At 37.0% G+C, this 288,358-nt stretch overlaps 2 protein-coding genes across 3 annotated transcripts; both read right to left on the reverse strand.

The window, feature by feature from the left end:
• Positions 1 to 25,311: 25,311 nt before the first annotated feature.
• Positions 25,312 to 225,660, reverse strand: LOC149564498 (proline-, glutamic acid/leucine-rich protein). 2 transcript variants are annotated; one of them, XM_089818038.1, is made up of 13 exons: positions 225,005 to 225,660; positions 223,427 to 223,543; positions 205,642 to 205,706; positions 203,111 to 203,216; positions 161,226 to 161,297; positions 92,530 to 92,589; positions 66,058 to 66,187; positions 65,720 to 65,913; positions 65,145 to 65,332; positions 60,280 to 60,407; positions 28,054 to 28,340; positions 26,916 to 27,171; positions 25,312 to 26,693 (listed from the first exon to the last, which is right to left on the reverse strand). In XM_089818038.1, the coding sequence occupies exons 1-13, from the start codon at positions 225,254 to 225,256 to the stop codon at positions 25,678 to 25,680; spliced, it is 2,871 nt and encodes a 956-aa protein (XP_089674164.1). In that variant the 5' UTR covers positions 225,257 to 225,660; the 3' UTR covers positions 25,312 to 25,677. The 2 variants fall into 2 exon arrangements, with proteins under 2 accessions (XP_089674164.1, XP_089674166.1); XM_089818040.1 differs by having other exon boundaries at positions 223,427 to 223,539; positions 225,005 to 225,142.
• On the reverse strand, positions 29,380 to 30,538 carry LOC149564499 (uncharacterized). The gene is made up of 2 exons (XM_089818041.1): positions 30,495 to 30,538; positions 29,380 to 30,371 (listed from the first exon to the last, which is right to left on the reverse strand). The coding sequence occupies exons 1-2, from the start codon at positions 30,497 to 30,499 to the stop codon at positions 29,540 to 29,542; spliced, it is 837 nt and encodes a 278-aa protein (XP_089674167.1). The 5' UTR covers positions 30,500 to 30,538; the 3' UTR covers positions 29,380 to 29,539.
• Positions 225,661 to 288,358: the final 62,698 nt, after the last annotated feature.

Consider the following 288,358-nt stretch of genomic DNA (forward strand, 5'->3'; position numbering starts at 1 on the left):
TCAAAGTGACCCTTCATTAGTGGTATTAGAGCAAGAGTTCTTGAAAGTGTAGATAGATTGTAGGTTGTAAGGCAGTGTGCACTAGGATTATGGTTTGGGTTGAGTGTGTAGATAGATTGTTGATTGTGAGGTAGTTTGCACTAGGGTTTCAATGAAAGTGGGAAAATGTATACACAAAGGGAATGTAGTGGAAGAGCCAAAGTCACGACACCTAAGGGTTTAAGAGCCCTCGGTTGAAAAATAAAAGCATTGCAAGAACATGTGTATAGAGGGATGAGTCTTTTTGGAAGAGGTAAAAGTGAGGATGAAAGAGAAGAAGGAAACATTGAGAAGGAAGGAGAAGAAGAAGTTCTGAACCAAGAGGAAGAAAACACTTTTAGGACCATCTCTAAGATTGGAAAAATACCTAAGTTTGAGGTTCCCACATTTTTAGGAAAGCTTAATCGTGAGGAATTGATCGATTGGATCAAAAAATTAGAAGAATTTTTTTAGTACGAAGATATATATTGAGGATCCTAATAGGGTCAAGTTTGGGAAGGCCAAATTGAAGGGTCACACTGTAATCTTGGTGGTAGGTATTTAGTTGGAGTAAAATAGAAGAGGGGACAATTAATTTGCATTGACTATAAGCTTGATAAACTGAAGAAAATACAAGGGTTGAAGCAAGAGAGAAGATCTATTCAAGAGTATACATAAGAGTTCTACCATGTCCTCATTAGAATAGGTCATGTCGAAGTTGACAAGGAGAAAGTTGTTTGTTATCTTATTGGGTTGAGGCCAAGCGTTCAAGAGGAATTGAGTCTGGTCTAAATGAACAGTATTGAAGATGCATATCAATTTTCCCTAAGAGTAGAGAAAAAGTTGAACAAGAAGTTTTAGAGTAGGAAAAGTGGAAGAGGTCATGGTGGAATATTTGGTGGACGACCTTATGGAGGCTAAAATGAAGATGAGAAGAAGAAGGATGAGGCCAAAAGTAGTAGTAAAAATTAAAGAGAAAATAATTTCAATCGTTTCCATGGTCAGAATAATAGAAACTAGAGAGGAAGAGGAAGATGACAAGGATCAGGAAGAGGAGGCTTCTATTAGTCATGCCTTTTGGGCTAGCCAATGTACCAAACACTTTAATGTGGCTCATGAAGGAGACACTAAAAGAATTTATGGGTAAGTTTGTAATTGTTTATCTAGATGATATTTTAATCTTCAGCCAAACATTGGAGGATCATATAATGCATACTCATAGGGTGTTTGAGAAGTCAAGGGAAGAAAAGTTGTTGATTTATCTAAAGAATTATATTTTTTTTAAGGAGTTAGTGTTTATGGGATTTTTAGTTTCAACAAAAGGTCTAAAAATGGGCCCTAAGAAAGTGAAGACTATCCTCACATGGCCTACTCTTAGAAGTGCTAATGAGGTAAGACCTTTTGATGGATTATCTAGCTTTTATAGAAAGTTTATTGAGAGTTTTAGTAGTATTTGTGGACCCTTGTCTGAAACAATGAGAGGGGATATAAAAGAGTTTAAGTGAACTATAAGAGAAGATATAAGTTTTAATTTGTTGAAACAAAAAATTATGGAACAACCTATTTTAACACTTCTAGATTTTAATAAGGTGTTTCAAGAAAACTTTGATGCTAGTGGTACTACAATAGAAGTTGTTTTGAGCCATGAAGATAGACGTGTCCCTTATTTCAATGAGAAGCTAATTATGCCAGGAGGAAATATTTTGTTTATGATCATAGATTTTATGTTATAGTTCAAACATTGGAGAAGTGGAGACATTAACTTCTTCTTGAGGACTTTGTTTTATATATTGATAATCAAGTTTTGCAATGTTTGAATAGTCAAGGAAAGTTGAATTAGAGACATTTGAAATTGGTAGATTTTTTTCAGAGTTACACATTTGTTTTGAACCACAAGATTGAGAAGTTTAAAAGCGTTACAGATGCTCTTAGTACAAGACAACTTTTGCTGACAAAGATAAAAATTGAGGTGGTTAGATTAAAAGAACTCCAAAATGTGTATCTAGAGGATTATGATTTTGGTAAATCTTATAGAGAACCTATTACACTTGATAGAGGAAAATAGTTTAATTTCATTATCCAGGATAGAATGTTATTCAAAGGGAGTCAATTGTGTTATTCAAAGGGAGGCAATAGTTTAATATCATCAAAGAGAAGCATTATGGAGGATTGGTTGGGCATTTTGGTCAAGATAAAACCATTTATTTGGTTACTGAGAATTATTACTAGCCACAGTTGTAGCAAGATGTCAAGAATTTTGTACAGGGTTGCAAAGTATGTCACATAGAAAAGGGAGATAAGTAGAATATAGGTTGTAAAAGCCATTACTTGTACTAGAGAAGCCATGGGAAGATGTCAACATGGACTTTCTTTTTGATTTACGAAGGACTTAGTGAGGGCATGATTGAATTTTTGTAGTGGTTGACATGTTTTCAAAGATGACACATTTCATTCCTTACAAGAAAACTAGTGATGTTAATGTAGCATAATTGTTTTTCACAAAAGTAGTGAGACTACATGGTCTACCAAAAAGAATTGTTTTAGATTGAGATACCAATTTTATTGGGTATTTTTGGCACACATTGTGGAAGAAGTTGAAGATAGATTTGATGTTCAACTCATCACATCATCTACAAATTGATGGACTGACAAATGTTGTGAATAGGAGTTAAAATTTGTTGAGATGTTTGGTTGGAGATGTTGGCTCCTAATTTAATAGTTTTGAAAATAACCAAGAAACTAGACTAATGCATCTAAGGCTAGCAAATTCCTATGATACATACACTCGACTATAGTCTTGGGCCAACTATAAGGCATAACTCCTTCACTTCAGGCTCTGCAAGATCTAGGCAGGTTAACCTTTAGGTTCTGATATATGGTACCAGTGTAAATTAAACATAAATCTGAACCTAATAATAGAAGATGAAACTCCTTTTATCTTCTAATACTTATGAAATGACATAGGAATGAGATAGCTACAAACCATAACCTATGAATCCATAAGCTAAGAGAGGGTTAATTCCTTTCATCCCACTACAAAACATGAAAAACTAAATTTATTTTGATTAAAAAGATTTGTGCAAATGACATTCATATCAGCTTGCATCTGACTTAGTGATCAGTGCCTTATCTATTGGGACATACAATCATTACTAGTAGGATGACCTAACTTGATTGCATTACAATTAAGTTTATCAACAGAAATCCCCAAATTCCATTCTTATGAAATATCCCCTTCATACACCCAGAAACCCTATCAGAACATTGAAGCATTTACTGGACTCCTTGAATCAAAAGTAACAACAGATCTAATATACAACTCATCCAAGATGTCTTAAATCAAATGAACCTTATTCACTCAATTACAAAGCTAATAGCATATGAAGAATCAAGAGATAGAATAAGAAAACCTAGATAATTCATTGTAAATCCCCTTTATATTCATCCTTGGAAAGACTGAATACATAAACTGGTAAAACTAAATGAAACTCTAGACATGTCACATAATCTATCATCAACTTTCTATTATCTCAGAATAACAACACATGAAATGAACTGAAGATCTGCACAGGTGTGGGTGTGTGGCCTTCACTGCTAGAGCTCGGCTCAATATACAGGAAGTAAAACCATCAACAACCATGGTTTCATAGTAGAACCCTGGAACCTTGCTGGTATCACAGAGAAAACTACCAACCTGGTATCATAGTAGTGAGAAACTTCTCCAAAATTGGAACCCCCAACAATGAGAAAGAAAGAGAATGATAAAGGAGGAAAGAATTCTCAAATTTGATCAAAAGATGACAAGTGTCCCCTCAAAATTCTTTCCCAAGAAGCTAAAAATATCTCTCTAATCTCTCCCCTCAACTGCAAAATCAAATCCTTATCATTTGGCCTCTACAAGCACAAAATATTTCAGATATTTAATGAGAATCATAATTGATTTGATGCTTGATCTGGAAACAAGGCAACAAATTTTTTTAGTTAAAATGACTTCTTAAAGGCATGAAAACCTTTTCATAATTCATTTTATGCTTCAACAAACATCAATGTTTGCCTCCTAATTGATTCTAATGCTCCATGATGAATTTTTCCCATTCCATTGAGAATGCCCCAGAAAATGCAAATATGCTTGCAGAACATACCGGTGAAGACCTACTCAACAATCGACCCCAAATCTAGAAAATTTATCTCATCTCGATTCCAACGGTATGCTGCACTACATATTTTGGATAAAAAATGTGCCCCTGAGACCAATTTGAAAATCAGACTCCTAGGCCATGAACAAAGCTTAAAATTCAAAAATTTAAAAGTTTACATAGTATTAACTATATAAATCATTTAAATTTATTCAAATCCTTCATTTGAAAAAATCATGCGTTTGAAATCTAACTTTGATTTTTACAAATTTATATTCACTTTTCCTTATCTCTCCAATCTTGCGATGCCACGTGTTGAAATTTGATTGGCTCTCAACTTGGGCGGGTCCGACATCTCCTATGCATTTGAAACATTTTAATATTAATATTTTATTAATATTTCAAACCTTCTTCTCCTGTAGCATCGAGACCCCTTCAAATTTTCTTTACACTCATACGCATTCCTTCAATTCTCGAACCACTGGAAGCCTTTTAAATTTGCTTTACGCTCTTACGACAAGGAAAAATTTCATACAGGGTCTTCAATTCACATACCACCATAATGCCTTTCGCTTTACCTTTACGCTCCTACGACCTTAGTGTAAGATCGCAAGCCTCTTAAATTATCTTCTGACCTTATGGTGGGCCTCATTGCGTTGACTGTCGAAATTCATGTTTTGTCTTCCGCCAGCTATCTGGGTCAGACCCACCATGCATGTCTTGGCTTTTCAAAATTTATTATCTCAAATACAACAAATATATCGTGTGGTTTATTATTTAAACATAATGAAAATCCCCCACTTCGTGAATGTGGGATAAGCTAAAAACCTTGCTTTGCTCTGTTCTTCTTCGACGACTTTTCCACATCGTGTCTCACTTAGCATATCATCACAATCCTTTATCTCCTTCGAAGCTGATCTTTATAGAAAGAAGCTGCCTGAGATCCTTCATGGCCATCATAGACACCAAAGAAGTGCAAAGCACCATCTGCCGAGCACTTTAGAGATGTTGAGGGTCAAGATGTGTTACTTTTTATAGATGACATCTTTCATTTCACACAAGCAAACTCTAAAGTGTCCACCTTGTTGGGTCGTATCCCTTCAATTTTCGGATACCAACCAACTTTTGGCAATTGATCTTGGAGGTTTGCAAGAGCATATCACTACAACCAAAAAGGGGTCAATTACATCTGTGCAAACAATTTATGTGTCATCTGATGATTCAACAGATGCAGCTCCGACAACTACATTTGCTTGTTCATCATTCCTGCTATTAAACACAGGAAGAATCAAAACCGTGTCCTCCATTTCCCTGTGGTTTATCTCTTTGCATTTGAATTGCTTGTGGATTCCTTGTTGGTGCGACCTTCCTCCCCTTTGCTGGCTCAACGTCTTCTTTGTCCCAAGCCATGCCCTATTCAGTGCATTTTCTTGTGGATGTTGTTTCTCATATTTCAAACATTGCCTGCTCTCTACATGTGGAACTTCTGCTCTTTAATGCAATGGCTTCCCTGCTTTGCTACATTGGCTCTTTGAACACGTGGACTCCTCCCTTCATATCATTGCCTCTGCTTTTCTTGCATGAATGCTCCCTTTGACTGTGTGAGCACTTCTTAATGTGCCTGTGGCTTTGTTCTCTCTAGGTCCTTTGCTTCCAATCTTGGTAAGTAGTTTTTATCATGAGCATCATACAAGGGTTCGGTGTAGAGACTGCATAATGAGGTCTTAGTGAAGAAGCAAATAAGTGACTATTCAAGTAGTTATCCACGTGCTTCTTTACAATCTTTACATCTTTTCGTAAAGTATCTAATATGCTTCCTTGTTCCCTAAAGTATCGCTCATGTTCTCTGACCATGTCTTGTTGGCTTCACACATTAATTAAAGGTTGATCACAAAGCAGATTTTGAACCTTATGTTGTAGCTCAGCATAAGTAGGCTTGAGATGTGACACTTTTTCTTGGAACTTCTTGTGGGACAAAAGACATGCCTCCAATGTCTTTCGTGATATATCTTCTGGTCATACAAAGTCTAAAAGACATTTATATCTTTCTGTTTGAAACTTTGGATGCAGCTTGCAAGCTTGTAATTTATTTATGGTCTTGTCAAAGTTTTGTTAGAAGATCCATGTGATGCCTCTACTGTTGATCAAATTGCTTCATGAAGTTTGTATAACTGATTGAACATCTTGTAGGAAAATTCCATGTTAGCCCTTGCATTCTCAAAAGCCATTCCCTGAGCTTGTTTCTCTTGAACCAATCTCCTTTAAGATGATGCTCTGCTCCTCATGTATGCTCGGATCAAAACAATCAACCACTGTCTTTTTGCGTTGATGCTTTGCCTTTTGTCTTCATGATGGGGCCTTTCTTTACTGTGATTTGTAGCTCCCTCAATGCTGTGGAGCTATGCTCCTTCAAGTGCTCTATCTCTGAGTACTCTACTTATGGTGAATATATGAAATAGGGAGCAGGGGTGGGAAAGTAGAGTTCACCTTTTATATTAGGAGAGGCTCCTACATTTATACCCAAAAATGACCTTCACTAACCCCATTCATTATGTGGTATGTCATAGTTTACAAATCACCACCTGGATCAAAGGAGTTATACAATTGTAAAAGAGGAATGTCATGCACCAATGTCGAAATGTTTTAATGATTAGAATCATTTAAAAAAAAATTAAAATCACTTCAAACTTAGCCAACTCCTATCATCTTGAAGAAATTAGTTGGACCACAAAATGGGTCTGACTAAAAAAAATTTCATTTTCGAACAATTGATTCTGTAAACTAATCCATCGATCACCTCAAACTGACTGGAATCCAATTTGATCACAAATTGATCAGTAAAAACTTCTTTTACCTTGTTCTTTAAATTGTGATTTATTGACAGGAAGGCCTGATAACCGGCTTTAAAAACTAACATAAACACCTAGTTGAGCTCTGAAACTCTAAACTTCTATTCTTTCCAAGATACTTAATAGGCCTACTATAGGTGCACTTTCAGTACACCATTTTAAAAACTTTTAAAGTTGCCTCCCATGAAGAATTTCCCAAAAATTTTCCCAGTATGCTTAACAAAGTTTCTATAAAGGATTGAATTATTTCTAAGTCCAGATATGCAAATGTGGAAGCAAATAGAAGTCAAAGTTCATTTTTCTGCCATGGAGAAGCACTTTTTGAATTTTTCGCAATGGAGTAGTCAAATTGGGATTTTCCACCAAAGGAAAAAGCAGAGTGGAAAACTCATTTTCTGTTGCGCCTTTCGTAGTCATTTTCAGATTTTCCATTGGAGAAGCACTTTTTGAATTTTCTGCAATGGAGTAGTCAACTTGGGATTTTCCACCAAAGGGAAAAGCAGAGTGGAAAACTCATTTTCTGCTACGCATTTCACAGTCATTTTCAGATTTTCCATTGGAGAAGCAAATGTTTCATTTTCCTCCAAAGGGAGAAGCATAGTGGAAAACTCATTTTCCGCTACACCTTTCGAAGTCAAAGTTCAATTTTCCACATGAGGAGAGAAAAGGAAAATCTCAATCCAAAATGAAGATATATGGGGTCCAGTATCAAGATCACTCCAGAAAATAATTTGGGAATCAATCTACATCAAAATGGTGCCCACTACATGAGAATGGAAAATTGAAGATTGGGTGCGCTTTTCACACTCAAAAATGGAATTTCCACCAAGCATCAAATCCACAATAGAGAGATGGAAAAGAGCTTTTAATTGATTAAACAAAGAATGATAATTTCATAATGATTTATTGTTTGAAGATTTGGACATCAACATGACATTAAATATGAAGTGGAAAACTCATTTTCTGCTACGCCCTTCGCAGTCAGTTTGGAGTTTTCCACAAAAGGAGAAGACAAAAGTCAAATTTCCACAAAGGATGAATTAGAGTGTTTCATAGCCAATGACCTGATAGCAAAGAAGAAGTATTGCTTGTTAATTATTTTCAAAGTATAGCTGTTACTAGAATGTGTGAATTTCACCTACAACAGAGAAGTGGAAAACTAAGAACTTGGTACGCTTTTCAACCTTCATTTGGGATTTTCCACCACAAGCATTCTAGAGAATCACTTCCAAAATTCAGCAAGGAATAAACATGGCAAGCATGGAAGATAACATAGTGGAAAATTGAAGACATCTGGGTTACATAGCATGTGAAAGAACAGTGGTTGGAAACTTTATTTTATCAATTCTGATTTTGCAATAGTCATATAGACCAGCATTTAGTAGCTCATATCTTTTGACTCGATGATTATTTTTTCGATCGCTCCAATCAGAATGAAGATAATTATGTTTTGAAAAACATATCCAAAGATGAGCTCGATCCAACGGTGGAATAAAAAGATATTCCACACGTAAAATGGCCCATTTTTACCTGGCAGAAGTATTTATTTTGTTGTCTACTCAACGAAGGAAAGATTTTGGATATTGATCTAACATATTTAAATGTCAACTGTTAAAATATAATTTAAATATGTTAATATATATCATTAAAATTTAATAAGCATATAAATTTTCAAAAGGAAAGGATGAGAAGTCAAAGAGATAAGATCAGTTATAGAACTGAAAAGTCACGGGAAGAAACCAAATGATTGCTGGAGAATGTATTTATTGTAAAACCTTTTCAATTGCAAGGGTTCTTCTTTTCTGCAAGAGTAGGTATTGCTGGAGTAGAGGGGAGATAGTAGTTTATTTTAGGCATTTCATTTCATGCATTGATTTATGTAATAGATTTGGCCAGAGTTGCAGGCAAATAAAAATTAGAGCATTGCATTTGTTGTGTTCAAAACAAAGAAGAGTTTTGCTTCAAATTAGAGAATTTGGGTATTATTTTCTGAATATATTCAATCAGAGGATTGTTGTGTTTGGTTTTGGACATTATCTTGCATCTTGTGTCAAATAATGAATGTGTTGTAGATCATAGTATTTGCACGTATTCCTATTGCATGAATCTGAATATTAAATCTTCATTTCTTCATTGCATTCACATAATTTGCATCCATATTGCATTACCGATATCAAGAAGTCATAGGAATTGTGGGTTCTTGGCATTGGCTAGATTTAGGAGTTAAAATCTGCCTGAGTTAGTTCTGTCTAGGGCTGGCTTGGTTTTCCTCTTTCGTTCTTGGGTTAAGAACGTACCCAATTAGCTTAGGAACGAACAAATTCATTGAATATTATTGATAAGGAAGCTATACCTTTCAATTCAGAGGAAATCTATCAACCTCATGATAGATTATCCAATTGTTGGTATCAAATTGTTTCTCGCAGGTTCGAGCATTTAAGAGTTACATTAGAAATAACAATATGTTTACCAACACCTACCAAATCTCATCACATGGTGACATTGGGGTCAAAATATATCGACCTCCAAAGTTGCATACTTAAAATCACCTGCAAATAAACATGTCAGAAAACATAAAAATGTGTTTGGTTTGAGCTTCAAAAAATGTGCAAATGGGCACTTCAGGATCTGGAAACTGGGGCATTGGTAGACTGTCATGAGGAGAATGTAATTCTGTGATTTGGACTCATGAAAAATCACGGGACGCATTTGATGAAGTTCTGAAGTGGGCTACATGGATTTGCAGGGCTGGCAACATCATAAAACAATAGTTTTTGCAAATGGAATGACCATGGGAAAGTGTGCAGATAGACTCATCAAGATTTGAAAATTGGCACACTTGAACTATTTCAAGAGGAGAACACAGTGGTACAATCCATTTGATCTCACCTATCATGTATCTCAAGATATGACATCACAAACAGGGGTTCTGACAAATCCGCATTTTTTGACACTAGTAAAAAGTTAGAAATTATGTTTGGAATCACGTTTTAAAACTAATCAAACAAATTCATTATAACCTCAAACTTGAAACATAGAAAGTCTCTGACCTCTACAATGTAACACAAAAGGAAATTTAGCATTTTGGTCAACTAGGTCAAAGTTATAATAGGTCAAACATGACCTTCCAAAATTCAAAAAAATTCAAATCAGCATGACATTAGTAAATGACCAACTTTGAGAGATTCAAAACCTAGTCAAACGGATTTGAAACGACTCGAAATATGAAACATAGGCTCTCAAGTATGGATACTAAAGACTCTCAAAGTGGCGAGTCATGAAACATCACTGGGTGTGAGATATTCACATGCAAACATGGCCTCCGATCACTGTTTGACACTTGGTGAAAATGTAGATTTGACAATTACTCAAAACAAGACTTCACAAAATAGCTTGGAATGTCAATTTAACTTCATGAAACATATAGACGCATTGAATGCAAGGTGTTACAAGCATTAAACACCTCTTAGGCCTCAAATGGATAGCCAGGTACAAACTCATCAAAAAGCGTTTATAGGGCTTAAACTGTTCAATGGTACTCAAAATTAGGGCTACAATTTTGAGCGCCAATAGGAGATAAGCCAAAAGAATGGGATCTTATTTTACCACTTGCAAAATTTTCATAAAATAATTTCGTCAATAGGAGTACTGGTAAACCACCATTCCAAATTATAAATGGGAGCAAACCCAAAAATGCTTTTGAATTAAGGAATTTGGATAAAGGAGAGATAAGTAGTCCTGAAGATAAGGATTTTGCAAAACATTTGAAGAACATCCATGAGGAGGTGAGGAAGCACATTACAAAGATGAATACACAACACAAGCCTAAGGAAAATGAGAAAATGAGGCATAATGAATTTTAGGTTGGGGATGAAGTCATGGTTTAGCTGTTGAAACAATTTCTTGTAGGTACATATAACAAGTTAAAAATGAAGAAGTTTGGGCCATGTAAGATACTAAATAAGCATAATAGACTATTATGAAGGAGGTGTTGAAGATGAGGTCATAGAAGCACAGTGGAGTATTCTAAAAACTACTTCAACCATTAAGGAGGTTGAGGGGATATTGGACAGTTGTGTTGGCAAAAGTACACAAAATTCTAGAACATATGAAGAATATTTGGTCAAGTGGAAAGGATGACCTATAGAAGATTCATCATGGCTAACAAAACAAGATGTTAACCATCATAGTTTTCCTCTAAACATATGAGATGTGTCATGGTCACTTCTCAAATTACCACAGGTGTCTAATACAATAGTCTATCCTACTATCCATTTGACTCTAGAATACTCCCTTCTTTTCAGACTCCTCCAAAGGAGTATTGAAGTCCATCATAACCATCTAGTTATCCTCCTAAAATTAGATTTAATTGTGATAATAGAATTCCAAAATCTTTCCCTAGCATTTTTAGTATTAGGCACATGAATGTTAGTTAAAATCCACTAAAAGTCATCTCTAACATGCATAAACTTAATTAAAACCATATCATCTCCTGTATGTAAAATATTGCCTTGAATATTTTTGGGGTTCCAAACAATAGCACTCCCCCTTGAAGCCCTGTCACAATCACTTTCTACAATCACATTATTCTTAAATATCTTAATCTTTTGGACTTTATTTCTTAACATCTTAGTTCATGTACAAAGAGAATATCAGGGCTACGTTCTCTGCATATATTCCTTAGAGCATCTTGTTTATGGATCCCATTAAGACCCCATATATTCCAATATAATATCTTGATTTACTAACATGGGTGCATACCTCTTTTATGGTAAGTTGCTTATGATCCACTATATTCCTTTTGTTCTCTAGTTCAATGGTGAACTTCTTTGATGGCTTCCCAGGATGTAACTCAGGCGATCCAACGTCATCTTTCAGATGATTTCTGGTTGCCACACCACCTTGCCCCTTAGATGAGCTCTTCCCACCTTTTTTCATTTTCCTATGATTCTGCACCCAATTTAGTGGACCCTTTCTCAAGGTTGTTTATCTTTTTCCTCTTAGTCATTGACCATCCTCCATCCTCGTTATCCTTATTTTGCTCATCCAGGCTAGCCAAGGGGAGGCATTAATCTACCCACTTGCAGATAAGATCAACATTAGCCACCTCGACGTCAACAAGTTCTCTAAGGATATTACATGGTTGGGCCTCTAAAGAAGAATCCATAGGTTGGGTGTTAGAGACCTTAGATGGCACTGGTGACAAATTAGCATCCTTATGAGTTTCCCCTTCCTCTAGCCCAACAGCTTCCATCGAAGAGGACAAAGCATCTAGATGGCAATGACTGCAAACATATATAGAATGCTTCATTTCCGTCTTGGGAGTTCACACTCTACACGAGACTCTGAAGGGTCCTCCACCAACCAAAGAACTCTCATCACCTCGTTCTCCTTTCCTGACTGGACTACACCTACAAGTACAGACACTAGCAATATCAAATCAAATCTTCATTTTTACTTGCTTTGGGCAACGTTTGTTATCGCGAGAGCCTGTTGCCGGAAGTCGTTAGAATAGAGGTAGGCTGACTTCACATAAAGAGATTTATTTATATACTTTAAGTTTAGGTTTTATTTAAGATTTTTCAACTTTATTTTGTGTTTTATTTTGATTTACGTACATTATGATCTCATATAACTTTACGTTTTAAATTATTTATCAAAAATAAATTGTTTTAAATATATATAACTGATCAATCTGTAAATACAATAAATTATAATATTTTAGTTTATTAATTTATCTATAATATGTAAAGTTTAATTTTTTCACTATGTTTTGCAGTTAAAATAAAAAATAAAAAATATTTTTAACGTTGTAAGAGTTAAGTTGTTATGGTTTGTTTTAAAATTTTCAATAATTTAAAATAGAAACTAGTTTTTTTAATAAAAAAAAATAGAATTTTAATATATTTTCTATTTTTTTTGAAGATTTGGGTAAACATTTTAATATACAGCGTTACCAATAAGCCCTTTGGGTCTACATGAAACACTTTTGACTCAGAGCCAGAGACACCACAAATGAGGGACCTCGTCCCTTAATTACAAAGTTAAGGCCCAAATACCTAATCACATTGGATTAGTGAAGACATAATCCTGCAACGACTGTCAAGCACCCATTTTATTTTTGTGTTAACATAGAATTTATTTTTTTTTAAAAAATTAATAGTTTTTTAAAAAATTCATATATTTAGCTTTAATATTGTTTTCTAAATGTTGAATTGTTTAAACATTAAATGTTAGTTTTATTTTTAATCAACTTCTTGTAATTGAATGGCTCTCAAAAATTTTTAATTTGAGGTATGGAAATATGTGATAAAAAAGCATGGTGATCTCTATTTGTATCTAGTGTGAGAACATTTATCTAGAAGTTCAACAAGGGCAAGATATTGCTTGATATAGTTGGGGTTTAGGAGGAGTTGTTTGTGTATGTCCAAAGTGACTATAAAAATGAGCGTTGATATAGAGAAACAACTATCCACTTTGAATACAAACAAGATGAATATGAAAAAAATAAGAAATTGAAGATGTGTCCAAATTCACATGTATCATGTATTTTTCTAGTTTACCAAAGTTCATAGGTCCAACAAAGAAAGTGAAACATTGAACAACATTTGGAAACCAATAGATAAACATGTGGATGATGCATTAACTAATAATTTTTATACAAGTATCATTCCATTCAATGTGGCAAGAAATCCTCATTTTTGTAATGCAATCAAAAAGTTGTTAAGTTTTGCAAATGGTACATCTCTATCTCTAAAGGATTTCAGGACAACCCTTTTATAGAGGAGGCCCAAAGATAGTAATAGTAAAATTATGCGTGATCAAAGCCTTTTGGAAAGGCAACAAGTTGCACTATATTGAGTGATGGATGGTCAAATATATGTTAGAGACTATTGGTTAATATTTTAGTAACTTGTGTTCAAGGTGTTTTGCTCTTAAAAATGATTGACACAAAGCAAAAGAAAGCATCGGAGTAGATTTTTCAAATATGAAAGGAAGACATTCTTAAAGTAGGGGTGGGAAATGGTGTTAAGGTAATTATTGACAATACAACAAATCCAACAAAAGTTAGGATGCCAATTGTAGAAAAGTACCCATGGATTCATTGGAGCCCTCATTATAAATCATTATCTCACATTAAGCCTTTAAAAGAAACACACATCTAGGAAGTTGTTGAGATCTAGTGACAAAAGGTTTGCTTCATTTTATATCACTTTGAAAAACATAGTTGAAGAGAAAACAACTTTGGGATCCATGATTTGTTCTGATGAGTGGTAAAATTTAATGCTTTCTAAAAGTTGTAAGGGGGAGAACATAGAGTGAATCATTTTAAACAACTTTTTGGGAAAGTGGAGCAAATGTTTTCAATAAATATTGACAAATTGTTAATATACTTTGTATGGTGGATGGTGACACTCCTTGTCTTGGCATGCTTTATGAAAGCATAGACCATTGTAAGGAATCCATTCAAGGAGCACTAAATAATGTATAAGTAAAGTACATAGAGATCTATGGGAGGTGGTTGATTCCAAATGAAAAATGATGTATACACCTATACATGTAGCACCATTTGTCGCCGAACTTATTTCATATTTGATAGACAAACTAATTGTAAAATTATGGAAGGGCTTTAAGATACCATTAACAGGTTCAAATGAGATTGAACAATTCCAACTCTAATCAAAGACCAATGTAGAAGATACAAGAAAGAAGAAGTGCTTTAAATAGAAGCAATTCAATATAATTTGACACATGTTGAGGCACCTAGTTACAAATGGTGGATGATCTATAGAGCACAAACTCCTAAACTACAATGCTATGTCATTTAAGTATTGAGTCAAGGAGCAAGTTCGTCAGCTTGTGAGAGGAACAAGAGTTGCTTTGACCACATCCATTCGAAAAAGACAACAAGTTGTATAAAAGGTTGGTAGATCTTGTCTACACTTGTAGCAAATTGAAATTCTTCATGAACAAATCAACAAATGACTCCACATCTTTGCAATAAAGAATCTCAAAAGACAAATCAACAAGATTCATAGATAAGCCCAACTTCTTGAATGATGAATTGAATATTGATTTTGATGATGATTCTACAACGGATTGGCCATGTGCTCTTTATGCGGGCTTTTAAAAAGTTTTATAGTCTTGACTTTTGATTGGAGGTTTTAGACAAAAACCATCTTCCTACTTTTGATGATTTGGATTTGTTTTGAAGTTCTTAAGTCTCCAATGTTGGTTGTATCTTTTTGACAAAAGAAACATCTTCATGATCATGTTCATGATTTAAAGAATATTTAGTAATATTAAACTATATATATATATATATATGTATGTATGTATGTATGTATGTATGTATGTATGTATAATGATTTCAATGCCAAAAAATTTGGCCTAGGCAAACTTTGTAGGTGTTGAACTCAAACCTAGTGAGTTAAATTGGACACATTTCACATTGGCGCATAAATATTTATGCATATGCTCAAAGAATATTTTTATACATAATTAAGCATATGTTTACATGAGTGCCTAGTTTCAATTCACATAATTGTACCTAATTTAGTTCAATTGAATAAAGTTGCCTCAATTTGCTTTTTAGCCTTAATTTGCATATCATATACCATTTACTTTGAGAAACAAGAGCTCTGTAGAGCTATAGTCCCACCTTGTAGAAGAATTGATGAGTATTGAACATTGTAGTAGTAGTTTAAGGAGAAGAAAAAACTGATAAAGACATTTGTCTTTATAGTAAAAAAACAGAAGTGATGACTAAAAATTCAATATTAGATTTTGGTCAACAAAATTAATCCTTGTAATATTAGAAAGTAGAATAGATATTTATGAATGTATCAAGAATGTGATTTTTTTAAAGAATGTATCAACAATCTACAACATAGTTGACAAAATACTTTATATAGTTATATACAATTTTGATGAAGTTGTAAGACAACAAATGATTGTAACTAATCTAATTTTTAAAATATAGAACGACTATAGTTATAAATATTTTCATAGATAATAATATCAAAAAATTATTACCATTATCAATACTAAAGATAAAACAAAATCTCATTCTTAAATTTTACTTGAAACATACAATCTACAAAACAAGAGTCTCCCTATACATTATTCTGCTATAAAATATTGTAGAACCAAAATTCATAAATAATAATAGCATCACGAATTTTTGAATACATAATTAGATAATGTAACAAAACATGTCAAATTTTCCTCTATAATTTCTTTCAAACGAAAAGAATGTAAATACTTCGCATGATCATGTGCCTAGACTATGCATCCACGCCTACAAAATAGTGCCAGCACTTAAAACCTATGGTCTAGGATTGGTGAATGAAATTTTGGCAGTGGTTTATTATTATTAATTAATTTCTGAAAGAAATAGTACCACAATGTTTTCTGGTGGAATTTTCAATTCTAATTCTGTAGTAAACCTGAAGCCTTTCATCTAGAATACAAATTGTGTGATGATTTAATCTCAATTTTACAGTTGGACTTTGATAAAGATTTAGACCATTTAATGAGAAATGAAGACATAATCAGTAAGTAATAGTCTCCAAGCTTACTTTTAAGGATTTAGATTGATTCAAACAGTTTGGAATGAGCTTTGTTCAATGGATTAAAGGATTGCCAAATTTCTTTTTTTTCCCTCTGGCAAAATATTTATGTTCGGGACTGCAATGGTGCAGAGGCACCTCGTCATTTGAATCTTTTGTTCAAAGTTTTATAAATATTTAAGACCTTCAAAATTCCTTCATACAATGACAAAGTTTTATTGTTTAAAATTGCAATGTAATGTATTCAAAATAGAAGGATTTCGGCCACCAATGTTATTGATAAATTACCATAGGGAAGTTGATGAGTTTGGTTTGTAACTGTCAAGAATCCGAACCATCTTGTAAGACTTCATAACTACCTCAAATGTTATAAGACGAAGAGATTGAAGGGACAGAGAGGAGAATCGATAAGGGCAAAAAGATAATATTTTGATAGAGAGTGAGTGAATAGAAGGAAATGTAAGTGGCTCTTTGGTGGCTACCACTAGAGAGCCATGAGAGTTTCTTCTCAATTTACTCTCTTTTTCAAACCTATTGTCTTTTCTCTTCTCTATCTCCTTCCATTACATTATGAGATGTCTTTTAAAGACTATCTGAACGGTTTACAAACCGTTTACAACCACCCTAAAATCATTCATTCGATTCTCATTCGGTTACAAAATAGTGTAAAATCCTTTTGTTTGAAGATTCTTTATAAGATACATTACCCATTGAATTTAAACTTGTGCATCAACTTAAATAATAATGATAAGATATTAATTCTCTCGGGATCCTTCACCCATGTCACATATCTTGCTTACATTTGTGCATAATATTAAACCATAATGATGGTAAATTAATTCTTTCATGGGCGCCACTGCACCATATATGGTGCAGAGGCACCTCGTCATTTGAATCTTTTGTTCAAAGTTTTATAAATATTTGAGACCTTCAAAATTCCCTTATACAATGACAAAGTTTTATTGTTTAAAATTGCAATGTAATGTATCCAAAATAGAAGGATTTCGGCCACCAATGTTATTGATAAATTACCATAGGGAAGTTGGTGAGTTTGGTTTGTAACTGTCAAGAATCCAAACCATCTTGTAAGACTTCATAACTACTCAAATGTTATAAGAGGAAGAGATTGAAGGGACAGAGAGGAGAATCGATAAGGGCAAAAAGATAATATTTTGATAGAGAGTGAGTGAATAGAAGGAAATGTAAGTGGCTCTCTGGTGGCTGCCGCTAGAGAGCCATGAGAGTTTCTTCTCAATTTACTCTCTTCTTCAAACCTATTGTCTTTTCCCCTCTTATTGATTCTCTTCTCTATCTCCTTCCATTACATTATGAGATGTCTTTTAAAGACTATCTGAACGGTTTACAAACCGTTTACAACTACCCTAAAATCATTCATTTGATTGTCATTCGATTATAAAATAGTGTAAAATCCTTTTGTTTGAGAATTCTTTATAAGATACATTACCCATTGAATTTAAACTTGTGCATCAACTTAAATAATAATGATAAGATATTAATTCTCTCGGGATCCTTCACCCATGTCACATTTCTTGCTTACATTTGTGCATAATATTAAACCATAATGATGGTAAATTAATTCTTTCATGGGCGCCACTACACCATACTGCCAGACTTCAAATGTTTCCATGTCCCATGGAAATTAGGTCACTGCATCGACGCCTCCACTGATTCCTTTTTCACTAGCAACCAACTCCCATCTATGGAGTTATGTTGGTCGCCTCCATGGTGCTTCCCATTCCTTAGTCCACTCCTCCACGCTGCATCACAATCTCTGTCCCTTCAATCTCTTCCTCTTATAACATTTGAGGTAGTTATGAAGTCTTACAAGATGGTTTGGATTCTTGACAGTTACAAACCAAACTCATCAATGGTAATTTATCAATAACATTCGTGACCAAAATCCTTCTATTATGGATACATTACATTGCAATTTTAAACAATAATACTTTGTCATTGTATAAGGGAATTTTGAAGGTCTTAAATATTTATAAAACTTTGAACAAAAGATTCAAATGACGAGGTGCCTCTGCACCATGCAACCCTTCACTCTCCCCATGCTCATGGCTTTGTTTTACGTTGTTGTTCAAATTGTTTTCCATTCCTTTGCTTTATTGTCATTGTTCATGGTTGCATAGGTACTTTGTCACTGTTCTTATATTAAACAAAGTCCCTCAAAATCTAGTAAGGAAGATTCAGTGACAACAACTCTGTTTGCCAATAACTGCAAATTATACAAATCACCACTGCTACAAGCTCTGTTCGAAAGAACAGAAAGAACAGAAATACTCATCATAATTTATGTGCACAAATTTGACAAAAAATAGGCAGCCCATGAGGAAAGATGAAAAAGAGCAAGATAGGAGGATAGAAATGAAGAGCAGATTAAAGATCTAACCAAGGAGAATACAGTCACACGATTACTATTCCATGTTTAGCACAATTGGGTATCTCCGTAATGGAGATGTTGGTCTTGTTCTAGAGGCCTACAAAATAAGGTTTAAGAAAATTACCAATAGAATTGAGAAGAAATGAGAAAGGAAAGAAAAAAAATTGTAATTACGTCTACATTCTTGGTTGTACAACCTGAGTTGGTGGAGAACTTGTACTCTTGAAAGAGAGGTCACAAGTTCAAATCCCACTAGAGAGTAGGGTATGTACGCCTCGTTTGTAGCACCAAGTGCCTCTTGAAAAAGAGTACAAGGTAGTCTCATATCACTGTCACCATATGTAAACCCAAAAACTATGGCATAGTGTCGTGGACTATAAAACCCCCTTTCCTTTCCTTTCCTTTCCAAAACCCCAAAAGGCCACATTGTAATTATACTGGAAAAAGTATTCACGAGTCGAACACGAAATAAAATGTGAAGTTTTAGGCCCCAGGAACAATCAGACTGTTTTTAAAGAATCCAACCCACCATTTGAGTAAATTGTGGCTTAGCAGAGCCAACCCACGCAGTAACGTAAGTAGGAATATGAATTTTAACAATCCATAAGAATGTGTGATTCTTGTAGTTACGGCTTAGATGCGAAGCTTTGAGAAGAAATATTTAAAAAAAATTACAAACTATTTTATTGGCTGATGAATTCCTTTCTAAAATTTTTGAGAAAAATAATAATAATAACTCCAACAAAAATATGGACAACCAATCAACAAAAAGAAATTTTCATTGAATTATTTGAAATAAAAATAAACTACATTATTAGGTTCGGACCCTAGAGCTCCAATCCAGATTCATTCGAGTCCAGATTAGACCCCAGGTCCATGGCAGGGCTAGGTAGGTCCCTGATTAGGATTGTGGGTCCACCCGGATCCACACTTGGGCAGACCCACAATCCTAATCAAGGACCTTGCCCGGACCCACCGTAGACTCGGGTGGACCCGCGGTACATGGGACCATAAAGTGGTAAGAAAACCAATAAAATTGAGTTTTTTTAATAATTTTTTTGTTTCTAACCTTAAAGGAAGGCAAATAAGATACTTTTCATTAATCTAATCTCTCATTTGTTTTCTCATTTTGTTCACTCATTTTGGTGTGGCCATTTTGCAAGTTTGAAGAGAAAGTTGTAGAGATTGTTTATGGAGTCTCAAATCCTTCCAATAATCAGTGCTATGTGTTCTAGGTATGCACTTGATCCTTCATTTTGCGTCCTTCATAGTTTCTTTTAATTTTTTTTATTGTTCTAAATCTTTATCAAGTTTTGTATAAGTTTTGAAATACTTTTTATTATTTTATGTTGTTATAGATTGCAAGAATCATTGAATGAGTAGTCAGAGTTCAGTGGATGGGGAGGGATCACAAAGATTTAAAATTGATAAAAGTTATCTTTTGTGAAAGTATACAACAAGAATTGAGCAATGTGTTGGTGGGGGAGAGTATATATGGAAATGCAATTTTTGCCAAACCCAATATAGAAGCTCATATTATCGAATTAAACATCATTTCATAGGCCCTCAAATGGAGGTAAAAAGGGGTTTCCGGCTTCTCAAATAGCAGGCCTGTTAAAAGAACAACAAGAGGCTGATAAGTTAGTGTCAAAGGGAAAAAAAGATAGATCAAGGCAAAAACCACCAACACCACCCTATCAAACAACAACTAGACTACATCCCTTCCTACCTACCCCCTCTACGGATGAAGATGAAATAGAAACCACCCCCATCCTGCAAGAGAGCCCTATTAGATAAGGTATTTCAAAATGAATTGAGAGAAATTGTTGACATAAAGGTTGGGCACTACCTCATTATGAATGGTGTTCCATTCAATCTAGTGAGATCATCTTATTGGAGAGAGATGGTGCAAGCAATAAATGAAGCACATTGTGGTTCCTGAGCCCTTGGATATGAAAAGTTGAGAACCACCATATTGCATAATGAGAGAAAGAATGTAGAAAACCTCTTCAAACCAATAAGAGAGTCTTGAATTCAAACAGGGTTGAGCATTGTCTCTGATAGATGGAAAGATTACAAAAACTGTCCATTAATAAATGTGATTGATGTCTGCCCCAAAGGAGCAATATTTTTTTGGGTGGTTAATTGTGAAGGGCAAATAAAAGATGCAAATTTAATTGCCCAACTTCTCATTGAATCTATAGAGTCTATGGGAATTGACAATGTTGTCCAAGTAATAACGGACAATGCTAAAGTTGTAAGGTTGCAAGTGCTTTGTTAGAAGCACAATATGATCATATCTTTTGGACATCATGCATTGTCAACTGCTTGAACTTGGTGATGAAAGAAATTGGCACCCAAATTAAATGGGTTAAAAAGTGTACGAGGAGGGTGAGGAGATACAAATGTTTCAGTTTTATTTATCATTTTGTGTCATACTTCACATAATTGAATAATTTTTTTAAATACTTTTTAACTTTTTTGTGATGTTTACATATTACTCTCCCGACAAATAAAGACATCAAGAAGTGTTTGGAATATAATATATAGGTGACCCTCAATTCCAAGATTGACTGTTATGCCCCTTTCATTATTCTAGACGTAATATGAATAGCCCTTCATATTATTGTAGAATGGGCATAGAATAGTAGGGCCCTTTAGAATAGTAAGGGCTGAAACATGATATTTGAAATGTGTTATTGTTAGTTCCGACAAGAAAGTATTGGAATCATTCAATTCAATTGACCAATCAATTCATAAGATTTAAAAGATTAAAACAAATTTCAAATGTTTATATCTTTTTCTAATTTTTCATTATTTTATAAATCACACTTTTCATTCATTCTATTGGACCATACTATTTTTGGCAGAGAGAAAATTTAATTTTCTCCAACAAAAATACAAACATTTTCTAACAAGTCTATCATGCATTAGTGAATACATCAATTACAACTTTATCTTTTCCACATCTGTGACAAGTGGATTGAAAATTACATTGATGATTTTTTTGTCATTTGTAAGAAAATACAAATATTTTCTAACAAGTCTATCATGCATTAATGAATGCATTAATTACAACTTTAAATTTTCCACATTTGTGACAACTGGATTAACTTTTTTCAAAAAATAATCATTTTTATTTTCCACCTCACAAATTAATGTCTAATCAATATTAGTTATCACTATCTATTTTTCTAAATATAGAGTTAAATGTTTTATATTTATTATAATTAGTTTTACATTAATGTTTATTTTTGTCATTTCTAAAATGTTATTTCTTTAAGTTTGTAAACTATATTTTACTAGCTACTATTTTACAATCTCATTCTAATTTTTTTAATACCATTTTACAAATTGTAAAACTAATACTACCCTTCAAACTAATTAGATATTTTGGTAGTTTGAATTAAGTAATCAACAGTTTATTTTTTTAAATCAAATATTTCAACTTATAACTGAATTGGTAGAAATGACTAGTTCATCCATATAATATAATTTCTATTGTTATTTATATATTTTTAAAATAATATAATTATTAACATTTTTAAAAATTCTCTTCAACTCTCTCTATCATTCTACCTTTAATTTTTCATATAATATCATATCATTCTCTTTTTTAGCTCTCTTCATATTCTTCTTTTCCACCTATAAATCTCCATTTTCCTTCTTTTCTAATTATTGGCAAGAACTTTGATTCATTGCATCTCTTGTATTAACTTACAATTTGAATTAACATAGTAATAGGTTGCTGAAACAAGGTTTGCTTCACATGCAATCGTTCTTAGATGACTTGAGAGGGTGAAAGAAGCATTGCCCCAAATGGTTATTAGCAACCAATGGGGTGGATGGACGAAACAGAAAGAGCTAAAACTGTAAAAGATATGATCTTGAGTAATGATTTTTGGAATAGGGTGGAATATGTATTAGAACTCACCGAACCCATCATATCTATGCTTCGGTTTGCCAATACTAATGAGCCTTGTTTGGAGACATATATGATGCCATGGACTACATGCTAGAAAGCATGAAATTGGTAAATTTTTGTATACAATAATTTATCCTTGTTTATTGAGAGATTTTGATTTTTAATTTTAATTAAGTTATTAACACTACATTAAGATAACTTACATGTACAACATTTGACATCCCAGGTCATTCATAAGAGAGAGCGAGATCTTAAGGAAACCTTGTACAATCAGGTGAAGAAAATTGTTCTACATTGTTAGAACAAGGTGACTACACCTTTACACCTCTTGGTATATGCACTTTCTCCCTGGTATTATAGCGTTGAGATACTTTATGTTCCTAGTAGAGTGGCACCATACAGAGATCTTGAGTTTGCTAGTGGGTATAAGAAGGCATTTAGCAAGCTCTTTAACGATCCTAATGTGGCATCAAATGTTAGGAGAGATTTTGTAGATTGTCTCAGGCAAAAATGCAGACCCTGATGCAATCAATGACCAAAGTAAAATGGATGTCATTGGATGGTGGTACTTACATGAGCAAAGTTACGTGTACCTCCAACCTCTTGCCATTAAGATCTTGTCACAAGTATTTAAATTTATTTTTTCCTTTTCTTATGGCCAGTTACCTTGTAGAATTAACACTCCTAAACTCATATTGTATTGTAAATTACAATTTCTAATTTTTAAAAACTTGTGTTGGTTGTCTCTCTAGGTTGCGAGCTCTTCTGTTGCTGAGTGGAATTGGAGCACATACTCCTTTATCTACGCAGTGAAGCGTAACGGGTTGGGCTCGAAGAAAGCAAAGGACTTGGCATTTATTTACAACAACTGGCGCCTCATGTCATGCAAGGATCCAAGACAAGAAGGGGTCAAAGAAGTTGTGAGATGTATTACCCGAGACTTCTAACTTGGATATGACTGTCCAAGATATATCTAGAATTGACTTGCAAGAGGTTGAGTAGGACGAGGAGGATGTGGTTGCATTTGAGGCTAATGGAACTAGTTTGAATTCCAATGATGAGGAAAGTGATATAGATTAAAACGAAGCCATTGATCCCTCCTATTTTGATGACCCATTTGACCCTTTAAGGGTATTTGCATCTTTGATGCTACAAGTACATGATCATTGATAAACTATTGAACATTTGTCATTGACTCATTTATCACTATGTTTCAAACTTTATTATTCGTCAACCTGATGAACTAGTCTATGTTTTGAAATTTCATTTTGCATTTTAGTAATTCAATTTATGATTTTATTTACAACATTAACATAGATTAATGAGTGTTTATCTTTGACATTTGGCATTGACCAATAATCAAGTAACATTGATATATTCATACTATGAAATGACTTAATAAATTAGTTTTACAACTATGCGAGTTTCTCCTTTTCTTTTCTTTTTTGCATATATATATATATATATATATATATATATACTCACGAACCCACCCACTTCGCCAACCCACGAACCCAAATCCGAATCCGTCCCTGAACTTGAATCGGCAACTTAAAAAATAAACAAACAAACAAACATTTGAAATGATCAGAAATATATTTTATAGTGCACAAATTCCAATAAGTAATAGCAAATGGAGGAACTTGAAAAACATGAATCTACGTAAAAATCAGAACAGATTTAAAACTAAAAAATATTCTATGAGCTTCGCTTCACTTCAAAGTCTCATTGCCAAAAGAAATGGCTAACCATAATAATATACAAATACAATGGCATCTATAACATATCAATCGAGGGAAGTACAAGATATCCAACCACCTCTCCATTTGAAAAGCAGAAATATAGCTCCAAAGTTGCAGTACTTAATTCCTAAACTTGCATCAGAACAGTTATATTGCAACACAATTTAAATTCCATAGATAAATAGTACACAAAGATGTCTCATGATAGCCGCGCATAATCGCGTTCCTTGATAGTAGTCCGCATAATTCTATCCCTCCAGTTTTAAGAAATCATACCAAAAAAATAGGCCTACTAGAGTAACATTTCGTGTATAAATTTTAACTGTCTGCTTAACAAATGGTGATAAATCACTTTGGAATAATTTAGGTTTAAATACCAGCCATTCAATAGGCATGGACTTAGTCTAGAATATAAATGAAAAATCATCCAGATAGTTTATCCAAGAGAAAACCTAAACCAACACTGGTCAGAGCTACAAAGTCAAAGGCACTTTAGCAAGCAACTTTGAATGTATGCATTATCTAGCACATTCAGAATCTGCATGCAGCACTGTCTGCCAAATAGTTCCTCTGCCACAGTCTAGTTGGAGATACATAGAAAAACAGATATTTATATTGGTTTATAAATTTTTAAAAAGAATTTTAAAGAATGTGGACAATGCTAATGCTGAACTGACAGTTATACATAACATAAGGGTTATGATTCATGAATTAAATGTCATCTACAAAAAACTGAATTACAAAATTAATTGACTACATGCAATCTGCACATGGAAGCCAGGAAAACAAAATAATTTGTCTTAGCTAAACAAATATTCTAGGTAGACTCCACTGCTAATATTAATTACTTATTAATTACCAAAGTATAACACAACTCCCTTGCAAGTAAAGATCAAGAAAATTATCTATTTATGACCTACAGCACATCTTTTGTGCACTATTATTAATGATCTGTCCTCAACAGGCCTGTGAGCTGTGATCTATTGGTTGGCAACTTATCTAAACTAATACAAAGGATGAAGACTCAATTAGTCTGTATCAGGGTCGCCATCAACAATATCTGGGATTGCATCAGAATCTGATTCAGCGGTGGAAGAAATGAAATGAGATTTAAAATGCAGTGGGAGTTGTAAATTTCTAGCTCGTTGGCCTTCTGTTTCTAATCTAGTTTCAATTTGCTGCTGAGATTCAATAGCAGTTGCCCCTGTTTGTACTGCTTCCATGACATTAGTTTCTGTATGAATCGCTGTTGCAGACTCAGACAAAACATTGTCCCTCCTACTGCCCGTTGTTCCTACATTTGCTTGCTCATTAAGGAGATTCTCTGCTGATACTACCACTGGTAGTGATAATGATGAGACTGCACTATCAATTGTTTGACTTCCAGAAACAGCCAACAAAGCATCCTGAGTTACATCTACTTTGTTCTGCTGAGCTTCAAACATACCCATCAGCTCAATTGTATCAGTTTCCACTGAATCCCTAGGAAAAGTTCCCATGTCAGGTTCATTATGGGGATTGCCGATACCTCTAACAGCTATAGAATGTACACTGCTATCAATGGATGGCTGCACTGAACCCAAGTTCTCCATTTCATCAATTGGAGGGCACTGTAATTCTCTATGCTCTGTCAATGACTGAACAATACTCTCAATTGGCATTTCAATGCTGTCATAGAGGTTATTCTGATCGGCAACTGAATCGTCACCATTTCCAAGCCATCCCAAATATGTTTCATCATCTCGATAGAAATCATCTTCTCCAATCTGCATACTATGCTGACCAATCTCAATCGAAGACCCAAAAGGCATTGCGCAAGAAGATCCAAGTATAGATGGACCACCATCTGAATTTGGAACGAACATGCTAGACTTTTGTACACCCAAATCTATATTTCCTTCAATTCCCCTTCCTGATGCTGTGCCAGTAGCCATGACTGCAGGTGGGGCACCATATGGAAGGCTGCGTGGATGAATAAGAGGCTCAAGAGCTAAAAGTGCATGCACACAAAACTCTGCAAGTTCTGTTCCAGATTCTTGTCTCCCTGCATGATTTTGGATACATAATATACTGGCATGATCAGGTAAATTTCATTATTTTAAGTGTGGAACATGAAGCAACTAAGGGTTGAGAATAAAAATCAGCATAATCACTGGGACACAGCTTGAATGCATTATATGCAAATGCCTGAGCATGCCCGTGTGTGTGTGCGTGTGTGTGTGTGTGTGTGTGTGTGAGTGAGAGAGAGAGAGAGAGAGAGAGAGACCTCTACGAAACAGTGCAAGTCCTTGTGACAGGTAAGGGGGTCTATGACAAGAAGGGGATAAAAAGGATGCTAAAAGAGCTCTGTATGCAGCAAGTTGAAAATCTGCTAGAGTATTTGATTTTGATTCTTCAAAGAAAGAAAAATCTTCCTCATTGCAAAATTCTAGTTTTGATGAGCTAGATGTTGAATTCATAGCCACAGTAAGCAGGGTCAAATCAACCTCTGCTCTCCACCGATCAGAGCGCAAAGCTCCACCCTGCAAGAAAGATCAAAATACAAATAGTTAATATATTTTTAAAACATATAATAACAGTGTCCAAATATGTCCAAAGGTACCATTGCAAAATAAAATGTATCTGCAATCAAAGATGATAATATCAAAAGGTAAAGAGTCTTTTTGGTCAAATGTGTTTTTCCATCAATAATATATTCAACATATATATTTTTGGAGGCTTTTGTGCTTTACTAAAAACATTTGACTTTAAATTTTGACCAAAGGTACATATATTGATCTGAGAAAATCCAAGACACAGCCCCATGCTCTGGTTGCACCCAGATCCTTTACAGCATTTTAAAAAGGGGAAAAAAATATAATAACAAACTAATAATCATGGAAAATATTTCCATATAGCACAAGTCCTATATTTTGTGCAAGAGTTTACAGTACAAAAAATAATTCTTATAAACATGTAAAATATTGAGCCGTTTTATTTCAGTGTTTCAGCATACATTCATCACTAGGAAGAGATGTTTCTATCAAAATGTTGAAATTTGATAACTCGGTTCCTATACCAAAACCATATTATAACAATTCATCCATGCCATGTTCATGCAAAATGAAAGAAATATACATAAATTTTAAAGGTGGATAGGAAAAAACAAAACAAAAGGTAAAGGTTTTAGTCGTAGAAGGTAGCTTTCTTCTTATTCTTGCATCTATTTTATTTCTTAAGTTCCAAAGATCCTCCCATGTGTTCATCTATCTCTGAATTGTTCTCATTCATAGCTCATTCACATTTATAACTACATACAAGAGAAGCAGCAGGTACTAATTATTTATAATTTATACAAAAATATGCAGACACAAGGAAGCAGAATCTAGTGGGATAAATTGAAGATTTCAAACAAATAAACATACCACAGTAAGCAATGCTTCAAGTGCTTGAAGAGCACTAGTTTGAACTGAAATAGATGTCAAGGCATCATTTGCATCTGAAACTTTCTCCAACTCAGAGAATACTGAAGATTCAGTTGATAAACCTTGGATTTTCCTCCTCTTCCGTGGGTTGCTTTCCAGATCACCTCCACTTATGCATGCAGAACTTCCTTGCACTTTTGTAGAACTTAATGTACCCCCACAATTTGAAGCCTTTAAATCAGCTATTGAATTGTAAATGATAGCTGGTGCAAGATAAGAAGCCATTCCTGTTCACAAGGTGCAAAGTAAAGCTAAATTAGACAATATCGAGAGCAATATTAAACTCAGTTCACCATCGTCATTCATTGGAGCTAAAATAACTACATTAGACTAATTTTACAGCTTGAGGATTTTCACACACACACACACACACATTTGTTCCACAACGTTTCAGGGATGGGCATGCGAAACTCCAGAGCATTTCTTGTGTGTCTGTATATAAATGTCTATGTTCCCCCAAGTTTCCAGTATGGGGACGGCGGGGGACGGCGGAACGGGTTTCCGGGACGGCAAATTTTTTTGGCGATTTTGGGGACGGGGGGGGATGGGGACAGCTATATATATAGGAAAATTTTAAAATATAGTATATACATTGAAATTTGTAAATATACATGTCATTCATATGAAACTAAGCACAAAGCATGTCATTTAAACATTATAGAACCATAACATACAACATTTGAATGCCATCTATGAAATAATATCCGATTTTAGTATTTCACTATTTAGTATTTTAGTATCCAATTCTCAAAATGTATATCAATACAATATCAGAGAACACTGAACAATGAACATTAAGTTATTAACCATTGTCAATATCATACTCATAATGATAAGCATTTCTTGTGTGTCTGTATATAAATGTCTATGTTCCCCCAAGTTTCCAATATGGGGACGGCGGGGGACGGCAGAACGGGTTTCCGGGATGGCAAATTTTTTTGGCGATTTTGAGGACGGGGGGGGATGGGGACAGCTATATATATAGGAAAATTTTAAAATATAGTATATACATTGAAATTTGTAAATATACATGTCATTCATATGAAACTAAGCACAAAGCATGTCATTTAAACATTATAGAACCATAACATACAACATTTGAATGCCATCTATGAAATAATATCCGATTTTAGTATTTCACTATTTAGTATTTTAGTATCCAATTCTCAAAATGCATATCAATACAATATCAGAGAACACTGAAAAATGAACATTAAGTTATTAACCATTGTCAATATCATAAGACTCATAATGATAAGCATGATAAATCATAAATTTGAAAATCAAAATCAAAATATGCCCAAAGCTATAGGCTGCCATAAAGTAATAAGTATCATATACTCAATGTATCATAATCATGTTCATGTTCAACATAAAAAAAAAAACATAAAAAATGAAGCAAACTGCTGCTCCTATTCTGCCTCTACTAATCCATGGCATCAAAATCAGAATCCTCCTCACTATCATCCTCCACAGGAAGCGTAGTCTCATCTAATGGAACCCCAACCAATCCTGGTGCTATGTCATCCTCATCTATCTGGGCCACATGCTCAAGCTCAACATCCCATCGCAAAGCTGGTGTCTGCCTATACTTTGGAGTCTGGCGATCGGCAAGTCGAAGAGCATGATGCACTATCACTAGCTTCTCCGCTCTTTTAGATGTAAGTCTATTCCTCTTGATAGAGTGGATATATGAATATGTGGACCAGTTCCTCTCTGCAGCTGAAGAACTAGCAACCTGTGAAAGGAGGCGACCAACAAGTATCTTTAACTCAGATGTATCTCTCCCATGCCAAGTCCACCATCCAATAAGATCCCTCTGTGCCAAAACAACTCTATCCAACCTTGCTTGTGGCTTACCCAAGTTTGGGCCAGGCAGGTTGGTGAAGTCAAGGAACTGTGCACGAAGAGTAGAGGCATCTTGAGCTGAATACATCTTATCAATTGCTTTTGTGAAGCCATCCAAAACCTTAGAATCATCACATGGGAGGCCCCTTCCACCCAACTGTGCGTACCATTTGGGATTTTGAGAAAATGCTGCCATATGAAGCAGGGTATTCATTATGATCCACCTCCGTGTCACAATAGGCCTAATATGCTCCTCATAAAAGCCCAATGTAGGATCCTTTGCCGCAACAATTCTCTTCATCTTACCCAACATGCTGTCAATAGTCTCATAGATCTCTCCTAAACTAGGAGCATCAGTATCAACATATCTAATGACATCAACAATGGGTGCTATGACAGAGCAAATGTATCTGCAAGATCAAAATGCCAAAAAAAAAAAAAAATCAGAATTAGAATTTTAAGAATTTTAAGATTATTAGTAAGAAAATCAACAAGCAAAAGACTAATAGTAAATTTAAAAACCAACAACTTACTTCATTGTGGACCACCAACTCTCATCAAGGATCCTTTGTCTCACCGCTTTTCCTTTAGTGGACTTAGAATGAGACCATCGTCCCCACTCTGGATTCACCACCATCAATTGAAGGGCCTCATACACCTCAATCATCCTCTCCATCAAGATGAAATATGTGCAATACCTATAGCAACAATTAAAAATTAAAAATTTAAACTTAAACATTAATGATTAAAATTTAAAACAAAAAGCATCACATGTAAGTAAACTTATAAATAATTTTTTAAAATAACTTAAAGTTAAAACAAACTAAAAGTAAACTATAATTATAATTGACATACCTTGTCTCGGCTGGTTTGAGGAACTCCTTCTTAGAGAAGGACCTGAATAGAGCAAGTGAAGTGTGGTGGTTGCAAATAAACATTTGCACTTCTCTAGCTTCTAGCACCGCTTGCTTCACCCATTCAATCTTCCCTATGTCCTTCAATGCATTGTTCAAGGAATGAACACAACAAGGGGTCCAAAATATGTGCCTATAAGCACCCTCTATCATCAAACCTGCTGATTTGCACACAGGTGCAGAATTTGTGATAACCTGTACAACATTAGAGGGCCCAATCTCCTCTATGGCATCTCGCAAAATGGTGAATTGAAAATCTGCATCCTTCTTTCCTGAGCAATCTATGGCTCTCAAAAAATAAGAGCCAGCAGGGGATGTGACAATGGCCGATGTCTAACATCAGTCCACCCATCCATCACAATAGAGCAGCCTGTCCTAACCCAAGTGCGTCTCATATTCTCAAATAATAAAGCAACCTTTGAGTACTCTTCATCTAGGATAGTGGTTCGTAGCTTATGCTCACCGGGGAGCACAAATGAGGAATTCATGCTCATAATATCTTTCACCATTTGTTTATAATAAGTGGAACGGGTTGCATTATATGGAATACCATTAGCAACAAAGAATCTACCAATGGATGCCTCACACTTCTCCTTTGCCTGTGCATTAAACATACTTTCCACCAAGCCCTTCTCATTACTACTTATCTTTCTCTTCCCTCTAGACCCACTAGGGCTGCCACTAGTACCAATGGCAGATGAAATATGCCTAGATGATTGTGAGGGAATGGATGGTGATGTCACTGTCAAATTTTGCCCCTCCATTTCAGCCTCTAAATGCAATCTTTGACATTCTAATTTTTGTTCATTGGTTAGGTTAGGAAAAGCTTTGACTCCTTGGCATGTAACACCTAAAAAATGTGACTTCACTCTTGTATAGCTGCCCCTAAAATCATCAAGACAAACATGACAATCCCACACCCTAGTCCCTCTCGAATTCTTTTTATCTTTTGGCCTAAGTGTGACATATTGGAGAAGAGGTTTTTTCCTATTGAAAGGACCCTTTGCAAAATTCTTCATAATGTCGGAAGGGCATTTAAACAAATCAGCTTTAGGATTGGGTTTTTGCCTAGTGTCACTACTAACAACATCAACCTCTACATTTTCTTCTTCACTACTACTACTTGTACTCCCACTGCTGCTTATTGTGTTTAAATATGCAATTGAATAGATATATGAGCTGAAACAATGAAAAAATTAAAAAAAAATCAGACTTTGCAAGCTACAAATTTATTAAAAAAATGATAGATGAAAGCACAAAGAGTTTTATACTTAGTGGACAAAATAAAAGATCAAACCCTTGGTCAAGCTCTTGGAAGCAAAACTATTACCTCCGCTATTTGCAAAATGAAAACTTCAGCCGGCGGCAACATAAAATGAAAACTAAAGAATGGTTAAAACAATTTAAATGTGTTGAGTTATATACATTTTAGGGTTTTTGGAGGAGTGGGGCCCACTAGCCGACCAAAAAAGACACAACAAATGTTTTGAGCTTGCAAAAAAGGGGGATGGCCGGCCGTACCCGGTACGGTTGGGGGACAGCTAGACGTCCCCTTTCCGTACCGGGGACGGCTGGCCGTCCCCCTTTTGTCCCCCCCACATCCCCAAGTTTCGAGGACGTCCCCTGCAAAAAAAGAAAATTTGGGGATGGCTGGGGGACGTCCCATACTCGTCCCCCCGTCCCCTTGACGTCCCCGTCCCCGAAAAGGGGGGTTTTAGGCCGGGTAAGCGTCCCCAGGGAACATAGATGAATGTATATATGTATGTACATGTGTGTGTGTGTGTGTGTATATGATTTTTAAAAAATTCCAAAATATATTATGTTATTTTAGAGAGGGAAAAAGAGAGAGATGTCAATAACCAATAACAAGAAGACTATATATAAACAAAGAGTTACAGCAGTAGATGACAATGCAAATGAATAATAGCAGCAGTATAAATCATGAACAGTAACAGCATTAGAACAATAGTTTCAAAGTTCAAACATCAAATCCATGGTCTATCAATATGAATATCCAAATCAAAATGTTTCAAACATGTATGCAGAAGTCTCAAGCGTCAAAATATAACAAGATATTGGCACAGCCTATGAAAACAGGAAACTTCTGACATAGGTAAGAAGTATATGTTCTAATTTTGATCTCTTTTTATCATTTTAGGGTTAAGAAGACAAATGCTTGCCCTTGTGGGACTCCCATGTTGCTACTTTGGCTAAAAGTTTTTATTTTTTTAATCCTTTTTTTCCCCAAATCCTAAAATCATCCCAAGGCACAAGGGACAACAGGCCATCCCAGGAATGGATAGGTGATGTTTTGGTGTCCCCTATCTGCTCTAGAGACAGCTAGTTACATATGGGAACCTTTCCTAGCACTTTTGACAACTTTTGGTAATTGGGAGTGGCTAGGGGATGTTTCCTCTACATCCCACGTCCCCTCCCCAGCAAGCTGTCCTAGGAACGAATAGGTGATGTTTTGACATCCCCTATCTGTTTTGGAGATGTCTAGCCATCCCCAAATGTCTGGGGACCTGTTTGGCATTTTCAACACATGATGGCAATCGGGGACAGTTGGGGGACATTTCCTTTACATCCCCATCCCCAAAAAGGGGAGGGGATGGGCATAGGGGATGCATTCCCATGTATCCTTGATATGTGTATGTGTGTGTGTGCATATGAAAGTTTGGAGCTAATCAGTTATTTAGGTGTGCACATAGTTAATATATTTCATATAAGATATTAATCATGGTTTGATTATTTTCTTTATGGACACAACAAATGTTGCATGGATATGGATATGGATACAAATACAGATACGACATTAGGTATGGATATGACCATTTTTTAAGACTCACAATATGGATACGGCTGGACACGACATTAATAAATAATACATATACATATATTTAACACAGTTTTCTAAGTTATTATAGGAGATTTTCATTACTTCAAAACCAATATTGACACATAAATATTTATAAGTTAATTTAACACTTTACAATTTGTGAACATAGTAGAGTTGCATTATGTAATGACCCTCCTCAAATCTGCTCTCAAAAATGCTGATGAAAGCTCAATGAATTTCATCAAACAATTCACATGCAAGGGACGTATGACTAATATAGTTTTTCAACTGGCTTTAAATGACTTTTTTTTCAATTTGCATCAATGAGATTCTTATGCTAGAAGACTCCAAATGGACTACACAATGGCCTAACATGAGTGTGCTACTAATTTTGACAATATTCAGTGCATATATATGATCTAAGCATGAGAAATGAACACCTACAGCCAACTGGCATTTTTACAAACAGTTGGTATGCAAACTAACTAGCTGATAAATAATGATATTGTATTGCTTAAATGACACCAGCAACTATTATCTTATTAATTTGCAATGAAATTTCTAATACAATGCTCATGAAATATGGCCAAGACTTTTGGCATTTACATGGATTTCAAAATGATAATGCTGGTGTAATGCACACTTACAGCTGAAACTTATAACACCCTAAAAAGCAATATTAACAAAGGAGCCTGGTTGTAGATGGCTGTAATAATTTCCTTCAATACTGCCCCTTCTATTTTTCTTTTTCGACTGCTTTTTCGGATCCGCTTTTTGAACTGCTTTTACGGATTGTTTTTTCCGCCTGCTTTTTCGGTTCCGCTTTTTTGGGCTACTTTTTTGTATCTGCTTTTTTCAGACTGCTACCATGTTGAATCTCAAGACCATATCTTTCAATGGCGTCAAGATTTCCAGCTTGAAGGGATTTCGTTCTTCAAACTATTGAAACATAATCTCCAGAAAATTTTCCAATTTCTTTGATATTTCCAAGCATACTAAAAAGAAGCTCTTCCCTTTCTTTTATAATGTTCTCACAAGAGCTCAATCCTTCATTTTCTCAATATGGGATAAAACACAACTCCCTTTATGTAACTTATGTCTCCAATGTGTTATAAAATAAAGGGGACTCTTTTAATTTAAATATTTCCCACAAACTATAGTCTATGCATTAATAAAGTTAAATATTTAAACTTAACTTTATAAAATAGCTTTATCAATGCATAACAAATCTTATCAATGATAAACAAGTCTTCTTGTAGATTTTAAACAATTACCATCAACATACCGCTGCCATTGGATGTCCGACCATATCCAAGATGACTTACTATAAATAGTAAGTATGCCCAAAGTTGCCTCAAAACCCCTCAGAAAGACCTGCAACTGAAACTGTCTAGGCCAAATGGCCTCTAAGTCCCTTTAATGTCCTGGTTAGCCTACGGGACCACGGGGAAATAGGCTAACGACAACATCATGCTATGAATGCTAGAAAGGGGACATTACAATCCGCCCTTCCCAAAATTGCTTGTCCCCAAGCAATGGTCAAACAACAACCCAATCAATCCACCAAAATCCCAAATGTAGTCATGAACTATACTGCTATCAGTCAACATAAGCTCCTACAACAACCTTTGAAAATTAACCAAGAGGAATCCATAATCAAATTGGCAAATACAACTCACCCAAACTCCAAAGTCAGGAACCCATGAGAAACAAGCTCTCGAAATATCAGAACCCAAGTAGAGTAGATAACCCAAACTGCCAACATAGTAAATACCATCAACACATCCCACTAGCCTATGTGGAATGTACAATACAATTTTGCAACAACGATGAATACTCCCGCATGAAACTGCACCAAGTACAGAGAATCCACACACTGCACACCTACTACAATTAACACAACTCTGCAGATCACCGGCCACTATCTCATAACCATAACACCCATGCACTGCTGATGGTGAATAGTCATTACACGGTAGATAGCAAAAACGAGAGCCCAGACCAAACCTGTCTCCCATCTACTCCTCAACACATGGATCAAAAACAAACCGATGAACATATTCTACAGTATAATGCCGGTAAAAAGAACCAATCCCAATAACAGACTCATCCTGCAGACGTGATACAACCAACTGTGACTGATCATTGGCTAAGTCAGAGGATGATATAGCCAAAAGTGCAGAATCAACAACAACATCACTAGTCTTTGTGCCCTCCAAGTCAAACATACCACAATGCTCAGCTGTAGCGCCCAACTCAGTTGAACCTGCCTCCAATGGAAACGGACCAAATATGCCAATACTAGTGTCATGGATAGATATATCCTCATCTCCACTGCCTCTATCAACCTCGACCATGGACATCCTCGGATCACCAAATACCGCGGTCAGTGACTGTACAGAATCTGGTAAAGACTGAAGTCGTTCCAACTCCATGGTCACCTCAACTAAATGAAACTGTGACTCCTCGAAAGCCAATTGTGTACTCTCAAGAAACTCAGAAGTCACCTCAAGCTGCTGAGTAAGCTTACTCAATTCATCTTCCTTGATCAATAATGCGTCATATGCTGCACTGCCCCACTCCATAAGATAATCTCTATCGGCTACCAACTGCATATAATTCTGTCTCAGAATCCGAATAGCCTCCCATAAAGAGTGGATCTCTGTCAAGGAAAGATAACTGCCTCCCTGCTCATCACTAGCAGGAGAACCCCATCCATAAACTGCTAACAACTGACGAGCAGCATCGAAATGCTCGCAAGCGATAGAAATGTCTCGCTCGCAAACTCTCAGCTGACTAGACACATGATTGTGCTGACTAGTCAAACTCCTATACTCTACCCCTGGTACACTGTCCAAAGGAGTAACTTCAGAATGGCTATCATCTGTAATACTGCCATCCAAATTTTGTAGTCCAACTGCTGAACTTGTATCATCAAACGGAGTGACTGAGGCATCAACATAAACCTCAGTATCAAAGGAAACTGTTGAGGAGACTAAGTCCTCAGAATTGTCCACAACTTCCCCTTGGGTGTCATCTGTAATAATCAGATCCTGGGACTCTTCTGTAAACTTTGTCATATCTGAGAGATCATCGACCCATTCCAACAAGAATGGTCGATTGGATACATGAACAATGCCCAACAAAAGTGTGTAAAAACTAATTCTAGCATCAAACAAGCTACTGGCATGGATGAGAACTACACTTGGCAAGCTACTAATCAAGTCCATGATGGCGCAACAGATACTACTACCAAAGAATGATAAATATCTCCGGTCAAAACGATCCCAAGTACTAAGATAAGGATCCCAACATCTAATCCATGAACGCAAACCAACTGGCAATTCAAGTAAACTTCTCACCTGGGTAATGTGAACAATACCAACTGACTTCACGCACCTGTCTACAGTCTCTGAATCCGAAGTGTGAATGCTAGATGTACTCATATCATCATCAATATGTGACCCGACTATAAAAGGAAACTGAGTCCGTGCTATATGCGCTAACTCCCGAACTGAACTCACCTCAAGACAACGCTCGTCCACATGTCTCTTAGAATCCTGGAGAGCCAACTTCATTGCCTCCATGCCTTCCTTGATCTGTTGTAAGTCATCTAAAGAAGAACCTGTTGTGACTCCTTTCTGTCTCTCCTGCAGTTGAATCATCCAAATGTGATTCTCAATCAATCCATCTATCCTATCATGATGAGATAAAGCCGTGACAATATTCTTGTCCCTTGTCTTCAGCTGGCGTGCCAAACCAAGTGAAGAGCTACTAGCCTCTATCTCATGTGAAGAAACATCCAACTGTGCCTGATACTCACTTTCTGCAAAGTCCTGAATGCTCACTTTCTAATCAACTGTACTATCCTCAAACATGACAGTATCCTCAACTGCTGTAACTTCATCCAGCCCAGCTGTACTGGAATCACTATCTGTGTCAATCACACAATCCGGTGTGCTTGTGATATCACCTTCTGATGCAACTGGCTCAACCTGCACAACATCTGAAACCCCTTTTGCCTGTGAAGATGATGCAGATAAACCATTACCTGAAGATATGCTAATGTCTCCCTGTATCGAATCAGCATGTCTGTTAAACTCCTCATACAAGTTTCTGCTTGTCATAGGGAAGGTATGATCGTTAGGCCTATCAAAGCGTTCAATCAGTCTCTCCGTAAACTCCACATATGAGGTAATGTGTGCATGACCCATAGTGACCATACCATGATGCCACCACTTGTGTGCTAACCCATCTATAGGTGAATTGTTGCATACTTAATAGCTTCTTCCTTAGGCATAGGGTTCATTTGAAAGTATGTGTCAAGCCTTTGAACCCAAGCTCTTGCTGTAGACTTCCCCAAGCCATCATAATATGGTAATTGAAGTTTCCCTACTTTCTTCTGTAGCTCATAGCTCTGGTTCTTGTCATGTCCACGTGGCATATGCTTCATCCGCACATCTATATACTCCCTAAAGGTAACTGCAGAAATAAAATTTGGACCTTCGGCTTCCCAATCTCTCCTCTGCTGGTCCTGTATATTAGTGATCTGGGGCTCTGGTACAGGCTGCTCTGGAGTTCTAGGAGGAAATGTGGGAATCATGAGCCTTGAACTCACTGTCCTAGTTTGCTAGGGTGCATGACCAAAATTGTTCCCAACTTGTTCGCCTCCATTATGTGTCCCATCCTGATTATTACCATTCTGATTATTTCCTCCACCTACGTTAGCATTCAACCCCATTTGACGAGCCATCATCTACATCATAAGCTCCAATCTCTAACTCTGTTCCTATGCTCTCTGCTCTGCTGATCGCTGTCCCTGTGCTAAGGTGTCTGATAACTGTAAGAATCTTTCCTCTCCCTGATCTGGACTGTCATTCATTTTGTCAAACATTTTTCTCTCTATCTGGCTAATCCAAATTCCCAATAAGACCTCCACAGGATGGCAGGAAACCGCTCTGATACCACTGTAATGACCCTCCTCAAATCTGCTCTCAAAAATGCTGATGAAAGCTCAATGAATTTCATCAAACAATTCACATGCAAGGGACGTATGACTGATATAGTTTTTCAGCTGGCTTTAAATGACTTTTTTTTCAATTTGCATCAATGAGATTCTTATGCTAGAAGACTCCAAATGGACTACACAATGGCCTAACATGAGTGTGCTACTAATTTTGACAATATTCAATGCATATATATGATCTAAGCATGAGAAATGAACACCTACAGCCAACTGACATTTTTACAAACAGTTGGTATGCAAACTAACTAGCTGATAAATAATGATATTGTATTGCTTAAATGACACCAACAACTATTATCTTATTAATTTGCAATGAAATTTCTAATACAATGCTCATGAAATATGGCCAAGATTTTTGGCATTTATATGGATTTCAAAATGATAATGCTGGTGTAATGCACACTTACAGCTGAAACTTATAACACCCTAAAAAGCAATATTAACAAAGGAACCTGGTTGTAGATGGCTGTAATAATTTCCTTCAATGCTGCCCATTCTGTTTTGCTTTTTCGATTTGCTTTCTCGACTGCTTTTTCGGATTTGCTTTTTGAACTGCTTTTACGGATTTTTTTTCCGCCTGCTTTTTCGATTCCGCTTTTTCGGGCTGCTTTTTCGTATTTGTTTTTTTCAGACTGCTATCATGTTGAATCTCAAGACCATATCTTTCAATGACATCAAGATTTCCAGCTTGAAGGGATTTCGTCCTTCAAACTATTGAGACATAATCTCCAGAAAATTTTTCAATTTCTTTGATATTTCCAAGCATACTAAAAAGAAGCTCTTCCCTTTCTTTTATAGTGTTCTTACAAGAGCTCAATCCTTCGTTTTCTCAATGTGGGATAAAACATAACTCCCTTTATATAACTTATGTCTCCAATGTATTGTAAAATAAAGGGGACTCTTTTAATTTAAATATTTCCCACAAACTATAGTCCATGTATTAATAAAGTTAAATATTTAAACTTAACTTTATAAAATAGCTTTATCAATGCATAACAAATTTTATCAATGATAAACAAGTCTTCTTGTCGATTTTAAACAATTACCATCGACATACCGTTGCCACTGGATGTCCGACCATATCCAAGATGACTTACTATAAATAGTAAGTATGCCCAAAGTTGCCTCAAAACCCCTCAGAAAGACCTGCAACTGAAACTGTCTCGGCCAAATGGCCTCTAAGTCCCTTTAATGTCCTGGTTAGCCTACGGGACCGTGGGGAAATAGGCTAACGACAACATCATGCTATGAATGCTAGAAAGGGGACATTACACATTAGAGGATAACCCAAAAAACGGGTAGCTGAAATAGAAAATCATCTTATTTGTCTTTCTCATTTGGTGCAGGTTTTGTTTATACTATTTTTTTTAATTGCTTTAATAAAAAAATTTAAATAAAATTTGGGAAGATTTATGTCAAATCTTTAAAAAAATCAAATCCTATGGTATTTGGCACAGTTGGAAAATCAAGTTTTTTTAAGCAGACATGGGTACAATATTCAACATATATCTAGGTAGTAATGGATACATTTCCAAATTGGATATGGGGATGCTTGCACCCAAGCAGGGACATAGGAGTTTCTGGCAACTCTGGGACACAAAGAAAAAGATTGTCACTTTCCCCACTTAAAATGAGAACCACTTAATTGCCTGGGCCAGAGACAGATAGCCAACACAAAATTAGGAAGGGATTTATGAATGCTTTCCCACCTCATCATCATATCAATCATGGGTTAATGAACATTTCTAGCATCTTTTTGGAGGGATTGGTATGAATGCACATTTAGGAACTTACCATCGAACTTACAATTTATTTGCTTTCAATCTACACTTTGAGAGTAGACCTAATTTTCCATCAATCTGTTAACTTATCCATACTTCTATAGGAGACTTGATTTGCCATCAAACTATTGGGTTGAATGCTTTCAACCTATACTTCTATAACAGCTTTGAATTACTTTGGCTGTTTTCTCTCAACTCAGTTCAGTATTCATTTATTCCAACTAATGTCTCTAGCATGGAATTCCTTTCTTCACAATACAACCGACACTTATTGCTGATTTAAATAATTTAAAGGTGTGGTATGCATATCTACTGTAGGGTCTGCATAAAAAGTATTGCATCAATGTAATCTCCCCAATTTTAATAAAGCATTTTAATTAGTTAATGGTCCCATTATTTAAATAATATTACAAAGGGTTTCATTTTAAGCTTCTCTCTCACAGAGAAGAATCCAATCAAGTACATTTCAAGAAATCGTTGAGGCTAAGACTCCTTAGCAAGGGAGTTATTCTTCACAACTCCAAGCTAGTCTCCAAATGCACAAACTTTACTTTGGTATGGGACTTCTCAAGAATATCAATCACTCATTCTTTAGTGATAATGTACCTTGTCTAGAAACCATCTTCGTGGTCTACTCCCTCTAAATCACTATGATCCAAGATCCACTTGGCACATCTTCTAGCAAGTCTCTCTGTTCTAATCTCAACTTTATTCACGGCAGTAATTTCTCGTACACAAATGTACTTGTCTGATTCTATAGTGAATGTAATAAGCTTTAGATTTATCCCTAGGCTTGGCAACAACAAAGATTCATGATAATGTGGTTTCTATTTGAAGTTCCAGTACATGCATCAACATCTTGACCTTCTTGTCCAAGGTTGCGTTAGACCTTTTCTGAATGTGATATCAACCTTCTAACCTCCTTGTCCAACGTTTCTTCTACTAGGTTATTGGATTCCCTTTGAATCTAATGTCCATCGTGAATTCAACTTCAAACTTAAAGTATCAAGTTTCTTTCCCGTGAATACAATTCCTTATGCTTCTTGGTCCATCATGAAGATATTCCAAATAGTTGATAAAGGTTTAAAACTAAACTATTTCGAAGGGAAATGTTAATCCTAGAAGCATACAAGATTTGTCATCCCAATGTTATAGCATGAACTAATAAACATTATTCAAGAGTATGCAATACTTATCTCTTAATTTGGCACATCATAGAGCTAGTCTATAGTTGGGTCACAAGACTATAGTAAGATTATTTTCTTATTTATCTTGTTGGTTCCAAGCAAAGCACCACGAATGCCACAATCATGTATTGTATATCTACTATCTGCTCATTCTTGATTGCTACAATTTCCTTGTCACTAGAGAAGTTATCTACACATGATCTTCTCCCTTTAAACCAATATAATCCTTGATAGTCAATTAAAGATCCTCCCACTGCTCCCTGATAAGAGGAATCCCAAGCTCAAGAGTATCCATCTATCATGACTTAGGTGATAGCATCATGGTCCACTCCCTCTAAACCAATATTACCAAGTTCCTTGGAAGTCAATTTAAGCAGGTCCTCTATCTGCTTCCTCAGATATTAAGGTAATGTAGTTCTCTTCTGAAGCTTCATGTACATGGATCAACCTCCTTACCTCTTCATCTAAGGTTGCCTATAACAAAGTGTCAAGCTCCCTTATGATATAGGAAACTAATCATCAAAGATATCTTGCTCCAAGAGTCTCTTATTATCTGACATGATTCATATGTGAATGAAGAAGCTACATCCAAGACCACTAATGGAGCTATTATCATAAGATCAAAGTCCTAGGCCAAATAGTCATATGACCATCCTGATTTTGAACAAAATCTCATTGTCGTCTGCTCCCTCTTAGTGGAAGAGCCCCTTGTCTTGACTTTGTTTCATAATCTTGGATCTTATCATCCATAAAAATGCCTCCGCAGCATTCCTAATGCACCATTCTTCTCTTGTTGCAAGAACATTCGTAACTCACTATTCAGAAATAGGTGTTCATCAACATCCTTCTCACATGGTTTCAATTATGGAAGAGACTCCGAGAATGAAATTAGATCTAAATTTTCTACAATAACTTTAGAGTACAACAATCTTCACAAATATTCTCACAGTACAACAATGACTGCAGATCTTTTTACAAATATTCTACTTCACAGGCTTAACACTCTCCCATCATTGTTCTTCTTCATAAGGTGACGCATCCAATATTTGAATAGTGGACATATAACAAATAAGAATATTGTTTCAGATATGGATATACACCCCTGCAACAATAATAAGGTTATTGTTTCTGATCTTATGTATCAACCCTTGCAGTTATGGTGTCATCTCTGATTTACAGCTTTGCTTACAACAGGATTGTGCCAATCTGGCAATTACTCAACTGAGTAGATCAACCTGGATTAAGGAGAAATAATTTGTAGTCTCAGGTGTTGAAGGTGCTTGATGGATGTGAACTCCTACAAATGCTTGCCCTATGATCTCAATCCTGAGACATCATTGGCATAAGTACAAGCAAATGATACGAGTTCAATACCTCCATGCTAATTGCTATTCAGCTCGGTTGGTTGTTATTAGGATGGCCCAATATCATAATATAGTTGGCTTATTGATCATGTTAGATCTCATATCCAATCACTAGGAGGGGCCACATGTATTCCTTATGGTTCAGAATAGTTGATAAACTGACCCAGTCACTCACTTAGTACCACTATCTCCTTTGCAAACTATAAAAGGAGTATCTTGGTCAACATTTCTCCTATAATACTCAACACAATGACATCAGTCTAATTTGTTTCCTTCTTGTGATGCAAACCATTGTATTTAATCTTCAACAAGAAAAGAATATAGGTAGAGCAACACTCCATACAAATTTCAATAATGCCCAGATGGCTGCACTGAGATTGAGATCAACTTAGACTGGTGTATTGAATGCATTTGAGATGGATTTAATCGGGACAGAACACAATTCAAGAGATTTGCATTCAAATGGAATTCCTTGGTTGTGATATTCACATGGAGATGTTTATCGCTTATACAACAATCTCAGATGTTCCGCAATGATCTAGTTGCCTGGTTCAATGCTGACTATATAGTTCTCTGATGCGACTACAGGGAATAGTAGGATTGGCACTGATTTGATTTCCGATTTGATTCAGATGACAGAGCTGGGATTTGACCACCCGATTCTGGAATGTACAACTTCTCAAAGTACAGATAATATTCTCTGCGTACTGTGACAATTGATACGAAGGCCAAGGAGGCCCAAAAAAGAATTTGTCTCACTTGCTAGACATTCTACTGAATTTGAAACTCTGCTTGTCAAAAAATAATACTCTCTAGGATCATTATGATTATAATTTAATGATGGTTCAAATGGAATCTGTGTCAAGTTGTTCTGAAGATTATGTGCATGCAGATATTTATAACTTCAACTTTATCAGTGAGTCATTCAATTTCGATCTTGATGCAGACTAAAAAAAATCCAAATTATACTTTCAAGATAGAATTTATATTCTCTGTAATCTGAACTCTCAAATCTAATCGGATTTTCCTTAACCTCGCTCTGATACCATGTTAAATATGATCAGATTTATTTCAGCTTTGAGCTATATATATCATTCGAATTTTCAAAATATAATTCTTACTAGTCTCTGTACTTTATCTGCAGGTAGTAATCAGAATTTGGTCTTTGGCAAATATGTATGCAAGTGACAATTTAATATTGATAAATACTGAATATTAATTAGTAATTCTGAATCTGATATTTGTAGTCACCGAACTCCAAAGGGAAGAGCATTAATTGATTTCGATGCTCTTCTTGGCAGTACATATAATTAATGGAGAGTCATGTTCATGAATGGACGTGTCTCCTCAAAGTGGAGACATGTCCATTCATGACATGCCCCTTCATTTGTAGCTATTTGTTTACCAAACAAAAGGCCCGATTACTAATCAGGATTACCATTAGTTTGCACTCAACCAATATATATCATATTTCCAATCTGAAATGAAGAATAATCAGACCTCAATCTGATTTCATTCAGTCAAACATTTGATCATTGCTCGATCTGTAATAACCCTCAGCCGGTTATGACTCTAGCTTCCTCATAATTCAACTGTCTAGCATTACTTCAAACACTTGGCAAGCAACTTAATATCACTGATATGAATTTCAAGTGCTATTGGCATGCTTTTTTTCCCAATACCAAATTATCACACTCAAGAAGTTAAAAGATAAAGGCAGTTTCTGAATAATAATGGCCAGTTCAGATTTCAAGGAAATATTTTGCATATGCGATGCCAAATGAACACTAAAATTCTGGAAAATCACTAATTCTGAAATGTATTGCAAATATATTTTTCAAGCTCGTTATGAAATCAGAATTTCAACATGAATTGCTTGGAACTGATGTTCACAATATACCAATTGCAGATTACAAATCTACTCTTAAATAAAATATGAATTTGAAAATACCAAAAACCCCAGGCTGGAAGTTAGATGCATGTCCACATATATGCTTACACAGCAGATAATGAATGCCGCTCTCTCAAATGCTGGCACAGCCCTTCACAATTCAATGGAAATAAATTACAGGCCACCTGAAGTTGAATGCAGCCCCTGTTCAACATAACATGAGCTCCCAACTTGCAATGCAACCTCCAAGAAATCAGTCGCAGGCCTCCAAACATTATACAGGCCCTTCAGGATAGATAGGAGGTCTTCAAAACAGTCCAGCACTATCACAGATTGGAACGACAACCTTGAGTGAATTCTCCAATTCTTCCTCAAGCAAAATTGCAAGTAATTCAATTGATTTGCATGCACATGCAATGAAACTCTTCAAATCTAAGACAGCTCTTCAGCATTTATCTCTTCTCAAATACAGATTAACACAGTAGAGAAGCTATAGGCAAATTATTATACCTCAACAATAATTTGCAATACTTAGAATACCCAAGCATGCTTTTTCCAATGAAATGAACTCATATTTATAATGCTTTCTTGATAAACGTTTCCAAAAGAACTCTAACTTCAGAAACTTCAAAAGTTTCCCAAAAGAACTCAAATCTTGAAACTTTCCAGCACAACATCACTTTAAATATTTGATATTTGGCTTAGGCATATATAATAAATGGCCCTTTCCAATGATGACTCAACCCTCAACTTAAGTGAAATTATAAAATTAAATATAACTTTATAATAAGCCATTTAATGATTTAATAATAATTTGGCCACTAAAAAATATAATAACTCCCAAAATACTCATCATTTAAATATGTCGTTTGAAATAGGAGTCATACCTATTATTTCTCCATGTAACCAAATGCACTTTCCAAAAATGAAAAAGGTCCATCTCAATCAACACCTAACTTACCACAAATTGTAAGTACACAAATCTAAGCCAAATGAAAACCAACTTGTAGCTTACTCAATTGGGGAGAAGACAAGACCCTCCCAAGCCAAGCCACTGCTTCAGAAGACCCTCTATCCACAATAATTAGCCTACGACGATCACAATAATAGGCTAATCCCTGAAACTCCAATGTTGACAAAAAAATGAGGACATTACACGATCAAAATGTGAAGACCATAAAATAACAATTTCAGAGATAGAATCTGCAAGTGTAGATCGATAATATCCTTGAATTCATGAGACGCTATGATCTGATATAAGAAATAATCAATTTCAATAAGATCAATATTATTCCAAGTAATATAACTATATATATATATAACTATATATATAGGTCATTCCATAGTTTGCAAACTCGGACTTGGAGAGTAATTCGAAAGCCCAAAATTTTCAACTCGACAAAAACTCTTCATATACTCAACTAAAGCTTGGGAAAAACTCGGCAACTCGGTAAGTACTAAAATTTAAAATCTCTTAAAGAAACGTATATTCTTTGTAGAATTCAATTGCAAATTTGTATTAAATTATAAATTGACATCTCAATAGAGAAAACACATAGTTTTATAGCAGTAACATCATGTGAAAAATGCATCTTATCTAGTGTTTTCCTTGCATCAACATTTTTACCTACGTTTTTTTACATCTATAAATATGTGAGAGTTAAACTTGAGAGTACTTGCCCAACAAAAAATAATGAGAGTACTCGGCAACTCTAAGAGTACTCGCAGAGTTTGCAAACTATTGCCATCATTCTATTGATTATCACTAATCTGAACGAAGCTATTATCTTCAACAAGAAAAAAAGGAAGGCACTTTTTCTAATGGTTGAAACCATAGTTGGGAAACTCAATAAAGCCAAACACTCGCCAAGGTCTAAAAAATAAATTCGGGGAAAACTCGCCCAAAATTCAGCAAAAACTCGACTACTTAAAAATTTGCTTAAATTTAATTAGAAATGTTTTTTTTTTTTAAGCAAAATTCAATGAGAAGATACATCCAATGAGTCATTAAATGAGAACACAAAACAAACAAGCTTAGTCTAGATATATTTAAACACAAAGTTGGTAAAAAATTGCATTCCCCTGAGGAAGACTCATGGTTGGACGCAAAATAGTAAATAATTTATGCAAAACTAAAAGTAAATACATCATTCCAATTACATCTTTCTCTTCTCAGTTCTAATAAAAAAATAGTAAATAGTTTCTGCAAAACTAAAAGTAAATACATCATTCCAATTACATCTTCCCCTTCTCACTTCTAATAAAAAAACAAACGAAGAGGTAGAACTAGGGGGTCTAATCTTAGAAGTCTGCACTGGGCATGATTGGCTTCTTGATCAATATGTCTAAATCAGTTTGCGGCTTGTCCTCAATCCTAGATATAGCTCTGCCTCTAGCTTCTCTTGGAACTAGCAGTGACTATTCATTCAACTCAATGTCATCCAACGTGAAACCAAATTCAGGCCTTCTTCCATAGCCTGCCTCTTCAAATCATTGATGTCATCCTCTTCAAAAACTCCACTCCATACCCATTGCAAATGTGCTTCAAACCCGTTTCAAGTGCGCTTCAAATAGATCGAAATTTGTTTGAAAGTGTTTGGTAGACTTTTCCCCTCAGCAAAATACAAGTGAAGAAATGAGAAATGAAATTGATTTGGGTCGGTTTTTTCCTTTAACTGCTGTTATAAAACTACGACTGAGTTTTAAACAAAAATCTTGCAAGTTTTTTGTGCCAATAAAATTCATAAATGTTGATATTTTAGTAGCTTTACTAAGATAAACCTATGAGATCAAAGAGAAATATATATATATATATATATATAGACACACACACACAACTTTAATTAAGTTTGTCATTATATTAATTATTTTGATGAATAGACATGTCTCGTAAAGGGACATGTCTCTTCTTTTGGTTTATTCCTCATACAAATACAAGAGGACGCTGGCATTTGGAAAACACGTACCAAACATTATGGCAATGCTTAGTACATTTGTAGCAATCCTCCAAATCCAACGTGATATCAGAGTAGGTTGCGAATGTGAAAAAGAATAAGACGAGCAGATGGGAGTGAGATGAATGAAGAAATAAAAAATGGAGAGAAGTCCATAAATATACAACGATAGGCAGAAACACCAGAGTATATCACGTCTTACTTCAATCATTCAATATTCTCCCAAAACAGTAGAAAATGAGAGGAAAAAATCAGGCAGCGTATAAACCATATATTGCCAAACAAAGGTACAGTCAATGGACGAAGAAAAATAATAAGGAAAGGCAGCGACAAGAAGAAGAAGAACACCCATGCTAGAATGATCTGCGGTTGGAAGATGTCCAACTCTGCAATATGAATGCAGATTCAATGCTTAAAGTTGGAAACAAAGCAATGTCTAATTCGTCATAGGATACAATAACATTCAACATTTGGTGCTACAATGGTCTCCATTCACGGGAGTTGTCTATTAGAAATTGTTGTCTAGCAAAATGGGTAGTTAGTCAGTTACTGGTGCGAACACGGTTGTGTCATTTCATTAGCACCATATCGGATATTATAAATGTAACTTTCACTTATGTATTTGGCATCAACCATTGGATGGAACATTGTTATGTACGGAAAGCATTTGATGAATGAATTGTATTTTACTTTGTTAAATCATTATATGTTTCTTTCCTGTTCACCTACAGGCTAAACAGAAATCAGGGGATACTTCATCAACATGATTATACATAAGAGAGTCCAGTTCAGCAAATCTCAGGTTGATAGAGAGACAAGAACTACAACCGCCATACATCATTGAGTTGCACTCAAATGGGGAGGTCACCTTTCAATAACTATTCAGCCCCAAACACATGTTATAGTCAACAAGTTTTGCCAGGCACTATAAAAGGATTTAATGCAATTAGATGAGATATAATATTTAAGCCAAAATGGTTAGTATGCTAAGAGTGAAAACTAAGTCAATTAAAAAATCATATGAGAGAGATATTGGCTGGAAATACTAATATTAATATTGAAACTTCAAAATCTAGATTGATTAAATTCCAACAATAGTTGATCACTACTCATAATGTCCTGTCCCCAAATTTTAATATAATAATTTAATTTAATTTAATTAATTAATTAATTGGTCCTAGAATTTAAATAATATAATAGAAGGACCTTTAATTAGTTACTTTATTAATTAACATGGGGCCCAAGTTAATAATATTTGTATTTATGGTTCCAATTGATTTAGTATATCTTGGACCCATTTTATTTTAATTGTTTCTGTAGGTGTTGTCATGTGTAATCTTTGCGAACCCTCGGGAGTTCCTCCGAAGGGTATTTAAGCACAACATGCAGGTAGCAGTTGGCAGGCATTTTGGATTATACTTTTCTCTGTACTGCGAATTCCAATTGGGATTCTCTGTTGTTCGCCATTTCAAAAGTGAAAGATCTTCCCTACTTAGATATCTCGGTTTTGGTGGGATTCAACCCTCACCCTATTCTGTCTCTGCATTGCTTACTCGGCTCTGGCAAATCTGCGCACCATCTTTGTTTGCAAATACCTATATCTATATATCTAGAATTGGATTGCAAATACATGTATTGGCATTAATTGACAAGTTTCGCAAATATATTGTTCACATTGTTTTGGCATCACAAATTGGAATTCAATCTGTGGCATCATCCTGCTCCCTCCACCGTACGACCACTTGTACCTCTCAAATCATAGGGATCCATTTCTGCTCCACCTTACGAACATCCAATCCATTCACCCTCACACATTCAGCTACCTTACTACCGTACAGCCACCTACCCATGGACCTCCATTTCGTTCACCCTCACACACTCAGACTATCGTACTACCATATGAACATCTTGCCATGGCTAGACTTGACCTGACCACCTGGCTATCGTACGACCATCTTCCCACGGCCAAACTTAGCCACCATACAGTCATCCAACCAACACCGTACAAACTACCTCCACACCTACCGTACGGCCTGTCATCGACAGAGATGTCTCCTCCCCTACACTCGGTCAATCTTGAGCATTCCATACTAACATGTGGTCAACCAAGACAACTGTTCGGCCAACACATCTCATACCGTACAAACATCATTGGATTGTGTTTCAAAGTTTCTAAAGCTTACTTCTAGGTTTGGGTATCAAGCAACATGCAACCGAGAGCAAAATATTACACCCTTCCGAAAATCATTGCCTTCGGGTCAAGATTGTCTTCGGATCGAGATTGTCGATCCCCTTTGGGTCGCGATTGCCCCCAGACAAATATCCCCTTCAAGATGAAACCCCCTTTGGGCTGATATTATATTCGGATCGAGATCACGTTCAGGCCGAGTTCGCCTTCGAAACATTACACATAACAAAAAACTCATATTATAATTAACAAGATTGGTATTTGAAAGTTATTTTTATTGGCACTCACTAAAGAAATATAATCAAAATATGAAGCTACAAGGGAAGTTCATCTTGCATATCATTTCTTCTATACCTAATGAAGACTGATTAATTAAACATTAGTTGACTAAATCTGAGATATTGAAGAGCATTTATGCTACTCATCATAAACTCGCGAGTAATTTATAATAAAGGAAAAAGGATATCGTCAAAAAATATTAAAGAGAGGTTACGTGGCACTTTGGGTGTGTAAAGGAATAATCCTTTGTGAAGGATATTTTCTTATATAAAAAGAGACCAAAAATTAATCCGTATCGACCTTCAATTAGGTGATCGGGCATGATAAGATCGAAGGTAGAATTTAGATAAGTCGCAAGAATAGTAACCATGGGCCCTCACATCCTCTAAGGTTTGAGAAAAGATCAAAATTGAATTGGGTCTGTCCATATAATACATTTTAAATGAGAGAAGTATTTTTGTTATGTCCAGTATTATTTCTATTTCTTTTTGTGATCATTTTAAGTGAAATTAATAAGGGTATAATATGTTGAGAATATAGAGTAAAATATATATATATATATATATATATATATAGAAGATTGAATATATGTACATATATTTATCTATATTTTATTGGAATAATATTTATTATTATGTAGAATTATTCTTATTTCTACTTTCAATACATATTATAAGAGCTATGTGCCTTGATATTTTCCTCCAAGAATGTTATTCTAGGAAGAGGGAGATTGAGATTCAGAGGGAGTATGACATTTCATTAGAGGCAACCTTGAAAGAGAGGGAGTAGATAGAAGATATGATTCAGTCAACCTTCTGTGATCTTGATCATATTGATTCAAACTTCAAAGGGAGTAAACCAAGTTGTGCTGGATTCTCTAGTGATCAATAAATTATAGCAGTCAAAAGGACTGTGATTCATAAATATCATAGTTTAAAAACTCGGTTTCGGCAATATCTCGTCTAGCCCAATTTTTTTGAAAATATTGGAATCGGCAAAAACTCAGCGAAAATTTTAGCAATAAATCGGCACTTTTATCGAACATTTGAAAATATACAATTTCTTAAAAACTCACAAACACCAAATTTGTAGAACATATAATGATTTGAGATAGCCACCATATATTAATCAAAGTTTTGAGTAAAAAAAAAAATCTATAGCAACTACAACTTAGTAAATTATCATAGTGATCGAATCATATACCAAGAAACAAGTGAAACATTAGATTATAAATACGTTCTATGCATATAGAAGTCAAACTCTGTGAAACTAAAACTTTTCAACACATCTTAAGTTCAAGTTTTAATATCAATTAGGGATCCATATCAGGTTCAAGTTTCAATATCAAGCCTCTCCACTTGTTTGTGATCTTGTAGAACTAAAAGTCCCCAATGAGGCTGCCATTGCCACGAATGTCCTCTTTTTTGCTGCTTTATTTTGTGCAAATTCTTGAAGGCTTGTCAAAGCCTCTCTTGAAGCCTCCTTCGGACATCTATCACATGGTGAAATATCATTGTTTGGAATCTTTGCGAGATGGTATTTCAATTGGCTTACACTTGAAGTCATATGCTTATGGCAAAAGATAGATTGGATTTGTCCTTCGTTTGCTCCTCGGATCCCATATTTCCATAAAGAGTCCTCTCTGCCACCAGCCATTGTAGCACAAAAAATAACCAATTATAATTAGAAAGCTTCTAAATTTACAATAAATCAAATTTAATATTCAATAAATTTATTAAAATACTGTTATAAATTTATTAACACCTATTGAAAAATAAAATTTCTTAAAATCTAATACAAATCTATTAATATATATTATAAATCCAAAATCTATTAAAATGCATTATAAATATGTTAGAAATTAATGAAATATAGTAAAATTCATAGGAAATTTAAAAGTTAAAACAATCTATTATGTATTTTTAGTTTTTAATTATTTACCAAAATATATTATATTTTGATTTTACTTTTATAAAATAAATTAAATGTTAAACAAAACTTATCAACGAAATATATTAAAATTTAAAAACAATTTACAAAATAGTAAAACAATACATACCTGGGAAGTGCTACCAAAAAAGTTTAAAACAGTCCAAATCGATGCAAGAATGAAGAAACAGTAAAATCAATATAATGCTTGTCAAATGCCGATAAACACCTCTATAGTCTACTAGCTCTCGTCGGATGCAAAGTCTAGACAAATCAAAGTCAACCGCCGACCCTCTACCACTATCATGCGGAGACAAATAGGGTCCAAACAAATAACAATGTCGTGGAGACCAAAGAAACTCAGACAAATGATCGATTAGGGTTGGAATGAAACAAATGAGAGTTGGAAATTTATAACACGACATCAAACCTAAAATATCCCGCCCTAACTTTTCAACAATATCTTCTGCGATTTTTTGGGTTTTAACGCACGATATCTCGAAATAAATGACGTGATTTTTTGCAATTTTTCGTTGCCAGTTTCTACTACGTTATATTCGGCAAGGTATTTGCTGCACGATATATCGCGAGATTGGCGATATTTCAGGGGTTTTTTAAACTATGATAAATATACCTCATGACTGTGATTTTAATGGGCCTATGATGCAAGTGGTAGAAGGACTCACAAATTACATAATCACAACTTCATGACTTATCAGGGCAATATTACACACTTTGCAAACTTATAACCGAATCAACAAACTAGGACAAATTCAAACCTACAACCACCAAAACAGCCATAACTTCTGCAAAACTTCATAAAATTTGACCAAACCAAAACCAAATGAAAGCTAATTCAGATACCTTTCTACAAATAAGTTAGAGGTCTGTATCGTTTCATATGAATTTGTACCAATAGAAACAATAGTCGGATTTCTCGAAATTTACATAGAAAATTGTCATAAAACTCACAAATACAACCTTTTCTTTATTCCAATTCTTCTTTCACCTTCTCCAGCCATTACATTCTGAAAATCATGACCAATACATGATACTTCAAAGACTTTTCAAGTTCTATAACTAATTAATTACCTCCTATGACCTTTCATCTTCTCTCCTACAACAACTTTTTCATATTGTCACATTTATGACAATATTTTATTACATATTTGACAACTTTTGTACTTTTCTACAAATGACCTCTAAACTTTATAAAACTCCTATTAACATATCAAAATAGACTATACATGACATTTTATGATACTTTTCCCTTCCATGAGTTTATTTATATAATTTGACCATATTAGACAACTTTGACAACCTATTACAAATGGCTTTATTTAGCCTTACACATTGAATCAAATAGATTCAAAATACATTTAAAAGATCATGATGAGTAATTAAATGTCTTCCATGCTCATGGAATCTCTTATTATGCCTTTTTTATGGGTGCTACTGCACCATACTCCCAGGGACAAAAAATCCAAGTCCCTTGGATTGTCCTTCTTTCTTGTCTTCCAATTCTTTGATATTTGTTGGTTGTACTCTTGCCCAAGTACCCAAGTCAATTTTCATATCTTCATAAACACCTTCCGCATAAGAATTCAAGTAAAACTCCTGCAAACTTGCAATAAATGGATTAGAAAAAATAAATGGTAATTAACCATATATCAATTCATCAATTTGGTTCACTATAGATACCTTTGCATCCTTTTTTCCAATGTCTTTATGTTGCAATATCTCCATGCTTGTAGACAAATTCATCACTATTTGAGCCATCTTTCTCCTCTTGGTTACATCATGAATCCTCTTCCTTGCTACAATTATTAACCTTTTGATAGGCCATACCACCTTCTTTCTTATCTTCATATGCCATCTCTTGGTTCCATCAAGAACCATCACATCCATCTCTTTTCCATCTTTATGAACCTTTTCATCACAAGGCTCATCAACAACTACCACTTCAACCTCTTTCCTATCTTCAAGAACCTTTTCATCATAAGGTTCATCAATAATTATATGTTGCAAGCTTTTTACATCAGCATCAATGAATGGCTGCTCCAAATCACTATTTTCCTTTTTCATATTTTTCTTCAATTCCTCTTTTAGTCTCTCTAAATTTTCTTCCCCCTTTTTAAGTTCCTTCATTAGGAATCTTATTTCCTCTTCTATCTCTTGCTTTATTCTAGCTTCCTCTTCTCTTTTCTTTTTTTCTCCTCTTTTTTCTTTGCCTCTTACTTTTTTCTTTTTCTTTTTTTAAATTTCAATATGAAACCCATGCATCTAATAGTATCCTCTTATCATGAGATAAATCTCCTCAAGTGACCATCTTCTCCTATTTAGGTTCTCTCCACTCAACCTAGTCTTTTGGCCACTCTACAAGTTTTCTTCTCAACCTGTCACAACAAACACAAATTCACAACTCACCTTTCCCCGAACCTTTTGCTGAGCTCCGATACCAATTTGATGCAAGTGGTAGAAGGACTCACAAATTACATAATCACAACATCATGACTTATCAGGGCAATATTACACACTTTGCAAACTTATAACTGAATCAACAAACTAGGAAAAATTCAGACCTGCAACCACCAAAGCAGCCATAACTTCTGTAAAACTTCATAAAATTTGACCAAACCAAAACCAAATGAAAGCTAATTCAAATACCTTTCCAAAAATATAAGTTAGAGGTCTATATCGTTTCATATGAATTTGTACCAATAGAAACAACAGTCGGATTTCTAGAAATTTACACAGAAAATTGTCATAAAACTCACAACTACAACCTTCTCTTTATTCCAATGCTTCTTTCACCTTTTGCAGCCATTACATTCTGAAAATCATGACCAATACATGATACTTTAAAGACTTTTCAAGTTCTATAACTAATTAATTACCTCCTATGACCTTTCATCTTCTCTCTTACATCAACTTTTTCATATTCACATTTATGACAATATTTTATTACATATTTGACAACTTTTGTACTTTTCTACAAATGACATCTAAACTTTATAAAACTCCTACTAACATATCAAAATAGTCTATACATGACATTTTTGACACTTTTCCCTTCCATGAGTTTATTTATATAATTTGACCATATTAGACAACTTTGACAACCTATTACAAGTGGCTTTATTTAGCCTTACACATTGAATCAAATAAATTCAAAATACATTTGAAAGATCATGATGAGTAATTAAATGTCTTCTATGCTCATGGAATCTCTTATTGTGCCTTTTTTATGGGTGCTACTACACCAGCCTACTCCTTGTGTACATCATTAGGATGTGACGACTTCCAAATGATTATCACTTGTATTTGCATAAGTTATTGAAAGGTGACAATCTTACAATAACTTAATTTTCTATTATGATGGATATTTTACGATGTCTATGCAGATCATGATAGATTATACTTTGCATGGTGGATGTTTATATGGTATGCATTATGAGAATGCATGTGTACATACCTTATAAACATTTTCTATTACATGTTGAATGTAATGCAAATTGATGTTTGGCAGGCCATTACACGAAGCACTTGGTGAATATCATGCAAGTTGATGTTTAGGAGATCATTATTCACAGTACTTGGTGAATATCTTGCATCTCAACATTCTTAAGGCCATTTACTCAAAAAGAGTATTTGGTGAATATCATATATTGTTATTTTGGAGAACAATATTCAAATGTGACATCAAGATGGTGAATATCATATGTTGATATTCTGGAGACCATTGCCTTATTGAGCACATGGTGAATATCAAGTGTTGATATTCTAGAGACCATTACTCAGAGTTTTGGTGAATATCATATGTTGATATTCTGAAGGCCAATACTCTTGATATCATATGTTATATCAAAAAGTTGGATATCTTCTGATCAAAGATATCTTTAAAATTTGTCATACCTAATATTACCAATGGTGTAAACTGTAATACGCATCCTGTGTTTATCCTCCCTAGCTAAGAGGGAATGTTGATGTTTTGGTAGCTTTAGTAGGATAAACCTGTGAGATCAAAGAGAAATTAATATAATTACACACACACACACACATATATATACACATGCAACTTTAATTAAGTTTTCCATTATATTAATTATATTGATGAATAGACATGTCTCATAAAGGGTCATGTCTCTTCTCTTGGTTTATTCCTCATACAATTACAAGAGGACGCTGCCATTTGGAAAACGCATTCCCAACATTATGACAGTGCTTAGTACATTTGCAGCGATCCTCTAAAACTAACAATAAAGACTTGCGAAGCCAAAAAACTCGGCTAGTTTTTGCAACTCGGAGAGTACTCTGCCAGTAGTCCATCTATGATTGAAACAATGAAAGAATGTGACTCATTGATAGGTTTGTAATTATGAATAGTTGCAACTCTTCAAAAAGGTTGTAATTATAAAGCGTGTGACTCTTCGAAAGGGTTGTGATTATGACGTGTTGCGACTTTTCGAAAGGATTGTGATTATTAAGGGTTGTGACTTTTCGAAAGGAGACGGATGACAAATAAATATGAGAGGATTGAAAAACAATTATACCCAAGAGAGTTGGGTTGCAAAACCATCGAAGTAGAGAAAGTAAAAGAACTTAACTAATATATATTGAATGAATGTTGTGAATTAAAATAAAATATATTATGTGAAGGATTATACATTGCAGAACTAAGGGAACCAGAGGTATGTTCATTTGATATTTTCATTTCAAAAATAAATAAGAATCATTTGGTATTATTAATCATGGATTGGTAATCATGCTTGGGATGAGAACCTTATAGTTCACAGTGAGACCAAGTAAGAACTTGGTAGAGAGCATTCATTAGAATGTCAAATTTTTGTTAAGAGAACTCAAAGATTAGAGGATATTCTTGATTGAATGGTGGAATTCCAAATTGGAACCCATAACGAGATTTGTAAAGAATCTCTTACAGACAATATATATTCTAGTGGTAAATCATATGCATATGTTAAGAGACAAGAGGCTAGGTTAGAGGTGGGATCTCTGCCAAGTATGTGTTGTTCATGAGTTCACTCATTAATAGAGATCCCCAAGGTCTTAGAAGGCACTCTTAACATGATGGTTGTCTAAGAGTAATTCTCATTAGAGAGTTAGGTAAATCTGAGTAGAACCTTCTACTAAGGATGAGGTGGGTTTAGTATGGGAATCAGTATTCAGATTATTTCATAATTATTTATCTTGTTAATGACTAACAATTGTTTCATACTAAGATATGTTTATGCATTCTTTTCCATATATAACAATAGTCATAGGTTTTAAGCATCAAATACTCAAGCTAGGAGAAGGGACATTACAGTATTTGCCATGTGTTGTAGATGGGATTAGTGGCTGCAAGTTGTATCACTTGTAGAGTAAGCACATCCATGGGAGCCTTGAAGAGGATGGAGATGGTGCTAGTGATATTACCACTTTTAGATGTTCTAATCTCCATAGTAAAGATGGATGTGCATTCAGTGTGCTTTGGGTCCCTAGTGGTGACATGGTTAGTACTGCAGTTTGGTCGAGTCTTGTTGATTGGCTTCACTACTTTGGGCTTGGTAATGTTGAGTTCAAATTTGAGAACCAAATGTTGAAGGATGTTCTTCTAGGCAAGCTTTTGTTCAATGTTTGGGATCCTTCTAGTGCATTGAGGTTTCAAGCAGAGCTCCTAGAGAGTTTTGGGATGTGTGGTGTCAAGTACATATAGTTGTGTTTTTGACACTCGTGTACACGATCTCTTTTAGATGCACAATTCAATTGCACACATGTCAAATAGTATGTATGGTGGCTCACTTTGCGTAGTTTGGGGAAGAAAAATTTGTCAGCTTACCAAATTGCTTCCCTTTGAGATATTCACTCTTGTGACATCTACAGTCAAATTTGCTTTAGTTTGGCAGGTTCAATCAGTTGTACTGGTGATGATGTTATAGGAGCCACTTAGTAATCACAGGAACATTACTCAGTTTTATCCATAGTATCCGAGTGAATTGTAATGTTAATTTTTGATCGGGGATTGCTTGGGAGCAACCAATCGTAGGTAGGGCAAACTATAATATCCTCATTTTAGCTAGCATCAGATTTTGAGGCTTGTAGGCTAATTATTGTGGATAGAGGGTCTTCTGAGGCAAAGGCTTGAGTATGGGAGGGTCTTGTCTTCTTCACAATTCAATATGTTCTAGATTGGTGTTTGTTTGACTCAGTTGGACTTTGTTTGGGTTTAGTTTCATGTTATTACTATTTATGGCAAGTCTAGTGATGATTGAGAGGGAACCTTTTTATTTTAAAAAGTGCATTTGGTCACGTGGGGAGATAATTGGTATAACTCGTGTTTCATCCAATATGTCAAAAGGATGTATTTTGGGATTTACTATTATTTTAGTAGCCAACTTACTATTAAATCAATAAATGACTTATTATAAAGTCATAATTTAACTTTATAATTTCACTTGAGGGTTGAGTCATCATTGGAAGGGGTCATTTATTTAATTAATTCATGGAAGCCTATGCCAAGGTATTAGTTAAAAGGTACATGCAGTAATTATATTTCAAAATTTAAATATGCAACCAAAAAGAAAAGTTTGCATTTAAGCGAAAAGTGTATGGAAGAAGCTAATAGCTGTGTGTTGAAGAAAATTTTGGGCTTAATTGTTATAAAAGCAAGCCTCTAGATTTGATTTATTCACTCTTCTTGCTTATTGATATTTGATGAAATTTGTGTTGGAATATTCCGGGGTTTTGAGAAGATGAGTTGGTTGAAGGAAATTGTAAATGCCTATCAAATTTTGTCACTTTGAATTGGTTGAGTTTTGCCAATGAATTGTGCTTGATATTATCACACATATTGCTGCAATTGAAGTTGTCATTCAGGAGTAAATTTGGAGCAGGTGTTCATCTTTATTTCTGCAAGTAATTGGGGTTTGGGCGTCTGGAATTCTAGCAGATTGTAACATTACCTACAGGCTGCATTGGGTTTTCTTCTGGCAGATCAGGTGTTGGCAAGGCAATGTTGGAGTTACTAAAAGGCCGTGGATTCATTTTCACAGCAATGAATTTCTTGGAAGGCTGCATCAAGTGTCAGAGGTTGTGATTACATCAAAGGGCCGTTGGGGCTGTTTTGAAGGCCAAGTGACACGTTTCAGAATACCTGTCAACTTCTGGTCTGCATTCAGGTTGCTGCAAAGTCATCTTGAGGATGTCAACATCACAGTTTGCAATAAAATTCTACAGCGAAAGAGCTATGCAGCCAAATTATTCAAACTAATTTTATTTCAGGTATAAGCCATCAAAAATATGAAATTGTCAAGTTATATTATCCACTTGTTGGATGCTGTCATTTGCATTAACGCCCAATTGACTATTATCTTTTTTTCTACAGTTATAGTGCCTTCACCCTAAAATTCTAAATTCCTAAATATATGGAAAAGAGTACGACAAAATATATATCATCAATAATCAAGAATCAAAAAATTTCTTAGTGTATACCATCTGTGTTTATTGTTAATATAAAAAGTGAAGCAAAGTGGTTTATCTTTTCTGAAAATGCTTTTCTCTACAACGACAAGTAACTATGTCAATTAAGTTTAATCTTGATGCCAATTTCAGACAAATGTCTTATAGCTTCAAGATGAGCTCCCATATGGAGCATCTAGAAACACGGCATATGGATCAACCATTAGTACTATCTGGATTTTGATGCTTACGACATCTTGTTTACTCTTATGCTGCTAATGGGAAGAAAATTCTCTAGTTATAATCACGCTAATTTTAAAAACACAAAGCATTACACTGCAACTTTACAAAAATACAATGTAATCATAATAGCACTCCCCTAAAGAATGTGATCAATCATCACTTAACACTACAGTTCCCAACGGAAGATGAGAATTTTGAAAATGTCAAAAGGGAGGAGAAAAAAAAATGGTAAAAAGTTTTAAGGGATTTTTAAAAAATGACTTACCAACTCCCATTGAAATAAGTAGGTATCGTGCGTTACGATATAGCTTAACTCTTAGGGCTGGAGATTTACAATGCTTGAAGTATTCAGTTATGAGTCTCACAATAGTTGCTGCACGAGGCAACAGTTGACTGCACATCAATAGCCATCTTATATCAGCTTTTCTGATCCACTAGTTTTCAAAAACCAAAACTGTTATGCATAAATACTAAATCCAACTGAGAAAATAAAAGGGGCGAGTCAAATATTATAATCAACAGTTACAAGGAATCAAACCCTAGAAAGCACACCAATCAAAACTTGATAAATAAGCAATCTATAATAAGAAAGAATCGTACAACAGATCACTTTCAACAATATCACTGAAATGATGTGATTCATGTAAAAAGAAAAAACAAGAAACTTTATCGTAAAGTCCAAACAAAAAATTTAAGTGAATTCTGACCATGTAATTCTCTCCACTATTTTTATTATTTGAAATTACTAAAAGCAGGCACATTACTCAGACAGATAATATGGAACAGGCGAATTTATTTCATTTAGCTAAAAAATACTAAGTTTCCAGTTTGGATTGGGGTGCAGGTTCAAGAATCGGGATCAAAATTCATTTGATGTTTTCTTGACGTGGGTTCGAATTCGTTTTGGGTTCATCTGTACAAAAACATATGTTACAAAATAAATTTATGAAAATGTTCAGAAAATTTTATCAGAAAGTTCTCTTTGGATGACAATATCTGAATTTTATAACTATGGTTTGCTTCTTTTCCCTACCCATGCCAAAACAGGACTTTGGAAAAAGACTGGAGACTTAAGTGGAAGCTTGGGACAGTGCATGTTGAAAGAGATTTTTTTGTCGAGATTTGTGGAGATTTCATCTCAAAAATGAAATGAAATGAAATGGATATCGATTGCGCCCAAAATAAATTTTGCAAGAAAACTCTGAAAATCTTTGAAGCAATATGCATTTTGAGCCAAGATGCGATCTGGGTGTAAGTTGTTTGTGTGGGTGTATTTTCTTGGTGACTGAAGATAATATATGAGTCATGCACATCAACCACTACTCTTCAAGTGGGATCTTAAAAATGTCACAACTTGTTTTTGTTTGAAATTGGATTGATGAATGAGAAATTGGTGAATGAAGGTGATAGAGCATTTTCAAATTCAAGACATTTATTTTACTTCATGGAAACAAGGAGAAAGGGTCATAAAATTCACCACCAACATGTCGGAAGTAGGCACAAAGCATATGAAAAGGTCAATAGAATATGTCGAATGTTGCAATCACAATAATCATAGGATATGCACAATGTTGTAAATACTCATTAAACAGAAAATATATTAGGCTATTTGTCAGACATTGAAGATGGCAATGCATTGGTTAATGTTTGTGAAGGCATAGACAGAGAAACAAAAATAACTGGATAGCACACCTTAATGACATATTATCTCATGAAATGTTGTACTTACAAATGTGCACAAAAAGGATCTACCACGACATGGGAAAGATAGATATTCAAGTTCACATGTCACCGACAACTACCTCTTTGGCACTTTCAAGTACTCAAGCGGTGAAATGACAAACAAGAAGAAAAAGATGGGAACTACATCAACAAGATCAATAATGTTTTCCTCCTCCAATGCTACAATGCAAATCATCATTATGTAAAAAGTGACATATGTCACTCTTTGTAACTGAACTTGAGTTTTGGATTTTATGATTGTCATTGTAATAGTTAGGTATGTTGAACTTCTCAATTAGATTTACATTTAAATTTAACTTATATAAATATCCTTCAATATATATATTCTATTTATGTAAATATCTTTCAATATACTCCAATATATATATATCTTTAATATTATATCAATAAACTTTGAAATGATCAATGTCTCCAATTTGCGGCCACCTTAATATAGAAGTATTTATATGAATCTCTTTATTTGACGGATGCTCTCAAGTCTGGCTTAATCAGACTGCTTGTTAAATATGTCTAATAACAAAGCCGGGGTTTGGCGCAGATTAAATATGTCCCCAAACTAATGAAATGCGACCCCACAAATTAACCAACATTCAGCTCACAAATCGTTATGAGCAAGGTTAGAAATATTGACCACGATTAGTATAAGAAGTCAACACAACACCTCGTAATCACCTCGAACAATGTGCAACATCATCTGCAGTTTAAGCATTAGTCAAGTGTAATAAACCGATGCAGACACCCCAAGGCAAATACACAACAATCACCCTTATCATTGGTACACACATCATGCCCGAACATAGGTGTCTAGTAGACATGAAAATCAATTAAATGTTGAATCTTTATAAGTAAATATTATGATTATAAATGTATATGTACATTAGAGACCATTTATAGATATAGAATATTATAAGATTACATATTAACCACACAATTATATATATATATATATCTCTGTGTGTGTGTGCGTGCATGTTTAATCAAAGAGTTAATCTTTATGATTACATCTTATATTTTATCCAACAGAAGCTATAAAACATTAACAAGGAAAATCCCAACTTGTTCAAAAAGGTAGTTATTTTAAGGAGTTGTCTCAAGTAACCACCTTAGATAGTTATCACGAGTAGTTATAGGAATTAGTTAGGAAGCTATCCTAATGAGTTACAAAAAAGTGGTTAGCTAGTTATGCTAAGTGGTTACTAGGTAGTTATTGAGAGTCTACAAATACAGGCTCATTTGCAATGTAGAAAGGGATGGAGTTTTGACAAAGGGGATATCATGAAGAAAAAAATTCTTTGTAGACTTTTGGATTTACATTTTGTACCAAAAGTGTCTTTGAATCTGTATGTCTTCAAAGATATAATAAAGAGTGCATTCCGTCGTATGTTTCGAATGTGTTCATGATTTGTTATTACTAAGTTTTTGTATGTCAATTTGGTAATCTCTTTATGTAGTGATGGAATCCAATAGTCTTTATGATTTATGTAATTGGTTTGGCAAAATGCATTCATTTCCTAGTATCTTGTTGTGAATGTATTAGAATACCTTAGTTTTTCGTATGAATCTCGACTAGTATTCGTATGTCTACTATTAAGGTTTACGTTATCTATTTTCTTTAGTTCTATTTTGTCTCCTTATACTTTCAGGTGAAAAGTACAATAAACTACAAATACCCCAATCATACGAAAGAGCTGCCCCTCACAAACACAAAGGAAGGTTGCAATGTGGTTGTGACCAGATTCAATCTCTCCAACTGTTAGTGCAGTTTTAACTGCTCGTCAGGTGCACAAGGTCAACTTTTTAAGAAGCTTATACAGTGACACATTTGTTTAGCAACACTACTCCAATTCCATTAATGGTAAGTGTATGCAACTTATGAAGATGAAGAACACATATATAGGGAATTACACTAAAACGTTTCTAAACGAAACAAACATAAACTAAAGTCTGAAACAGAAACAAACTCAATAAAGTAAATATTCCTAAATGTCCATGAAATAATAAAATATTGCTTTAATACATCTAATGATGAAGAGGTGAAAGAAGGCTTGGTTAAGGCCCTTAAAATATAAACTGAGTCTAGCAAACTTAAGAGTACAAGGTCTAGCTTTTGAATCTGTGGCCCAGCATTCGATAGACCAAAGGTGAGGATGGATAGAGCTAGATTGGCTCAACACGACCCCATTGGATGGTGGACATGACATGGCAAGGATGCTCCAAAGTTAATGATGCGTACCACTTGACTCCTTTCACAAGTTGCTAGTTTATCTGTTGTGGTGAGGAGTTGGTCTACATATAGCCTAATGCAATCAGTCAGGAGGGATAGGCTTACCTCTAGATGATCTAAGGAGGAGGAGGGATAGGCTTACCTCTACATGATCTAAGAAGAACGCTGTTGTGAATTGTGCCTGCTCCAAGAATCATTACACTCCAGCCACAAATTGGAATGTTGATCCCAAAGATATTGCGGAAGTTGATGAGGAGGGACATGATGTATTGTTCGGTCTTCCATTGGATTGGAACAAGATAGCCTCTTGAGGTGGCGGTGACTCAGACTCCAATTTTGATGCAATACTAGGAGATACTGATCGGGGACAACTCTGTATTTCTCTATTTTTGTCATTTTGTAATTGAAACTTGCAAGGTATGGGCATCTTCTTGAAATATTTTTATCATATGGATGCACATTGTCAATGAATGCAATTAAAATTTTCGTAAACTTAATTTATTTGTCACTTTCTATGAAATAAAAATCTCAATCGAAATCTAATATTATTATTGTATTAAGGTCCTATGATGTATATCACAATTGACTTATAAATGATATCATAGGAATATTTGATATTTGCTATAATTTTTTAAAAATTCCCTTTTCTTTAATAGTCATCTCCTTGTCGTCTGCAAAAAAGTATTCCCTCTCTCCCCATCCCTAAAATACATCCCTCTGTTCCCTGTTATCCCTGTCACGAAAAGCTGGGGTGACTTAATTAATCCAATTCATATACCAAGAAAGGAAATGTTGCTTATAAAATTCTCCTTTATCACATTGCAGAGCATTAATCATTCTTGATTTTGAAGCTATAAATCTCTGATTGCAGAGATTTAATGAATTTAAGCACATAAGATTTTCCAATTTTCATTTTCTGGGATAAATTAATTGTTTTATTAAAGAAATGCCCATATAGTTTTTCAAAGCAATCTTAGGTGGTGTTCATCTGCTTCTTAAGCTCCCATGCAATACAACCCATGCAAACTAATTCTGATCAATTGCTTTCAAAAAGAGCTTCGAATTCACCCAAAATTGACCCACTTCATAAAAGAAACAGCATTCAACTAAATCAAATAAATTAGAAGTACTAAAACAAGTGAAAAATATCCATCATATAGCACCTGCGGACACCCTTGATGATAGCAGTAAGTAAATCCAATGCACACGAGTGCAATGCCGGAAGCTCAGTGCAAAGAAGAGCTTGTTGTTGGCTGCTGATACCAAGAGGTAGAGATTGCTGATATAGAGAACCATTCACATTCAGTATTCTTGACACAAGTCCTAGAAGTGGCCCAAGTGGAACGGTCACCTTCATACATTAAGCAAGAAAATGTATCATTCACAGATGTTAAAACCATAGAAAAGGAAACATCCACAAAACCATTTTACAGAGTACATCTTTTTTATTATGAACTCCATTTGAAAGCAATAATGACAATGCAACCACTAAATCTTAAAAGATATAGGGTAGAAAATGTCATAATCAAAAACATAATTAGTCCTTAAAACACTGTATGCAACTGTCAAACAGATTTTCTTATTAATAATATTTTCTAGTTATGTATTTGATTATGATAGACATAATTAGTCTATAAAACATTGTATTCAACTGTCAAACAGATAAAAAAAGGCTAAACTGCCAAACAGATCTAAAGAGGAATAATCCGCCACTTAGTTCATGGTAACGTCTCTCTACCTGAACTGGATATGGATTTGTAAGCATCAGGCAGCAGCAATGCACCAATGAAGAAACTCTCCGTACAAGTAGCTGCCAAAAGAGATTTCTTGCTTGCTCTACTGACTCAGCCTCCACCAGTGGTCCTCCCAGTGGCAGAGGAGGATCCTTTCCAGGCGGAAGCAAAGCAATGGCAGCTTCACTTGCTTTATTTGCTATACATAAAAACAGATTAAATAGCCCACTTATAAAAAAGACAAAACCAATTGAAAATCCAAAACATGTATAACAAACTGCTAAAAAACCATAGTAGTAATAAAATGCATTCTGTTAAGTTGCTAAAGTTTTGACTTCCAAACCTTCCTCGAAACCTTGGAATGCATTATTCAAATGTGCATTTATTGCAAGCAAAACCCTTTGCATCATAGAAAACCAGCTAGCCCCATCACTCCGGGACTTTGCAAGAAAGGCCAAGCATCGAGCAAATTTCTTTGCCAATTTAACCAGAAAAGAGAACCATCAGCACATTTTCCAAGATAATATGTTACAACTGTTGAAAAGGTTGAGAAATGATGTGCTTTTAACAAAAGTCATGTTGCAGAATACTGGAATAATCACAATATAGCACCCAGCACAATATACTGCATGTATAACTATTCAAATTCTACAATTTGGTTAGAATATCAATATTTTTTATTCACTAAATCCAGACTTCAGACACTAGTTTATTACATCATGCACGATTATTAACATTCATCTACATAGGTGTTAGCCAACCCTTGGCCTCAAACCCAAATGTAGAAGTTATAGGAAAACATTGTTCATTCAAATATTAGTCGAACTACATGGCTACCCTCCTCTAAATAACCAGAACAGCTTTGAATAGAGAATATAGTAAGTGACTTAAGTATATATTGCTTTGAAATTATCCAAGAGTGCCTCCAGATATTTCTTCTACAATTCTAGAGCAGATGATCCATTGTGAATTCTTTAACATACGTGCCTCCTGCACACATATTTCATAATTACATTGACTCAAGAATGGGTTTGTATGATTCAACACTTCCATTTCCATTACAGGCACTGGCTGCAGAGATCCAAGATGATAGAGAATCAATTTCTTAAAATCATATGACACAAGAATCAAAAACAACTTACTACATCCGACTACAGTAAAAGTATATGGGAAATATCATTAATATGATCCATATTTTCCTGGCCAACCTACAAAATGTAAGCTCGGAATGACAGACAATGTTAAGATTCAATTCAGAACCATTAAGAGAGCAAGAAGACCCACATTTTTCCATGCTTAATGACTAAAGAGGGTCTTGTGTATCACAAAAGGAATATGTTTGAGACCAGGGTTAATACCACACAATGATCAGATATATTTTAATAGGAAGCAACTTGGAGGAGTTGGTTTAGGTAATTTTGGTCCCATTCAATGAATAATTGACTGCTCCAGCCAATTGAAATTGTAATGGGAATATGTTGGAAATAAAATAAATTCATTTTATTAATAGAAAGGGGAAATGAAACCCTAATTCAAAATTAGGTTTAGGGCTGAAAATTAAAATGAATAAAAGGAAGAAGAGACTTCATTTTTTGATCATACAGGTTTATAATTTCATTTGGAGATTTGAAAAGAGCTCTATTGGTAGGGTTTCCAGCAACTTGAGGGCTAAAAAATGAAAACTCGTGCCTAGCAGCCTGGACTTTCCTCCAGAGTTGATAAAAATTGGGAATTACTTGATATTATCAGCTTTTATGCAATTTGAGAGAGAAAATACATGCAAAACTCATTGGAGACTCAACTGTGTTGATGAACAGGATCTCTGATAGAGTGACTGTGATATAATCAGATTTCTGCTATTCAATATAACTGTTTGAATTTGTGTTCAACTTATCAATATGTATCATTAAGTAGTTCTGTCTTAATCTACACTGTAATATAAATCTAAATGTCTGATGTGTTGATCGCAGAGAAAACTGAACTGTAGTCGAATAAATAAATGTTATGTTGGTATTTTTTGTTGTTAAGGTTGGGTAGTTAGTAGTAAGGAAATGCGTCAGTTGGTTTCCAACTAACTGACTCTTTATAAATATATGGACAATTGGTATTGTACGGGTATGATTTTGGCATCAATAAAAAATAAACCATTTCCTTGCTTCCTGGTACGCCTTCTGGTGTCATAGTATGAATGGTATGTTCAATGTTTTCAGTTCTATATATCATTTGGAGAAATCTGTATAGTTATAGGGAAGGGTGATGTCCCTGTTTACATTTTTGGCACCGTTGCCTAAGTTCGGATCTGGAGGTACCCTAGTGGTAAGATGGACTAATGGGAAGACCGTTTACACCTTGCATCCAAATTGTTCATAGCGACGGAGAGGAGGAAGAAATAACTAGGGAGGATCAGTTGACACACAACCTAGTGACAGCGTGGGAAATTGTGGTCAAGCAATATGTGCAAAAGGAAGCCCATGAGAGGACGGTTCCTGAGAGCACGATATGCAACGAACCTCTGTGCCACCGGCAGTGTACGATCTCCTAGGATAGATTCCTTGACTGTTGGCAAGGAACCTCCTAAATATTGAGAACGAAAGAGCACAAATTGAGAGGGAAAGAAGAAGGCAACAAGTACTTCAATGGTTTAGAGAGGAGGCGTAGAATTGTGGAACTGAGGAACCCAACAAGAAGCCAAGAGAGAGAGATAGGTCCTGAATCACTTCATGCCCTTAATTCCAAATATATACCGGAGGACAGTACCAGAGGACAAAACTAAGGAGGAAGTCGCTCTAAAAACCCTACATCTCCAACAACAACAAGAGAGGCATCGTAAACTGGAGAATACAAGTAGATTCCCATCAAAATCAGGAAGGGTGTATTGAGTATACTATTGAGGAACTAGCCAATTTGGTTATTTCAGACCACACCAGAAAGGCAGTCCACGTGCGGGAAACCCGAAACTCTTGAATGGCAAGAATTCATAAGGGGTGGGGAGTCTAGTCCATCAGGAAGTAGTATTCCATCCGGAGGTAAACTCCCATTAGGAAGTAGTGTTCCATCTGGTAGGGGCGTTCCATCGGGCGGGGGTATTCCATCTGGTAGGGGTATTCCATCTGGAGGGAGAGTTCCATTAGGAAGTAGTGTTCCATCTGGGGCTTCACCTGGTGGTGGTGTTTTCTCGAGAGGAGGGGTTCCCTTGGGAAGGCGGCAACAAGCAAAGAAAATGGCTGTTTATAAACAAAAGTTGCTTAAATTTATAGGAGATGGATCAAGGGATCCGGCTCGCCATTGTAAAACCTGTATAACTATATGGCAAGCCAATGGGGAGAATAACAGTAACGAATGGCTGAAGGCTTTCCCTAGCACATTAAGAGGGATTGCCATAGATTGGTATGCAGACTTGGAGACTGGTAAGAAAAACATGTGGGATAACCTGCATACAGCATTTGAAGAAGAATTCAAACTGTTAAGAGATGACGATGAAATCGTCACCAAAATCTATAATACTAGGCAAGACAAGAAAGAATCAGTAAAGGCCTATACCAGGCGATTGAAGGAACTTATTAGCAAATTGGACAATAAGCTTGCGGATGGGCTAAAGAAAAGATGGTCGATCGAAGGACTCACCTCGTCCTTAAGAAAAAAAATGAAGATAGTTCTGTCATCCACCTTCGGGGACGCTTGTACGAGGGCTATGGATATTGAAAGTGAAACCAAAACATCAAAGAGGAGACAGCATGGAAGCTCTAGTGAGAGCTCCAAGGAGAGTGAGGAAGAGTCCAAAACAATCCAAGCCTTGAGGAAGGACCTCAAACGGCTAATGAAGGAGGTAGTCGGCACTAAGGATGAAAGGAAGGAAGGTAAAGACCTTTGGTGTACAGACTACCAAAAAGAAGGTCATACCAAAGGAACATGTCCGAGGAAGATGTTTTGTGAGATTTGCCAGGTAGGGGGTCATGCTATCAAGGACTGCCCTTACAACTTAAAAACCAAGAATGCCCAGGTATTGTTCACTAGAGAACAATCTACACCACCAGCAACTCCCACAAAGAACAATAATACAGAAGCGTCCCCAGGGGGATACAGGAGTAACCGGAGAGGAAATGCCAATAACAGTAATAACAACAGTAACACCAATACACCCCATAGGGCAATCCAATATGATTCTAGAGGACGGCCCATGATCCAATGCCGGAGATGTAACGAATGGGGCCATTTTGCCTGAGAATGTCAAAATGGAGCAGGCCAGAATGGAGGGATGCTCTGCAAATGGTGTGGACCGGGTAACCATGAGGATACAAATTGCCCAAGGCAAAAAGGCGTAAACATGTTGGATATTGAAGGATCAAAAGAGGAGATACTTGCAAATAACAAGGATGCAAGCCAAGAAAGCCATATACCCGGAGGCCACAGTGGAAAAAGCAAGATTCGAGGAGGCAAAGCAAAACATCTAGAAGGAATTGAGGGGGGAAACAACAACTAAGCCAGCGAAAAGCCCTAAGGAAAAAGGGGTGTCGAATATTATAAAGAAAGTATTAGAAACTACCATTCCGGTCTCCATTGGGGAATTACTGGATACACTACCCCAGTTACAAGTTGCCTTGACGCAAGGAACGTGACCAACTGAGTAGGAGGATTCTGAGAGGGAACTAGAACAGGTGGAACTAGAAGAAGTAAAGGGGGTAGAGGAAGATGAAACTTCAGTACGAAAGGAAGAAAATACCTTATTTACAACAGGCTTGGGGAAAACGCTAGCAGTAGTGGAGATGGAAATAATGGGGTACAAACTATCAAACACAATAATTGACGGAGGATCCGGGGTAAATGTTTTACCCGAAGACACTTGGAAGGCAATTGGAAAATCTACCTTATGGCCGCCCAAATTCCAACTTGTGGGAGCAGACCAGCATGGCATCAAACCGATTGGCACCTTGATAGGGCAAAAGGTAATAATAGGAACCCAACAATTTGTTTTGGATTTTGTGGTTATTACCTTGGTAAAGAAGGGATATGATGCGTTATTGGGGAGGGGATGGTCTGTAGCAGCGAAAGCTAATCACAACTGGAAAAGAAACACCCTCTCTATTGAATCAGAAGGAAGGAAGTCCATTATTGATCTCAAAAACCAGTCGATGAGTCAAGACTTGGCATCTAACTCTAAAGAAGAGGAATATGAAGGAATGGAACCTGACGAAGGAGTACTGAGGTTGGGGGAGTACTTGGAGGATAACACAGACTTCTTGAAGGGCTTGTTTTACTGGCAAATGGGCGATTATGAAGCATTCCAAGCAGACTGCAACATGTTAGAAGAGGCAGAGGAAGGATATCCCGAGGTGTACACGGAGTACAAAGAAGGTGGAACCACATTGGATACCACACCGGCTCACATCTTTGAGAAAAAAGTGGAATACAAAGAGGCTAATCTTCAAGCCTCGAAACTAGGAGAAGAAGGGCAAACCAACAAAATCTTCGTAGGAGAAGATTGGGATCCTATGCTCAAAGCTGCAGCCCTTAGAATCTTTATGGAGTACAGAGACGTTTTTGCATGGACATACAAAGATTTGAAAGGAATACCACCAGAAGTGTGTGTCCACCGGATTCCACTCATACCTGGAGCAAGGCCAGTATGGAAACGACCCTATAGGATGAACAAGAATTATGCCGAGCGGGTAAGAGAAGAAATCACAAAGATGTTGGACGCAGGGATTAGATTTAAAGTTCAAATTAGCAAATGGGTTTCTCCTATTGTGATATCACTCAAAAACGATGGTACTCAAATTCAAATATGTGTGGATTTCAGAAGCCTAAATGCGGTAACCATAAAAGATCCATTTCCCATTCCGTTTACAAATAGCATTCTAGAAGAAGTAGCCGGCCATGAGATGTACTCTTTTATGGACGGATTTTCCGAGTATAACCAGATTAGTATTGCAAAGGAGGATAAGTTAAAAACTACATTTGTAGTGAAAGGCAGTGTATACGCTTATAATAGGATGCCCTTTGGACTATGCAATGCACCAGCTACCTTTCAGCGGATTATACTACACATCTTTCAGGGTATGTCAATAGGAAATTTTAAAGCATTTCTTGATGATTGGTCGGTCTATAGCGGTAAAGAACACCACCTTAAATTGATTGGAGAATGTCTGGAGAAATGTCGAAGAGCGAGACTGGCACTCAATCCAACGAAATGCCGGTTCATGGTCCCACAGGGCAGACTCCTAGGACATATAGTATGTAACGAAGGCTTAAAGATGGATCCAGACAAAATAAAGGTAATCCTGGAAATGGAAGCTCCTGAGAATGTGACAAGTATCAAATCTTTTGTAGGCCATGTTGGGTATTACTAGCGATTCATCAAAGGATTCACTGAAGTATCACTTCTGTTGGAGAGGTTAACTAGGAAAGGGGAATGGTTTGAATGGAAGGAGGAGCAAGAAGACGCTTTTCAAGAACTCAAAAGAAGACTTGTGGAAGCACCTATCCTTGTCTATCCTGATTGGGATAAAGAGTTCTAAGTCCATGTAGATGCTTCCAATTACGCTATAGGAGCCACCTTGGCTCAAACAGGAAAGGAAGGGTTGGATCATCCTGTATACTTCGCTAGCAGGCTTCTGTCAAAAGCGGAACGAAACTATAGCACCACAGAGAGGGAAGCGCTGGGTATGGTCTATGCAGTCCAAAAATTCAGGCATTACCTCCTTGCTACATCGTTAACATTTTTTGTTGACCACCAAGCATTAATTTATTTGGTGAATAAACTAGTAATTCAGGGGAGAGTAAGTCGGTGTCTGATTTTGTTACAAGAATTTACCTTCAAAATTGTAGTGAAACCTGGAAGGAACCATGTGATTGCTGATCAATTATCTCGTATCAAGTCAGGAGAAATTGTTGGGAATGGAATAAATGAGGATTTTCCAAATACTCAACTTTTTCAGATTGCAGTATTACCAGCATGGTACGAATAGATTGGCCAATACCTGTCTACAGCTACATTTCCTCACGACATGCCTCAAGCGGAACGGAGAAAAGTTGCTTTAAAAAGCCGTACATTCCAATTAATTGAAGGATTGTTATACAAATTGGGGCCAGATGGAATCCTCCGACGATGTGTGATGGAGGAGGAAATCCCGGGGGTTCTGAGGGAGTCCCATGAAGGAGTGGCAGGAGGCCATATGGGACCAGATACAACTACACGAAAGGTGCTCTTGGCAAGATTACAGTGGCCCACGTTGTATGCGGATGCCAAGGAATGGGTAGCAAGTTGTCACACATGCCAGCTAGCAGGGAAGCCGCTCGAAAGGGACTTCATGCCGCTGTTCCCATCTCAACCATAGGAATTATTTGAAAGGTGGGGACTGGACTTCGTGGGTCCTCTACCTGCTAGCAGGACAAATCCGTGCAAATATATAGTGGTGGCGACAAAATACCTCACTAAATGGATAGAGGTATGGGCCTTGCCAAACAATACGGCTCGGAGTACTGCTAAAGTCCTTTATGAACAGATAGTTACCTGGTTCAGAATCCCACTACGGCTCACCAGTGATCGGGGAGTGCATTTTGTGAATGACATTATTCGAATGATGACCAATGAATATAAAATATTCCATTCTTTCCCTAGTCCCTACTATCCAAGGGCGAGTGGTGAAGCAGAAGCTACTAACAAAATATTGGTTATCATCCTTATAAAACTTGTGGCGTCGAAGGACAGGACTAGGAAGAGCGAATTCCCACAATAGTATGGGCCTATAGAACAACCTATAAAGGTACTACAGGACATACCCCCTTTCACCTTATGTATGGGCAGGAAGCAGTAATGCCAATAGAATATGTGGTCCCGAGCTTGAGAATAGCCATTCAAAACAGATTAAGTGATGAAGAAAGTCTCAAGGAGCGCCTACATCAGTTACTCCAATTGGAAGAAAGGAGAATAATGGCCCAATGGAGCACAGAGGTGGCTCAGAAGCGATGCAAATTTTGGCACAACAAGCATTTGAAAACGATGAATTTCCACCCGGGGCAACTAGTGTTGCGATACAATGGAAAGAATGAAATAAAGCCAGGTAAGTTCCAAATTCGTTGGCTGGGCCCTTATAAAGTAATAGCAATAAAAGACAATGGAGCCATAAAGTTAGCTACCCTTAATAATCAGCCAATTAAAAATTTAGTGAATGGGTCCAAATTGAAATTATATAAAGAACGAAAAGTGGGTGCTTACTTTATAAATACCCAAGATGCTTACTTTATAAACATCCAAGATATAAGTGAGAGCCATTTCTTTCTAGCCGGACAAGGAGAAGGCCTACATTCCATCTTGCAGCGTACGGCCGTATGGAAGGAGCAGTACGTGGGAGCAGTACTTAGCCGTACGAGGGAACTGTATTCCTTCAGGGGTGGACAACGTACGGATGGAAGATTGGTAGACTACGGACGTACAGATGGAGATTTGGCAAAGTATGCATGTACGGATGGAGGATTGACAGAGTACGGACGTACAGCAGAGTACATGCAAGGAAGGACAGAGTACGGACGTACGGCAAAGCACATGCAAGGAAAGACAGAGTACGGACGTACGACAGAGTACAAACAAGGGATGGGCACGTACGATATTTGGCAGCGTACAGACATACTAGCGTACGACATCTTGGTAGGGCAGGTTTGACAGCGTACGGGCATGCTGATGTACGTCACCTGGCAGTGTACAAACATCTTGACAGGGTACGGTAAGTCTACAAGAAGGTGAGGTACGTACAGATTTTGGCATACGGACAGAAGGCAAGGGACATTGAAGTACGAAGGCAAAACTATCATAAAAGTGCCCACTGTACGGCTACCGTACAAGGCCTGCATAAGGGAATATATCAATTGCCATACATCTTAATTTTTTCTTTCAGCACGTGGCCGACAATTGTTCTGAGTGGTCATTGGGGTTATTGCAACCAGCAATTCGTTGGTTGGACGTATTTGTCTAACATGGTGAAGTTAAGTATGGGAAATCCCAACCGGGGCCACATTATTGACTCTAAAAGTACTAAAGCGGCTACAAGAACTCGGAAGCTAGTCACGGCACAAGGAAAGACTAAATCAACACAAAAAATCAATGCTTCCAATATTAGTTTTGAATGCGTGCTTGGGAGTGAGTGTAGGGCATGGTGGGAAAAGTCTGAAGTAGATCATCCTCTTAGGAAGGCATTGGTTGCAGCAAAGGTGGACAAAATCATCTTTATGCCAATCTTTGATTTGCACAACTTTGAACATATTCTTCAAGATTTGATTACAGGGTATTATGGAACAAGTCATCAATTTGTCATACAGTATGCTCAACAAGAGGTAGTGGTTTCTTATTCTGTTGAAGTACTTAGTAGGGTTTTTGGAATTCCGAACAAGGGGGAGGAATTGAGTAAAGCACCTATGACAGGGGAAGACAAACAGAAATGGCTAAAGCTTTTATGTCGCCCGAATGTTACCAATAAGGAATGGGAAGGTATTCTCAAAAAAAATCAGGGGCTGAGGAAGGTTTTCATTGTAAATGAAGAATGGCATTGCGTGGTTGATTTGGTAAAGAGTAAGCTCACAGCTAGTAGCCATACCTCTAATATTGCTCTTTGGCTATTGCTAGTAGTAGACGGCCTATCCCACGGACGGATTTACAATTGGGCTCAACTCCTTTCTAAGAGATTGCGGGAATTTCTGGAGTTGTGGCATAAGGCTTTTTACATGCCCCATCATGCAGTAGCTTTGTTTCTGGAGGCCGTGTGGCTCCAAGTTAGTAGTGAACATTGGGGGACATTGGTTCTAGCAAGCCGAGTGGAGCCGTACCGACTTGCAATGACTTATTGGTTACATTTAGACACCCTAGGTGTGGGCTCTCAGAGTTATGGTGAACATACCAGCAAGAAAGCACGACAAGCCGAAGCAGTGGAAGAGGATGAGGACAAGGTTAGTTCTGAAGACATGGCAGGAGATACAGGTGATGCGGATTCCTCTTCTTTTGATTCCCAAGCAGCTGAAATTCGCCTGAGCCACTTACAAGGTACTCCACGTGAAGTGGTGTTTTTGCCACCTGCAACAGGACCTCTTCCTACAAGGGTCATTGAGGTCTTCCAGCCAACCCCTCCTGATGATGTTGCAGTACCACCAGTATCCTCCACCGAGGATGTCAGCTCCAGACACTTTCCGACATGGGGGGCTTCTAAGCTATCTATTCCAAGAATCAAGCCTCTTCTCTCGTCAAACCAATCCAATCACAGAAAGGTGATTGATTTAAGAAGACAAGCCAATTGTGGACACAAGGTACGACTACATACACCTCTTAGGCCAGAAGTGGTCGAACCTGTGGCTCTTGTTGTTAAACCGGCTGCAGGGGAGCAATCTAAGGATTCAAGTACTTAGGTGACAATGGCAGGAGTAGACACTATTTTAGAGGAGGCTGACAAATCGCTGGAAGAAGAGGGGTTGGTGTCGTCTCTTGTACCTTGCCGGCTAAAGGAACCGGTTCCAGCTTCTTTTACAGCTCAAGCGGAAGGATTTCTTACGGAATTGCGGGCTATGGAGCATTCTACCCAAAAACTCCTTCAGCATGCAAAGACATATAATATGGAGGGTGTACTTGTTGCAGCTACAGCATTAGCCCAGTTCATGCAAACTGACTGCTATACAGATTGGGGTCTCTTAGAACAGAGTAACTACAGCCAGGAAGAAATTGCCTCCGCTTGGACTAGCCGTACTATCATTTCCCAGACCCAGGTTACTTCTCTCATGGCCTCTCTAGCTGCTATAGAGACAGCTTTCCGAAGTATTTTTGTCGAAGCCCAGCGGGATAAACGTCTTCATGAGCAGGCCCAGGCAGAAAAGAATGCTCGGTTAGCAAGATGGTAGTTGGAACGTGCTAAGTTGGAAGACAAATTGGCCGTAGCTGAAGCCAAAAAGATGGATGCTTTACGAGTCCTTCAGGGCATGCGTACTAAGCAAAAGACAACAGAGCGGGAGCTACAACGACTGCGAGGCCCAGGGATGTCCTCCAATCCTCCTTCTTGAAGTTGATGTTATTTTATTTCATATTGTAAAGTCGTCTGGAAGATGACTTCTTCTTTTTTTGCGGGGGGGGATAGATGTAGTCGAATAAATAAATGTTATGTTGGTATTTGTTGTTGTTAAGGTTGGGTAGTTAGTAGTAAGGAAATGCGTCGGTTGGTTTCCAACTAACTGACTCTTTATAAATATATGGACAATTGGTATTGTACGGGTATGATTTTGGCATCAATAAAAAATAAACCATTTCCTTGCTTCCTGGTACGCCTTCTGGTGTCATAGTATGAATGGTATGTTCAATGTTTTTAGTTCTGTCTATCATTTGGAGTAATCTGTATAGTTATAGGGAAGGGTGATATTCCTGTTTACATGAATGAGTCGCTGATGATACAAAGCACGATTATGTGTTTTGTGATGTTCTCATTCAGCAGACTCAATGTCTTAGTTATAAGATAAGGTAAAGTCATGTCCGCAAAGGGACATGACTCTACATGTTACAAAGTACCAAGTAGGGTCATGTCCCTATGTGGACTTTGGAATAGTCAAACAATATGCTGCCGACCATGTTGGTAATTGCAACTGTTCGATGGAGAACCTTGTGACAAAGTAAATGGTAATTTTTTAGTTTGTTACATGAGGTGCCCAATCACACAAGGGTAAAAGGATATTATGAACTTTAAGATGGAAACTCTTGCGATATATATATTTGATATATGAACCATATCACATTATATATGTGTGTGTGTGTGTGTGTGTGTGTGTGTGTGTCTGTGTGTCTGTGTGTCTGTGTATACATACATACATATATATATATGTATATATATATATATTAAAAAAAATCATTGTTCTCGATATACCAATTATTTCCAATCAACTGAAGCTACCATTTTAACAAATTGGGTAAGGACTGAGATAGCAGATCAGGAACATCGAAGGGCCAAACTGATTGACAGTGGCGAATTTTGGAGTTTGCCAGCCAATTCTTATCTTTCCGTACAGCAGAACTGAGCTGGGAATGTGTACGGGGGTTCGAATTTGGAGAGTTTCAGCTCAGAAAGACTGATCCAGAGCAGAACGACTTCTATAGTGGCAGATCAGATATTTCATAGTCAATTATCAGCTTCCCAAGGGCCATACACTTCCTCCTGTAGCTGGTGTCATCCCTACAGAGCCATCTACAGTGTATGTCGGTAGCAAATCAGTTATCAAAGAACTTGCAGACTATCCAGTTAAATCAATTTGTGCATCCTTTCCTAGCATGATTCTTGTGTTGGTAATTAGATAGGAATTTAGGGAGTTTGAAATTGTTTCACACCTGATAAACTTTATAATCAGACTTGTTATGACAATAATAGAGACATATTTGGTGTTGGAAACTTGATGTCTTTGAATGCAAAGTTATTGTTTATGTTTCTGTTATATTGGCATTTCTGAAAACCATCTTACATAAGCATCAAACCAAGCATTAACTTAAAAATCAGTATACAGTGACCTTGCATGACAAATGTTTGACAAAATATTTATACACTGAAACAAAGAAATTTAGGACAGAATTTAGTTAGGATCTTACATATACAACAGATATGAATCCTTGTTGAAAATGATCAGTACATTTCAAGAAGACAAAACCAGCCTTGAAAAGCTAATGAAGAGGTGGCAGCCCACTTATATCACCATTTCTCCTCTTTGCAAAGTAACACAGAGACCCTGAAGCCCCTCCAAAGTTTTAAAAAACTGAAAAGATAAGTATGGTCATTGAAGAACTCAGATATGTATCTGGCGAAGAGCAAAGGGTCAAAGGAAAAGTTTCTTCCTTTCATACTTTCAAGTATTGGACAATCCCATAAATTCTTGATAAGGATGGCCACATAAGGGGATTTGATGATTGGAAACTTGATTACCACCAGGTAGTGTCCAAAATCATGGCACATATGAAAGAAAAAATGGCTGAAAGTGCTCAGAGTTTTAAAATGTTTAGGATAGAATCATAATGATGGATGCTGGACTTGCAAAAATTGTTGCAGAGGTCAAAGTGACAACTGATAAAAGATGGAAAGATAAATTAATAAATATGCCAGCTATCCAGGATTTCAAATGGCCAAGTGATGTTAAAGTTGTTCGTTGGGAAGAGGAATACTTGAATGTTCAAAAAGAAAACCAATCACCAAGCAGCAGACTAATGGAGAGTAAAATATCAACAAGTTCGGTGTCATATAGTTGCTGATTGGAAAACTGTTATCTTGATATATCTTAACAAATTTTTGATAGTTTTTTATTTTTAAGTGGTGCAGGAGCACCAATTGGTTAGACCTAGGCCAAGGACAAAGTTAGGCATCTACTAGACTAGGATGAATGTAAGAAGACCCTATGAGTCATTGATGTAAATGTAATAAGGATGCAATTCGATTGGCCAAATTGTCCTTTAAATGGTCAAAATTCATGAGATGAAGTGGTTAAAGCTCCAATTGAAGCATTTTTATATAAACCAATCAAATGTAACAACTTTGAGGTCATAGAATGGTTGGAGGTGTAAATTGACAAAAATTGCAAAAGTCGTCAAAAACTTGTCATGACAACTTTGCAACTCTTTGGCAAAAAGTTGCATTTTTTAGCCCCAACATTTATGTCATTCAAAAATCCATTGGCAATGATTGTGGTTGTTTTAAAATCCATAAAGGCCTCAGAGATTGAAAGATGTAATGTTGCTGAAGTTTTTGAAGCTTTGGAGCAATAAAGCATTGATCATTCTAAAGTTTTTTGTATATCTTTGTAATTCCCTCATACTAGTTGGATGGGCAGACATGATCAAGTTGTAAATCTTCAATCCTGTGTGTTAGCTTTCTTTTCGAGTTGATTTGAGGCTTTGAAGTTATTCCTACCAAAATCCAGGTCTGAAACCCTCACAGACCTAGGTTTTGGTAGAAACAATGAGTTTTGGCCTAATATCCTCCAGCCAAATTTCCTGAAATTCTGGGGTTTGATAGGTCTCCTTATGCCTCGTAAGAATAAGCAACCTTTGGAATGCTCCATGGAAATGGCTATTTTGGGAAAGAAGCCCTGGGTCTGGCATCTCTTTGTGACATGCACAGAAATGAGCATTCAGAGTTTGAAAGCTGGTTGAGAGCAAAAGGTTAGGGGTTTGAATGTTGTGAATATGTTTTTTAGAGAATGTTAGAGCATTTTGTGGTTAGGGGAAGATATGTTTTGACTGGAGGAGATGAAGATTTGGAAGTGATCTAGTGAGGAGTGACCTATTTAGCCCTTTAGGTCTAGAGGTGTAGAATTGGTTAGGGTGTCTACATCTTGGTTGAAGAACCAAAATTTGAGATATTATAGATAACTCCAAAAAGGGTATCTGGAAACCCACTTTGTTTGCCTAGACCATCAAGGAGTCAAAAGTTATTACCCAACTTCTTTGATTGGAGACCTAATTGCAATTAGGCATGTATACCAAAACAGATGGTAGAATGGACTTGGGTCTTGGAAAACCGTCTTTTTTAAGTTGAATGGTTTGTTAACATCTCTCCAAGGATATGTGAGTTGGTTTAGTCATGTGGGCCATTCAAAGCCCTAAACAAGCTCAGCCCACTAGTAACCTTTCTAAGCTGTGCTTGGCTTATTGACTTGGTCATGTAACTTGCCAAATAAGGGGACATATAGAAGCCTTGGAGTCTCCTTGGAAAGGTAGAAAAGGTTGACTGGTTAAAAGGACAGAGAGAGACCCTTTGTAAGGAAGATTTGGTAGTTAGCCCTTGTAGACCTTGGGAGGGTTTTGATGGAGCCCTGGTTTTTGGCAAAAATCAGATCATTATATTCCTGCTTCTGGGTAAGATTGTGTGTGAGTTTTTGCATCAACGTTTCGGATCATACTCAATGATCAATCGTTCTTAGCACTCTCATCCTGATGATGGATCATTGAGTATGATCCGAAACGTTGATGCAAAAACTCACACACAATCTTACCCGGAAGCAGGAATATAATTATCATGGATTGTGGAAATCTGTTATCTTTAAAAATCAGATCTCCATTTACGAAATAAGGAGGGAAAACTAATGGAAATGAATCTTTTTTCTACTTTATTATGTTGACACTAAAGTGATTTGGGGTGAGAGATCAGTGGGAATGAATTCTGTAAATAGTTCTTCTGCTGATAGTGCCATCTCTTGAGCAAATGAAGGAAAGGACTAATGCTTGTTCATCTTTGTCTATCTCTTCTATTAAGGATTCCAGAGATAGTATCACAAAACAAGATAACTGTGTTCACCACAATGATTCATAGAAACCTAGTGTATCGACATGTGAAGATTCTTTACAAGAAGTAAGCAACTCTAATGTTGGGTTGACAGCAGACAATTATGCTTGTGGTAATCAAATGGCAGAACATTCTATTCTCACAAAGATTCAAAGACACATCAATTCTCTACAGACTGATATATTCTAAATAGGAGAAGGCTCAAATGAGTTTAATAGGCTTGGGAAATAAAACTCTGGAGAGTTTGGCATAACAGATTGAAAAGGAAGAGAATTCTATTTCAAAATAAAGATGTATGGTCTTGTGCAGTGCTGGAGGGATATATCTGTTGACAAAACACTGTCGAATGTCCATCGTTTTCAGATAACAATTACACTGCAAAGTCTAAGATTATAGATTCAGTAGCATGGATGGAAGCTACGGAGATGAAGCTATTGCAGTTAATTGAAAAAATTATCACAGCTGCAATGGAAGGGAAATAATTGCCTTGTTTTTCAACAAATTCTGAAGACGTTGATAATCAAAGAGTTTTCAGATTGCAGAAGTCAAAGCATGAGTATATGAAAGATGTCAACAGTCGCCTTCAGTGAGAGCTTTGACCTATGCCTCACAACGCAAATTTTGAAAAGAGTTAATCTTAATCAGAGACAATGATCACGCTCCTTTTTCAGTTTGGCTCCACTTTGGAAAGGTGGATGTATGCCTTTGTTCATCTTCACCAGATGGCTTCTTACGGAGTGGCATGTTAGAGGCCAGATTTATAAAAGGACCAATTCTTTAGATAGTATGTGACAAAATTACATTGCCAGCAGCAAAGCAATTGGAAACAAAATGATCTCAAAATTATCGTAGGAAGGAGGTGATATTTCCTACAGCACCAATGGGCAAAGATATTAAAAACTATCACCATGATTTTGAAGATAGATTTAGCAAAGACAACATGGAGCAATGACAAAGAAAATGAGTGGTATATGGACCATGCGATGGAAATAGTGGAAAGAAACGATAGCATATACTTGAGAAATAATTGCCCACAAACAACAATCAGACTTGCCATTTATTAAGAGAGCATGTACCGAGATACGGGCATAGAAAAGAAGTGAATACATCTGCAAAATAGTTCCTTCAATAATCCACAAATAATGCCTTCATCGAACCGATAGAGATAAAGAACTGTCAAGTATAAGTGTATAAAGCTTCGTACCAAATTCTGAAACTTACGGGAATAATCGGGAGTCTGATTTATATACAATTGCTATTTCAAAGGATCATGAGCACGATAATGGAGAGCTGAGTGATTATATCTTCCAAAACTGCTAAAGCTAGGGATTTGCATTGTCTATTATCAATCTTATTCAATCATCGGTATCTAATGATTGTTATGTGTTTATTGCAGGATGAAGAATCACCGTGGAACTAGAAAGTCTAGAGATGTGCTCAACGGGATGAAGTTTTATCCAGCATATATATAGATTTGGAAGCAATGATGATGAAAAATAGGAGCGATAGATTCAATGAGATTTATGGAGTTGCATCTACGTATTAGGCGTTGGCATTAACAATGATTCAAAGTCCTTTGAAAGGGTCAGTGACGTGTCGGAGAGGAATGGTTATGGTTTTGAGAAAGCAAAATTGAACAATAATACATCTCCCAAAGGTGAATTGATATTCCTCAATTAACCAAAGATTGAAGTAGCGGTTTTGGATTCAGTGGCCTAGCAAATCACATCTTATTATCAATAAGATGATTAATTCTTGTTTTGAAAAGTCGCCTTGGTTGGCAACCAACCGAATGACTCTATGGTGAAGTATAAATATAAGATGTAAAATCAAAATAAGATACAATTCATATTATTCCCAAATTTTGGTGCATATTGAACACATTTGATTTATTATATTCTTTCAATGGCTAAGGAATGAATTTTTGAACAAAGCACGTGGGTTTGGTTCATTAAGTACAATTTTTCTATGCTATTTTGGAATCTAATTGCATTGGATGGATCATCTGTAAGGAGTGTCTTCGTTGCAATTTTAATTCCAGCATAACCAATGAGCATATTTATTTTACTTATTTGCATAAAAGTTTGAGTTGAAATTATTATTAAGTTGTGTCCTTTATAAATATTTTTATTAATTTCTATAAATATTTCAATATTCAGACAAGTGGATTGGATAGTTATCGCATTTTTAAACTTGATAAACATAGATATTGTGAAATATTTAATTATTTCCGTATTTATGTCTAGTTTGTCTCCATATCACAGGAGTTAAAATGCATTCTAGACTAGTTTAAAATTGCGTCTGTATAATTGATCTGTCGCGTATGGATTATTAATCTGTTTATTGTTTAAGTACAGTGAACTTTATAAAGTTGTACATTTCAACTTATAATATTAACTTTCTTTGCCCATTTAATTAAGCACTTGTCTTTATATTACACTTGATTCATAATCCATATGCTAGCAATTGTTTCATATCTTTCCTTTGAAGAATTAATATATTCATTTGGTGCACTAATCTATACTTATTCTTATTTTTTAAAAACATTCATATATTCATTTATTATTCTCAGTTCATAATTTCCAAGTTTAAAGTTTTCTACAATTCTTGCCATTTAGGAAACTTTCATTCAAATTCTAATCAATCCACTTTAAGCATCTTGGATCTAAGTTGTTGCCCAGGATCAGGTACACCCACCTTGGCCTTGTAAAGCCAGAAGCACAGAAAACTTGGATTGTATCATTCACTTCTGTCAAGTTGGCCATAACCGGTTGGATATCGCAACATCGAGTTGGCAAGACTCATAGGATTCCAATCTACAGTTTTGGGAACCAACAGGTTCATTATCCTACTATTCCTATCCAATCTTTTACCCCCACATCAATTAATTAGGAAAGGGTCTGATGTAAAACAGTTTCAAGCTTGTCACTTCTTCTATTTTGATATATAAAGGAGAAACCAAGCCTGAACAAATATAAGATATAGCAGAATAAATATAGAAGATACAAGAAATAGGTATAGTGGAAGACTCAACTACAAAATTTTCACCTTTTCCAGTGGTTTAAAGATAATAAAAGACTAGAAGTTTCTACTTTCAATTACTTGATCGTAGTTATTAATAAGAATACTCTATGGTTGTTTAGAATTCATCATTTTCTAAATTGTATAAGTTAGGATGTCAAGGATATTTCTGATTTATCATAGCAGCCTTGCTCTACTCTATGTGATTTGATTAGTTGGCTTTGTGTAAGGCCGAATAAAAATCAACCTTATTACAACAAACTAAAAGAAGGTGAATGGATTACTAAGAAGAACTTATTAGTATTACTTGTGTGCATGTTTATAGAAGGTACAGCCAATATTTATGCCAAGTAATTAGAGTTATAAGAAATAAGTTGGATATTCATGATTTTGTAGCCCTGGGAGAAGGATAAGATAAGATAAGACAAATTTATTAATGTACCACAAGAGACCATGAGGGTCTTTGGGACTAGAAAATGTACAACTAGCAAGAAAGCAAAAGAACAAAGCCAAAAAAGACTAAATACTCCTCACAAACAAGAAGTAGGCCAAAACTAAAGGATACGGTCCATGGCGAAGTAGTGTCTCAAACTGTCTCGAGGAGCTGTTGGAAGAAGAGTGAAGTTACCCAATGTGCCTTCTATGAGGCCTCACAAATCTGGTATGGCCAAAAGAAGGATCGAGCAACGTCTTCTTCCCTGGGCAAGAGACCCAGGAGTAAAAAGGAGATGATCAACTAGTCTAAGGTCTACCCCAACGGGACCAAATCTCCAAAGTATGGTCACGAAGCCGCATGATCTCCCAAATATAGAGGGCAAGACACCAATGATCAGTGTTGCTGAATTTATGAAGATCTCTACAAATGTAATAGCACTACTTGTAAAGTATGTGTTTTCCAAACGCAAATCAGAATGTATATATATAGGAGTAGAAGAGACATGTCTCTGAATTAATCGATATTGGTTATTGTAAGTTAATTATCATTAGGAAACAACAATATAAACACACACACACATTCACATATATATTTATAATTAGATATGTCAAATTGATGATTAATCAAATGAAACAATGTTTAACCAATAACCATAGAGGGATCATCTTTATATCAATTCGAACCAACTAAAGCTACAACATCAACACTCCCTCTAAGCTAGGGAAGATAAACACATGGTTAGATATTACCTCAATGTAATCTCAGGTTGGCATGAATAAGAATATTTTTTATCAGAAGATACTCACAATTTGGATATCATCTCAGCCCCAGAATATCGTCACACAATATTCACCAAGTACTCTAAGCAATGGCCTCAAAATATCAAGTCACCTGATATTCACCAAGTACTTTAAAAAATGTCCATAGATAATATATCCTCAATAATGCTTACCAGGGAAACATTCATGGTTTGTTTAAGGAACTTAAACCACCATTCAAGTTATCATATATCATGATCTTCTTAGACATCATAAGATGTCCATCGCAATAGAAGGTCATGGTTTATTTAAGGAACTTAATCCACCATGCAAGTTTACATCTATCATGACATGCTTAGACATCATTAGATAACCATCACAATAGAAGGCCATGGTCTGTTTAAGGAACTTAATTCACCATGCAAGTTATAATCTATTATGATCTTCTTAGACATCATAAGATGTCCATCTCAATAGAAGATAAAATTATTGTAAGATCGTCATCTTTCAATAACTTATGCAAATACAAGTGATAATCATTTGGAAGTTGTCACTTCCTCATGAGGTACATAGGGGGAAGGCCCATCAAAATCATGCAGCCACACATATTGATTTTCAAACTCTCTCTGAATAAATCTTTTGAGCTCCTCATCCAATGTTGCTTCTGAAGAAGTCTCAAACTCCCCATGAAGCTAATATCAATCTTCCTTTTCCTACAATAACATCTACAAAGAGAAAGGAAAAAATCAAGGCAAATAGCTCTTATAGTACGTATAGAAATATAAATAAGAAATAGATTTACTATATTAGGAATACAATACTTAGAATTTGTACTCAAAAAGATTATTTATCTCATGTAGTCAAAGGATAGTGCCTATAATGCCTTTCATTGAAAGAAATTAATGGCATTGTTCAACTTCTCTTCATAAGCTTGTAGAAATTGTTGTCTTTCTAATTTCCTTCTTTAGATGTGTGCAATCATTTATCTTTCTTATATAATTTCCATATGCCTTCATTCAGAGTTGTTATTATTCGATTATTAAGAAAGTGTTGCGACTTTTCTAACATAATCTCATTACTTCATAATCATGGCTTTGGGTAAAATTGATATCATATAATCTATCTTAAACATACCATAGCAATCCTAATACAGAGATTCTGCAGAAACCAGTAGTATCACCCCGTGGTTTCCTATTTCATTATTGTTCCTTTCTATCCCTCAGTGAATAAAATCTAATTTGATTTATTCTTGATGTTGATGGCCTGATTTTAATTATTAAACCTTTTGAATGCCTGAATAGGATTTCTATCCATGTTGATTTCAATTACTTTAAACTGTAATAATATGAACCTGGTAATTATGTAATTAATGAACAAATGTCCTCCAGCTTCAAACAATTTGCAGTCTCAATACAATTAGAAGTAGCTTCCTCCAAACATCCTCGTGACCATACCAGGCATTCGCTACCTTCGCAAAGTGTACTTAGCCCTCCAATATGCAGTGTGGCCCCTTTATCATTAATGTGGGTTCAAACACTTAGATTTGCGCCCTCGATAATGAATTGCAGACCCATAACCTGAAATGCAGCCCCACTAACAAGAAATGCTACCTAGCCAATAACACCAATGCCGCAGCAGGAATATATTAGTGCTCAAAAAAACTTGACGCCAATGCAGTAATATGGCCATCCAAGATACAAAAGCAGCAATCGCAGATGTTGAGAAATATATCAGAATCAACGCCTTTATTCCACTTCTCTTTTAATTGACTTAAACATATAAATTTACTTCTCTTTCTATTGGCAACAAAAGGAGACAACCGATAAGATCCAAGACTTCTCCAATTGGCAGACAAGATCGAAATTTTTGCAATAAAGTTTGATATAATCTGTACATTCTGAAACATAGTATATGGTTGTGCTGAGGTACAAGGCGATGTTCCAAATTTCAATCAAATTATGAAAACACGTTTCATTCTATTCATTTGCAACCTAGCTCTAATACCATGGTGAATTTAAGAGGATCTCTACAAATGTCATAGCATTGCTTGTAATGTATGTGTTTTCCAAGTGTAGATGAGAATGTAAATATATAGCAGTAGAAGACACATTTCTCTATGTTAATCAATATTGGTTATGTAAGTTAATTGTCATTAGACAACAACAATATAAACATATACATATATATGTCTAATTGACGGTTAGTCAAATGCAATAATATTAAACCAATAATCATATAGGGATCATCTCTAGATCAATTCAATGCGAATGAAGCTACAACATCAACAAGTGTAACTGAAGAAAGAAGAGAGGGACCTATACTCTCTGAATAAGCAGTGAATCTTCCCCTTGATCTCATAGTAGATGGGGTGTCAAAAGATAAAGTGAGTCTTTGAATCCACCTCCCCTAGGGAGCAAAGGAAAAAAAAATCCTATCATCCCTATCAATCTAGTCATCAGTTTGAATACGTAGCCGATGATAGCCCAACCTAAAAGATCCTGGAGCGGTGTGGAGGGCACAAGTCTAGCAGCGAGTGAGGTACTAGGGGTGCACAATAATCCCATCCTAGATAACGATGTAGTGTTTTGCATAAAATGCCATCCTCGGGTGGAGCCCCCTCGCCCCTACAGGGTGACTCCATCTCGTGATAATATATTGTCTATAGATGTCAACCCTGGACATCTAAAGATAACTTAAAGAGGGAAGGTGGTCCATCAATTGAACCAAGAAGAGAAGAGCCCTAGAAACTGATAATGAACTCTGCCGGCAAGATCAGACCCAACAACCACCTCGAAAGAGCAATAGGCCAAGCAAGAGAACTTGTAACGACCCTCATCACAATTCGCTTGGCTCTAAAGCCAATGGAGAAACCAAATCAAATCAAAGATAGTCCCAAGCCTAAAGGGATGAGCCCCAAACTCAGCCAAGATAATAATGTAACGAGTGGACCAATAACATATGATAATGCACCGATGGAGGGTCTAGACTCTCTCGACCAAAACCCAATAAGACTCAAGAGGAGAGGGCCCCTACACAATAGAATCATAGAGGATGGTGGGCCTTACTAAGGAGTCCACGAGGGACATCTTGGTCGTGGTATCCTGAAAGTGATGTCTATAATGATGTCTGTGGTATCCCTTATTCACTCGGGGCTATATGACAGTTCTCATACTAAAATGGGGGCCAAAGAACTTAACCCCCAAGTAAGTATAGGAGGGTGTGATCTCAACAATAATGGACATCAAAACTGGTGTAAAAAGCAATGAAAAGTCTCATAAGAAAGCCTCGAGCTCATCAACGTAGATATTGAATACAATGGGGGAGAGAAAGTAGCCCCTACACCCCAATGATGCTCAGAATAGTATTAGAGAACCCCTCAGGAATCCTAAATTTGCATACAAAACTCTCATAAAGCATCATGATAGCCACCAAAAGAGTCTCAATAATCCCAATGTCCCTAATCCACTAGAAGAGAGTTGTACGAGGAACAAAGCCAAAAGCTTTGTGAGTGCCTGCAAAGCAACAGTAGACTTTTGCAAAGCGGTGTCAAGCCCCCTCAATGATAGACCGAAGAGTCAAAATATGGTCCATGGTATAAAAATCAGTACGGACAATTGCCTAGCCCCTAGCACAGCAGTGTTGTCGATCAAGCTCCCTAGATATGATAGTGTTCAACACAGTGGCGTAGAGTTTGGCAAACGTAAGCCCAATCATGATGGTCCTATAGTTGTTAGGGTCTGAGGCTAGTTGGGTCTTATGAATTGGATAGATAAAATGTCGTGACCAAGAGTTGAGAAAGCTAGTACAAACTACTCGGTTAAAGAGCACTATGAGTAAGAAACCCAAAGTCGTAATACCAAACTTGAAGAGCTTATCTTGGAACCCTTTCTCATATGTTTTCCTTCTATTGTTCATGCATCTAACTACCTCACTGATGATGGAGGAAGTAAAGAGGTGGCAATAGAGCAGGGGGTGAGGTGGAGAGGGGATTGGCTGAGAATCTCATAAAGAGTAGAGGTGTGGGAGATTAGGGAGCAAAGATCCAAGGTCGAGGGAAGAGGGTGGAAAGGGAACATGGTGCACCAGAAGGGCTTTGAAGAATAGAAGAGAGGTACAAAGGGATCTACATTGCATCATGACAAACATCTGCTTATTGTGGCGAAGAAAGCGACAATAGGTAAACCTTAAATGGACGAACGAGGGAGAGGGGCGAAGGGTAGAGAAAATCAAACAAATCAAGCAGTGAAAGGACTTGCAATCCTTGTCAAACCATTGATTCATGGGGCAAGATTACCAAGTCTGAAGACTCACATGACTGTAGTAGATAATGACCATATCTAAAGAGGGGTCTCTGATTGTCCTTCGAAGCATGTTGCAAACCTAGGTTGACCGGATCCACTTCATTCAAACTAAATACGACCCACAGTCGTGGAGGGGGATCTAAAGATCTATGGTCTGTGCAATAAAGTCTCCTAGAATGAAGATGTCACCCACGGCCAAAAACTTGGTGTACTAATGTAGGTCCCCAAAGGGGTCACCGTCCTCTGAGTTGTGAACTACATAGTACAAGGAAGTTGGCGGAAAGTAGCAAACTACGATGTAGATGTCACAGTCATGTAACATTTTCCGACAAATGTGGATCCACATGAATCTTGCTTTACTGTCAAAATAAACCACAACATCCTCCATGCTTGTCGTTTCATCAACGCCCCCAATTGGCTCAAGCATAAGACTATTGTCATAAAAATCAGACCCTATATTATTAATAACTCCAATGATGTTTGTCGATGTTGGGCTGCTATCAATGGTGGTTATCATATCATCATGTTTCCCATGATCATAAGCTATAGTCTCATGAAATGTTGACACTCAATGCAACTGTCCTCTAACCAATCAGGAATAACCTCATGACTCTGGGAAGGACCTCCCTCATCTTGTGTGTAAGATGAACTAGTGGTTGCCCCACTAAGCGAAAGCTCAAACCCCATAGCTGCCCTCTCTTCAACTACTACTTTTTCATGAATAAAATCATTACAAGTTCTTTTCTTTTTTTCATAAACCAAGAATCCAAAATCTCTAGGTGTTGTAGCAACCCTAATATCTTTTTATTATAATTCTAACAAGAACCACTATAGGTTTGTATAGCACGTTGAAGGTCGAGCATAAGACCCTGTATGGATTTCACTGACCTCTTAGCCATGATGAATACAACACCTCTAATGCAAAGACCTCCCCCACGGGATGGAAGGAAACCACTTTGCTACCATTGTAAGAACCGCAACCAATTCTAAGGATTCGACATTTTGTCAAACACTCATCATGCAAGCTCTAATACCACTATAAGAACCCTATTGTTTTTACCTCCGACAAACACCAATTAGTTTTGCTTCAATTTTGGATGTTTGACCTTATGTCAAACACATTGCATGCGAGCTCTACCTCATTGTAGTTTATTTTAAGATTGTATTTGTTTACTTGGAATGGTCTCAAATGAAGTTAGAATGTTTGCAAAAGATTATTAGGAAGTTCACGTAAAGAACTGAAATACAAATGCAATCTTTTTTAACCATTCAAATGCATACATATGATTTCTACATGTAAAATGTGCATCTACAGCTGACATTTTTACAACACTCGGCATGTAATCTATTTTAACTGATTAAACGCATTTTAGTTATGACATTAAATCAAACACTTGGAGTGCATTCTTATTCCTCCAAAATTGATCAAAACAATCTACAATGACAGCATAAGACATCTATTTATAATTTATAAAAAGGAACCTGTAGCTATTTGCATACATTATTTGATATCCAAGTTGTAACACAGCCCTTATTAATTAGTGCTGCTCCCATGAACACAAGCACTGCCCAGAAATATTGAACAACACACTCTAATAAAGTGTCGCTGCCTACAAATGAAGGACAGCTTCCCAAACTCCTAATCGCTGGCCTCTAAAAGAAGAAATCTGCACTTAAAGATATTCCCAGCACTCTGCAATTTAAGACTGACATGAAATGCTAGATCTTCTTCATCATTTGAAGCACAAATGGATGGCTCTGAATGATGCCACCTCTAGACGCAATCTCACTCGATAGTTTCACCAGTTCAAAGTGCATTATCTAGGTAGAATTCACAATTCCATCAGATAACAGTAACTGAAAACCCATGTCTCTCAGCCCTTCATAGTTTCACAAATCACAAAATAGCATAAGTAATAGAATGAATAATTCATCAAAATGGGCTGCATATATAGAAGAACCAGTTGCTTCATCCACACATCAACGGCTAGCTTCTATATGACACTTTTCGCTTAAATAATGCATTTTATTTTTGGTTGCACCTTTTGAATTTGAAAAAATATAAAATAATAACTCATTCACTCCAATACCTTAATTATTTCCTTGGCATACACTTCCATGAATTAATTGCATAAATGGCCCCATACAATTATGACTCAAACCTCAACTTAAGTGAAATTGTAACTTCATAATAAGCCATTCAATCACTTAATAATAATTTGGCTACTAAAATTATGCTAACTTCCAAAAAAACTTTTCATTTTAATATAACATCTGAAACAGGAGTCGCACCTGTTATTTTCCCATGTGACCAAATGCACTCAACAAAAATAGAAAGGGTCGCTATCCATCATTACCAAACTTACCATAAAAAGTAAGTACATGAAACTAAGCACAAATGAAGTCCAGCCTGAGCCAAACCAAGACCAAACTGGAACATACTGAAATGTGGAGAAGACAAGACCCTCCCATCATCAAGCCTCTCTTAGAAGCCCCTCTATCCATAATAATTAGCCTACGAGGGTCAATTATAGGCTAACCCCACTGCAGAATAAGAACGAACTAAATTGGTGACATTACATTCGTATTGGCTATTCCTAGACATTGGTTAAAAATGTGACTTGATTATAATATGTGAAGAAATGCAACCTAAATAAGCATACTGAAAATTCATGATGTGAAAAGTCTATCTTAGAAATTTGTTTTGACGAATGCAATGACTCATTCAATATGCTTTGAGAAATGCAGAAAACAATATTTTTCCTAACTAAACAAAGTGAACATACAATCATAGAGCCAGGCAATCAGGTTCATGTGCATATTAAAGAAAACATTACGACAATTGCATTGAAACAAAAGGGAAGAAATGTTAATCTAGAAACCCCAATATTGCAGTTACTGTTAAACTCCATAAGTTCCCACTCTTCCTTTGGATGGGAAGTGTAAGTATACAAAGGCATCAGTAGCATAACAATGTGGAAAAAAATTTAAAAAGGAATCAGAAGCTTGATATTTTACCTGGCAAATTCTTAAACTGCATTTCCCAGAAAAGATCTTTGACACAAGAACAGACTCTACCTAAAAAGAAATGCAATAGTTAAATGAAGCTTCTCATCACAAAAGTATCTTATATTTACATACAAAAGGTCATAAGGAATGTTAACAAATACAATATTCTATTATGATCTAAAAAACCAATGATACCATATTGTTTATCTTTTAGATTCATCCTCTAAAAATGTGTGCGCGCAAGAGTGTACACGGTTGTTTCACTCAAATACCTTGTAAGTTTCAAACAAAATCCTATCATGGTAAATATTTCCTTATCAGCATAAAAACAGTAAGTCCATTAATATTTGAAAAATAATTACTAGAAATTCTGAAAGCAATCCCTTCCTTAATGATAAGAATTGCAACATTGTTAATGTGTGTTCCAGTAAAATTGTAAACATACACTGGTAGCTCATTTCCCATAGAACAGTCTTTCAAGTACATGTGACTCTAGGTAAAGCAGAAAGGGAACAAAAACTCACAAAAAAGGCAGTTTTAAACATTGTCCTTGAATGGAGGGTTACCTTCTACCAGAAGGTGTTGCCTTCCTTCACTATATATGATGCTTTCCTGCTCGTTGTTTAATATATGCATGACAAGAAACTTCATAATCTCTTCAACAACATTCCTATCTCAAATGGTAACTAGTGAAAGAAGAGAGTTCTATTATTTAGGAAATTTGTACCGAAGGATACCAATGAGGAGCACTGGTCTTCAACATGTGTTGACAGGTCATTGATCTATCATTCAAGTGGATGTCCTTTTTGGAAAATCATAGTGGAATGTTTGGGTAAGAAACAAGATTAGAAGGGATTCACCTAAAGAGAAATTGTGGAAGAATCTAAGCATGTTGATCCTATTAGAAAGTAAAGTCCACCAATTTATCCAACTAAAACAATTATGATTATCCTTATTAAATCTGAAACATGTAATCAGCAGATGCGATAACCACGAGAAGATAACCATACACAATAACACCAGATTTTTTATCTAGGGAAACCCTTGATCAGAGGGAAAACCCCGGTGGGAATTATTGGGTAAAACTGTGTTTCAAATTGACTTAAGATTTGGTCTTATTTTGGATGTTCAGTTTACTCCTATCAATGTCAATCTGGGGTCGTAGACTGTTGAAAGATATTGGGGCAATTTAGGGATGAAGATAACATGTTAAGTGGGGATGAAATGCAAATCACAAGAGAAAAGAAAATTTAAATTAAGCATTCTACAAATCAGATCCTTATATTAATGTCCATGAAATTATAAGTTCATTTATTAAAATCATACATTACATAAAAGCATACCCACGCTCAAATCATTCACAATTTAATTAATACACTCATATTCTTTAAAAGATATCATTGAATAACATTGTAGGCATCAGGACTTCAGTTTAATAATATGCAAATTGAATGGTGACAAGAAGTGATTCAGGAAATGATTTGTGACAATAAGTCAAATGATATTGTGAGGAAATGCGACAAGAACTTGACGATTTGGTAAGGTGAGTGAGAGTTTGCGACAGGAGATTGATTGATTTGTAATAGAGCCGACAAACAGAGTATAGCAAAGAATAGAAAGTGGTAGATGAATTAAACATAGTATGTAATTGTGAATAGAGTAGAACAAGGAGAAGCGAAATCTGAAGTCTAACACCACTAATTAAAATTGCCTCTACAATAAAAGATGTTATTCAATTCCAAACTTAACTTGTGCTTATACTAGTTTATAATCGTGCATTCATGAAAACTAATCACTCAATGGACTAAAATGTAAATGCACACATAACTTAATAATACGATCTCACCAGGTTTCCCGAGAGGGGCCCTTCCTTTGGTACACGTGAGAAAGAGATCAACACAAACTGCTATAGAAGTTTTACTTCATCAACCCAAAGTATTCAAATGATTTCAACTGAGTTTAATATATTCTTTTTTCAATTCCCCATCTTGCAATTACATACTTGTTTATATAGCCTTGAAACATCTAACTGATCAAACAACTAGACTATTATGGCAGATGGCCCCTTTCCTAAATATAGATAAGTAAATAATTTGGTTTGGCCACTGGCCTCAAGTCTTTAACAAAACATAACCAAACATGAGGTCTTAACCGTTCTATTTAAAAATTTACAAAACTATTTGCTCAAAATGTAATAACAAGACAATGGCCCCCAACTATACATTTACTCGTGCTTGAGGGTTTATTGCTTGACTGGTCCCATATCTATTCGTCCATCACCTTTATTTTCTATAGCAAAATAAATCAAGATATCAATATTTCTGCATTAATCATTTACTTGTTTCCAAGAAATATTTCATACCCTAAAACTTTATTATATGTATTATATGCTTTAATGATTAATGGCATAATAGGGATTAGGAAAGGCTTAAAGCAAGGCAAAGATGCATAGAGGATGTACAAAAACAGAGCACATTTGCACACCCATCATTCCCCCTAGCTTAAAGACTTTGCATGTCCTCATGCAAATGAGGTGATTGTGATGTGAATATCAGGATTTAACTGTATGATTTTGAGTCAAACTCGATGACCCATGTTTCATGAGTAGTGATTCAACATGAATCCATTTCTCATGAGAATAAATGGAACACTTAGCACTCATTGGATCTAGGTGATGCTCACAGGGGTGAAGCACCGGGACTTCCCGGGAGGTCACCCATCCCAGTACTACTCCAGCCTGAGCGTGCTTAACTACGGAGTTTCCTCCACAATTAAACCCAAATCTTGCTACCCCATTTGCAAAACCTTCACCAAGTGTTGTGCCTTATGAACCATTCATTAGAAAGCCCCTTAAGCTCATCAATTGATAAGTAGGACATGATTTCCACAGCTAGTCAAATTGTGATGTGAATATCAAGATTTAACTGTGTGATTTTGAGTCAAACTCGATGACCATTGTTTCATGAGTAGTGATTCAACATGAATCCATCTCTCATGAGAATAAATGGAACACTTAGCACTCATTGGATCTAGGTGATGCTCACAGGGGTGAAGCACCGGGACTTCCCAAGAGGTCACCCATCCCAGTACTACTCCAGCCTGAGCGCACTTAACTACGGAGTTTCCTCCATAGTTAAACCCAAAGCTTGCAACCCCATTTGCAAAACCTTCACCAAGTGTTGTGCCTTATGAACCATCCATTAGAAAGTCCCTTAAGCTCATCAATTGATAAGTAGGACATGATTTCCACAGCTAGTCAAATTGTGATGTGAATATCAGGATTTAACTGTGTGATTTTTGAGTCAAACTCGATGACCCATGTTTCATGAGTAGTGATTCAACATGAATCCATCTCTCATGAGAATAAATGGAACACTTAGCACTCATTGGATCTAGCTGATGCTCACAGGGGTGAAGCACCGGGACTTCTCGGGAGGTCACCCATCCCAGTACTACTCCAGCCTGAGCGCGCTTAACTACGGAGTTTCCTCCACAATGAAACCCAAAGCTTGCAACCCCATTTGCAAAACCTTCACCAAGTGTTGTGCCTTATGAACCATTCATTAGAAAGCCCAAACTCGATGACCCATGTTTCATGAGTAGTGATTCATTTTGAGTCAAACTCGATGACCCATGTTTCATGAGTAGTGATTCAACATGAATCCATCTCTCATGAGAATAAATGGAACACTTAGCACTCATTGGATCTAGGTGATGCTCACAGGGGTGAAGCACCGGGACTTCTTGGGAGGTCACCCATCCCAGTACTACTCCAACCTGAGCGCGCTTAACTACGGAGTTTCCTCCAGAGTCAAACCCAAAGCTTGCAACCCCATTTGCAAAACCTTCACCAAGTGTTGTGCCTTATGAACCATTCATTAGAAAGCCCCTTAAGCTCATCAATTGATAAGTAGGACATGATTTCCACAGCTAGTCAAATTGTGATGTGAATATCAGGATTTAACTGTGTGACTTTTGAGTCAAACTCGATGACCCATGTTTCATGAGTAGTGATTCAACATGAATCCATCTCTCATGAGAATAAATGGAACACTTAGCACTCATTGGATCTAGCTGATGCTCACAGGGGTGAAGCACCGGGACTTCTCGGGAGGTCACCCATCCCAGTACTACTCCAGCCTGAGCGCGCTTAACTACGGAGTTTCCTCCACAATTAAACCCAAAGCTTGCAACCCCATTTGCAAAACCTTCACCAAGTGTTGTGCCTTATGAACCATTCATTAGAAAGCCCAAACTCGATGACCCATGTTTCATGAGTAGTGATTCATTTTGAGTCAAACTCGATGACCCATGTTTCATGAGTAGTGATTCAACATGAATCCATCTCTCATGAGAATAAATGGAACACTTAGCACTCATTGGATCTAGCTGATGCTCACAGGGGTGAAGCACCGGGACTTCTCGGGGGGTCACCCATCCCAGTACTACTCCAGCCTGAGCGCGCTTAACTACGGAGTTTCCTCCACAGTCAAACCCAAAGCTTGCAACCCCATTTGCAAAACCTTCACCAAGTGTTGTGCCTTATGAACCATTCATTAGAAAGCCCCTTAAGCTCATCAATTGATAAGTAGGACATGATTTCCACAGCTTAAGGGGCTTTCTAATGAATGGTTCATAAGGCACAACACTTGGTGAAGGTTTTGCAAATGGGGTTGCAAGCTTTGGGTTTAACTGTGGAGGAAACTCCATAGTTAAGCGCGCTCAGGCTGGAGTAGTACTGGGATGGGTGACCTCCAGGGAAGTCCCGGTGCTTCACCCCCGTGAGCATCACCTAGATCTAATGAGTGCTAAGTGTTCCATTTATTCTCATGAGAGATGGATTCATGTTGAATCACTACTCATGAAACATGGGTCATCGAGTTTGGGCTTTCTAATGAATGGTTCATAAGGCACAACACTTGGTGAAGGTTTTGCAAATGGGGTTGCAAGCGTTGGGTTTAACTGTGGAGGAAACTCCGTAGTTAAGCACGCTCAGGCTGGAGTAGTACTGGGATGGGTGACCTCTCGAGAAGTCCCGGTGCTTCACCCCTGTGAGCATCACCTAGATCCAATGAGTGCTAAGTGTTCAATTTATTCTCATGAGAGATGGATTCATGTTGAATCACTACTCATGAAACATGGGTCATCGAGTTTGACTCAAAATCACACAGTTAAATCCTGATATTCACATCACAATTTGACTAGCTGTAGAAATCATGTCCTACTTATCAATTGATGAGCTTAAGGGGCTTTCTAATGAATGGTTCATAAGGCACAACACTTGGTGAAGGTTTTGCAAATGGGGTTGCAAGCTTTGGGTTTAACTGTGGAGGAAACTCCGTAGTTAAGCGCGCTCAGGCTGGAGTAGTACTGGGATGGGTGACCTCCTGGGAAGTCCCGGTGCTTCACCCCTGTGAGCATCACAAAGATCCAATGAGTGCTAAGTGTTCCATTTATTCTCATGAGAGATGGATTCATGTTGAATCACTACTCATGAAACATGGGTCATCAAGTTTGACTAAAAATCACACAGTTAAATCCTGATATTCACATCACAATTTGACTAGCTATGGAAATCATGTCCTACTTATCAATTGATGAGCTTAAGAGGCTTTCTAATGAATGGTTCATAAGGCACAACACCTGGTGAAGGTTTTGCAAATGGGGTTGCAAGCTTTGGGTTTAACTGTGGAGGAAACTCCATAGTTAAGCGCGCTCAGGCTGGAGTAGTACTGGGATGGGTGACCTCCCGAGAAGTCCCGGTGCTTCACCCCTGTGAGCATCACCTAGATCCAATGAGTGCTAAGTGTTCCATTTATTCTCATGAGAGATGGATTCATGTTGAATCACTACTCATGAAACATGGGTCATCGAGTTTGACTCAAAATCACATAGTTAAATCCTGATATTCACATCACAATTTGACTAGCTGTGGAAATCATGTCCTACTTATCAAATGAGGTGATTGGCTGGACCCTATAGGCTCGACATTTAGTATCTTTGTATTCTCTTCAACTCCAATTGTATCAGTGACTCCCCTATTTTGAGAAACAAATGCTTGCAATTGCAACTGTAGCTGCTGATTGGATTGTTGGAGTTGAGTGACAATCCTCCATAACTGTGTATTAGAGAGAAGTGGAATACCCTGTTCTGCTTCAGTAACTCCATAAGTTCCACCAATTCCTGTAGCAATTGGATTGAAATCATTATGAACAGTAAAAGCAGCAGGGTGTGTATGACCACTAAGATTAACAACTGCAAGAGCGGATTCATGAAGAGGATGCTCAATTTGTGTGTCTTGGTAAAGAATCATATTAGTATTGGTGGTTGGATGTTCCTTCATTATATCCTCATCTTGTTGAGTATTTTCCACAGGAGAAGCATGGCATACCTCCTCTGTTGCTTGCCGAGCATCTTCCAGTAATTTTTCAATCTCAGGATTCTCTTGCTGATTTTCTGGAGCACCCTCATCTTCAGTAACCTAAGTATTTATATTACTTTGTCGAGCCTCTTCCCCAATCTCTTCACCAATTCCTTCACGAAACTGAGTAGTATTCTCATCGTCTTCAATTTCCTCTCCGACTCTTTGTTCCTGAGATTATTTTGAATATCCAGGTGCCTCCTCTTCTTTTGAAATTAGACCCTCAGTCGTAAAGTCCTCATTTTGGTGTTGTTGCTTTTTGTTCCTACACTGTTGGCTTCTCAATTTTCTTAAAAGCTAGTAATTCTTTGTCTGAGGTTGCCTTGTACCCAGAATTTCCATATTGCATACAGACCCAACTATTTCAACTAATCCTTGTAACCTATCAAGGGTATGCTGTTTCAGACGAGTAATCATAGGATGTGGGCTAGGGTTTTGGTTTTCATTTCCCATTTTCTTTTTAGGAATTTTGGGTTTTAGGACTTTATGTTTCTTTGGGCTTGGGAAAGACGGAGATTTCGAATGTCATTTCTTAGAAAAACCAGCTTCGAGGGCATGATCAGCGGCAAGGAGTTTAGGGTTTTCTATATTAGTTTGGTTAACAAAGGCATCCCACTCTAGAATAGGTTGAGCCAAACGGAGGCTATGGTCAATAATCAACTTAATTAACCCATGGTGAGCTAGAGAATCAACATGACCCTGATTATACTGATCACAGGACCGCTTCAAGGAGCAAAACAGATAATACAAAAGATTAACAAGAACACCATAGCGTAAGTGTAACATGAGGCGGAAATGGTGGGCAAATACATACTTGTAGCATCCTTCACAAGTGATATAATTGATCAAGAATTTAGCAACAGCATCCCATGGCACTGGTGGAGATTTTCGCACCACTCCTTGCCCTTGGACATTCTCAACCAACTCACTCCACTAAAGGAACTGCTTCTTATGGTGCTTTAAATCCGTAACCCTAGATGACGAATTGGAAAAGAAATGGTCACCAATTTTGGGTACACTGGTGACCATTGCAATGGCTTGCAAATTCATAGGAAATTGTAGAAATTGTAGTCCTCAGACCGTAGCATTAGCTCCCTGGAATCCCGTAGCAACAAACTCTGCAGCTATGGTAGCATCAAACCCACACAAACGTTCAAAGAACTTTGTCCATCCAGAATAAGTGAAGATTTTTAATGCTTCCTCATCAGCATTCAACCTATTCAATGAGTTTGGTTCAAAACGAAGGTGTTTACCCCCCATGGTGACAAGCCACAGAGTTCAAAGCAGAAATTAATACAATGGGAAACAAGAAGGAAAGCAACGGCGAAAATGACAGGAAGTGCAAATTCTTTTAGCAACGGAGAATAGAATGAATGGGGACAGTACCATCACAAACAATAATAATGGCAAAGTGATCTCAATTAATATCGTGACCCAAAAGGACTCATAAAAATACGTGGAAGAAATGACCTAGCACAGAACCCACAAACGATAATAATGGCAAAGTGATCGCAATTAATATTGTGACCCAAAAGGACTCATGAAAATACGTAGAAGAAATGACCTAGCACAGAACCCCCCACCTAAGCGGCTGATCCATCCCGGTCATGCTAAATAATCATCAAAAAGGAATAAAATACATAAAACAAAGTAAAAGGTAAGAAGATACTTCCTGACGTGGGGAAGCTGGAACCAAGGATGACAGCAAAATCCAATTTGATAGTTGGGAAACAAGATTGTCCATCAAGGTACGGAGAGTGCTACCAACACCAAGGAAAAAGACAACAGGCACATGAGAGGAGAAAATAATGACCCACAGCAAAAAAATCAAAAAGGAACGTGTGACAAGAATAGCAAATCTGAGTAGTAGAAAACAACAATCAAAAACTCGTGACATGCAAGTAACAACCTGGAGCAAAAAGAGCGTCACGAGCAAGGTATGCAGAGAGAAAGGCAATAGGAACAAAGAGACCTTCCTGTTGCCAATTTTGCATCCATCAAATGTTTGGTGATTGAGGATTGTTTTTGTTTTGTTTTGTTTTGTTTTTAATATTTATTTACGACACTAGACCGCCGAGAAGTCAATTTTCAATCAAGTGCCGCCTGGGAACGCTGGCAAACCAGTTAGCACTACCAAAGAGTCTTACAACTACAAGCCGCTGAAAAAACCAGTTTTCAACAAGTAGTTGGCCAACAACGCCAGAAACTGGTTTTCATTGTTCGTTCTTCCATCTCTTTTGTTTTTTAATATATATAAATAGATATTCTAGCGATGCTGAAGGAGACCAAAGGGAACCATGCTGAGTTCCTTTGTCATTTCCAACAAGAAAGCCTCTTTAAAGAGAGGCTACTTGTATAGCTTCAATCGGTGACCATTAACAAAGAGTTGGCGACATTCAAAGTCCACAGTGCAGAGCTGAAACGCACCATTGTCATATACATGCTCAACTTCGTAAGGTCCAAGCCATCGTGTACGGAACTTGCATTTGAAATCTTGGAATCGGGAATCATATAGAAGTGCCCAATCCCCAAGCCAGAAAGAACGTTGACGAATATGTTTGTCATGCCACAGTGCTCGCTGATTCTGAAAAAGTTCAGTGTGAAGAAGTGCTTCTTGACATAGCTCATCAAGGGAGTGAAGTTGCGTTATGCGTTCCTTTTGGTTGTCAGAGAGATTCAATCCAAGTTGAAGGGTAGTTTGAAGAGTCTTAATCTCGAACTCAATAGGAACGACAACCTTCTTACCATAAACCATTTCATAAGGGGTCAAACCAATGGTGGTCTTCTACGTGGTGTGATAGGCCCACACAGCTTCAAGAGGCTGTATGGCCCAATCACGCTTATGAAGTGCAATGGTTTTAGTAAGAATATTCTCCAATTCCCGATTAGTGACTTCGACTTGTCCATTGGCTTGAGGATGATAAGGTGACAATTTTTTGTGGCAAATTTCATATTCTTTGATTAATGCAACAATGAGGTCTAAAGTGAATTGGGGTCCTTGATCAGTAGTAATCTCATGGTGAACACCAAAGCGAGTGAAGATCTTAGAATACAGAAATTCAGCAACTTTGGTATCTCGAGCATGCTTAAGCACAACCATCAACCCATTTGTGACATAATCTGTAGAAACAAGAATATATTTTGTGCGTTAGAAAGTGGGTTGATAGGTCCAACGAAATTGAGACCCCATTTTTCAAAAGGTTCAATAGAGAGCTGAGGGTGAAGTGGCATTTCATCGGATCGTGTAGGATGACCCATGCGCTAGCACTGGTCACAATGTTGAACATAACGCTTGCAATCCTTGTGGAGCGTAGGCCAGTAATGACCTACAGTAAGAATCTTTTGAGTAGTCCATTGAGCAGCAAAGTGTCCACCACAAGGTTCGGTATGATAGGCACAGAGAATATCAAAGACATCCTCCTCGAGGATACACCGACGCATGATGTTATCAATGCTGATATGGAATAGAAGACCATTGATCCTAGTATATTGTCCACTAAGGCCCACCAACTTACGACGCTCTCGAGGAGAGAAGTGTGGTGGAAACTTGCATGTAACCAAATAGTTAGCGATGTCAGCATACCACGGACTCTTGGCAAAAATGGCAAAGAGGTGTTCATCAAGGAATGAGTCATCAACAAGAACAGGTTCATTATCGGGTTATGATAACCGGGACAAGAAATCTACAACCAAATTTTCTCGACCAAGCTTATCAAGTATAGTGATATCAAATTCTTGTAATAAAAGCAACCATCTAATAACCCTACCAGTTACTACGGTTTTATTCATTAGAAATTGAATTGCTAAGTGATCAGTATGAACAAACACTTTATAACCAATAATGTAGTGCCGAAATTTATTAATAGCATAAACAACAGCTAAAAATTTATTTTTCAATTACCGTATAGTTTACCTCGGCACAAATAAAGTTCTTGCTAACATAGTAAATTGAATAGAAGAGGTTGTCTTCCTTTTGTCCAAGTACTGCTCCCATTGAAAAATCAGAATCATCGGTGTGAATATGCAATGGTAATTCCCAATTAGGGCCTCTAAGAACAAGAGTAGTCATAAGTTTGGTCTTAATAGTTTCAAAGGCTTCTTGACACTCAGGGGTCCAAGTGAAAACATCTTTAACTAACAGAGCAAACAAAGGAGAAGCAATCTTACTAAAGTTTTGAATAAATCTGTTACAATACCTAGCATGACCAAGGAAACTCCGAACATCTTTTTGGGTGGAAGGCATGGGGAGGTCCTAAATTATTTGGCTCTTTTTGGGATCAACTTGTATACCTTTTGAGGAGATCAAATGGCCTAATACGATTCCTTCAATCATTAACATATGACACGTCTCATGACTTAGAGATAGGTTAGTGTCAATACATCTCTTTAATACTTTCTCCAAGTTATCTTTAGCTTCATCAAAGGTATTTCCATGAACAGCAAAATCATCCATATAAACTTCTACACAATCATTAACAAGATCAGCAAAGATGCTTAATACAGCGCGTTGGAATGTAGCAGGGGCATTACATAGCCCAAAAAGGAGAACGTTCTACGCGAAGGTTCCCCATGGACAAGTAAAGGTAGTCTTGTCCTGACCTTCTAGGGCAATGCAGACTTGATTGTACCCACTGAATCCATCCAAGAAAGAGAAGAATCGTTTTCTTGCAAGAGTACCCAAAAATTGATCAATAAAAGGTAATGGAAAGTGATCCTTTTTAGTGGCCTTATTTAAAGCTCTATAATCAACACAAATACGCCACTTACCATTTTTCTTTGGAACAACAACCAAAGGAGATACCCACCTACTATCTGAAATTGGATAAATGAAACCAACATTCAAGAGTTTTTGAAGTTCTTCCTTGACGATATCGCACATGGCAAGATTGAGTTTGCGTTGCGGTTGTTGAACTAGGCAACTTCCTTCTTCTATGTAAATGTGATGGGTACAAGTGTCGGGATGAATACCTCGCATGTCTTGATATTCCCATGCAAATGCATCTTTATGTTCTTTAAACACACTTATGAGATCTTTAACCTAAGCTGGTGTTAATTGTAGATTAATATTGAGGGTACACCCGGGTAGGATCTCCATAGACTCTGACGATGTAGGAGCACTAAGGAGGGGTCTTGATGATGTTTCCGGTTTTTCTAAAGATAATAATGCACTATACAAACACTAATGTGGCAGAAGCTGATGTAACATGAGAAAATGTTGAATAGATCGAGGATTGCCAACTAACGGACAATCAATAGTCACATGAGAGGGGAAAACCATAGTTTCTAGGATATCGATAGAATCATACACATTTTGAAGAAAGTTCACCAGAATGTTGTCATCATTAGGTTCCTCAAGGTGTTGTGCTTGTTCGATGGTAAGGACTGGTGCAAAATCTTCTAGATCACCGTCAACCCATATCTGATCTTCCGTATCTAACAAGGTTGAGCGGGAGGACAAAGTGTCATTTGTTTTGTTTGTTCTCCATTAGAAATAACCATGTTACCTGATCGACAATTGATATAGGCATTAGCAGCAGCCAACCAAGGTCTCCCTAGAATTAAAGGATACCCCCCCAACTTAGCTTTTGGTTGCAAAATCATAAAATTGGTTGGATAATCCCAACTATCAATGGAAAGGAGAACATCTTCTATAATTCCCTCTGGTTTGACTATGGATCGGTCAGCCATTTGAAGCACTGTACAAATAGGTCTAAGTCCATCCAAGGATAATTTTATTTTTGTTTCATTTGTCAGCACGTTTATGGCAGCACCTAAATCTACAAGTGTGTTAGGAATAACAATTGTAACAATACTAACTTGGATGACAGGACTGCCAGGATCTGCATACTTTGGAATGGTGACATTCCCCAACATTAATTCTGCTAACTGTCCAATAACTTGAATAGTCTTTGGATCCTCCTTTTTCTGTCGTCGGGTGCATCACTGACGTACTGTTTTATTGTATATACCAGAATATCCTTAGGAGGCTGCAAAAGAGGAATTTTGATGTTAACACTGTGTAATTCATTTAAAATATCAAATTCTGAATGTGTTGGTTCTTTAGGCTCTAGTTTATAAATGAATCGGTCGAGAAAGGGAGGTTTGTTTTCTAACTCTTCTTCAGGTTCATTAGGGACCTTTGTGATAGTAGGACCTTTAAGAGCCTTCCCAGATCTAAGGTGTACACCATCCAACTCGACTGTGTTAACAGGATAGGTAGGAAAATTAGCCATCTCATTATGATACAGAGGTTGAGAAGGCTGATTATTAGGATTTGGATTTGGTTGAGTTGGCATGTATGTGGGTTTAGGTGGTTGTGGTGGATTTGAAGAAGATCGAGGTATGGGAGGAAGAAATTGTTGAGGTTGTTGATAGGGGCTTATCAATGGTGGTGGAGGAAGTGATTGTTGTGGAAGATAAGGTTGTGCATAAGGTTGTAGAGGTGGATACGAAGGTTGTGGATGCCATGGTTAAGTACTATGCTGAAAATTTTGAGGCCACTGCTAATAAGGTTGAGGTTGTTGCCAACCTCCATACCATGGACCTTGGTTGGAGAATTGGTGAGATGGTCCGGAAAAGTGTTCACTGGAGAACCCTCTAGGTAAAAACTGGCGTCGTGGAGCCATATAGTAAACTGGTTCCTTGGTATACTCCATAGGAATCATCCCTTCAAGAAGAGGTCGTAGTATCAATGTATTGCTAGCTTCCTCAAGTGATGCTACGTGAGTTCGATTATAAGGGCAGTCTTCTGGTTCATGCTTCTTACGACAAGTTGGGAAATATACTGCCAAGGCCTTTTCAGCTTCCTCAAGTTTCCCGCAAGAATACAAAGTGTCAATTTGTTTACCCATACAATTTAATAAATCAGTTTTAAGGTCTTCAAGTAGGTTACCAATTTCTCTCCTAGAGATACCTGATGCATTACCCATGGTGGAAAACTTTCTTGAATCTCCATGAACCAATCTATTAGACCATGAATAGTTCCTGCATATATCACAAATATCTTCAAAGGACATTTTAGAAATATCACCTTTACCAATCAAATTTAAGGCATCCATGGTTTCATCACAAATCCCTCTTAAGAAAAGCATTTCGATAGTGTCTGTAGTTAAATCAGGGCACCTTGAGCGTTGTAAGCTAAAGGAAAAACATTCTAAGAAATCTTCAACTGACTCATCTTCCCATTGAGTCATGCGAAAGATTTCATCCCATACTTCATGATATTTTGCAAGAAAAGCATCTTTCACTCGGTCCCATGTACTAATGTCCCTAAGACTCATAAACCATCATAATGCAACTTCTTTCAAGGTAGCTGGAAATAGCTTTAGTTTTTGTGCATCACTTTAATAATCATAGCTATTACAAAGGACATCAAATTCTAATAGGAACATATCAAGATCCTCAGAGGTTGACCCTCTAAATATAGGAAGTGATGAGTGAGGGATATTTTTCATAGGGGCATTGTCCTCAGGAGGCTGAATAGGAAACTCAAAGGTCGTATTGTGTTGAACATTACCATTGTTTTCAGCATAGTTTCCTCTTGCGTTGTTATTTTCGATATTATCAGCCATGACTTCTTCCAAAAGTTTAGTTGCCCAAGGTGTATAGTATGTCTTAAAGGGTTGTTCTGGAGAATTTGGAGGCTTACTACACCTAGCATTGTATGAAGTTGTGAATTGTTGAGAAATTTCAGAAGGTATAGTAGGAGAGGTGGATTGAGAAGATAACTAGATTCTGACTTTGTTGTTTGGTTTGGTTTCGATGGTTGATGGATTTTTCTCTTTTTGTGGTTTTTGAATTTTTTAACTACCTACTAATTATTTCTTAACAAACCTAACTTGACTATCTCTAAGCCTATTCATGCACCTAAATGATTTATTGCAGTGCAAATCCTAGGTACCGGGTTAAGCAAGGTCGACTCTTGATCAGTCACTCCCAATGACACACTGTTCCTATCTTAACTTGCTACGACTTCTCACCTTTAATATCTTTCCCTGGCAATGACGCCAAGAATGTTGGGTAAAACTGTGTTTCAAAATAACTTAAGATTTGGTCTTATTTTGGATGTTCAATTTACTCCTATTAATGTTAATCTAGGGTCGTAGACTATTGAAAGATATTGAGGCAATTTACCAAAGGGATGAAGATAACAAGTTAAGTGGGGATGAAATGCAAATCACAAGAGAAAATAAAATTTAAATTAAGCATTCTACAAATCAGATCCTTATATTAATGCCCATGAAATTATAAGTTCATTTATTAAAATCATACATTACATAAAAGCATAACCTTATCCTATAAAATTAGGAAATATTATTATTCTTACCCACACTCAAATCATTCACAACGTAATCACAATTTAATTAATAACATTGTAGGCATTAGGACTTCAGTTTAATAATTTTCAAATTGAATGGTGACAAGTGATTCGGGAAATGATTTGCAACAGGAAGTCAAACGATATTGTGAGGAAATGCGACATGAACTTGACAATTTGGTAGGTGTGTGAGAATTTGCGACAAGAGATTGATTGATTTGTACCAACAAACAGAGTATGGCAAAGCACAGAAAGTGGTAGATGAATTATACGTAGTATGTAATTGTGAATAGAGCAGAACAAGGAGAAGTGAAATCTAAAGTCTAACACCACTAATTAAAATTGCCTCTACAATAAAAGATGCTCTTCAATTCCAGACTTAACTTGTGCTTATACCAGTTTATAATCATTCATTCATGAAAACTAATCACTCAACCGACTAAAATGTAAATGCACGCATAACTTAATAAAATGATCTCACTAGGTTTCCCAAGAGGGGGCCCTTCCTCTGGTACACGTGAGAGATCAACACAAACTGCTACAAAAGATTTACCCAAAGTATTCAAATGATTTCAACAGAGTTTAATATATTCTTTTTTCGATTCCCCATCTTGCAATTACATACTTGTTTATAAAGCCTCGAAACATCTAACTGATCAAACAACTAGACTATTAGGGCCGATGGCCGATGGCCTCTTTCCTAAATATACATAAGTAAATAATTTGGTTTGGTCGGTGGCCTCAAGTCTTTAACAAAACATAACCAAACATGAGGTCTTAATCATTCTGTTTAAACATTTACAAAACTATTTACTCAAAATGTAATAGCAAAACAATGGCCCCTAGCTGTACATTTCCTCATGCTTGAGGGTTTATTGCTTGACTGGTCCCATATCTATTCGTCCATCACCTGTCTTTCCTGTAGCAAAATAAATCAAGATATCATTATTTCTGCATTAATCAATTACTTGTTTTCAAGAAATATTTCATACCCTAAAACTTTATTAAATGTATTATATTCTTTAATGATTAATGGCATAATAGGGATTAGGAAAGGCTTAAAGCAAGGCAAAGATGCAAGGATGGACCCTGTTAGGAGTCAATGAATTACATTCAGTACATATCAGTCCCTGTTACGAGACTTTGAATCCCTATGAGGAGATTCTAACCCTGTTAGGAGTTGGGTCGACCCAGTTACGAGTTGTGGAAGGAAGAAGTACCCACCATCCAACAAGCTTCAGGGGCAAAACCACTGAACTCACTATCCAACTAGCCTTACCACAATTCCTTTTAAAATAATGTCAAATAATCAACTATCCTCTAGCACTCTTTGCCTTGTCTAACCAATCCTTTCACTCGCTTACCTTGCCTCAATTGCACCAAATACTTCTACGATCTCAATATCAGGTTTATTGGATCTCATATCCAAGTTCACTCACTCGCATCAAATATAATCCCTTAGATCGCTTACTCACTATTATATTTAATTCACACTTCACAATATCACACTTAAATCAAGGAAAACATCTTTCCTGTAATGTCCCCTTTTTAGCATTCATAGCATGATGTTGTCATTAGCCTATTTTTCCACGGTCCCGTAGGCTAATGAGGACATTAAAGGGATTTAGAGGCCATTTGGCCTAGATAGTTTCAATTGCAGATCTTTCTGAGGGGTTTTGAGGCAACTTTGGGCATACTTACTATTTATAGTAAGTCATCTTGGATATGGTCGGACATCTAGTGGCAGGGGTATGTCGATGGTAATTGTTAAAAATCGGCAAGAAGACTTGTTTATCATTGATAAGATTTGTTATGCATTGATAAAGCTATTTTATAAAGTTAAATTTAAATATTTAACTTTATTAATGCATAGACTATAGTTTGTGGGAAATATTTAAATTAAAAGAGTCCCCTTTATTTTATAATACATTGGAGACATAAGTTACATAAAAGGGAGCGATGTTTTATCCCACATTGAGAAAACGAAGGATGGAGCCCTTGTGAGAACACTATAAAAGAAATGGAAGAGCTTCTTTTAGGCAGGCTTGGAAATATCAAAGAAATTGGAGAATTTTCTGGAGATTATATCTCAATAGTTTGAAGGACGAAATCCCTTCAAGCTGGAAATCTTGACGCCATTGAAAGATATGGTCTTGAGATTCAACATGGTAGCAGTCTGAAAAAAGCAGATACAAAAAAGCAGCCCGAAAAAAGCGGAACCGAAAAAGCAGGCGGAAAAAGCAATCCGTAAAAGCAGTTCAAAAAGCGGAACCGAAAAAGCAGACTGAAAAAGCGGGTACCAAAAAGCAAGCCGAAAAAGCAGTTCGAAAAAAGCAAAGCAGAAGGGGCAGCATACAAGGAAATTATTTCAGCCATCTACAACCAGGTTCTTTTGTTAGTATTGTTTTTAGGGTGTTATAAGCTTTCAGTTGTAAGTGTGCATTATACCAGCATTATCATTTTGTAATCCATGTAAATGCCAAAGTCTTGGCCATATTTCATGAGCATTGTAATTTTCATTGCAATTAAGAAGATAATAGTTGCTGGTGTCATTTAAGCAATTTAATATCATTATTTATCCGCCTGCTTTTTCGGTTCCGCTTTTTTCGGGCTGCTTTTTCGTATATCTGTTTTTTTCAGACTGCTACCATGTTGAATCTCAAGACCATATCTTTCAATTGCGTCAAGATTTCCAGCTTGAAGGGATTTCGTCCTTCAAACTATTGAGATATAATCTCCAGAAAATTCTCCAATTTCTTTGATATTTCCAAGCCTGCCTAAAAGAAGCTCTTCCATTTCTTTTATAGTGTTCTCACAAGGGCTCCATCCTTCGTTTTCTCAATGTGGGATAAAACATCACTCCCTTTTATGTAACTTATGTCTCCAATGTATTATAAAATAAAGGGCTCTTTTAATTTAAATATTTCCCACAAACTATAGTCTATGCAGTAATAAAGTTAAATATTTAAATTTAACTTTATAAAATAGCTTTATCAATGCATAACAAATCTTATCAATGATAAACAAGTCTTTTTGCCGATTTTAAACAATTACCATCGACATACCGCTGCCACTGGATGTCCGACCATATCCAAGATGACTTACTATAAATAGTAAGTATGCCTAAAGTTGCCTCAAAACCCCTCGAAAAGACCTGCAATTGAGACTATCTAGACCAAATGGCCTCTAAATCCCTTTAATGTCCTCGTTAGCCTACGGAACCGTGGAAAAATAGGCTAACGACAACATCATGCTATGAATGCTAAAAAGGGGACATTACAGTCAGCCCTTCCCAAAATTGCTTGTCCCCAAGCAATGGTCAAACAACAACCCAATCAATCCACCTGGATCCCAAATGTAGTCATGAACTATACTGCTGTCAGTCAACATAGGCTCCTACAACAACCTCTGAAAATTAACCAAGAGGAATCCATAATAAAATTGACAATTACAGCTCAACCAAACTCCAAAATCACAACTGCCACAGTCAGAAACCCACGAGACACAAACTCTTAGAACATCAGAACCCAAGTACAGTGAACAAATCAAGTTGCCAACACAGTAAATACCATCAACACATCCCACTGGCCTATACGGAATGTATAATCCAACTCTGCAACAATGGTGAACGCTCCCGAATGAAACTGCACCAAGTATGGAGAATCCACACACTGCAGATCACCGGCCACTTTCTCATAACCATAACTCCCATGCACCGCTGATGGTGGAAAGACATCACAAGATAAACAACAAGAAATGGAACCCAAACCAAATTTGCCTGCCATCAACTCCTCAACACAAGGATCAAATGCTAACTGATGTACATACCCTGCAGTATAACACTGATAAAGAGAACCAACCTCAGTCAACAGCTCACCATGAACAAGTGATACAACCCACTGTGACTGATCACCAATTAAGTCAGGAGATGTCATAGCCAAAGGCGTAGAATCAATAACAACAACCGCTGAAGCATCACTCCCAAACTCCTTCTCTAAGTCATGTATTATCAAGCTGTCAACTGCAGAACCTATCGCAATGTCATGCCCATCACAATCCCAAGGCGTCAAATTGTCCCATAACTGATGACAAGCACTAGGAACCAAAGTACATCTCTGTATCATCATCTCATCAACATGGTCATCAAAGGTAAATTGATGAACATACCTCACAATGTAATGCCGATAGAATGCGCCAATCTTAGTCAGTGGCTCAGACTGCAATCGATCATTAACCATGTTGGAACTGACTACTACCTCCGAAGACATCACCAAGGGAGTGGTATTACTAGCAGGAACCATGCCAACTGTTGGCTCACCAATATCACACATGATCTTTTATACATCTCTAGTCTTCGTGCCATCAGTACTAGAGGCCACCACCATGTCAGGCATACCACAACAATCTGCTGCAGCACCCAACTCAACTGATCCTGACTCTAGTGGGAACAAACCCGATATGCCAATGTTAGTATCAAGGATGGATGCATTCCCATCTGCACTATCTTTGACAATCTCGACCATGGACATCCTCGGATCACCAAACACCACAGCTTGTGACTGTACAGAATCTGGTAAAGACTGCAGTCGCTCTAACTCCACGGTCACCTTAGCCAAATGAAATTGTGACTCCTCGAAAGCCAACTGTGTACTCTAAAGAATCTCAGAAGTCACCTTGAGCTGCTGAGTAAGCTCACTCACCTCATCTTCCTTGGCCAATAATGCTTCGTATGTTGTACTCCCCCGCTCCATAAGATAATCTCTGTCAGCTACCAACAGCATATAATTCTGTCTCAGAATCCGAATAGCCTCCCATAAAGAGTGGATCTTTGTCAAGGAAAGATAACTACCTCCCTGCTCATCACTAGTACGAGAACCCCATCCATAAACTGCTAACAACTGGCGAGCAGCATCAAAATGTTCGCACGCAATAGCAATGTCTCGCTTGCCAACTCTCAGCTGACTAGACACATGATTGTGCCGATTGGTCGAACTCCTATACTCTATCCCTGGTACACTGTCCAAAGGAGTAACCTCAGAATAGCTATCATTTGTAATACCCAAATCCTAGGACTCTCCTGTAAACTCTATCATCTCTGAGAAATCATCAACATGTGACCTAACTGTAAAAGAAAACTGAGTCCCTGCTATATGCGCTAACTCCCGAACTAAGCTCACCTCAAGACAAAGCTCGTCCACAAGTCTCTCAGAATCCTGGAGAGCCAACTGAATACACACCAAGGAATTCCGAGTATCCTCCAGCTCATGAGAAAACCGGTCAACCTCCTCCTCCTCCTCCTTCTTCAATGCATCTAAATAGATCCCTGCAAGATTAAGGAGATGATCATGATCTGAAAGTAGGTGTATGTAACTTACCTTCATTGCCTCCATGCCTTCCTTGATCTGCTGTAAGTCGTCACAAGAAGAACCTGTTGTGACTCCTTTCTGTCTCTCCTGCAGTTGAATCATCCAAATGTGATTCTCAATCAATCCATGCATCCTGTCATGATGAGATAAAGCCACGACAATATCCTTGTCCCCTATCTTCAGCTGGCTTGGCAAACCAAGTGAAGAGCTACTAGCCTCTATCTCATGTGAAGAAGCATCCAATTGTGCTTGATACTCATTTTCTGCAAAGTCCTGAATGCTCACTTTCTGATCAACTGTACTATCCTCAAACATGACAGTATCCTCAATTGCTGTAACTTCATCCAGCCCAACTGTACTGGAATCACTATTTGTGTCAATCGCACAATTCGATGTGCCTGTGATATCACCTTCTGACTCAACCTGCACAACGTTTGTAACCCCTTCTACCTGTGAAGATGATGCAGATAAACCATCACCTGAAGATGTGCTAATGTCTCCCTGTATCGAATTAGCATGTCTGTTAAACTCATACAAGTTTCTGCCTATTATAGGGAAGGTACGATCCTTAGGCCTATCAAAACGTTCAATCAGTCTCTCCGTAAACTCTACATATGAGGTAATGTGTGGATGACCCATAGTGACCATACCATGATGCCACCACTCGTGTGCTAACCTGTCCAGGTGAATTGCTGCATACCTAATAGCTTCTTCCTCAAGCATAGGGTTCATTTAAAAGTATGTGTCAAGCTTTTGAACCCAAGCTCTTGCTGTAGACTTCCTTGAGCCGTCATAATATGGTAACTGAAGTTTCCCTACTTTCTTCCGTAGCTCATAGCTCTGGTTCCTATCATGTCCATGTGGCATATGCTTCATCCGCACATCTATATACTCCCTAAAGGTAATTGCAACAATAAAATCTGGACCTCCGGCTTCCCAATCTCTCCTCAGTTGGTCCTGTATATCAGTGATCTGGGGCTCTGGTACAGGCTGCTCTAGAGCTCTAGGAGGAAATGTGGGAATAATGGGCCTCGAACTCACTGTCCTAGTTTGCTGGGGTGCATGACCGAAATTGTTCCCAACTTGTTCGCCTCCATTATGTGTCCCATCTTGATTATTACCACTCTGGTTATTACCATTTTGATTATTTCCTCCACCCACATTAACATTTGACAAGCCATCATCTGCATCATAAGCTCAAATATCTGACTCTGTTCCTGTGCTCTTTGCTCTGCTGATCGCTGTCCCTGTGTTAAGGTCTCTAATAATTGTAAGAATCTTTCCTTTCCCTGATCTAGATCGGCATTCATTTTGTCAAACATTTTTCTCTCTATCTGGCTATTCCAAATTCCCTATAAGACCTCAACAGGATGGCAGGACTTATAGCTCTGATACCACTGTAATAACCCCAATAGGTTATAACTTCTTCAAACACCAAAAATCTTTATACTTTAGTTGTTTGACATTTCGTCAAACAATTTGCAAGCAAGCTCTGATACCACTGTAATAACCCTCCTCAAATCTGCCCTCAAAAATGCTGATGAAAGCTCAAGGAATTTCATCAAACAATTCACATGCAAGGGACGTATGACTGATATAGTATTTCAGCTAGCTTCAATTGACCTTTTTACAATTTGCATCAATGAAAATCTTGTGGTAGAAGACTACAATGGACTACACAAATGACCTAACATGAGTGTGCTACTAAATTTGACAATATTCAGTGCATATATATGATCTGAGCATGAGAAATGAACACCTACAGCCAACTGGCATTTTTACAAACAGTTGGTATGCAAACTAACTAGTTGATAAATAATGATATTAAATTGCTTAAATGACACCAGCAACTATTATCTTCTTAATTGCAATGAAAATTACAATGCTCATGAAATATGGCCAAGACTTTGGCATTTACATGGATTACAAAATGATAATGCTGGTATAATGCACACTTATAGCTGAAAGCTTATAACACCCTAAAAACAATACTAACAAAAGAACCTGGTTGTAGATGGCTGAAATAATTTTCTTCTATGCTGCCCCTTCTGCTTTGCTTTTTTCGTACTCGCTTTTTTAGCCTGCTTTTTTTGTTCCACTTTTTGAACTGCTTTTACGGATTGTTTTTTCCGCCTGCTTTTTCGGTTCCGCTTTTTTCAGGCTGCTTTTTCGTATCTGCTTTTCCAGACTGCTACCATGTTGAATCTTAAGACCATATCTTTCAATGGCATCAAGATTTCCAGCTTGAAGGGATTTCGTCCTTCAAACTATTGAGATATAATCTCCAGAAAATTCTCCAATTTCTTTGATATTTCCAAGCCTACCTAAAAGAAGCTCTTCCATTTCTTTTATAGTGTTCTCACAAGGGCTCCATCCTTCGTTTTCTCAATGTGGGATAAAACATCCCTCCCTTTTATGTAACTTATGTCTCCAATGTATTATAAAATAAAGGGGACTCTTTTAATTTAAATATTTCCCACAAACTATAGTCTATGCATTAATAAAGTTAAATATTTAAATTTAACTTTATAAAATAGCTTTATCAATGCATAACAAATCTTATCAATGATAAACAAATCTTCTTGCCGATTTTAAACAATTACCATCGACATACCGTTGCCACTGGATGTCCGACCATATCCAAGATGACTTACTATAAATAATAAGTATGCCAAAAGTTGCCTCAAAACCCCTCAGAAAGACCTGCAATTGAAACTATCTAGGCCAAATGGCCTCTAAATCCCTTTAATGTCCTCGTTAGCCTACGGGACCGTGGAAAAATAGGCTAACGAAAACATCATGCTATGAATGCTAAAAAGGGGACATTACATTTTCTTTATACCAAGTCCAAATACTAATTATTGAGTTGGCCTTGAGCCTTCCCATTTACAATTACAGTATAGGACCACATTCAGTTAATTCAATACACTTACATTACATCTTTTCACAATTACATAACACTATTGGCTCACAGTCTTCACACATGCAACATGTGACTTAGCGCGATCAACCACGCCATCTTCAGGATGTCTTCTACCTCTGTACAACTGCGCTTAACCATATTCTATCTTTGTTAGGAGATATAATCCAATTACCAAAAACCACTTCACAGGAACTCTGTCTGTATATTATCTTTAATAAATCTCAAATAACTGTCACCAGTCTTCGACTTTTTGCATGCGCACTTAATCGCATCATTAGGACACTCTATAGAACACGTTCTCAACTGTGCATAATATCATCTGCAATCTTCGAACCTCGTGACCTCAATCTCTGTTTGTTGCTCTATCAATCTTCTACAAAATTACCAATATGTTTAACATAAATTGTCATGAATGCAACATACAATCATACTAACAATCTCCCCAATGCTTTAGCAATACTAGGATACTCCCCCATAGGAATATCATCAGCATTCATGCTAACAGATGCAATCTTTACTTTTTTTGAGAGTGTTACCCCTAATTTTTGAAACTTTAAGTCTTCCCCTATTGAATCAAAGTTTTAGTCAAATTCTTGTTCTTAGTTGAATTGTGCCTTACCGAGGCTTGATTCATAGTGTATGTAATATTCTCGCTCTTAGATGACAATGAAATTCATAGATTGACTAGTGATAGTTTAAATATATAGTTGGTGCCCAACATAGTACAAGGTTTTGATATCACTATTTAAGCCTCCAGGGCAATGATATTATCAAATGCTAGATTCAAATGTGAAAAGACAAATTCAAGAACACTCTGATTTTATTAATCATTTCATAGTCATTTACATTCATATATTCCAATCCCAAGAAGAGCACACAGTAAGTAAAGAACAAATACAATCCCTTATTTAACAAAATGCAATGATTAAGGAAGAAGAACCTGGAGCAGCAAGTAATGACCCTTGCCTCATTGTAGAAGCAAAACGATAGATGATGTTGGTGTCTGATGTAAAGTATACCGCACTGGGTGCAAAACTTTCAATGAAAGTTATCACTTGCCATTCCAACGCCACCACTATTACAATCTTCTTTGAGCTACGGCAGCCTCACAATGAGATCGCAGCCACTGTCTTGACTGGGTGACATGACTAGGAAATAGTTAGTAGGAGCCACGACCAATATTGGCTTGCCACTTCCAGTCACTGCTAGAGCATGTGTGGTATCGACTGCACACCACTTCCAAACAAGAGCAGCCATGTGTAAATGGATAGACATCCTTATTGTTGTTAGGGTATTCAATGTTAAAGATCAACGCTCTCTGGTATTACTAACTTCCAACACCCACACTACAGGCTATGTATGCCGACTGTACTAACTAGTCTCTATCTGCCTGAACCCATTTTCTATGACTTGCTTCCCTTCTTTCTTCAGTAACATAAACCATTACTTCCTCTGCTCTATCTTTAGCTGATACTACTAAACTACTTTATTGTTGCATGTTGGATAAGGAATTGAACAACAAACTTTGATTTCTCGTACCTGGAGCTGATTGCAAAGTACAGGAGTTACTGGGGCTACGTCTAGTGTCTCCACCATCCCAAGGGTTTTCATCCTCGAGAGTAATCCAGTCACATTAAGTAACCATTAGGATTTTATATAAATGACATATATTTGTTGTTTTAATCCCAATGTAGCTCCACGCTTTTATAACCTCGATATGAGGGAAGGCACAAACAATTAAGCAATGTGGGATTAAAAGCCAATTTCATCTTTTAGTCACTTAAGTGACTTTATAACTTTATAACATTAAAATATTTAAATAAATCACTTAAGTCACTTAAACTTTAATATCTCTTCAAATACTTGTCTAATTGCCATGCCATATGGAATAGGAATCTCTCCTCATAATTCCCCATGTGACCAAATACACTTTCTAAAAATAGCAAGGGTCCATCTCAAACACCCCTGACTTACTATACATAGTAAGTATGGCAAATGGAGTCCAAATGACATCGAACGAAGGCCAAATCCATACATCACTGAATGTTGGAGATGAACCAATCCTCAGGAGACCCTCTAACCATCCCCATTAGCCTACGCGGATCCAATATTACGCTAATCCCCGAAATACTGATGCTACCAACCAATGGGGACATTACAGTCCCCCCTTCCTGAGATTGCTTACCCCTAAGCAATCCAGCAATAACTGTGAACTCCAACCTCCACCTTGATCCAAAATGAAGTAGTACGTGACACCCTTGTTAACACTGAACCAACTGCATACCACTAACATCATCTGAACCAACAACATAACCTACAATATAGCACTCAAAACTTGTGCTAATGATGTAGGAGTTAGAATATCACCATAAGAATCCCCCAAAAGAAATATCTTCATCCTAGTTCTCACCCATATAATATAAATCGGACGAGGACTCAAATCAACAATCCCTTGAAGAGACATAGCTATGTTGTCGGGAAATTGTATAGTGTAGCCGACGGGTAGAATAGTATCCGAAAAGGCGCGTGACGCTTGAGTCACCCCTTTGGAAAGGTATATGTACACATCTGAGATGGACTTTGGAATCATCATTGTAGTCATTGTATTCGGATTGTAATCATTGAGTGCATATATGAATAAAGTATTTGTTCTACGTTGAATCGTGTTATACTACATCTACTAAGTTCTTACCCTGTACGGTAAACAAGCTACAAGAGAGCCATATGCACTCATGCCAACTATATTAACCATAGGTGTAGCTACATCAAAATCTATAGACATAGGAACGTTACTTACTGCCACAACACAAAACTTAATCTTTACAGATGGTGAAAACTAAGCCCCATTCCACTCAGGTGAGTGATCAACCTCAAACTCAAACAACAGATTGTTATAAGACAATGTTGCATCCATGTCAAACGTAGGATTATCCATGAAGGGAACATCAACACTTTGTTGATCGATAGTGTAACATGACTCTATCATCGCATCGCTCAACTCATCAACAATAACAAGTGTAGTATCATCAGAACACACATATACAACCATATACATACTGTTAAACTCCTCAATGGATGGCTCAACCGACACAGAAGTGGCTGCTGATATGATAGTATCATCACATTCTCCTACTCCCACTATCGTTGCATCACCATCAAATACATGATCTAGGGAACTCATGCCAAAAATTGCATCCTCTGAATTAACCTAACATAAATCCTCATCACATTCCATCTCAAGTGTGCCCAACTCATGTAGTGTCTCATAAGAAATGTCCTGCAAATCTGAAGCTGCAACTGTATCATCACCTTCCGTTCTTAGAAAAGGTGATATCATTCTCTTCTCAAATCTCGGCTTTGAAATTAGTTACGTCATTCGTTTGTGATTTTGATTCATCTCAGTCACTAGCACATCTAACTATTTCGCAATACCTTGTATCTCATAATCTCCCTCCATTAGAGAAGAAGTACGCCCTCTACGAGTATAATGAATCCCAAACCTTCTATCACAATCCATAACACTGAAAACCAAGTCGTCCACCTGTGGGTCACGAGAAAAGTGATGAGCACTCCTCACAGTGTAATGTCGATAAAAGCTCCCAATCTCTATCAAGGGCTCATCATTATCAAACTAGAAATCAAAAGATGGCTCCAATCTCTGACTTTGAACTATTGGTCGAGCAAGATCCTGGGTAACTTCCTCAGCAAGCCCAACCAACAAATCCCTATTGGGAAGCATTGTAGCCAAGGTCTCTACAGTCTTCCTCACCAATCGTCAAATAGCACGAGAGCCCTGAATGAGAGCACCCTCAAATATACTGTATGAAACCTCCCACAAATCCAAGCTCTCAACCAAATATTCCATGACTCAGTACAGTAGAAATTATATGTGGAAGCATCAATCTGTTCCCCCGCAATCCACAGCTGATCTCTCTGAAAATTTGACAATGCAAACTGTCTCATGCTACCAATTGTATGAAAAGAAGAAATAGATTCACTTCTAGTAGAAGGAAGCAAATCACCATGAGATCTCGTCTCCACTGATGCTCTCACTCCCTCTAGACATACTACACTCATATCTTGGACGAAGGTGTTCGCTACAACATTACGTCCCTCATCCTCAACCGTAGAAGCAAACTCACCACCAACCGCAATATGTAACTGAACAAGGTCTGGAGCGGGTGTTAACTGTCCCCGTTCTAACTCCATGGTAACCTCACCCAACTGTGATCGTGACTCCTGAAGAGCCCACTGAGTATACTGAAGAGAGTCCACCATCACCTCAAGCTCCCGGTTGAGCTAAACCACCTCCTCCTCTTTCCCTAATAACGCCTCATAGCAAGTGCTACCCCACTCCAAAAGGCAATCTCTATCATCAACCAACTGAGAGTAACTATGCTTCAAGATCCTAACAGCCTCTCAAAGTGCATGAACCTCTGCTAGGGAAAAACTACTATCACCGTGCTCATCTGGCACTGGGGCACCCAAACCAAATGTAGCTAGCATATCCCGAATAGCATCGTAATGATCAAGAGATGAATAAATGTCACTATCACTCACCTTCAGCTGAGAAATCACATGATGCCTTTGTAACCCCTTACTCCTATGCAACCTCTGTGTCGCACTAACTCTACTATGATAGGAAACTGAATCAGAACCGTCCACCACAAGATCACTCATATATGTGCTATCGTCCTTGCACAACTCTGCATCTGAGATACAACTACTATGTACCTCAAACAACTCCCCCAAAGAAATAGAAGCCCTCACAATCTCGATCTCCAGACATGTCTCAGCTTCCATCTCAATAGTAAGATCCTATAAACATTGATTGCAGAACTCATCCAAAATCTCATGAGTCGTCACCCAATATCTGACAAGAGGTATCATACCCAGTGCAAATCATAACATCATCCAACAAATCACCAGAGTTGTCCACACTGTTCCCATCCCTATTAACCTAATAGAGTCTCAACTGCTGTCACCTAACTCTGCACACAACTCTATTCTAGATTGTGAATCAATAATGCTAGAGCATGAACCCACATCTATTGACTCCACTGTAGCCCCCAAATCACCGCCATCACAACTGGGTGACTCCATACATGCATCGTTCCCACCTAAAGAAGCCACTGCCCCCTGTACTAGAGCAACACTATGACAACTCCGATACAAATCTCCAATAATATCTCCCTCCTCAAGAGAGCCTGAAGTATCAGTAGTAATAATTGCATCAATTGTCTCTCCACTAACTGCCACAACTCTAGGGGCCTCAACGTGCTTAAGCTTAGTGTCACTATCCACCAAGGGTACTGACACATCTACTGATCTCTGTAAAATGGTTCCACCTGTTACATCCCAATTTTTGACCTAATTTAAAATATAGCTGTTGAGGTTCACATGAAGTCAATTGACAGTTTAATTTGTTATAATCCTGCAAAATGGCAAGATGGTTTAGTAGTTATAATGCAAAGATAACATGCTAGTTGATTATTTATCACGAATTCATAAAATTGAAAAGGTGGTTAGCCGTTATGATTATTTATGATTAATAAACTTGATTGGTAATATGATTTAACTGCGAAGAATTTCCTTGTAGGAAGCACGTCGAAGGGGTGGAAGCATTGTCAGAAAAGAATTAGGCACAAGAGCATCACCATCACTGGGCAAATGGGTTGAGGACCTAGCGACCTGAACATCTAGATACAATCAATGAAACCACATGAGCTATTAAATTAATGATTTAAAACATAAAATAATATAATTAAAATATAATGCGTACCTCAAAGGATTTTAAATGGTCTTTCACCTTACTATTATAACAAATATGTCTATGTACGTACACATATAAAAATGAAGTGACAAAATCGTATTATTTTATTATAATAAAATGATGCTTCTTCACCAATATATTTGCATGTACGTATACAGATATAAATCATAATAATTGTCGAATTATAACCTTTCAACTCTTTTTCCATCTTTTATTCTTTTCCTTGTTTGAAACCAATTGAATACTTGGCTTTCTTATTTGACAAATTTTTTTTTTTAAGTTACAGAAGCCACAGAGTCTTCTTTAAACCTTTTTATATCATGAGTCGAGAAACAGACAAGGAGTTATTATTTTCCAAGTATCCAACTTCTTTCATTCACCCGATTTATATTTCCATGGCACCCAATGTATATTATGGGTTGGGAGAGACAAACGTATTCTGACGATGTTCCTTTTTATTTAATTCTGACAGACATATCAGATTAATAATCTGAAGATATGTATGTATGGAAAATTACTCTATTCACCATCAATATCACCACTCTATTCAAACTTTACATAATTCCTTCTACTATACTAATCTATACACATATATAGATCAGATTTTATATATATATATATTCTTCTTGTATTCATACTTCTTCCACTTGTCTTATTTCTCATATCGCATTTTCTCACATGCCATTTCTTTTAAAATAACTTGTTTATTTATCTTACTCATAAAAGACTATTCAAAATGAAAAGTCATTTCCCATTATTCTTAAATGGCATTTCTTTAAAATGATAACATTATCTAAACACCCCATAAATTTTACAATGAATCCTCTTGAATGGATGATGTACTTGGCCTGGACTTCGACACTTCAAGCATCTTTCACATGAGCTATCGATTCTTATTGATGCCATTTTATTTCCATTACATCTTTAACATTTTTCTTTTTCCGGTCAATCCGTGTCTTCTTCTACAATTGCAGGTGTGTTGGTCTAACAGAAATATTAATCATATCTAGTCTTTGCCAAATGACTTGGTCATAGGCATACACCTCAGATGGAGATACTACCACTATTGGTTTCTGATGACCTGGTGGATTTCTACGTTTTCTTTCCTTTTAAACATAGTGTATCTGCACCTGTTTTTTACTCACCATGTTTATACTTGATGGAAAGTCAACTATTAAATCCATCTCAGTGCTTTCACGTGGTTAGGCATTGACCACTTATCCTTCAATCCATTATAAGCTTTTGACTGAATCTGACATGCGGATTTGTCCCAACTCTTGGGCGCTATTGCATTTCTTTAATGTGCTGACCTGTGTCTTACATGGCTCTTCCATCTTGTTTTATATATGCACACGATCGCAGTAATCAATGACTTGTCTCAATTTGTATTGATGTTATGTCTTAATTGAAACTATTCATGATAGTCATCACAGCCGCTGCCATCATTGCATACTAATTCAGGCTGTGGGAGGATCTAACCCATCATTTCGCATCATGCTCATGGCTGCCTTGTAAATACCCGCCATCTTACATATTTCATAATGATTAATTTATACTCCATTGCCATCAACTCTCCACTTAAGATTTCCCACCAATCACTTTCTTTTTCAAATCGAATTTGATCATAAATTCATGGAGAGTTCTGTTATTGCTATCTTTGCTTTTATTTCCATAATTTATGTGACCTTTTCCAATATATCAATCTGCATATATATTGATTGCTGCTTCAATTATGTGATTGAAATTTCTCCTTTTTATTCATTCTTTGACTATATGTATGCCGCTGACTCAGGACTCTCGATCCATTCTTGCATATGGCTGCCTATATACTGTTTTGACATAGACTATCGGTTATTTTAATATGCCTTCAGTGTGCCATCATAAGTTGCCCCGTATGTATAAGATAAGATAAAAAAATTAATATCCAACAAAAGACCAAGCAAGGGTCTGTAGACACATAAAATTGTCCAAATACCCTTAACCTGACCAATTAAATAGATATTTATTATTTATTTAATTCCCCTACCTTTAATTAAATAAATTTACATTTATTTAATTATGTTCGCCTTTCCTTGATTTAAATAAACTAAGGTTTATCTAAATCCTAGTCTTTCCTTGATTTAAATAAACTAAGGTTTATTTAAATCCTAATCCATTCACTTTAATTAAGTACTTCGTTTACTTAATTAATCCTTGCCTAATCCCACTTGGAATTAAATATTACATTTAATCCTATTTGAGCACATGGCTCCTAACTTAAACCCTCATCTAACCTCACTAACCTAACCTAACCCATCCTCCTAAACCTACCCACTTCCTTAATCATGCTTGCTTTGCCTAATCACCTTGCTAATCACCTTTTAATCCTAAGTGTGTGCTCACACGTGTGAGGAATCCTCACACGTGTGAGGAACATTCACACTTCCCACACCCCTCATGCCTTCCACACCTCTTACATATGTGTCCTCTTGCATGAGAGTCAAGGTGTCTCACACATGTGGGAGAAGCCATGCCTTCTCACACCTCTTGTACACTTGTCCTCTTGCATGAGAATCAAGGTGTCTCACACCTCTTGCACACTTGTCCTCTTGCATGAGAATCAAGTTGTCTCACACATGTGTGAGAAGCCATGCTTTCCACACCTCTTGTACTTGTCATTGATCATGTCACCATCAAAGGTTGCTCACACATGTGTGAGCATCTTCCCCCCTTTGAATGGTCAAAAACCCTAATGCACATGGAGTCTACTTGGCCTCCACCTCATGGACACCTCATCGATCCTGAGAGATTCTAGCGCTTCATCTTGCCTTTAATCTCAACCGTCCGTTGTATCTCTTTTCCTATAAAATGAGAGCTCTCTCCTCATTTCATGAAGCACTATCTACCTCATTGTTATGCTGCAAGATTTGTGAGCAACCACATCCCATAAGCAAGGAAATCATCAACCACTTGATGATTTTGTGATGTTTGCATTAGTGTTATTTTGAGTAGATTAAGCTATTTTTATTTCATGTCATCCTTATTTGCATGTTTACTTCTATATTTTGAAGTTTGCATGATCATGTAGGAATAAATGTTAGTTGCTTAATGTTTATTCCCTTATTACATTCTTATGCAATATAGGGTCTAAGGGACCCAAAACAGTACAAAAGGGCAAACATTAGCAAAGGGAGCACCAAACAGTGTCCACGGAAAGAGCATGAAAGCAAAAGAATATAACGAAGAAAGAACTAAATACTACTCACAATCAAGAACTTTATCAGAGCGGAAGGGTATGATCTACGAGAGAAGGTGCCCTGGAATGCCAACTCTCGGACCTATTGGAAGTAGTGTGACCTCTGCGAGGCTTAAAATAATTGTTGGGACTCAAGATAGGGCAAAGAGACCGCTTCGTCTCCCAAGCTGAAGCCACGGGAGCAAAGGAGGTGATGAGCTGCTGAGGAGTTTCTATCAATAGGGACCAAAGTTGCAGAGTGTGATCACGAAGCCACAAGGTCTCTTGAAGATAAGGTGCATGACACCTGTTAGTGAACAGATTTTTCTTTGTGCTAATAGTTTCTGACTAACTCTATTAGCCATTTTTGAAGACAATAAAAGTTCATAACATTTGGGCAGGTTCAATAACTACCTTCCCTAAATTGTATGACGTACAGCTCCCCCATTGGATGTTCAGTGAATCCATAAACTAAAACATACGTGTTTGTTTTAAACCAGAAAACGTAAAAGGCAGCACAACTCATTCTTGGATGAAAGGCCAATGATAAATGGTCATGAAAACAGTAACTGAAACAAGAAGATACAAAATACTTCAAGTTCTTGGTGATTTAGAATTTCACTAGAAGATAGTAGCAATATCATTATTAACTAATCTATTAACCAGAAAAGATCAGAATAGATTAGGAATTTCAAAGAAAACATTCTTCAATTCAATCTTAAATTACAATTCCTAGTTCAATAGAAAAATGATCTTTCATATATCATATATCAATTCAGTTCTAGCACTACTATCAAAAAACAAGTAACATTTCGACATATACTAACAAAGAGAAAAAACCATCATGTTTGTCTTCTTCTATCTTCTAACCCCTAAAAAGATTTACCAGTCTACCATAAATTATTTTTCAATGTCGGAGGGGGTCTCCCTGAAAAATCAATCCCCTCGACAATTAACAGTAGTAGTTATGATAACAAAAAAGTCTAAATAAGACACGTGAACTCTGAGTTCAAAGCAATAAAACACAAACATAGAGAAACCTTTTACACAGGTGAATTGTGGCCTTCATTTGCAGTTTGCCATGTGCTAGTTTCCATTCAAAGTATGCACCTACAAATTCTTGAAGTGCATTGGAACTTGCATTCCTTTAACTCAGCAGTCGTGTTTTCCACATGTCCCTATCCCACTTCATTATGTTGAGTTGTTCCATGTATTTTGGCAGGTGTTCCATGCAAAGGATTAGCATGGCTTCCATCTGTGCTACCTTCGTGAAGTCCACGGCTGTAGGATTAGCTAATTCTTTAATCGTCTACAAATCCCCTTTGAAGGACTTAACCAAAGGTTCAATATCAAAGTCCCCCTCATCGAACTGAGCCACACTATTGGGACTTATAATCTGCACGTCTTTGGCAAAATCAGTGTACATGCGCTTAATTTCAATTTCAATGCTATGGGCATTCGTAATGAAGGACCTGTAGATTGAGCATCTCCAACTCATGTTCCTTGTAATTACATATAAAGCGCTAGGGTCCACTGCTTTGAGAGGATCTCAACTAAGAACTTCTCTACACCATATTGTTCCACATTTGAGATTTGCATGACTATAGCCGACCATTTACTTTCCTATGTTTCCCATGCTGGCATTTGTATTTGAACTTTGCTCAACAAAGCATCAGCATCATTAAAAACTGTAGCACATTGTTGAAGGAACTCTTTGTCTTTCTTGATTATGTCGTCTACTCACTCGTCCATGGCTACTACTACGATGCTACTACACTAAATCTGGTTCAACATCCCTTTACTATTAGGTGATGTAGAATCAAAACTCTGAGGTGCTTGAACTAGAGGTAAAACACCACAGCCATCGAAGGGGTCAGTATATTCGGCCATCATGCTAATTACTTGTTTCAAGTCCTTTTTCTCCTTTGCGTCTTTTTGAGATTGTACCAGCCAAAGTAACAAGACTCGAACCTGGCTCGGACTCGATTCGTGACCTAGCTCGAACTCGCCTATGACTTGGCAGCGACTCAACAAAGTGATAAAACCCTTGAAATTTAGAGATTTTTTTGGATTTAAATTAATTCCATGCACCCATTATTGAATAAAGATTAAAGACACAATAACATCATATAATAGAAGGTAATTTGATCATATACATAACATACATCAATTACGTAACTACAAAGGCAAAAAAAGGCAAGTCAACCGAGTCACCTTGTCGAATCAGCCGAGTCATCTTAGTTGACCCGGCAAGCCAGGGTCACAGGTCATTTTGACCCAGCTGAGGTAACTTGACTCACTGACTCGAACGAATCGCTTGATTCACGGCGAGTCTCATTACTATGATGCCAGCATATGTTGAGTGAACTCGCTTAACCAATGCTCTTTGGTGTCTCTGTTCAATACCCCTAGATCCACTTTTGTAATTCTGAAGTCCCTAACACTCAAACCTACAAAAGGATCTTTTGGTTTATACAAGGCAACCTCTGTCGTAACCTCCCATGTTTTAGTATATGTAACAAGGTGAGCAGAAATCTTCATTCTTTTGGGCTTCAGGGCTTTAGCAGTATATTTTCTCGCCATTGTTGTCCGGCAAATTGGTTAGTTAAACGGTTATCGGTATAGGCATGGTTGTATCATTTCATCGGCATCGTATCAGATGTTATAAATGTGGCTTACACTTATGTATTTGGCATCATGTTGGTATTGAACATTATTGTTATGTATAGAAGCATTTGATGAATGAATAATATTTTACTTTAAGTTATATGTTTCTTCCTTGTTAACCTACGACCTGAACATTTGGCGTCATTGCTAGTTTGAATCCGGAGTGGTAGCAAATAGAAGGCCAAGGATAAATGGGAATACCCGTACCAAACAACTGGAAAACTAATGAGGATAAGACAAAACTCCTAGAAGGCGAGCAGGAGACAACCCAAAACATCCAGATCATGTACTGTGTAAGCCTTAAAACCTTTGTAAGGAGAGAAGCCGCAAAGAATGAGGTTACAATGGACACGATGTGAGATGCCATGCATGCAAGCCCAACAATGAACAGATTCCTAGACCAACTTCCCCATTTAATTGCACAAGCATACTTGTCGCAGAAGAGACGCCGGGAAGAAGTGGAACAAGAGGAACGTCATCAGCAAACCCTCAAGAATTTCTATGAGGAGAGAGACGCATAACGTCGCAAAACTGAACCATGAGCTTTTGAGCCATGGTACCAAGAGCACTCAAGAGTCTGTAACTGTTGCATGAGACGACCACATGATTTATACAATTTAAATAAATGAAAGAGTAAAAACTAGTTAGTACTTCTGGAATTTGATTGTGTTTTAAGTTTTTTGCATCAACGTTTCGGATCACACACAGTGATCCATCATCAGGATGAAGAGCAAGAGAAAAATGAAAGAGTGTTTTGTTTTGTTTTTTGATATAATGATATATGTCAAATGCCTAATCTCTTAAATAAAAAGAGGAACTTGAGAGAAGATATTGATGAATTACAACCTGTGCGTGGAGATTTAATCCAAGCCAAACGAAGGCGGCGACTAAGACAACTTGCCAAAGAATGGACTGTGGGGCAATCGGAGCAATCATTGAGTGTGAAAGAAGGCAATTGCGCGGGGGGTGCAGGAACCACCGAAGGGTGCCACTGTTCGCTAGAACGAGTACAAAGCAATGAGGAGTTGCTCAACGAAACACGGCATAGATTAACTGTACTCAAGGAGACAAGGGAATAGTTTCTACAACCACCCGATACACCACTACGAGAGGAAACCCGTGAAGTAGGAAAGGAGGCGAGGCCAACAGAGGAGGGACAAGAAAGTGTCGGAGGGACACTGCATGGTGGTCAAAGTAACCCACCGGAACAATTCCTAACAATTTTGGGATACAATCGAGTGGTCATCAAAGGACAACAAACAGAATGTCTCAAAAAAAAACTCCCAAAGTTCACAAGCGACGAGAAGGAAGACCTCGTACGACATTGTCGTACATGTGAAACCATATGGACTACCAACTCGGTCACAGACACCAAGGAGTGGTTAAACCAATTCCCAGCTAGCCTACTAGGAGTAGAGGTGGATTGGTTTTCTAATATGGACAAGGCGAAGATCACCACATGGGATGATCTAAAGAAAGAATTTCAAACAGAATTTTGATTGCTACGAGATGATAACAAGGTCGTTGTCGAGATCTACAATAGCAAACAAGGGAAAAAGAAAACCATACGAGCCTACAGTTGAAGGCTCAAGGATCTTCTTAGCAGGATGGGTACTCAACCCGCCGATGAATTAAAGAAACGATGATTTGTAGGACTCTGCGGGGCACTAAGAAGGAAGATGAAGATAATCCCACCCACATCGTACACAAACGCCTATGACCACACCACGAACTTCGAAAGTGAGGGCAAATCAGCAAAGAAAAAGAAGAAGAAGAAAAGGATATCCTCATCCTCCTCTAAGAGCGATGAGTCCTCTGAAGAGGAAAGCAGCGCTGACAGCAACAAAGAACCCAACAAGAAAGTATAGGCCCTCCAAAAGGACATGAAGCAGATGAGGAAGGAGTTCCAATCCATGAAGGGAATCACTAGCTGTACAGAGGAGGGAGAAATATGGTGTACCAATTGTAAAGAGAAAGGATACAAAGGGAGCATGTCCTAAGAAGGCGATTTGCGATATTTGTCAGGCTTTGGGCCATTCTACGAAGGAATGCCCCTATAACAATCGACACAGTGCCAATGAGATGACACAATTGTGCCCTTACCGGTAACTATCTAACAACCCAGTTTGTCGGACAACAACCATATCTCTTACAGGTATAGAAACTGTTACCTGAAGAGCACACGATTGTACTGAGAGGGGGGTGAATCAATATAATAACAAATTTTACAATTTAAAACTTTAATCCAAACAATTAACTTCAAATGCCGAAATGAACAATTATGCACATACCACACTAACACAGAATTCATGTGGAAACTCAGTACAGGAGAAAACCATGGCAATGTAATTGTCTACAATAACTCCAAACTATAGCGAGTTACAAGAGACAAGAATGGTTGTACCCATGTAAGCCAACTGGCATATACAAAGTAGATTTGAGGGTCGTACGAACTGGAATGGGTGGTTTGGTAGGGAGATGTCACTATGTGGTTGTACAGTGGCAGACTAGATAGTCGTATGGTGGTCACCAAGGGTAGTAAAGTAGGGAAGGGCATGGTCGTACGAGTGTGTGAGAGGATGACCGTATGGTACAAGGGCAATCGTACCAAGGGGAACGGAAGGTGTGGATTATGCATGGGGAGGGAATGGAAGGTCCTACTGTAGGGTTGTACAGTGTATGGAGAGGAAGGCATCTGATAGACAGCAATTAGGTCGTACGGTAGATGTTGCTTGGGATCACAGACTAGTAGTGGGTCGTATGAAATGTGAAATTGAGCTATGCTTAGTGCCAGAACAATACATTTGCTAATTAATACCAAAGCAATTGATTCAATCTGTTACCAGAGATAAATATATGCATCTGCAATAAACATAGTGCTCCAATTTGCCGAAATACACAAATGGAATAGGGTGAGGTTGAATCCCACCGAAACCAGAATAGCCAAATAGGGAAGGTCTTTCACTTCCGAAATGGCTCACTACAAAGAATCCCAACGGGAATTCGCAGTACAAAGAAATAATCCAAATCGCATACCGACAACTACCTACAAGTCGTGCTTAAATACCCATTGGGGAAACCTTCCCCAGGGTGTACAAAGATAGCCGACGGCTACACCTACCTACGGAAACAAAAAAATAAAAATGGGTCTGAGCTATACTAAATCAATTGTCCTGTTGACAAAGGTTTGATTAAATATTTATTTAATGACAGGAACATTACAGGCAAATAATTATTTTTATAAAAACTTGATCTTTTACAATGTTTTCTAGGCTACGACCCCTATGTTTAAGAGCACCGACTCACTGGAAGCTCTAACTCCCACTCTTCATAGGCTTCGACCTACTAGAAGCACCAACCCCCACCGCTGTCTTCGTGAGCATCAACCCATTGCACACAAACCTCCTCTCCACCTTGTTGATGTTGCTTACTAAGCTGACGATGGATATTTGAAATAATTTTTATACCTTTCTTTCACATATATATCTTCACAAATCCTCTTATTTTATATCTTTCATATTTATTATATGTCCTTTATTTAATATCAATACATATTTATATATAATAGATAAATAAATCTATCTATATGTTACGTCAATGTGCACCATATATTATTCTTTAAACTTGAACCCCTCATTATTCTTTTATTACTTTATTTCACACACTTATTATTATATATATCAGATTTGAATCTGAATATACATCTTTCTTATTATTCCTTTATACTTCTCCTACGTCTGACTTTACTAAGTCAGACACTCCACTCTTCAACTTCACATTTTCTCACACTTATTCCACGTTTTCACTCTAGTTTCTGCTTCACACACTACTTTTTTTAATCGCTTCTCTGATATATTTGATCTGCTTTCTTCACATCACTACCTTTATATTCTGATAAATATATATCAGATTGTATATATTCCTTTTCTAGCACTCTTGCTTCTCATGCTGCTGACTTCCTTCTTTTGCAAATAAATAACTCTTTATCTCTTGATATCACCTAAAAGATGTGTCTCTTTACCAGGAGACTTCATAACATTTAATTTATTTATTTTATTATATTATCATAAATCTTCAATCACACCTTTTGATTAACAAACTCTTTAATAGTTAGTATACTGAACTTTTATTATTGTGAGTTCATTTTTGCAGTTAAAATTTAATGTATACATTCAAGCACATGCAATAAATAGCATCTGCTTATTTATTTTTCATCCCTCCGCATAGTGATGATACAGTTTGTATTTGATATATAATTCTCTTTCATTGCACGATATATTTTGCACACTGTTTTACCTTGTGATTTTATGCTTCTGTTCTGATGCGGCTTCATTCATTCATCTATTTATCTTCTTAGGAAATGATTAATATTTATCTTCTTAGGAAATGATTAATATTTGTCTATACTGCAATCTCTATGTATCCATACGCACTATTGTTTGATTACAATTTTTCCTTCTGTGCTTTTAGGTTTTCAACCACTTATATTATGTTTTGATTGCTGACTCCAAAATACTTATTCAACTTTCTGACAGCATCCTTGTATGGTTTTCGTAGCATCTTAATCTATTCACTTGTTAAGTATTTTATTGGGCTGCATTGTAATGAACCTGTTTGTCCCCAAAAGAAAGAGCGCTGTATATAATTATCTGTTTGTGGTAAACTTCATAGTTTTGTATAAGCATGCCCTTTCTATTCCATTGTGATGAATTTAGCACAAGACACCTGACAGCTTTATTTGTCTTGTATAATCACATGGATGTCTTCTGATTTATGCTTCCCCAGCGGCTCTCTACTGTGCTCCAGCATAAGTTTATACCTTTTGAAGGAATATAATTTAACTTCTTCGAAGCACCCTATACATCTCGGATATCATCGTTTGCACTATATAAATTGTATTGTATATATCGTGGGTGTAAACTGAAGTCCATCATTGTCTCTTCTTGTCTATTTGTCACTTCTTTCAAAGATATTACCGCCTTTGTTAAAGCTTGTAAGCTGATCCAGCTTCTATATTAGTCATGGCATATCCTTGTCCTTATCGTTTGCTGACTTGTCATCAAATACACTCAGTGGCTTAATATAATATATTCATATTTGATTTTAATACCTATTATTTCTATAATCTTCTTTTGATTATAATTAGCATTGAATATTTCCCGAGTTCAATCACTTTATATTCCAGGCTCCATCATTTCTTATTATTCTTTATATTGGTGGTTGTTTCAGTAACATTTGCCTCAGTTTCCACTGGAGTCATTGAGGATGGACTGAATATTGTCAGATAATTATTAAAGCAACTAGTTATCGTGCCTTAATCTCTGCATTGTTTATTAGCAGTAGCCTTCGCCTTTTTCCTATATTCTTCATTGCTTGTCACACATAATGTTCGGATGTTGTTCAAAATATCTTGTCAAGGCGTGTCCTCTAGTATATTATTTCTCATACTTTGAACTGTCACTGCCTTAGTCTTTCGAATCAATATTCTCAAACTCAAGAGATGTGGATTCTCTTATGCCTTGCATTTTGGTCTTCATTGTAACTTTCTGTTCATTTAATTACAGATGCTAAAGATTTCCCTCAAGATAAGGAAATCTCCATTGTTGTTGGTTTGCTAAAAAACTCTTCATACTTTACTTTAATATTTCCATTATAATTCTTTACTGTCATTTAGACTACTTATACTTTTGCCTATATATATAGACACACACATATATATACACCTTTGACATTGATGGTGCCTACACTTGTAGTTTTTTCTCATGCTCATGAAATCCTTTGACGTCAATGACAATACTTTCATCAGTACTAAGCTCCTCTTCTTGCTCAATGAGTTTGTAAGCCAATTTGGTACTGAGTGGGAAGGTTCAGTTCCTGTTGGGTCCTTTATAGGTGTGTTCAATGAATCTAGAACCTGTGAAACACCATCCAAGGTTGCCTGAACCTGTTGTTCATTGTCTGTTGAACCTCTATCTTGTTCATTTGGGTTTGTTACTGAGATGCCATGTTGTCCCGTTTCTCGAACCTGGTTTATGACATTGTCCTTCGTACAATAGGTTGATTTTGGACCTGTTCAGCAACCAATGCCTTCAAACTCTTTTCATCACCGGCATGACCAATGGAAAAGATAGTATTAGAATTGGAGGAAGAAGGGGATTCCTGAATTGCATCTTCAGTTTGAGGCCGAGATGTGCCCCCTTTCCTCTTATGTTGAAGCCAGGCTTTAATATTTTCAATAACATTAGTCCTCTACATTATGTCATTCATCTCAAGTTCTGACCAATCAATAGGAGGCAAGTGAAGTTCTTGCTATTTCAGATATTCAAGTTCGATGATCTCTGAACCGTCTTCTTGAACTCCCATGATGTTCATTTTCAATTGGACAGCAGAGACTTGTGATATTACCATCCTGGAACTATTTTTCCTTTGAACTTCTCTTTCCCTCCAAAAATCCTCCTAATAATCTTCTAAGTGAGGTAAGGGTGAGAAATGATATCCCACTTCTAAAACTCTCCTAGAAAATTCTTTTGTCAAAGCCTTGTCTAGCGTGATAAAATTTGAAATCAAAGGCACACAGATCGTTCCCAATATTCATGGCATCTTTTAGATTTTTACATGAAAGTTTGACAATCTTCACAGGGAAAAAAACTATCCCACTTATCTTTAGGGAGAAACCTCAATGTTACAACAGCAAGCTGACGACAAACTCCTGCCAAGATAAAGCAATCCAAAGCAAACTTGGGCAATCTTAAGGATTCTTCATCAAAACCACCTACCCTAAGATATGTGAACCTAGGAAATTCGATGAATAAACTACCATAGACTTATATGAATTGTAGGGCTTCTAATTAAACTCTATCCTCTACCTTTCCTGGCAGTTCAAAACATAATTTACCCAGGAAAACATCATCAACCTTTCTATAATTTTTCAAAACTTGGCTCCTTTGTAGGGAAAAGCAAAATTGTATATGAACATGTCATTATCCCAGGGTTGATGTGGTAGAGGGGTGAGATCTTGGGTACAAGTCAAACAATAAATAATGTAGGAACACATAAAGAAATCCTTTTTAATAGTGAGTTAATTTCAATTGCTCTCTCATTGAACCTGCTATGATTTCAGCCCAATCTAAATATTGTTTTCCATCTAGTATGATCCATTAAATGATACATCCAATCCTCAAACAAAAATGCCTCCAGTGAACCCTTGACTCTATGTAACAGAATCACCAAATCATGAATGTGGGGTTTCATATGATCTTTATTCAGACCCTTTGGGAGTCGTAAACAACCCATATAGAATTTTTGGGTCCAATGGCGAGCTATAACAAAGCCGTCCTTGTCAAAGTTTTCACTGAACTTTGCATAGGATTAGGAAGGTTCAAGGGTTCAAAGCTGACCAAACAAGAAAGTTTTGATCAACCAAAATCTAAGGAACGGTCTGGCATTAGGAGAACTTCACGAGGTATGTGCTTAGGCAAATTTGGGCTAAAGGAGAATCAATGTCAATGGTTCCAAATAAATACGGAAATCATGATCAAGGTGACTAAAAAATAATTGAACTAATAATAGCGTTGGTCAATGTATCTGAATAATGAAGAAAGGGACATACACTCTCTGAACAAGCAATGGAACGTCCCCGTTATCTCATAATAGAAGAGGAAACGGAAAATAAAATGAGTCTCAATCTCCACCTCCTCAAGGGGACAAAGGCAGCAGATCGTGTCCTCTCTGTGAACCTAGTGGATACGTAGCTACTAAGAAGCCACTCTACAGGATCCCATGGAGATGTTAAGGGTGTGAGTCCAGTGACGAGTGAGGTACATGGTAGTTCCCAAACCCATCGATTGGAAATCCAAGAGCTTGCCAATTCTCTAACAGGATTCCACAATCAGTTCTAACCAACAAACAAGAATAACTTTGATTCCCCTGCACCTCAGGCTTCGCTACACCAAGGCAGGTAAACCTTCACTCCAAACCTGATCACTTGATCCAAAGCTTTTATATAGAAAATTTAAGCTTGGCGAGTGCTTCGGTTGGCATTATCCTTGATCTTGATGAAATTGAATGCCAAATTTTTGAAGTAAATGAATGCTTTCTATAATATTTGTCAATAATTGGATTTGATGCTTGTAAGAAGGAAGAATTAGATTTTCTTATTCAGGTAATAGAGTCAACTATAATGAAGATTTTCATGTACAACTTTATAAAGTTCTACGCACTTATGTTGTCAATAATTAAATAATCAAAATGCAACAGATCAAATATATATGCAATCTTAAATAAGTCCAAATTGAACCTTAATTGCTATGATTGGGAGACAAACTGGACATAGTTACGGAAACAATTTGATATTTCACTATATCTATGATAATCAGCTTTAAGATGCTAAATGATTGTGTCCACTTATCTGACAAAGCCATATTTAAAACTCCTTATCCCTCCATACAAATGAATGTGAATGGTTTTTCCTATTCTTGGATGTCGAATATGTCCTTTGAAAATAAAAGGACTTTGTTTTTATATCTTGCAAAATAGAAATGTGTGTCTTTCCAAATAGATGCAACTCTTAATAATCAACTTTAGCCACAAACTAAAGTAATTTATTTGGCTCTTGAGTACCAACATTATTTATTATAATTTATTTCACAGTAGCTTTTTGTACTATAACTATCTTTGCTCGATATTATGTATGCACTTGCAGTAAAAACTCTAACAGGGCTCCATTCGATAGCCGTTAGTTTATATTAACGTTACCTATGAATAACCATATGCTTCATACACTCAATGGTTTCTCTTGTGGTGAACTTGGTCACACGATTTTTGCCGAATGGAGCCTACGTTTTACAGATTGCTCCATTGTTTCCTGTGAAGCTTTCTCTGATGTGGAGTCTTCTCCGCTTTATTTCTTGACTTCTCTCTTGTCTTGGCTCATACACAACGGCATCATGGAATGTACAGTTCGCTATCTGAGCAAGTTCTTCAGACATTCTCTCATTCCTTTTGAATAGGGACCATGATCATTTCATGTTTCTTTTGTTAAATGATTAGCTCTTCCTTAGTATCGATGTCATATATGCTGATTACTAACCCAAATAATTCTTGTCTATCAACATTTTAGGAGGAGAAATATTTGGAGATGCAAGGGACCCTTTTGTATGTCCTTTATGGTGAGACAATCAGAAATTAGTTGATCGTGGGCCCACTAGAATTCTCCAATTTTCTAACGGTGACAAATGTCCCTGTTACGCTCATTGGACTAGTTGACTCATTCCCAACGTGGATTTCTATTGTCTTGACTTATTCATCTGGAGCGACTAATTATGTTTTGATGGATCATTTTATCTTCTTGTTTCATCCTCTCTATACTATTCTTGTGTCTAAAGCAACAAAAGTGAACGAAATTATATATTTTCTCCAATACTTCTTCAATATAAGTAATAGAATAGACATGACAAACCTCTTGGAGATACACAGGCAAATTTCATATTTCTCCAATATAGTCTCAAAAGACCTCTACCTCTGAACCCTTTGTTATTGTCTCTTCCTCTTTGATATGACTCATTCTTCCTTTTAGCTTTATATGCATAGTGAAGAACTGTTTGGTTTCTTTAATGCCAAGAATAAAACTGATAACATAGCAATGAGGCCAAATTGATTGATACATGTTTTAGAACATGTTGCCCATGAAAATCCTAGTATGAATTGAGTAGCCTTTAAGCAGCATAGAGCCACAATTTTAAAAACTTCAATGCTCTGGATGTAACTATTATCCTTTCATAATTTGCCTTCCAATTACTTCAGGCACATCTCTATTTGACCAGAACTTTAGAATGATTAGTATCGTCTCATTTGTATATCTTTTCCAATGCTTACTTCTTGGACCTGTGATAGATGCAAAATATTTGCGTTTGTATGTGTTTGCACTTGGATTTCTGCCTGTAAATAGCTTTTTAAAACATACTTTCGACCCTCTTCTTGTTGTCAATCGTGACAAGCATCCATCTGGAGTATGAGAAGTGTCACAATTTGATGGAAAAAATCCAAGCCTGCAAACCTCTAGCACTAGTAATAAGCATTTTGCACTGAACCAAATCAGTCGGTTGTCAAAACTGTGTGAATTAGAATCGATCAAGCTGAGAGCCAGAACATATAATTCATTAGTTAGAAAAAACACCCTTGCTAACATTTCTGGATGATAGTACACTGATATTGTTCACTAGAAACAAATACTTGTCAATCTATGGAATACCATTTCCTTCCCTATCATTAGCAAGACTCATAATATTTTGAACTTGCTCGACATGCCTGGCTGTTAAATATTAACATTAATAATCGTACTGGTCTGAAAAGTGCAGACCACACCTTAATCTTCACCTTTTATATCATAGATGGTATATATATATACACTAGACTTGTGTTAGAATGGGCAGCGATCCTTGGCAGAAATTATGATGTGTACTAACTATAACAAATAGTTATGTTAGTTAAACATTGAATTAATTTCTTCTACGTGCCGATTTCTTCAAGTAGTGTTTCGGCTGACCTAGAGAGGGTCATGTCCCTTTAAGGAACATGCCCTTTGGTCTTGATATAAAGGGTAGGTTTTATTGTAGTTTGAGGACACACGATAAACACAAGTCTACTCCCTCAAGCAATAATACCTATACAAATATATTGTAGATATAAATCAAATTCAGATCAGAGTTAAAGGTGATAACTCCTCCTACCTTCAAAACATTAAGAAGATTATCTTCAGCAAGTTAAAGGATATTATAGAAGTCTGAGATTTATTACAAAATTTGCAGAAACTTTACATGGTATCAGAGCTCTGGTAGTCGAACCTAAGCTCTGCAAAATTATGTAATTAGAAATTAAACATATCTAGCACCTTTCTCCTACCTTCAATGGCATACACAATTAGACCCGAGGACAGGTTTGATGGGAAAGAACACTTTGATGTTTGGAAATTAAGAATAATGATGATTCTGGAAGAAAAAAGAAGTAAAACAATTTGTTGATAAAGCATCCAAACAACCTCTAGTTGAACCTCATATTGCTTTAACCATTCTAACTAGCCCTTAATAAAAATTTAAAATGTATTATATATTCTTATTTTATTTATTATAACGAAGCATTTGTGTTGTCAATTTTAACGCGTAGTGCTTTTTCCCTTATGTACACCTATCATATAGACTTGACCATTAACATCTATGTAATAGATATAACCTTTCGCTTAATACTAGAATCTCAAAAGATCAAAGCATCTAAGGTTGCATAACTATCTAAAGCAAAGGAAATAGGAAAGTCATTCAAATCATATTAAATGGAGTAAAAAATGATATCGTACCCATGCTTACAAAACATCAAACAACATTTGATATAACGAATGCATTACTAAATGCATGAGGTCAACAATGCAACTAGAGTTCTCGCACTAAAAAGGCAATTAAATCCCATACAAATAAAGAAAGGAGAATCAATGAATTCTTACTTCCTAAGGGTTGCTGGCATTAGAAATAAACTGTCAAGTATTGGAACCATTATTAGTGACACAGAATTAACACTAATGGCTATAGATGGATTACCAGATTCATGGAAAACTTTTGCATGAGGAATAAGTGCCAGAGATAAACTTCCTGACTTCAACAGACTTAAGGGAGATTGTCTTCAAGAAGAATCCAGAAAATCAAAGAAAGGAGGAAAACTAAAAACAGAAGATGAAGAACTTTATGTTCTTAATACAAACTCCTATAAAGGAAAGAAGAAGCATTTCAAGAAGAAAAAAAGAAACCAAAAGAATGGCAAACCCAAGAAAGATCTATCCAAAATAAAGTGTTTCAAATGTGATAAATTTGGACACTACAGATCTAATTGTCTTGAGAATTCTAAACAACAAGCAAACTGTACAAATGTTACCAGGGAAGAAGATACCTATGATCCTAAGAATCATGTATTGTATTCATCACTATCAAATGAAATCTCAAGTAAAGCATGGGTAATTGATAGTGGGTCTTCTAGACATATAACAGGATACAAAGAAGCACTAGACTCTATATCAGAAAAGGTTAATGATGAAGTTACCATTGGTGATAATTCAGCACATCCCGTCGAAGGAATTGGAAATTGCACATTGATACTAAAATCAGGCAATTCTCTTCTTCTCAAAGGTGTACTCTACGTACCAAGAATAAAAAGAAATCTAATCTCAATTACAGCACTTGAAGATAATGGGCATAACATTGCATTAGTGGACGGTAAAGTAATAACCTGGGCAAAGAACTCCTCAATCAAGAAAGTGAAGCTGATTGGTCAAAGAAAAGGATATTTGTATGAATTGAATTCAGAATCTAGTCGACCTATTCAAGCCTTAATTCATGAACCTGACAACATAAATGAAATATGGCACAGAAGATTAGGGCATCTAAATTTCAAAACCTTATCAACTATGGAAAAGATGGTTACTAGTCTACCTAAACTAAATAAAGACCACTCAAGCATATGCAAAGGGTGTGCACTGGGTAAGAAGGCTGGAAGTCCATTTCATGATAGCACTAGAAAAATAAATAATGTTTTGGAATTAATTCATTCAATTTTATGTGGACCTATGTCTATTCCTTCTCTTGGAGGATTCTGGTACTATATTTTGTTAATAGATGACTTTTCTAGGAAAACATGGATTTACTTCTAAAAGTGCAAAGAATCAGAAGAAATCCTAAAGAGATTTAAAGAATTCAAAACATTAACTGAATTATCAGGACATAAAATTAAAACTCTTAGAACTAATAATGGAGGAGAATACACCTCAGATTTGTTTAAAAGGTTTTGTAAAGAAACAGGAATTAAGAGGGAGTACATCGTTCTTTATAATCCAAAACAAAACGGGGTAGCATAAAGAAAAAATAGAACAATTATAAAAGCTTCTAGAGCTATGATATTTGATCAAAATCTAAAATATTATCTTTGGGCGAAAGCCTCTTGTACTCCTGTGTCTATTCAAAATCAAAGCCCTCACTCTTACCTTAGAGATAAAACTCCTGAAGAAGTCTTTACTAAGGTTAAATCCAATATAAGCCATCTTAGGATTTTTGGGTGCCCCATATATATCCATGTTCCACAAGTAAAGAGAACCAAGTTAGAACCCTCTGGAAGGAAAGGTATTTTTGTAGGGTATAGTGAAACATCCAAAGCATATAGGATTTTCATACCTGGACAAAAAAGTATTGAACTTAGTAGGGATGTAATTTTTGAAAAAGATCTAGCATTGAAAAGAGCCCTAAGTTCTAAAGAACCTTCTCCTTTACCTAGTTCTGAAAAGAATAGTGAGTCTGAGTCTGAGTCTCAAAGGGAGAACATAGAAGAAATTGAAGATGAAATTCAAAATCTAAATCTTGGAGAAACTCAAAAGTCAAAGAAAAGACCACTTTGGGCCATTAAAACAATCGAGGAAGCACAAGACTTTGCTGCACCTTCTAGAACAGTCAGAGAAAGCAAAAGACCTAAAAGATTTTCTAGTTATGCAACAAACATGAATAATTTGTCCAAAACAGAACTAGCCAATTCTTCAGATGCTATTAAATATATAGCTTGGAAAGAAGCTATGATAGAAGAATACCAATCTATTATGACAAATGATGTTTGGGAAATTGTTCCAAGACCTAAAGGAAAATTTGTTGTTTCTTCCAAGTGGGTATTTAAAATAAAGCATGTTGCTGATGGTGGCATTGAGAAATATAAAGCTAGATTTGTAGTCAGAGGATTCTCTCAGAAAGAAGGGATTGATTATGAAGAAACTTTTGCTCCTGTCGCCAGATATACCTTTGTAAGAGCAGTCCTAGCAATTGTATCGTCGAAAGGATGGAAAGTACATCAGATGGATGTAAAAACAGCATTCCGAAATGGAAAGATTGCAAAAGAAGTATATTTGGAGGAACCTGAAGGATTTGAAACTCATGATCCTAACATTTTTGTTTGCAGGCTCAAGAAAGCTCTCTATGGACTTAAACAAGCTCCAAGGGCATGGTATGAAAGATTTGATAAGTATCTCACCGACTTAGGATTTTCCAACAATGAAGCTGATCCAAATTTATATTATAAAAGAGATAAATATGATATGGTAATTCTAATACTATATGTTGATGATTTACTAATAACAGGTGATGATCATCTTGTAGATCAATGCAAGAAAGATCTAATTAGAGAATTTGAGATGAAAGACTTGGGACTCCTTCATTACTTCCTAGGACTGGAAGTACGGCAGAACTTTGACAGTGTCCTACTTAATCAGGAGAAGTATACATCAGATATTTTGAAGAGATTTGGAATGCAGAATTGCAAGTCTATGTCTTCTCCAATGGAGACTAATCTACATAAAGTTAAAGAAGTAGCAACAAAATCACCTTCCATAGATTCTACTCTCTATAGATAGATGATTGGGTCCCTTATGTACTTAGTTAATACGAGCCCTGATATTTGCTATGTTGTTAATGCCTTCAGCCAGTTTATGTGGGAGCTAAAGGAGATTCACCTAGTTGCAGTTAAAGACATCCTGAAATACTTACAAGGCACTCTTAATTTTGAACTCAAATATGAGAAAGTTGATTTAGATTTGCATGGATTCACTAACTCGGATTGGGGTGGAAGTGTTAAAGATAGAAAAAGTACTTCACGATGTTGTTTCAATTTAGGACCAGCAATGATATCTTGAATATGCAAAAAGTAGTCTTAAGTAGCTCAGAGCTCTACAGAAGCCGAATACATTGCAGCGGCGATGACCTCTCGAGAAGCAATTTGGCTAAGAAAGTTACTTGTAGGATTATTTGAGCAAGCTATGAATCCTACAATTATTCATTGTGATAATCAGAGCTCCATCAAGCTTTTGGTGAATCCAATTTTTCATGACAGGTCCAAGCATATTGAAATTCCTTACCATAATGTAAGAGATATGGTAGACAGGAATTCTTTAAAATTACAATACGTTTGCACTACAGATCAAACAGTAGACATACTCACCAAACCTCTATCTAGAGTGAAGATAGACCACTTCAGGTGAAGACTTGGTATGGTTGAATTATAATCTATTTGTATTCTTTAAATTATTAATAAAATAATTTTATTTGTCAGGCTATTGAGTGTTATGGGCTCCACCATTTGTATTCATTATTTAAGAGGTGATGATCTCTAAGATAATGAACACTTGTATAAGAGACATTATGGGAGATGACAATCTCTTAGCTAATGTGCTAAACAGTAGAGTTCTACTATAAGATCTAGATCAGTTCAAGATCATATTGTGATATAGACATTGCTATGGACATTGCTATATCACATTGCTATGGACATTGCTATGTCTATAAGTCACAATTTGGATAAAGGATGAATTTTTATTATTCTCTGAGGTTTATCCTGTGTTCTGATAGATCTTAACTCAGGGTAATATTGTGATATAGGAATACCAGTATCTATAAATCACAACTTGGATAATAGAAGAATTTAATTGTTCTTCAGATTTATCCTATATATTGTATTCTTTGGAATACTATTGTCACCAGTAGCAATGATTTGTCATATCAACAGGTTTAGTAATATGATATTGTATCATGTGTTCTATGATACCACATGCTAAGAAGATTCAGATAGATATAGAGTATCAATTCTTGCTTTTTCATCTTTATTGATGATGCTAGATGAGTTATCTCTCAGTATGATTATCAAGTTAAGAGGGAGTGTTAAATATTATGATTGATAATCGTACTAGTCCGAAAAGTGCAGACCGCACCATAATCTTCACCTTTTTATATCACAGATGGCATATATATATATACACTAGACTTGTGTTAGAATAAGCGGCAATCCTTGGTAGAAATTATATTGTGTACTAACTATAACAAATGGTTATGTAAGTTAAACATTGTATTAATTCCTTCTATGCGCTCATTTCTTCAAGTAGTGTTTGGGACAACCTAGAGAGGGTTATGTCCCTTTAAGGGACATGCCCTTTGGTTTTGATTTAAAGGGTAGGTTTTATTGTAGTTTGAGGACACACAATAAACACAAGTCTGCTCCCTCAAGCAATAATACCTATACAAATATATTGCAGATATAAATCAAATTCAAATCAGAGTTAAAGGTGATAACTCCTACCTTCAGAACATTAAGAAGATTATCTTCAACAACTTAAAGGATATTATAGAAGTCTAAGATTTATTACAGAATTTGCAAAAACTTTACACTGGCAATGACATAAACAGGGCATATATATCCAATATCCTTAACTCCTCAATCTATTGTTGTCAACGAGCTGTTGCTTTTGTTTCCATGGTTGTCACCTCTTTGTGGAGCGCTTTATCTCAGAATTTGATTCATATTAATGTAGCGGATATTTAACGTTTTGCCTGAAATGCAGTCTTTTGAATGATTAGAAAATGAGATATCAATCCCTAGCATCCTTGTTCTGAATAGAAATATGTAAAAATATAACACAAATTTATTAGGATGGAGAGATTAGAAAGGATGCACTAATGGAGGCCCTAATTTAAAAATTAAGGTTCCATCAGTACCAAGGGTGCATAATGACATCATCCTAGATATTAAGGAACTACTCAGCATAGAAGGCCATCCATGGGCGAAGCACCCTTGTAAGGTTATTCCAAATCATGATAATATATTGTCTGCAAATGTCAAGTTTGACGTGCTCATTCAGCTCCCGCTAAGGCGGAAGCAGATGAGCAAGGGCGTCGAGAGAAAATTGAAAGGGGGAATGTGATCCATCATAATATGAATCGAACCAAGAAGGGCAGAGGCTTCGGCGAACCAACAGCGAGACCATTCTAACCTACAATCGCCTGGGAATAATATTAGGCCAAGTTGGAATATTTGTGACGACCCTCAAAAGATTTAGCGAAGCTCTGAAGCCAATGAAGACACCAAACCAAATAAAAAATAGTTCCCAATTTGAAATGATGAGCCCCAAACTCACCCAAAACAATACTGTGAGGTGTGGACTAATGGCATCCGATAATGCGCCGAAGAAAAAGGATTTGGACTCTCTCAACTAAAGCCCAGTCAGACTCCAAGAGGGACCCCATACAATAGAGCCATAGAGGATAGTCGGCCTAACCAAAGAATCTAGAAGGAGCATCTTAGTCGTAGTATCCTAAAAGTGGTGACGAAAACACTCTCTTAAGCATAACAAGGGAGCTAAGCCCCTTACTAACCCAAGGTTGCATTGTCAGTCTCCAACTGAAACGAGGTCCAAAGAACTTAACCCCCAAGTAAGTATATGAAGATGTGATCTCAATCTCAACAACCTGGCAGTAAAAATGGACATGTAAGGTCTTCAAACAATTGAAGACCATAACCCGAGTCTTACCCAGGATCACCACTAACTGTCATGTGTTGCATAAGGAGGCTAACCCGTCCAAAAGTTGTTGAAGCCCGTTGGGGGACGAAGCTGGTAGAACCACATCATCTGCAAATAAAAGAATGGAGATCAGAACCAAGTGTAAGTAGCCGCCATCACCAGGGAGAGAGAAATCCTGAAGGAAGACCTCAAGCTCGTCAACATAGATATCGAAAAGAGTGGGAGAGAGAGGGTAGCCTTGCTTCACCCTGATGGTGCTCTGAATAGGATCCGAAAATCCCTATGGAAACCTGAATCTACCCACAACACTTGTATAACCTCATAATAACCTTCAACAGAATCTCAGAAATCCCAATGGGCCTAAGTCTCTGGAAGAAAGTAGTCTGAGGAACAAAATCAAAGGCTTTGGGAAAGTCTACAAAGAAACAATAAACTTTCCTTGAGCGTCAACGAGCCTCCTCAATGATGACTCGTAGAGTCAAAATTTGGTCCATGGTCTGAAAATGTGTACGAAAGTTGGTCTGACCTCTAGCCCGACAATGTCAATGATCAAGCTACCTGGATAAGATAGCGTTCAACGTAGTGGCGTAGAGTTTGGCAAAAGTTTTCCCAACCATGATGGTCTTAAAATTGTCAAGGTCAAAGACTAGCCTAGACATGTGAACTGATATATAATATGTTGTGACCAAGAGTCGAGGAAGCCAGCGCAAACCACTCTATTAAAGAGCATTGTTAGAAAAGAGCCCAGGTTTGAAATACCAAGCTTGAAAAGCATTGCTTGGAACCCTTCCTCATCTAGTGTCCTACTACCATTCATGAATCTAACTCCCTCGTTGATGCTAGAGGAAGAGAAGAGGTAGCAACGAGGACAAGCAGTGAGATGAAGAGGGGGTTAGTCGAGGATATCATAAAGAGTGGAGGTGTGAGAAGCGAGGGAGCTGTGATCCAAAGTGGAGGATCGAGAGGAGTGGCAAGGAAACATGGTGCACCTAAAGAGCTTCAGAGACTAAGAGAGAGGCACAAAAGGATCTACAATGCAACAAAGTGAACTTTTGCTTCCTATGGCGAAGAAAGCGGCAGTAGGTGAGCCTCAACTAGGTGAAAGAGGGAGAAGGCGTGGAGAAAACTAAGCAAATCAATGCTAAAAGGATTTATAATCCTCATCAAACCAATAGTTCATGGGGCAAGAACTGCGTTTGGAGCTGCAAGTGAGGGAGGAGGTGCGGTGGGGGGTAGAGAGAAGGGCGGACTCCCACAAAGAGGATGCAAGTGAGCCAAACACAGAGGTAACATCCCCAGAATCGGCAAACCAATCCTAAGGGAGAAGTCATCTAAGGTGGTGGACAAAGAGGTCATTATCATTATCAATGAAGCAAAAGGAAGTGTGGATGAGGGGAGGGCAGAGGCCACCAAACAAAGGGGGGCCAGGGAGGACGAACGAGCGAGAGGAAGGGAAGAGAAAGAGAGGCCTGAAAAGTGATGCTAATGAGGGCATGATCGGACATAGGAAGGCGAGAAATGGTGAAGCGACTGACGAAGGCGATGGAGGAGGCACCAAAAAGAACATAGTCCAAAATACTTACACCGCCACAATGTGGCGAACAAGTGAAGAGCCCAGAACTAGGGAAGAAGGAAAGCCCATTCAGGATCACAAAGTCTGAGAACTTACATAACTACAGCAGATGACGGACATATCGAGTGAAGGTCACTGACTATCCCCGAGGAAATGTTGTAAACCCACAATATCCAGGTCAGAAGCAGTCATACATATGGGATCAGATCTATAATTGTCGAGGGAGTCTAAAGGTCTCTAGTCCATGTATTAAAATCTCCCAAATGATGATGTAGCCCCTGGCTGAGAAACAAATAATGTGCACAAGAACATCCTCATAAGGGTCCCCTCCCTCTGTGTTGTAAACTACATAGTAGGAAGAAGCTAGCGGGAAATAACAAGAAGGTAGATATCTATGTAAAGTGAAGTTGCCTGATCAATACGAATCCACATGAACTGGCATAGTTGTCAAAGTAAGTCGTAGAAGTAGTGTTGAAAAGGCGATCTCTAATTAAATAGGCAATCCCACCAAACCCCCTGACGCCACCAGAACATTTGAACTCATCTTTAAAAGAAGAAAGCCACTAATAGTCGATAACTCCCAGAAGAGGACGCATGGGGTTCTCATGTCTCTTCATAACAAAAAGGTCAGCTGATCCAACAACATCATTAAGTAAGCCAGGCAAGGACCACAAAGTATCGTTGCCATTCCAACAGTTGAGGCACACGGAGCCAACAAGAGCCTCACCTACACCCAACTACCTTTGTGCCCATCATTTGGCCTTAGAGGCTAACCTTGACTCCCAACCTGTAGGAAAAGCGTCCCGAATCACCGCCTTGAGGTTTTTGATCACCGCCCATTTACCCTCATCACGTTACCATAACAAGAGCCTGACCTTGCTTAAGTTCTCCCACTTGTGATCTGGTAAGATCCTCATCAAGATAATCTTAGCATGGAGTAGGAAGAGCTTCCACTTCGCTCTAACAATCCAAAGGCGGTCAGCTAGTGAGAGAAACCGGATAAAGAGGGTGTTGTCATGCCTGATCTAAGCACAATCTAGTGTGATGTTAGTTGTCATGTCCCATTTCTAGAGTGGACATCAGAGACAATAGAGTTGGCCTATCATTAGAGTCTCGTAGGCTGGCAGTGGTGTTTAGAGACTCAGTCAGGGTATACAGTGTTTGGATCTGGAGTTTCAGGCAGCAAGAGGGTAATTGAGAGCAGTTCCTAATTGTAGGAGGAGTTTCCTACATTTTAGGAGGTGGAGATGGGTTATAGTCTTGAGTTTCTACGAGATCATTCTATGGTTTCAACTTCAGGAGATTCGAAGACGTTCCTATTTTTTAGGAGTATACCTAATTTTGAGGGATGAGACTGTCAGTTATTTCAGATTATCCGGCATCAATCACAGGAGGTGACGAGTTCAATTTCACCTTGTAGAGGTGTTTTGGCTATCAGTTTGCTTTTTGAGAAATATTTTAATATATTTAAATATTCTCCTAAGTTAGCATCTTAATAATTTAAATAAAGCTAAGTTATAGCCATTTTGGAGTAATCAGGGGTTTTTTGGCCTCATCTGGGTGAATATCCCTTGGTGTAATAACTCATTGGAAAGGTCTTGAACTTTTCTAGATATTTCTCTTTTCACTCAAAGCATTTTGGTGAACGGATTTCTTTCTATTGGGAAAAAGGTCATTTTCTGGATACTTGACCACTTTAAAAATGAGAAATATATTATTTTATAACCCAACGCCACATGGGGACACTTTTAGAGTTCAAGCTAAGTTTGGTGCGTTATAAGGAGGTAAAGACAAAGTTCGAAGGTATTATTGACATATTACATCTTGGATTTGTGATTTGGGCTTTGATTGAGCTTTCAACACTTGGGACACCAACCCCACTTGATTTGCCTATTTGAGACGTAGCCCCGAAAACAGTGGTTTGGATTTGTTGCAGTCAGAAGCATCTTGGAGATTGTGCATTGTTTCTTCTGGAGAATGCAGTATTGAGTCAGAGTTTTAGCTGTGGTTTGGGTATTCTATCCACGTGTGGGCACTTTGCAGATGTACAACAGCACCTCGCAGCCATATTTGCAGCTGTACGGCAGCACCTAGCAGCCATATTCCTTCCCACGTGATTGGAACAGCTTTTCAAATCATGAGGCAACATTTATTTCAAATGGAGGTAATGATGTTGATGATGGTATTCAACTTAAGAATGGGATGACAAGTTTAGTATGCAGGCAATCTGATTTTGAATCTCATAGAAGCCAAGTTGAAGACTTCTTTGAGCCACTTCTATCTAAGCATGTGAAGAATCAAGATGGGGTGTTGTTTGATGATTGGAATGGAAGCATGGAGGAGGCTCCCACAACTCTGATTTGGGGCAGCGATAGCTTACACCCTCTTTGTAATATGGTAACTCTTTCACTTGGGAATAGTCATGAAGGCCCATATGCAAGTGGTGGCCATGAGGCTTTCTATGATAATACACTTAAAGGGGTCAAAAATATAACTAGAACACATCATAATAATTCTGAAGTTCATAACAGCAGTGATGCAACTTCGTTACCTCAAGATGTGGCATCCTTTGGTCAAGAAGAGAACAATGATTTGTATTCTATATTTGAGGGACACATGGTGCAAGCATGGGATGTGATGATGGGAATGGTACAAGTCATCATAAGCCTGATTTTGTGTACTTTGGGTTAGATGATGTAAAACATTGTCAAAGATTGAATAAATATTGGTTAGATAGAGCTATGCAAGCAAAGATACTTGCAGCCCAAGCAAGACAACGTCTCCAAAGAGTCAAAGAATGCCATAAGCAAATAGATGATGCAAGAAAACAAAGGGAATCATCCATTAGAACTTTAATTCTTCCAACAGAAGAAGAGGCCAGTGTTGATTTGGATGGAACAACAAGTAATACAAAGGGTCAGGACTATTTTGGTGAGTTTGCACAAGAGAGTAATCCGGACGTAGGTATTTCAGAGGCATTGGCTGATGAGACTTCATGTCATGATGAGTCTACTTTCTTAGACCATACCCTAGAAATCAGAGTAGTGTGTACTCATAGTGACATTGAATCCCAAGATCGTGATTTGGTCGTATGTGCAGACACATGGGGAGCTAATGAGGGTGAGCATAGTGTGGTGACAACAGTTTCATCATTGATAGAGGAGGTGGTCTCAGAGGTACAAAGTTGCAATACTATAAATGAGGATACATGCATTAGTGAATGCATACTGGATACTCCTTAGAGCGATGTACATGACTCTGACACAGTATTCTACCATAGCACAGATTTAGAGGTAGTACACATGCCTGAGAACTATCATTTTCAGACTCCTCATCACTTGATTAGACAACTCAGGGTTGATGACAGGAGGGTAAACATAGTGGCTGAGCACTTTGATGTCACTCGACAGATGTTATCTACACTCAGTTGGAGTGCTCTTATGACTGATGAGCAGGATAGTGGGGGATTTTCCATGGCAGATTTTCATGCTCTTCATAAGGCTATGGGGATACTGAAGTAGAACTTACACTATCCATGTTGCGATAGTGCACTCCCATCTTCAGAGGATAGAGTTATTGACTAAAGGCACCTGACTCAGCAATCTGGGAGGATTGGTTGGTGGGACCAGCAAACGATCCAGCATTATGTCAAGCAGTTTCCGACATGGGTTATCACATCTATATCACAGAGACTTCATCCGGGATCATGGTTACAGGATGATGTAGGTATTAGCAAACATGATGCTTTGGATGATTATTACTTTCGTGGTGGTATCACAGTGGTTGCGAAGAGATATGGCATGATAGACATTTCCAATTATCCCTGTTTATACCTGATGGATGGGTGCTGGTTCAGATGGTGTTGGAATCTGAGTGTTGTTTTGTTCGACGCCTTGTCCCACAGGGATTCCAGTATGTTACCACCTTGGTTGTGGGAACACTCTCATCCAATGTGGAATCTTGGTATTATCCTATGCAATGCATTTGATTGGGCGATCCTTGATGTGTTGCTTCATTTCACACACCCAGGAGTGTATATCAAAGTGGCGCAACAGGAGTTTGTTTATTGCTTGTGGACAAGCAATCTTCGGGAAGGGAGGATTGTCAAGTCCCCTTTCTAGAGTGGACATCAGAGACGATAGAGTTGGCCTATCATTAAAGTCTCGAAGGCTAGCAGTGGTGTTTAGAGACTCAGTCAGGGTATACAGTGTTTGGATCTGGAGTTTTTGACAGTAGGAGGGCAGTTGAGAGTAGTTCCTTAATTGTAGGAGGAGTTTCCTACATTTTTAGGAGGTGGAGATGGGTTATAGTCTTCAGTCTCTACGAGATCATTCTATGGTTTCAATTTCAGGGGATTCGGAGACGTTCCTATTTTTTAGGAGTATCCCTAATTTTGAGGGATGAGACTGTCAGTTATTTCAGATTATCCGGCATCAATCACAGGAGGTGACGAGTTCAGTTTCACCTTGTAGAGGTGTTTTGGCTATCAGTTCGCTATTTGAGAAATATTTTAATATATTTAAATATTCTCCTAAGTTAGAATCTTAATAATTTAAATAAGGCTAAGTTACAACCATTTTGGAGTAATGAGGGGTTTTTTGGCCTCATCTGGGTGAATATCTCTTGGTGTAATAGCTCATTGGAAAACTCTTGAACTTTTCTAAATATTTCTCTTTTGACTTAGAGCATTTTGGTAAACGGATTTTTTTCTATTGGGAAAAAGGTCATTTTCTAGATACTTGACCACTTAAAAAATGAGAAATATATTATTTTATAACCCAACGCTACATGGGGACACTTTTAGGGTTCGAGCTAAGTTTGGTGGGTTATAAAGAGGTAACAACAAAGTTCGAAGACATTATTGACATATTACATCTTGGATTTGTGATTTGGGCTCTGATTGAGCTTTTAGCACTTGGGACACCAACCCCACTTGCTTTGCCTGTTTGGGGCGTAGCCCCCAAAACAGTGGTTTGGATTTGTTGCAGTCAAAAGCATCTTGGAGATTGTGCATTGCTTCTTTTGGAGAACGCAATATTGAATCAAAGTTTTAGCTGGGGTTTGGGTATTCTATCCACGTGTGGGCACTTTGCAGCTATACAGCAGCCCTTGGCAGCCATATTCCTTCCCACGTGCAGCAATAGAGAGCTAGAACCTCGCCGTAGCTTCCTTCTGGGCTCGTATTTCTCCTTCACACCTTCAGGTTGGGTTTATCCATGGTTGTAATTATCTAGATATTATTGTAAATCTTCATCTGGTTACTAATTATAGGTTTTATATTAAAAAATCTGCTTGAAGTGAAATTGCTTTGATTGTATTTGGAATATATTTTTGGAACTGGTTCATGTTATTGTACTTCTATTATTACTATTGAAAAATCATCAAAAACATAAAACAATCAAACTCTTCTGCAACTTTCGTCTTGTTCTGCAAGAAAATTTTAATAAACAGGAAAAACAAATTTTTAAAAAAATAAAATTACAGCAGATCAGCAAAAGAGATCCATCAGGGATCTTTCAACATGTTGTCATGCATGATCTAAGCACAATCTAGTGTGATGTTAGTGATATCTAGTCGGTCTTTAAGAAAGGAGTAAGCCGCTACAAGAGGCTTGGATGAGGGAGGAGGGAGACCACGGACCCTCAAGTTTAGCTCATAGGCCCACCTGACCCTTTCATCTGCCATCTTAGTTTGGACCAGCTTCTCCACCCCGAATAGAGAAGCGGAATTGGGTTGTTAAAAATAGATGCCCATGATATCAACTGCTGTTTTGTTTCGGTCTATGGGGAACACTGTTTGATCAAGTTCAGATTATTTCTCCTTCAGGACGAGGATATCAGACAGTTTCAACTTGTTGTTCGCTTGAGTTCTGAGGCCAGCAATGGCCGAAATGGTTGTATTCAGTTTGTAAGTAAATCTGAGTTCTATTGCAAATGACAGTAAAACTGTTTCTTTAAATTAGTCAGCTTTTCAAAGAGAGAAAACACAGTCTCATGTAGGTTGAGTTTGTTGTTTTCCAGCTTTCTGATCTGGTCCATCATCCTCTGATAGGTCTCAGGAGTTGAATCCCAACTAGAATTCCTAAGACTAGTAGGGGCCCTGCATCTGCACACAATACTGCCATTATTATGCAGGGTGATAAATTTGAAACTACCGCCCTATAGTTGAGAGTAGGGACCCGGCACTACAGCTATAATATCATTCCCCACCCTTCTTTCTATAGTTGTTTTGTCCGATAAACAACACAATTAACCATTGTTCAATGATTTTGTCATTCAATATCATGTTCTTTTGTGTGTACTTTCATCGGCGCCACTATATTTATTTCATACTCAAGCATGTGTATAGTGTCTTTTGAGTTTTGCATCATATTAGATACAACTGAAGAACATGCATTGTTTTTGTATACAACTATATATATATAAGTCTTTTATGCATCTTCATAGTGTATAGGCATATACATTTGTCCTTTAAATCTTTTAAGAAAAACCTCATTGCCTCTTTATCTACTTGCATGAAGATCTTATGTCTCAGGCTTTGACATCAATGACAACAATTCCATCACGAAGATGCAACCACACAACAACGCCACCGCAAACACAGACATGGGTTGAACACCTAGCTTGTGCGTAGATCACGCGATCACAGGGAGGCATGGTTGCAGGGAATCATAGTCACAAGAAGAGGCATGGTCACAAGGAAGTTTGTAACAATGACGACAAAGTGTCAAATTGTGGAAGTTGTTGCTAGCTATAGGAAGTCATTAGGGCAATGTTAAGACAACTATTACTTTAGAAGATCTAGACTGTCAATGACATGTTCTTTTGGTTGTCCAAGTTTTATTTGTGGGTATCTTAGGATGTGTGAAAATCACCTTATTAGGTGTAAGAACCCCTACAAGCTCAACTCTAAAGACTGAATTATGACCTTTCGACATTTCGTCACACAATTGACATGCAATATCAAAGTTCTGACTTCTGAGTGTATTTGGTTTGCTTCATTTGTACATAAATGATTTTTTCGCAATTACAAATGCATACAACTGCATAAAATTTCAAAAGTTGAATATACTATTCACTGGGAATTATATTTCACTAACACTATGCAATTCCTGCTACCAACTTAATTCAATCCTTTCCAAAGAAATATTTACAAATATGTATGCAATGCAGATTCTATATATTTGAAACTAATTATGGAGAACCTGGAATGAATCGCATGCACATGAAACGCTTTCGCATTTATCATGCAGCCTTATGAAAGTGATTACAAATTGTTTCTACAGCTATCAGACTTAGATGAGAAGGCACCAGCAGCAAAATTGCCTCCTCAATGTCAAACGTTGCCCAATAAACCTCAAATGCAGCCTCTAGGAACTTCGCTGCTGCCTGTAGTTGTAATTGGTCACTCTCACAAACCCAAATGCTTAACTCCGGCAGTCTTCTGCCATTCAATATAACTTGCAGCCAGCAATAACATCAAAACACATATCCTAACAATGCTGCGATCTGCAATAGCAAATCATTTCCAACTCTGAAACATTCTCTATAGTAAAACATTGAATACCTTCAATTAATTGGATCACAATTTTAAACACAAATGTATGGCTCTAAATGATGCCACCTCTAGGCATAATTTCACTAGATAGTTTCACCAATTCAAAATGCAAAAACACTTGAGAAATCTTCTATTTCCCAATTACTGAAACCCTTGGTTCCAAACTCACACACACAAATTCACCAAATAACAATGTTCAACAGAATGAAGTTTGATTCTCATTTTGAGGCTTTTATAATTTCTCTAGTGCAAATCAAACTTCCAGCTTCAACTACACACTTCTCATAGCTTCATGCACATCTTTGATAATGGCATTTAAAATAATAATATTCAATTCCTCAATCCTCATAAATTGGCACTAACATATAAATTAATATTATAACCATTAATGGTACTTTTATATTTGGACATTAAAACATATTATTAATGAAGTACGACTTTATTAATAATAAAATAATCATGAAGTCAAGCTATAAAAACTTTTCCGAGGGATAAACTACCAATCAAGATGTATAATGAAAATTCCAAATTGTAATATCCCTTTCCAGATATTTCACCAAAAACTATGATATATATGTGCAGATCTAAATCCGAACAATAAACCAATATTTGATACAAATTCCAGAACCTTAATCCGACTTGTAACCTGCAGATTTGCATACAAGGAAACTTAGAAAACTTTGTTTTATTTCACTAATATTCAAAAAGTACATAGATAACCAGGAATTAACACAAATGCATTACTATATTATACAACAGCAATACAATAACGTGCAACAATTCAAGTAATCCAATCTTATAAACAGAAATGACAATCAGATTGGCAATGTAGATGAAACCTATAAGAAGGCTAGCTTTGCGTCCAACCTTCAAATGCTTTTTCAAGGGTTTGCGTCCTAGAAGAAATAACCAGCAACTGTTTCCAACTCCCAGATTAATATTTGTTTTGAGTATTATATTCTTCCTTACTTCCCATGTGGAGCTGTTTGTACCTTTATTACTTTTCCCAATGTGATGCACGCTCTTTTAAGCAATGTGGGATAAAGCACCTTTTTTGTCCTTTAGTCACTTAAGTGAACATAGTACCTTTTTAAAATAAAGTGACAAGTTAAATGAACTTTAAAAGTCACTTACTTAGTAAACCATATAATCATCCGGCATTAAAATAATTGACCAAATGAACTCAGACAAGCAAGTGCAATAGCTCGTCGAAAAGCTCTCGACAAGACACTTCCAAACCAACACTGAGGTACCGAAAATACTGTGATCTATTTACTTACTAAAAATAGTAAGCATCCAGACAACCTGCCAAAACTGCTCTGATGGGTCTAAAACTGGAAATGTCTAGGCCAAATCTTGAACTGAACCTCGTAAAGAACCTTTTCACCCCTGAAACCTAGGCGAAGTGAGCTGGCAACACAAAAATATAATGTCCTAGAAAAAGGGAACATTACAAAGCCTCCCTTCTCAAAGATTGCTTGCCCTCAAGCAATCCGCTCATACCTGCAAAAACCAAATGTCAGGATCCCGTACTCGCCTCGAAAATGATGTTCTACTCCTCAACCGACATATCCCGGTATGCATCTTCCCAAATCCGGAATGGTGAAACAGTGCAATAGGAATCAATGTGCCGCATAACTGAATGTCAGGATCCCATGTCTCACCAAAAAGGGACACCAACTGCCATGTGTTGCTGTCATGTGTGCTAATACCTTTGTCAAAATGAATGCCTCACTCCATGAGTGACCCTACGAGTCTCTACTGTCAAGTGAAGATGGGAGCTCAACAAATACCAATATCCACCCCAAGATGATAGCAACCAAACTCCCCATCTAACCCCCTAATTAAAGGCAATACATAGAGATGCTCCACTTGGATCCCAAATGAGAACTTGTTTGCTCTCTGTGATACAACTGACTAGCTCCTGTAATACTTGTACCGCTGTACCACTCCTGTACTATTTGTACCAATGACACTAACAAATCTGGCCAATCTGACTCCACCACTATATCACCCTAGTGGAAACGGAGTAATCCTAATCTCTGCAACTCTGGTGTGTCAGAAGGCTGAAACACACAGATCATAATCTTGTGACTATGTAACAACACAGCATAATCCATCAGATGTAAGATACTATTAACACCTGGATCCACGATCACCCAATACATCGTGTCAAACCTATCGCCACTTGGATCCCAAAACAACCGAACCCCACATCCATTTGCCATATAGAGATAAAAACATCTAGGAGCGTCTATAACACAACATCTCTCTATAGCTCCCACTAAACTCCCATGGATGTGATAAGTAACCAAACCATCATGCCAATCGACACCATAGTCGTCCTGTAACAATGTACCCATAAGAAACCTTTGTGACATAGAAGTAGCAAACCATGTTAGATACATATCAACATGATGTATAACTGTCAGCTTTCCCTGCAAGTAATTCCCCACAAACAACTGAGTCAGACACTTGCAGCCACTAATCCCATCTTCCGAAGATGGTGAATACCCATCCCACAAAGGATGGTATAATTCTGGAACCAATCCACACCGATGCATCATCAAGTCTTCCGTGCTGGGTCAAAAGACAGATGCACTCCTCACTATGTATTCACGGTAAAATGCTCCAACCTCTATCAATGGCTCATCACTAAAAACACTTGAATCAAGCAGTTGATCCCTCTGACTCTAAAAATCAACAAGCCGGCATCCAAAATCAGCTGCATGGAATGAAGTGACAGATTTGCTTCCAGGAGATGGAAACAAATCAACATGAGAGCTATACTCCCAACTAGATGACACTCTGAGAACACCCTGTGTGGATGACGGAGTAGCGTCATGTACTACCACACAACTCTTAGGAGAGTCCACCATTGTCACACGAGCTACCAGTAAATTGTCTTGTATCAACTATCACAGCACTAACCTCAGGAGACCTCGATACAACTAGTGGTTCTCTAATCTTCTCCACCAAGGTACTCATCCCAGATGAAATTTTTGTAACTATATCTACGATAAATGTAACCACATCCCCACTACAACCCGTGGATATAAAATCCTTATCAACTGCCTCTGTATGTAACTGTACTATATCTACAGTTGGTGGAGATTGTGCCAAACTCAACTCCTTTGTAAGCTTCTCAATCTATAATTGTGACTCTTGAAGGGCCAACTGGGCACTCTACAACGCGTCCATAGTCACCTCAAGCTCATGAGTGAGCTTATCAACCTTCTCCTCGTTACCCTGCAATGCAACATAACAAATGCAATCCCACTCAAGAAGAAAATCTCTATCTGCAAGTAGTTGTAGGTAATTTTGTTTCATCATTCCAATCGCTTCTCGGAGTGCATGTATCTCTTCAAGGGAGAAAATACTATCACCATGCTCATCTGTCAAAGGAGTACTCCAACCATAGGTGGCCAACATTTGACGAGCAACATCAAAATACTTAATGGTTGTGGCAACCATCCTGTCATTAACCTTCAGTTGGCTTGCTAAATGATGATCCCCTTGTGATGAAACATTTCCACACAAATCTTCCAATTTGTCATCCACACTTTGATATGAGGCTGTATCAATGTCACTCACCATATGATCAGCAGCATCGTGTATGCTATCATCTAGGCACACCTCAATATCTAGGGTTCTGTTGCTATGCACCTCATAGGATGGCTCAATTGGCAAGGTAGAAGCTGCTGATATATCAGTATCTTCACGCACTTCCACTTCCGAGGTGACTGCGTGTCCATCCTCATCATGATCTTGGGATTCATTGTCATCAAATGAACTTTCCGATTCGTTTTCTAAGGTCTAATTTTTGCTCTTCAAAAGGTCAATTGTATGATGGTCACTAACTGCTGGGAACTCATCATAGAGGCTTCTCGATACTATAGAGACCTCTTGTTCCTCTTTCTCTTTGTTCTATGATGTAGTCCTCTTAACAATGGAAACCATACATCATGCCACTTTGTCTAGTTTTGCAAGGTCTGAAATCAATTCATTCATCCTTTTTTTATTTTCACTTAACCTTCTCCAACCTTGTTTAAGCTTCTCAGTATTCTTGTCCCACTACTTCTAGGTATTTGAAGTAAACATGATTAACTAACTGATTCAATGTCTAGTTCACTATAATAAACTTCACAAATTCTGACCCTATACTAATCTCACCTAAACTGATCAGAAGTCCCAGACAGGCATAGCTGACATTTCGTCAAACAGTTATCACACGAGGTAAAACTCTAGCTTGCAAAAACTAAATTTTGAACAATGCCCTTTGTTGTTTCTCAGGAAACAGAGTAGAAGGCATACTCTCGTAAAATGCAAGCTGAACTTGTTTTATTCTTCTACCAACTTCTTCAAAAGGTACTGTAAGAACTAGAGCTGAAGTCTTTGACACAACTTCAGTAGTCTTGGCTCTAATTGTTAACTCATTTTCAAGTAATGCAACAAATCTAGAAACAAGAGCAAGGTATCTCCAAAGCCGGGCTTTTATGATCTCCAATAAATGATGTCTCCAATGCTAGGTTGCTATGATCTGTAAAAGTCACATCTTGCAGAAGGTAGACACCTCCTAACGCCGAGCTGTGTCCACTCAGAATTGTTTGTATTCCACCTTGCGTCTGCTAACACTAAGTCAGTGTAATAAGCTTAACTGATTTTTAATGGCAGAGTTTTGAGATTTTTAGATGAATAATTTTATCAAACAGTTGGCACAAGATTTCTCATGGTACAAACACCGAATAGTACTGTAGAAGTTACTAGCAGATTTGGTAGAGATAAGAACGTATGGAATAAGCAAATATTTATTTATTCCCAACTGGTGTTCTCATATTTTCTTCAACATAACTACCATGTACAATATCCAAACTATCAACAAGTCATTGTCTACAATATGCAAAGTCACTCCCGTACAACATAAAAAATAAACATATATATGAATGAGTACAGTAGGGAACCTGGTGACCAAAGCCATGGCAGTAGCATCTACTAGTGTGTCCTTCTAATCAACTCAATGCCTTTGTCCCAATAGGGTGAACTCGATAGTTGTTACCTACCAAATCTCAACCTTATTCTCCAACGCAACCCGTGTATTCTAGACGTGACCGGTGGAAGGAAGGAACTGATTTGTATGCCGTGGGACAACCTGCCTTCCTTTATAAATTCACGTCGTCCTCAGCCTCATGACCCGCACTGTTCCTAATGCTGCTAACGCCCCCCTCGACTACACTACGGATGATGATTTCTGCATGAGAAAGACTTGTAAAAGGAGCCTATGTGCAAACCCATCGACCTCTGCCCTATCTCTCCTGGTCTGGCAGACTACGAATTACCCAGAACCCGTGAAGTTATCTCTTCCTGCGACTTCCAACATGAATGGGGTCTGACGTGCATAGAAGATGCCAAGAGGATGTCTATGGTCTGAAAGGGTTTGGCACCATGTGACAACAATCAAGATTGCCCTCTCTGTGGTATTCTCCTAGTTATGCATAAAATATACACTTCTGTGACTGTTCTTCAAAACATGAGATTCGACTACAACTTGCTAAATGGTTCAATTGCAGCTTACCTCCAGACACTTAGATTTTGTAAGAACCTTCCTATTTGTCGATCTTTATGCCCAATCCTCTGCAATATTGAATGAAGGAAGATGGAGTAATGTCCAACTCCTTAGAATTTCCCAGACTTGAGGGGTTTTGTCCTCCAAGCTTAGACCAGTCACATCAAAGCAACCAGAACTAAAAAAAAATCTTTTCTTTTCATAAATTCTCATGTGTTGCGTGGTCCCAAATGATGGCAAGATTCATGTCTCTGATACCACTGTAATATCCCTTTCCGGATATTTCACCAAAAACTGTGATATATATTTGCAGATCTAAATCTGAACAGTAAACCAATATTTGATACAAATTCCAGAACCTTAATCTGACTTGTAACCCGTAGATTTGCATATAAGGAAACTCAAAAAACTTTGTTTTATTTCACCAATATTCAAAAAGTACATAGAGAACCAGGAATTAACACAAATAACCACAAATGCGTTACTGTATTATACAACAGCAATACAATAATGTGCAACAATTCAAGTAATCCAATCTTATAAACAGAAATGACAGTCAGATTGGCAATGTAAATGAAACCTGTAAGAAGGCTAGGTTTGCGTCCAACCTTCAAATGCTTCTTCGAGGATTTGCGTCCTAGAAAAAATAACTAGCAACTGTTTCCAGCTCCTAGATTAATATTTGTTTTGAATATTATATTCTTCCTTACTTCCCATGTGGAGTCAGTTGTACCTTTATTACTTTTCCCAATGTGATGCAGGCTCTTTTAAGCAATGTGGGATAAAGCACCTTTTTTGTCCTTTAGTCACTTAAGTGAACATAGTACCTTTTTAAAATAAAGTGACAAGTTAAATGAACTTTAAAAGTCACTTAGTCAGTAAACCATATAATCATCCAGCATTAAAATAACTGACCAAATGAACTCAGATAAGCATGCGCAATAGCTTGTCGAAAAGCTCTCGGCGAGACGCTTCCAAACCAACACTGAGGTACCGAAAATACTGTGATTTGTTTACTTACTAGAAATAGTAAGCATCTGGACAACCTGCCAAAACTACTCTGATGGGTCTAAAACTAGAAATGTTTAGGCCAAATCTTGAACTGAACCCCGTAAAGAACCTTTTCGCCCCAAAAACCTAGGCGAAGTGAGCCGGCAACACAGAAATACAATGTCCCAGAAAAAAGGAACATTAAACAAATAACTGAGTCCCCTGCTAAAAATAGCAACTGCACAAAACTAACTTGTTATAAATAGTAACTCTCTGAAAATGAGCTCTATCAACAATACCAAATCTCAATGCTGCCACCAAGTTTTTCAGGTGCCCTGCTAAAGATAGAAACCCTAGCTCCCCTGCAATAGACACTTACTATAAATAGTAAATGATCCAAACTACAATCTGAACAAAAGCAAACTTGAACATTCCTGACCTCTGGAATGGGAATAAACACCCTGCACTGCAAAATGGGACCCTCTAACCATCTAAGTTTGCCTACAATGGCCAATACCAGGCTAATCCATACAAACTTCAATGCTCACAAAAATAGGGAAATTACATCAGGTCCATTTGTGTTTTTGATTCTGGTTTTATGCCATTGAGTTATGTGTAGCTTATATGTATGACTTGCATATTTAATATGCCTTGCATGTGGAGCTTGAACTTATATACAGATGTACCTCAAAGTCCCAAACTTCCCAATTGTAACTTATTTGCAGATGTCTACATAGAGGCAGTGCATTCCACATATAAAACAATTAACTCATCTTGTATAGTGATATTCTTCTTTAGCGTCTCACCTCTACATATTGGTGTTCTTTCATATACTTGTAGAGTTTGTTTTTTATCAAATCATGACCCAGAATTTCCAAGTCTTGTTGTGGCTATAAATAGTAAAAATAATTCAAAACCCCCTCCAAAAGTATTACAAATAGAAAATTGCAAATAATTCTAAAGGGGAAGGGAGAATACATACATTGTCAAAATGTGACTGGAAAGAAGATGGAAAAGACTTCAAAACAGCACAAAATAAATCGGCAGCATTATTCTGCAGAGTCAAATGCCAAGGATGTCAATTCAGGGGAACATAACATTTGAAAATAACAATTCAATCTCAATGAATTCTGAAATCAGTATGCTTAAAATATTATATATATATATATATATACTGAAAATCAATGCATTAAAGTAACAGTACACAGAAGATTTTTGAAAGAAAAAATAGTTTGGAATGTTATGTTTTCTGGACAAGACTAGCAAAATATTTACTTAGGAGGAATAGAAAAAAATCATCACAAATACAAAAAAAATTATTTATTTACTTAGGAGAGATAGAAAAAAATCACCAAAAATACAAAAAAACTTATTTCATTTTATTTCAATAGAAGGTAAAGATGAATCTTCCTAATTTACAGCTAACAAGAATAGCCAAGAAAAAGGTTCATAAAAATTCATTTTTTGAAGTCAGAAGAAACATTGCTTAGATCAGCTATTGTTTGCGTGCTATTGTTCTGACTCTCCAAGTAGATTGCTAAAATCTCAGCTAGATTTTTTCCACTGCTACTTTTTCCTTGATAGAAAAGAACAGGCTCACCCTCAATCATTCGTAGAAACCCCCAACATCTACCTACATCAGGCTTCAGTCAGCTATACTGTTAAGGTTTAATTCATAAAATTCATCTAGTAGTATAATATTTTCTTAGAACAAACGTCAAACCAGTTTATTTTTAAGTATAATATTCAATAATCTGGAGACTTGTCAATAAATCACATTAGCAGGTTCAGAACTTCCTAAAGTTGATGCTCTGTATATCATACCAGTCCTACTAACCTGTGCTCTGATGTGACATATGTCACACAAACAGTGACCCTGTCATCACAAATTCAGGCGTTTGTTTTTGCTTTTTTTGTATTTTGACAAAATCAATGGCAAGTCCTTGAGCGTACCCATGCGTATACTCTACTGCTGCATCACCATTGTATACCTAAGCTAATTGTCACCCATGTTGTCACAATAGTGTTATAAATTCCAGCAGCATTAATAGTAAATTTAACAGAACTCAAACAAATAAACAGGACATACAGTAAGCAATTGACACAAAACACAAATGTTCAGCTGGGGAAAACCCTAATAAGTTGTAATATGCACACTTCTTATGTTAATCATTTATGAAGAAAGTGGTGTGCAGAATTTTTGTTTGATAATGGAAATGCAATTATATAATTCAAAAAATGATAATATCCAGGAATTGTGTTATTGTTATCAGGATTCAACTCTGTGTTTTTTGAGTCAAACATTCAACGAGTTTGACTGAAAAACTACACAGTTGAATCCTGATAAAATAAGGTAAATTTATTAATGTTCTACTTATCAATGGATGAGCTTCATAGGCTTTCTAATCGATGGTTCAAAAGGTACAACACTCACCAACAGTTTTGCAAATAGGATTGCAAGCAATGTGGGCTTAACCATGGAGAAAACTCTGTTGTTAAGTACGCTTGAGCTGGAATAGTACTGGGATGGGTGGCCTCCTGGGAAGTCTCAGTACTTCACCTCTGTCTGCATCACCTAGATGCAACAAGTGCTAAGTGTTCCATTCATTCTCATGAGAGATGGGTTCTTGTGAACCAACACTCATGAGTCATGGGTCAATGAGTTTAACTCAAAAAACTAAAGTTGAATCCTGTCATGTCCCCTCTTTAGCTCTGTCTAGCAGTGATATGAGAGTTGGCCTATTATGGAGTCTCGTAGGCTCGCAGTGGTGATCAAGGACTCAGTCAAGGTTTTCAGTGTCCGGATTTGGTATTTCAGGCAGTAGTAGATCAGTTGAGAGCAGTTCCTTGATTTTAAGAGGCAGTTCCTTGATTTTAGGAGAAGATTCCTACCTTTTAGGAGGTTGTGATGTTTTCCAGAGTTGAGGTTCTATGAGATCACCCCTGATTTCAATTTCAGGAGATTTGGGTGTGTTCCCTATTTTTTAGGAGTATCCCTAGATTTGAAGGTGAGAATACCAATTGGCCCAAGTTGTCCAACATCAATCATAGGCAGGTGACAAACTCAGCTTCATGTTTTGGAGGTGTTTGGGTTGTTCCTTGGCTACTTGGGAAATATTTTAATATATTTAAATATTTCCTAAGTTAGCATTTTAATAATTTAAATAAGGCTAAGTGTTTAGCCATTTTGGAATAATAAGGAGTTTTCTGACTCCAGTTGGATTGATTTGCCTATGTGTGATAGCTCCTTGGAAAGAGCTCAGTCTGTACTATTTGATTATCACTTGTTGGGACTTATTTGATGCTTGGAGCTATTTGTCATTAATAAACTAATGATTTTTCTCTATTTGGACGCCTTTATTGGGGAAATAATGTTATATTATAAAGTTCAAATGAAATCCACATTAGGGTTCTTTTAGGGTTTTATTTTCCTTGGAGAGGGGATATAAGGAGACGGTAACCTAAAGGTGAGTATCTTTTATCATTTTGTCAACCTATTTTGGACGCCATTGTTCTGGAAGAGCATTCCTCACCTAGGATGCAAACCCTAGTGCTGAGAGCAGATTTGTTGGGACGTAGCCCACCACAAGATCAAATTTGAAGGTTCTTATGCATACAGCTTGATCAAGGCAAGGGATCGATTTCTAGTATTGCAGTCACACTTTGCAGACAGTGGATTTTTATAGAAGGCGGCCACTTTGGTTCAGCGTGGCATTTCTTTATAGCAGCTCACGTGAGAAATTATGGAGCGTTTATTTGCAGCACACTAGAGTTGTTTATTTGTAGCAGCTTGGACTTTATTAATTGAACTTGTCTAACTGTAGTTGGTTCCCATTTTCAGCTAGCATCAACCTCGTTTGAAGCACATATGTATTGGTAGTATTCTGAATTAAATCAGACTCTGCTAGTACGGTTTTAGAATCATTTCCAGATTAGTATGTATTAATACATATAATTTCTCTCACTTCTATTTTATCAGTTACTGTTATTTATTCATTGTAATACCTATATTCTAAAAAATACAAAAAGAAACAACATTCTTCTACAACTTCTATCTAGCTCTATAAGATCAAAGAAAAATCTATAGGAAAATATAATTTATATAATTAAACATTATAGCAGCAGCAGAGCAAATATCCATTTGGGATATTTGAAATCCTAACAGAAAGATCACTGTTTGACTTGGTGTGGAAAATCCAGCAAACCAGCAAAGCTAAAAAAAAAACTCAGATGTAATTTCAGAACGGTACATTCAATATATCATGGAAATATGAACAACCTAGCTCAAGAAATTACCTTACAAATTCATTTCCAGCATATTCATTAAATCAGGCTCCAGCAATATAGAAGTCTGATTTGCCACTCAATCTGCAAACTAGCAATGAAGAAATGGATGCCATACTCCAGAGGAAACCTCCAAAGGCTGCTTAATGAATAGGAATGCTGATGCAAGACCAAAAACCTCCAAGTCACAAAACCTTGCCCCAAACCCTATCAGCCCCTTACCCAGCTCCCACATTCTTCCTAGGGCGGTACAGCCTGCTCAAATTGGCCTAACAAATCTACAACTCAATATTTCAACTCAGCCTGCCTCTGCAAACGATCTCTGAGAATGAGCAGCTATGAACTAAAGTAGAAGAATAAATCACAACACAACTAAAGCTCCAATGTGACTCCTAAATGCTATCTCTGAGAGGCTTGACATATTACTGGTATCTAATTATTGAGTTGGAGATAGTTGGGCCACCAGCTCAGACATCCTTGATTGGAAAGGTTCTAATCATTGGCCAATCGAACTTTCAGAAACCTCCATTAGAACTTCTAAAAATCCCTCCTTCAAATTCCAACTTGTGCGGCTTTGTGACTCTTCTCTACAAGGGTTTATTTCAGAGTGGTGGACTAGAGGGAAACCAATATTTTGAACTGCTACGTTCTCTTTTACCAAGAGACTTCAATTTCTTCAGTATATGCTGAAATGAGGGAACACACAATGTTTTGAAAATGTCTTTAGATCTAAGGAGGCTGCCTGATCTCATCCAAATGACATCACTCCCCAAATTTGAGATCGTGGCCTCACTAAGGAATCTCTATAATTAGAAGCAAAAGCTCTCTAACATCTGGAGGAATGGGAGCTGCCTGAAGCAATTTTCAAGAAGCAAGAGTCTCATATTGATTGGTTATGAGGAGAAGATAGAAAAGTTGCTTTCTTTCATAACTCTATAGAGGATAGTAGGCAAAGGAATCTCATTACTTCTCTCAGATTTTCTAAGGGGCATTAACTCTCATCTACTAGTAATCTCTAGAGAGGTTATTCATATTACAATAATAGATAAAGTCGTCTATTATTAGTTAATGGTTATCTATTGTAAATATCTTAAGCTTTAGTTTGCTTTCGTTTTTTGCTTTCTCTAGAATAGAATGTTTCTATTCTTTACGATCGTTTCCTAAGGAAACATCGTCTCATTCTTTTGTATATATTAACCTTTTGGTCTCTATTAATATCAAGCAAGCATTACCAATTACCTCGTAAATATGGTATCAAAGCTAATACTTCAAATTTTTTCAAAAATTCCATAATTTATTTTTTGAAATTATTTGCTTCAAAATTTTTCAGAATTATTTCTGTGATTTCTCAAAAAAAAACCCATCTAGGGTTTTCCCTTTTTTTGAAGAATTCATGTGTTCAATATCGTTTTTCTACTGCTAAAAATCAAAACACCAAAGGTTATCCTTTCTGCAACTCACAGGCTCCAAACTTGAGACTGGAACAGGGTTTGGCGTTTATTTTTTGGTGTATTACTACTGCAAATCGCGATTTCCTCCAATTCGCGACCTGCAAATCACATCCAATTTCCTATTGAAAAAAAGCAATTTCTTTGCTCGCGTCTAGTGTTCAGCTATTCCACGATTTTTTTGCTCATGTTGTAGATGTTGAGGCTCATTGTTTGGTGAAAAATCATGGCTTCCATGGACTTTTTCTAAGGTCACAGATTTTGCCAAATACAGCGTTTTGAGGGTGAAAAATCTCCTTCTCTATCTTAGTTTCATCCCCACTACCATCAAAGCCCTAACACCTGTATTCATATCAAAATCGGACAGTTTTGTGGACTGAAAACACCATTTTTTGCCATTTTGACCTCCATGGCCATCGATTGGATTTTTTGCCTGAAACTTCAATTTTTGCGGTTGGAAAAAAATTTTGATTACAGATTCTTGGTGGGCTTTTCAAGAGCTCAACTAGGTTGTCGTCCGTTTTTTCTGGGTGCCTCATTTTTCATGCCTCAATTTTCCAGCCAACGGATCCAAAAACTAACAGCAAATTCCTTCGAGGTTTTTCGAGCTCTCTTCTGGGTCTTCCATATTTTTGCCCCAAAAAACGTGTCTTCACAATTTTTCACAATTTTTCATTGAAAAACATGCCATGGCATCGCTAACAAATATTTTGCTCGAGCATAATTCCAAATTCAATGGTCACAATTATGGAACTTGGAAGTAGCATATCATCGCAATTTTTAACTATCGGAACACCAATCAACTTGCTCTAGGTGTTACAAAGCGTCTGACTTCTCCGGGTCTTGATCAAGATACATGGGATCTGAATAATCGAGAGGCAGTGATGCTTCTCAAATTATCCGTGGCTGATGATCAGCTTTTTCAAATTCCATCTAGCAAGACAGCTGCCAAAATCTGGACACATCTCAAAGGTCTTGAGACTTCTAATAAAAGTAGAGCCTTCTTTCTAAAAGACTATGTTTTCTATTGTCATGGATGAGCGCACCTCGCTCTAGGCACACCTAAATTGGATTCAGGAAATCCGTGATCAGTTACTTGCCATCGGTCGCAAGATGGAGAAAGAGGATATTGTGGTTATTACTCTTCGAAGTTTACCAAAATCCTACGAGCATTTTATCGAGACTCTCAACATCACATCTACTGGTGTTGATCTGAAGTTCACTGATCTCTACACACTTCTGCTTCAGCAAGATTGGTGGAAACAACGGTGCGATAGCAGCTCTAGTTCCACCTCCACAGAGCAAGCCTTTGCTGCGAAATCCTTTCAGAAGGATAAGGGCAAGTTTCAGCAACCATCTCAGCAGAAGTCTTTTGCTCCAACATCAGATGGTTCAGAAAGAAGAACATTCAATGCAACTACTACCACAAGTTTGGTCGCATGAAGGTTGAATGTCAGAAACGCTTAGCTGCACAGTCTGATCAGTCAAGTTTGCAACCCATAGCGAATAGTGCAGAGCACACTAAGCAGGCAAAATCTGCCTTTTACGCCTTCATGGCTAAAAGACCTACAGATCATGTGAAGTCGTCTACTTGGTACATTGATTCAGGTGCGTCTTGTCATTTCACTCACTACAGAGACTGGTTTACTAACTACCAACCTTATTTAGACTGTTATTTTTGGTGGCAGAGAAGAGTACACAATTGTTGCTAAAGGCAACATTCAGATTTAGTCTACTGGAAGGAATCTCATATTCCTTGATGTGTACTACGTTCTAAGGATGCAACTAAATCTACTCTCAGTCAGTCAACTGCTGCGACATTCTCCACACTTGGCAGTCACCTTCAATTCACATCAGTGCACCATCACTGATCGGGCAACTTAGTCTACTGTTGCAGTTGGTCTTGAGGATCATGGTCTTTTTAGATTTACTGATTCTGGTGATTCTCAGGACTTAGCTATGGCTGCTCGGCGATCTTCAGTCAGCACACTTTGGCATCAACGATGTGGGCACTTAAATGTGCATTATCTCACAACTTGCTCAGGATGAGCTTGTTCTTGGATTGCCAAAGATTCAGACTCAACGGCTTGGAGTTTATGACGCATGCCAGGCAGGGAAGCAACATTGCACTCCTTTCACAAGTGGCGCTTCTTGGCGAGCTTTTGAGGTACTTCAGCTTGTTCATGCCGATCTCTGCGGCCCTATGGCCACTCCTCCTGTTCTTGGGTCCACGTACTTTCTTTTGTTTGTTGATGATTTTAGTAGAAAAATGTGGGTGTATTTCCTTAAAAAGAAATCAGATGCATTTACTGTATTTCAGACGTTTAAACCCTTAGTTGAAAAAGAGTCTAGGAAATCTATTATTACTCTTAGATCAGACAATGGTGGGGGGGAATTTTGTTCTAATGCTTTCTCCAACTTCTTGGATACACATGGCATCAAACATTAGTTAACCACACCCCACACGCCACAACAGAACAGTGTAGTTGAACGTTGGAACAGGACAATCACTGAGATGGCTCATTTCATGCTCGAGCACAAACATGTTTCGAAGCAGTTTTGGGCAAAAGCAATTAACGCTGTCGTTTATCTGTTGAACCGATCACCCACAGTAGCGGTCAAAGGTAAAACTCCGAAAGAGGCTTGGTCAGGTCGCAAGCCTAGAATCAGTCACCTGAAGGTTTTTGGCTCTCTTGCTTCTGTTTGGGTACCTGATGCTTCACGCACCAAGTTGGATGCCAAGAGTCAGAAACTGATGCTTGTTGGATATAGCAGTCTTCACAAAGCCTACCGCCTGATTCATGTTGAGACATCTCGTCTCATCTACAATTGTGATGTAGTCTTTGATGAGCAGCAAGGACCATTCATGCCCGTTTCTCCTATTCCTGATCCAGCAAACCATCCTATGATGGCTCCTGATTTGGGAGTTCGGCTTCCATTAGGTCCACCTTATGGGAGGGCTCCAATAGCTCCTGCAACTCCAGTTATTCCAGTGATACCTATACAGACACCTCTGGCTTCTCCTGCAGGATCACCTCGCTTTGCAGATGCTTCACCTGAGTTTGATCCAGCTTCTTCTGATGAGGATCCTGCTAATCAAGCATCTCCTAGTACTACTTTTGGTCATTCTCCTACTCGGCCTAAGTGGTGGCCTAAGACACTTGCTGATCTTGGTGATGATGAGCTCATTGATGGGAGAAGTGCTCGGAAAAAGAGCAAAACTACAAATTCTGTTAACTTTTCTCTTATGGCGAACATTCACAGTGTGTTTGAACCTCAAACATATTCCGAGGCTAAAGGAATTCCAAAGTGGTAACAGGCCATGACATCTGAACACCAGAGCTTGCTAAAGAACAACATCTGGATCCTTTTTGATCTTCCACCAGGGAAGAAACCCATTGGCTGCAAATGGGTCTATAAAATCAAATACAAATCAGATGGTAATTTGAACAAGTACAAAGCTCGTTTAGTGGCAAAAGGCTTTTCTCAGTGTTAGGGCATTGATTATGAGGAGACCTTTGCTCCTACTACAAAGATGAGCACCATCAGATTAGTCCTAGCCATGGCAGCACAGTTTGGCTGGAAGGTCCATCAATTGGACGACAAGAGTGCTTTCCTGAATGGTGATCTCCATGAAGAGGCCTACATGACGCAGCCTCCTGGTTAAGGTTGCTAGTAAAGACCATCAGGTTCTTTGGTTGGTAAAAGCTCTCTATGGCTTGAAGCTGTAATGTCCTCATCTTTTTAGCCTCTAAATGAAGTTCTTAGCCTTTCATTCTTTGAAGGCTAAGTGGAGAGATAAGGTGAAATAATTAAATTATTTTTTTATAAAGTCCTTAAATAATTTAAAAATTAAAAGGGTGACTTTATATTTAAATAATTTAATTAAAATGTGACTAAAATAAATATTAAATCATGTCACTAAAATAATATTATATTATATGGAAGAGGGAATCTTCTACAAGCACAACTTAATTATTGTTGGAAAGGAGGAAGCTTCTAGGAAAGTGCAATAAAATTATATTTTATGTTCTTCTAGAAGGGGTGAAGGAATAGAATAAATAGAGGAGAGAGCCTCATTGTATGGCATCCAGAGTTGATATTGACATTTGCTTGTGCACTTGTGGAGCCAAGGGTTTCTGCAAGACATTTCAGTCATTGAGAATGATAATTCTCTTTGATTGGCAACTTTGAGGCTGTGAAACTATCAGCTAATATTATTGCATTTGCTGGAGGTGATATTTCAGTCATTTCATTGAAGCTTATTGAGTTTTTGCAGCAATTCATGAAGAAGATACACTTCAGATTTAAGGGTCATTCGATGCCCTCATTTTATCTACACTTTGGAAGGAGTTAAGCAGCTGATTCGGAGGCATGTTAGGAAGTTTATACCCATCTGCTACAGTGCCATTGCTACAGGAATCGTGAACAATGTCATCGCTATAGGAATCGTGAATAGTGTTATCGCTACAATGGTCGTGAATAGTATTGCTACAATGCTGTGAATTATACCGCTCCAATGCATGACAAATTCTGATCAGTTTTAAAGCTGCCTACCAAATCTCAGGTTCCCATCATTTTATCTTCATGTTTATGCATTATCTGAAAATAGATCTACATGGTTCTGTATAGACAGTCTAGTTAGATTGTTGAAGGCATTGTAACCTGATTTTATATCAGCAAAATATCAATTTTGAAGTTCGAAATATAATGTTAGTTTGCATGCCAACTGTTTGACATAATGTCACTTGGCTATAACTATTAATTTGCGTTGAATAGATGTCATATATTGCATCAAGAAAAAAACAAAAAAAGAGTTGCATTTCATGTTAGGTGTAGACTAAGCGGAAGAGAAGTCATTTTTCAGTCATCCTATGATATTAGAAATCATCTTTCTTATTCTGAAAACAAACTGAAAATAAAATCAGTCATATATCCCTCTGCTGTACAAGTGTTTGACAAAATTTCTGAAAGCAAATATAGCAAGTTTCAATCAAATTTGGACAAGGATATTACAGAAGCAGGCCCCTCAGGCATGGTACATCAAGACTACTAACAGTGTCATCCTTCTGGTTATCTATGTGGATGATCTGATCATCACTGGCAGTTCGGCATCTTTGATTCAAGGAATCAAACAGAACTTATGCCAATCTTTTGATATGACTGACCTTGGGCTCATGCATTATTGCCTAGGTATTGAAGTTTGGCAATAGTCTTCTGGTATATTCATCTCTTAGTCCAAATATGCTAGGGCCTTATTAGACAAATTCTAAATGCAGGATTGCAAATCTACATCTACACCTATGGAGAAAGGTCTCAAGTTATCAGCAAAGTTTGCTTCTCCTTCTGTTGATGATACTACATACAGGCAACTAGTAGGCAGCCTCATCTACCTCTCTGCTACTAGGCCTCATATTAGCTTCGCAGTCAGCTATATTTCACACTTTATGACAACTCCTAAGGCTGATCATTGGATGGCAGCAAAGCGTGTACTTCGTTATGTGAAGGGCACTTCAGATTATAGACTTCTGTACTCTCGAAGTTCCAATCCTAAACTCAGTGGGTTCACAGATTCAAATTGGCCATATTCTGTTGATGATAAAAAGTCAACATCTAGGTATGTGTTCAGTTTGGGATCCGGTGCAATCACATAGACCAGCAAGAAGCATCAGGCAGTTTTCCTCTCTTCTATAGAGGCTGAATACAGAGGGACCGTTAAGGCAAGATGTGAAGTTGGTTGGCTTCGTCAGATGCTTGGGGATATGCAGATGTCACAAGCAAGACCGACTACTCTATTTGTTGATAACGAAAACGTTATCAAGTTAGCATAGAATCCAGTCTTCCATGAATGAACCAAGCATGTGGATGTTCACTGTAATTACATATGACAGCTGGTTGAAGACGGGACAATAGCTTTGCAATATGTTCCTACCACAAATCAGACTACAAACATTCTCACCAGACCTCTTGGTCCTAATAAGTTTGTCAAATTCAGAAGACAGCTTGGTGTGTTATACAGATTAACCATTAAGGGAGGCTATTACAATAATAGATAAAGTTGTCTATTATTATTTAATAGTTATCTATTGTAAATATCTTAAGCTTTAGTTTGCTTTTGTTTTTTGCTTTTTCTAGAATAGAATGTTTCTATTCTTTATGATTGTTTCCTAAGGAAACATCGTTTCATTCTTTTGTATATATTAACCTTTCGGTCTTTATTAATATCAAGCAAGTATTTACCAATTACCTCGTAATAATTCATTTCTAGCCTACTTTATTTACATAGCACAATCCTATTGCCAAAGAGAAAGATGACCTCATTCATGAGTTTATCCCTTCAATGGTTCCTAATGAGATGAATAATGCATTAACAAAACCCATCACTTTGGAGGAATTCGAGGGGATTGTTTCCCAGATGAAGAAAGGTAGGCCCCTAGCTCTAATGGTTTTCCAATAGTGTTTTATTAAGAGTTTCAGGGTATTATCAATAAGGATCTTATAGAAGTGCTTTCTTGGAGTGGAATAAAGAAATGTCTATGCTCCACGGGGACGCGTCCCCTGCCTCTGTACCCTAGCACCCGTACCGGGTACGAAACGGGGACGTAGATACGGATTTTGGCCGTACCCTGCGACGTCCCTTTTTGAGGGGAAAGGGGACGGTCCCCGAAACGCCAAAAAAAGTTTCATAGGAAACTTGGGTACGGATTTCCGTACCGAGGACGGCGTTCCCGTCCCTCGCCCGTACCCTTTTGCCCACGCCGTCCCCTATTTTCCAGCCGGCCATGGGTGAGTTAAAAAGTTCAAAAAAAATGATTTTTTTTTTTTAAAAATTAAGTCTTTTCTATTCCGCCTAGGGCCCACATGGATGTTAAGTTGTTAACCCTAATGAGTCTCCTTAAATAGTTAAAGTTGGAGTTCATTGCTCATTTGGAGTTGTTTGCAAGTTGGGAAGAGGAAGAGGAAAACATTCAACATTCAACAACAACAAAAGAGGAGTGTGTTTTGGAGGTGGAAGAGAAAGTTTTGCCTTCATTTCTACTTCATTCCAGGTATGTTTTTTATTTTCTTTTTGTTTGATTCAAACTTCATTGTTGTTTGTTGTCATTTTTCATTTTTTTCAATGACATAGAGAGGGCATGTTAATGGAACATTGAAATATTTTTTTTTTCTATAACTTGCAGCAATATACTATAAATCATTGTAAAATCCAAAGGCAAAACCATGAGCAGCAGTGAGAGTGAGGGAAGTAGTGATAGCATGGAAGTTGCCATACAAGAAACTCAAGTGTCACAATTACAAAGACCAAGAAAAAGACCTAGGGCAGCCATTGATGAGCCTAATGTAGATGTCCCTATGGAAGATGCAATGCCTAATCCATTTGAGTGCCCTTCCAAAGCCCTAAAACAATATGCCAAAGGCCCATTCAACCCTAAGAAACCTCTCCTACAATTTGCCACAAAAGTAGACAAGAATAAGAAGAAAAATCCGGGGGGTAGTAGGGAATGGGAGTGTCATTTATGTAAGAAGCATTATTTTGGGAGCTACACAAGAGTGTATTGCCATCTTTTATGGATAGGTGGGCAAGGGGTGAAAGGCTGCAAAAAAATTACGCAGGAAGAAAAACTTGAGGCCAATAGGTTGTATGTGGAGGGGGAGTTATTGAAATCCGGGGGTCCTATGAGTAGCACACCCACACCCTCATTGACTCCCACTAGCACTGTTAGTAAAGGGAAGGGAAAGGCCAAGACTAAGAGAGATACCAATGTGGCTGATTTATTTAACATACAAGCAAAAGATAGAGCTGAAGAGTCCATTGGCAGATTTCTTGTTGCTCGTGGCATACCATACCATGTTTCTCGTTCCTCATTCTATAAACAAATGTGCAAAGATATTTATGCTGCTGGTCCCTCATTTGTACCACCAGGAGAGACTAAATTACGCACCACTATCCTTGACAAAGAGTACTCAAAAGTAAACATTTTGATGGAGGATATGAGGCAAACATGGATGAGTGATGGATGTTCTATTATCATGGATGGTTGGACCGATATCAAACATCGGCCACTCATCAATCTTATTGTCACTAGTACAACAGGGGCCTATTTTCTTAGAGCCATTGATTGTTCGGGAAAAAAGAAGGATGCATCCTTCCAATTTCAGATTTTGAAGGATGCTATAGAAGAGGTAGGGACTTCAAATGTTGTGCAAGTCGTCACTGATTCAGCCCGTGTGTGTAAATCAGCTGGATTGATAGTAGAGAGCACCTATAGACACATTTTTTGGACCCCATGTTGTGTACATGCATTGAATAACACCTTGAAGGACTTTGGGAAAATTGATTGGATAAAGACTATGGTGTTTGAGGCTAGAGACGTGCAAATGTTTATTTGCAATCATCACACATCTCTTGCATTATTTAGGACATTTTCCAAAAAAGAATTCCTCAAGCCTGTGGAGACTCGATATGCTAGCTACTTCATTTTGTTGGAGAGGATGCTTGAGGTCCAAGAGGCCTTACAATCCATGGTGGTCAATGCAGAGAGGAATAGATGGCATGAATCAAGCACCCCAGATGAAAGACTTGTCAAACGAAGAATCCTAGATGAAAATTGGTGGACCACAATGAGGTAAGAAACTTAAGAATTGGTGGATATCATAATTGTTATTATTGCTGATTTAATAAAAAAAAATTCTGATTTAAGCACTTGCTGATTTTTTTAACATATTATGTTTCTCACTTGCAATTTTCTTTCATTTGCAGATACATTTGCTCCTTCATTGACCCTATTGTGCAGGTCATTAGATATGCTGATACTGACTCTCCTAGCCTTGGAGAGATTTATGAGACCTTTGATAGCATGCTTGGGCAGATCAAGCAAGTTGTTAAAGATAAGGAACCTACTTTGGAGTTCTATGAGGAGCATCTTAAGCCCATTGTAATGAAATGGTGGAACACTATGAACAACCCACTTCATATGGCAGCCTATGCAGTCAATCCAAAATGGTATGCACCAAGGCCTGGGAGAGTGCCTCCATCTAATGATGAGGAGGTGAGTTTAATTTATTAAAGAATTCTGATTTTATAATACATTTTTAAATATTTTATTTTATTTGTAAAATTTATAAACTCTAAGTTCTCACTTCTTAATTTTTGTTTGTTCAATATAGGTGAAGGAGGGCTTCTTCAAGGCCCTTTCAAAAATGTATAGTGCAGAGGATGCTGCAAAAATTCGAGGGCAATGGCTTGACTTTGCCAATCTTCGTGGTCCAACATTTGGTAGACCAAAGGCGAGGACTGATAGAGCTACATTAGCTCAAAAGGACCCGATTGGATGGTGGACATGGCATGGTATAGATGCACCTGAGCTGAAAGCCCTTGCCACCCGTCTTCTCTCACAGGTTGCGAGTTCCTCTGCTGCAGAGAGGAATTGGTCTACATATAGCTTCATTCAATCGGTCAAGACGAACAACCTTACCTCTAGACGATCAGAGAAGCTTGTGGCTGTTCATAGTGTATTGCGACTACAAGAGCGACAGAGTCTTGAGTATCGACAGACTCTAGCACTACGTTGGGATGTTAATCCTGAGGATGCATTGCAGATTGATGAGGATAACACACCCCCAGGGCTGCTTGGAGTTCCATTGGATGAGAACCCTCTACCTACCCCTGCCAGTGATTCAAAGGATGAGATTGATGATGATCTTGATTTAGATAGAGATTTAGATTCCTAGAGGACAGCCATATATTTGGCTTTCTGCTTTTCAAATACTCAGATACATTATTGCTTTTGATTATTATGGAGTTGGACATCTCATTTACACTTCTAGTATTTACTTTCATTATGTCATTTTGATTTTCATTTCATGCATGATGATGATAGATTGATACTTGGAGCCTTTGGGCATTTTTGCTAATTGTATGCGATATTCGGATATATCATCATATCATATTCTCATTTTGATTCTAATCTTAATAGTTTTCAATTTCCATGTATTCTATGGTGAATGGTTTATCAATGTTATGATTTATCATTGTTATGGTATGCATATCAGAAACATATCTCTAAAGAAGTCTAATTCTCCATATATAAAAAATTTAAAATCCCCTATATTTTATAGCCGTCCCCTGAGGTCCCGTCCCCTAAATTTTGGCTTCGACCCGTACCCGTACCGGAAACACGTTCCCGTCCCCTAAAACGTCCCCGTCCCGGAAACTCCGTGGAGCATAGAGAAATGTAGAAAGCCATGAATGCTACTTGCCTTGTTCTTATTTCCAAAAAGGAGGGACCTGACTATTTGAATCTTTTTAGGTCTATGGCCCTATAAAATGTTGCTTACAATATTATCACTAAATTGATTGTTGAGAGACTTAAGCCATTGCTTAGTTCTCTAATTTCGGAGGAGCAACGAGGTTTTGTGGCTCATAGACAAATCATGGATAATGTTGTGGTGGTTATGGAAGCTATTCACTCCATGGCAGCATTCAAAGACAAAGCTATGTTTATCAAGCTTAACACGGCCAAAGCTTATGACCATGTCATTTGGTCCTTTTTATTTAAATTTTTTTAATGCATTTGGGTTCAACAACAAATGGACTAAGTGGGTAAAAAACAATGTTACTGTTGACACAAAAGTTTGCACTCCTGCCTGAGGTATGACCCTCAAGCGATCTCGTGTAACATGGAAACAACCTCCAAGTGTGGGACTTGAGCTTTGAGGTTGAATCTCCGGAGAGGGCCAGCTTCCTTACAATCAGGATGCACCTAAACTACAGCTTTTCAGGAAATGGGAGAAGGAGATGATGAAAATAAAATGTTAAAAGGGAAAGGTGATGCACCAAATTGAAATTTGGTTACAATCTATGCCTACAGAGGCACAACACATAAATGAGATACCCAAATACACAGATCTCAACTCTCTTCTATTTCTTAAGAATTCACATGCAGGTTCGGAATTGATAAAGGAAGGATATTTTCACAATACAACAATTATCAATAGATTAAACACAACATATAACTCTAGGAAGTAGGAAAGAAACCTTCAAAACAAAGAAAAAAACATGCACAAATCATGAATGACAAGAAGAGTTAAAATTAGGGATTTCATTCATGGAAGACAAAAGGAATATAATTGCAAAGCATAAGGCTACAACAAAAATACAAGAGAGAAGAACCTAGAAAATATGCACAAAACTACCTTTTAAAGAGATTAGGCATAACTCAATTAGAACAATACAACTCAAACTCCCACCAACTAGAGTCAAGATTACAAAGTGTGAATCAAAAAAGAAATCAGATAAAACCTGAGTTTGTACACAAATCTGCTCATGAAGTGACAGAAAATGGGCCAATAAATGTTCTCATACAATCAATAATATCATGCCCATACACTCTGCAAGTGGCTACACAGAAAGGAAAGGCCTTTACGTCACGTGAAAAAACTCCAAAATGTAGCTCGGGCATAAATTTCTAGCTCTCAAGTCACAAAATAGTTAGCAGAAAAGTTTAACTTTGGAATGAAACCGCACAACTGTTTCGCAACACACAACTCCTCTCTGCACAAAAGACACTGCGAAGAGCATGAAACTGTACTAATTACAGGATCGCAACACAAACCTCATGTCAAAAAGTGGCCCTGCGAAACAAGGATACTGCAACATCGCAAGGCCGCATCTTCGCTACGTCAAAAGAGCAAAAGAATGCTCATTCAATGAGAAACTCATTCGACATGCAACTCCTTTGATGCACGAAACTGCACTAATTGCAGGATCACAACTTGAAAGCTCCCTTCATAAATCTGCCCTATGATGTCGTGCGAGCATGAAACTACATCGTAGTTTTTGACCTACGAATGTTGAATGAGCATCAAAGTGTTCATTCATTATTGGACTCATTTGACATAGCTCCTACGATGCACGAAATTGTACTGCATTTTCATGCACCCAAGAATGCCCGAAACTACACAACCCTTTCTAGCCGAAAACTACACAACTTATCCCATAAAATGTATCTCAGATCGATTATTTGTAATGGATAAATGGTGACAAAAATATCAACAATTACCAACCCCTTTATTTTAGTTCTCATCAAAAAAATGGAGTTTGGATAAGTGGATTTAGTATGTCAATAGAAGCAAGACAGGGATTTAGGTTTGGATCTCTAGCAGACTAGTTTCTACGGCCACGGCTAAAATTTACCTAAGGTGTATAATGTCCCTACGTTTGGTAATTATTTCGATATGATTTAGTTATATGCCATCTGGAGATCATTAAGGACACTTTGATTTAAACTTACTATTTTTGATATGTCATTTGGATGTTTAGCTCATACCTACCATTTATAGTAAGTTGTTGAGGTGATCAAGTGGCATCGCATCTATATTTGGAAAGTCGATAGATTATTCCCATGAGTTAATATTGGAAATTACCAGAAGCTTAATGATTTAAATTATTGTAGTTAAAAAAAGTTTAGTATTAATAATATTAATTACATTAAATGACCTTATGATATGATGACTTCAGAAGGAGGAATAAAAAGATAAGTATGATTTATCCCACATTGCTCAATAGATGTGTGTTGTCCGCTCCAAGAGGCTATATAAACAAGTTGCTCTCTCATTTGAGGCTATCTTATGAGATTTTAATATTAAGCTATTTCCACTTGTTGTTGTACAAGTGAATAGATTGTTCTAGGGACGAAAGCGCTTAGAGCCAAGACTGAACATAAACACAATCTCTTGAAAGATGAGTTCGCTCAAAATTCGCTATATAATTTAATTGCAGATTTTTTGTGAGATACAATGGGAGCTCAGTATTCACTATAGAATTTAATTGCAAACTTTTTACGAGATACAATAGGAGTATTCGATAGATTCTAAGTTTTCTAATTAGAGCTTCAAAGTCTAAAGGTGTTGAGGATTTGTGGAGACTGATTCAAAATATTTGTGTTAAAGGCATAGGTGTGGGAGACTGATGTTTTCTCTCGATATAGGAGTATAGTTCAGAAATATAGCTTCAATTACCAGACGTTTAACCTCAGAAACAACACAGAATTCTAGCCCTTGGTCTTGACGTCTACCAAGTGTAATGTGCCCATTGGTTCCCAGTATCAGAATTTCAAGGATTAGCCTAATATTGGATCCTCGTAGGCTAATGAGAATGGTTAGAGGGTCTTCCGAGGATTGATTCATCTCCAACATTCAATGATTTATGGATTTGACCTTCGTTCGATGTCATTTGGACTCCATTTTCCATACTTACTACGTATAGCAAGTCAAGGGTAATAGAGATGGACCCTTTCAATTTTTTTAAAGTGTATTTAGTCGCATGGGAAATTATGAGGAGAGATTCCTATTTCAAGAGATATTAAAGTACAAGTGACTTAAATGATTTATTTGAATATTTTAATGTTATAAAGTTACAAAGTCACTTAAGTGACCAAAAGACGAAATAGTCTTTTATCCCACATTGCTAAGTTGTTCGCATCTCTCCTCATTCTGAGGTTATAAAAGAAAGCATTTGCATTTGGATTTGGATTGGGACCATGAAAAGACATTAACATATTGTTATGAGAATTGGTTGCTTTAATATGACTGACTGCCTCAAGGACAAAACCCCTTAAATACTGGAGGGGCTGGACGTAGCCCCAGCAACTCGTCAAAGACTTATTTATTTCCAAACGCAGCATATAGAAGATGAGATTTTGTACAGTGGACAGTATTCAAGTAAGTATTGGCATAAGGTTGTGAATTTGTGATTTCTTAGGTATCGAACTAGGTTCAGCTAGTAGCCAGTTTGTTCATCAGTTGAGCAGTGGCCAAGTTGGGATTACAGATAGTAGCAGGTCTCCTAACATGGTGTAGGAGCAACAGCATTCAGACATTTTTACTGCAGGCAAACGATGTGAAAGTCGTACAGGCCGTAGAAGGAACCACAGTGTCTGCTCGAGTAACAAGGAGCTGACAATCCTAAGTGCGTTGTGTGTGGCAGAAGTGTTGATACTGGATATCGGGAGTCTGGGACAGAAGGAGACTCGTCCATTGACCCAGCTGCCACGTGAACCAGCTCCACAACAATCAGACCAGCTACCATTTTCACCATCGAAGGAAAGGTGGTAGTAGCAATCTTGTATAAGTGCAGGCTAAAGCACGATGAAGACTGATGTCATTAACGGCATTACCAGGTGCACCATTATTTGCATTGCTACTGTTGTATGAACTGCCTTGGTTAATACAGTTCGATTTACTTGATAGTTCTTTGTGTCATTCCACACGAAGATGGATTATTGTGGTTGGGATGTTAATTAATAAAACAAATTCATTAAATCTCCTTGCATATTTCTCTTAAACATTATTATAGCTGTAGTATTGTGGGAAGCAAAAGCTAGTGGTAAAATCTGCAGGTCACCATTACCATCAGAGATTTATCAGAACAGTCCGTTTACTGCTGAACGAGTACAGTGCCCAACATTGATACACCACAGCCTTCATAGCAGACTGCACGCAAACTGTTTGTTGAAATTCCACCTGACCAATTCTACCTTTTTGACAGATTTAGAGGGGAATCTTATAGCAGATCTAGAGGGGGATCTTACACCAAGTCCCAGGTTTGGGATCAAACTCACACTTTATTAGTTACAGACGCGGGTGAACAGCATTACATTGGAGTCCTGCATTCTAGTTGGCTGTGGACAACACATGTGAGGGTTTGAAAGAGCCCAAACAACCATTTTTTCTAATTATTACAATGATAGCAGCATGGCTAGATAGTTATTTCACTCAGCTACAATGGTACACGTGGACATTCTGGGCAGCTGCTGAGCCATTTTCTCACCTGGACGTCTAAAGAGATTCACTTTAATTGTGTCTGTTGTGAAGTTCTCACACCATCGCCCCAAAACTTTGGGGACCTCCTTTTCTTTCAATCGCCTTGGCAAATTTTTGAAGTTGTCCAAATTTTTTGATTTCATTTTTGAAAACTTTTAAGTCTTTGACACCTTCGGGCCAGAGGGGAGAGGGTTAGATCTATTTTCACCCGGTTTCAACTTGATTTTCCGGAACAACCAATTTCATCCTTAGGCTGGAGAAATTTCAAAGAGCAACACTTGGCAGGATAAAATTGTAGATTTTGTACTTAAACAATTTCTTTTGAAAATTTGGATATAATTGTGTAAATTTAGATAATTTTCAAAAGGTGAAATTTTGTTAGATTTAGGTTTTTGGAAAATCTTGAATTTCTTTGATGAGAAAAAAAAATTCTTTTGTGAAGACGAAATCAAATTGCAAAATCGATTTTAGACTCTAGAAAAGATTTTATTTTTGTCAAAAATTTGAATTGCTTGGCAAAATCGATTTGAATTGAATTGCAAAAAATTGGCATTAAATGGATTAAATTTGCCTTAAAAAATTGTAAGCCTTTAATAAAATTGGTAATTTAATATTGAAAAAATAGCTTTTGGCTAGCCAAAATCCGATTTTAATGACATATTAATTGCTAAATCATCATTAAATGGAAACATTTAGCACCTCCAAAGCATTATTTACTTTCTTTTTGCAATTTTGGTCTAATTGGAAATTTAAAAAAAGTAAATTTCATCTTGACAAAGTTAATTTTGAGCTAGGCATTTCATTGGGGGCCAATTTTGTGTTCTAATTAATTTATTTTTTGTTCCCAGGGTCCCAGTCAGCTAGCTAGGAAGGATGAGCAAGTCGGGTATAAGAGGAAACTCTTTCCCCCTTTCTCCTCATTCCTCACTCCTCTTTGGTGCTTAGCTGATTTTTGGCTAGGAGCAGATTTTCTCTTCCTTGAGCGATTTTCCCAAGGCAGATTGGCATCTTCTCTGGGTGATTTTTCCAGCTAGGTCAGATTGGCATTATTGTTGGCAAATTTCTTCATGGTAGAGATCTCTATGTTTGGCGATTTTCCATGATTCAGGGCAGATCTGCACTCTTCTTGCTTGGCGAATTTTGTGGGAGTCGAAATTTGTGGAAGACAAAATTCTGATTTTCAAGAGGGGCTGCGATTTTCTCCTACAAATTGGACGATTTTGTTGATGAAGAAAACAAGTGATAAAGTCTATTTTTTTGGCACATGCATGGGCAATTTCAAGTGGACAAAATTCTTATTTTTCAGCTAGGGCCTCAAGATTTACAAGGGATTTGAAATTCTCAAGTCTGAAGTCTGATCTTAAATTCCAAACGAAGACCCGGCCATTGGTAAAGGTAACTTCAAATCATTTAGAGTTGAAAGGGGCCCTTAAGCTGATTTCTCTCTTTCGTTCTTGTCTAGATATTGTCTCAATTGGTTCTTCTTGCATTCATCATCCACCACTTCATCATCCCATCATAAGTTAAAGTTTGGAGATTGATAAGTGTAGAATCTATCATAGGACATTTGAAGAGGCAGAAATAAGGTAGACCACCCTAGGTATTAGAGAGGGAGATATAAGTGTAGTCCATCCTAAGGCAAAGGTGAGGCAGAAATAAGTAGTAGTCCCATCCCTAGGTTGAAGATTGGCGATTGATAAGTAGTGATAGGACATTTGGCGAGGCAGAAATAAGTGTAGAATCCATCGATAGAAATAAGGTTGGAGATCGATAAGGGTAGTCCATATCACTTAGAACGAAGGGGCAGAAATAAGTCTTTAAGATGGTAGATGTTAGTGCAAGCAAGAACCCTAAAGGAACAAACACTAAGAAAGACAAAGAGGATATGATGCCCAAAACAACTTTCTTCTCGAAAATGAGGCAAATAACCGATACCAATGTCAGAACAATAAAAATGATACAGGTAAAGGACAGACTGAAGGAAGGACAATTCCTCATGGCAAAGATCTACAAAAGCAGAATTGGCTACAAGAAGGAAAGAAAGGAGTCACCAAATCATCGAGGCTCACAATGGCACACTTCAAATCAAAATATGGCGATCTCATGGTGCTTCTCAGCCGGATCATAGGCCTAGCTCAAGGTATGCAATCTGAAAACTAGATGTACTTTATTGATGAAATTGCAAATGGAAGGGGCAAATTTGATTGGGCTAGAATTATAAGTGAAAATCTAGAATTACAACTTAGGGCACTACAAAACTAGAAGCAATTCCACATGGGGTCCTAGCCCTTCTAGTTGATTGCAAGCTGGCAAAGGTTGAAGTGCGAGCTTTGGTGAAGAATGAAATCAGGTGAAGGGCGAATTTAATTGAAGATTGAGATTCAAGAAGCCCCGCAATCTCAAGGAAGAGTGAATTTCAAAGAAGCGCAAATTCGGAGGAAGTGGTTTGAAAATATTTGAAGCTAGGCAAGACTTTGCTATTCATGCAAACCAAATTCAAATGGGAAGATTGGAAGGCGAGGAAGGCAAGGATAATGGGGGGGATTAAGTTCAATTTCAAGGCAATGGCCAAGAGTAAGGCTCTCAAGTTGCAAAGAAGTTCACATCCAGGAAAGCCATCGAGGCCAAGGCAAGATTACCCAAGTGCATGAAGACCTCATCCTTTCAGGGTTAGGACGTCAAGTACAAGCAAGTTCGAGTGGCGATGAGAAAGTTTCTAAGGACAAGCTCAAGCATCCAAGGCTTCACCTTGTCTCAAGGATTGAATAGAATTATAAGATAAGGTTGATGAGGTGGCACTTTCATGTGCATGCAATCAAATCATGCCAAGTGTCCTATGTTCTCATTGGTTGACAACTTATTTTAATTTTCTCATTGGCCCACAAAGTTGGTGCCCTCATGTAATTGGTTGAATCATGGTAACCCTAATTAGGGTTTTCAAGATTTAATCTTAACCCTTGATTTTGCCTCTTAATCTCAGTCATTCATTGTATTTTGGAGCCTCTATATAAGGCCATTTTGCTCTCATTTGTGGGAGAGTTATGTTGGAGAACTGTTGCCAAAATACTATCAAAATTGTTCTCTATTCATTGTTGTGGCTTGCATGGTGGATATACATGATCATTTTGGTGTATTGCATGGTTTTTCTCATCTCTCAAATTAAAGTAGGATTTCATTTCATGTTGTTAGAGTAGAAGTAGATGGCTAATTGTATGGTGATGTTAGTGAATGTTTGATAGGGATCTACAACTAGGCCATTAGCATCTTAGCGGCTAGTTAGGGAGCCTTGTGTGGTAAATTAGTTCTCTTTTCCTTTGAATCATTGCATCTATGGAGGTGGAGCCGCTGATAAGCTTTCATTAGATTCGATCTCCGTCCATTTGCTAATCTTTCCATACATAGGAGTAGGAGTAGAATAGCGAGTAGTTGAGTAGTCGAATTTCACTCTAAGAAAGTTAGGAAGGTAGAAGTCATTAGAAGCATTATTGCCTCCTCCTCACGCAATCAACATTATCTAGCGCTACATCCTCCACCATCACTATCACCATCAACATCACCTGGCACTCATACAAAATCATCACCATCTCACCAAAAACCCAAGTCATCCTCGAATGAACAACGTAAGGCTGCCTACATGATTACCAACAAATCACATAGATAAACTGAGTGAGCATCCACAGGTGTAAGGAACATTGGAGTTATTCTCATGTCCCATGAGCATTAACTTTTCAAGAGAGGAATTGTGTGTTTGATACTCCGTATCAGATATTCAATGGCTAATATGTTATGTGGTATAAAAACTGACATCAACAGTGTCTTGCATAACAAGCTGAAACTCCTGATTTTAGTTGACTTGATAAAGGTTTTGAGAAGCACAGAAATTTGGTTACTTCATGACAGCATAGTTACTTTGCATATTTTAGTTTCAAAGAATATTCGATTCTTAAGTGTTTGTATTTGTTGGAAAAATAGCAATTGTTAGTGTTGTTGTCAAGGAGTTGTTGTCGAGGGGTCAACAGTTAGCCCACAGTTGCCAATGGTTGCACTCGACACCCTTATATGTTGCATAGTACTTACCTTCGAGTTATGTGATGTTATGGTGAGGTCATAATACTATTGTTGGGAATACACTGAAATACATTGTAATAATTCTGATATCAATAAATGTGCAGTTGTGATTTCTCTCAAATACATTGTGTCTATGCTTACTATTATATTTTACATGCATTCTATTCTGTTCTGAAAATAGACCCCACAGGACAAACATTTGGCACCATTGCCTATACAAATCTGGGAATGAACTACCCGAGGGAACGGTAGGCGTATGACATGGCGAGAATTTTAAAATGGGCCAGCCAATGAGCAAAGAAAGCACTAGAAACAAAAAAGAATTGAACGGGAAAGAGCATTGACAGAGGATTGTACAAATATATTGCAGGCACCCATCAAAACTTTTGTTCGAAGGGAGGCAGAATGAGAACAAGTTTATGAGAGTGTAGTGTTGAATTCACTCGGAGTAAGACTAGCACCAGATCATCGTATGTGCTACTTGCCTAGTTTTTTGGCACCTCACTACTCTTCATAACCTACAAAAGAAAGAAAACAAGGAAGATCATTGTCAACAAATATTACAGTGATACCAAAAGAACAGCCGAAGGGAAGAGGAGAGTGATGAGAGTTGTCGACAACAACCCATCCTCAATCCCTACAAAGGGGGTAATTAATGCCACTAAACTTGAACAAGGGCATAAAGCATATTCCTAAGGGGCAAGAAGACAAGTATGAAGCACTTTAGAAAGCATTACAGTTAGAGGCGCAAGTCAAGCGAAGACGACAGCTAAGGAGAAATGTTGAAGGGTTGTCTAGATTTGAAGGGTTACCTAAAGGGAACCAAGAAGGCATCAAAGGGTACGAAGTGAATGAGGGTGCCGAAGGAAGATTAGTTGAAGGCGACGAGGTATTAGAATTGATTGAAAACACTTGACATCGTTTGGGACATCTCACCCTCACACTGCAATGAAGCAAGGACTATCAAGTGGTAAAACCAAAAACTCTGTACCAAAGGGAGTCAAGGAGACACTGATTGCAAAGCAAGCAAAAGAAGACAGACACATAGAGGATGCAGGCACGACCAAGTGTGTCAAGAGGGCAAAAAGGTGTCATTGTCAAAATGATCTGTTTGGATCGAGTGCACCAAACTTGGGACCAATTCCAACCAAACCTACTACTCAAAGAAATACACAGCAGATCTAATACTCAAAACAGTACACAAACTGGTATGCAAGGAGCCACTACCATTGACATGGTTTGTGTAGATCACTGATTCACCCCATTCGCCTCCCCCCACCCTCTCAGTAATCATAGTATTTCTAACAAAGCGTTGATCAAATTCCTAAAGCCAAGATAAAGGTCACCCTCTCATGACGAAAATTTGGCTAAATGTTGATGACCTACATGAAGAATGTAGACCAAGAGATGAAGTTCACTCTCTAGAGCCACAAGAAAAGTTGAAAAGTTGTGAAGTCCAAAATTCTGCATCAAAGAAAATTTAAAAGGGAAAAATCCTATGTTCAAGGAGGCTTAGAGATGTGATACAATTTGGGAATATCTTTCCAAATTCCCAACTTTTCAAAATTGAAGAGGAATTGTTCAAAACTAACTTCATTCAAAGAGATAAGCATGTTGAGGTCCCAACCACCTCTCTCCACCAATCTAGATAATTTCATGACAAGAAGTCCAAGTTATGAACTTGATCTATTCTTCCATCAAGATGTGGGATGCTTTCTTCTAGAAAAAAGCTTTGTCACGTGTTCATTTCTTATTGGTACTCACTAGATAATCATTGTAAACCCTAATTAGGGTATAGTTATTTCAATCTTCAACGCCAATCTTAAATTGATCTAGGCCTTTCATATATTTTTTATCTACTATGTAAACTACTCTCATTTCATTTGTGAACTGATATTCAAAGAGATTGTTGCACAAAACACATCTTAAGTAAATTTATTGTTCAATTGTTAGTGAATTTAATATCTTTTGCAAGTTGCATGTATTCTTGTCTCTTACTTAAGAGTAGATTTTATTTTCAAGATGTTAAAAAGAATGAAGGATTTGATGGGAATGTTCATTGTAGAACCAATATGTTCATATTTTTGATAGTTGGATAATTTTCAACTTTGTGCGAAATTAGTCCAAATTTGTGATAGAAAAACTTAACTTCCATTATTGTATTCATTGTTCGGATGTTGATGAATATCTGAAATGTAAAAATCTTTGGAATACCTTAGAAGATTGCACTATTCTTGTGGATTTGCTGGATTTGGCAAAACAAGGATAGGTTTCAGATTCCACTTAGCCTTGTCTCTAGATTCCATATTACTAGTTCATAGTTCTTGTTTAGAGTTAAAATAATCTTCCTCAATCCTTTATCTTTTTAATCTTTTGTTAAAGTCTCAGCAGAAGTAGAATCTAGAAGCTCAAAGGCAAAATCATTCAAAGACATTAAAATTATTCCACGTAAGTCTCCTTTAATGTTTTTAGCAAATCATCCTACCATGAGAGTCTATCCTAAACAGAAAAATCACACAAATTTGGAACCTTGGAATTGTCTATGTGATCCCATAGTTTGTATGTTTAGCACATAGAAGATTTTGTTCAAGAGAGGATAGAGTGCCCATGGTGAAATATTCCCTCTTAAGTTGACAAGGAAATCAGGATGTGATTAACGAAATTTTGACAAACAGTTTGCATTCATCCTGGTCTGAAAGGCATGACTTCCCACAACAACAGATATAATAATACTTACAAGTATGGAGGCACCAGATATTCAAGAAATGGTTATGCTAACAAATAACAGTATTAAATTTGTTTGTCACACTATGCTTATTAAATAACATAAACACGATGAAAGAAAACCAATATGCTTCAGTTACTACAGTTCAACGTTTTATGTAACAAGAAATGATTTGATATTGATGCACCTGTAGTGACCGGTAGTAGTCTCTGTTTTTGTGCTAACACCCGGCACCTATAACCGTTGATGATATCTTTATGCTGGAGTGGAGATGGTCGGTTTTTCTGTGTAGTCAAACGCTGCTGAGGACTCCTGTACAGGAGAAATACTGGCCTACAATATGAGGTCTGCCAAATGTTGTAATTGCTCAGCAGTTGCACACTAACTGCAACCTCAAAACGTCACTCCCCAGTCCTTCCACTTCCAGCAAAGCCCACGATTGTCTGGTTAAACCAAGAAACACCTGTACTATTGTCTCAAAGCGGTGCTTTCACCACACTTGGTTCTCCTTAACTGTTTCCCACGCAATGTGTCCAGTGATTGCCTCTTGCCGTAAGGCTGGGAAAAGACAGTTGTTGCCACCGTACAACTTAAAACCCAGTCACACTCATTTGGTATGTTATCCCGTGACTGGAACCCTGCGGCCAGATTTACTTCAGCTGGGTCTTCCCTAGTAATTACTAGTTTCCTTATAATTAGAACTTGAAAACTTATATTACTGGATTACTGTACTTACTTCCCTGGGACTGATTCGATTTGCAATTAAGATCACCATACAGTTAAACCATGAAAATGAAGAGTTACCAATGAGAGGTTGGGGCTACGTCCAACGTCTCGCACTTGTCTTAAGGGATTTCATCCTCAAAGCAGCCAGTCACACTTAAGCAACCTTGTATTTGAATCATATCACATATACGAAGTGACAATCCCAATGCAAATGCTTTTCTTTTATAACCTTGAAGTGTGGAGAGAAACAAACATCTTAGCAATGTGGTATAAAAGACTATTTCGTCTTTTAGTCACTTAAGTCATTTTGTCATAAAGTGACTTTAAACAATAAAGTACTTTATATTTCAACTCAATAAAATAAAGTGACTTTAACCTTAGGATTTCCCATTTAAAAATCTCCTCAACTGAAACCAAAACTCCTGACTGGCTGGCATCCTAAATCACATGTCGTTAGCCTATCCAGATGGAAAGATAGACCAACTAGGCGCCATTATAGCTAGCGCAGAGAAAAGGACATTAGACATGGTATTTTATTTTGTGTTATGGGTCATAAAACACACACCAGCACTATTGAGACTGCTATACTAAATTGACCATTGATTCTAGTTATATGATTTCTATTTCACTCAATAATGATGGATTAAATGCAAAATATGTAATTTGGGCTGTTAGAATTGTGTAAGTGTTAAAAAAAAATTCATAGTTGGGGGATGTAAGTTTCATTTCAAATATGATCAAGAGCGTGACATCAACTAGTTAACTGACAAACAATCCCAACATTGTTATGCATTTTAGTTGAAAGAGATGCATTGTGTCAAGATGCCAACTACGGAAAAAAGGTTTACCTAGTCATCCAAGATGGTTGATTGCACAAGTTGGTTTACCATGTGTTAGCTCACATTTTATTTAACTAGCCAAAATTTGAAGTTTCTGTTAAATCCATTATCAAGCTGGTCAAGTACGCATATTTTGTTAAAATGCTTTCAAAATTTGTCACCTTGTGGTTTTAGTCAACAACCTTCATTTTGAGTATTGCGGTGAATCAATTGACATGTCCTTCACCTTTGCAAACCATCAAAGTCATCATTAAAACCCAACTCTAGTGGGTCCATGCAACGTGATGATGTCAAAATTAATCTCATGGTTGAAGAAAAATAGATAGGTTGAAAAATATTGCAACTTTCTCATGGAATGCAAATAGCAGGTGTGAAGTCAAAATAACCATTGCTTATTACATTAAGGGCACCCAAAAGCATACTTGTGGTTTTGTGGACACATCTTCTTGGTGTATGTAGAACATATGTGAATAGAAACAAAAGGAAAAGAAAATACATAGAAAACAAATCATGTTAACAAATGGAAAATCTGACCAAACTTTAGTGACAATGACTTTCAAGTTATGAACTTTCCCAATACCGATAATAAATTGTAAATTTGGTTTGAAAGTGGATCCAAAGGCAAAGAATTGATGGCCAGCACATTTTATTCTCTCTAAAAGTGGGTAGGAAGATAAGAGTGTAAAAAATGCTATGAGCACTTATAACCTAGTCCATGAAATTAAACTAATCGACAATATAACATAAGTTTTTAATAATTTATAATTGTCAAAAATCTCCAAAGTCACCAATGGCTAGACAATCAACATTAGATCCCCACTTTTTTTGACTAATTTTCATAACTGTTTATAATCACCATATCAGTGAGTTACTTTAGTTTCTATAGCGTTGTAAATGTCGAAAGTTGAAAGCTTAAGTAGAATGGATGAGGTAGTTGTCTTTCCATTCCTCTTTGATAGAAGCCCATCAATAAGTTAAGGATCTTGGTGAATAAGCCCATAAAATTGAAAGAGAAAGAAATTTGTTATAATCCACTAATCAGTGATTTAGAGAAGTTGGCAAAATTTATTTGAAAGCCGATATTCATAATAAAATAGGTTATTATAACTAACTTAAAGATTGTCACAAATCTATGTTGTGCCCAACTAGTTGAGTGCAATGGTTGCAAGATCTGCAGAAAAGTGCAAGCTATAAAAACTTCAAGGCAAATGTAATTTGCAGGTGTAGCTTGATTTCAAAATCTTTGCCAATATCCTCCCCTCCTGAACTGAAATGGGAACTCCAGACCCCTCAGAATATGGGATTTTGACTTGTATGCAAGATGTGAAAACATAGATACAGGCATGTTTGTAGTTTGGCAGAGCATTTCAAGGAGACACCATCTCATCAAATGCAATGATAGCAAGATTTCCAAATAAATAAACTCGATGCAAAGGTTTCAACAAATTTCATACAAATGCAATGGTTGAAAAGCACATGATTATACTGAGAGGGGGGGTGAATCAGTACAATAATAACTTTGCCAATTTAAAACTTTTTATCCAAACAATTGCTTTAATAACCTTAGATGTTGAAATAGACAATTGTGCACATGAACACAATGGCACAAGATTTAAGTGGAAACCCAGTGCGAGAGAAAACCACGGCAATAAATGGTCTTTATATAAACTTTGTTCTTTTACAATGTATTGTAGGCTTCGACCTATTAGAGACTCCAACAGCTATGATTATGAGCACCAACTCACTGGAAGCTCCAACTCCCACACATTGCAGACACCGACCTACTGGAAGCACCAACCCCCACTGCTTGTCTTCATGAGCATCAACCCCACTGCTTATCTTCGTGAGCACCAAACCACGGCACAAACTTCTTTTCCACCTGGCAATGTTGCTTACTCAACTTATGATTCATACTTTTAGTACACAAATCCTTCCACGCTTCTGCAATATTCTTTAGTTCAAGTCTGTTGTAAGTCTTCTCATTTCTCAACAAGTCTGAAATAATCTTCAACAGTTAAACTGATGTATAATGTAATTGCCCTTTATGAAATATACACTCCTTTTCTTACTCTTTTTCACACATAAAACTTTAATATAAATATATCAGATTTATATGGTATACATGTATATCCCTCCACTTATACATAATATCATTATTCATTATCCTTTAAGCCCTCTGCTCTCACTAATCTTTGCACAACAAATGCTCTTCTTTTTATAGCATGCTTCTTCTCTTCTTATACTTACTCATATATATTTGAATATATATCCACTGATATAGTCCACTCACGTGCTGCACATCACTGTTCCACTCTTCTTGCTATTTTTAAAAGTCAAGATATTATATGACTATATGTATGAGTATTCATTATATTGAAAAGTATGCACCTTTTCAAATACAACATTTCTTTTTAATAATTACACCTCTTCCTTTATAAAATCTGTAATCACATAACCATTTGCAAACTTAAAATATTCTATTAATTAATCGAACACCTCATTTGCCCAACTTAATCGTTTCATTACTTTGCACAGTATAGTTTAATCTTTTTTTTTAACCTTGATTTTGTCGACTCTTCCTCATACTCATGGATTAGAAGTCATGATTGCCATCACACTTCATGGCTGATTGTCCACACTCAGTGACACATATTATAATTGTTTTTCAAGGCTATTATAAACTGAAACCCCACATGATGTATTCAAATATATGCAATGGCACCTTCTATTTAGTTCAACCGGCTGGGTAGACAATTTCACTTGGACCCATCTTATCATTAAAGGATCTACGATATGTATATTCCATATTGTGATATTGAATCACAGGATGATTGAGCGCGGTAATTTGTCATGTTTATTGGGCTTCACAGAAGACTGATATATTCCATTGATAGTTTGAACACTGTGAATTACAAATATGTGTCATATCATTCCAGTATGTAATACTATGCTTCATTTGCTCCTTTCCTGTACGCAGATGTTTTGGCATGGTCACCATTCATTGCTGCAACTTCCAAATCATATTTCATGGAGTCTTCTTTATAAAGTTAAGCTGTTGTTTCTTGATGACGTAATTTTCCAGATTCTTCTGGCCATGTTTATTCACTTCTCTATGTTGTTGATTTGTCACTTTAAACATTGCGATAATCAAAAACATATAGTTTCGATAGCTTATTGATAGATCATGATGTTGCCACATAACTCCACCATTGATTCATTGTTGATGCACAATGCCTTGATTTTTATTTTGTTCACTCACAGAAAACTTCAGACAACCTCTGTAATATCATTGTGCATACTTTGCTTTCACAGTCAGTATGATTCATGTTTGCAATGGTTATACACGTCTCAATATTGAATTTGTTGTCTTTAGAATTGCTAGCTTTGTTCACAATATATGTAATTGCCAGTATGTGCTGATGACTCCACATGCTCTAAGATTCACGACACCATCTGAAGATTATATTGAGTTTGGTTGACTTGGATATCATATCGGTGTTTGTATGTTGTACGATGACTACCGGCATGACTAATCGCTGACTTTCTCTGTTCGGATTATAACACACTCTTACGGTATCTCCAAGTAAGCTGCTGCTTCCCTGCTTCCCTCCTTTGAATGTATTTTATTTGATATTAATTTGTTTCCTTCCTAATTGCTCCAACATCACTTCTCCATATTCCACATTGCCAACTGCTAAAAGAGGTTGTGCCAAGTGATATCTTTGTTGTTTAATGAATATGGCTGCACTTATAACTACTGCTGCTATTGAGGATATCTTTACAGTGATGTAGAGTCCTCAGCACTCAACTCCATATTCATATAATTTGACGCTTATTTCACTGTTTTGATCACATATATGTTTCTGATTTTTTAACGTTGATCAAGCAATCCAAGCTCCTGAAAGATACATGTCCTTCTTGGATGGGAATTTCATCACATCTTCCAATTTCTTGTTATTGACTTAAAGTTTTGTTTTGCTGCTATTGCATTAAGAATGAGCTCGATTATCTGCCGGCACAATGTTCTATATACAGATAGCTTTTTATTCTACTGTTAGTTACTACTTTGAATATTAGTAGTTTTCTTTTAAATCACATCAACTTCATTGTTTATGATGCTCTCTCACACATTGATCTGATTGCATCAACTTCATTTTTCATGTGGCTGATGTGTATTGTTTCATAGTTGTTATCTTGCTTTATATCATGGCTGTCCTTGTCCAACATTTATATCACAAACTTTATCATAATACATGTCAGTTGTAATATGATTTCTAGAATTGACCATATAGTCACTGCATCTTTTATTATCTCCATATACTGTTGGCTTCTTTGTAAATCTGAAACTTGTTTACACATCATAGCTCTGTCTTCTTGTACTTCCATAGCTTTGACATTGATGATAGTTGTACTAACAATCTTATTCTTGCTAATGAAGCCCTTTGACATTAATGAAAATCCATCCATCAATGGTACGATGCTCACAAAAATGAAGTTGTTTAAATTTTTTTGGAAACTCGTGCATTTGAAACAGGGTACAGACATCAAACACATCATATAATTGTATCATTAGTTTGTTTTTATAGTTGCAATTGCCATGGTCGACCTGAATGCAGCAGACTATTTGTAGATTCATTTTATGATAATGAGAAAGGATGAGAAAGGAAACTAATAATATTTATCTGTCACTGTAATGAACAGGTGATTACAGGAGGAAGCTTTGTTGAGCGTTGTAGTCCCAACAGGTTATGATAGATATGGACGCAAAATATGGAAGCAAAAACAAAATGTTCAACAAGAAACAAGTAAAGATATGATGTTTCATGGCATTACCATTATAATGTGATCTGCATGAAATGAATTTGGTGAAAAGGCGTTTGAAACTTTCAATCAAAGGCAATCTACATCTGCACGGAGAAGGCACTTGAAATGATTAGTAAAAATGTCCCACAAGAATGTGATCTTGTTGTGTAATTCTTGTCAAATATTACAATTAGGAATGCTCTCTCGACATGCATGCACTATTAAAAATTGTGGGCAAAGCAGCTAAGCTGTTTGGCAGGACGCCTTGAAGAAAGTTCATCAGAAGGAATCAAATGAAATGATTGTAAAATGTGCACAAAACAGATTTCTCAGGAAATTCTTGAAATCTTTAAATTATTGAAGCATTTTAGAATATAAACATAACAAATTAAGTTTAGTTGGCATTTTTGTATGTGTGTGCCAAATGCAGAGTCATTAAAGCATTTAGGACACGTGTGCTTTCTCAAATCTTTTAATTATAGTGCTTGAATAAGAATAACATCACATACGTATGTTGCACCACTCCTCTCATACACAACCTACCAGCAAAGATGTAGAAGCCTGGAGTTTCAGGATAAATTATCGACATTCATCAAAGCATTTTAGTGAAGGATTTTTTGTCAAATATCCTGCATGGTAAATGAGGAATCATAGAATTGGCAGGAAGCATAATTATTTAGAGAATGTCTCAAAGCAAGGTCATCTCATGGAATACGAAAGGCATGATGGGAGAAACAAGAACAATCTGTTGGAAGTTTTACCAACTCGGAGCAAATATATTTAACACTTGGAAATTATTTTGACAATCATGCACAATGTGCAAATTCAAACAGAGTGGGTCACCATTTTATTAATTATCTCAGAGAAATGACGTCTCTTGGCATGCAGTGATTGCAAGATTTACATGAAAGGGATTTTTTGAAAGAGGGTTTGTGCTTCGTGATGATATGCAAGTGGGTGGATGAGTTGAAAAAGCTTTAATTTTTTAAATTTTAAGCATAGTTGCACAATTCTTCCCTTTTTTGGTGCTTAACTTATTATTGTAAATGAAAATAGGAGGAGATTATGGTGGTCATTTGTCCACAAAGAAGTTAGGATCTAGTTGTTTTGAAACCCTTTATGGCATCAATAAAAGAAATGAAACAAATTACTTTGACCCTTCAAATATTGTCACTTCAATGATGATTGGATGATACTTGTTGATGGATATGGGCAAACTAAACAAAGAGGTCAAATTTTCCTCGTTTATTATTGCCTTGAAGAAATTCAAAGAAAGTATGGTTAAGAATGTAGGAGTGTACATCCCAGAAGAAAAGTCGTTGGCGTACGTCCTCAAATTGTCATTTTGTCTAAGTGACTTGGATCACTATAACTAAAAGTTAGAATTTAGGCTTAATGTTTGAAAAAGTTAGGTGAATCCTAACTTAATGATAACAGATTTCCACAATCCATGATATTATATTCACGTCTATGGGTAAGACTATGTGCAAGTTTATTAGCATCAACGTTTTGGATCACACTCAATGATCCACCATCATCAGGATGAGAGAGTTAAGAATTTAAAGAGATAATTGTCAGGTTGACCCTTGCTCCCCTCGCCTTTGCTTGTCGCTTGATCACTCTCTTTTCGTTAGTCTTTTCTCTACCCTCTTGATCCCCTTGTTCTCCTAGACCCCCATTCGTTCATCACTCTATCCCTCTCCCTTTCCCTCTCCTGCTACCCCTCCGCCTTTCTTGGCCTAGGCCTGTTTTGTCTTCTATCCTTGTTTGAGCTCATTTTTTGGTGCTCTTTCCCCCCTTCCTTTTTTGCCTTGTACCTCTCTCTCTCTCTCTCTCTCACATTTATTTTATTGAGTCTTTCTTTTAATTTTATTTTTGGGTCCTTGTGTTTTTCCCTCTCCGCCCTTCTTCTTCTCCATTTGATTTGTGTCTTTCATTGAGCCTCCTACTTGCTTCGATATATATACATATAGTGTTTCTAGTGTGATTTGTTGTTTTTTCTACTCTTTTTTTCTTTTTGCATTTCTTCTTTTGTATTTTGTTTATTTTATTTTTCTTCATATTTTTTATTATTATTCCTTCTTTCCTTTCTTTCTTTTTGATTATTTTTAAAATGTCTCCCTTCTTCTATTCATCTTTATTTTGTTTCTTGTGTTGCTTTTTGTTTTTAAGGTTTTGGTTGGTTCATCTTATTCGTGATCCTACCTTGTTTTCTTTTTGCTTAAGTATTTTGTGGTTTAATCTAGGTTTTTTGCCTTTTTGGTTTAATAAAGATCATTACTGACGTTGCTTATGAACTGAACAAATAATAATTACGAATGCAAAAAAATAACTAAGTAGACAAAAACATGCATCAGAAAGAACAAGAGACAAAGTATTTGATTTCGGAGTTCACCAGACTCTGGCTACGTGTTCGGATCTACGAACTTGCAAGATCAATGCCATTATTATGACTGAAAACTCTTACATCACCTTGGTCTTCCATGGAGTTACAATCTGCTTCCCGCTTCCACATTGCGATGATAGGAACTTGCTAGCAAAATGTTCATGCCTAGCTCCTTCATCACGTTTACAATGCTAAGCAATGACATTGCATCTCTCTCTCTCTCTCTCTCTCTCTCTCTCTCTCTCTCTCTCTCTCTCTCTCTCTCTCACACACACATTTATTTTATTGAGTCTTTCTTTTAATTTTATTTCTGGGTCCTTGTGTTTTTCCCTCTCCACCCTTGTTCTTCTCCTTTTGATTTGAATCTTTCATTGAGCCTCCTCCTACTTGCTTCGATATATCTATATATATATACAGTGCTTCTAGTGTGATTTGTTGTTTTTTCTACTCATGTTCTCTTTTTTGCTTTTTGCACTTCTTTTTCTTTTGTATTTTGTTTATTTTATTGTTCTTCGTGTTTTATACTATTATTCCTTCTTTCCTTTTTTCCTTTTTGATTATTTTTAAAATGTCTCCCTTTTCAAAATATTTCTATTCTTTATGTCTTTATTTTGTTTCTTATGTTACTTTTTGTTTTTAAGGTTTTAAGTTGGTTCATCTTATTCGTGATTCTACCTTGTTTTATTTTTGTTTAAGTATTTTGTGGTTTAATCTAAGTTTTTTGCCTTTTTGGTTTTTCCTCTTTGTCTTTCTTTTTTGGTTTCTCTCATCCTTACTAGGTTTATTTTCCAATCCTTTTGTTTGCATTTGGTCAATATTTATTTCTTTTCTTTTCTTTTTTTTTGCCTTCTCTTGTCGTCTTTGTCTTTTATTCTTCTTTCTCGTTCTGTGGTTCTAGTCTTATATATATATATATAGATTTTTTATGTATGAAATAGGTATTTATATAATAGGATTTATGTATACGCAATAAATTTACATTATTTATTCTATATGTTATTCATTTGTTATATTTTGGATATATTATATACTATATTTGTTATTTAACCTTTTTTCCATACACACACACACACACACATACCCGCATACATACATACATACATACATACATATACATATACATATATACATATATATATATATATATATAGCTTAGGAGACTCATACTCATTTTTCTCTGCAGGTCACAGCTGTATTCAAACTAAAAGAAAACCAATTCCTCCAGATGCCGAAAGATGGGAAGATTTCGGTGGAGAAAAAATTACTTGCTCACAGGTATACCTCAATCAAAGATAAAGATGAGTTTTCTATTAAGCTTGCAGACTTTATTCAGCAACTGAAAGATAAAGGAAGGTTGAATGCTAAAGCCCAGACTGGTAGCTCATCTGGAGTACAATTCAATGCTCCAGCATCCCCTATCAATATAACTACCTCTGTTTCCAGGAGCGGTATTCTTATTATGTTTTAGATTATTCTGATTATCAATTTTACTTAGTAACTATGACTGTTCCATTTTGACAGATATAGATGTTTGCCAATTTTGTATTATGGGAGGGGAATCTTGTGGTTACTCAGCTTGCTGAGTAAGGGTTATCCTGAGACTCAAAATTCGTTGTTATTTTTTGGTGGTTTTAAATTAACAATAAGCATTAGTAATATAGTTTGGATGTCTCTCCTTTGTTTTTACTTTTATTTTATATTTTTGGGGATTGTTTAATTTATTTTATTATTTTTCTATTTTTTTCTTCTCTTCTCTAGTTATTCTTTTCTTGTTCTTTCTCTTGAATATTGTTTTAATTTATTTCTTGCCTTGGTTTGAGTGCTTCTTCTCTTTACCCCATTTGTTTTTCTTTTTAAGTAGTCTGGGTTTGCTTCCTATTATCTCTTTACATTCTTAGCTCTCTCATCCTAATGATGGATTATAGAATATGATCCAAAACGTTGATGCTAATAAACTCATACACAACCTTACCCAGAAACATGAATATAAATCCTCACTTGTCTTCAAATACGTAGTTAAATTAATTAATCACTTGAGTAGTTGTGCTAAAGTGTTTACCTAGGTGGTTATCCTAAGTGGTTACCCTAGGTAGTTACTCAAGTGATTATAGGTTAGTTATTAGTGTGAGCCTATAAATACAAGGCTTTGTCAATATAAATGAGATTTTTGTTAGCAGAGGAGAAACTGTCGATTAATTTCTAAATAGACTTTATAGAAGTGTTTTTGAACTTGTATATTATCAAAGATAATGAAGAATGCATTTAGTTGTATGTCTTGAATGTATTCATCAGTTATTATTACTAATTTTTCATATGTCAAATTGGTAATCTCTAAATTTATTGTTGGAATCCAATGTTTTTTTTAATTTATTCACAATAGATATGATGAAATACACTAATTTCCTAGAATCTTGATTTCAATAAATTGGCATAGCCTATCTCTTTGAATGTCAAGGTTTGTTATCCTTCCTTTGTCAGCATCTTGTTTTGTACTAAAACCCCCTTTGTAATCATTATACGTTGTAGATCTCAAATCGTACTGATATGTCAACTGTTATATTATCTATTTTTGTTAGGTTTGTCTTGTCTCCTTTTTGTACTTTTAGGTGAAAAGTACACAAAAACAGAAAATACCCCCATCATACGAGGGAGCTACCTCTCAAACACAAAGGAAGATTGTGGTTTACTACAATCTATCCAACTACTAGCACGGTTGTCACTGCTCACAGGCAAAACAGGATCAGTTTTAAAGTACTTGCAGTGACAAATTATTGACCAACACCATGTCATAGTTAATTTTCATGCATCAGTTGCAAAAGACAGCAATAGCATGTTGTCATATGAGAGAGATGACATCTCTAACTTCGGCACTTAATTTCAAGCGTGGTGCTCAAAATATAAATTAGATTCCAGTTTGATTCTTATCAATGCATGTGTTGCATTCAACTCGGTTTGATATGGCATCCAGCTCATTGATATTCTTGGATGTCAATGTCACGGTTGTCACCCAACAATAACTCAATTATGAAAAGAACCCATGGAACAGGAATACCCCCTCCTACAATCATTACCTTAATTTAATTATCCCATATGATTCCCAAATATTCCAAATCATAAGGCAATACCTACCCATATGCATCCATAGTGCCAACAAATTACACTCAAATTGCACATTCAGCCTTTAAGATCAAAGATCTCAACTCTAATTAAAAACACTCATATATAGAATTCATAATTGATACATTGAGAAACACATCCCTCGAGAGATTATTTGAACATTGCCTTTGCCAACATTTGTATATTGAGGTTGACATCTAGATGCTCTACAACATGAGCCTTCTATTGAGACCCTCCCAAGTTGGATTTTTGACCAGCATCCTTTGGAAATTCTTCATATGACCAAACTTACCACATTAATGACATGTGATAGATTTTGGATTCTTTGAAGAATCATCAAGTTTAGTTTGTCCTTTCTACTGAGAGCACTCTTCCACAGAATCCACACTAATTGTTTCTCTACTGCTACCAATTGTTCCAGTATAAGAGTTTGTTGCACAAATCAGCAAACTTCATATCAACATTGTTAGAGACGATTTTGAGAGTTTCAATGAAGTGCTCATAGGATCATGGTGAGCTTCTCAATGTGATGACTACCATATCCTCTTCTTCCATCTTGCAACCAATGGTCTCCAATTGATCATTAATGTCTTTGATCTTCATTAAATGTTCCTAGAAAGACATGTTGTCATCCATCATATTTGAGAACAACATATTTTTAAGGAAGAAAGCTTTGCCTTTATCCAACGCCTTGTACAGATTCTTTAAGTGACTCCACATTTCTACAGTGCTTTTGCTAGATGCCACTTCTTGAAGCATCTCATTGCTGACACTCATCAAACTTGACATGGTCTTTACTCATAGTTGTGTGATGTGTTTACCACCTACAATAAAGTAGTTTAATACATGCCATAGTTACACCACCCTGGGGGACGGGGGGACGGCGAAACGGGGGGACAAGTTTCCGAGATGGGGGGACAGAGGGGCCTTAATTTGGGGACGGTGGGGGGACGGCGGCAGGGGACAAGAGGGGTGTATATATCTATGCATATGATATTTAAAAATGTTAGTTATGAAAATATGTATTGCAATATAGGATGTAAAGATGTAAAAGAGTGAATACTTGAAACATTGCATTGAATTGGAACATCGAACATTAAACATAAATAGTCGAATTTGCAAATAGTGAATAGCAAGATGTCCCCCATCCTTGGTGGAGGTGGTGGAATCTAGTGGCACCGCTGGGGACAGGGAGACGGAGTCCCCAAGTCTCCGGTGCGTTGAAGTCTCCGAGACGTCGGGCAAAAAGGGGGGGGAACGCGTCCCCATGTTACCATGATACATGCTACTGTATGAAAGTTATAACAAAGATAGTAAATGTCAGATGATGAAGGAATTCAAAGTAATGAAGGGGAACGGACATTGCGATGATCGAAAATTGTGGTACACAAAGTGTGAGGAGAACGTGCACACGAAGGGTTCATGTCCGAGAAAATCATTTTGCAACATCTGCCAAGTTATGGGCCATTCCACTAAGGAATGCATGTACAACATGAAGACAAGGAGCCAACAAGTGTTCTTTGCATAGGAACAATCATCTACCTCTAGGGCAGCAAACACCACACAACAAGATGAGTGGATTTACCAAGAAAAAGCTAAGCAGACACTCGTACTTAGAAATGGTGAGCATCCTTTATTTCCAAGCTAAGTTACCAATGTTTGTTCTGATGCTGATGCGCGGATTTTTTGGGGACGATTTTGGATGCGTTTGGGTACGTCGATATATAAATATATTATATATGTATACATATATATATACACTATAATTTATGTATGCAAACAAAATGAGAAGAGAGCCCAGCTGCAAACAAAATGAGAAGAATGAGCAATGAATAGCCTCTTTTAGGGCTGTTTTAGGGTTTTGAGGTGAATAGGACAAAAAATATAATAATAATAAAACAATTAAACACATGTTTTAGTAAGTCACTTAAGTGACTGGGCACTCAGAAATGTCAAATGCTCTTTGGATTCGCCCGAATGCTCTACCAATTCTCTCTAGATGCTTTCCCAAGCATCCCGCACACATCCGCAAGAAAGAATCGTGCTTCCCAACAGCACCCATGCAGCATCCTAACGCATCCGCATATCACCACGCATCAGCACCCGCATCCAGCTTGAAACCAAGCGCATTTGTATCTTAGTTTCCAAGTATTATAATTTTTGTATTGAATCTTTGGCTGCCTTAAAACATGATGTTGTTCGATGAAGCCATCCCTCCTACTATCTAAAGAACCAAAAAAGGAGGTATACTTCCATCTTCTTAAATACCTTCAATTTTTGTTGATAAAAGATCGGAAAAATCTACAAATATCAAACCCTATATTTGAAACCCAAGGCACTCAAAAAGAACTTGACACCTAATAGCACAAAACCCATAATTAATATAAATGAATCATTCAAAACTTCTTTATACACAATTTTGTTTACAAAACATTAAAAAATGCTGCATGACTCAAGCAGAAACCCTGGTTGCAACAAGAAACCCTAGTCGTAGCAGACAAATCCTTGGCAAATCACAGTTGTGTAACGATGATTTTTTTGAAAAAAAATCATTAAAAAAAAAGGTTAAACCCTCCTGCTGTGTCATCCAGAAACTAGGTAAAACAGCTCAAAAGTCAAACAATACAGAAAAAGCAGTGCAGAAAAAATACCCACGTCATGATTAACCAAAAAAAGGTCTTCATTTCAAGCCAGAAAAACCAGAAAGCTGCCACAAATGGTGAGGATATATGTTCCGCAATTTTCCCAGGCTGTCTTTTTGCAAAAAAAAAATTGAAATTATTTGCAGGAAAGAAAAAACTTTGATCCTTGACGCAGAAATTCATGATTTTCAGGGAAGAAAATCTTGGGCAATATTGTTCAGAAAAAACCTCATTTTCACAGTGAAGAAACTGTGACTATTCCAAATAAAAAACCTGCAGCTTTTATGGTAAATAAAACCCACAATTTTATAATAAAAGAATCAACGAAAATCATTGTACGGATGCACACAGTATTTGTTTACTCCAATCCCAAAATTCAGCAAAAATTTGCTCTGGAACCATGAAATGATAATCAAATATTAAACAAAGGAGAGGAATACTCCTTAGGTAAGAGTTCAACGAAGGAGGTTATTAAAAACTAGCATTTTGACTTGCATGACCATTATAAGCTAAATGTCACAAAATACTTAAATAATAATCAAAGACAGATAATCATCCTAATCACTATTCAAGTTCATAATCAAACAAATATCTCAGTCCAGATTAAAATACCCATTTATAGCCAAGTTGGTAATTATTGTGAAATCTGAACACATAGTAGATTAAGTTCACAAAGCTTAATCAATCTCAAAGTACTACAAGTTCAAAAATTTACAACTCTTCTAATCAAACCAGCCAAAGTGGTGGTGGCCTCGTGGGGCTGTTATGATCTGATATGAGATGAAGAGCACTCAACCAAAGTGCAAAAACTCACTCAGTAGTATGTGGAATCAGAGAGATGCTTGAGCTGTTAAATCGGAAGCAATCATAATAAAAATTCCTAAAGACTACAGCACATATGAGTTATAAACTTCTAAAACTCTCTGCACAGATCATGTATGTAGTTTTTTCAGAAGACAACAGCAAGCTCTTTGAATAGAAAATATTTACATGCCATGGTACTAACCCAAATAGTCTCTGAACCATCTTCACCTAATAACTGCAAAACTGGCTGCACAAGTTTTGCAGCAAGGGAAGTTCCTTCTTTCTTCATGCTAGGATAACCCCCCAACCTGCATAAAACATCATTAACCTCTCAAAAGGAGACTAAAGTAATTATCTTGCCAAAAATAAGCAGCTGCCATATGCTAAATCAATAAGATTTCCCAAGTCTTAATAGCAAATGTTTCTGGATTCAACTGTCTAACATTTTGTATTAATGTATCGGATCACACTCCATGATGGATCACAGAGTGTGATCTAAAACGTTGATGCAAAACTTTAGACACAGTTGAATCCAGATCATTTTCTATTCAGCTGCACTATGTTATAAATAGGACCAAGGAAACTTATTATCAGAAATATATATTTATGTGAAACAGCACCCCTTCTAAGATTCTGCAAATAAAATAAAATTTAAGATTTTGACAAATTGGTTCAACAAACACCATATATAATAGGATTATGAACTGCAATATCTGCCACAGTTTTTGTGTGGGGACTGTTGTCATAAAAACCAGATCTAGGACTCGTTTAGATAATGTTATAATTTGAGAGTTTAGCATTAACATGTTAGGCCAAATGGCCTAACAAAATAAAAATAAAAATTTGTGGTCGTACCCTCATTCCATACAAATACTTATATAGAAGGATATATATTATGTGTGTATAATGGGGCCTCTAAGAGCGACCCAATTTGTGCAGTGAATGGATGTAGTGCCAGGGATAAGCAGGGCTCAATTTTGTGGACTATCATTGTGACATACCCTTAAGCCAGTTCAGCAAAAGTGAGACCATTAACTTATTCAATTGATTTTCATAGGCTAATGAGTGGGTTTAGAGGATTTTGGTGGCAACATAATTAAAACTTAAAAACTAACCTGAATTCTCACCACATGGTTCAAAGCTGTTTGTAATAATAGCAACACTAAATTAATTTCGTCCAAATCTAGCTTTAAGATTCTAACCAAGATATTTTTTGTGTTGTGTTATGTACCTAGCAATATGGTATTATAAAGTATATAAGTGGATGCAGATGCCAACCTTTGCCATACATCCATTAAGTTGGCTATAAAAAGCCATGTGGACACTTATTTGTAATTAATTATACTGTGTAAGGAATAGGCCGACATGAGTGGTTTTGTTAGAACATATCATTACTAGGATCATATCCTTAAATATTATTCTAATATAATGTTATAAAATATTATACTATTATATGCTTTATAAAAGCATATATCATACTATATTATTAATTATTTACAGATAGGAGTTGTGAATAGGTGTGACGGAATACCCTTTTCAGTATTCTGTGAACTCTTCTCCTATATTTAAGGAGCTTGATCGGTGAGATGTATTTCAATTTTGGATATTTTTAGTATATCACTATGCACAAAAAGTTTTATTGACCATGTGGAAGTGACGAAAAGCAACATCCCCAGGTTCTCTCTCTAATATTATAGACGATTTTGTAAAAGTTTTATGATAAAATGATGCTTTATAGGAATCTTTACCTAGAAGGGCTGTCCCATGTATATTTTGTGTAATATGTTGAGTTTTGGATCTTGTAATGCTCATTTCATTTATCCAGCATTTTAGCTGTAAATATTTACATCAGATACTAATTTTAATAGATTTAGTCTTTTAGCCCTCCATTGTTTATTGGGAGGAGATCTAACAAAAGAAGGTGAATATCATTACAGGGATACGTGAAGGGCATGTTATTGGGCTTGGGATCTCTAAGAGATGTAACATGAAGTGGCTGCTTCTATAAGTACTGTATAATGTTACCCTCACTAAGTGTGTATTTTTGCATATATTGAATATTAGAGCATCTTGGCCTACAAACATCTCTGATGTGGTGTGTAATCTATATTCTACATTGCATTTTTTTCATTACTATATGTGTGAATCTTTATCACCCATGCTGCAGTCTATAATAGCAATGAGTCAAGGGCAGATGGAAACTGAAATCCTTTTTTTTTTCGCTTGGTAAACTTAACCTGCAAGCACCAGCAGGGGCATAGAGACTGCAAGCACACCATCCCATTGAAGGTGGACCGAAACTGGTAATAACACAGTTCAGGCAAGTGTCAAGTTGAACCTTGGTTGCACCATTAACAAGGCAACCATTTGTTCACTACACAATAAGGTGATCCCCTGGAAATCTGAAATCCTTACATTAACATAAAATGTAAAGAAAATCTAGAAAACAATAGCCATAATGTGATCTCTTTACCAAATGATTTCGTGGCAAAAGTACACAAAGCCCAACTGTTCTTTATTTGATCTAAAATGGTCCTACACAAGTGAAGCGTCAACAATTTATTTGTTATGTCATCAACTACATCATAATTAATTCATACATAATCAACCAATGATGGCATCCTGCTAAAAATATGCAGAAGCAAACAAGAAGTTAGACTCCACAACTTCCATTAGTATGTATCAAAGTGATATCTCAAAATATATAGGAAAAATAAATAAGATTTGCAATACCTTGATAAAATATCGGAAAGTGAAGCACATGCAGCCACTTTAAGAAATGGTGATTCATTAGGAAGCTGCATCAGAGGAAATAACATTTTCAAAGCACCATTAAAGCTAATCTACTATGTGGTTCAAAAAAAATAGCATATTATCTCTAAACTCAACCTATCATACAAAATATGATAACCTACAAAGCAAAAACATTGTACATTGTACATTGTCCCTTGTTTCTTCAATGCCAAAAATTTAGTTGGTACATGTACATGTACATGTACAAATGACATCTGAAAATAAAAAATGAAACAATCATGTGAAAATTCAAAAAATGGCCAATGTTTTTGAAAGAAAAGATGTTTACAAAAAATAGTGCCTACATAAAGAAAGCCAAAAGTTCAATAGACAATCCTAATGGTTAGACACAAAACTTGCATCCACTGTGTTTGGATCCCGTTTATGGATTTTAAGTCTTTAAGTAGTAAACAGAATTCCTACTACTAGATATTATCCCTAAACATTGTGACTGTAGCTAAAAGACTAGGCTTTCCCCAATCATACTTCTCTGCATCCACTTCCTTGGCAACAAAAGTAACTAAATTGTCAATTCTGTAAGTTCCATCTTGTTAAATGTTAACTTAGAAAGTGCCTTTCAACGATATTTTATGCACATATCTTTTCGAAAGGGTAATGTAGCCCCCCCTCCTTTGCATACGTTTTCTAAGTTTCTAACATGTACATTAATTTGTCTTTCACATGACCACCTAGTGCAAACATTGGTAATGAGAATCAAATCTAAACCGTCCCTTTGTGCTAATCCTCACCGTTTATTGTTAGGGTTAGTGTTTAGGATTTGTAGTGGAAGATGAATGGAAAATGACTGGTGGCCGGGGCATAACAAGAATCAAATGAGACAAAAAAAAACAGAAGTCATTTGAGAGATAACAGAAGTAGGGGTACAGAATCTTCTTAACAGCAGGAGGTTCATTTTCTGAGGGGGAGCGATGTGTCAACAGGAGTAACAGCCACTTGTATCGGCATAGCTGTTATACACACACACACACACACATATATTCATGTATCTATAATATATATATATATATATATATATATATATATATATATATAGAGAGAGAGAGAGAGAGAGAGAGAGAGATTAGCAGAAATTAGTACTTGTTCTAGATCGATTAATACAGCACTGATGTTGGACTGTTAAAAGTTTCTCTGAATCAGCAGATGAGTATCATCATTTAAGCTAAGTAATTTCTGAGGATATTAAGAGTTTTTACTGTTGTAATGATTTCTGAAGACCTTTTGTAATAAAATTAGTTTTGTCTAGGTTTCCTTCAAAGGCTTTTAAATCCCTGAGCATTGGCTCAAACAACTGTGTCATCCTTAAGCTACCTACTATCTGTGTTCATGTTGTTTCTAGCTTTACATCTTTACTGCATACACAATTCAAGTTTTGCCTTCTCACACTAAACCGGTCCGGCATAAAACTGAATAACATGTGAAAAACATAGATCACATTGTGTGAAACTGAACAGTGCTGCTAAACATGTCCTTTCCACATAAAACTTAACATGGTACCAAAGCTAGCAGAGGCATAAAGGTTTGAAACTTCACATTTTGACACAGTTAATATGTCACGGAGAACAGACTTTGCAGTTCATTTTTGCTGATTGGTTTTCTTCAAGAAGTATTCACAGTCATGACTTCGGCCAGATTTAGGCATGAGGACAGATTGAATCAGGCAGAAAATTGTGGAGTGCCTGAAGACTAGAATAGTCTTACCCTTGGAGGAGAGTGAACTGTGGGACACTGTGGAGAAATCTGTAACTTTACCTTAGGACCCAGGTTACTTGCAGATTTCAGGGAGAAGAATATTAAAGCGAAAAGGCTAATTTTAGATGCCATGAAAAACCACATCATAGCTGCTGTAAGTACCAAGGCTTATAAATTTGAGATGTGGAAACCATGGCGGGTCTCTACCAGAGCGCAGGGCAGAACAGGAAAATGGTACCGAGGGAGAAGTACTAAAATGACAGAGTCCGATACAGCGACCTCGTACCTCACGAAGTTCTCTCAGGATCGAGATGAATTAGCTGCTGTAGGTAAGAGTGTTGACTCAGCTGAGCTAGTAAGGACAGCTCTGAATGGTTTTATTGAAGTCATGAGAGAGCTACATGAGAGGTGTTGTAGCACGTGAAAACATGCCTAGTTGGGAGAGACTAGGATAACTTTGTGCAGGAGAAGCTGATGTAGTCGCCATAATTATACTTGTTGGGAATGAGTTAAGTTGATAGTAAGTCATTAGTGACCAAAGGGTAAGTCGTTATGTCACAACAGTTGAGTCACACCCCTTCGGATGGTATATGTACACTTTCTCGATAGAAAAGAGACAGCAGTATTATGTCATATGTGATGTCCACTGATGTACTTAGAAGAACAATAATGAAATAAATGGTGGTTTCCTGATATTCATTTGCATTTATTTTCTCTATAATAACTTAAATAACACAGTAGTATGCATAAAACCAGTTTATCATAGGCGGTAAGCATTTGGCATTGTTGCCTTTACTGATTATAGGAAGCAAAGAGTGGATGGTAAAGGGAATGCGATGGGGCAACTGATACATTATACATTACGGCAAGACTTGCCAACAAAAAGACAAGAACCCTAAGTTATTTTAAACAGAACGATAATTGACGGCAGACTTCATCTCTATACTTCAAGCATCTATTGAGACATGGGTGCGAAGAGAAGCAGCATGAGAAGGGATCCCAGAAGGTGTTGTCTGGAGCGCTCTCAAAGTAAGTTCGGCTATAGACCGCTTGATGTGCCATCTTCAACGATTGTTAGCACAAACAATCCTGGCACTACAAAACTGAAGTGAAGAAATCAACTACAAGAACTGACGACAAGAAGTTCTCGCAGAATACTACTGCTAAAGGGAAGAACGACAAAAAGAGGAAGAGGAGAGAGATAAATCTCGTTGTAAAGGAACTATGTAATGAACCCCGAAAGGGAAGATGAATAAAGGACAATACACTATTATGATTATGTTCGTACACTAACATAGATTGTACACAAACAATAATGAACAAAAGTGTTCTTTGACTTTATCATGTGTTCTTTTCCTGTGGATGTGTAATGAAAATATTTATGCCAAATCAATTAAATTAAAACTAGCAATTCCAAAAAAGAAGTAGAGGAGTCGGAGGTTACCTGGAAAGCAATATTATTGCAGCAACAACCGAAAGAAGGAAAAGGTTCAAAAGAATCGTCGAGGGACTACTAGAGGAGGTGGTACGTGAGGGCGAGGTCGTTGTAGCAAACACGGCGAGGAATTTTGCTACCACGAAGAACAAAATAGTGAGGTGAATAATGAGGAGGAATTCATTGAGGAAACAAGAAGTTTTCTTGGGAACTTAACCTTAACCTTGCGTATAGAGGCAAGGGAGACCCAAAGGAAGCAAAGAGAAGAGGCTAAGGATACCAATGCAGCCACGAGTGTCGGCAGGATACAGGGGCACAGTAATCAAAGTAGCCTACCAGACTTGAAAACTTCGAGTAGTTTGGGGACATCAAGTGCATGGGTACCAAACAATTATGGGACACCATGTTACATCCCAAAATTTTGACCTAATTTTAAACTTGTTCATAACTGTTGGATTTAACGAATTATTCTTTCATGATCATGTGAAATAGGTAGTTATTTATATATATTGTATTAATTGTTAATGAAGATGGTCGTTAGCCATTAACTGTTATTAGATGATTAGCAGTTGCTTGATTTAAAATAACGGTTATTATGTTTATATGAAATTATTATTATGATGAAAGTGTTTTCATGGGTGATTGTTGGAGAAGATGTAGAGTGGGGAATCATTGTTAAACGGGATCATTTGAATGGGATGTTCACTTAGTTCAGTCATCAGGATTGACAGGTATGACCTTAAACATATTAAGATAATATCTTATACTTTCTATAATATTCAACTACTTGTCTGTAGTCCGTCTTTCAGTCTAGATAGGAATGTTTCCTATCCCGTCTCTTTTTTCTTCAGTCCAAATAGGAATGTTTCCTATCCTGTCTCTAGTTTTGTTTCTAATTCCGTCTTCAGTCTACGTTGTTTCTTTTAGAAACAATGTCCTTGTAATTCTTTATAAGGAACACATTTGTTCCTCTGTTTATCAATGAATCATCCGGAAATCTGTTAATCTGCCAACTCTTCTTGAATCTTGTAACATGGTATCAGAGTTATTACTTAAATTTTTTCGAAAAAATTTATAATTTCTTCGTGAAATTATTTGTTTAAATTTTTTCAAAATTATTTCTGTTGAATTTCTCTAAAACCCGCTTAGGGTTTTCGGCCTAGAGAAATTCCCGAACTCGGGTATGCCTATGTTTGTTCAACACACTCTAGCCCCATTCGTCCATGCACATCGATCCTTGAAGAAAAATCTGCCATTTTTTATCAAGAAATCTGAAGTTTTTTCAAGCTTTTTTTCAGGTAGGGCCGTTTTTTTCGAAACCCTAATTTTTGGGGTCGAAAAAATATTTTGTTTGTAGATTCTTGGTGGGTTTTTCGAGAGCTCAACTAGGTTGTCGTTCGTTTTTCTAGGTGCCTCGATTTTTGTGCCTTGATTTTCGAGCCAGCAGATCCAGAAAATGACAGCAGATTCCTTTTGGGTTTTTCGAGCTCTCTTCTAGGTCATTCTCTAATTCTTTTGAGTCTTTCGTATTTTTGCCTCGAAGAACATGTCTTCACAAATTTTCACAGTTTCTCATTGAAAAACGTGCCATGGCATCTTTGACAAATATTTTGCTCGAGCATAATTCCAAATTCAATGGTCGCAATTATGGAACCTGGAAGCAGCGCATCATCGCAATCTTCGAATATCGAAACACTGATCAACTTGTTCTGGGTGTTACGCAGCGTCCGACTTCTCCGGGTCCTGATCAAGGCGAAGCTGCATTTTTCGCCTTCTGAATCTGTTTCTGTTTTTTATGGGTTTGTTGATTTTCTCCTCAAAAATCATTTCAAGTTGTCTGTAATACGCAAGGTTGCGTGAGATTCTGTGTTTGTTGATTTTCTCCTCAAAAATCATTTCAAGTTGTCTGTAATACGCAAGGTTGTGTGAGATTCTGGGTTTGTTGATTTTCTCCTCAAAAATCATTTCAAGTTGTCTGTAATACGCAAGGTTGTGTGAGATTCTGGGTTTGTTGATTTTCTCCTCAAAAATCATTTCATGTTGTCTGTAATACATAAGGTTGTGTGAGATTCTGGGTTTTACTGTTTTTTCCACAAAAACGAAGTTTTGTAATCTATTTTGAGTCATAGCACTTTTCTGGCAAAGCTTCTTGGTTTCAGCATTCTGTAGATCCAAGGAGGGTCTCAATTATCACAGAATGTTCCGACATCTGTACGTTGACCATTAAGGGAGGGTATTAAGATAATATCTTATACTTTCTATAATAGTCAACTACTTGTCTGTAGTCCATCTTTCAGTCTAGATAGGAATGTTTCCTATCCCGTCTCTTTTTTCTTCAGTCCAAATAGGAATGTTTCCTATCCTGTCTCTAGTTTTGTTTCTAATTTTGTCTTCAATCTATGTTGTTTCTTTTAGAAACAATGTCCTTGTAATTCTTTATAAGGAACACATTTGTTCCTCTGTTTATCAATGAATCATCCGGAAATCCGTTAATCTACCAACTCTTCTTGAATCTTGTAACAAAACATCCTTGGAAAGGACGCAACAACTTGATCACAGGATACATTTTTGAGACCCCATGAGTTATTAAGAAAATAATCTAAGAGAACATAAAATAATCTAATTTAAAATATAAAACATACCTCGAGATTTTTAATTGATCTTCATCATATTATTATAATAAATACATATAAAAATGAAATGGCACCAATAAATATTAATATCATAATTTAATAATGTCACCCCATTGATATACTTACATAAACGTATATGAGTATATATTATAATATTGAAAAATTATAATCTTTCCAACTCTTCTTTTCAACTTTTTATTTTATTTTTCTTTGCTCTCTTTTCATAATCAATTTAATACTTGGAATTTTGAATCGGCTTTAATCTTTTGTAACCGAAGGAAGCCAAGGAGTCCTGATCGCTCTCCATATATGGAAGACGTAAGGGAGAGACGGGATCACCTTTTTCCTTGGGTGCCCGATCTTGCTACGTTTTAGATTTCCCTTGTCTCCTTAACCAATTCGACCCTGCATTGTACATCTGCATCTTGCCATTGATACATTTGCGATCTGCCATTGAAACGTCTGCAATTACCTTTGATACGTCTGCAATCTGCAATTTACCTTTGTTAAAACCTTGTTCAATTTGTGTGATTTTCAACTCAGCCGAGCAAGTATTTCCGGCTAGGATATTGAGGATTAAGCACTGAAGAAAGGAGAGGGAGCCGATCAGATTTGCAAGTTCCCCAGAGAATACATATCAAGTCATGAGTTACCTTTCTATGGTTTTTGAATGCATATTCTATTGTAGTTGGCTAAAGCTTAGGAGTCTTTTCCTCTATGACTGTGATTAAAATATGCAATTTGTTGACTGTTTCCTGAGAATTATATTGAGTTTTTCTTTATTCTCATTATATCTAGAATCATCTTTAAAAGAAGTTGAGTAGTATCTCTTTAAAAGGAGTCTCAAAATGTGTAAAAACGTTATTGAAGTTACTGATAACAATATCAAATCTTATGCTGTCTCAAGTTATGATAAAAGATATTAAGAGCAGATTGCTCATAACCTTTCCACAACACCTGGGATTCACTAGCAATATAGCCATGATATGGTGAAGAGGTGTAAAAGAGCAAAGCGCTCATAATTTTAATGCACCTGGGACTCACCGGCCGGTAGCCATGAAATGGTGATGAGGTGGAATAAATCTGCAAGAAAACAAAAGAGAAATCAAACAAGAATACCTTAAATGAAATATATTTAATAGCTCATGCTCATCTCTGTTATGAATCTTGTTGTCAAGTCGAGCGGTGGTGATCAGGTTGTTGCCCATTTAAATCCTTGGGCAAGGTAGATTAAAGGCATGCTTGCCTAAAATAGATCACTAAAAGGTCAATAGTGCCAGCTCACAGAATGATGGTTTGGTGGAGGTGTGTCCTCAACCTTGACTGTTACTAAGCAGACACTCTAACACCAAGATGCTCAGGTGGCAGGACCAAAATGCTACATGTGCCTTATCCTAGGAGGGAGGGTCATTCTCAGTAGAGAATGAGAAGATTAAACTGGGTCCCAATGCCGAGGCTTACGCAATCCAAACCAGCTCCTATAACTTTGATGAGATGTCATCTAAAACCCTGATGATGGCTAAATATTTCTTTTCAGTTGAATGTTCCCAACATTTACTTTATGCAATTATATTCCTGTTTATATGAAATGGTAATAATATTTTGTTATCTATTTTGAACTTAAACTAAAGGAAAACAAAATTGTGTTCCTGTTTATATGAAATGGTAGTAATATTTTGTTATCTATTTTGAACTTAAACTGAAGGAAAATAAAATTGTGAACCATGATCTTTTCTGATGTTGATTAAACGACAAGATCATTTTGTGCCCCAGTATGGAGTAAACACACTTACATAATTGAAACTTGTTTACAGATGTAAACTTTTGTTTGACTTGAGTTTTTCCTTGAAAACAATTAGACTGACAAGATGGACATGAAAGCCTAGGTCACACAAATGGAAAAGATAAACTTCCAAATATTTATAGATGAATGATGAGTTACTCAATAAGAATCTTATGATTTGTTTTAGATGCTTATAATCTTGATTAGATGTATGCTGATCTTGCATAGTATATCATGTTTTTACCCTTTGACACACTGCTATACATGTATAATACACATGTGATGTTGACTTTACATATTGAGTTGTTGTATATTGTTTTGGAGATGAAGTGTATATGTTATCACGAGATGATTATTCTAATGAAATGTTATTGTGATAAGATGGGCATGAAGGCCGAGGTTACATAAATGGAAAACATGGATCTATTAACCTTTTTCAGGTGATCTACAAGTCTGCAAGGATGATCTACTCATTAATGAGTGCCATGTGCCAAGTGGTATGTATAAGTGACTTAAATTATGTGATCAAGTTATGATCTAGAACTTGCTAGTTGAAGAATTCCAATTTTGAATACTTATCTTACTCTCAGTTACTGAACCCTGAATTCTCTTATATGAAGGTATCAATATGGGAATCGAACTAATGATATGGTGAGTGTCTACATGAGTATGAGAAGAATATGAAATAGAATATCCTACAACATAATCAACTCAGATGACCACAAGTACGGTAAAGTGAACTCAGAGAACATCGAGGACGATGAAACACAAAGGGGAATGGTATGTTATATTCCAATTTTTAATACTCCTTTATAATGTTCGTTACAATTTCAATTTCATCGAGGACAATGAAACACAAGGGGAATGGTATGTTACATCCCAAAATTTTGACCTAATTTTAAACTTGTTCATAACCATTAGATTTAACAAATTATTCTTTCATGATCATGTGAAATAGGTAGTTATTTATATACATTGTATTAACTGTTAATGAAGATGGTCGTTAACCATTAACTGTTATTAGATGATTAGCAGTTGCTTGATTTAAAATAACGATTATTATGTTTATATGAAATTATTATTATGGCGAAAGTGTTTTCATGAGTGATTGCAAAAGAAGATGTAGAGGGGGGAAACATTGCTAAACGGGATCATCGGAATGGGATGTTCACTTAGTTCAGTCATCAGCATCGGCAGGTATGACCTTAAACTTCTTTGGAAAGGACCCAATGACTTGATCACAAGATACATTTTTGGGACCGCATGAGCTTTTAAGAAAATAATTTAAGACAACATAAAATAATCTAATTTAAAATATAAAACATACCTCAAGAGATTTTTAATTGATCTTCATCATATTATTATAATATATACTTACATACGTACATATAAATATAAAAATGAAATGGCACCAATAAATTATAATAACGTAATTTAATGATGTCACCCCGTTGATATACTTATATGAACATATATGAGTATATATTATTATATTGAAAATTATAATCCTTCCAACTCTTCTTTTCAACTTTTTATTTTATTTTTTTCCCCTCTCTTTTCATAATTGATTTAATACTTGGAATTTTGAATTGGCTTTAATCTTTTGTAACTGATCGCTCTCCATATATGGAAGACATGAGGGAGAGACAGGATCACCTTTTTCCTTGGGTGCCCGAACTTCTTCCTGCCTTGCTACATTTCAAATTTCCCTTGTCTCATTAACCAATTCGACCCTACATTGTACGTCCGCATCTTGCCATTGACACATTTGCGATCTGCCATTGAAACATCTGCAATTACCTTTGATACGTCTGCAATCTGCCATTGATACATCTGCAATTTACCTTTGTTAAAACCTTGTTCAATTTGTGTGATTTTCAACTCAGCTGAGCAAGTACTTCCGGCTAGGATATTGAGGATTAAGCACTGAAGAAACGAGAGGGAGCCAATCAGATTTGCAAGTTCCCCAGAGAATACATATCAGGTCATGAGTTACCTTTCTATGGTTTTTGAATGCATATTCTACTGCAGCCGGCTAAGCTTAGGAGTCTTTTCCTCTAGGACTGATTAAAATATGCAATTTGCTGACTGTTTCCTCAGAATTATATTGAGTTTTTCTTTTATTCTCATTATATCCAGAATCATCTTTAAAAGAAGTTGAGTAGTATCTCTTTAAAAGGAGTCTCAAAATGTGTAAAAACCTTCATGAAGTTACTGATGACAATATCAAGTCTTATGCTGTCTCAGATTATGATAAAAGATATTAAGAGCAAAGTGCTCATAACCTTTCCAAAACACCTAGGGTTCACCAGCAATATAGCCATGATATGGTGAAGAGTTGTAAAAGAGTAGAGCGCTCATAATTTTAATGCACCTAGGACTCACCAGCCGGTAGCCATGAAATGGTGATGAGGTGGATTAAATCTGTAAGAAAACAAAAGAGAAATCAAACAAGAATACCTTAAATGAAATATATTTAATAGCTCATTCTCATCTCTATTATGAATCCTGTTGTCAAGTCGAGCGGTGGTGATCGAGTCGTTGAACCCAATCGGAAATCCTCGGCCAAGGTAGTTTATAGGCATGTTTGCCATCTAATGATCACTTGATGTCAGTAGTGCCAGTTATGTAAGCATGTCCATTTCATAACTGAGTGGACACTCAAAACACTAAGATGCTCAGGTGGTTGGACTAAAGAACATCCCAAGCCCAATCCCGAGATAGGGAGGGCCATTCTAATTTGATAGAATGTGTGGGGATAAGTATGGTCCGAGGTTGGGAGGTTAAGCCTATGTCAATGCTTCTCTTCTCACCAAAGCCAAAACTTGCACAACCAATCCTCTGAAGATACTTGTATTTCTATTCCTTCTTTTTCTTGTTGAGCATTTACTTGTATACAGTTATATTAGTTAGTCGTTAATCCAGTTATTAAAGTTGATCATGAATATAGTTATGCTAGTTAATGGTTAATCTATTTATTTCAGCTGAACATGAATACAGTTGTGAATAGTTAATCATTGATCTAGTTATTTCAACTGAACGTGATTTTCAGTTATTTTTTATTAATTGTTAAAAGCAATTAATGTCACAGTTAAGAAATCGGAAGGAAAGGAATGATATAGTGGTATCTGAAGCCCTAATTGATTCAATGGTATCTAGAGCCCTAAATGATACAGTGGTCTCTGAAGCCCTAATTGATACAGAGGTATCTGGAGCCCTAATTGGTTCAGTGGTATATGGAGCCCTAAATGATACAGTGGTATCTAAAGCCCTAATTGATACAGTGGTATTTGATGCCCTAAATGATCCAATGGTAATCGATGCCCTAATTGATATAGTGTTATGTGATGCCCTAACTAGCGTAGTGGTGTTTAATGGTAATCATCATTTGACTTTGATATAGCGATATTGAATGGCAGTCATCATTTGATATTGTTATAGTGGTATTTGTGGACTAACCTAGGTGGTTGCAAAAGCATCCCTAGTTTGATTTCGATCTCGAATTCCATGGTATGTAGATTTTAATTTCCATGTTAAATTCATTTATGGTATTTCAATTCTTAGTTAAGAAATTTTGTTTAATTGATTTCTAACTGTAAATCTCATTCATATGAACAAAACTGATTTAACTGTCTTCCTATGGAAATGAAGTAATAACTGTATTTCTTTGAGTATGTAGTTGTTAATTAAAACCTGAGAAAATTGGTTGTTCCACACCAAGTACAATGGTAGCAACACAACCAACAACTAAACCAGTTACTATAGTGCAAAAGCAAAAACTACCCAAGTTCACAGCTGACGAGAAGGAAGATCCCATTCGACATTGTATAATGTGTGAAACGATTTGGACAGCCAACAAGGTGACAGACCAAGATGAGTAGATAAAACAATTTCTATAAATTGGTTCTCTAATGCAGATAAAATGAAAATGGCCACATTGGCAAACCTCAAGGAGTTTCAAACAAAATCTTGACTGCTTAGAGCCAATAATGAAACTGTGGCTGAAATTTATAACACCAAACAAGCAAAGTACAAAACCGCCTCAGGATAGGGAAGGCGACTAAAAGAATTAGAGGGGAACATGGAAAGCCCACAAGTGGATGGGCTCAAGAAACATTGGTTCATTGAGGGATTGAAGCCTGCCCTTCACAGAAAAATGAAGATCATGCCACAGGCATCATACATCGATGCTTAGAATAGAGAGAACAGAGAGATAGACCTGGAGAGTGAAAGCAAAACAGCAAAGAAGAAGAAATGCAAATCCTCCGATGACGATGACAAGGATTCTTCTAGCCAAAGCAGTGGCAAAGAATCAAATACAAAAAATCCAAGTTCTCCATAAAGACATGCTTCACATGATGGAGTTTAAAGCAATGAAAGGCAACACCAGTCGGAGTGATGAAGGGGACCTGAGCTGTACGGACTGAATAGCTCACACTAAGGGCTCCTGCCCAAAAAAACTCTTCTGTGACATATGCCAAATAGCAGGTCATTCTGTTAGCATGAATGTTGATGATACTACATTGGGGCAGTATCCTAAGCATTGGAGAGTATTGACATGTTGCATTCATGACTGCGTTTGTCATTGATGTCAACATAGCAATAAGTCTATGAAGACTGGCAGAGTAGCAGCCAGATAGAGATCTTAGTTGTACGGACAAGGTTTTGCTTTTCTGGTGGTGCGTGGTCATGGACATGTTCTACACACTGTCTTGATGACGAGGTTTAATGCGCAGCATGTAAGTCGAAGATGTACGGAAGTTGTACTTGATTTACTGAGAGCAGTACAGAGACAGAGTGCTTGGAAAGCAATTTCTGATGTTTGTATTATATTTTTCATCTGAGATGTGATAAGATGTGCGGTCAGCCAATGACAAAGGACAGTCGGATGGTGATGTCAGCAGATGCACAAGCCCTAGTGTCGCACGTGTAAAGTTTTGTATAGACTGTAAGCCGACAGTGCTACTGTAACTATAATTAATTAATTATCTTATTATAATTAATTGGGAAAGCCTCAAGGCCAACTCAAGGAATTATTTTGAAGATATGGTATAAAGGAAAGATGTTTTCCTTGTTTGTAAGATGTTGTGGTCATTGTATGAAGTGCGAAGTGCAAAAAGGAGAAAGGTGCTTACTGAATGTGAGTAAACGATCCAAGGGATTATTGGATGTGAGTTTTGTGATTTGTTACAAGATTAGAAGGAGCAGAGGTCAGGTTGACAGGACAGAGGAAGTACTATTCATTTCTATTATTCTACAAAGAATAATACAGAAATCATTTGGCCAGTGGATCCAATTGTCTTCCACAGTTTCTAACAGGATTGGCACAACTCCTAACAGGGTTGGAATCTCCTAACAAGGATTCAAAGTCTCCTAACAGGGATTGATATGTACTGAATGTTGTTGTAGAGGGTTCATCCTCTAACAAGGAATATTTATATTAGTACATCATCTTGTAGGTACCATCCTCACCAAGGTTTTCCATCTAATCTAAGGTTTCCCTAGTTAACATATCAGGTGTTATTGTGCATGAGTATCTTCTTGTGGTTTTTTATTATATTGCTCATATGGTTAAGTTTGTTTAAGGTTGATAATTGTGATAATAGTTGGATAACAAATTCACAACCCTCCCCCCCCCCCCCCCTCTCAGTTATATTGGTCATCAGGTTCTTGAAGAAAAAGTTTAACAACTTTGGGAGATCACTGGCAAGTCACTCAGAAAAGATAGTCCCAAGTTAGATAGAGGAAATTTCAAACACAAAAGATGGAGATTCTTGGTGAGTTATCAGAAATATGTAAAGATCTGAACATTGAGTTTCCTGATCTAGAATCCTTTTGCTACATACAAAAGAATAGAAGCACAAGCAAAGATAGATCCATATCCGGAGAAGACAAGAAGATTGAAGAAGGTATTGATTTGCTTATGGAAAGAGAGCCAAAAGGTATGAAATATTTTGTTTGTTGGACATGTAAAGAGTTTGGTCATTTTTCGTCTAGAGGTCCTAAGAGAGTAAGAAAATCTAAGAAGAGTTCACTTTCTGATGAAGATGAAGAATTTAAAGCATGGAAAAATTCTTGAATGACTGTGATGTTAAAGATGATGAGCCTAAATTGGTTAATGATGAGGAAGTAATAGAAGAGATAGCTTTGGTAATTATTGTCGATCCAAAGGCTAACCATGAAAATGTGAAAGTTATAATTGAGACTAACAATTATTTGCATAATAGGAATCAGTTTGAAGAGCAGAGATCTGAGCCTAGAGCATAAGAAAGAGTTAAGTTGACAACTCCTAGCAGAAGTATATTCAGAAACAAGATGAATGGACAAGGTAAAGTTGTAAGAAACAATGCTAGACTTGTGTGCAAAGGGTATTCACAACAAGAAGGAATAGACTATGAGGAGACATATGCCCCTATAGCCAGAATTGAAGTAGTAAGAATGTTCTTGGCTTATGCAGTGAATAAGAAGTTCAAAGTATATCAAATGAATGTTAAATCAGCTTTCCTAAATGGAGAACTTGAAGAAGTGGTATATATTGAGCAGCCTGAAGGTATTCCTCTGACAGAAGACAAAGATATGGTATGCAGACTAAAGAAAGCTCTATATGGTATGAAGCAAGCACCTAGAACCTGGTATGTAAGGTTGGACAGCTATTTGGCAAAACTTGGATTTGTTGAAGGTACGGTAGATAGTAACTTGTATCTGAAAGAAATTGAGAATGGATTGTTGATAATAGTAATATGTGTTGATACCATCATATTTGGAGGTAATGATGAAGCAAGAGATAAGTTTGCAGAAGAAATGAAGAATGAGTTTGAAATGAGCATAATAGGAGAAATGTAGTTTTTCCTAAGATTGCAAATTGTGCAGAACAGTGATGGTGTTTTCATCTCACAAGCTAAGTACTTGAAAGATTTGTTGAAAAGGCTTAGATTGGAAAGTTGTAAGCTTGTTGGTACACCTATGATAACTAGTCACAAGTTATCTAGCAAGGATGAGACACCTACAGTTTGAGCAAAAGAAGTATAGATCCATGATTGGAGGTTTGCAATATCTGACTCACACTAAACCTGATATAGCAAATGTAGTTGGGATTGTAGCTAGATTTCAAACTAATCCTAAGGAGTATCATTATGCAGCAGTAAAGAGGATATTCAAATATTTCAAAGAAACATTTGACTATGGAATTTGGTATGATTGATCGAGTGATTTCACTCAATGTGCATATACTGAGGCGGATTGGGCAAACAATATGGATAATAGAAAGAGCACCAGTGTTGGAGCAATTTTCCTTGGAGGAAGATTGGTTTCTTAGCCAAGCAAGAAACAAGATTGTATTTCTCATAGTACAGCTGAGACAGAGTATGTTGCAGCAGCAAATAATTGAAATCAAGTGATGTGGACAAAACAGATGTTGAAGGATATCAGAATTGAGTTTACAGAACCTTTTATCATTTATTGTGACAATACAACCATAGTGAGTATGTCTAAGAACCCTGTATTGCATTCTAAGACTAAGCATATATCTATTAAGTATCATGTCTTGAGAGAGAAGGCAAAAGAAAAAGAGATTAGATTAGAGCATGTGAGTACTAAAGAACAGATTGCATATATCTTTATGAAGCCCTTACCTAAAGATACATATGAGTACTTAAAAGGTATGCTTGAGGTTATGCCCCTGCCTACTTCTGAGTAGATAATGCAGAGAGTGCATCAGTCTAGTGGCACAGAGGACCATTGTTAGATTGGACTGAATGTTGATGCTTCCCGTATGGGGGTAGTATTTGTGAGGAGCCGAGTCATTGAGAACTCTTAGTCTATGGTATTTGGTATTTGGTAATAAATAGTGTCTTTTGACACTCAAGCTGGTTATACATTGGAGCAGTAAATTAACATAATGAGGCCTTTGTTACTAATGTCAAGGGGGGAGAATATGCATGAAAAACATCTCCTATGTATGGGGAGAGTGCATGGAAGTCTCTACTTTATTAGGGAGATTTAGAAAGATTCATGTAAAGAAGGAGGAATATCTCTATGGGGGAGATATGCAGCATAAGGAATTCTGATGTATGGTGAGTTGTTTAGTGTTAACAACTGTTGCCGATCCTAAAGAAGAAGAGCAGTGTTCTAGAGGATTTCAAATCTGATTGATGAAGAGGATTTGAGAAGATAAGAACATTAGCAGCAGAGTATTGTTTTGGTATTCATGGAGTTTAGTTATTTTTCATCTATGTTGCCATCAATGCCAAAGGGGGAGATTGTTAGCATGAATGCCGATGATACTACATTAGGGGAGTATCCTAAGCATTGGAGAGCATTGACATGTTGCATTCATGACTATGTTTGTTGCTGATGTCAATATAGAAGTAAGTTTGTGAAGACTAGCAGAGTAGCAAACAAAGATCTTAGTTGTACGAACAAGGTTTTGTTTTTCTGATGATGTGCAGTCATAGACATGTTTTGCACTATGTCCTAATGACAAGGTTTAATGTGCAGCACGTAAGTTGAAGATATACGGAAGTTGTACTTGATTTACTGAGAGGAGTACAAACATAGTGCTTGAAAAACAGTTTCTGATGTTTGTATTATATCTTTCATCTGAGATGTAATAAGAAGATGCGTGACCAGTGACAGAGGACAGTTGGATGGTGATGTCAGCAAATGTGCAAGCCCTAGTGTCGCATGTGTGAAGTTTTGTATAGACTATGAGCCGACAGTGCTATTGTAATTGTACATAATTAATTATCTTATTATAATTAATTGGAAAAGGCTCAAGGCCGACTCAAGGTATTATTTTAAAGATATGGTATAAATGAAAGATGTTTTCCTTGTTTGTAAGATGTTGTGATCATTGTATGAAGTGCCAAGTGCAAAAAGGAGAAGAGTGTTTACTGAATGCGAGTAAGCAATCCAAGGGATTATTGGATGCGAGTTTTGTGATCTAGCTACAAGATTAGGAGCAGAGGTCTGATTGACAAGACAGCGGAAGGAAGTACTATTCATTTCTATTATTCTACAAGGAATAATAGAGAGATCATTTGGACAGTGGGTTCATTGGTCTTGCCCTTGAAGTTGTTTGGACAGTGAGTCCAACTGTCTTCAACAACTCCTAACATGGTTGGCACAACTCCTAACAGGGTTGGAATCTTCTAACAGGGATTCAAAGTCTCCTAACAGGGTCCATCCTCTAACAAGGAATATTTATATTAGTACATCATCTTGTGGGTACCATCCCCACCGAGCTTTTCCCTTTGATCAAGGCTTTGCCTTGTTAACATATCTGGTGTTATTGTGCATGAGTATCTTGCTATGGTTTCTGATTATATTGCTTGTATGGTTAAGTTTGTTTAAAGTTGATAATTGTGATAATAGTTGGATAACTGATTCACCCCCCACCCCCCACCCCCCGGAGTTTTATTGGTGGACTGTGCATTCTAACAAATTCCACCAAGAAATGCTCATACAATAAGAAGACACAAAGCCATCAGCAAGTTTTGTCCAAGCACAATCCAGACCCTAGTTCAGAATTTTAAATTAAATCAAGTAAAGTCCAAGTTAAGGACACTAAAATATTACCTGCTCCCCGTTACATATTAAAAACGTCTCATTTAATGAACATGACATTAATAAAATATAAGCAGTATAATAAATACTTGGGAGGTTTTGCGTAAGTATTAGCCTAAAGTAACTTGGTTTATTAAATTGCTGGAATATAATTATGCACTTGTTTTGAAAAGGTATCATACCTTTGATTGCATTTATATGGAAAAGGTCTAAGTAATCAAATATTCATCTGTGACAATTAATATCTTCCATTTCATCCATATTGTCATCTGTTTATTGCTATTATTTACTGCTCTAAATCTGATTAGCGTTCAAATATCTCATGACTATTAAGAACAAAGCTAGGGTGACACTTGTGTCAAAACAAAAAACACTATACCTGATGCATGTAATCAACAAACACAAAGATGGAACTAATTGATCATTTATTTCATATTCTGATCCACAATTTCACACATGTGAATTCATGAATCTAGCACAAATATTAGAATTCAAATTGTAAGATAGAGAACTTAACCATATGTGTAGAGAACAGAAAATGTGAGGAGGTAAACATTCAATTGAGTGCAAAACAATTAAAAACAGGTTAGAAGCTACAACCTTAAGATGCATAATGAGCTTCTGGTACCAACTTTGGTAAGATTCCAAAAACCGTTGGCTATGGCACTCTTGGCATGTCACCCCCAGCATGCATATCCCAGCCCAACATTTATCTGGCTAGAAATGATTACAGGCAACAATAAAATCATCAACGAAGAAAATAATATGGGGAACAAAAACAATATTAAATATCGGACACAACTTAAAACACTCTCCTTGAGTTTGCAGAAAATGCTGAAACAGAGTAACTGCTCAGAAACTAAATAACAAGCAAGCAATCAAAGTTTATCTACAGTTAAGACACTTATGACAGTTAAGAATATAATTTCGTAAATCACATGAAAAATTCCAATTTGGGAAATCAGAACATATTTTCGTGTACTGTCTTGCAACTGGTAACAATGCAAATAGGATTCGAATAGTAATAAGGTTCAGTCACAAGGTCTCAAGCAAAATTATAACTTAAATATAGAAGAAAATACATCATGAAGAAAAAAATATCTAACATGCCGAGAAATAAGACACTGAAATTCATGCATAATGATTGCCAAAAAGCTATAACAATCATAATAAAAGCAGAATTCTCTAAATGTGTTTAACTAATATAAATGTGATGCAACAAATATCCTGTCAATACCTGAAAAGAAATCCAAAATAATACGTGTTGTATCATCAGCTTGAAAAACACTTCAAGATTTTAATCAAATAACAAATGTGGTTCTCCCTGAGTCCATTGAGGACACGAAATTGGGAATTGAGACTATAGATATGCAAGCTAATTAATGTCCTTGAACATGTACTGGTGTATAGAGGACAAGGAAACAAATAATGGGATCCGGTAAAATTAAGCCTGCGTTGATTCGGCAGAAAAACAAATCAAAAGAACAGCCATCTTTAGTTGTTCTGAATTGAAAACGTTGTGTAAGGTGCTCAGGGAAGACAGGTTACTGTATAAGCAAACAACCTTATGAGCTTGTAATCCTACAATTTTTCATGATTAGGAGAAAGGATACACAACCACCTGTATTGATGTTCATTGCACGCCTACGAAACCCAAAGTTCACAATTACATTTTTCCGTTTTGTTTCACGATCGATCATTAATCTGTCAAAATTATTCAATTTGTGGTATTCCCCATCAGTTTGCAAGGTTCTTCTTTCATAATATTTGTTTTTCAAGTAATAACTTTTTCAGGTTGATGCGATTGTAGATATTCTAAATGAGAGGTTTGAATGTTATCATTAGCATTGGCAAAGAAGTATGAAAGTGGCTAAGTGCTATAGCAAAGAAACCCAAGGTGCACATTAAATCCCATCAGTTTGAAATAATATTCTGTATTTATCAACTAACGACTTTTGATTGGGTTTCAGCTGTTCTAGATGAAATAATCATAAGGTATGAAGGTTATCGATAGCATCAGCAAAGAAAGAAAAGGATGAAAAATAGTTACGCCATGAATAGCACACCGATTGCTATCTTTTGCCCCACAAAGATACCCAAGTTGCTCACATTTCTCAGTACGAAATGCTATTTTTTAAACTTGAGTCGGAGTAATTCGACAGTCGAAATAGTACGTACCATGTTAGAATCCACATAGCTCAGTACACGCTCGTTCCAAACATCAAAAGCAGCTTTCCAAATATCATCCCGTGTGGACTCGGACAGAAGTCTACCTCTGCGAATGACAGAAGTAGCAGAAGAGAGCTGCAAGGGCTTCGGAGACGGGTGTTTCTCAGGTGGGAAATGAGAAGACATTACTTCATATAACATTGTAACCTTCAATTTGCTATCGTACATGTTCTCAAATGTAAAATCCACTACGTGCCCCATTTTCTTTTCGTTTTGATGTATTTGGCCTTCAGGAAGTTTATATTTATCAGTTTAAATGTTAGGGGGTTTATGGGAGGTTTAGTGTGAGGCACCGAAGTTTTTACAAGCCTCTGCGAAATCATGGGGATACCACTGGAGTTATTCTAGTCTCCATTGCCAATAGAAAATGAGCCGTGTCTGTAGTCAATTCCTGGCAACAACTTTTTAAACATGGCGGCCAACTCTGAAATCTGCTATGCAGCAATTAGGGTTGTCAACCCTAAGGCGGATTAAAAAGAGAGAAAAATGCAATGGTCGAAGAAATCAGGCGAATAAAAGTCGTTGACAAGTAACGTCTAAAGATTTATGGCTGTAGAATGTGAGCAAATGGCATAGGAAGTATCAGATTTTATTGTTAGTCCGGCCTATTTATAGGCGGACTATAGTTTTTGATTCATTATTTGGTATTAATCTTCATTTGATAGTTGTGCACGGTGGAAGAAAAATCATTTATACTATGGTCAGTTAAAATGTTTCATTAAATGAAATTTTTGAATTTAATTTTTTATGTGGTCATTATTATAGGCAGTCTTTTTATTTTCTTATTAAAGAAATTCAAGTGAAAATACAGTACCAAGAATGGTGACATTTGGCAAAGGGAAAGGCAACAAACATGTCATTTTAGAAGTTTTGGGTGGCATTATGCTACAGTTCTCATGACATATGCCATCGCACTATCCTAAGTTGTTTCCACCTCCTCCACGTGTAACTTGCATTTTTGGCAAAATTAGTTGTGGTAGACATTAGAACTTGACCTAAAATCAGGTTGAGCCTTTTGTAATTTCTAGCTTTTGTATTTTTCCTTTTGATTATTTTCATTTATAAAATATATCTATCTTGCTTCAATTTAAGAACTTATCTTACTATTTGTTTATTTTCACAAAAAGATAGATCCAAAAGATTTGGAAAAATATAGTTCACAATGTGTGGAAGAGGCTTGTCTATTTTTTAAGTTTTTCAATCAGAAATTATTTTCAATGTTTAAAGCTTTAGGTTGAGGGTTATTCCTATGCATAGATTTCAATTTTAGGGTGGATTATATTTTGAAATGATTGATAGCTTCTTGTTTCTTCAACTATATCATATTCATATTAATAAAATAGAAAATTATTGATATTCATTTTTTTACTTTTATATACACATACTAAACTATAAATTCAATAACTATACCTACATCAAAAGTTCAAAAAAAATCGTAATCTATTTATTTATTAGAAACTAAAATTTCAGTATTATTTCTATTTGAAATTTTAAAAATATCTTTTATATGTTTATTTTAAGTGACTATTAATATAAAGATATGCACGAAAATAAGTCTTCAACATTTATGTCAATAAAGATAAGTTCAATACAATTTAACAAATAACAAATATGAGACTTTTTTTTTTAGTAGTTTTCTAATATTTATTGTTTCTTCTTTAACAAACTCTATGAGTCTTGACTTCTCATCAACCCCTCTAATGTTCAACATGGGATACAAGAGTGTGAGTGCATTTGTAAATTTTATGATGAATTTGAATAAAATCTTAAAAGAAGTGGAAGGACTAATAGAGAGAATAATTGAATATTTTTAATATATTGGTTGTAAGCTAAAAAAAGGACCATTGATCTCCTCTTATTATGTAAAGAAAAAAAAAACATATAATTTTAGAATCAACATTATAATTTAATGCATAAGAAATCTTGATAAGATTTTTAGATATAGATGGATACTTATATTTTCCCATTAGTGTTGTTCATTTCACTATTCTTAAATTCTAAAACTCTCACATTAATAAAAAATGAGCACAAGAAAGTATACACATTAAATTTCTATTAATTTTTAAAAAGAAAAATTTATGCACTTCTTATAATCTATGATTTTATTAAAAAATTAATTATTTTCAATTTTGACAAGCTTAATTTTGTTTAAAATCTGGTAAATATTTGACAATCTTCACAATCCTATTTATCCACTAGGCAGGACTCCAGCTCTACGGAGCTCTTGTTTGTTTTTTTTTAAATACAGAGGAAATTACTCATTGTATCGATATATATCCGAGCTAAAAAAAATTATAAGTTAAAAAATAGTTTGAGGGTGAGCATTATAGTCCAAGTACATGGTCTAATGGAGTAAAAGGTGTTATAAAAATATTTTTTTTTTATTTTTTTTAAAAAAAAATTTTAAAAATATATTTTTAAATATTTTATTTTATTTTTAAAGTAAGTTTTCTTATTACTAATAATGGCATTTTGGTGTGCGTGTTGGTACGTTTGTCGTTGCACCAAAAGCTCAAGCTATCAACGAACATCACAAACACCAGACTTACCCATATCCACGGGAGGCAGTTAAGCCATGTTGCAAACCCCAAAGGAGGTGATTACCACCAAGTCAACAATCTCCCCCTCAGTACCCATTGTCGTAGGTAGAAACTGTGTCTGCCGATTGGATTGTCGTCGGTGTTTCTGTAGCCGACGAAGTGATTGTCAGCAGTGTTTCTATAGCCGACGAGCTAATTGTCGTCGGTGTTTCTATATTCTGTAGCCGACAGGTAAATAGTTTGTAGCGGACATAATGTTTGTGTCCAACAAACTCCTTCGAGAAGGTTCAGCAGATAGTATTTATATCCCGTCTGAGATCATTGTAATCATCATTCATGTTATGAAGCATAATGTAATGTCTGCATATGTAAATAATCTAAAGAGTTCTACTATTTGTGTTCCATTATCTGTATGTGTTCATTTATTTTACCTGTATGGTAAACATTTGGTGTCATTGCCTTATGAACCTGGAAGGTGGGAGGAATGAAGATTAATGCCAAATTAGCTTAACAAGGATCGAAATAAGGTCAAAAGAAAAGATGGAATTCGTACTGCGCAAGAAAATTTAATTTTGGCACAGCAAGCTGAATGCCAAAAGAGATTCCAAAAGATTGCCGACGAAAATCGGAGCATGGAAGACTTGTTGGAGAAAACTCGACAACGGGTGGAATTGGTGGAAGAAGCACGGGAAGAGTTTTTGAATTTGTGTTTGCCGAGGGAAGAGAATCTAGATGGAATAGCATCGACTCGCACGGCTCAAAGTGTCGACAGAGCAAGAGCGTGGAGTGAACTCTTCGTCCGGGATATACTTTCACAAGGGACAACTTCATAACACCCTTCTTCACCAAGGTTCGCAGCTGTTGAGTCTGCCGGTGTGAGAGTGCAGTCTGTCGGTGTGGGAGTGCAGACCGTCGGTGTGAAAGTGCAGTCCACTCGTGTAAGAGAACAGTCTGTCGGTGTGGGAGTGCAGTCTACGGGTGTGGGAGACCAGTCTATCGGTGTGAGAGTGCAAACCACCGGTGTGGGAGTGCAGACTGTCGGTGTGGGAGTGAAGAGCACCAGTGTTGCAGGATCGAGCAACGCTTGTTTACAAAAACCAATCGTGATGACGGGACCAAAAGAGAAACTACTGAAGTTTGATGGCGATGGTACAACCGATCCCATTCGACATTGCAAAACATGTGAAACAATCTGGAGGGCAAATGAGATAACTAATGAAGACGACTGATTAAGGCAATTTTTGACAACCCTACAGGGTGTAGCAATTGACTGGTTTACTAGTACAGATCCGCAAAAGTTGGACAGTTGGAATAACATTAAAAAAGAGTTTCTAGCTAAATTTCAACTATTGCATGACGATAATGAAATTGTAGCAAAGATCTTCAATACCAAGCAAGGAAAGAATGAAACTGTTCGCGTTTACGACAAGAAATTAAAAGACTTGATAAACAAAATGCAAAGTAAGCTAGCGGACAGACTTCAGAAAAGATGGTTCGTGGAAGGCCTATGCTCGAAGTTGTAGAGGAAAATGAAAATTGTGCCACCGTCGTCATATACGGAAGCTTATAGTAGAGCATTGGACCTCAAAAGTGAGTTGAAGACAAAGAAGAAGACAAAGACTAGCTCATCTGATTCAGATGACGATGAGCCTACCGAAGGTGATAGCAATGATGATGAAGGCAATAATAAGAAGGTTCGTGCCCTACAGAAGGACATGATATGCATGATGAAGGAGTTTAAAAACATGCAGAAGGAGCCAAAAGGTAGTGAGCTGTGGTACACGGAGTGTAAGACCGACGGTCATACTAAAGAATCGTGTCCAAAGAACCATTTTTGTGACATTTGTCAGATCATGGGCCATTCAACAAAAGAGTGCCCCTTTAACATGAAGACAAGAGGATCTCCGCAGGTGCTTCTTGCACAAGAGGCTTCCCCATCGGGCAGTAGCGAAAATATGAATAACGCAGGTGCCACATCCGGAGGGTACAGGAATAATAACAGAGGGCAAAATAACAACAATGTGAATAATAACAATAATAATGGGAGCCGAAGTCGAACCCAGTATGATGCAAACAGACGATCGATCGTTCAATGCTGAGCATGTAATTTGTGAGTTCATTTTGCACGGGATTGTACAGTGGCAAACATATCGAAATTATTATGTAGATGGTGCGGACCCGACAACCATGAAGATGCTAAGTGCCTGAAGTTTGGAGTAAACTTGATCACTGTTAGCATGGATGAAGAGGAGGTTCTAGCAATTACGCGGAGGCAAACAAAACTGTCGGCGGAGGAAAAAAGAAAATTGGGGGAAGCGCAAGTAGAAATTAGAAAGGCATCGTCGGTAGGGACATCTCAGTTGAAGGACATCACTGGCACCTTGGCAAGGAACTTCGCAGAACAAAACATTGTATGACAAATCTTACAAACGGAGATACTGGTCAAGATAAGTGACCTCCTTCTCACAATGCACCAGTTATGGACGGCCATTCTGAATCATACACCATTTTCGAAAGCAACAGAGGACACTGAAAGGGACAGTAGTCCAACGACAACAACAGACCCAATGCTTCTAGCGCTCACGACGAGAAGACATTCGGCGGTCGTCGAGATGGGGATCTTGGGAAATGTTTTGACAGACACAATTGTTGACGGAGGGTCCGGCATGAATGTCTTGCTAGAGGATACTTGGAAGAAGTTGAGAAAGTCGACACTTTGGCCACCTACATTCCAGTTTCTCATGATGGACCAACACAAGATCAAACCGTTGGAAACCCTAAGGGCGCAACCGATAACTATTGGAACACAACCATTTTTATTGGATTTCGTAGTCATTCCATTAAAAAGAAAAGGATATGATGCTGTTATGGGACGAAATTGGTTGGTGCAAGCAAAAGTAAAACATGATTGGAAACAAAATACCCTATCAATGGAGCGTGGAGGCAAAAGATTCATAATTGACCTACACACACAAATGGTAGGTGAGGAGGCAGCATCGTCAGACTCAGAAGGTGAAGGCGACAGTGACAACGAAAGAAATGATGATGAAAGAAAGAGGAGAATGGAATCGGATGACGAAGGACTATTGACACTAGAAGGAGGATCGAATGATGATGACCTAGACTCGGTGAATGGCCTTTACCATTGGCAAATAGAAGACTACAAACTGTTTTCGAGTTGTAATATGCTAAGAGTCAACGAAGGTGAGGAAAATGAGGAAAATGAGTGTTCGAAGGAATATAGAGAAGTAGATGATGCAAAGGAAGTTACAACTGAAGAAGGGAAGGACATACAATACAAACCCAAAAAATAAAAATAAAAAAATCCATCGTTCAGTACATGGTGAACAGACCGCACAAGAAGAAAAGAATGCATCGCACTATAAAATTAGTTGAAGGGTGCCGACAAAAACAAAATAATCTAGATGTGTGATGACCATAGGGACAGTGGGCGATGGAGGTGACATAGAACAGGCATAAGGCGTGGCATGACAAACTCAACAGGTTTCAACGGGGGCAGTTGGTACTCAAGTAAGACAATCGAAATGAAAGCAAGCAGGAAAGGTTTAAGGCAAGATGGCTTGGACCATATCAGATCCGAGAGGTCAATGACAATCGAGTGATAAAGTTGGAGACGTTGGACAGGCAAGAGGTACCTCACGCAGTCAACGGATCCTACCGTTCCAGGAAGATGTTGTCGTTGTCACCATCGCAAAATGATTAGATGATTCCCTTGTTGTTGTCGCAAAATGACGACGCTTGGAGGCAAAATTGAGGTGCTATTTAAAATAAAATTAAAAAAACGACGACAGATTGGGGCAGTTCGGAATGAGTAGCAAATGATGCCAAAGGGAAGGGGAAGCATAAGTGGTTGCGAGAAAGAGTGTGGAACCGGCAAAAAATGACAGAAATAGTGTGTTCCATGTAGTTTTGTATGAGGTTTGGAGCACGAATTTGGTCTTGGCGACGAGGGGCGCTGCCCCTCGACCCCGCCCTGTATTGCGACAGGGAGCGCACCTGGGGCACTGCCCCAAGACCCCACGAGGGTGCTACCCCTCGACCTCGCCGCCCCCTGGACCCCCAATCGTTGCGGATATTAGTCGTGGGAAGTGTGACCAGTTGAGAGGACTTGAAGCTACTGCAGGCATGGAGTGTCTGTGTACCAGAGGCACTAGGAGTAGGTGTTGGCCGAGAGGCTGTCTTGGTGGATGCATAGAGAGCTCAGGAGGAGTGGGTCATCTAGAAAGCAGTACAATGACACTTAGCTCAGTGGACCCAGTGTTGGAAGCAGAGAAAGCAGCACGGGTGGCTATTAAGGTCAGCTTGAGGAGACAGTATTGTGTTAGCAGAGGCTACAGATGTAACGTGATGAATGTGGAAGTGATGTGACAAAAGCAGATTTTTTGTTGTAGTCACTATGTTAATGTATTTTGTTTGTTAAATTATCTCAGATATTTTGTAATTTCGTCTGGAGACTGCTTTTTCTTTTGGGGGGGATGATGTCGTAGGTAGAAACTGTGTCTGCCGACTAGATTGTCGTCGGTGTTTTCGTAGCCGACGGAGTGATTGTCGGCAGTGTTTCTATAGTTGACGGGCTAATTGTCATCGATGTTTCTGTATTCTGTAGCTGACAGGTAAATAGTTTGTAGCAAACATAATATTTGTGGCCGACAAACTCCTTCGGGAAGGTTCGGCGGATAGTAGTTATATCCCGTCTGGGATCATTGTAATCATCATTCATCTTATGAAGCATAATGTAATGTTTGCATATGCGAATAATCTAAAGAGTTTTGTTGTTCATGTTTATTATCTGTGTGCACTTCTTAGTTAACCTATGCGTTAAACACCCATTGATGGTTCCACACCAACAGAATGAAGGAGACTTGAGATTCGAACCCGTGACCCAATGCTCTAATACCAATAGTTGGTACATTTTTCGTTGTGTCAAAAGCTCGAGCTATCAATGAATGCCACAAACACCAGAATTACTCATATCCATGGGAGGTGGTTAAGCCATGTTGCGAACCCCAAAGGAGGTGTTGACCACCAAGTCAACAGTGTGATAGGTAATTTAAAAAAGAACTTAATCTATTTATTGTGCATAATGTAAAAATGTTTCAATGAATAAATTATAGGTTGAAAATATTTGTGCATTAACTTTTATCAATCAAAACACTAATAAAATAAAACCTCTTAAGAGTATTCATAATTTTCTTTTAAAAATGATTTCATTATCATGTCTTGTATATAGTATTGATTCTAGATTTCGAATTTATTATTTAAGAATTTGGGCTATGCTTAAATTGCCACAACCAGTCTCCCCATCACTGGAAAAAATGGCAAAGTTTATTTCCACATAGATTGTTTTCTTTTAACAAAATGGTAAAAAAAAAAAAAAGGTATTTTTTCTTTGTTTTTTAGGTAAATTGATTAATTGGTAGCTTTGTTCTTTCATTAACAACATAATTAGTTATAGATAAACTATAACTTCATTTTATCCGATAAGGAAAAATGTTATTGATTATTTGGAATGGGGGTTGAGTCAATTACACCGTAAAGATTGAAATAGATACCATTACTAGTCTTTGGGGGTAAGGGGACAGAGCAGCTGAAGGATTGGGGAAGCAATCTCACAAAAGAATTGGGGATAGTAACGATTGTACCAGGCTCCATTCGTGTTGTTCATATTACTAAATTCCATTGCAATGTGAAGAAAAGTGTTATGAATTGTTAGACTTCCCATTGTTGCATGCATCTTTTTACCAGTTATGTGCATTATTTACTCTATAAAATTGAATGTAACAATACATTGATGGGGAACAAAATTAGTTGTCCACCTCAACTATATTCATAAGACTCACTTTCTCTGCCAAGTAATAGGCAATATGTGAATTTGATCTATGTATTTTATTACAATAGGTATTTATTTCTCTACGCTAGTAACCTGTCGACTGTAATGCTTAAGCCATATTGATTACTTTGGTATTAATAGTGGTCGCAAATGCTCAGTTATGTGCTTATGGAAGACACAATGTGGATATAATTCATGCATTAAGGGATGTTATGCCAGTGTCTGAGTCAACAGAGGCATCAGGAAGCCCCCATTAAATGCATAGAATGGATTTGATCACAATATATCAAAGATCAAGTTGATAGTTCACATCGGTTCTCATGATGACTCCACTGCCCACTTCTATCAGGATTATTATGAAATTGGCTTGGATGTTGATACCCTCGACCTCTATCTTTTCAACAACAAATTTACTATTGATGGATATTGCTACTTTTTAACTAGTCAACTTTGGTAAATATACATTATTTTAGTCTTGATCATGCTTGTAACACATTGAGAAAACATGGTAATGATATACCAACTTATAGAAAATGTGGCATTAGGGGTATATCTTGTGTGGATTTAGTAGTAAACTTGTGAGTTGATAATTGAAACCAAGCCTTGAACCGCCATTGAATTCAATCTTATCTTCTTAGGGTCCCTTAAGGAAATGAAAATATTGACATCAAGATAATGATTAGCATGTAAAATGAACTAAAATCAGGTCAAAAAACTTATATAGGAACCGAGTCTATTGTATGGTGAGTTCTTCCAAAATAGTGAATGCATAACTATCATCTTCATTCAAGCTAAATTGAGAAAGTACATATGGTTATATATTGTTTTCCTCGAGTAGGTGTTTCTTGTGGAGATTGTTCTTATATGTCGTAAGATTATTGTGCATTCATCGATAACTCATTATTCAATCTAAAATAAATAAAGTTTAGATTGATATTGAGAATCTAGGCAAACATAGCTGGTTTTTCTTTTGAGATCTTATGTATGCATATCATTGATTTTGACCATAAACTTTGTATGTTCTAAGAGTGTATACACATTCCACAATTTGGCAGAGTAAGGTATTGGGGTTATTAGTTTTAAACTTTGTTTGGGCACCGATGTTAGACTGTTCATGTTTCACCTTCTTTCTCATGAATCGATGTGTTATGTCAAAGATACCTCTTACAGAATGTGGAGAATCAATCATTCTAATATTCAATGAGAATATAAGCAAACATAGCTAGTTTTTCTTTTGAGATCTTATGTATGCATATCATTGATTTTGACCATAAACTTTGTATGTTCTGAGAGTGTATACACATTCCACAATTTGGCAGAGTAAGGCATTAGTGTTATTAGTTTTAAACTTTGTTTGGGCACCGATGTTAAACTGTTCATGTTTCACCTTCTTTCTCATGAATCGATGTGTTATGTCAAAGGTACCTCTTACAGAATGTGGAGAATCAATCATTCTAATATTCAATTACCATAAATCCTCTTGGGTGTATAAGTGTCTTACCAGTATAAACCATGAGGAAGAAATAATTATTTTTTATTGCATTCTTATGGTCAACATAATTCACTTAGCCTCTGAAACAAGTGTGTTATTTATGCATTTTTTAAAAATACATAAAGTGTTTCATATGACAAGGTTGAAATCATATAGAATGCATAGCATATCATTAACAATTAGAAATGATGTCCTCTTTTATTTTGAAATTGGTAGATTGTTCTTTAATATTTTGAATTGTAAATCAGTACAAGGAATGCTTAAGGTTAAGTACCGAGTATCAATTATGAAACAAGTAAAGGGTATATATTTCATTAAGCAAATACTTAAGTTGTAAACATATGTAAAGGTTGGTAATGACTGATGCTCATGTTTTGAACATTTATCTTGCTTAAGAATAATGTGTTGTGATTGTTTTTACTAGAGATATTATTCATGTCTATGGGTAGATAGTGCATTGAAATTGTCAAATGTTGAAATTGATTCATTAGATTATTTTCCTTGAGATAGGTACGTTCTCTGGATCATATTGTTATGTTGAATGTAGATGAGCACATTCTCTGAATTTATTGTTATGTTGAATGTAGATGATCACATTCTCTGAATTATATTGTTATGTTAAATGTAGATGAGTACCTTCCTTGAATTATATTGCAATTTTTATTACATTTTTTGTTACATCCAAGGTGCATTTTAGACTTAATGTGGCTTAAATGGGAGGGATAGAGATAGATACAATGTTCTTTGTTTCTTTCTATCCACCAGTTCTTATTAGAATAGATACAATATTTTTTGTTTCTTCTATTAGCTAAATCTAGTTCTTAAAGTACTTTGGTCAAAGTCGTCATTCTTTTGTATTGCATACGTGTAGATATCTTAGATACTTTTATTTTGTTTTGCCTACCACATTTTTTAATTAGGCCACTTAGACATATGTGGAAAGTAGTATGTTTCACGGCTATACCATATCCATCTAATCCTCTTGTTTTGAGTTGCTAGGTTTCTCGTGCCAGGGTTGAGGCGCTCTTCGTGTCAAAAAGGACCCTAGGGGAGCTAAACACTTCATGGTTGGCATGGTAAATGCACTTAGGACACACTCTCATCTTAGATAGTGGATGGAAGATGTTTGATGGTTGTGGAGATGGGGATTTGCAGATGGACACGTGTTCAAAGGAACTTGTTTAAGAACTCTTCAAGTGATGTAATGTATAAAATCATGTCATTGATGTACTTAATCATTTGATGCATCCATTGGTATATTTTACAACTAAACATATGGTTTTTATTGTTATGTCATGGATGTATGACGTGTAGGTCAACATCATTGAATTGACATCCTAATTTATTAATTAACAAGTAATATTATTTATCTTTGGTTTTGATTAAAAATATGGATAACTAATTGATAATCTTGATTATGGTTTAATTACTTTGATGGTTGAATAGTCAACTAGGATTTTATTGTTTTGAATTTTGCATATCTCACACATTTGATGATGTGGCAATGCTTAGTAGGACATGGATCTTACATATGGTATTAGAGCAATGTTTAAAACCCAGGGCCTTGGGCTATTGTGCTAACTCATGCAAATGTGTATGGATGCAAGTGTTTGATCTGTCACCATGAGCACTAGAGCTCTTAGTTCCACACTAGAGCCACTATGTTAGTCATACAACTATAAGTAAACTAGTGTACTCTATGTTTGTATAAGTTGGTGACATGGCTTGAATGATGTCTCTCCTAGTAATGATTATTTTGGCATGGAAAGGATGAGATACTCCTTGTGTATGTTACAATTTTGAGTTGACCTTACATTCTTAAATTAAATATTGTCAAAATGGAAATTCTGAAATGAGTGGTAAATTGGGTACCTTGTATGGGTAATGAGTTAAAAATAAGTTGGGTACCTCATATTGTTACAGAGTTAAAAATAAAGTACTTGATTCTTGCATGTATGAAGCAATAAGGGTGAAATTTTTTATTTTTCATTAAGGTAGGAAATTGATGGTTATGAATGCCTATAAGGTTATGTACTTGTCTTGTGATAACAATGGAACTATGTCTTATATTATGTAAGTGGCACATGCTGCATAGGTGGTACAAGAAATCTAATATTAGCTTCATGAGATTCTTGGAATAATCTAGTATGATATAAGGAAGAACAAGGGATTTTGGTTGTAAAGCTATTACATGTTGCATTTTCATCTAGGATCAATGTATGAAATTGTAAAAGAAAAGACATGATTAATAAGATGTGATGCTTATTTTTTAAGTTTGGACATGTTCTTAGCACTCCTTGGACACAAGGTTCGTGACAAATCTACTCCTTGTGGTGACTGGTGAGAGTCATTACGTTTTATGTGAATTGGTTTTCATTTGATCATGTGATCTTTCAATTTTTATGAATTTTAATGAAATGAAGGGCTAGCTTGAAATTTTTAAAATCTTTCTTGTAACCACCTAGCTACCTATTTTCTTAGTGATCTATCTTCTTCGACTCTTATTCACTTCAATTTTATTGGTTTTGTTTCTCCTTTTTGGATTTTGATTTGAGAATTGTGAAACTTGATTCAAGGTTTCTTTATTCTTGAGGTGCCTAGGGTGTGTGTGTTTTATGATGTTAGTCCTATGTTTTGAGGTGATGTCGTCTATCATGTTTGGTGTGGAACATTGATAGGATGTTTAAGGGAGAAGATTGCAAATAGCATGCCATTATTCTTTTTGCATTAAAATTCTATCATTTTATGTATGAGATTTGGAAAGCTTACCTTTTGGTGTGGGTGTCAAATGTGGATAGACAGGGAGGGTAGAAGTGATACTTTCCTCCTACACTCTACTTGTCAATGTAACATCGATACTAAAATGCTTTGGCCAAAGCTATGTACATATGTTTATTTGATATGCTTTCTCATGTTCTATCTCTCTGCCACATCCATGATTATGGCTACTTGGACATATGTGGGAAGTAGTATGTTTCATGGCTACACTAGATACCTCGTGCCTTTGGTATTGGCATTCTACAGTTGGAAATTCTACATGTTAGGTAGGATCCCCAGGAAGTTCCTTTTGTATTATTTGGGCATTTAAGGTTTGGGTATTTTACGTGTTAGGTAAGATCCTATGGAAGTGCAAGGCTTCATGGTTGGGCAGGAAAGCACCTCAACCATATTTTATGTGATGATTGAATGATAAGTAGGTCATAAATCACAATGTATGCTTATATGTTGGTTATGTTAATCTCATATTGGTTCTAACATATGAGTGACAATATAGTTAAGTCATTTGCTTAGTTCATGCCGAACAAGTAATGTATGTCAAGCATAAGTTGTCAGATAGTATATGTTGAGCTATATAATATATGCTGAGTAGCTAATAAGTGTCAAACAGATAGTAGATGTCGAGTCATTCAGATGCCGAGTGATCAATGGATGCAGAGTCATTTAGAGGCAGAGTTACAACATTGAAGAGATAGTGGATGTTGAGCATCAAACACTTCAAGTGTCGAGTAAATAGTTTTAGACATAGTTGTTTGTAATGGCACAAACTTCTATGTAAACCATTTTTTAGCTGACTTAAGGATTGTCTTGAGATTCTAGATGATAATGACGAATCTATATTGAGGATCCCTATGCAATACATGCAACCAATTAGTTGAAGGGATGTTTTAAGTGGCGAAATTGGTGAATCACAATTTTTGATTCATACCTAACCCTAAGTCACCTAGTTTTTCTTAAGGAGGACAAACCCTAAACATTGTATGAATGAAAGAGAGAAGTTTGCATGCGCAAACAGAGCATTCATGGTGGCTAAGGACTTGTGAACTGAGATACATTGTAGAATCAGTTAGAGGAGAACATAGGAAAGGAGTTAGAGGATAGAAGTGATACATCTGATCAAAGAGGATCAAGTACACATTGGGAAAGAGGTGATATTTTATCTAGTAGTAGAGTGCTAACCAAAGGATCATTGCTGAGACATTATAGCAAGTGAATCAGTTAAATCTCTTAACAGAGTAGTCCTAATAGGTTGTTGTAAATCCTTTAACAGGGTGCTTACTTCATTGTAAGTTAAAGTCCTTTAATTAGGCACACTTCTAATAGGGTGTTGAAATCCTTTAATAGGGTAAGATCTAACAATCGTGTAAGCCTTTAACAAAGCAGACCTTCCATAGGGTAGATCATAGTTTATGATCAAACATTGTAGCCTTCATTGGATACACTTTATTACTAAAGTAGTGGAGATTTGTGGGTGTCATCCCCACCCCAATTTTACCTTCTCATTAAAGAGTTTTTGCATAACCAAATATCTTGTGTCATACATGTGTTGAATGCTATTTTCTTTCATGCAATGGATGAATATGTTTAGCAAGCTAATTCAGTTTACATGCAAATTGTGAGATGGATGTGTGGTGAATGAATTTATGGTTAAAGTTTTGAAGGACTGATTCACCACCCCCCCCCCCCCCACCCCCCCCTCTTAGAGATTATTTTCCCTATTGTATTTCCAATAGGTTAAGCACACTTACTTAAATGAAACTATGAATATTAATGTTAACATGTAACATTTTTTTACTTAAAATTTCATTGAAATATTATGGTGACGAGATGAGCTTGAGGGCCTAGGTCACATAAAATGAGAAAAGTGGGTCTACTAATATATACACATGACCGGTGGGCATGCTTGAATGATTTACTAAATTTGAGTAGGATCACATGACATATGGCATTGCACTTGTATGATGTATTTATTGTTCCATGTGCGATGTGCAGGTTGACACTTTTTATGATGCTCATTAAGGTATGGCACTTTAAGATTATACTTGATGTAAACACATGATAAAATGAAGTTTGACATGGAGACCAACTTCTCGAGTGTATTTATTTATGCCACAGTCTTTAGATGACATGTTGTATTTGACAGTATGGTTGATACTCAACATATGAAATGTAATCATTGTGGTATCTATCATTTCAACATGTAGGTCAAAAATCATCATAAAGATGCATAATAATTTGGAAGATATTTTAACTACTGGTTGATTTGACTGTGTATTAAAGCTTTGAATTGACTTGACTTGACTTTTGGCCTAGGTGGCATGTGTATGGAAATATGTTTTTGCTATGGTTGTAATCTAAATAGAAGTTGATATTGTGACTCCTATTTTATAGGAATTCACTGACATGTTTGACTTAGTCAACTTAGTCGATGAATGTGGACAGATGGTTTGGTCATCTTGAGTTATCTATTTTTGGACTCCTAGTTGATATGTTGTTCGACATAGGCTTGATCATCATGTATCTGAGTCAAAAAATTGGTCGATGGGTGTAGTTGGGATTTGGTTTTATTGTCTATTGGATGTAGAACTCTGGGTCAATGTTGCTTGATACATTTGAATGTGTGGCTTTCTATCATTCATCCTCTTATTATATTGGTAAATATATGCTACTAATTTTGAGCTAAATAATGCATTTTGATGTAAAATGTCAACTTTTGTAAACATTTAGATGCATGTTGATGATTAAATGTTAATGAGTACATTGAGGATGTTATATGCAGATGTTGTTATATTTTTTGATGATTTAAATGATGATGAGTTGTATGTGATGTGATTACATTACTTGATTTTGTTTCATGGATATTGACCTAACGTTGTGGATGCTTACTCACCTAGCAAACACGACATGCTAGATGGTATGTATGATTAATTGTTTTTGTTACTCATGATCAAGGTGTGATTAAAGACAAGTTTAAAGGAAATGTTGACTCTTGATATTTATAGTTGAATACTTATCTTTTGAGCTATTTACATTGTGAATGAGCTAAAGGTATTGGGAGTGTATATGTATGAGTATGACAGGAAATGGATATGAAGTATCTACCAGTAGGAACAAATCCATTGGATGTGTGCCGACGTATAGAAAGTAAACATAGTTACGTGTGTGATATCATGAGATTTTAAGGTGAAATGTTACTTAATTTTAAGAATCCTTCAGATAAGGAAGTGTTTGATTTGACATTTCTTTAGCTATTTTATTTGATTTATGATGTACAATGGTTTGCTATATTTGGTTGTGTTTCTATGAGCATTGGCCTATTGATCTCATTTCGAGTGTTGGTTGTAGGACAAAGGCGAGAGTGTGGTTGAGGTAGAGAAGGCTAGCTCCTCGAAAGGGGAAGGTCAAATCATCTAATATCCTGCACACACCACTTAGTTATTTTTGTTGATGGCTTACTAACCCTTCTTTCTCTCTTGTATCAAACCAGCTTTGAGTTTTGTTTCTACTTTAAGCTCATGTGATGGAAACATAAAAATGGTAGATAGCAAATTGCTTTATTTTATACATTGTAAGGTATGAAGATGAATGATAAATCACATTACTTTACTTCATAGAGTAGGCACAATTCATGTATAATGTATTAGAATGTATTTTGACCTTTCTCATTAGATGGAACTCAATAGCGTTGATAGAAATGAATGCAACATATGCCTCGCTATAAGTAATGAAAGTTAGGTTTGATCTTGTTCATATCATTTTCTTAAATATCTCTAGAGATGATTGTGATCCTTCTATGTTGATGCATTTTCTAAGTGGGGAAGGATGTCACAACCAATGTCCCCATCACTCAAGGAAAATGGCAAAGTTTATTTCCACATAGATTTTGATCTTTTAACAAAATGGTAAAAACAAATATAGTATTTTTCCTTGCTTTTAGGTAAATTGATTAATTGGTAGCTTTGTTCTTTCATTAACAACATAATTAGTCATAGATAAATTATTACTTCATTTCATCTGATAAGGAAAAATGTGATTGGTTTTCTAGAATGGGGGTTGAGTCAATTACACCATAAAGATTAAAATAGATACTATTACTACTCTTGTGTAGGGGGGGACATCAGTGATTGAAGAATTTGGGAAGAGAGCTCACGAAGGAATTGGGGACAACAACCATTGTACCAGGTTCTATTCTTGTTGTCTATATTACAAAATTCTATTGCAATGTGAAGAAAAGTGCTATGAGTTGTTAGATTTCCCATTGTTTCATGAATCTTTTTACCAATTCTATGCATCATTTACTCTCAATAATTAAATGTAACAATATATTGATGGGGAACAAAATTAGTTGTCCACCTCAACATGGGTTAGAAGACCCATGTATTTTGTTACTCTAGGTTGTTATTTATCTATGCTAGTAACCTATCGATTGTAATGATTAAGCCATGTTGATTACTTTGGTATTAATAGTGGTCAGAAACACTCAGTTGTGTGCTTATGGAAGACACATTGTGGATATAAGTCATGCATTCAGGGATGTTATGCCAGTGTCTAAGTTAGCAGAGGAATTAGGAAACCACCTTAAACACATAGAATGGGTCTGATCACAATTTATCAGAGATGAAGTTGATAGTTCATATGGATACTCATGATGACTCCCCTACTCACCTCTATCAAGAATATTCTGAACTAGTTAGGATGGTGATACCCTTGACCTCTATCTTTTCAATGACAAATTTACTATTGATGGGTATTGATACTTTTTAACTAGTCACCTTTAGTAAATATACATTCTTTAGTCTTGATTATGCTTGTAACACATTGAGAAAAAATGGTAATGATATACCAACTTGTAGAAAATGTGGCATTAGGGGTATATCTTATGTGGATTTAGTAGTAAAATTGTGAGTTGTTAATTGAAACCAAGCCTTGAACTGCCATTCTAACCACCATTGAATGCAATCTTATCTTCTTAGGATCCCTTAAGGAAATGGAAATATTGACATCAAGATAATGATTGGCATATAAAATGAACAGGAGTTAGATAGGAAAACTTGTATGGGAAACAAGTTCATTATATGGCGACTTCTTCCAAACTAACAAATCTATAACTATGATCTTCATTTAAGTTGAATTGAGAAAGTGCATATGTTATATATCAGTTTCCTTGAGTAGGTGATTCTTATGGACATTGTTCTTATATACCCTAAGATTAGTGTGCTTTCATCAACAACTCGTTATTCAATCTAAAAAAAATAAAGTTTACATTGATAGGTCAAGCATAACACCCTTCTCTAATTGTTATCTACTAAACATTGAGAATATAAGCAAACATAGTTGGTTTTTCTTTTGAGATTTTATGTATGCATAATATTAATTTTGACCATAAATTGTGTATGTTCTGAGACTATATACACCTTCCACAATTTGGCAGAGTAAGGCATTGGGGTTATTAGTTTTAAACTCGGTTTGGGCACCAATGTTAGACTGTTCATGTTTCACCTTCTTACTCATGAATCAATGTGCTATGTTAAAGATACCTCTTACATAATCTAGAGAATTAATCATTTTATTCAATGACCATAAATACTTTTGGGTGTATAAGTGTCTTATTAATATAAACCATGAGAAATAAATAATTCCTTTTTATTGCATTCTTATGGTTAGCATAATTTCCTTAGCCTTAGAAACAAGTGTATTTATACAAAAATAAAATAAAATACGTCAAGTGTTTCATATGAAGAAATTAAAACCGTATAGAATGCAAGGCATATCATTAACAATCATAAAAGATGTCATCAATAGTAAATTTGTCGTTGAAAAGATAGAGGTCGAGGGTATTGCCATCCTAACTAGTTTCATAATACTCTTGATAGAAGTAAGTAGGGGTGTCATCATGAGTGTCAGTATGAACTGTCAACTTCATCTCTGATAAATTGTGATCAGACCCATTATATGTGTTTAAGGTGGTTTCCTAATCCCTCTGCTAACTCAGACACTAGCATAACACCCCTGAATGCATGACTTATATCCACAATGTGTCTTCCATAAGTTTCATGAATCTTTTTACCAGTTCTATGCATTATTTACTCTAGATAATTAAATGTTACAATACATTGATGGGGAAAAAAATTATTTGTCCACCTCAGCATGGGTCAAAAGACCCATGTATTTTGTTACTCTAGGTTGTTATTTATCTATGCTAGTAACCTATCGATTGTAATGCTTAAGCCATGTTGATTACTTTGGTATTAATAATGGTCGCAAACACTCAATTGTGTGCTTATGGAAGACACATTGTGGATATAAGTCATGCATTCAGGGATGTTATGCCAGTGGTTGAGTTAGTAGAGGGATTAAGAAACCACCTTAAACACATAGAATGGGTCTGATCACAATTTATTAGAGATGAAGTTGATAGTTCATACCGACACTCATGATGACTCCCCCACTCACTTCTATCAAGAGTATTATGAAACTAGTTAGCATGGTGATACCCTCAACCTCTATCTTTTCAACGACAAAATTACTATTGATGGGTATTGATACTTTTTAACTAGTCACCTTTGGTAAATATACATTCTTTAGTCTTGATTATGCTTGAAACATATCGAGAAACATAGTAATGATATATCAACTTGTAGAAAATGTGGCATTAGCGGTATATCTTATGTGGATTTAGTAGTAAACTTGTGAGTTGTTAATTGAAACCAAGCCTTGAACCACCATTCTAACCACAATTGAATGCAATCTTATCTTCTTAGGATCCCTTAAGGAAATGGAAATATTGACATCAAGATAATGATTGGCATATAAAATGTACTGGAATCAGACAGGAAAACTTGTATGGGAAACAAGTCCATTATATAGCGAGTTCTTCCAGAATAGAAAATCTATAACTATCATCTTCATTTAAGTTGAACTGAGAAAGTGCATATGTTATATATTGGTTTCCTTGAGTAGGTGTTTCTTATGGAGATTATTCTTATATACTGTAAGATTATTGTGCTTTCATCGATAACCCATTATTTAATCTAAAATAAGTAAAGTCTAGATTGATAGGTCAAGCATAACACCCTTCTCTAATTGTTATCTACTGAACATTGAGAATATAGGGAAACATAGTTGGTTTTTCTTTTGAGATTTTATCTATGCATATCATTGATTTTGACCATAAATTGTGTAGGTTTTGAGAGTGTTTACACCTTCCACAATTTGGCAGAGTAAGGTGTTGGGGTTATTAGTTTTAAATTCTATTTAGGCATCAATGTTAGATTGTTCATGTTTCACCTTCTTTCTCATGGATCGATGTGCTATGTTAAAGATACCTATTACATAATCTAGAGAATCAATCATTCTATTCAATGACCATAAATCCTCTTGGGTGTATAATTGTCTTATCAGTATAAACTGTGAGGAAGAAATAATTCTTTTTTGTTGCATTCTTGTGGTTAGCATAATTTCCTTAGCCTTAGAAACAAGTGTGTTTATACAATTTTTTTAAAAATACATCAAGTGTTTCATATGATGAAATTGAAACTATATAGAATGCATGGCATATCATTAACAATAAAAAAAGATGTCATTTTTTATTTTGGAAGTGCTAGATTGTTTTTTAATCTTTTGAATTGTAAATAAGGACAAGAAATACTCAAGGTTGTAAAGTATCAAGGATCAATTGTGCAACAAGTAAAGGGTATATGTTTCATTAAGCAAATAATTGAGCTATAAATATATGTAAGGCTAGTAATGATTGAATTAGATGTTATGAACATTTGTCTTGCCTATGAATGATGTGTAGTGATTGTTCTTACTAAAGATATTGTTCATGCCTATGGGTAGATAGCACATTGAAACTATCAAATGTTGAGATTAATTCATTAGATTATATTCCTTGAGATGAGTACGTTCTTTGAATCATATTGTTATGCTAAATGTAGATGAGCACATTCTCCAAATTATATTGTTATGTTGAATGTAGATGAGTACCTTCCCTAAATTATATTTCATTTTTTATTACATGTTTTCCTATCCTGAGTTCATTTTGGAGTTAATATGGTTTAAATGGGAGGGGAAAAATTGGATACAATATGCCTTGTTTCTTTCTATTTGCCAATTCTGATTAGAATGGATACGATGTGTTTTATTTCTTCTATAAGCTAAATATGGTTCTTAAAGTACTTTGGCCAAAGTTGTTATGCTTTTGTACATGTGTAGATATGTTATATACTTTTTTTTCCTTGCCACATTTTGTAACTAGGCTACTTAGACATATGTGGAAAGTAGTATGTTTCACGACTACACCAAATCCATCTGATCCTCTTGTTTTGAGTTGCTAGGCTTTTTATGCCAAGGTCGGGGTGCTCTTCATGTCTAGAAGGATCCTGCATGATGTGACACCCAAACTTGCTCTCAAACCTCAAGTGCTCCTTGTAGACACCTAAATTTGATTACACCACTTTGGTAATCTAATTTAGCCATCTCTAAAGGCATCATTAATTAAATTTTTATTTTAATTAATCCTTTGCCATCCCCTAGCTGATTAATTTAATTAATCATCTATAGTCCTAATTGATAAATCAAATAACCTATTATTTATCAATTAAATCCTTTTCTCCTATCTAATTCCAAAAATCCCCATTTATTAAATAAATCTATTTGATAAATAAAATCCTCAAATCCCTAACTTATCCATAATCCTCCATTTAGCCTAATCCACCCCATCCACCCATACTAACCAAGCTTAGCCACTAACTCACCCACCCTCATTAATGCCATCCACTTGCACATCTCTAACATCCCTAATCTAATCCTAAACCCAAGCCTAATCCACCCCCTAATGTTGTCACATTCCCTAAGCAAGTTTAAGACTTTCCTAAACCAAACCAAAGTCTCCCCTCAAAAATCCCAACCACCAAGTCATGAGTGCTCTTACAAACCAATAAAAACTCTTACAAGCCCACTCATGACTCTTACATCCATCTTCCACACTCTTCCCTCTTCCACACTCATTCCTCTTACATCTCTCTTACATACTCAACCCCACTCATCATGCCTTTAACCAACCCTTTACCCTACCCTCTCACACTCATCCTCCTTGTGACAAGTGTCACCTTCCCATTGGTGTTAAACAAGCACAATCCATGTACTCCCCTTTGAGTGCATCCTAGCCCTCCTTAAGCTTTCATCTTTCCTTCCATCTTAGCCCTCCATCCCTCAAGCCCTTAGCTTATAAATTGAATCCCCTCCCAAGCCATTTCATCACAATCTTTGAGCTAAAGTTACCATGCTATTTTGAGAACCAAAGTCATCAATCTTACCCTTATAATTCCAAATTGAGAGCTCACAAAGCTACCAATTTGCCATTACCCATCTCCACCATTGAAGCAACTTTGAGCATCTTGAGCATACATCCACATCAAAGGACGCATCTATAAAATCAAGAAAAGCATGGAGTGTTTTCTCCTTTGAGGTTTTGCACTTATTTTCTTTTCTTTGTCTAAACATATATGTGAATTTAGTTTTAGTTTGTGAATATTTACTTTATTGTTAATGTTCTTTGCATACTAAATCTTGTTCTACATTTTGGCACGCTCGGTGGAACCCCACTATGGGTCATTTAATCCTCAATTTCTATCTATATGTTGTTTTTCTAACAATCTAATGTTTCTTGTTGTTTGAGTGAGTTGTAGGGTGTTTTTCTTGTTTTTGCAGGTTAAAGAACGCACTTAGGAAGAAGACATACCCTCAAAAATCCAAAAATAACAAAAAATTAAAAAAATTCTGGAAAAAAATCCACATTTTTTCAGCTTTTTTCGCGCAGTGTTGTCTCCGCAGTTTGGCATCTGCGCTTGCAAACTGTCATCTCCGCTAGCTACTCTGTTGTCTCCGCAACCAAATTGTCATCTCCGCAGTTTGGCATCTCCAACTGTCTTCTACGCATCTTGGACTGTCGTCTCCACAGATCAGCGCCTCCGTCGGCTACTCTGTCGTCTCCGCAACCTGAACTGTCGTCTACGTCGCTGCCAACCTGAACTATCCTCTCTACTGCCGCCATCAGTCAAACTGTCATTTTTGCTACCGCCAGCCATCAAACTGTCGTCTTCACAACCTAGACTTTTGTCTCCGCCGCTGCCAACTTAATCTGTCATCTTCGCCTGTCTCTATTGCACTTCTGTTTTAAAATCTTTATTTCTGCACTTTGTAGTTTATTAAAAAAAAAAAAAAAGAGAGTATAATTCAAAATTTGACTTTTAGTGGTTCCGTAGGATTTAGACCATTTTAAGCATTTTTATGCGTAGGAAAAACAGCAAAAAAAGTTTTAAAAAAATTTCCCATAGTTAAGCTCTCATTTTTGAAGATTTTGGGTAACTAACTAAATTGCTTTTTTTTGTCTCATTGCAAGTTGGAGCACATATGGAACCACTAACCATGTTTCTTGCAGTTTCTCATGTTGCTAAAAAATGAACTTGAATGTTTAACCATTTGTCTTTGAATGCATGTTGCTAAAATGAACTTGAATGGTTAAACACATTTTCCATTGAATGAATGTTGCTCAAAACACACTCTTGAATGCCATGGATTAAAATCAATTTTCGTTGGAATGCATGCTTAAAACAACAAATTCAATCTTGAATGCCAAGGATCAATTAACCATTGCAATATCAAACACTTCATTTGGATCTTCTAAAATTGAACAAAACAAATCTCTTTTTCACATGCAACTTAGGTAAAGTTTAATTTTTGGACAATTAAGAAACTTTGTTAAGTTAAATACAAATTTGCAAAAATCAATTTGATTAGTTCCTTAGACTCACCTCTTTTCTAATCACCCATCAATGCAACCATTGGTTGCAATCTCAGTACCATTTATGGGGATGGGTCTACTTGAAAAAGGTGTTAAATGTTCCACAATCTAACTAACTCACTTGGTCTTTGAACGTTTGCTTTAACTTTATCAAAATTCTTAAATGACCAAAACTCTAGATTAAATCGATCACACTTCAAGTTTGGGCACTAAAATTGAACAACAAGTGACGTGGAGAGCCTCCGAGCGCGGGCTTGAAATCAAATCTCACACACTTTTGTTTTGGGCTTAAAACAAACTCACACTCAATCTTGAATGCTTTAAAGAAAATTAATCGATACTTGACATGGAGGGCCTCCAGGCGCGTGAGTTTGCTTTTGTTGACCCTAACTCTTCTTATTGTTTGCATTCTTCGATCAATTTACTTTTGTTGGCGCTTCAAGTTGGAATTGAACATTGTCTCTTAAACATGAGTGCTTGCAACATCTAGATTAGCACACATAAGAGTCAGTTGGTAAAAGAACAAGCGTGTCTTTTAGCCCAAGGTTATCCAAGTCTTCTCTCCCCTTGTCGTCTTTCGAGGCCATCTTGGGTGCATAAGATTAGGATCCAAAACCTTGTTTCTTTTTAGGAGGCCTGCTTGGGGATTTCATCACCCCTTGGACGATCTCAACTCCAGCGTTCCGGTGGAGTATAAGAATCGGGAGGTGAATCGAAAGACACCTCTCTTGGGATCAAGATTTTGTCACTTGGGCTAAGCCTCAAGGAACTTTATACCCTTGAGAAGTAAAAGAGGAGAAGTGGGTTATCGCTCCTCTCGGCTGTGTGACATCTTTTTGGTCTCATCTACGGATTTGGGCCTCACGTACCTTGCGTATATCGAGGACTCCCTAGCTAAACCAACTGTCAGCCTTGCAGACAACCATCTAGGATGTTAATGTGTTTGAAGTGACTGATCGAAACATTTTTAGAACATACACACTCCTCGACGCAAGTATCACATTCTGAGAACACAAACTTCTATCTGGGTGTTCCTATCTATTACTTGATTTTATTTTACTTGTTGAATGAATGTTTGCCAAACTTGGTCAATCCTAGCTTAGGGCACACTTAGCGTAGTCACTGCCTATTTTAGAAGTTGAACGAGTCGAAGCCAAACAACTGAGATCTCTCAAAGCCAAGCAAATTCAAGAATTTATGTCGGAACAACCCAAACCCAAACAGAAGTTTCACAAAGTCAAAATCAAGCCATCTCTGGCATACCAAGAACTTTCAGCCAAGAGAAAAGAAATAACACCAAGCCCACGAATTGCCAAACTCCACAAAGCAGAGGACAAAGCTGCCGACAAAGCACTTCAAGAGGCCTGGTTAGAGTGCACCATCAAATTTAGCCAACGTCCAGGAGTTAATCCTGCTTATGCCTTACCAACTAGGCATGATTTCTATGATTAGACACCCTTGTTTCTCCACATCTTCTTGGATAAGCTTCACTTTAGAGTCATCTTTGTAGAAAAGTCAGCCATCTTAGGCTATCCCCTTAAGCATTATTAGCTCATCCATCTCATTTAGAATCAAACCATCTAGCCAGCAATCCAAAATCTTCACATCCAAGCCTTCAAAATTTGTTGTCACTGTGCCAAAAGTTTGCCATTCCTAAAATCTTCCAAATCCACCAATCTCACCAAGGTTATCCCTTCGACAGAGCTTTGTCTAGGGTAATCTAGCTTTGTCACTTGTTATCTCTCATCACCTTGAGCTAAAGGTTGGGATCCACAAGCGGTCAATCTCGTGTTCTTCCTAAAGGATCATCAATCTATCCTTAAGTTGACACAATCACCACCAAGCTTGTACATAGGAAAGCAGACCTTTTGTGCTTTGGCAACATATCTTTGAAGTTAGAATCCCCAACCCAATCCTCCTTAGGTTTTTTCATATAGCTTTGCTTCAACCTAGGAAATCATTTGCATAGAGAAGCCTTCCCCCTTTTGCATCCATCAGCATTATTACATTTCATCCCTAGGAGCATTTTTCATGTCGCCCGTCACTCGCTTAGCCAAGAAGAAAGAAACAATGGAGCCCTATCATTTGGATCGAACACCATCACCCCCCTTGAGCACTCAGCCATCCTTCAGCCCAGAGAAAGCTATGCCATCACCTACTGACATTGAAGCTTTCATGAACCAACCAGGAAATGTAGTATTGGTGAACGCCATTATAGACAAGAACAAAGAGACAATCATGGCTAATTTTCGAAGGGACAATGTAGGAACCTTTGACTTTGGAAGACCCCCTCCATTATCAGATCCATCTCACCCATTGTTTGGGCAGCTGCCACCACCCATAGGCTCTTATGATCCAAATTATCCTTAATATATGCCAAAAGAAGAGCCTCCAGCCAATACATATGATCCAATAGACCCAAACATACCATCATCCACCCAAGTTGAAATCTCCATGCCGCAAGCCAACCCAGCCACCACCACTCCATCCTTGGTTCATACCTCTCCACTCCAAACCCCCTTTACCCAAAACACCTCACCGTTCACTCCCTTCACTATTGCTGCTGTTGCTCCCCAACCCAGCCTTCCAAATCCACCCATCTCCCAAATCAGTGCTAGCATCTTTGGCCAAATTCAGCAATATACAATAGGGATGCCACCCATGGGGCCAAGTAATCAACCTTTCATCACCCCCAGCTTGTTCACCACAGCCCAAAGCACAATCCCATCATTTCCATTAGGTCTTGGGAGCTCAATACCATCAGTCACAAATCCACAAGCTACTACCTTAACTCCACAAAGCTATCAAATCCCACAAGCTACTGCCAATTTTCTGCCAAGCTCTCAAGTGACCCCAGCTCCCGCCACCACTCTACCAAGCTTCCAAATCCAGCCACCATGCTATCAAACCCCATCACTTCCATTCCCAAGCCTTCAATTCCCACCACCACCACCAACTAATCCATTACCTCCTATTACCAACTACTTTTCAATGTCACTTCTAGGAGGTAATCCACCACCCCAGCCAACCACCAATTATTTGTAGATACCATCCCAAATGGGATTGCAACCCACATATATTGGTCAAACCCCACAAGCCCCCCGATCCTTTGCCCAAGCTTCACAACCATCTTATACCTTACCTCCACAAAGCCATTCATTTATCCCACAACCAGCTTATGTTCCTGAATCCCAACCTCAAATCCCATATCAACAACAAGCCTCGTAGCACATGCAGCAATATGTGCCACCTCCCCCTCAACAAACCGTCATCCACCATGCAGCTATCCAAACAATGTACAATCCCTATCAACAAATCCCTCACAGCCATCCATATTCAGTGGCCCCATCTAGCGCATACCTACCTCAAGGCACTCCTACATTGGGGGCACCCCAGCCATCACCTATCAATTCAGAATGGGAACAAATGAAGATAGCTTTGAAAGCCATCCAAGAAGGGAATGATTTGAAGACATTCAAGTTTGAGAATGTGTGTCCTTACCCATTTGACAGAGACATTACCATGACACCATTTCCCAAACACTTTGAGGTACCCAAATTTGACAAATTCAGAGGAAAAGGAGACCCTGTCACACATATCAAAGAATTTTACATGCACTGCCAGGACGTGGCATACAATGATGTCTTCCTCTTGCGCCTTTTTCCCAAAAGCTTGGCTGGACCAGCTGTTGAATGGTTTTACAGAATCCCCTATGGCATAATTAAAAACTTTGCTGAATTATCTGAGGCATTCGTAGCCCAATATGCCCATCTTGTTGAAATAGAGCTATCAATAGTTGATCTTGTCCACACTAAGCAAAAAGGTGGAGAAAGCCTTGCTGAATACCTGCAAAGATGGCAAACCCTTACCACCTGCATATCCTGCACCTTGCCAGAGCACCATGTGGTGAAAATGTTTATTGATAATGCACATCCCAGCTTGGCTCACCACATGACCATGAACTGTTTGCAGACCTATAAGGATATCAAAGAGAAAGGAATGATCCTTGAGCAAGGACTCATCAAAGATGGTGTGGTAAAGATTTACAAAGAGGCCAACCAAAATCAATCACATTCCAATGACAAGTCTAGGTATTGGAACAAAAACAAGCATGTTGCAACAGATGGGGTTATTGACACCAGACATGTGAATATTGTTGGTCCTTCTCAAAACCGATCTAACCCACCATATCAACCAAACAACCAACAAGCTATCAATTACCAACAGCAGAATAACCAAAGCTATCAAAACCACAATACAAGACCCAACTTTCAAGGGTCTAACAATCAAGCTAATGCCATCAATGTAGCTGCAGGGCAAAAACCCAGATTCCAACTTGCACCTAGAAACTATACACCCCTTGGTGAGCCATTGGATGTCATTTTTGAGAAATTGGCTAAGGAAAACCTCGTCAAATTTCCTCCTACCCAGAAAATTGATCCAAGCCAATCCAAAGCTGCGTGGTACAAGGACAATGAGTATTGCAAGTTCTATAGGGTAAACGGTCACACCACCCTCAGATGCATGAAACTGAAAGATTATGTGCAGGACCTCATTGATCGGAAAGAAATCACTGTTGGTGCCCAAACCTCTCCCGATGCAGGCTTACAGATTTATCAAAATGCTTTTCCTCCACACAACAACCAAAATCCTGGAAAAGCACCTATCCAAAACAACACCAACAACCGCCAACCAAACCAACAGCATGGGAAGAACAATGACCACACTTCATCCTATATAGACTATGGTAGCCTTATAGGTTGTATATCTGAGAAAGAGCCTTCTGTCAATGTTATCAATATCTGAGGACCAGACAATGAGTGTGCAGTTACCACTCGAAGAGCGCGATTTAACATCTCAGGCCCACCAGTTTCATCAGCACCATTAGCTCCATCAAAAAGCTGGTACAATATCTTGGAACACCTTGGGAACATGCCAGCCCAAATCTCCATTTTAGACCTTCTCTGCACTAGTCCTATGTACAAAGACATCCTTGACAGTGCTCTCATAGAATCTCGTGTCCCTTCAGATATCAACGCTACTGATTTTCATAATCTCGTCGGACACCTATCCTCCTCATGTGCCCTATCATTCAAACCCATCGACATACCCGCGGTCGAGCCAGATCACACCCTTCTGCTTCACATAGCCATCATGGTATCCAATTTTGCCGTGAAAAGAGTAATGATAGATAATGGATCAGCCTTGAACATTTGCACCCTAAAATTCATAAAACAAGCTAGGTATACTGAGGCAGATATGATCAATGAAGTTATCACCATCAAAGCTTATGACAACTTGGAAAGAACCACAGAAGGAACTATTTTGCTACCAATCAAGGTTGGGCCGGTCATCCAAGAGATAGTTTGCCATGTTGTTGATCTAAACCTACCATTTAACATCGTCCTCGATCGCCCATGTATTCATGCTATGAAGGCCGTTCCATCCACCTACCATTAGTGCATCAAATTTCCGCATCAGGGCACTGAGGTGACCATCCATGCTGATCCAGAACCCTTTGCTTACTGCAATGCGGTTGAAGCCTCATATACAAATCATTGTCTTGGAATAGACATTGGCATAGCCATCGCCAGCTCATCCCACACTTGTAGTGATGCAGAAACCATCCTCGCCTCCACCCTATCTATCGTAAAGATAAACAACAAAGGTTGTGGAGAATATAGTCTATCAGATGCATTTGCTGTCGGAGCAATCCAACTTGATCCACACACCCATGGACGACCTACATATCACAAAGCTAAGGAGATTCCACCTCCTCGATACAAACAGTTTGGCCCAACAACCTTTGTATCCTCAAAAACCCCTCTTCATGAGGAGCTCATTCCAGATATCAACAATTGGTTACCTAAGGATGCACCTCCAAGAAATCAAGCATGCCTTGATCACTTCAGCCAAAAGTATCCCCAAGAACATAAGCTCATCACTGAAAAATGGAACTATCAAGGAGGTGGACTAGGACTAGAAGAAAGGGGCATGCAATGTCCCATTGAAGCACATAAGTGGGAAACGAAGTCAGGTCTTGGCTTTGGCATACCCACAACTGGGGGCACCAATGAGAACGGTCATGCTTTTTCGAACATCTACCGCAACCTTGTTGAAATCGTAGACATTCCTGAGGAAGTTGAAAAGAGAGCCTACGACGATATCCCAGACCAAATCTTCCTAGGAGACTCTGTTCTTCGAGAACTATCCATCCATCTCATTAACCTACCACTCGCTCATCCACAACTCATAGATTGGGACCAATCGAGTGTCATACATATTGATGAGTTCGCATCAGAGGAAGCGCTTCTAAGATTCATGGGAGCCGAAATTCCTCATAAGAAAACAAAGCCAGATTCTGCCTACATCTACAAGCTAGATCCCAAGGGGTATTTTGGAGAAAATCCCCAACCTCCGATACACCCAAAACTGGAACTAAGGTGAATTTGAGACTAGCTAAGGCAGCGAAGAGAACCCCTCAGCAAGAAAATCTAGAGCCACAAGCAGAACATGAGGATTTAGTATTGCCTCCTCAAGATAATCAACCAGAGGTGTCATCTATTCTAATAGAGGATACTAGAGAAGTCAACATCGGTTCTTCAGAGATCCCTAGACTTGTTCACATTGTTGCATCCCTATCACAAGACAAGGCTGATCTCCTCTTTGAGGTCTTAAGAGAGAACATTGGCCGATTTGCATGGTCATATCAGGACATGCTAGGGTTGGATCCAAAGCTTGTAGTTCATCATCTTGTAGTCGATCCAAAGATCAAGCCTGTCAGACAAAAGCTTAGAAAAATGCACCCCAAGGTGGCATTACTGGTCAAAGCTGAATTAGAAATAATGTTAGCTGCTAAGGTTATTCGACCTATCGACTACATAGAGTGGATCTCCAACATGGTCCCTGTCACTAAGCCTTCCGGTGACATCAGAATCTGCACTGATTTTAGAGATCTAAACAAAGCTTGCCCAAAAGATGATTTTCCCTTACCCAACATAGATATGATTGTAGATCTTACTGCTGGACATGAAATTCTGTCCCTTATGGATGGATTTTCTGGGTATAATCAGATCAAGATTGCAGAAGAGGATCAGCATAAAACAACATTCACTACCCCTTGGGGAACCTTTTGCTACACCATGATGCCTTTTGGCCTAAAGAATGCTAGGGCTACCTATCAAAGAGCTATGACAGCCATTTTCCATGATCTTATCCATAGCATTTTAGAAGATTATGTGGATGATATCCTAGTCAAACCTCACACCTTCATGGATCATCTCGTTGACCTGGAGAAAGTCTTTGATAGGTTAGCCCAATATCATCTCATGCTAAATCCCAAGAAGTGTGTCTTTGGGGTCACATCTGGCAAGCTTCTAGGCTTCATAGTTTCTAAGTGAGGTATAGAGATCGACCCCAAAAAGGTCAAGGCTATCTTAGACATGCCTCCTCCCCAGACACTGCGACAGCTTTGCTCTCTTCAGGGAAAGCTTCAATCCGTCCGACGCTTCATCTCCCAGCTTGCAGATAAATGTACACCATTTTCACATTTACTAAAGAAGGATGAGAACTTCAAGTGGGATCCTTTATGTCAGTGCAGCTTCGATCAGTTCAAGCAGTATCTAGCCAATCCCCCTATCTTGGTCCCACCAGTTCCTGGTCGTCCCCTGATTTTGTACATATCAGCAACGCCTACTGCTCTAGGGGCACTTCTAGCATAGCTTGATGATTATAGCAGAGAAAGAGCGATCTACTATATTAGTAGAACCCTAGTTGGTTATGAACTCAATTACACTCCTATGGAAAAAGCTTGTTTGGCAGTTGTTTTCTTAACTCAAAAGCTTCGCCACTACATGCTAAGTCATACCATCCAACTAGTATCCAAAATTGATCCTCTCAAGTATATGCTCTCTAGAACAACACTCATAGGTCGACTAACAAAATGGGTTATGCTACTAAGTGAGTTTGACATCCAGTATGTAGACAGAAAGGCAATCAAAGGGCAAGCTATAGCAGATCACCTAGCTCATGCACCTCTAGTAGATGCATATCCTTTGCTTACTGAATTTCCAGATGAGCATATCTGCCTAATTGAAGAACAGTCCCCATGGAAGCTTTATTTTGATGGCTCATACACATCTCAAGGTCCAGGGGTAGGAATATTATTGGTTACACCTCAAGGAGATTACATTCCAAAAGCCTTCAAGCTACAATTCCCTAGCACCAACAATATAGCGGAATATGAAGCTCTTGTAGCAGGATTAAAGATAGCTGCAGAATGGAATATCACTAAGTTACAACTCTTTGGCGATTCTCAACTCATCATCAAACAATTCTTAAATGAATATCAAACCAAAGATGAAAAGTTATTACCCTAGAAAGAGCTAGTTGATCAGCTGACCCAACATTTTACAAAGCTTCAGTTTACACAAGTGCCTCGAATGCAAAATAAGGCAGCGGATGCCATGGCCACTATCAGCTTGCTCTTGGAAATTCCCCAAGAAGCTATGCAGTATGAGTTTTTAGTCGAGCAGCTCCTCACACCTGCCTATGCGAATGAGGATTCAAACCGTGTTTGTATCTTGGTTGGTCCCCAATCCCCTTGGTACCATGAAATTCACGCTTACCTTAACGATGGTATCATATCTCCTCACCTCACACGTACCCAACGCCAGAACCTCATCTGAAAATCATCCCGCTATGTTATCATAGCCAATACCCTATATCATCGGGGTTATCACAATACTCTCTCTCGATGTTTAGATGAAAACGAGGCCGCAATGGCGTTAAAAGAAGTACACTCCAGACTTTGCAGTGTCCACACAAGTGGTATTGTCCTAGCATGACAAATCCTTAGAGCAGGTTACTATTGGCCTACCATTGAAGAAGACTCCTGTGACTTTTTCAGAAAGTGTCTCCCATGTTAGCAACATGCAAATCTTGTGCACGCTCCAGCACAAGATCTACAGCCTATTGCACCACTTTGGCCTTTTGCTTGTTGGGGCCTTGATCTAGTTGGAACTATCACACCTCTCTCATTTGATGGACATAAATGGATAATAACAGCTACAGACTATTTCACTAAGTGGGTAGAAGCAGTCCCCCTAGTCTCAGCTACAGGAGTTCACGTCTCCAAGTTCATCTTGTACCACATTGTTTGCCGCTTCGACATTCCATCCACCATCTTCACCGACCATGAAGGTAACTTTGAAAATCTCAACATGGAAGAATTATGCACTTCCCTCCGCATCCATCACCACTTTTCTAGCCCATATTTCCCACAAGGTAACAACCAGGCAGAGGAAACTAACAAAACCCTCCTCAAAATCCTAAAGAAAGTTGTCAATGATTCCGATCGTGATTGGCACCTACAAATAAATTTGGCTCTATGGGCCTGTCGAACCTCCTTCTGTACATCCAGAGGAACAACTCCATACTCCCTAGTCTATGGTGCCGAAGTGGTATTACTTATAGAAGTTGAACTTCCCTCACTACGCATATCTTTGCGAGGGCAAATATCAGATGAAGAATACAGAGTAGCTCGGCTCACCCAGTTAGATCTCTTAGATGAGAAGAGACAACAAGCCTATGAACATCTCACAGTCTACCAAACTCGTCTCAAAAGGAATTTCAACAAGAAGGTGCTCCCACGACACTTTCAGCCAGGTGACATGGTCCTCAAAGAAAACATGAAAGTCCAAGCAGATCGAGAAAAGAAAGCCAAGTTTGGACCTACATGGCTTGGTCCCTATGTGGTTACCGCCTCCTTTGGCTCTGGAGCCTATCAATTATCTACACCAGAAGGAGAACTCTTGAATGATCCCACTAACATCATTCATCTCAAGAAGTTCTATGCTTGAAGATCCTTGGTATACCTAGCTTTTGAAAAGTACAACAAAAATAATAAAGAGAAATAAGCATCCAACGGTGAAAACTTGGCAATTCAAGCGCCTTGGATAGGTACCTTGGTGAAAACTTGGTAATTCAGGCGTCTTGTGTACTAAAGACTAATCCATTATCTATGACTATCCTATCCCTCATCCATCCACCTACCATCCCATAAAACACCTGCTTGTTCCCTTGGTGTTCCAACCAAATATCCACAATCTGATGAAGCTTGTAAATACCTCCTGTACAGCTTGTAAAATCTTGTACCTCAGCTTGTAAAAACTTGTACCAAAGCTTGTATTATACCTTGTAAATCTTGTACCATACCTTGTATATCCAAATCTTGTCCAAAGCTTGTACCATATTCTAGCTTGTAAATAAAATAAGCTTGTATCTTAGCTTGTATCCTATCACGTGCACACAGAAAACCCCATTTTCACTTAAGCTTTTCGCAAACCATCTAAGTCTCCACCTATCAACTATTATAGACATCCCATCCTCCACAAACATTTCCATCTCACAAAAAACCAAAACATGAACAAACTTGTACATTTGTAACATATCTTGGTCCATCAGCTTCTACATCCTCTTTAGCTTAGTACCATTGTATCTATCCAGCTTTCGTGTCAGTTCATCCTTGATCAGCATCTTGCACACATCGCACATCTTGGTTAGCTATTTCAATGTATCCTTTAGCTAGATTTCCTGTCACCAAAGTGTTATCCTTCTTAGTTCATCTTGCCAGACGCATCACTCATCTAGATCCATCAGCTTAGGTGCTCTCTGATAGGTCCTTGCAGGATATAGCTTTCCTCATGTCTGATGTTGGTCTGTTAGTACCTCATCCTACCCATCTCACTGGCAAACAGTTCTCTTTTGGATTTTTGCTTTCTTTTGATTTGGGATCTTCCCTTTTGGGTCTTGAAATATCTTTTCCAAGCAATCTCCTTGTTCCCTCCTCAAGGTTGCCATGATCTTCCATATCATGGTATGCTGCGAATGGGGCAATCAGAGCGTAAGGTCTTGATCAGGTCTTTTGCTTGTTTTCTTTTTTTGATTGTGGGTTACCTAGTGTCGTTTCCACGCTGCTTCCTCTGGGATTCATGTGTGATATTGGTGCAATCCTTGCGTGTTTGTTTCGAGTGAGTTCGTCAGTCCTCTGGACAGTTGGTGAAAAGGCCTTGATGTTCTTGGTAACCTTGGCAATTAACCAACAGTCCTATAGCAAATCTAGTGCTCAACTACATGGTGGTACTTCTCTTTTAAGTATCCCCCCCGCTCAAAAAAAAAAGCTTCAATGGATTCCCTTCATCTCCATTATCCCCCATCCATATCCAACACCTATCCCAACCTATGCATCAGTATCTCTTTGAATCAATCCTCACACGTAGCTTTAGGGATCCACAATCCTAGTCTTACGGATCCACTAATCAAATCAACCCACCAAGCCTCATCTTTCGAGATCCACAATCCTAGTCCTAGGGATCTCTGAAAACCATCTTCTGCCAAACTGACTCTTTGAAATCTTGTTGCATTAGCTCTATTATCCCATCATCCATCTCCCTACCATGGATTCCTTTTACAGTACTCCGCTCCTCCATCCTCCCCCCAATCCTGGAAAGTCTTAAGCTTGCTTTACTATTGTGCCTCTGATTTCCCTTTATCATTCTCCCCTAGTGAGAGTTTGAGCTAATTCAACCCCTTCTCTTTGCCAACCTGTGTCTTGGCTCATCTCAATTTCTTGTACTTTTCAAGAAGTCATCGAGCCTCGTTTCTCTCCCCGCTGCCTTCTTGAGGGGGCATCATCTAAGTCTAGTCTCTCCTCTTCTTATCCGAGACTGGGGCAACATTGTTGCTAAAACATCTTCCTCGTGTCGTCTTCATTCGAACTTCTTTGAAATAGTGTTGTCTCAACACAATTTCAAAGAGGGGCAAAATGTAGACACCTAAATTTGATTACACCACTTTGGTAATCTAATTTAGCCATCTCTAAAGGCATCATTAATTAAATTTTTATTTTAATTAATCCTTTGCCATCCCCTAGCTGATTAATTTAATTAATCATCTATAGTCCTAATTGATAAATCAAATAACCTATTATTTATCAATTAAATTCTTTTCTCCTATCTAATTCCAAAAATCCCCATTTATTAAATAAATCTATTTGATAAATAAAATCCTCAAATCCAAAAATCCCTAACTTATCCCTAATCCTCCATTTAGCCTAATCCACCCCATCCACCCATACTAACCAAGCTTAGCCACTAACTCACCCACCCTCATTAATGCCATCCACTTGCACATCTCTAACATCCCTAATCTAATCCTAAACCCAAGCCTAATCCACCCCCTAATGTTGTCACATTCCCTAAGCAAGTTTAAGACTTTCCTGAACCAAACCAAAGTCTCCCCTCAAAAATCCCAACCACCAAGTCATGAGTGCTCTTACAAACCAATAAAGGCTCTTACAAGCCCACTCATGACTCTTACATCCATCTTCCACACTCTTTCCTCTTCCACACTCATTCCTCTTACGTCCCTCTTACATACTCAACCCCACTCATCATGCCTTTAACCAACCCTTTACCCTACCCTCTCACACTCATCCTCCTTGTGACAAGTGTCACCTTCCCATTGGTGCTAAACAAGCACAATCCATGTGCTCCCCTTTGAGTGCATCCTAGCCCTCCTTAAGCTTTCATCTTTCCTTCCATCTTAGCCCTCCATCCCTCAAGCCCTTAGCCTATAAATTGAATCCCCTCCCAAGCCATTTCATCACAATCTTTGAGCTAAAGTTACCATGCTATTTTGAGAACCAAAGTCATCAATCTTACCCTTATAATGCCAAATTGAGAGCTCACAAAGCTACCAATTTGCCATTATCCATATCCACCATTGAAGCAACTTTGAGCATCTTGAGCATACATCCACATCAAAGGACGCATCTACAAAATCAAGAAAAGCATGGAGTGTTTTCTCCTTTGAGGTTTTGCACTTCTTATTTGCTTTTCTTTGTCTAAACATATATGTGAATTTAGTTTTAGTTTGTGAATATTTACTTTATTGTTAATGTTATTTGCTTACTAAATCTTGTTCTACACTCCCAGGGCTTCCTTAGGTCATTCACCAAACCAAATAGGGCTTCTACTCACCCTATGCTTCCTAGGACCTTGCTCAAGGGATCCTAGTCCTTCAATTGGGGCACACCAACAAAGTAATAACATATTGCTTACTAGCTTGCTCCATTCCACACCTAACCCTCAAGTCCACCTATGACCTCCAAGGGTGCTAGCCAATCATCCAGGGTTTATTTATATTTCTCATAACACCCAAGACCCTAAACAATATTGTGGTCATGGGCATATCCCTCCCACATGTGTTCAAACACCAAAATGTTGTAAAATGGGCTACTAGGATTAGCCTCCAAATGACTCAAAATTGAGATATCATGAAAATATCCTTAACAACCCATCAAACAATTTGGCATTACATATACTCTTTTCAGAGTACATAGAGATTTTGTGTTTTTCTAATCCCCAACCTGTTTGTATAGCCAAAGCACTATTTTAGGCTTAAAATGAGGGTTTCAAGGGTTTAGTGGTTGTTGTCTTCAAAAACCACCTTAGAGAGCTTGCAAAGACACCTCCTTTGGATTGGAGCTAGGTTGTACCTCCTTACTTTCCACGTGCTTGGATTAAGGTATTTTTTCTCTCAATCCTCTCCATTGCTTGTTTTTCGAACTGTGATCCCTAACCAAGTTGCATTTGCTTGCCTAAGGCATCACTTTATAAATTCTTGTTGATACTTCCAAGGGTCTTCCTTCTTTGTACATAGTGTACATGGAAATTAGTTCCAAATATAGAAATAATAGAGCAATCCAATGGTGGGAAGTGGCCCTAAGATCCCATGTTCTAAGTGCAGCCTTGTTCAGACTAGCAGTTTGGCAAAAAAAAAAAGAATTTCTAAACTACTAAAACCTAATTGAAATAATAATAAAAACACTACACACATATGAAAAATAATATTACATATCTTTTCCAACACCAAATTCAAATAATCCAATCCAACTCTATTCAAATGCCTTCAAAAACATAAAAACTAGCAACCAAAACATTGCACACAGTCTGTATAGTACTTTCTCCAACTTGAACAATCCATTGAAAAGGTTGTCCTCATTATTTTAAATGTTCCCCCACCGGTTACATAACTATTCCAAACAAATAGAGCATTGCAAACACCAGCTTGGAAAAGGTTGCTCTTAACAAGAAAATGTTGTCATGACAACATGACAACATTTTAGACAACATTTTAGCAACTTTTGCCCAAATTGGAGTTAGACCTCCAAACTTGTTCCAAAAACCAAGTGAGAGTTTAATATACATTAAATGACCTCAAATAACATATCCAAAGTCACAGGGACCTTATTAGACCAATTTACCCTTTATAGGACCTAAGTCACCTAGTTGACAACATTTTGTAACTTCTACCAACTTGGGTCTTGCCAACTCTCCTAAACACACCTAAATAGGACCTCTAATTATACTAGTGATATGGCTAAAATCACTACAAGCCACAAAACAAATAAGCCCTAGGTTTCATACTAGCCTACTTAGGTGCTCCTGCACCATACTCCCCCCCCCCTTCCAATGAGCTAAGATGAACTTGATGATATCATGTCTAGGGGTACGCCAACCCTCTTGAAATATGTCTCAGCAACCCAAGTAGTCTTTGAAGTTGGCTTTCTCTTCCACTTGATGAGGTCATCCATATACACCTTGTGCCTCGTAGACTTCTTCACCCTTGAGCCTAACACCTTCTCTACTTCCAACTTATTGTTTGTAGGTGTTGCAGTAGGTTCAAGATTATCATGAACATGTGGATTGATTAGAGGTAAGTCCTCTTTGTGTTCCACCAAGTCGTGGGCATTAAAGATAGGGGATATGCTCAAATATGATGGTAAATCAACCTTGTAGGCATTTGCTCCATACTTTACCAATATCTTGCAAGGCCCTACTCTCTTCATTTATAGCTTAGTAGGAATACCTTTTTGAAGCCTTTCCTTGTTCAAATGGACCATCACATAGTCCCCAACAACAAACTGAACATCCTTCTTTTTTTCATCCACCTTGGCTTTGAGGTTTTGAGTGTTGTCATGAATAGTCTTATTGACTTGTTCCTGAATCTCCTTCATGGTTTGTACAAAGTCTTTAGCTTGACCACTTCTCTGATCCGCATCACCAAGATTCCTCAATTCACATACACCCCTTGGATGCATCCCACAAACTATCTCAAAAGGACTCTTTCCAATGGTCGTATTCTTGCTACCATTATAGACATACTCTACTTTTGAAATAATAACATCCCAAATTTGCTCATATTCCTTAGTTAGGCACATTAGAAGGTTCCTTAAGGTCCTATTAACCACTTCAATTTGATCATCAATTTGGGGATGGTAAATTGAACCAAATGACATGTTTGTACCAAGCTTTTTCCACAAGGTTTTCCAAAAGTGGCTCATGAATTTAACATCCCTATCTGATATAATTCTTAATGGGAGTCCATGAATTTGTACAACCTCTTTGAGGAATAGATAGGCAATATGAATAGCATCATTAGTTGTCTTACATGGTATAAAATGCCCCATTTAGCTGAATCTATCAACAACAACATAAATGTTATCATATCCTTGCTTGGTTTTTGGTAAACCTACAACAAAGTCCATATTTACACAATCCCATGGCCTATTTGGAATTGGTAAAGGCTGATATAAACCTGCATTGGTGATTCCTCCTATTACTTTCATGTACACCATGCACTGCTCCACATACTTGGTTACATCCCTTGCTAACTTTGGCCAATAATAGAACCTTTTCACTAGTTCTATGGTTTTGCTGATACCAAAATGACCACTTAGGCTACCATTATGCTTCTCCTATATTAGGATCTCTCTCATGGAACCCCTCGGTACATACAACTAATTACCCTTGAATAGCAAGCCATTTTGCAAGGTATATTCTAAAAATTTGCTATGAAAATGATTCTCAAAATCCATGCATACTTTGTAGGCTTCAACAAAGTCCTCATCTTCTTTGTAGAGATTTTGAAAAAATCTTTATTCTAATGCTTTGGACATGAATCTCTTGGACTGTCATAATCCTTCTACTTAGTGCATTTGCCACTTTGTTCAATTGTCCCTTCTTATGCTTGATTATGAAGGAAAGGCCTGTAAATACTCCATCCACTTCAAGTGTCTGTTGCTCAGCTTCTCTTGAGTGTTGATGTAACTAAGAGCTTGATTATCTATAAACATAACAATTTCCTTGGGTAGCAAATAATGTCTCCACTTCCAAAGACATTGAACTAAGGCATAGAGCTCTAGGTCATAGGATGAATATTTCTTTTTGGCCTCATTAAGCTTCTCACTATAAAAAGCCACTGGTCTACCTTCTTGACTCAAAATACCACCTACTGCTAAGCCACTTGCATCACATTCTAAGGTGAAAAATTTCTCAAACTAGGAAATTGTAGGATAGGTTGAGCAGCTACTTGTTTCTTCAACATTTCAAATGACTCTTCAGCTTTTAAGGTCCACTCAAACTTAGACATGACTCCACCCTGTATGGTATCCAGCAAAGGTGCACAAATACCACTAAAATTCCTAATGTATTTCCTATGCAATTGAGACAAACCATGGAAACTTCTTACCTCAGTAGATGTGGTAGGTATTGGCCAATCTAGTATAGCAACAACCTTCTCCTTGTCCATCTTTAGTGTTCCTTGAGACACCACAAAGCCTAGGTACACAAGTTCTTCCTTAAAGAAGTCACACTTCTCAAGATTTATGGCTAGCTTCTCCTCATGAAGCCTCTTCAAAACTACTTTAACATGCTTGATATGCTCTTCTCTAGTCTTGCTAAAGATAAGTATATGATCTAGATACACCATTACAAATATGCCTGTGAAATCCTTGAGCACTTCATTCATGAGCCTCATGAATGTGCTAGGAGCATTGAAAATACAAAATTGCATTACAAGCCATTCAAAAAGACCATCAGTATTCTTAAGTGTTGTGTTCCATTCATCTCCCTCCTTATCCTTATTTGGTGATAACCACTCTTCAAGTTCAGCTTAATGAAGTATTTAGCCCCTCCAAGACAATCCATAAGGTCTTTAATCCTAGGTATGGGAAACCTATACCTAATTGTAATCCTATTGATGGCTCTTGAATCTATACATAATCTCCATTTCCCTCATTTTTTAGATGCCAACACAATAGGAACTGCACATGGGCTTATGTTCTTTTGTATAAAGCCTTCATTCATCAATTATTAAACTTTTCTTGCCACTTCTAATTTATGATCCGGAGTCAACTTGTATGTGGCTTTATTAGGCAAGGAAGCACCTAGAACAAAGTCAATTTGATGACTAATAACTCTCCTAGGAGGTAGAGTAGCTGGAGTACCTATTAGAAATAAGGATTATTGAGAGGTGGGGGGGGGTTGGGGGGGGTGGGGGGTGTGAATCGGTAATCTACAAACTTTAGTTGCCAACTAGATATTATTTCTTACTTTAAACCATACATAACAAAGTAACAAAGTAATGTTTAATAGTAATAGTAACCATGCACAAAGATAACTCATAACACCATATTTTGTTAACCAAGGAAAACCTTGGTGAGGATGATACTCCCTAAATAATATACTGATATATAAGTTCCTTGCTAGAGGATGGACAATATTAGGAGTCAATGAGAAAATTCAATATAGAGAGTCCCTATTAGGAGACTTTGAATCCCTATTAGGAGATTCCAACTCTATTAGGAGTTGTAGATAGTAGATGCAAGATGAGCACACTACCCAAACATGCACTTCCAATTGCAAGAAGAGCTCACTATCCAAACAAGTAATTAGAATTCTTCTTGTATTGATCTATTATCTTTAGCTTGATCTTAGATTAAAAAATAGCTTTTACAAAACTTTTTATATATAGCTTTCACAAAAGTTTGCATACAATTGCTCAACACAACAATTACACGCTTCACAATCACACTTCTCATTGCAAGATGTCCTTTGCATAAATACCATGCCTTTACAAAAAATTTTGTTAGGTCTGATAAGACCACAATACACTTTTCCAACTTAGAGTAAACATGTAGGATGTCGGCCCTAATTGGACAAGTAATTGTTTTGTAAACAAAATAATTTCTTTCCTTTAATTCTGTTGTCTTTTTTCATTGGTAAAACATGAATTTTTTTTCTGTATGGTCTGTACTAACTTTAAAGGTTATACACATCATCATCAACATGTGTATAATCCCCATCTAACTTTTCTAGTCATAATATGATGTCAGTGACAAGTTACAAACAAAACAATACACTACTATATACCAAAAATTTTGTACTTAGACAATTTCTAATTACCAAAAGCTAAGTATCTTTATTTCTGAGATTTCTTTTAAGCATGTACATCATGTGTTGCCATAAATGACAACAATTACATATCTTCATTAGCTAATCGTCAACAATCTCCCCCTTTGGCATTGATGGCAACAAAATAGGGGAAATTGGCTAAGTATTGAAAACCTAAAATAAATAATACATTCACATTACATCTGTTATAACTTGTCCATCGTACATATGCTCCCCCTTACAATATAATTTACAATATTATTTTCTCCTCTTTACCTGATTTACAATTTTCTCATGTACTTCTCCCCCTTTGTCATCAATGACAAAGATTAAGATGTCGAAAACTATCCAAAATTTGTCCATCTACTGTTAAAATTTCTGTAAACATCTGCCTTAAACTAATAGTATTTTTATGCAATCATCAAAATTTTCTTTTAGACTGTCCATACCTTTTGTCCATGTATCTTTGGCTGATTTAGTAGAGGTGAGAATTGCACATAAGGTATATGATTCAATCTCAATTTCATTTAGGTCAGAGTATAAAAAGTTAGAATAAGTGTCCTTGGCCTTGACACATTCCTTTAACTGTTTCTGAATAATGGATATTTCCAGAGCAATAGACTCTCTAAAATCTGATACTCTCTTTAAAATTTGTTCCTTCTAAAGTTCCAATTTCCTAATATTATTATGAATATTGGCCACTTCTCCTTCAAAATCATCAATCTTGCTAGCTGGATGTTGTAACTGGCTAGATATAGCTTCAAGCTCACTCATTTTTTCTTCAATCTGACTATCAATGTCCTTAGTTAGCTTATAAGATAAGGTACACTTAATATACAACATCTTTCCATCTTGTTGACACTTTTGAAGTTCCTTGATACAAGTATCAAGACTTGTCAAATCATTCTTAATATTTTGACAAATGGTGCTAAACAAGTTAGCATCATGTGAGATTTGTACCCAAGTTAGCATCATGTGAGATTTGTACATTAGTTTTTACAGCATTGAACAAATTTTTGAATTCTTCATCAAAAGACTTCAGCACTACTTGTGTCCTCTATTTTGGATATGCATCTGTGTGCTGCACTGCCAGAGTGCTATGTAGTCTGTCAGTAACCTCCATCAAGATTCTCTGTAGGCTTTTCACTATCTTGTTCTTTTGAATAAGCTTTGATAAATATGAGATCAATTTAGTTTGATCATCATCATTAGTTTCTAGGCTAACAAGCAAAAGCTGAGTAGATGAACTAGAAGGTTTAGTGTCATCCTCCCTTTGCTTCTTTTCAGTTGCCTCTTTGACTCTTCTTTCTTCTTCCTCTTTCTTTTCTCTTTCCTTCCTTTCTTTTTCTCTCTTATTTCCCTCTTATAATCTTTTCTTCTCATCTTCCTCTATTTTCCTTCTTATTTCTTTTCAGTTACTCTTTTCTTTTCTTTCTCTACTTTTCTTTTTTATTTCATCTTCAAGCAATTTCTACTTGGCCTCTTCTATTTTCCTTTTCTCTTCCTCTAGTAGCCTTTTCTCCTCTTTAATTTGTTTCAATTTACCTTCAATATCCTTGGTATGAAGTTCATTTTATTTGGAACTCTCAAATGGGTTTGTATCATGAATGTGAATGGTAATAATGGTCTGATCTATCTACATTGTGTCATTGCTAGCTGACACTTCTGAGGTTTTGGGTGCTATTGAAGATGTTGCTCTGGACTCTGTTATCATCTGGCTTATGGCTGCCACAGGTTCACTTCTTATCTTGTCCTTCTCACCCACCATAAACAGAAATGATCTTATTTTGTTTCACAAGTAAGGTGTAAGATTTTTCAATAATCTCTTGATTTCTTCTTCACCATCAGTCTTGCATATTGTTCTTAACATAGACTTCTAAAGTTCTATGTCCTCTTCTCTAGCTAGTGCCTTCTTTTCAATAAGTCTATCATATACTTTCTGGTTTACTATGCCTTCAATATCCTTCAGTTTCAGATTGTTGGCTATAATGTATCTCACAATAGAGATATCAATCTATTCTTTCTCAAAATTGTTAGACAAATCATAAAATTTGTTCATCTAAACAAAGTTTCCTTCATTAGCAATAGTTGAATTTATCTTCTCTATCTTTGGCTTCCAGGGTTGCTGAGCTTTTCCTTCTGACTACTTAGAAGCTGTTACCTTCTTCGTCTCTTTGAATTCTTGTTCTTGTTCTTTGCTAGTATAGACAATCAACAATTTCTTTTGTCTCTTTCCTAGTCCTATGGCTTGTTGCTTGACCCTTTTAGTCTTTGTGGTCACAACTTCCACTAATCTCTTAGATTTTCTCTTTGGTTCACTTGGTTGAACATCTAATACTGCTACATAAGGAATGCTCTATTTCGAAGATGTCTCTGTAATAGACACTGACAAAGGTTACACATTTAGTATACATTTCTTTATGGTTTTCTTGACTTCTTGTGACCCACTCTTAGTCATATCGGCCTCTAATAAAGCTTTCTTTATTATAGTTTCAATCTTCTTGTGAGATGCTTTCTCTAAGGATGCCTGATGAGCTGATTGGGTAATCTCATCATAAGTTCCAAATCTATATTTAGCTTTGTCCTTCTTTGATTTTAACAGTAACTCAATGTATCCAAATGTTGTTTCATCATTCAATTAACAACCTAAGGGATCAAGAAATGTTTCCCAAGGTTCTACTACTTGAATATAGGTAAAATCTGTATCAACCATAACACAAATGTCTTCTTTAAATCTATCTACAATTGCATGTGCAATTCTGAATCTCTATCTCATTTCATTCTCAAATGTCTTCATTATCAAGTTCCCAATATCCAATATCTTATCTATTGTATGTCTTCTATAAAATTTTGTGATCTTCTCCATTGTACACCTATTACTGCTCATAATCTCTGTGACTAACAAATATGGAAATCTTTTAAGCACATAAAAGAATATGTGATTAATCAGTGACTGAAATTTAAACACCCCATTCTCAGATGTTTTGATCTTCTCTAGGTTCTCAAGAAGTTGCATCCTTAGAATTTCACTAAGATTAACTTGTTCCTTCTCAATACATATCTTGTAGGCTGCATAAATGAATCCGGCTAACAATGCATCAATCTTTGAACTTGCACATACAAAGTAAGCAATGATTCTACTTAGGAATCTTACATCATCTTGTTTAATGGTGCTGATCACCATGGCCTTTCCATTATATACTGCTTTGGTGTAGCTCTCAACTTTCTTCTTAACCATTTTCTCACCTATAGGTACACTACCTTGTTTACAAAGACCGATTACCTCATGAATAAGGTCGACTGAGATATCAACTACACTATCTTGCATCCATAGTTTCCTATCATGTATTCTACTTAGTATGATCTGTGTCCACTCATTTGTGTCCAATTCACGGTAGAAATGATATTTGAATAGGTCTAGTTCCTTCTGTAGACACCTAAATCCTTTAGAAAATAAAGTATTTTTATTTTCTGAAAATTATTTTGATGACATCATCATAAATTAATTAATTAATTATTTAATTAATTAATTTATTTTTATGCCATTAAATCCTTTTATCTTAATTAAAAATATTTAGTTAAGGAATCCCTCCCAAAAATGTTTAAATCTTATTTAAACATTATTTCCTTATTTATTAATTATTTAATTAATAAATTGACCAAAAAACCCAAAATAAATTAAAAATTTATTTTTTGCCCAAAACTTGGCCAATTTCCTTAAGACCACTAACCTCTTCCAAAATCTTCTAATCCTTCTTTAATTTTGATTAAAGGCTAATCCCATCATTTCTTACCTCTAATCCCAACTCAAAATATTTAATTAAGATTAAATATTAATCCTCATGTTTATTAAAAAAGTTTCAATAAATATCTCCTCAACCCAAACCCTTGAAATAAATAAAACTTTATTTATTTCCTAAAATCTAATTTATCCTCATCCTAAGAAGTTGTAGACTCTTCTAGAAAGTCTTCATCCTCATCCTAGGAAGTTCTAGACTATTCTAGAAAGTCTTTATCCTCATCCAAAGTCTAGACTCTTCTAGAAGATGTCTTTAAACCTAATCCTAATCCCCTCCTAACCTTGTCACATTCCCTAAACATGGGTTAAGACTTACTAACCCAAGCCAAAGTTAACAAATATCTCCTCCTTCACCCACCCTCATTAAATGCCATCCACTTGCCTATCCCTAAGCTAATCCTAAACCATCCTAATCCATCCTCTAATCATTTGCACAATCCTAAGCAAGCTTAAAACCTTCCTAATCAAGCCCAAGTCGAAATTCCTCTAATCTCCCTCAAAATATCCCAACCATAAAACATTATGAAGTCCACTAGGCCATAAATGACTCTTCCAAGCCCTTTCATTACTCTTACAAGCCATTATGAGGGTCTTTATGAAGATTTTATCCCTTGAGCCTCCTTTGTTGACTCATCCTTCCCATTTCCTCCATCCTCTCACCCTGTGACATGTGTCACTCTCTGATTGGTTGTAAGGAAGCACAATCCATGTGCTCTCCTCTCATGCAATCTGAGCCCTCCATGAGCTTTTCCCCATCCTTGCATCTTAGCCCTCAATCCCTCAAGCCTCTTGCCTATAAATTGGATCCTTCCCCTTTGGAAAACAACACAATCCATGAAGTAAAGTCATAATGCCATTTTAAGAAGCCATTTTACATCAAAACCATACACACACCCAAATTCCAACTCCATTTGAAGCCCTTTTTGAAGCATAAGCTTGAGCATACATCCTATCTATTTAGACAAAGCCACTCAACAAGAGAGCTTCTCATTGAGAGAGCCCATTTATGGCTCATATTCTCAATTGAGAGCTCATCTTAGTCTATCTTGAGGTTTATGAATTTTGTTTAGTTTGTAGAAGCTTTATTTAAATTTGGTTTATATTAGCATACTAACATTGCTCATATACATTTTGGCACACTTGGTGGGACCCCGCATGGGTCATTTTCATTAGCTTTTTTAGTCAAGTTTTGTATGTCATTTGCTAATTTTGGCTAATTTTGCTTGTTTTTGTGATTGGTAGGATTGTATAAATTGGTTTTGCAGGTCCACATGAGCATGAAGAAGACAAAGGAATTCATAGTCTATCTCATATTGTTTGCAGATTTTTCAAGCTTATAGGTGGACAAAGCACTTGGAATTCTTCTTCCTCTTCTTGTCTATATTCTTCTTATTCCATCTACTTCTTCTTATTCTTCTTGTGGGAGATCTTGGCCATTTTTTTTTTTAAGGAAGCAAAATCATACACACTTCTTTTTAGTGCTTAAAATGAATCCCCAAATCATACTTAAATCCATTAAAAACTAAAAATTTGCAAAAAAATAAATAAATCTTTTAACAAGTGAAAGTAAACCAATCCAATCATTTGCATCCTTGCAACATCAAGGTTTTAGATGCATTGATGCAAAGTTAGGAACACTTCATTTTTGAAAATTTAAAAAGAACTTCAAGTTTCCATTTCAAAAGGTTCAAAATCAACACTAAGTGCACACTAAAATCTAAATCAAACTCAAAGCATCAATCAAGGATAAAATGAACCTCATTTGCAAATATTTTAAAGTTCTTTTAAAAATCTCATGAAAACTAAGAGTCCTAAATGGTTGCCAAAATTGTCCTAAAAGCTTTGTTATTTGTTCCAAACAAATGTCTTGTTGCAAAATCTTGAATGTTTCTTAAGTTTTTCATGCATCAAAACAATCTAGGAATATCATTTTTGGGCTTAAAACATGCAAACTAGAACACAAAATCTTGAATGAAAAGCAAAGTCCAAAGAGTCATTTTCACTTTTGAGTCCAAAACAATCTTGAATGATCTAAGGTTAAAACAAAGCACTTCAAATTTCTTAAAACAACACACAAAATCTCAATCTTGAATGCTCAAAGGAAAAAACCTTGAATATTTAATCACTTGTCTTTGAATGCATGTTGCTAAAATCACTCTTGAGTGCGATGGATTAAAATCAAGTTTTTTTTTTTTATGAATGCATGATGAAAACAACAAATCCAATCTTGAATGCAAAAGGTCAATTAATCATTACAATATCTCACACTTCATCGTTTGGGGCATAAAAAGAATCTACATATTAGAAAGTTTCTAAGTTATAAAAAAAAATAAAGACACTTTGAGTGAATTTGTTGTTGGACTCACCCTCTTTAATCACCCATCATTCTAACCATTGGTTACAATATCAGTGCCATATATGGGGATGGGTCTACCTAAGAAGGTGTTAAGTGCTCCACAAAAATCAAATTCCACTCACTTAAGTTTTTATTGGTTTTTCTAAGTTAGAAAATTCTTTGAATGCACATTAGTCTCGCTAAAACTTCATTTGGACATAAAAAAATTGAACAAATCTTGACGTGGAGGGCCTCTGGGCGCGCGCTTGAAATCGAATTTCACACATCTTTGTTTTGGGCTTAAAACAAACTCACACTCAATCTTGAATGCCTTAAAGAAAAATCAATCGATACTTGACGTGGAGAGCCTCCAGGCACGCGAGTTTACTTTTGTTGACCCTTAATCTTCTTGGCATATTCATTATTTGATCAATTTTACTTTTGTTAACGCTTCAAGTTAGAATTGAACATTTGCATCCTAAACATGTGTGTTTGCAAGGTCTAGATTAGAAAACTTAAACGTCAGTTGGAAAAGAATTCTGTCTTTTAGCCCAAGATCATCCAAGTCTTCTCTCCCCTTGTTGTCTTTCGAGGCCATCTTGGGTGCATAAGATTAGGATCCAAAATCTTGCTTAAGTTTTAGGAGGCCTACTTGGGGATTTCATCACCCCTTGGGATGACCTCAACTCTAGCATTTCGGTGGAGTATAAAGATTGGGAGGTGAATCCAAAGACACCTCTCTTGGAATCAAGATTTTGTCACTCGGGCTAAGCCTCAAGGAACTTTATACCCTTGAGAAGTGAAAGAGGAGAAGTGGGTTACCGCTCCTCTCGGCTGTGTGACATTGTTTTGGTTTCATCTACGGATTCGGGCCTCACGTACCTTGGGTATATCGAGGACTCCCTAGCTAAACCAACTGTCAACCTTGTAGACAACCATCTAAGATGTTAATGTGTTTGAAGTGACTGATCGAAACATTTGTAGAACATACACACTCTGTGGCGCAAGTATCACATTTTGAGAATCACAAACTTCTATCTGGTTGTTCCTATCTATTGCTTGATTTTTTACTTGTTGAATGAATGTTTGCCAAACTTGGTCAATCCTAGCTTAGGGCACACTTAGCGTAGTCACTGCCTATTCCAGAAGTTGAACGAGTTGAAGCAAAACAACCAAAATCTCTCTAAGCCAAGCACATTCAGAAATTTATGTCAAAACAACCCAAACCCAAACAAAAGTTTCACAAAGTCAAACTCAAGCCATCTCAGGCATACCAAGAACTTTCAACCAAGAGAAAGGAAATAACACCAAGCCCTCGAATTGCAAAACTCCACAAAGTAGAGGAAAAAGCTACTGACAAAGCCTTTCAAGATGCTTGGTTAGATCGCACTATCCAACATAACCAACATCCAGAAGTTAACCTTGCTTATGCATTACCAACTAGGCATGATTTCTATGATTAGACCCCCTTGTTTCTCCACATCTTCTTGCATAAGCTTCACTTTAGAGTCATCCTTGTAGGTAAGCTAGCCATCTTTAGTCCTCCCCTTAAGCATTTTAGCTCATCCATCTCATTTAGAACCAAACCATCTAGCTAACAATCCAAAATCTTCACATCCAAGCCTTCAAAATTGTTGTCACTTTGCCAAAAGTTTTCCATTCCTAACATCTTCCAAATCCACCAATCTCACCAAGGTTATCCCTTTGACAGAGCTTTGTCTAGGGTAATCTAGCTTTGTCACTTGTTATCTCTCATCACCTTGAGCTAAAGGTTGGGATCCACAAGTGGTCAATCTTGTGTTCTTCCTAAAGGATCATCAGTGTATCCTTAAGTTGACACAATCACCACCAAGCTTGCACATAGGAAAGCAAACCTTTCATGCTTTGGCAACATATCTTTGAAGTTAGAATCCCCAACCCAATCCTCCTTAGGTTTTTTCATACAGCTTGGCCTCAACCTAGGAAATTATTTGCATAGAAAAGCCTTCCCCCTTTGCATCCATCAACATTGTTGCATCTCATCCCTAGAACATTCTGCATTTTCATGCCACCCATCACTCGTTTAGCTAAGAAGAAGAAGGAAACAATGGAGCCCTATCATTTGGATCAAAGAACTTCGCTCCCCTTGAGCACCCAACCATCCTTCAGCCCAAAGAACACTATACCATCACCTACTAACATTGAAGCTTTCATCAACCAACCAGGAAATGCAGTATTGGTGAAAGTCATTATAGACAAGAATAAAGAAATAATCATAGCTAACTTTCAAAGGGACAACATAGGAGCCTTCGACTTTGGAAGACCTCCTCCCTTATCAGATCCATCTCACTCATTGTTTGGACAACTCCCACCACCCATAGGCTCTTATGATTCAAATTATCCTCAATATGTGCCAAAAGAAGAGCCTCAACCCACCCCATATGATCCAACAGACCCAAACATATCAGCCTCCACTCAAGTTGAAATCTCCCTTCTGCAAACCAATCCAGCCACCACCACTCCACCATTGGTCCATACCACTCCATCCCAAACCCCCTTCACCCAAAACACCTCATCATTCACTCCCTTCACTATTACTGTTGCTGCTCTCCAACCCAACCTTCCAAATCCACCCATCTCCCAAATCAGTGGTAGCATCTTTGGCCAACATTAGCAATATACAACTGGCATGGGGCCAAGTAATCAACCCTTCATCACCCCCAGCTTGTTTACCTCAGCTCAGAACACAATTCCATCATTTCCACTAGGTCCTTGGAGCTCTGTGCCATCAGCCACAAATCCACAAGCTACTACCCTCACTCCACAAAGCTATCAAACCCCACAAGCTACTACCAATGTTCTTCCAAGCTCTCAAGTGACGCAAGCTCCTACCACCCCTCTACCAAGCTTTCAAATCTAGCCACCAAGCTATCAAACCCCATCAGTTCCATTTCCAAGCTTTCAATTCCCACCACCTCCACCACCAACTAATCCATTACCTCCTATTACCAACTATTTTTCTATGCCACTTCTAGGAGGAAATCCACCACCACCAACTACTAATTACTTGGCCTCTTTTACCATGCAGATACCTTCCCAAATGGGGGAACAACCCACATATATTGGTCAAACTCCTCAAATCCAAAGTCAAGTTCTAGAAGCTCCCCGATCCTTTCCCTAAGCTTCACAACCATCTTATACCTTACCTCCACAAAGCAATCCATTTATCCCACAGCCAGCTTATGTTCCTCAATCCCAACCTCAAATCCAATATCAATAGCAAGCCTCACAACACATGCAGCAATATGTGCCACCTCCACCATAGCAACCCATCATCCACCATTCAGTTTCCAAAGCCATGTACAATCCCTACCAGCCCATACCTCAAAGCCATCCATATTCCATTGCCCCATCTAGCACATACCTACCTTAGGGCACTCCTACATTGGGGGCACCCCAACCATCACTCATTAATTCATAATGGGAAGCCATGAAGATAGCTTTGAAGAACATCCAAGAGGGAAATGATCCAAAAACCTTCAAATTTGAGAATGTGTGTCCTTACCCATTTGATAGAGCCATTACTATGACTCCATTTCCCAAGCATTTTGAGACACCCAAGTTTGACAAATTCAGAGGAAAAGGAGACCCTGTCACACATATCAAAGAATTTTACATGCACTGCCAAGAAGTGGCGTACGATGAATTCTTCCTCTTGCGTCTCTTTTCCAAAAGCTTGGCTGGACCAGCTCTTGAATGTTTTTATAGAATACCATATGGCACAATTAAAAACTTTGCTAAATTGTCTGAGGCATTTGTAGCCCAATATGCCCATCTTGTTGAAACAAAGCTATCAGTAGTGGATCTTGTCCACACTAAATAAAAAGGTGGAGAAAGCCTTGTCGAATATTTGCAAAGATGGCAAACCCTTATCACCCGCATATCTTGCACCTTGCCAGAGCGCCATTTGGTGAAAATGTTTATTGATAATGCCCATCCCAGCTTGGCTCACCACATGACCATGAACTATTTGTAGGCCTACAAAGATATCAAAGAGAAAGGAATGATCCTTGAGCAAGGACTCATTAAAGATGGTGTGGTCAAGATTTACAAAGAAGCCAACCAAAATCAAACACATTCAAATGACAAGTCTAGGTATTGGAACAAAAAAAAGCACATTGCAATAGATGGTGTTACTGATACGAGACATGTGAATATTGTTGGTCCTACCCAAAATCAATCCAACCCACCTTATCAACCAAACAATCAACAAGCTATCAACTACCAACAGTAGAATCACCAAAGCTATCAAAGCCATAATCCGAGACCTAACTTTCAAAGGTCTAATAATCAAGCTAATGCCATCAATGTATCTGCAGGGCAAAAGCCCAGATTCCAACCTACACTTAGAAACTATACACCCCTTGGTAAGCCATTGGATGTCATTTTTGAGAAATTGACTAAGTAAAACCTCATCAAATTTCCTCCTACCCAGCAAATTGACCCAAGCCAATCCAAAGCTGCATGGTACAAAGATAATGAGTACTGCAAATTTCATAGGGTAAAAGGTCACACTACCCTCAGATGCATGAAACTGAAAGATTATGTGCAGGACCTCATTGATCGAAAAGAAATCACCTTTGGTGCCCAAACCTCTCCCAATGCAGGCTTACAGATCTATCAAAATACTTTTCCTCCTCACAACAACCAAAATCTTGGAAAAGCACCTATCCAAACCAACAACAAAAACACCAACAACCGCCAGCCAAACCAACAACATGGGAAGAACAATGACCACACTTCATCCTATATAGACCATGGTAGCCTCATAGGTTGTATATTCGAGAAAGAGCCTTCTGTCAATGTTATCAATATCCAAGGACCAAACAATGAGTGTGCAGTCACCACTTAAAGAGCACGATTTAACATCGCAGGCCTAGCCGTTTCACCAGCACCATCAGCTCCATCAAAAAGCCAGTACAATATCTTGGAACACCTTGGGAACATGCCAGCCCAAATCTCCATTTTAGACCTTCTTCGCACTAGTCCTGTGCACAAAAACATCCTTGACAGTACTCTCATAAAATCTCGTGTCCCTTCAAATATCAACGCTATTGATTTTTGTAATCTCGTTGGACACCTATCCTCCTCATGTGCCCTATCTTTCAAACGCATTAACATACCCGTGGTCGAGCCAGATCACACCCTTCTGCTTCGCATAGCCATTATGGTATCCAATTTTGTCGTAAAAAGAGTAATGATAGATAATGGATCAGCCTTGAATATTTGCACCCTAAAATTCATAAAACAAGTTGGGTATACTGAGGCAGATATCATCAGTGAGGTTATCACCATCAAAGCTTATGACAACTTGGAAAGAACCACAGAAGGAACTATTTTGCTGCCAATCAAGGTTGGGCCAGTCATCCAAGAAACACTCTGCCATGTTATTGATCTAAACCTACCATTTAACATCCTCCTTGGTCGCCCATGGATTCATGCCATGAAAGCCGTTCCATCCACTTACCATCAGTGCATCAAATTTTTACATCAAGGCACTGAGGTAACCATCCATGCCGATCTAGAACCCTTTGCTTACTGTAATGCAGTTGAAGCTTCATATGCAAACCATTGCCTTGAAATTGATATCGACATAGCCATTTCCAGCTCATCCCACACTTGTAATGACCCATAAACCATCCTCGCCTCCACCCTATCTACCGTGAAGATCAATAAAAAAGGCTGTGGAGAGTATAGTCTGTCAGATGCATTTGCTTTCGGGGCACTTCCACTTGATCCACATGCCCATGGACGACCAACATATCATAGAGCTAAGGAGATTCCACCTCCTTGATACAAAGATTTTGGCCCAACAACCTTTGTATCCTCGAAAATCCCTCTTCATGAGGAGCTCACTCTAGATATCAACAATTGGTTACATAAGGATGCACCTCCAAGAAATCAAGAATGCCTTGATCACTTTAGCCAGAAGAATCCCCAAGAACATAAGCTCATCACTGACAAATGGAACTATCAAGGTGGTGGTCTAAGACCAGAAGAAAGAGGCATGCAGTGCCCAATCGATGCACACAATTGGGAATTGAAGTCAGGTCTTGGCTTTGGCATACCCACAACTAGGGGCACCAATGAGAACGGTTACGCTTTTTCAAACATTCACCATGACCTTATCAAAATCGAAGACATTCTTGAGGAAGTTGAAAAGAGAGCCTACGACGATATCCTAGACCAAATCTCCCTGGGAGACTTTGTTCTCCAAGAACTATCCATCCATTTCATTGACCTACCACTTGCCCATCCACAACTCATAGATTCGGACCTACCAAGCGTCATACACATTGATGAGTTCACATCAGAGGAAGCACTTCTGAGATTCATGGGAGCCAAAACTCCTCACAAGAAAACAAAGCCATATTCTACCTATATCTATAAGCTAGATCCCAAGGTGTATTTTGGACAAAATCCCCAACCTAGTTCTGATACACCCAAAATTGGAACTAAGGTGAAACCGAGACTAGTTAAGGCAGTGAAGAGAACCCCTTAGCAAGAAAATCTGGAGTCACAAGCAGAACATGAGGATTTAGCATTGCCTCCTCAGATAATTGACTAGAGATATCTTCTATTCTAATTGAGGATACTAGAGAAGTCAACATCGGTTCTTCAGAGATCCCCAAACATGTTCACATTGTTGCATCCCTATCATAAGACCAAGCTGATCTCCCCTTTGAGGTCTTAAGAGAGAACATTGGCCGATTTGCATGGTCATATCAGGACATGCTAGGACTTGATCCAAAGCTTGTAGTTCATCATCTTGCAGTCGATCCAAAGATCAGGCCCGTCAGACAAAAGCTTAGAAAAATGCACCCCAAGGTGGCATTACTAGTCAAAGCTGAATTAGAAAGAATGTTAGCTCCTAAGGTTATCTGACCTATTGACTACTCAGAGTGGATCTCCAACATGGTCCCTGTCACTAAGCCTTTTGGTGACATCAGAATCTACACTGATTTCAGAGATCTTAACAAAGCTTGTCCAAAAGATGATTTTCCCTTACCCAACATAGATATGATTGTAGACCTTATAGCTGGACATGAAATTCTGTCCCTCATGGATGGATTTTCTGGGTATAATCAAATCAAGATTGCAGAAGAGGATCAGCATAAGATATCATTCACTACCCCTTGGGGAACCTTTTGCTACAACATGATGCCTTTTGGCCTAAAGAATGCTAGGGCTACCTATCAAAGAGCTATGACAGCCATTTTGCATGATCTCATCCATAGCATTTTGGAGGATTATGTGGATGATATCTTGGTCAAATATCATACCTTCATGGATCATCTTGCTGACCTGGAGAAAGTATTTGATAGGTTAGCCAAATATCATCTCATGCTGAATCCCAAGAAGTGTGTCTTTGGGGTCACATCTGGCAAGCTTCTAGGCTTTATAGTTTCTAAATGAGGTATAGAGATCGACCCCAAGAAGGTCAAGGCTATCTTAGACATGCCTCCTCCGTAGACACTGTGACAACTTTGCTCTCTTCAGGGAAAGCTTCAATCCGTCTGGCGCTTCATCTCCCAGCTTGTAGATAAGTGTACACCATTTGCACATTTACTGAAGAAGGATGAGAACTTCAAGTGGGATCCTTTATGTCAATGTAGCTTCAATCAGCTCAAGTAGTATCTCACCAATCCCCCTATCTTGGTTCCACCAGTTCCTGGTCGTCCCCTAATTTTGTACATATCAACAACGCCTACTGCTCTAGGGGCACTTCTAGCACAACTCGATGACTACGGCAGAGAAAGAGCCATCTACTACATCAGTAGAACCCTAGTTGGTTATGAACTCAATTATACTCCTATGGAAAAAGCTTGTTTGGCAGTTGTTTTCTCAACTCAAAAGATTTGCCTTTACATGCTAAGTCATACCATCCAACTAGTCTCCAAGATCGACCCTCTCAAGTATATGCTCTCCAGAACAACACTTACAGGCCGTTTGGCCAAATGGATTATGCTCCTTAGCAAATTTGACATCCAGTATGTGGACAGAAAGGCAATCAAAGGGCAAGCTATAGCATATCACCTAGCTAATGCGCCTCTAGTAGATACATATCCTTTGATCACAAAATTTCCAGATGAACATGTCTATCTAATTGAAGAACAGCCCCCATGGAAACTTTATTTTGATGGCTCACACACATCTCATGGATCAATGGTAGGAATATTGTTGGTCACACCTCAAGGAGATTACATTCCAAAAGCCTTCAAGCTACAATTCCCTAGCACCAACAATATAGCTGAATATGAGGCTCTCATAGCAGGATTAAAGATAGCTACATAATGGAACATTACTGAGTTACAAATCTTTGGTGATTCTCAACTCATCATCAAGAAAGCCCTAAATGAATATCAAACCAAAGATGAAAAGCTATTACCCTACAAAGAGATAGTTGATCAGCTAACCCAACATTTTACAAGGCTTCAGTTTACACAAGTGCCTCGAATATAGAACAAAGCAGTAGATGCTATGGCTACTATAGGCTCGCTCTTGGAAATTCCCCAACCAGCTAGATAATATTAGTTTTTAGTCAAGCAACTCCTCACACTTGCCTATGCGAATGAGGATTCAAACCATGTTTGTATCTTGGTTGGTCCCCAATCCCCTTGGTACCATGAGATTCACGCTTACCTTAACGATGGTATCATATCCCCCCACCTCATACGTACCTAATGCTAGAACCTCATCCGAAAATCATCTCACTATGTTATCACAGCCAATACCCTATATCATTAGGGTTATCACGATACTCTCTCTCGATGTTTAGATGAAAATGAGATCGTGATGGCGTTAAAAGAAGTACATTCTAAACTTTGCAGTGCCCACACGAGTGGTATTTTCCTAGCACTAAAAATCCATAGAGTAGGCTACTATTGGCCTACCATTGAAGAAGACTCCTTTGACTTTGTCAAAAAGTGTCTCCCATGTCAGCAACATGCAAATCTCGTGCACGCCCCAGCACAGGATCTACAACCTATTGCACCACCTTGGCCTTTTGCTTGTTGGGGCCTTGATCTAGCTGGAACTATCACACCTCTCTCATTTGATGGACATAAATGGATAATAACAGCTACAGACTATTTCACTAAGTGGGTAGAAGTAGTCCCCCTAGTCTCAGCTACAGGAGTTCAGGTCTCCAAGTTCATCTTGTACCACATTGTTTGCCGCTTCGGCATCCCATCCACCATCTTCACCGACCATGGAGGTAACTTTGAAAATCTCAACATGGAAGAATTATGCACTTCCCTTTGCATCCATCATCACTTTTCTAGCCCATATTTCCCACACGGTAATGGCCAGGCAGAGGCAACTAACAAAACCCTCCTCAAAATACTAAAGAAAGTTATCAATGAGTTCGACCGTGATTGGCACCTACAAATAAATCTAGTCCTATGGGTCTATCGAACCTCCTTTCGTACATCCATAGGAACAACTCCATACTCCCTATTCTATGGTGCCGAAGCGGTACTACCCATAGAGGTTGAACTTTTCTCCTTGAGCATATCTTTGCAGGGGCAAATATTAGATGAAGAATATAGAGGAGCTCGGCTCACTCAGCTAGATCTCTTAGATGAGAAGCGACAACAAGCCTATGATCGTCTCACAGTCTATCAAACTCGTCTCAAAAGGAATCTCAACAAGAAGGTGCTTCCACGATACTTTCAGCCAGGTGACATGGTCCTCATAGAAAATATGAAAGTCCAAGATGATCGAGAAAAGAAAGGCAAGTTTGAACCTACATGGCTTGGTCCTTATGTTGTGACTGCATCCACTATCTAAGACTAATCCATTATCTACCACTATCCTATCCCTCATCCATTCACCCACCATCCCATAACACACCTACTTTTTCCCTTGGTGTTCCAACCAAATATCCAAAATCTAATGAAGCTTGTAAATACCTCCTGTATAGCTTGTAAATCTTGTACCTCAGCTTGTAAATCTTGTATCCCAGCTTGTAAATCTTGTATCATCCCTTGTATCATAGCTTGTATATCCAAATCTTGTCCAAAGCTTGTACCATATTCCAACTTGTATTATATGCCAAATCTCATATCCTTGCTTGTATCCTATGACATGCACACAAAGAATCCCATTTTCCTTAAGCTTTTTGCAACCCATCTACCTATCTGCCTATCAACTATTGTAGACATCCCACCCTTCACGAACATTTCCATCTCACAAAAACCAAAACATGAACAAACCTTGTACATTTGTAACATATCTTGGTCCGTCAACTTGTACATCCTCTTTAGCTTAGTACCAGTGTATCTATCTAGCTTTCGTGTTAGTTCCTCCTTGATCAACATCTTGCACACATCGTACAACCCTTGGTTAGCTATTCCAATGCATCCTTTAGCTAGATCTCCTATCACCAAAGTGTTATCCTTCTTAGTTCAGCTTGCCAGACACATCACTCATCCAGATCCATCAGCTTAGGTGCTCTCCGATAGATCCTTGTAGGATATAGCTTTGCTCGTGTCTGATCTTGGTCCATTAGTACCTCATCCCACCCATCTCGTTGGAAAATGATTCTCTTTTGGATTTTCGCTTTCTTTTGATTTGGAATCTTCCCCTTTGGGTCTTGAAGTATTTTTTCCAAACAATCTTTTTGTTCCCTCCTCAAGGTTGCCACGATCTTCCATATCATGGTATACCCCGAATGGGGCAATCTGAGTGTAAGGTCTTGATTAGGTCTTTTGTTTGTTTTTCTTTTCTGCTCGTGGGTTACCCAGTGTCAGTTCCACGCTGCTTCCTCTGGGATTCATGTGTGATGCTGGGGCAATCCTTGCATGTTTGTTTTCAATCAGTTCGTCAGTCCTCTGGATAGTTGGTGAAAAGGCCTTGATGTTCTTGGTAACCTTGGCAATTAACCAACAGTCCTATAGAAAATCTAGTGCTTAACTACATGGTGGTACTTCTCTTTTAAGTATCCCCCTGCTAAAAAAAAAACCTTCAATGGTTTCCCTTCATCTCCATTATCCCCCATCCATATCCAGCATCTGTCTCTCCTACCCCAGCTTATGCATCAGTATCTCTTTGAATCAATATGCACTTTTAGCTTTAGGGATCCACAATCCTAGTCTTAGGGATCCACCAATCCAATCAATCCACCAAGCCTCATCTTTTGAGCTCCACAATCCTAGTCCTAGGGATCTCCGAAACCCATCTTCTGCCAATCTGACTCTTTGAAATCTTATTGCATCAGCTTTATCATCCCATCATCCAGATCCCTATCTTGGATTCCTTTTTATAATGCTCTGCTCCTTCATCCTCTGCAATCCCTGAGATCTTAAGCTTGCTTCCTTGTGTGCCTCTGATTCTCGCTTTATCATTCTCCCATAGTGAGAGTTTGAGCTAACTAAACCTCTTCTCTTAAGCCAATTTGAGTCTCCTTGCTCATCTCGGATTCTTGTACTTTTCAAGAAGTCATTGAGCCTCGCTTTCTCTCCCGGCCACCTTCTTGAGGGGGCATCTTGCAGTCCATTCTCTCTTCTTCTGGTCTAGCCTTGGGCATCTTATTTTCTTATCTTTGATGCCATGCCACTTGCGGCATCACATCAAAGAGGGGCAAAATGTAGACACCTAAATCCTTTAGAAAATAAAGTATTTTTATTTTTTAAAAAAATTCTTGATGACATCATCATTAATTAATTTATTTATTTTTATGCCATTAAATCCGTTTATCTTAATTAAAAATATTTAATTAAGGAATCCCTCCCAAAAATGTTTAAATCTTATTTAAACATTATTTCCTTATTTATTAATTATTTAATTAATAAATTGACCAAAAAATCCAAAATAAATAAAAAATTTATTTTTTGCCCAAAACTTGGCCAATTTCCTTAAGACCAGTAACCTCTTCCAAAATCTTCTAATCCTTCTTTAATTTTGATTAAAGGCTAATCCCATCATTTCTTACCTCTAATCCCAACTCAAAATATTTAATTAAGATTAAATATTAATCCTCATGTTTATTAAAAAAGTTTTAATAAATATCTCCTCAACCCAAACCCTTGAAATAAATAAAATTTTATTTATTTCCTAAAATCTAATTTATCCTCATCCTAAGAAGTTGTAGACTCTTTTAGAATGTCTTCATCCTCATCCTAGGAAGTTCTAGACTATTCTAGAAAGTCTTTATCCTCATCCAAAGTCTAGACTTTTCTAGAAGATGTCTTTAAACCTAATCCTAATCCCCTCCTAACTTTGTCACATTCCCTAAACATGGCTTAAGACTTACTAACCCAAGCCAAAGTTAACAAATATCTCCTCCTTCACCCACCCTCATTAAATGCCATCCACTTGCCTATCCCCAAGCTAATCCTAAACCATCCTAATCCATCCTCTAATCATTTGCATAATCTTAAGCAAGCTTAAAACCTTCCTAATCAAGCCCAAGTCGAAATTCCTCTCATCTCCCTCAAAATATCCCAACCATAAAACTTTATGAAGCCCACTAGGCCATAAATGACTCTTCCAAGCCCTTTCATTGCTCTTACAAGCCATTATGAGGGTCTTTATGAAGATTTTATCCCTTGAGCCTCCTTTGTTGACTCATCCTTCCCCTTTTTTCTATCCTCTCACCCTGTGACATGTGTCACTCCCTGATTGGCTGTAAGGAAACACAATCCATGTGCTCTCCTCTCATGCAATCTGAGCCCTCCATGAGCTTTTCCCCATCCTTGCATCTTATCCCTCAATCCCTCAAGCCTCTTGCCTATAAATTGGATCCTTCCCCTTTGCAAAACAACACAATCCATGAAGTAAAGTCATAATGCCATTTTACATCAAAACCATACACTCACACCCAAATTCCAACTCCATTTGAAGCCCTTTTTGAAGCATAAGCTTGAGCATACATCCTATCTATTTAGACAAAGCCACTCAACAAGAGAGCTTCTCATTGAGAGAGCCCATTAATGGCTCATATTCTCAATTGAGAGCTCATCTTAGTCTATCTTGAAGTTTATGAATTTTGTTTAGTTTGTAGAAGATTTATTAAAATTTGGTTTCTATTAGCATACTAACATTGCTCATCTACACCTTCAAGTGTTCAAATCTAGGTTTCATAGTCATATCGTGATTAAAGACTAATTTCATATCCTTGTTCATATATTCACTCCCAATAAATTCAAACTTACTGTTAAGATAACTTCCTACATCTTCCAAATAAACTACATTGTTTGGCATAATGGATAATCTTGAATTAGAGTATCCTTCTATGCGTTTTACAAAAATAATCTTTAATTTTGGTCTCTCCTCGTTCTCAACATTGTGAACTACTGACATATCCATGATTCTAACAAATAGGAACTTTTATCAAATAATTTTTTGCAAATAAATGATAAAATACCTTTCTTCAAGAATAGGGTTTGCTTCAAAATCTCCTTTACAAGTTGCTTCTGAGTGCTCTCTACTTCGGATGTGATCACAATGAAGTGAAAATCAAGTCTGTACTCCATTTATTCCATCAACTTAAACTTGCATTAACTGCCTACTTTGCAAACATAAAAAAGCTATCAATTATGTTTTGAAATCAAATAACTGCTCAAGATCTTCTATCTGATCTTCAGATGCTACCCGAGGTTTGCCATAGCTTCCCTTCATCATGAAAAAGCTCTACCAAACTTCACTCCATGAAATTCTTAGCAAAAACATAGTTTTCATTTTCTGCTATAGATTTAACTTTCTCCGTAATAATAGTAACTCTTAATTCCTTGTAACTAGTTTAGATAAGCTCCAAATTACAAGCGAGTTTAGATACAATCTAACTTATCTCAATACACCTTTTCCCAACTTCGCTACCCATATCTCGATCTCTGAGTTAAGTTACAAATTTTGGTACTATAAACAAGCTTAATTCAACTTAGTTGAATTAAACTCGATAACTAACTTTGATCTTCCTATCTCATCATTTTGTAGCTTTTCTTTAGAGATGTCTAATCCTTTTACAAATGCCTCATTGAGTTCTTCTTGAATTTCAGTGACTATATTTCTTTGTCCCTCATCATCTTTCTTAGTTTCAAAATTCCTTTCATGGTTCCTTCTATCATTTTTGACCTTTCTTCCATCATTCCTTCTATTTTCAAAGTTTCTTCCATTGTTCCTTCTAGCTCTAAAGTTTCTATCCATTCTGCAATACTTTGTTGTATGTCTAAAGTTGTTGCATAACTAACATACTAGTGTTTTGCTTCTAGGTTTTTGTTGATCATCAAGTGCATGACAATTCCGAGCAATGTGTCCAAAGTTGTTACACTTATAACACATGATCTATCTTCTATCTTCTTAAGGTCTTCCTTCTCTCAATGTCCTTTCATTAGATCTTCTTCTATCTGTAGGGTTAGTATTTCTAGACATTCTACTATTCCTTCTATCATTATCATATTTAGGTTTCCTACAATTAATTACTTTATGACCCATACCATGACAATTATGACAATAAAAGTCCTTAACATGATTAAGTGAATTATTTGTACAATCTCTTTTCATATGAGCTATCTCACTACATGAAAAACACTCACCTCTAAATTCATACCTAGTTTCCTTAGGATATTCCACTTACTTTGGTTCATCCAATATCTCAACTTCCTTGTCTTGTCCAACTTCTCTAGGTTTTATCAGAAGATTGACTAGATTTAATCTTATTGTCGAATTTATCTTTTTCTTTTAGATCTGATCTAATCTTAGCTTTATTTGCAAACATCTTAAATAGATAACCAAGACCAGTCTTATCATAAGTAGGTCTTTGTATTGACATTGAATCATCAAGTTTTTCTCTGCTAGAATAAAGCTTCTCAAGTTGTTGCTTGCACTAAGTTAATTCACCTTTCACAATAGTATTGTACTTATGAAGTTCTTCATGATCTTCTTTCAATGTTTCAAATTCAGATGTCTTCTCTGCCAAACTTTCTTTAAGATTCACATTCTCAGTCTTCAAATCAGTTTCAATTTTGCTAGGATCATTCCTCAAGGTTAACTTCAGATTGGTAATATTCAATTCATGCTTCAAGGTCTTGTACTCTGTCTTCAGTTTTAAATAATCATCATCACTATTTTCAGATTCAACAGATTCAGGCTTGGATTTGAGATGTTCAATCTTTTCCTTCAATTGTCTAATGTATACTTTGGAGTCTTCATATATATCCTTTAGCTTATCTCTTTCTTTAGTAAGGAGATCAATTTGTTCAAGTACCTCTTCGAGGTTCTTCACTAACTGTTCCATATCCATAGGGATATTACTCAAGTTGTCAAATCTCTTCAGGGTAACCGTGCTCTGATACCAATTATCAGAAATAGGGATTACTGGAGGGGGTGGGGTGGGGGTGAATCAATAATATACAAACTTTAGTCACC

The sequence above is a fragment of the Cupressus sempervirens genome, chromosome 3, assembly GCF_028749045.1.
Source record: "Cupressus sempervirens isolate cs-2001-9-10 chromosome 3, ASM2874904v1, whole genome shotgun sequence".
In the NCBI taxonomy this organism is placed as follows: Eukaryota; Viridiplantae; Streptophyta; class Pinopsida; order Cupressales; family Cupressaceae; genus Cupressus; species Cupressus sempervirens.

Coding starts and splice junctions, on each gene's coding strand:
- LOC149564498 (XM_089818038.1), bottom strand. CDS start 225,256: ATGGGGCACGTAGTGGATTTTACATTTGAGAACATGTACGATAGCAAA. Junction 65,914..66,057: donor ATTCCAAGGTTTCGAGGAAG/GTTTGGAAGTCA, acceptor TTTTATGTATAG/CAAATAAAGCAAGTGAAGCT. Junction 28,341..60,279: donor ACTTATTTCAATGGGAGTTG/GTAAGTCATTTT, acceptor CCTTGTGAACAG/GAATGGCTTCTTATCTTGCA.